Below are 288,358 nucleotides of genomic sequence, written 5' to 3' on the forward strand. Positions count from 1 at the left end.
CATGTTATAGCATCAGTTATCTTCCAAGTATAAGTTAAAAAATAAAAGAATAATTGCATAGCAATTTTTAGATACTGCTCATCTTTTCATATCATGTGTAAGGATTGTCAATTTTATATCCCTAGTTTAAATGTTTCAGTGACAAGTAAAATGGTAAATATAATATTTTATTATACTTGACTTTGCCTTATGACTGTTGATATAACCATGCCTGTTTATAGCAAAGTTGGGGAGTGCTGCTAGATGCTGACAAATATGAATGACTCAATTCAAGACACTGTACTATTTATGTTAGTGTTCTGTTGTATGATCTATGCTACTTTGCACATGGTGGGCTGTTATATTTGTGAAACTCTCCATGGTCTTGGTTGCCTCTCCAATTTTTTGATTGGCACAGAAAAGTTCTAAAACTGTCCAAAACCACTCTTCATAATGTTATTGTCCAGAGACCTCCATGGGACTTGAGTGGCCCTTAGGATATACAGTCATAGATAAGTTTCCTAATGCTTTCTGTTCTTGCCCATCCTTACCTTTGATAATTTAGTTGGCACAGAGATGGTAGGATAGAATCCTGGGTAGGCGTTCTGTCATCCATGTCTTTCTTTTCTTTGGATCTTGACCAAAGCTTTTGAAATGAAAAAACCACAAATTAAAAAAATGTTTTTAGGTGCTATAAAAATAAAAAGTCAGTTCTATTCCTAGAAGTTTAAACCCCTATTAAATTATTCCTTGATTCTGGTGGTAAATCACTAGTGAGGAGGACTTTAAGAATATGATTTTGATAAATTTTAAAATAAAAGAAGTTGAATTCATTTTTCTTGATTTTTGTTTTTTTTTTTCTTGATTTTTGAATGGAGCCAGGATTTTTCTGTCTTCATTTTTACAGCTGGAATTTTTAATAATTTTCAGATAAGTGAAATTTAATTTGGTTTCAAGCATATACAGAAGTTTGTGAGGAAGGAAAATATGAATTTCTTGGCATTTCAGTGACAAGGCTTTACATTAAACTTTTATTGTCATCTTTCTTGAATCAAGAGCAGGAAAACGCAGTCCTGAGGGGAGTTTCATTTGCATATTGCTCAACAGCTTGACGTCTTCAATTGGAACACAGCAAAGTGTACAACAGGCCACCTGATTTTTCATAGCCGAGAACGAAATGGGAAATTGAAGAGAAAGAAGAATTTCATTCCACTCCACTTATTTGGTTTAAATTCACTTCAAAAAAATATGAAATGTCTCATTCAGTTTAATTCATGCAAATGAAGCCTATAGAGGATGACAGAAATCATATGGTAAAGACTTTCCCAAATGCTCTGACTGAGAGTGAAGCAGTTTTACACCGTTTTTGAGGGGGATACCATAAAATACTGTTGAAATAGCTGGAGATTGTATTGAAAACCTTCGTAGATTGGAGGAGAGTAATAATTTAGGATTCAAATTAAAAAGAAGGTAAGTAATTCAGCAAAACATTAGAGGGCTTTCATCTCTTTAAAAATTAATGTTCTTTTTCTTTACCATTTAAGTTGGAAAACGGACTATATGACTACATATTCTCTTGATAAGTGTGTACATATAAAGACAGTATCCAAATAATTTAGTTTATACAAGTCCTTTGTCTTGAAACACCCAGGTAATTGAAACAAAAGAAGAATGTTGACTGTCTTTGGCTCTGTTCATTTAACTATTGTCACATTATTAGCTTATTTTTCTCTTTACATTTTTATTGCATTTTAAATAGTAAAATAACAGATGTGGCTGTTCCTTGAGGACTGTGAAATGTATGCAATTTTAGTTACTATCTTCAGTATTGTTGTTATTCTAACCCTGCATGAATTCTGTATTTCCAGTATACATGTGTTATATATTTGGTCATGAACATTCATTGACTATTCAGTTTTATTACTGCTCTGTCTTTACTTAGAGCATTCGTCTCATTTGTCTGTGGGTTTGTTGTGCTCTCTGATAGACTTTTAATAGTATAGTCTCTGAAAATGCCACTATATAATGCAATTAATTAATTGATCTCCTAAAATTCAACTGACTTTGAATCTGTGTTTTTTTTTTGTTTTTTGTTTTTTTTTTTTACTTCTCAATAAGCCTTTGTGTTTATACATCTGAGCTTTAGTTGTGGAAAAATTTGTATTATACCTTTGAAATGCTCTTCTCTCTCATTTCTTCCTTCTCTGTTAATTATGCTATGTGTCATCTCTTGGATTTGTTAGAATATTCATCTTATTTTTTTTCATCTTCTCCCCCTACTTTTCATTGTTTCATCATTCTATTTTAACTTCTTATTTTTTCCTCATTTATTTTCAATGCTTTTATTGAATTTATCATTCTAGTTATAATATTTTAATTTGTAATAGCTCATTAGTTTGCAAATATTCATTGTTACATTATCATGTCCTTGTTTTATTTATGCAATATTACAGCTTTCAGAGTTATTCATTATAGTTTCTTCACAAGAGAATGTCTTTCTCTTTTCTCTGTATTCTTTTTTCCCTGGATTCATTTTTATATTTTTCTTTGTGTTCTTTTTTTCTTTCTTCCATGTAATATGCATTCTCTAATGGCTGCTGATTTTTAGATATCTATTCATATTTGAGAATGAAATATGAAAGAAATAATTAGACTCTTAGTGTTTGTAGTCAAGTTTGCCAGTACCTGGAAGTCTATTGTCTTTGGTCATTCTTCTTCTCTAGCAAATGTATATCTGGTCAGCCCTGCAAAATTTGTGATGGCCAATGCAAACTGGAAATGCAGAGCTCCTTGTTAAAAAATTAAGAACCTCAAGACTGCAATCACAGAGCTTTAAAATAAAAGTGTGATCCTTCTAAGTGTGGGTACCCATAAGATGACAGAAGATGCATACCCATGTATCTGGCCCTATCTCTAGTTAATGTTTGCCTGAAATCCAGTGTTCTGGGAATTGCAATCCTCTGCAATTCATCCTCTGTAGTGAACAGACCTTGGTTACTTATACTTGCAGTTAATTCCCCATTTTTTAGCCTTGTGCCTCACTTATACCTTCTACCTTTTTCTTTGTTCTCTGTTTTAAAAAGTCTCTTTAATTTCTATTGAGAATAAGGACTACATTTTCTAGGGGTAGAGTGATGTGTTCTCCAGCACAATGGCAAGAGGCTGTCTATCCTTTCTGTGTACAGACTTTCAACCCACCACCCAAATTTCAGCCTATGTCCTATATCTGCATTCTGAAACCTTCAAGTCCAGGGTCCCAAGAATATTGTTTTCTTTTAGATTTCTCCCTTTTAAAGACATAAGTAGTAGCTTTCCCCACTCTTTTAACTACAATTCATTTTATTCCTCTATCTTCTTTCAATTTTCCAAAGCTTTGTTGGGATCTCTTGTCTTTGGTTACCTTTTCCCCTATTCCCCTTATTCCTATGATTGTATACTTGGCTTTCCTGCTTTGTCTCATTTACCATGGTGTACTGTAGAATAGAGGATCCATTGTGTGTCCAACCTGCCATAAGAGTAATTATCTTCAAAATAGATTAAAAATTACAAATAAATGCATAAAAATAAGGAAATGTCTTGCCTTATTAATAATCCATTTAACACTAATATACATTTGATCCCTGAACAACTTGAGGGTTATGGGTGTTGACCCCTGTGCAGCTGAAAATCCATGTATAACTTTTGACTCTCTCAAAACTTAACTACTAGTAGCACAGTGTTGACCCAACGCCTTACCAATAACACAACTAATTGATTTAAACATGCATTGTATGTTATATGTATTATATTCTTACAACAAAGTAAGCTAGAAAAAATATTATTTAAAAAATCATAAGGAAGAAAAAATACACTTACAGTACTGTATTGGAAAAAAAATCTGCCTGTAGGTATACTTGCACAGCTTTAACAGGTGTTTTTCATGATCAACTGTATATTAAAAATAAAACAATAATAAAAAAATCATTGGACTTTGACATTTCTTTTGTTAGTATGGAAAGTAGAGTGGAATTTGGGAGAAAATGAATTTAAGGATTTAAGATTGAGAGGGATATTAAAAATTAAATTAAATGTAAGTCTTTAACCATTTCTCAAACAATATAGCAGTTCTGTCTCAAAGTTTACACACAAAATGTATTTGTCTCCCCTTTGTGAAGGAAGTAAATGAGTGAATTTTTAGAAGTCTTCCAGGTGACTAACTTGACTCCCTGGTTTCCATTAGATACTAAAAATTTATTGATGTTATGGTTCATGAGAAAATGAAGTACAACAAAAACCTTTACCAAATTTAAACATGGTAGAGAGTAAGAGGAGAAATGACATTGTTTAAGATGGTTGCTACTTTTTTTTTTTTTTTTTTTTTTTTTTGCTGGTTTGCTTTTCTACGGTCTCATTAAATTCCACTTTACTCTTTTGTTTTATATAGTAGAAACAGCCTTGTGTCTTGATATTTTAAAATATATTCCTCTAAAGAGGTTGGAATTATTTATTTTTAAATATTACTTTGGAACATTCATTATATTGCCATTAGATTGCTGTAATATATTACAATCAGGGATTTCTTGAAAACCACTTGGAAATGTATCACTTGGAGATTTTCACTCAACATCCAGGAATGAAGGAGAGCATTGAGTGTATTCAATTACAATATCCAGTCGGAGAGGGAGAGGGGTAGTGACCATAGAGTGTCTCTCATGTCAGGAATTTTTTCATCATGAAGGGAGCAGGTTACTAGGTGAAAATGCTAGCTTTAATTTGTTTCGAGCCTTTTCATAGAAACCAATAGAGATATATCATCCTCATATCTAATGTATCTTTTTTTGAATACCATTCTCCTGATGCACATTTTTTTCAACAGTCTAATTCATCATGGATCTTTAGACTATTAAGAGGTGTATGTTTCAATGAATAATCTACAGTGCTCTATTCTTGATATCCTTTGATATCATTAAGACATAGCAAGGGATTAAGGGTACCAGCTGTGGTATCAGAAAGACTTGGATCTTGAGTGCTGGATTACCATTTACTAGTAAAATAAATGCGAGTAAATTATAAACTCAGCCTAAGCCAAAAGTTTTCAAAATTGTGTGCATATTGGAATTACTGGGAGTTTAAAAATATGTACTGTTAACCCTTGAAGAACAGGTTTGAGCTGCATAGGTCCACTTATATCTAGATTCATTTTAATAAATACAGCACAGTGCTATAAATGTATTTATTTTCTCTTCCTTATAATTATAATATTTTGTTTTCTCTGGCTTACTTTATTGTAAGAATGCAGTATATAAATGCATCACATTCAAAATATGTGTTAATTGACTGTTTATGTTACTGGGAAAGGTTCCAATCAATAATAGGATATTTGTAAAGTTTGGAGGGAGTCAAAAATTATATGTGGATTTTTGACTGCACAGGAGTTGGTACTCCTAACCCCTGATTGTTCAAGGGTCAACTATATTCAACATCAGGATGCATTATGTGTCAAATAAATCATTACCTTTGTTTTTGGGATCTTGCCTCACAGAGCTCCCTTAGTGACTTTAATAGATAGCAAGGGCTGACAATGTAGCCTCCAAGCCTCATTCTCCTCATCTTTGAAATGGGTATAATTATAGCAACATTATTATATGATTATTTTAAGAGTTAAATGGGAAAAAATGCATGCATAGTACATATCACAATGCCTGTAGCATTATAAATAATTCATAGCTCCCACTCCCTAGCTGAACTATAAATACAGTTAAGGAAGTGACTATATCCTTCTTGTTCACTATTTTATGCATGGAACATACAAAGTATTTTTGTGGATTCAGTGAATCACTTGCCCTGTCTTTAAAAAGAGGAGAGAGACATTGTAGCATTGACTTTTGTTTAGACTCAGAGACACTTACAACAGAAAAAAATATATATACATATTGATTAGGTTCTGCTGTAGAACAACTTCTTTTCTAAAATGATTGTCCTAGTTATTATTTCTTTCAGGCTAATATATTACCTTATCCTAAAAGATACACATATCTGACTTCCATTGTATCTATAGAACTTTCTTTTTAATTTCCCTGTCCCTCCTCCCCTCTTGCCTTCCCTTTCTCCTTTCTTTTCATACTTCTTTTTCTTTTTTCTTTCCTCCTCCTCATTTCCTTCCTTCTGCCTTCTCCCCATACTCACTTTTCTATTTCTGTCTCTATCATAGACAATCTCTCTTGGTTCCAGGATAAATTGCTTTTCTCTTAGCCTTGACTGGCAGCACTCCATTGACTCTGCTTACTTATCACAGGCAATAATTGTGAATTTGTCTTCTGAGTTACAATACCCTCCTTCCTTGTATTTTAGTGGTACATTTTAGTAATTAACGATCCAGCTTTGTAAATGACAAAAAAAAAGTACAGGTTGTAACTCCAACATTTGTATTATTCTTCTTCCATAGAGCTGATATTAATGTTACTTATTAGTTTTTTATACACTGATTTATTCTACAAAAATATTTTGGGTCATTATCATGTGTCAGGCCTTTTATTGATACTAAATAGAATAAATATACACCTAGCCTCAGAGAAAGGCATAAGCTTGTGGAAGTCTCAACAAATAAACAGATTATTATTGAACAGAGCAATGCATGCTGCAGGGGAAATATTAAGCATCTTCCCTATACTTTGTGGAGTGCACATTGTAAGGGTCTTCATTCAGTCCTGTCTACATGGGAGGCAGGGGCAGGGCTCATACCATCTGAACTGTAGTTCAAAGAAGGAAAGTAGGAGTCAACTTTGAGGAATAAGGGGCAAGGGAAATGGGACATGACTCAGCATTCTGGAGTAAGGAGATTGGTGATAAATGAAGTTGGAGAAGCTGGGGAAGCTGGGTATTAAGGAGCTTGGGCTTTATCTTTGGGACACAAGGTAACTTTTAAAAATTGCTTAAACAACTTGAATAATGCATAATAGAATTTCCTTGAAAAATCAGATTTACATGTTAGTGTAAGGGAAAGTAAGAGGAGAACTGAAGACATAAAAAAAAAAAAAAAAGCAGAGAAATAGGTATAATGTGATACATTTTTAAGCCAATCAGGAATAATCTCACCCTTAACATTAGCTATAATAACAAAAAATGTTGAGCACTATATGCCAGGTAGTTTTCTAAGAACCATACTCCTAGTAACCACCATATAGGTAGATTATATTATCATAATATGATGATGATATGAAAAGTAATAACCATCACTAGTTAACTGCACAGATGGGAGGCCAAGCCACCTGAGGTCAAAGCTTCACTTCACTTGTTTTCCATCTGACTTTGGACTAATTGATTCATGCACATAAATGCATATACATAATCGAAAAAGTTTTTTGGGCCAGTTAGGGGTTCCTTCAACCCATACTTGCCACTTTCTTGTTCAATGGATTTTAATAAAATAGTGAAAAGAAGTTGTAAATAATAGCAAAAGAAATGATGTTCAAATCTGATTGAAGTTAAACTTTAAACCTCCATCAAAGAAACAAAAATCAAACAAAAACGAGATGAAATAAATTGTGTGCAAACAGGGACTCTGGAATTTGGAGTAAGGTAAGTAGTAGAATGACACAGGAAGAAGGGGATATAAGTAGACTGATTCCCTGATGCTGTTTGAGGAAAGGGGGGCTCATCTGAATTTCAGTTTTCATCTGAAAAGAAACTTCATAGAAAATGCCTTTTTGGAATCCTGCCTTTATTGCTTCTCAACAGTGTAACCTTGGACAGATGACCAAACTTCTCTTTTCTTCCAGCTTCCTACTCCATGCTTACATAAACAATAGCATTGAACTCATAAGATGTTGTGAAGATTAACTGAGCTAACAAATATAAAATACTTAGGTAGTTCTGACACATAATGTCGGATATATGTTATCTATTATCATTGTTAAAACATCCTTCGGATTTCATGTATTACCATATTTGCTTAGTAGTAAATTGTGTATATTTCTAATCTTAAATTTTTAAAACTTTAGGGCCATAGGCAAGAATTTCCTCTCATTGCTTCCTGAACTGTGGTATGTTCTGCCTTGGTAGACTTAAACTATAATTTTAGTGCCAATCAAGGAGAGCTTCTAAACTGTCAGTGAATAGTGCTCAAAATTGGGTACCATGCAGAATGAGTAGCAATTGCAATAATCATCTCTTGTCTATGGAAGATGGTGGTCATCTCTAAGGGCCCACTTGGGGAGCTAGATGATGTCAAACATGCATGCTGCAAGCATAGTGCAGGAACTTAGGTTAATAATGTTAGAAACCAGCTGAATGTGGGAATTTGGAAGAAATAGCATATGGAAGGTGATTCATGTACTCCTTTATCTAACATGAAATGTAAAATGAATGCTAGTTTGTTTTGTTTGTTGTTGTTTCCTGGGGAAAGAAAGACCTCTGGGTAATATGATTACAATATGACAAAAAGTTCAGACATTTTTTCAGAGGCTAAGAGGTGTGCTTGGGAAGGAAGAATTTGGACTACACACTGAACACCCTTGGGGGAAGATGAAAAGAATCAAATGCCTTAGAGATTGAGATACACAGCTGGATAATGCAGAGATAGATCCTTTAAGTTGGAACATGGGGTGAAAGTTGGGAAGGCTTTTGCATCTGTGTTTGACTGGTTACTGAATTTGGAACAAGTTTTCTGCAGGGCAAAAATTTCTATGGAAGCATAAGTTTTTCAGCACCCAGCAGGGAAAGGATAAAAGAACTTGCAGTTTCCTGAGATTAGATTTTTTTTTTTTTTTTTTGCCAGTATTGTGGCCTGTACTGGAAATACATGGCACAAAATCAAAAATCAAACATTGCTGATTTACATGAGCAGCCCAGGGCCAGGGAAATGGTAGCCAACTTAAACACAGAAGTAGCCTAATCTTATTCAAATTTCCGTCTAGGAGAAGCAAGTTGAGAGAAAAAACAGCACAGCACAAAACAAAAGAATAAGATTGTGTGGTTGTGGCGAGATCCCATATTTGCGTCTTCATGCATAGGTTAGAGTCAGATGTTAAGAGATGATTTGAAGTAATTGTAGTCCTGGTAAAGGCAGTAGGTATATGAAAATTATGAGTTTCAGATTGGAGTGGAGTTAGGTGTAGGACTCAGTAAGTTACCACCTGTGTTGACCACTTTCTTCTAATATAGGTAGAATGAGTATATTCTCTGGAGTCTACCCCAAAAGAAATCCATTCTTATTGTGAAAAAGAAAAAAAAAAAAAAAAACAGAAGGAAAGAAAAGAATATCCTCAGAGCTATGGTACTGGGAAATTGACAAAGGCTCCAGATGAAAGCCAGTAGAAGTCCAGGAAATGAGGCTAAACACTGAATCCGAGCTGTGTCAGAAGTTTCAGGCACTTTTAAGAAGACTGACAAAGTCTTAGTAAAGATGCATGAGCAGGAATTATGGGTAATTAATGCCAAGTACTACTGGATACTGAATAACAAGTTAACATCACTTTTAGCCATTGGAGTGGTGGTTGATCTATGAATCAGGCCATAATTCATAAGGTTTTAATCCTTTATACTGACTACAAACAGATTCCAATAACCTGGGAAACAATGTGCTGAAACTGGATTTTTGCAGAAGAGACAAGAGGCTACCTAATAATGCTACTTCTGCAAATGGGTGTCCAGAATTGAAAGGTGTGACTGAGTAAGTGTTCTATTTGAAATCAAAATTTGTTTTTGATGCTGCATGCTATTGTTGCCGATAGGATGGTAATATTATTATACACTTGCTAAAAGTGCAAAACGTCAGGAAGCACTGGACCCAGATTCTGAGACATTTAAGGTAGATTTGATTTTAATAATTCCTGAGCCTAAATTATTTTTTAAAGGATAGTTACAAGATAGGAATATTTTTCTATCTTTACAAGTGAGACATGCATGATCTGCTTAAAAAGGAAATAGTGCTTAATAGAGTAAAAATAACCCAGAACTTTTGGGAGTGCTGTAGAATGATCACTTTCTCCAAGATCAATTTTTCTAAGGACAGCATAATAAAGAACTTTTAATTAATGCCATTAGCTTCTAGTCTGGCAGGTATTATGGGTCACTGAATGTAGGAACACATCATAAATCTTGGAAAATTAGAATATATGTGGGTAAGAGAACACTGAAAACAGATGAAAGTGATGACTGCATCGTTATAAACCCAAGGTGCACCAGACTGCCTGCAGCATGAATGGTTTCAGCTTCAGATTTAAAGAGCAGGTATAACTAGAGAGCCATCAAGAAGACAGGGCCTCTTTTCAGCAACCATTACCTGTATAGGGCCAAAGGCAGAGTATGGTTCTCAAAATTAACATGCACAAAACTGAATTTTTGATATTCCCTCCCAAAATGACTCCTTCTATATCTTTGTATCTGCGACACACCTCTGTCTCATTTGTTCAGGTCAAAACTCATTCTTGACTCCTCAGTTTTTCTCTCATACCCCATTCTATTAACAAAAACTATTAGATCTCTCTTCAAACTGTACTGAAAGTTGGATGACTTCTTACCACAACCCTTCTTACCCTCTGATCCATGCCACAACCATCTTATGCCTTATTCCAGTACCTTTCTACATGGTCTTCATTGTTCCATCTCTATCCACAGTGGTATTCATTAGGACCTTTTGTTAATGTCACTTTTCTCACACTGGCCATATAATAAAAATCTACTCCCCTCCCCCACTTAAACTTCTGTTTTGCTCATGTGACTTGATGGGCCAATGAAATGTATAAGAATGTACATGTATCCTCTCTGGGCAGTAGCATTAAGAACCAATGTGATTAATGGAATTTACATAATCCATTCACTATGGTTCCTATTATAAGCCCCCCAACCTTGCCGACTATGAGTAAATCTGTAGGATGAGAGAAAAATCAGTTTTCTTGCTTCAAGCCTCTGAGACTTTCAGGGTGCAACCAGTTTAACTTCACCTATCCTAACTGATAAATTGTTCCAGGAGATGCCAGAACAGGAACAAAACCCAAAAATATTTGGCATTGGTTATGGCATTGTGTGGTAGGTGTCAAGGAAATATTATTGGAGGCCAGATGGATGGTAATCCATGTTATATAGTGGGAAAATTCTAACCTATGGTCACATGGAAAGCAAGTATTTTACCCATTGAGCTTGTAGCTTTACGCAAGAGAATAAGTGAACATCAACAACTAGTTTCTTACTTTCGACTTCATTTTGACATGTTACAACAGGAAAAAGATAAAACAATTGGTTGGCTTGCAAGAAAGAATGAAAGAGATTAAAGAGAGTTCTGAAATGTGGGATTTGGCAGAATAAAGTTGCAATTGACTTCTAATTCCAGATAGTAAAAAGAAAGCTGTTAAGGCTTTTAAAAAACAAAAGGCTAAAATTCAGCCTGGCAGCAGCAAGGGCCAAAACAAAAGAATGGCCATCAGCCACCTGTTAAAGTCTCTCAATGAATGAATTCTTTACCTCATAAGTCTTTTCAGTTGCACCAGAAGGTCAAGAGAAAAATACTAGGGATGGGCCTCTCCCAGGATATCTGTTAAGTTTATATTCACAATAAAGTCTGGAGAGCAGGGCACATCTCCAAAACAACTTAAGTAGGATTATTGGTACATGAAGATGACTGTAAATATTAGGAATTAATTAGGTGACTGTAACTTTGCAATAATTGTACTGTTGAAAACCCCACGAGCCTGTGAAATTATGACTATTAAAGATTTAAAATATAGTCCCCAGACCCCAAATCTTATGGTGGTAAAGAAGATTTAGCAAGCTGCTCAGCTTGCTAAATGGACAACATTTTCTTATATCCATTTCAGATGTATACACTGAGGATAAGGTATACAGGTCAGAGCCCAGAACCCTTGAGAACTATAAACTTGAGCACTATTCTCAGGTAGCTAACCCTCACAGTGGCCACTCAGTGGGAATGGAGAATTTCTATGGTTCGGTGACTTCTAAGTGCTTCCTCCCCATGTCCATTCTTCCTATTCCTTACCAGAAATATTTATTCAAGTGATTCTATTCTTGTTCTGTGAATCCAGTGGGAATAGGATAGACGGGTAGATGGTAGAGCATTTTTGTGTATTTATTTCTTTTTTAATTTCTAGGTCTTTAGAACAAGAAGTGGCACATCTGGACTTTTATAGATATATTTACTTCTGCTCTTAAATCATAATATTATTAGACAGAATTCTTGAACTTTCTTGGGGAGTGTTAGGAGGTTATTTTGCATGTGGGGAAGGGAGCAAACTAAATATTTGTGATCATCAGGGAAGCATATTAGGATGTTTGAAAATGTCTGTTCTGCTTTGGACAAATTGTAGATTGAAATTCTTTACCCAATTCAAAGCAGTCAGGTTATATGATTTTCATGGGCCAGTGAAATGTGAGCAGAAGTGATAGTAGAACTCAGTAGCAGAAGCTTGAAGAGTCAATATATGGTTTGTCGTGCCTTTGTCTTTATACTTTGGTTATGAAAACCAGTCCATTGGTTTGGGTCTTTGAGTAATTGCAATGGACATAATCTTCTTTTGACCAAGAATATAGATATAGGACAAATGAGAACTAGTTTTAGGTTGCAAATTATTTGTTTTCAGGATATTTATCACTTGTTATAACTTGGCCTATCCTAATTACTACAAACCCAAATTCTACCAACAAGGCAGAACCTAGAATGATCATATTAAAGCCTCATATTATTCACTCCTCTTCATGAACCTCTCCAGTGGCTCAGAGTAAGACAGTCCTAATATGAATTTTCTTCCTTCTAACTTTCTAACCTAATTTTCTTTGACTCTCCATTTCATTCTTTCTACTGTAGCCACACATTAGTGACCTTGTTCTTCTTAGAACATGGTAGCCACATTCACCCTTTCGTTTGCTATTTCTTCTGCCTAGAACACTCTTAACCCAATTATACACTTGATTTTCTCTCACTTCTTATCACTTTATCTCTAATACTTTCCTGGCCACCCTTTATAAAACAAAGCAATAGCACCTGCTCTTCCATTTCCATCTTCATTTGTTTCCCTTTCCTTTAAAACACTTGACACTCATTGGCATATTGTATGTTTACTAATATACCTCTCCCTACCTTTTCCACATATTGTGCACATACTAGAATCTAAGTTCCTTGATAGAAAAGGCATTGTTTTGTTTGTTGCTGTATCTCCAGTTCCCAAGACACTATGTAACTGACAGCAGTCAATAAATACTAAAAGAATGAAAACCAAAAGAGATAAATTAGAGATGTGTCTTTTTTTGGAGGTGCTTGTGTAATTGGACAATATAATTTTCTTTGGAAGGAAGTAGGGACATTGCAGGAAAGAAAGAAAATCCATATTATGGTTCTGGTCATCTAGAGAAGGCAGAATGAAACTGACACTTATGTACTATAGTTGACTATCTTCCATTAAAATATGTGAAAATAATTATTTACCAATTAGGGATATACATAAAAACAAACAATTTTTCTGTCTTCAGTCCCTGCAATTGGGAGAGCTAAGAGAGTGAAGAGACGTTGGAAGAGTTAATACACATTTGTATACAGCTGCCAAAGCCTTTACACTCTGAGGTGCCAGATTAGAAGGCTTAGAAGAGGAGCTATATCTAAGAATTTAGGAGAAAAAAAGACTATGGCATTTGTTGTTAACAAGATAATTGTTGATTGACCTATCTATAAACTTTACTTTTTTTATTCAAAGCCTTTCAAAAATACATATAATAAGTATATGTATGGGGTAACTTTTTCTTTTTCTTTTTATTTAAATTCAAGTTAGTCAACATAAAATATATTATTAGTTTCAAGATAAGATCTCTTTTCTAAGTGGATTGATAGTAAGTCTCTAGCATGTAATTTCCATATCCTAAGGGATAACAATATGTTGTCTCTTTAGTGAACTAAAATTTTAGTCATTATTTGTCATACTTGAAATCTATGGATGTTGATTTTCTATTGCTCACATTTCAGATCACTGACTTCTTATCTGGCGATTAGATGTGAACTACCGTGGATGTAAGAATCACAGTCTCTCCTAAAAGAGAAAGGTAAGGCTCAGGCCCACTCCAAAATTTTGGGGGCTCAGGGCAAGAGTACAAATGGAGGCCCAAATAATAATGTATTGATATTAAAATTTACCAATCAAGCAGAATATAAACTACATTCTTTATTCTGTGGTAGAATGACACCTTGCCCCCTTCAAATCCCACACCTAGCTCCATATTGTGGAAGGAAGGCCCTCTCTTGTATTTTTATGGATACTTTAACCTTAAATACCTAATCTCTGTATTCAAACCCTATAAACTTCTGATCCTTTGGCTATGTCTTGGGACTAGGAATACACATACATCTTTTTGGAAGGAAGATCCAGGGGAGAGGCCAGAACAGGTCCTAGAAACAAAGTTGAGTAATTTGTCCAATAATTCTGAGACCTTTGGTATACGTGGTCTAGACATGGGGAATATATTTTCAGGTTGGATATATCTCTTGACCTTGCAACCATTTTTTCCCTCTGGCAAAGGGGGTGGAAAGTTGGTCAGAGAAAGTCCAAAATGAGACTTTCTATACTGCAGATCCCAGAATAGTTGCTTCTCTTGCTCACATTTAAAGGCAGTGTTGAACTAGTAAGGTTGACATCTAGAGGCTCTTCCACAGGATAAGACATATCAACACAAGCTTGTGTGTTTTATAACCCTAAACCCCTACTGAGCATGTAGCTCAGTGGGATTATTCAAAGCTGCAGACAGTAGTAGAAAGCAAAAAATTAGGTCTTTAAGAGGGTAATATAAACTTTGACTAAAGACTGTTCTTTTTAGGAAGAGTAGAACATTTAATTTATTTAATGAAGTATTTTATGGAGCAATTTGGAACCTCATAAAGGTGCAGTTAAAGCAATTGGTGCTGATTCAAAGAATATTCCTTGCATAATGACTTTGGATCCTTGGGGAGAGAAGGAGGCTATCATTATATAGAGTGTAGTGTTCTTGGCCCATGGTCAGCAAACAGTTTTAGTTGTACAGGAACTATCCAATGCAAACTATTGAACATCATAGTGTTCTATCTACATATGCTGCAGATCTGCCTATAAATCTCTGAAATTAATATGCATTAACTTTTGTTCATTAAAACTAGATATTTTGATGCTGGGTAATTTACTGGTATTAAAAAATAATTGCATCTCTGTATGCTTGAAATCCTCCAGAGTAGCAGGACTGCTTGTGAGAAAAGTGCTCCTCTTAAAGATACAGTCTGACTCAAGAGGAGATATTGACTATTGATTGCTATGGAAAATATTAAGAAGTGTTTTGGACTACTTCCAATCATCCAACTGAAGGATCATCCAACACAAAAGATTATCAAAGCTTTGTTAAACATGTAAAGAATTTTCCTCTTAAAATAGGCAGTGAAATTACTGGATTGCTTGTTCCAGCAATTCTCAAGTTTTGGATCAGAGGAATCTCTTGAAAATTATTGTGGACCCCAAAGAGATTTGGCTATGTGAGTTATATCTATTGATATTTACCATATTCAAAATTAAAATTTATAATTTAAAATATATAATATTTATTAAAATTACATGAATATATATGCAACAGATAGTTTATAAAATATAACTATATCTTTCCAAAGAAAATAGAAGCTGGCATTATTGAGGCACCTGGGTGGCTTAGTTGCTTAAATGTCCAACTCCTGATTTTGGCTCAGGTCATAATTTCAGAGTTGTGGGATTGAGCCCTGCATCAGACTCTGTGCTGGGTGCGGAGCTTGCTTAAGATTCTCGCTTTCAAAAAAAAAGATTCTCTCTTTCCCTCTCTCCCTTATTCACATGCTCTCTCTGTCAGTCTGAAAAAGAAAGAAAAAAATAGCATTATTTTGAATTTTTCTATTGTTTTTTTTTACTGCATTGAAAAGCACAAAGTTTGATTAGCAAGTTAAGTTTGGCAGTATTGTTCTATTCCTTATTTTTCCTTCTTTCTGCTCCCTCTCCCCCACATTCGAGACAGTGTTAGGTTTTGATTGTCCTCCCTTTGAGTAAACAACAAGAGTACAGATATGAAATTCCCATTGTTCGCTGCCCTGATGAACATCTGAACAGATGTTGGGCAGGCAGCATGCACTGCATGATAGGAAGGAAATACGACCCTTAGAAATGGTACTAAGAGCTCCCAATGTTGGGACGTGCTCACAACACTTTGATAGATATAAATTAGGAGTTAAATGTGTAGCCAAGATAGTAATTTCCTTGCTAGGTATACCAAAGGATTATATATGGATTATATATGTTATTATATATATTTATATATATATTAATATTTTAAAAATTCATTTATTTGAGAGAGAGAACAGAGTGAGTGAGAGAGAATATGAGTGAGAGGGAAGGGCATAAGGAGAAGAAGCAACAGGCTCCCTGTCAAGTGAGCTGATGTGAGGTTCTGTCCCAGGACCCTGGGATCATGACCTGAGCCAAAGGCAGATGCCTAACTGATTGAGTCACTCAGGTGCCCCTGGGTTATGTACTTTAATATGTGAAAATGATTACCTGTAAGATTTCCACTTTTCTTATTTGAAGTAAAGAACAGACATTGGTTATTTTATCATATAGGCCTTAAAACATGGCACAGCACTTGCTAATATATTTGATATGCTTTCTTTTTTGGATGCCTTGCTTTTGATGCTTTGATAATTTAGTTTGTATAAACATAAATTGCTCTTCAAATACTTCTAAAAATACTTTATGTTAGAAATATTTTCTCATAATCATATTTCACTATGTTATCAGGTGTTATTATGAGTGATTATATCTCTGGGTTCTTTCTATTTCTATTAGACTATAAACTCTGAGAGAGTAGGATGCTAGCACAGAGCTTGACACATAGTGTGCCTTCATAGTGTTGCTTATATATTTAGGCCTCTTAAAGTAGTAGTAGCTGAAGGCTAGCCCCACTGTTTCTGACTCACTGACTCATTATTCATTTTGGTTTTCCCTTTCTGGCCCTTCTTTCTACATGTGTAGATGCTCAGTTCAGTATCTCTTGCTCACTCCTTCCCCACATAAATCTTAGATATTTTGAAAATTATTGAGGACCTTATCAGCAGTGACTTGTGGTATTTCAAGCCCTAATGCTCTTTTAGCTATGCACACTTAGGCAAGTATTAAGGTCTAATTCTTTTACCTCAACTGAATCTAAACCCAGCTATAAAATTTTATCATTTTTTAATCTGTTTGCATTATTATATTTATCACACCGTATAATAATTCTCATTTTATCGTATTGGCTATTTTTATTTCTTTTTTTATTATTTTAAAAAAACTTTATTTGAGAGAGTAAGAGTTCATGAGCAGGGGGAGAAGCAGATGGAGGAAGAGAGGAAGAAGGAGAGGGAGAAGCAAACTTCCCATCGAGCCAGGAGCCAGACTCGGTGCTTGATCCCAAGACCCTGAGACCCTGACCTGAGCAGAAGGCAGACACTTAACTGACTGAGATACCCAGGCAGCCCTTGTTTGCTATTTTTGTAGGGGAAAAAAATAAGCATCTTAAACAATTATTTCTGATTGATTAATTAGTAGGCACTGTATATTTATAATTTATTTTCATAATTTACATGGTACTATTGCATCTATTATTAAAGAAGATATATCACATCCCAGCAACATGTTTTGTTGTCAAAGCTTCAACACCAGAATATTAGACACAATAAAGAAAATAAAGAAAATATGTATCAGCACTTTAGAAGGAGGTAGAAAAATGTTTAAAAATCATAGAAAAAAAATGATCTTTGTCCAAAGGAGAAGAAGGAAAGATCCCTACAGCTTGACTAGCAAAACAAAAAAGTATGAAAGGTATGAGAAATTCTCTATGAAGTTTATTTTCTAGACACATCTATGCAAGATAGATAGGGTAGGGAATGTCCTGGAATTTAAAGAGGTTGTAACTTAGGCCCTTTGGCAGCTGTGGTGGCTGGGATGGTCTTTCTGAAGCCCAAGCTAGGCTGTTTCCTGGTGTGTGTCTATTGGCTTGAAATACCTTGGAAGAACCCTTTTTAATGCCTTCCTCTGGCTGTCAGGAATGCTTAAAAGGTTTCTATCAGACTTACCGCTCAGAGATGAAACATTTGAAGTGCACTGTCTGGTTTAGGTAATACATTGGCAGCAACTATTTTATTTCAAAGAAAATCCATCAATTAACAAGTGAACATGACAGATAGAGTGACAGTGTTTCTCTGTGTTCAAAAGAGGTAGCTAAAGAAAAGGGAACACTGGGTATCTGAAGAGGAAAAATCACCCCTGGGGAAGAAAAAAAGAGCCCCCTGAGAATGCAAAAGCTCACAAAATAGATCTGTCAGATCCTTTCAGACTTTGATGAAAGACACAGTGCTTGATATTAGGAAGACTCTGGGCAAAACAATTCTTCACCTTAGATGAATTCTAAGCCCAACTAAAGACAGAGATTACCATGAAAGGAAAAATGAACCAAGAGTTGGAAAAGATCAGTGCAATGCAGAATAATTTTGCCTACTCCATAATTTGCTTAGGATGAGACTTACCTACCTCCAGTCGGTGCTGACACAATAAAAATCCAGGCATTAAGATAGTTTTTAATTTGAATCTGTGGAGGCATGCTATCAAAAGCCATTACATCTTAGCAAGGCCAGCATGAACGTTAATATGTTTGCTCTCAGAAAATGTGTCCTAAAATTTTAATATAATTTAACTAGCATTAATATGTGCCTTCTGTGTATAGCACTATGTAGGTGCTATTGGCAATGCATTGATAGAAGACAAAGAACTTGCCTTCATAGAAGTTCTAATAGAATAGGACAGCTATGGTATAGAGGCAATGTGTATGTATTTAAGTGGGCAACACTTTTATTCCTAGAGCTGTATATTTTTTATAATCAGTAGACTCCTAAGCATACAATTAATTGAAGTAGAAATCTTGCAAATTATTTTTTAAAGATTTTATTCATTCATTTGACAGAGAGAGAACACAAGTAGGGGAGCAGCAGGCAGAAGGGGAGGGAGAAGCAGGCTCCCTGCTGAGCAAGGAGTTCAATGCGGGGTCTGGATCCTAAGACCCTGGGATTATGACCTGTGCCAAAGTTAGACGTTTAACTGACTGGGCTATCCAGGTGTCCTGCAAATTGATTTGTTAGTATCTCTTACTTAATATTTCAGAAAACATATTGTATTAAAAGCATGTGTTTAGTGATTATCTACTTTTAATTAAAACAAAAATGAAAAGTTTTTGTTTTGGGTTTTTTTTTTTTTTTCTATAAAGAACAGAGAAATTTTATAATGACATTAATTTATTAAAGACCCAATCTAAGGCAGGCAACTTCCAAGACCCCTTAGTGGTCCTTCTCCCCTACTGTTCATAGCATTGTGTAGTTCCCACCACTTTGGATAGTTCTCTCCTGTTAGCTAACTAATGGAATATTGAAGAAATGAAAGTGGATTTCTGAGGCAAGTTCAAAATAGCCCTTGTGGCTTCTGCCTTGCTGTCTTGTGGACCATGGGCTCTGAAGAAAGTCAATTGCTATATTGTGAAAACACTCAAGTAGCCCAGCAGAAAAGGCCACATGGTAGTAACTTATGTTTCTCCAGGACAGCCAGAACCAACTTACTAGCCATTTTAGTAAGCCATTTTAGAAGTGGATTCTTCAGCCCCAAACAAGGATTTCACATGAATGTAGTTCAGGCTTGTCTGTATCTTGACAACTTGTTAAAAACTAGACTACAGGTCCAAAATCAAAATGGAGTTCCTTACGTTAAGTCCCACATCACCAAAAAAAGACTTAAGCACAAGTTTGGCTTTCTCAGGAATAGGAGTCCTACACCAGGTAATCAGGAATCCCCTGATCAGTATTACTTAGGTCATCTGCCTGATAAACCCCTGCCATTCCCTAAAGGAAAGTAACCTCGTTACAGTCAGCCCACTTTTTTGCCTAGTATAACTTCCTGTGCCTGTTCCTTTCTGCCTATGTAAGTTTTTCATTTTGTACAGCTCTTAGAGCTCCTTTCTATTTGTTAGATTGAATATTGTCCATTCCAATTGATTTTTTGCTCAAATAAACTCTTAAAATTTTAAATATTTTATCTTTTAATAAACTTCAGCAGAGAACCTGTGCCAGCAACACTCCGCTAAGCTCTAATGTAATTCCCGTCCCAGAGAAACTGTGTAATGAGAAAGGTTTATTGTTGTATTAAAGCACATAAGTTGGGGGGGGGTCATTTTTATATGTAGCAGTTGATAACAAATCCATAGCCTTTAAGTATTCTTTTCAATCTTAAAATCAATGCAGACTTTGATTTCGACTTCATGTGAAATACTTGGTTATATTAGAGTATCAGCTTGCTTCTTTATGCGTTCAACCTGGTTGTCTCTAATCAAGCAGAAGTGTGATGCTGCAAATACCTTTTCTTTTGCTTCAGGAGTAGCAAGTAGGCCTTCTTGTCAACTGTTTCAACCTCTTTAATAGCTGGTGAAAGTGTTGCTGTCAGCTATGGTTGTTTTCTTTAAACTAACACTAATTCAGTATAAGCAAAACACTTTCCTCTTAAATAGTTAAGCTTCTCAGACTCAGTGAAATCTATTTTCCTTTTATCCATTCTTTGCTCAAAACATAATGCATAATAAAACAATACATATCCTTGATTACTATAAAATGAAAGTGATGGAAGAGCATATCTGCCTGTAATAAAAACATCAAAAGCAATTTAGCTGCCCAACAAATGTAATTTTAACAGGGCAGGGTATATTATGTTTGCAGAAGATATGTGAGCATATTTTATTTTCAAAGAGTCAATGTTGCCTTTTTAAAGGGATATTTTCTATATTTCAAATGTAATAGTATAATTGAGATGAACAATACCATTTTAATATTCTTATAAGTCTATCCCGATTTTGACCTTCTAAAGCTCGACTACCTCCAATCTAATCTCCAAATTTATGCAACCTGCCTACAAACCAGAATATAAATTCATATTTAATTTATAAATATATAAATTTTTTGAAAATCCAGTATTAGTCATGTACCTTTTCTTATGGATAAAGTATTTAATTTTGTATTACTCTAAAATAGTTGAAACATTTTTTTGTGTGTGTGACTTTTATTTTACCTACTTGGTTTATATGTTCACAAAGACCAAGGAGATTTTGAAATTTTACTTGCTGCTCTGAGCTCATTTAAGCTTGGAAATGATGGAGCAATTTTAATGTATAATATGCCTAAGTAAATTTTAATATTATCTTCCCTTGAATATATTTCAGCAAATGCAGTGTATTTTAATTGGTATAAACACCAGCAATAATAATACAAAATATATAGAACAGTATTCAAGATTTAACCTATAAAGTTAACCAACTTCACAAACATAGTCTATGATTTAATGGCTACAAGTGCTAAATCAAATATAACTAAGGCTGTTGCCTGGAAATTTTACCAAAAGCCTTCTTAGAATATTCTCTTCTTTAAGGCAACGTTGTTCCTTTTTTATTCAAATTATCCACATGTTTACTTAATTCCTTTAGTTTGCATGTGTAGATATGGTCTTAATCCCTAATGTTGGATGATGGTAAAAATATAATTTGGTCCCACTGAATCTAATGAAGTGAGGGTATTATGCTCTATTATTCTCCAAAAGATCCATTTATGTGCATTGCACTCTGGTCTAAAAAATAAATCTTGCAGTTCAAATTGCCATATGCTCAGAATTTTAGCACAGGTGAGAGCACAGTAAGACCAGCTGCTATTGCTCTAGATAATGATATCATGTAAACAAGAGAAAATATCTTTTGAAAATGAATACACATTACTCTTTCAGTTTGGAAACAGAGACATTGGAAAAAAATAAATACGGATATTCTTAACACTATTTTAATATCCTTGTCTAAGTTTAGAAAAACAGTTTTTCTCTGACTTCCGTTGGTTGATTGGTTTGGCTTTCAAAAATTACTTCCTTTTTAATAAAACATAGGTTATATAATTGATATATGTATTTGCATGTGATTTTAAAATAACAGTACCATAACAGTACTCACACTAAAGTTACAAATATATGGGGCACCTGGGTGGCTCATTGAGTGCATTAAGCATCTGCCTTTGGCTCAGGTCATGATCCCAGAGTCCTGGGAGTCTGTGTACAGCTCCCTGCTCAGGGGAGAAGTCTACTCCTCCTTCTCCCAGTCCCCTTGCTTGTGTTCTCTCTGTCAAATAAATTAATAAAATTGAAAAATAAATAAATGTACAATTATATGTATGGAATAAAAATCCAGATAAGACATAGTTCCCAGTACTTATGGAAATTTAGCATATGATAAAGTTAACAACTCAAATCACTGGGACCAAGATGGGCTTTGTAATGAATGGTATTGGGACAACTGTGTAGCTATTTGGAAAAAGAAAGACACAACTAGTTTTGTGCTCCTCACCATGCACAAGAATTAATTATGAATTTATTAAGGAACTAAATATTTAAAAAATTGAATCCATATAGCTACTAGAAGAATACAGGAGTCAATGCTTATGTATAACTCAAATCCAAAGATTTTGAGATTAACTGATAAATTTGATGATGCAAAAATATGCATGGCAAAACAATAACAGCAAAATTCTCATCAACAATGGCAAAAGACTTCTGATAAGTTGAAAGAGAAAATTTGTAATGTATGGCACAGAAAGGGGACTAATATTAGTATACAAAGAATCTTAAAAACTAAAGGACAAAGAATAAAAAAACATGGAAATAAGCAAAACATATGAAAATACAATTCAATAAAAGATATAAAAATAACATGAAAAATCCAAACAAATTCATATCAAACTAATGAAGTACTGTCTCTCAAAAAAAGTGAAAAATTTAAAAATATGACAATACATTTTGTTGGGGAGATAGACTATCTTATACGTTGGTTGTTAGAATACAAAGCAGTAAAACCCTCTCAAGTGGGATTTGGCAATAGATAAGAGGCCTATATATGTACTTATTCCCAAAAGAGCAATTCCACCTCTAGAAATCGACCATGATGATATATCTCCCACAATATGAAAATAAACTTTCTCAATGCAAGATTATTCATTGCAGAATTATTTTGGTGGATTTCAAATAATTGAAACAACCCAAATTTCTAAATTGAATAATGTTTTAATAAACTATGACACAGGGGTGCCTAGATGGCTAGTGGATTATGTCTGACTTGATTTCGGCTCTGTTCACTATCTCAGGGTTATGAGACTGAGCTCTCCCCCACTCGGCATCAGCTCTGTGCTCTGTGGCAGTCTGTTGGAGATTCTTCTTCTCCCTCTACCCCTCCCCCTGTTCTCCTTCTCTCTCTCTCTCTCTCTCTCTCTAAAAATAAATAAATAAATCTTAAAAAAAATAAACAATGACACCTCCACATAATGGACTATGCAACTGTAGTAGGAATGAAGAAGATTTCTATGAACTGATGTGAAATTATTTCCAGGATATTTTGTTAAGGTATCAAAAGCAAGCATATCTATTTAATACTGCCCTTCTTATATGAGAAAAAAAAAAGGAATATAAGAAATAAAAGAGCAGAAGAAATACAAGAAGGGCAAACCAGAAAGTAATGAGATTTGGTTACCTGTAGCATGAGGTGTAATGGAGAGAATGAAGGAATGAGAGCAGTGTATTAGGATGAGGGAGAGACACAGGCAGAGGGAGAAGCAGGTTCCATACAGGGAGTCTGAGGTGGGACTCGATCCTAGGTCCCCAGGATCACACCCTGGGCTGCAGGCGGCGCTAAACCGCTGCGCCACCGGGGCTGCAGTGTATTAAGATGAGAATAGAAATTCATCTGATTATCCTTTTTATATAGCTCTGCTTCTTAAAAATATGTGAATATTACACATACTCCCCCCAAATAAATAAATAAATAATTAAAATCAACCAGGTTGTGGTTGGTGGGAACCTAAAATGGAATTTAAAAAATAATAAATGAACCTAATTTACTACAAATGAATACCATACACACTAAAGGGAGAGGTGAAGAAAAGAATAAGCCTAAGAAAGGCTGGCAAGTAGTAATCTGAGTATAAACCATATGGCTAAAGACAAAAATAGCTGTAAAAATATTATGATCTACTTTTTCAATTTATTTTTCATGGGACATGGGGTAGCAATTCTAAAAGTAGTTTATATGTATATTAAGATTGAAGAAGTAGATGACGTTATTACAGTTAATGAGAGTTATGTTCTATAAAAATAACAAATAGAGAAAGGAGGATGGCTAGAATGAACCCCATCCTGTTGAGGTTTAATTGGAGATATTCATAGAAATTCATACTCTGTTTCTCTGGCTCTCTGGCTCTCTGTCTCCCTACATCTACAGATTGATTGAGAGATAAATGTAGATGTATATGTATGCATGTGTTAATGTATTATACATACATATATTTCCTAGTTCTGTCCACTGAGGGGCCCAGAAGGCAAGAAAAGCCAGTACCACACACAGTATCTAATGCCATTCCAAATAACGGGGATTTGTTGGAGAAAACACCAAATAACGGGGATTTGTTGGAGAAAACACTTATCTCCAGGGTCAGGTCAATGAAACACATCATAAGGTTAAAATATCTTATAGTACCAGAAACAGCAATGCTGTGTTCCACAAATGATGGAGGCATGTCTAAAGGATAAAGGATCCAAATGACCAAATCTGGGACAATTTTAGCAACAAAATAAATAATGATAGAATTGATATGTAACCTAAAGAATAAAGTGATTATTCCTAAGCCCACATTGATATTAACAAATTGAGTCAATCAATAATTAAGTTGTGGAACAGCTTTTCCTTACAACAAAATTTTAATTAATAAATATAGAAATAATTAAAAATAGAAAACCATCATTAGGCAAATATCACAGTAATAATGGCAAAATCCATCATTGTATGATAAAGTAGTTGGCAGAAGTATGATGAGTAATAAGATATTTACATAATATCTAAGAATCTTCTCACAAGATAATTATTAAATACAAAAGGAAAATAAGAACATTATAGATAAATCTCACAGATACCACCTTAACCAAGTGATCGAATTTGACATTACCAAAAATAGAACATACCAATATCATGTATTTACTTACTGAGGAGAGTTCATTGCCTTTAGAGTTCTTGCTCAAAATAAACAATCCCATTCTAATCATGAGAAAACATCACATAAATCAAAATTCAAGAACATTTTATAAAATAACTGACTAGGTCCCTTCAAAACTGTCAAAGCAACGAATGAAAAGATTGAAAACTGTTTCCTAAGGGAGTTTCTACCTATCTGTCTACGTTCTAAATCTCATAGCTTTATCGCTTTATTTTCCCTCTTCTGATCTCTTTACACTTGTTGGTTAATGCCTTATTGAAAACACGTTGTTATCACTTTTGGAGTTTCAAGAGAAAATGGGGGCTTATATTGCATGCTTTATCAAGAACATTTTGAAGTGAATCTAGCATTTAATATTTACTGCAGTATATTGTAGTAAAGAATACAATGGCTTCTAGAACAACAACGTCTGGATTTTTTGTCAAGGTATCCCCATCATTGCTTCTGTACTATCAGTGCAAATGATGGCATAGTAAGAAAGCTATGAAAATGTGAGAAAACAGTTGACAAATGGTCTCAGGGATTCCATGTCCTCAGTGCCTACTTTAAAAAAGAAACTATTCTAAAGGATATATTTTAAGACAAAAATATTAAGTAACTTCTAGAGGATGTACTCAAAGAAGAAATAAGTGTTAAGAAATATTAGAATGTTAAATTTCTACTATTCAGTAATTAATGATGAGAAATATAACTGTGTAAATAAAGATAAACTTTGAAAGTATAAAACAAGCAAGAACACAATTCTGCTTTCCTTTCAAAAGGCTGCACTATCAATTTCTTTAATACCTTCGGAGACCTAGCCCTGATCTATAATTTCATTTCATCTCCTGTGGGTTAGGGTATGGGCAAAATAGATAAAGGGGATTTAAAAAGTACACTTACCTTGATGAGCACTGAGTAATGTATAGAATTGTTGAATCATTACCTCAAACTAATAAAACACAGTTTGCTAATTATACTTCAAGAAAAAATGTTGAATAAAAAAAACAGTTGCAATGTCATGAAATGTTTGGGAAAAATTTAGCCAATATTTACTAGACCTTTAGTAAAAAAAAATAAAAATAAAAAAAAAATAAAAAAAGCATTGCTAGAGGAAATAAAGAATATAGCAATATATTGAGAAATAGTCCATGATCATCAATTGGAAGACTAAATGCTGCTAAGATGTTAGTTCTTAAATTGATCCATAGATCAGTTTTTTTTTTAATGGAAATTGACAGGCTGATTCTAAATCTTATTTGGCAGTGCAAATAAATAAAGTAGCCAAAACAATCTACTAAAGAACAAAGTAAAGGGGTTAAACTATGTGATTTTAAGACTTTCTCTAACACTACAATAATCAATACAACTTGACAGTGCTATAAACATAGACATATTGAAAAATGGAACAGAAAGAAGTGTAGCAGTGGGTGCCCGCAATATTCCCAATTGATTTTTGACAAAACTAACAAATGAATTAAACATGGCAATGTAGTCTTTTTTTTTTTTTTTTAAGGTACTGGAATATCTAAATCCTTATATGTAAAAAAGAAACCTCAACTCATGTTTCACACCATATATAAAAATTATTTTAAAATTGAGTATGCACTTAAACGTAAAGCCAACAATAAAGATCACATAAGAAAGAATTCATGTGACTTTATGATAGATTTCATAAACAGAGGATAACAAGAAAACACTAATCATAAAAGAAAAAGAGTGTTAAATTGAACTTAATCAACTTAGGAAATATTTGGTTTGAAAGATACCCTTAATATGAAAATGCATGTATATTTCACAAATCATACCTTGATATACTGTTTTAATATTTATTATATATTTAATATTTATATTCATTTTTATTTATTATACATGCATATATTTAAATGTTTTATTCAAATATAATAAAAAATCTTACAACTTAATAAGAAAAAGACACATGACCCAATTAGAAATGGATAAAGGTTTATACATATACCTCATAAAAGACAAAATAGACATTAAAAACATGAAAGATGATTAACATCGTTAGTCTTTAGAGAAATGCAAATTAAAACTGAAATACTTCTACACACTTACTAGATCCCCTAAAACTAAAAAAATGACTGATGATAGCAAATGTTGAGGAGGCTATGCAGCAACTGGGACTCATACATATTTTTGTGAAACATTTTGGTGATTACTTATATAAATTAACATAAACTTACCATATGACTCAAGATTCTTTTTTTAAGATTTTATTTATTTATTCGTGAGAGGTACACAGAGAGAGAGAGAGAGAGAGGCAAAGACACAGGGAGAGGGAGAAGCAGGCTCCATGGGGGAGCCCAATGCAAGACTTGATCCTAGATCACAGGATCAGGCCCTGAGTCAAAGGTAGACACTCAATCACTGAGCCACCCAGGCATTCTTCAATAATTCTACTCTTAAGAGAAATGAATACCTAACACAAAATATTTGTCCAGAAAGTGTCTTGCAAAATTCTTTTTTCTAGAAGCCCTATTCATTTATTTATGATACCTCAAAACTGGGAAGAATTCAAATATCCACCATCAGGTACATATATAAACTATGGTATATTCAATGGAATATTTGTTAAAAAATTAAAAATTGAACTACTGATACATGCTATGTAGTGAGGTATTTAAAAAAATACAATACTGAGTGAAACAACTCACACACAAAAGTATGTAGTTTTTTTTTTTTTTATCAATTTATGTGAAATGCTAGAAGGTAAACTAACCTTTAGAGACAGAAAACAGATTGTTGGTGTCCTGTGATCAGAGATAGGGAAGGGGTCAAGTAAAAAGGAGAATGAGAAAATGTTTTGATGGATGGAAATATAAGTTTTCTTTTGGATAGAAGTTAAAATAGGCTACGTTCATCAAATTATATAAGACATAGGACACATTTTATTGTAAGTGAAACTTTAATAAATGAACTAAAAATGTAAAACAATACTACCTTTAATGTCACTATTCATAGATTATCCTTTACTCCTTTTTTGTATTCTATAAGGATACTTCTATCTATATAAATACTTATTAAAGTAGGTGCATGGTCCACGCATTTTCTCTTTACCTTTGCAGCTAAGAAATTTCACCTGGATGAACCAAAATGAGGATAATTTAGCAAGATTCATATTTGATATTTACTGGTATTTTGGAGTCTTTTTGTAGCACATGATTATTTTTTTCTTACATTACTATTTTATTTTCTATCATCTATCTCTTGTATTTCCTTTTATTCAAGAACTGTTAACAGGATGTGTGTTGGAATTTTAGGCTCTGTGTCTCTGTTTATCAACACTTATTTCCTACTTCAATTTCTGTGTTCTTTTATTCTGCATTCTTAGAAAATTCCTTATTTGACCTTTACTTTCCCTACTCATTTTATTTTTAAATGTTCAGTTGGATTAATTTATTATTATCAGGACATTTTGAAGGTAATGTTACTGTCTTAATTTCAACAATCATAGCTTTAGTTGCCAAAAATTGCAGTATTTCTAGTTCTGAGAAAACTTTTCAATTTCTAGGTATGATAGCTACTCAAAGTCTCCAAAAATTAATTCCTAATTATAATTATTTTAGAATTTCCTCCTATTTTCTGGTGTATTCTTTTGCTTTGTCAGTTAAGACTTTATTGAGCTCATGGCTTTTCCTTGTAGCTGTTTGTTTTTTATCATATATTTTGCAATTTTTGACTGCTCTGATCCCGGGACTCCAGGATCAGGTCTCAGTGCTAAACCACTGAGCCACCAAGGCTGCCCTTGTTGTTACTTTCTTACTGTACCCAAGTTATAAAATAAATCATATCATAGGTATGCATGTATAGGAAAAAACATAATATATTGGGTTCAGTACTGTCTGCCATTTCAGGCTTCCAGTGAGGGTCTGGGAATGAATCCACCATGGACAAGGTGGGGTCTACTCTATAGGGAAGTGGAAAACACAGTACTTTCTTAGCTTACTTGGGAATGTCTGGGAGTGTAGGTTTTGATTGTAGTGTCCCCAGCTCCAGTGTTTTGGCAAGGAAAAGAAGGACAAGGACCTGTAGACTAGTGCTTTTCTTTATGTGTTTGAGCAACTTTAATTTTTTCCCCCTGGATGAAGAAGAATCTCATTTTTTCCTAGTGGCATTGATTTTACTTCCAATGTTATGATTTTTATTTTTGTTTTGTTTTCATTTTGGAAAGAGAGTTCGACATATTTAAATAGTCATCTTGAACCAGTATTACTACTTGGCAACTTTCATTTCAACAATAGAAATTCCATGTGTTTACCTCAAATAGTATTCTTCTATGCATTATTTAAATGGCTCTCTTTCATCACATTTTATCAATGCAACTGCCATAATGACTTCACTAATCCCTTTCCATCTTTCCATACTATCACCAAATCCCTGGTGTAAAATGGAAATTGTGCATTTTTAACATTAAAAAAAGCACCTCTAAGAAATTCTGAAAATAACTACACATATATATTTACTTCATCTTGTCCTTATTCAGAGTTCTGAAATTTAAGCAAATTCATCCCAGATTGTATACATAGTCCTTTTCTACTGGCAAAGATATTTGATATACTATACTTGAAATAGCCATTAGTCTAAGTCATAATCAAAATTATTAAAACAAACATGGCTAATAAAAGAAAAAAAGTTGAATTCAACACTTTAATGCATCTGCTTTGAAGTTCCACTTCACATAATGCTGGCTAATTTTCACATCTATTTTTCTCTGAACTGACTTCCAAGGATATTAGAGAAATGCTTGGAAAAACATATTTTAAGGGACAATTCCTTAAAACATCAATTCTGAGAGTAAGATGAACAAAAGCTATCATACAAGTGGATAGCAAATGAAATTTTCTCGATTCGTGAGATGAAGATGAAACCTTGACAAACTTCCACATAAAAATCTTCAAAAGCTTATCACTTATGACATTCATGATAAATTTTGATTAGTTGTTCTGGGTTTTCATGAGTGATAATAAACAAAATCTGGGAACTTAACTCTATTTTGCCAATGAGTTTCTTTTTTTTTAATTTGCTTATCTCCCAGTTCATCTTGTTGTAATACAAATACAAATGCCACAATTAGTTTTAAAAAATCAACATAGGGACATCTGGGTGGCTCAGCCATTGAGCATCTGCCTTTGGCTCAGGGCATGACCCTGGAGTCCCAGGATTGAGTCCCACATCAGGCTCCCTGCATGGAGCCTGCTTCTCCCTCTGCCTGTGCCTCTGCCTCTCTCTCTCTCTCTCTGTGTCTCTCATGAATAAATAAATAAAATCTTTTTAAAAAATCAACATAATGATGTTCCATTAACATTTCTCTAAAGTAAAACATGACCTTGAATCCAGAAATAATAACCTTTGAAAGGTAAATGTTGGAGGAAAGTTAGAAATAACTTCATATACAATACCTCTGGCATGTATATTAGAACCAAAACACTTTGTGTAGTCCAGAACTGATTGATGTCCAAATTAATCAACATTAGTATGACTTAAAGAACTTCAAAGCTTCCATCTGAAGCAGAGACTGAAATAGTTAGGTTAGTTGTTATTTTTGTCCTTTGGACTTGTCTTTTTTCTCATAACTCGACCCATGTGAGATTTTATGTAGTCTCATGACTTTAACTGTCACCCCTTTACAGATGACTTTCATCTCAGAGTCCCTAGGTAGGAGCTTTGGATCTATTTCCAAATGCACAATTTGACAGAAGCATACTTTGTTCAAATAGTACTTCAGATCCAAGAAACTTGCTCTTTCCCAAGTGTTTCTACAACAATCAACTGCACTACCATTTTTTTAACCATCCAGATCATAAAGTACAATTTAAGTCATCTTTAACTTTTCCAACTTCTTTACATTGAATTCATTTAAAACTTCTATTTTCCCGCATAGCTGATCCTATACCACACTTTTTCATTCCTGTGGTCTTTGCCTTAATCTAAGGCCTTCATCACGTTCCACCTAGAAAACCATGCCCTAGCCTTTTAATTTGCCTACCTGCCTTCTTTCTTCTCTCACTCCTTCCTGTTTCTGTATTTTACCTCTGGTCTCTTTGTCATAATTAACCAGACATATTTGTCTTAAAATATAAATATTATGATACTGAAATTTTCTGAAAAATCTTTAGGGTCTTCTCCATGAATAGCTAATGGCCCTTTTTCAGAAATGTTTACACAACAGTATCTCTCCCCACCCATGCTCTTCTGCTATGGACTTTGGCTCTATCCACCAAAATTCACCCACCTGAATCTGGCACATATTACAGCTTTGATCCTCTGAATAAGGTAGACTTGATGTGCTACCTCCTGATGAAACTCTTAACTGCTGTGCAATTTAACACTTTTTGGCCCTTGAAAACAAATTGCCATATAAAAAGTATTACCATGCTTTATGAAGCCTGAGGCACATAAAGTATGGTAATACTGGAGGAGAAATGAGAAAGAAAACATCTAGTCTCTGGACATGTGAGTAAAGAGGAGGCTTTGGAAGTGCATCCTGCAGCCTAAGCTCTTCCATCTGACTCCATGTTGAACAGATATGAACAAACACATCACATCCTTCCCAAATTCCTGACTCCTTCATTTGTAAACAAAATAAAATGGCTGCATAATTTTTTGGCATAGTTTATTTTGCAGCAATAGATAATTGAAGTGATGGCAAATAATTTTTTAAAAATAATCTAATATTTTTGCTGTAATCTGGACAAATCATGACTTCTAGCCAAATATTTTACTTTGTTGAACTTATCCCAATTGTGCAGATCAATATTAGATTACTTCTTATTTTTTCCTTTTACTATAAACCTGCATACTTTATATTCTTTACAAATACTGTTAACTTGAACTAAAACCCTCCAAAGAGGCAAGAACTCCAAAGGCTAATCATTCTTGTAAGCTACTACTCAAATATCACCAGTTTCTAAAGTGTTACTTTGTTCCTGCAGCCCCAAATTTCTCTGTGTGTTCATCATCATAAAAGCATTTTCATTTGATATTTATGCCTTTCTTGCTTTTATCACATTGTGTCCTTACATGGTTTTCTCTCCCTTGCCCATGTTTGTTAAGTAGGCTAGGCTCAGTGGGGGTAAAAATATCCTAAATTTTATTAACTCAGATAACCCACAGTGCAGTAAATGAGTGTCAGTGAGTGGCTTTGCACTCTAGTGGTGGTGATTTCATCTAGTAGTTCTTAAAAGTCCTTCTAGCAAGTGTTTTACAGCTAGGAGATCTTCACATCCTTCACTGGATCTTCTGCATCTGTCCTATAGCTGAGGAAGGAAATAGCAAGCAAAGGATTTCATCAGCAGTTGAGAAGCAAAGTTAATAAGTAAAATATAGTACTTTTACCTACATTCCTAGGGTTGGAATAAATCACAAAGTTCAATTTCAATGCAAAGCAAACTAAAATTATATAATAAGAATCTTAAACATGTTCTTTTAAGTTTCCATGTAGAATTTTTTCAGCAAAACTATGTCTTGGTACAGAGTTGATGAGCCATATGACAGACTTGAGTTTAATTTGATCAGGTACATCCAGCTTGCTCTTCAGAATGGCAGCTCAATGTCCCTAAGCAGCAGATCATGATGGTTCCTGTCAGTTTTTTTTTATCTTGCCAACACCAGACATTATGGTATTTTTACTTAAACAAGTCCAAGAAGATGTTTATGTATACAATGGAATATTACTCAGCCATTAGAAATGACAAATACCCACCATTTGCTTCAATGTGGATGGAACTGGAGGGTATTATGCTGAGTGAAGTAAGTCAATCGGAGAAGGACAAACAGTGTATGTTCTCATTCATTTGGGGAATATAAATAATAGTGAAAGGGAATATAAGGGAAGGGAGAAGAAATGTGTGGGAAATATCAGAAAGGGAGACAGAACATAAAGACTCCTAACTCTGCGAAACGAACTAGGGGTGGTGGAAGGGGAGGAGGGCGGGGAGTGGGGGTGAATGGGTGATGGGCACTGAGGGGGGCACTTGACGGGATGAGCACTGGGTGTTACTCTGTATGTTGGCAAATTTAACACCAACAAAAAATAAATTTATTATTAAAAAAAAACACAAGTCCAGTAGGCATAAAAGAATATCCCATTGTTGCTTAACTATTTAACATTCAATTATCTATTAATTATGAACTAATTTAATATATTATTATTTTTAAAAATAATTTTTGACACTTACTTTTTTATAACTTTGTCCTATTTTTCCATTGATATGCAAACTTTTCCTTTGGCAAACTATTGGCAAACTATTCTTACATATTTCATGCGTCTGTGTTATATATCATCCTATCATCTACTCTCTATAATTTTGGTAGCGGTGTTTTAATTGAATAGAAATATTCAATTATAATTTAGTCAATTTATCTATTTTCTAATAATTTGCATATTTAAAAATTTGTTTAAAAATTCTCTTCCAAAAAAAAATTAAAAAAAAATAAAAAATAAAAAAAAATAAAAAAATAAAAATTCTCTTCCAGAGTCTATTTTCTTGCATTTTTTGTAAACATGATACTTTTTCTTTCACATTAGTTCTTTGATCTATCCACTGTGTGCTCATATATGTCATATTAGATAGGAATTCAACTTTGTCTCTATATACTGAGTCAGTTTTTTAGACGTCATGGCCAGAGTAGTTTGTACATTTACCATTGAATTGCAGGATCATTTTTATCATGTATGTCTTGTATGTCATACATATCATGTATGTATATTAAGGATCATTCTTTCAGGCCTCCATTTGTTCCATTAGATATTTTTCTGTTTGTGCAACAATACTATCCAATTTTTTTTATTATGGCGTTGTTGTATGTTTTAATGTCTAGTAGAGTAATTCCTCTTGTTACTTTTTTCATTTTTTTAAGATTAAGTTAGCTTTTGTGGATCTTTATTTTTTGAATAAATTTTATAATAACTGAATTGAAATCCTGAAAAATATCAAAATGCAATATTGAATGGGATTGCATTGAATGAACATATAAGGCATAATTTGGGGAATAAGCAGCCTCTTTGTGTTATGATTTATTTTATGCTATCACTTTTTTTGGAGTTTTAGGTCTCTTAAGATCTTTATAGCTGATACTCTAAATAGTTTTCTACTTGATTATATATGGTATAGACAGATACAAAATTTTATGACTTGATTTTATTTCTAACAACTTTACAAAATTATTTTATCAGTAACAAAAACCTTTGAATATGGATTTTTTTTTTTTTTTTACTCTTTTGTTTTTTTTTGTTTTTTTTTCCTTCTTTTTTTTTTTTTTTTTTATTGGTGTTCAATTTACTAACATACAGAATAACACCCAGTGCCCGTCACCCATTCACTCCCACCCCCCGCCCTCCTCCCCTTCTACCACCCCTAGTTCGTTTCCCAGAGTTAGCAGTCTTTACGTTCTGTCTCCCTTTCTGATATTTCCCACACATTTCTTCTCCCTTCCCTTATTTTCCCTTTCACTATTATTTATATTCCCCAAATGAATGAGAACATATAATGTTTGTCCTTCTCCGATTGACTTACTTCACTCAGCATAATACCCTCCAGTTCCATCCACGTTGAAGCAAATGGTGGGTATCTGTCATTTCTAATAGCTGAGTAATATTCCATTGTATACATAAACCACATCTTCTTTATCCATTCATCTTTCGTTGGACACCGAGGCTCCTTCCACAGTTTGGCTATCGTGGCCATTGCTGCTAGAAACATCGGGGTGCAGGTGTCCCGGCGTTTCATTGCATTTGTATCTTTGGGGTAAATCCCCAACAGTGCAATTGCTGGGTCGTAGGGCAGGTCTATTTTTAACTGTTTGAGGAACCTCCACACAGTTTTCCAGAGTGGCTGCACCAGTTCACAGTCCCACCAACAGTGTAAGAGGGTTCCCTTTTCTCCGCATCCTCTCCAACATTTGTTGTTTCCTGCCTTGTTAATTTTCCCCATTCTCACTGGTGTGAGGTGGTATCTCATTGTAGTTTTCATTTGTATTTCCCTGATGGCAAGTGATGCAGAGCATTTTCTCATATGCATGTTGGCCATGTCTATGTCTTCCTCTGTGAGATTTCTCTTCATGTCTTTTGCCCATTTCATGATTGGATTGTTTGTTTCTTTGGTGTTGAGTTTAATAAGTTCTTTATAGATCTTGGAAACTAGCCCTTTATCTGATATGTCATTTGCAAATATCTTCTCCCATTCTGTAGGTTGTCTTTGAGTTTTGTTGACTGTATCCTTTGCTGTGCAAAAGCTTCTTATCTTGATGAAGGCCCAATAGTTCATTTTTGCTTTTGTTTCTTTTGCCTTCGTGGATGTATCTTGCAAGAAGTTACTATGGCCGAGTTCAAAAAGGGTGTTGCCTGTGTTCTTCTCTAGGATTTTGATGGAATCTTGTCTCACATTTAGATCTTTCATCCATTTTGAGTTTATCTTTGTGTATGGTGAAAGAGAGTGGTCTAGTTTCATTCTTCTGCATGTGGATGTCCAATTTTCCCAGCACCATTTATTGAAGAGACTGTCTTTCTTCCAATGGATAGTCTTTCCTCCTTTATCGAATATTAGTTGCCCATAAAGTTCAGGGTCCACTTCTGGATTCTCTATTGTGTTCCACTGATCTATGTGTCTGTTTTTGTGCCAGTACCACACTGTCTTGATGACCACAGCTTTGTAGTACAACCTGAAATCTGGCATTGTGATGCCCCCAGATATGGTTTTCTTTTTTAAAATTCCTCTGGCTATTCGGGGTCTTTTCTGATTCCACACAAATCTTAAAATAATTTGTTCTAACTCTCTGAAGAAAGTCCATGGTATTTTGATAGGGATTGCATTAAACGTGTATATTGCCCTGGGTAACATTGACATTTTCACAATATTAATTCTGCCAATCCATGAGCATGGAATATTTTTCCATCTCTTTGTGTCTTCCTCAATTTCTTTCAGAAGTGTTCTATAGTTTTGAGGGTATAGATCCTTTACATCTTTGGTGAGGTTTATTCCTAGGTATCTTATGCTTTTGGGTGCAATTGTAAATGGGATTGACTCCTTAATTTCTCTTTCTTCAGTCTCATTGTTAGTGTATAGAAATGCCACTGACTTCTGGGCATTGATTTTGTATCCTGCCACGCTACCGAATTGCTGTATGAGTTCTAGCAATCTTGGGGTGGAGACTTTTGGGTTTTCTATGTAGAGTATCATGTCATCGGCGAAGAGGGAGAGTTTGACTTCTTCTTTGCCAATTTGAATGCCTTTAATGTCTTTTTGTTGTCTGATTGCTGAGGCTAGGACTTCCAGTACTATGTTGAACAGCAGTGGTGAGAGTGGACATCCCTGTCTTGTTCCTGATCTTAGGGGAAAGGCTCCTAGTGCTTCCCCATTGAGAATGATATTTGCTGTGGGCTTTTCATAGATGGCTTTTAAGATGTCGAGGAATGTTCCCTCTATCCCTACACTCTGAAGAGTTTTGATCAGGAATGGATGCTGTATTTTGTCAAATGCTTTCTCTGCATCCAATGAGAGGATCATATGGTTCTTGGTTTTTCTCTTGCTGATATGATGAATCACATTGATTGTTTTACGGGTGTTGAACCAGCCTTGTGTCCCAGGGATAAATCCTACTTGGTCATGGTGAATAATTTTCTTAATGTACTGTTGGATCCTATTGGCCAGTATCTTGTTGAGAATTTTTGCATCCATGTTCATCAGGGATATTGGTCTGTAATTCTTCTTTTTGGTGGGGTCTTTGTCTGGTTTTGGAATTAAGGTGATGCTGGCCTCATAGAACGAATTTGGAAGTACTCCATCTCTTTCTATCTTTCCAAACAGCTTTAGGAGAATAGGTATGGTTTCTTCTTTAAACGTTTGATAAAATTCCCCAGGGAAGCCATCTGGCCCTGGACTCTTGTGTCTTGGGAGGTTTTTGATGACTGCTTCAATTTCCTCCCTGGTTATTGGCCTGTTCCGGTTTTCTATTTCTTCCTGTTCCAGTTTTGGTAGTTTGTGGCTTTCCAGGAATGCGTCCATTTCTTCTAGATTGCCTAATTTATTGGCGTATAGCTGTTCATAATATGTTTTTAAACTCGTTTGTATTTCCTTGGTGTTGGTAGTGATCTCTCCTTTCTCATTCATGATTTTATTAATTTGAGTCTTCTCTCTCTTCTTTTTAATAAGGTTGGCTAATGGTTTATCTATCTTATTAATTCTTTCAAAGAACCAACTCCTGGTTCTGTTGATCTGTTCCACAGTTCTTCTGGTCTCGATTTCGTTGAGTTCTGCTCGAATCTTTATTAACTCCCTTCTTCTCTTGGGTGTAGGATCTATTTGCTGTTTTTTCTCTAGCTCCTTTATGTGTAAGGTTAGCTTTTGTATTTGAGTTCTTTCCAGTTTTTGAATGGATGCTTGTATTGCGATGTATTTCCCCCTTAGGACTGCTTTTGCTGCATCCCAAAGATTTTGAACGGTTGTATCTTCATTCTCATTAGTTTCCATGAATCTTTTTAATTCTTTTTAATTCTTTTAATCTTTTTAATTCTTCCTTAATTTCCTGGTTGACCCTTTTATCTTTTAGCAGGATGGTCCTTAACCTCCACGTGTTTGAGGTCCTTCCAAACTTCTTGTTGTGATTTAGTTCTAATTTCAAGGCATTATGGTCTGAGAATATGCAGGGGACGATCCCAATCTTTTGGTACCGGTTCAGACCCGATTTGTGACCCAATATGTGGTCTATTCTGGAGAAAGTTCCATGTGCGCTTGAGAAGAATGTGTATTCAGTTGAGTTTGGATGTAAAATTCTGTAGATATCTGTGAAATCCATCTGGTCCAGTGTATCATTTAACGCTCTCGTTTCTTTGGAGATGTTGTGCTTAGAAGACCTATTGAGTATAGAAAGAGCTAGATTGAAGTCACCAAGTATAAGTGTATTATTATCTAAGTATTTCTTCACTTTGGTTAATAATTGATTGATATATTTGGCAGCTCCCACATTCGGGGCATATATATTGAGGATTGTTAAGTCCTCTTGTTGAATAGATCCTTTAAGTATGATATAGTGTCCCTCTTCATCTCTCACTACAGTCTTTGGGGTAAATTTTAGTTTATCTGATATAAGGATGGCTACCCCTGCTTTCTTTTGAGGACCATTCGAATGGTAAATGGTTCTCCAACCTTTTATTTTCAGGCTGTAGGTGTCCTTCTGTCTAAAATGAGTCTCTTGTAGACAGCAAATAGATGGGTCCTGCTTTTTTATCCAGTCTGAAACCCTGCGCCTTTTGATGGGGTCATTAAGCCCGTTCACATTCAGAGTTACTATTGAGAGATATGAGTTTAGTGTCATCATGATAACTATTCAGTCCTTGTGTTTGTGGACTGTTCCACTGAACTTCTTCTTAAAGGGGAATTTTAAGAGTCCCCCTTAAAATTTCTTGCAGAGCTGGTTTGGAGGTCACATATTCTTTTAGTTGCTGCCTGTCTTGGAAGCTCTTTATCTCTCCTTCCATTTTGAATGAGAGCCTTGCTGGATAAAGTATTCTTGGTTGCATGTTCTTCTCATGGCGGACCCTGAATATATCCTGCCAGCCCTTTGTGGCCTGCCAGGTCTCTGTGGAGAGGTCTGCTGTTACCCTAATACTCCTCCCCATAAAAGTCAGGGATTTCTTGTCTCTTGCTGCTTTAAGGATCTTCTCTTTATCTTTGGAATTTGCAAGCTTCACTATTAAATGTCGAGGTGTTGAACGGTTTTTATTGATTTTAGGGGGTATCTCTCTATTTCCTGGATCTGAATGCCTGTTTCCCTTCCCAGATTAGGAAAGTTTTCAGCTAGAATTTGTTCAAATACATATTCTGGCCCTCTGGCCCTTTCGGCGCCCTCGGGAACCCCAATTAAACATAGGTTTTTCTTTCTCAGGCTGTCATTTATTTCCCTTAATCTATCTTCATGGTCTTTTAATCGTTTGTCTCTTTTTTCCTCAGTTTCCCTCTTTGCTATCAACTTGTCTTCTATGTCACTCACTCGTTCTTCCACCTCGTTAACCCTCGTCGTTAGGACTTCTAGTTTGGATTGCATCTCATTCAATTGATTTTTAATTTCTGCCTGATTAGCTCTAAATTCTGCAGTCATGAAGTCTCTTGAGTCCTTTATACTTTTTTCTAGAGCCACCAGTAGCTGTATAATAGTGCTTCTGAATTGGCTTTCTGACATTGAATTGTAATCCAGATTTTGTAACTCTGTGGGAGAGAGGACTGTTTCTGATTCTTTCTTTTGAGGTGAGGTTTTCCTTCTAGTCATTTTGCTCAGTGCAGAGTGGCCAAAAGAAAGTTGTATTGGGAAAAAGAGAAAAAGATAGGAGAGAAAGAAGGAAAGAAAAGAGAAAGAGAAAAAAGAGGGAAGAAAAAAAACGAAAAAAAAAAAAGAAGAAAAAGAGAAAGAAAAAGAAAGGAGAAAAAAAGGGGGTGGGGGAAGGAAACAAATCAAAAAGCAAAACAAAACAAAACAAAAAGAACCACGGGGGAGTATCTTCTGATTCTGTGTACTTTAAGTCCCTTGGCTTCTCCTGGAAGTTGTCCGTCTAGCTGGTGTTCTGGGGGAGGGGCCTGTTGTGCTGATTTTCAGGTGTTAGCAGTTGGGGGAGCTGCTGTGCCCCTGCCTGGTGCAGGGCTCGGTGGGGGTTGTTTACCCCGTGAGGCCGCAGGAGGAACAGCCCCAGGCGGGGCAGCTCTGGAAACCTGGATTCAGCTCCGGCAGGAACTCCGTCTGCAGGGCCTGGAGGCTCCGGGGCGGGGCCGCTGATCTGCTCAGCTGGGGCAGGAGCGTCCTCGCTGTCCTGGGCCCTCCCGGCCTCTGCCTGTCCCGGGGGAGGCCGGATCCTGGGCTGTGTCCCGGCGCCCTGTGCTCCGGAGCCTGCGCTGGTGGATTCGCGCTCCCGCCCCGCAGCCCCCTCCGCGGAGCCGCCCCCGAGCCCCTCCGAGCTGCTCCTGGAACCGCGCAGCCCCCTCCGTACGGAGCCTCTTCCTCTGCCCGAGCCCCCCGAGCTGCTCCCGGGGCCGCGCAGCCCCCTCCGCGGAGCCGCCCCCGAGCCCCCCGAGCTGCTCCGGGTCCCGCCGTGCGCTGCAGCCCTTAGGGAGCTCGGCGCACTCTCCCGGGGCGCAGGTGTCTGTTACTGTCCCAGGGAGCCCGAGGAGATCCTCGCCCTCCTGGGTCCTGCTCCACCTCCCCGCGAGCCCCTTTCCCCCGGGAAGGTCGGTGCAGCTCCTGCTCCTCCGGGACGGGGCTCTCCTGTCCTGGGGACACTCGCCCCGGCCTCAGCCCGGCTCCTCGCGGGCCCCTCCCCCTTGGAGGCCTTTGTTCCTTTATTTCTTTTTCCCCGTCTTCCTACCTTGATAGAAGCGCGAACTCTTCTCACTGTAGCATTCCAGCTGGTCTCTCTTTAAATCTCAGGCCGAATTCATAGATTTTCAGGATAATTTGAAGGTTTTCTGTGCTTCTGACCAAAGGGTCCCCACACCTGCTTCCTTCGGTTCCATTAATCTGCTTGAGCGGCTCACCGACCTCAGAGACACCCGTTCCTTGCTAGATCTCCGGCTTACTGCGAAAGGCTAACTCAGGAACAGCCAGCTGGAAAAGACCCATAGGACCAGGTGGGGGGAAGGGCACGGGGCTTCCACGGTCTCTCCAGATGCTCCTCTCTCCCCAAATCACCACGTGGTCACCATCCAGAAAGCTCTCCAAACCCAGCCCTTTTAGGTTTTTATGGAGGCTCCATCACTTAAGCCTGATTGATTAAATCACTGCCCGGTGGCAACGGACTCCTGAATATGGATTTCTAAAATGATTTTCAGACATTTGTAAATACAGCAATTTATTTTTCAATATTTATATATTTTCACTTTGCAATATTGGTGATCAGGGATAGTAGTATTATGCTAAACAGTAGTAAGTACTCTGGGTATCTTATATTTTCTATTTTTGTTTAGTAAAATACTCTATCAAGTTAACAGTACTTTCTATACTTTCTATTTTAAAGTTTTATGGCTTTTCAGGATGCCTGGGTGGCTCAGGGGTTGAGAGTCTGCCTTTGGCTCAGGGCCTGATCCCTGTGGTCTCGGGATCGAGTCCTGTACTGAGCTCCCCCTGAGGAACCTGCTTCTCCCTCTGCCTATGCCTCTGTCTCTCTTTCTCTCTCTCTCTCTCTCTGTGTTTCTCTGATGAATAAATAAGTAAAATCTTAAAAAAAATAAAATTTAAGGCTTTTCAGCTTTTCCACATTTTTTGAGGCAGTCACATGATTTTAAACTTTAACTTATTAATGTGGTAAATTATCATTACACTTATGCTGATGTCGAGGTATCCTTGCATTTTAAAGGTAAAACTACTTGATTCTGACTGTATTTTTTGAGAACAGTATCAGATTTGGTTAGCTAATATTAAGATTTTAATGGAATATTTTATTTATTAATAATCAAATTTAAATTTAATTTAGGATTTTTGATTTAAAGTTCAAAGGTGAAGTAGATCTATAATTTTATTTGCATTGTATTTATTTGGTATTAGTATTAAGATTATATAAGCCTTATAAAATGATTTTGGTTTCTGTAACTCTTTCTTCTATTTTCTCTATAAAATATTTTCATTCTTATCAGAGACCTACAAAATAGAAATTGTCATTCTTAATTTATAGTTGATATAATTTAAGATGGAAACTATTATAATTTTCTCAAGGGCCAAAATTTCAACCAAAGTCTATATGATACCAAAGTCTATTGAACTTTTCTATAGTTACATATAACCTGTCCATATTCACGAAATATCCGTGAAATGTATTCCAGCCTGGTCAGGAACCAGGCTGACCATGTCTGCATCCTGACTGCCATTTGCCGCCTGAATGATCTTGATTACTGTATTAGAATGAGTGATATGAAATTACTGATATTTGGATGTTTTAATTTATAAAATGACAGTATCATATGATTTAACCTAATATTTAATCATTTGTATTCCTCAATTTCTTCATCTTTACTAGTGTGTTAATAGCATGAATCCTTTTTTTTTTAAGGAACATTACAAATCTATGTAGGTAGGTTTCTAGAATAGTTCTTGAATGATAGTAAGAGCCTAGGGCCAGTAGCTTATTATAATTACCACTTATTTTTAAAAGTTAAATCTAAGTGTGTCACCTTTATGTTAAATTTTTATACATCACATGAAGATATAATTTTCAGAAAATGATGCTGGATGGAGGTTCACACTAGTGTAGTGATTTTTACTTCAACATTAAACATTGTTTCAAAAAAAAAACATTGTTTCCAAAACAGAATGAAATTTTCTTACAAAATTTTGGATTTGAAGGTATGCAATTTTTAAAATTTTTATTTATTTTATTTTTTAAAGACTTTATTTATTCACAGAGACACACAGAGAGAGAGAAAGAGAGAGGCATAGACACAGGCAGAGGGAGAAGCAGGCTCCATGCAGGGAGCCTGACATGGGACTCCATCCCAGGTCTCCAAGATCAGGCCCTGGACTGAAGGCGGTGCTAACCCGCTGAGCCATCCGGGCTGACCTGTTATTATTATTATTATTTTTTTAATTTTCGCTTTTAAATAGTGAGGTTTTTGTTTTACCCATAATATGCATTGTTTTAATCATCTAATTCATTATTACTCATTTAAAACAAAGTGTTAATTATAATTGCGTCAGAATGCCAGCTTTGCATATCTACTTAAAAGCATTTCAGTATTTTATAGCTGAAAGTGTTTATTTCTCTTTTTAATTTTTTTTTTAGATTTTTAAAATTTATTCACGAGAGACACAGAGAAAGAGAGGCAGAGACACAGGCAGAGGGAGAAGCAGGCTCCATGCAGGGAGCCTGACATGGGACTCGATCCTCAGTCTCCAGGACCACACTCTGGGCTGAAGGCAGCGCTAAAACACTGAGCCATCGGGGCTGCCCAGAAAGTGTTTATTTCTAATTTAGAAGATTAATGTTTTGCAGTTGGGATACAGGAATGACAAACACAAGGGGATGACTGCAGAGGGAGATTTAGAGTGAATTCTGGCAAATAGAGCAACAGGCAAAATCTCTACTGGTTATTTTGTTGGTATTGTAGAACCAGATCATAAGCATTATAATTAAATTAGAAGAAATGTCCTAGTTCACATCAAACTGGAGGTTAAAGAGTATTTATCCTTAGTTTCAACTGGAATCCAAATTCATATTCACTCTGTTAACCTGCAATAGCAACATGAATGGAATAGATTGCCTTGTACATAAATATTTTTATAGATTGTTTTCCCTTTTATCCCAATTTATATTTTTCTTTATTATGATTTATTCAATTTTAGGTAACATAAGCTGCTAATAAAAATTCAAAAATATAGACTTGCTTTTAAAAAATTTCAGCTTAATTAGTGCTTTAAAAGAATGTCATATATATTTCTTTTGTCACTTAAGATAATTTCAAAATCTATAAGCTATTTTTTTAATATTCAGGTATACATAATATCCATTCAGTAGTTACTTTGTTCTAATAATGATAATTTTTAAAACAGCAAAGTTAGGATTCAGAGCCTGATTCAAGCGTGTTTGGATATATAAACACTCTCTTACCTCTTTTTAGAGAACTCACCCTTTCTGCAACTGAGAACTGCTGTGTAAGTGGAGTAAGTGGCCAACTGTGTGGCTGGCTTTCAGAGACAGTTGTAAACATTTTGCCAGTTGGCCAAAAACATCGTTTTGATTAAACTTTCTTCCACTGGATAAAACACTGTCTCCAGAAGGCACCTGTTAAAATCAGAAATGAATTATTTGCAAGGAGGACTATGCTGAACAGAATAGAGATGTTGGTTAAACTTATGCATATCGCCCTGGAGAGAGCTCAGTTCCTCAGATAAAGACATGAGGATACTACATGATGAAATTTTTGCCTGAGGAATTTACCAGGCACTGTAAACACAAAATGAAGTTCGAAAGAATAGAATGGTCATATTTGAAACATATGGAAGGGAATTATTTATCTGTGTTTGTTCTAAGGGATTTTGTACTATCACACACTTTCTTTTTTAACTCCTTCCCAGATGACCGTATGGTTCTGTAGGTAGGGTAAAATACAGTGTGGAGCCCTGAGCCTAAAAATAGAAAGCACTGAACTGGAGGTAGAAATGGGGAGAAGGTGATTTCATTTATGTACCTTCTAAGCATGAGATACTTTTAACTCTTAATCCCCGCTGGACATGAATTATTAAATAGCTAATAGTATAATACCAGAAAGATAACCATTAAAAATAATAATGTACCTGCTTTTATCACTATTTTTAAAATACTGTCTAGATATAAATCAATAAATTCTATAATTTATATAAGCCAATAAAATTAGGAGAAAAACAAAATAAAAGTTATAATCTTATTTTTGTATGTTACCAATCTACTATATGACTGCTAAATAATTAAAAATAATTATATTTGTTGTGGGGAATATGTCTGTGGTCCATGAAAATATATATTCTTGAGATATATAAACTCATCTTAAATGAGATAATCCAAATAATCCAGCTATTTCCCTGAAAATGTATTGTTTAATATCTGAATATTATTAAGCCATTCTTTATTTGATCATTTTGAAATTCAAGAAAGAAAATGACACTGATCTTGAATTGTGTGAAATTATTAAGGGGATGCCTGGGTGGCTCAGTGGTTGAGCGCCTGCCTTTGGCCCAGGGTGTGATCCTGGAGTCCCGGGATGGAGTACCACATCGGGCTCCCTGCATTGAGTCTGCTTCTTCCTCTGCGTGTGTCTCTGCCTCTCTCTCTTTCTGTCTCTCATGAATAAATAAATAAAGTCTTAAAAAAAAAAAAAGAATTTAAGCATAATTGCTTACATAACTCCAAGCAAAATCAGAATGAATTTGGTCATATTCCTTTACAACACCATCTTCAAAGGACAGAATTTATTTTGGGTAGTCCTATTAACCAAAATAAAAACAAAATCAGAAAATTTTCATACCTTTACATTCAATGAATACACTTTCTCTTTATTCAATGATAAAACTTTAAGCTTTTTATTCAATGATAACTTAAAATTATGATATAATACTTTATAGAAAATAGATTGCCTTTATTTTATTATTATTATTATTATTATTATTATTATTATTATTATTATTATTATTATTTTTAGATTGCCTTTAAACATGCTTTTTTCAGTATTGGCTTTTATCATTCCAAAGTTAAAGAGAGATTACAAAAGAAATAGAAAACATAAATACAGATATTCAATCAGAATATTATCACTATTTTTGTTCTCCCCAAAGTAGAATGCAATTATAGCTTGTTTTCAAAATGGATGGTTTGAAACACAAATCTCTAATATTTCCCTAATCATTTCAAAAGGAAATAAGTATCCTTTAAAAGTAATTCTGAGAATAGGAATGGTGTTTTTTAAAACAATGTTTACTAGGAGAGGTTTTGCTAATAATATGAGGATAAAATTTTTAAAAATCATGTTTTTAATGCTATATATTTATTGAACATCGATTATACCAAGTTATCTTGTAACTGTATACTTGAGCATACTTGTAAATGAGCATACTTGTAAATGTCTCCTCTCATCTTCTGTTTCTCCCTCTGTCTCTGTCTCTATGCCTTTGTCTTTAGTTCCTTTGCAATTTTGATATATAACAACACAATATGAAAAGATACTTAGCAATTTGTTTCACAGGTAATCTTTCAGCTATTATAAAATGGGGTAATATTTTATTATTTTTGTCTGCTACTAGATTAGTATATATTTACATCTGTGAAACTACTACCATGTGCGTGTTTGGTCGCTCATTCATCCACTGATTTTTTTTTTTTAACCTATACAATGTCTTATATCCACAGTAATCCCATAAGGTGTATTTTGTTAGTGCTATTTTACTTTACTTTATTTTATTTATTTATTTAATTTCATCAATAATGAAAGTAAGCATCTTAGTGCCTGAGTTACTTGCTTAAGATTCCATAGGAATCTTAACAGGAAAGATTTTAGTAGACTAACTGCCTGTCTTCTGATTCTCTCCTCTTCCTGGATAGCAGATGGACTAATTACAATCTATGAGTATACTTCTTTCATTTTCTTTTCTTAGAATTTACCTAAGCAAAATTGAATTGATTGAAATGCTTTACTTTGTATAGTATTTTGTATTCTGTCATATATGATAGATAAATAGGTAAATAAATAGATACATGTATATATGCATACATATAACCTACAAATATATATATGGATATATACATATTATATATAATATAATTCATTCGTTTATTTATTCATTTTTATTTCCTTTTATGACCACAATGCTCCTACCAAACTTTCAGACTATCTTCAATTTCCAAAACTTCTGTGAAACTCCGATTTACTCAATCCCAAAGATCCCTCCATTATTTCATAATATTAATGACAATGATAATAATAAATACAACAATTTAATGTTAATAATATCTGATATTTATAGAGGTCTTATTAATTCCAGTCACTGTCCTTTGTGTTTCATATGTAAAACTGCACTTATTTCTCAAAACTCTATGAGATAATTACTATCAATATGCCACTTTCACAGATGAGGAAATAAAGTCACAGGAAAATTCGTTAATCTGTTCAGAGTCACAGCTAATAGTGATAGCATTAGAATTCTAAGTTCAGGCAGTCTGACTCCAAGTCCATACCCCTAACCAATAGTCCTTACTTGTTTTTTAATAATACTTCTGCATTTACATTACTTATATCATTTTGCCTCACGTTATAATATTTTGAGTAGGCTCTCTATTACACATATTTTAACTTAATATTTAATAAGTATTAATCTTGCACCAGGAACTGCTATATGTGCTTAAAATATAGCACTGAGAAAGAAATGGTAAATGGAGGAAAGAGAACTTAAGAAATTTAACACTGATGAACTAAATGATTTAAAATATTGTTAACTATTATAAATACAACAAATATTGTGTATTGTAGGATATAACTTAAAGGTCATATTGGATTAAATGGTCATGGAAGGCCTCTCTAAAGAGAAAGCATTTGAGGTGAGATGAGCCCTGGATGAAAGAAGTTGCCAGGAAAGCAAATACCAGAGGTCAGAGTGTTCCCACACAGAGGGAACAACAGATTTAAAGGATGTTTTAAAATGAAAGGACTTTCCATGTGGGAGAAGTGAAAAGGAGGAGATGATGTTAAGAAATTAATTCTAAGAGAAAGGAAAGATCCACCTTATGGGTGCCTCATTAGTTTGATAGACGATTGGTTTTTATTTTAAACGCATGAAGTCATTGACAAGATGAAAGGAGGGAAGCGGAAGCGACATAAGCCAACTTCATCCCCCCTTCCTTTATTTTGAGGACACTCTCGCTGCTACATGGGACTATAGGGAAGCAGTGGAACCCATTAGAAAGCTATTGTAGATTTTTATGTGTGACTAATGTTAATACAGAAATAGGTAGAGAAATGGATGAATGTAGTTTTGAGGTGAACAAACAGGAGCTAATATAGTCTCTTAAAGGCAGAAACAATTATTCACTTTTATATGTCCAAGAGTGCTCTGAATATAGTAGACCTTTCATATTTCAATATATTGAGTGTGCTTAAATGGCAATTGCATCAGCTAAACTATTTCAAAGTTCTATTTTATTTCTAAAATACAACAGTAGTTTTAGAGTTAGAATGTTGATGTTTATATGTTGAAAGAGTTACTCTAAAAATCTTTCTAAAAAGTGAAGTAACTCTTGCCTGCTTTCTCTCTATTGGCTAAGAGGAAAATTTATAGCACTAAATCTATATATTATAAAGAAGAAATGTCTAAAATCTATAATGTAAGCTCTCATCTCAAGAATGTAGAAAAAGAAGAGCAAGAGAATTATAAATGGTATAAACCTATTAAAAGAAATAAAAAAAAGGAAAATAGAAAAAAATGAGTGAAACAAACATATGGTTCTTTAAAGGTATCAATAAAATTAGTAGATTTCTAGCAAGATTGACAAGTCAAGAAATGGAAGACACAGAGCACCAACATAAGGCATGAGACATATGACATCATTACAGCCCCTGCAGACATGAAAAAGTGAATGGCTGAATATTTAAAATATCTCTACAAACATAATTTGTCAATTTAGATGAGATAGATAATTTTGTTCAGAAGCACAAACTACCATAATTTACCCACTATGAAAAAGATACTTTGAATAGTGCTGTAACCATTAAAGAAGTTAGTCATAATTAAAAGCTTAAAGAAATCTCCAGGTTGGGATATTTTCTTTTTTTTTTTTACAAATTTTTAAACATATTTTCTGTTGTGTATGTTTTTTTTTTTTAAGATTTTATTTATTTATTCATGATAGACAGAGAGAGAGAGAGAGAGACAGAGACAGAGAGAGAGACAGAGACAGAGACACAGGCAGAAGCAGGCTCCATTCAGGGAGCCTGACATGGGACTTGATCCTGGGACTCCAGGATCAGGCCCTGGGCTGAAGGCGGTGCTAAACCGCTGGGCCACCAGGGCTGCCCTCACTGAGTAATTCTACAAGATATTTAAAGAAGAATTAATGCCAAATCTCCACAATCTCTTCCAGGAAATCCAAGAGAAGGGAACCAATGTCAAATCATTTTATGAGGCCATAATTTCCCTGATACCCAAACCAGAAAAACAAAACAGTACAAAAGAGAAAACTACAGATAGATGTTCTTGAATAGTACAGTGCAAAATTCCTCAAAATATAAACTACTGAACCTGATAAGTAAAATATATTATCATATATTGTATGATAATATAAAAAGTAGTGATATGCCATGACCAAATGGATTTCATTACAGAGATGCAAGGCTGGTTCAAAATTTAAAAATCTGCCATATTAACAAGTGAAAGAAGAAAAATCATATGATTATGTCAATCCATGCAAAGAAAGCATTTGACAAAATTCAACATTTATTCATTATAAAAATTCTCAGATATCTAGATTTGTATAGGGCAAGTTTTACAATTCGATTAATTTGATAAGGTATATGTAGAAAAACATACTGAGCTCTATTCCTTGTTTCCCTTCTCTCTCTTGCCCCTGCCCCTCAGTACCAAAAGACTTGCAGCATTTTTACTTTTATCTTCTCTCTCTCTGTTTTTTTTAAATAAAGATTTATTTATTTGAGAGAGAGTGAGTGTGTATGCTTGCATGATCAATGGAAGGGGCAAAGGGAGAGAGGATCTCAAGCAGATTCCATGTTGAATGTGGAGCCAGAAGTGGGGCGGGATCCCACTCCTGAAATCATTACCTGAGCTGAAACCAAGAATCTGACACAAAACTGACTGAGCCACCTAGGCCACCATTACTTTGCTCTTCTAAAGCTTTTTGTTTGGCTTCTTGGCTTGGTCGATCATACAGTTTCAGAACTCAGCAGAAACTTTGAAGGGACAATCAGATGAGCTTTGGGCTTAGGTTTTTCTTTCTTTTTTTTTTTTTTTTTTTCCTTTTCCACTATGATTCTGACACTTCCAGTCTCACATTTTTGTCTCCTTAGTCCTGCAATACTGCCAAAGCTGTTTTCTCTGTCTCTTAGTATAGTCCCTCTTCCTGGGTTCACTCCCTAGATCCTCAGACTCTTATGTCCAGATTTGGTGAATGCTTCAAGGAAAAAAATCAAATGGCTGAAAATTGACTCACTGATTCATGACTCCCTCTTCTTTAAGATTTTGTCTTCTCAATTTTTGGCAGCCTCAAAGACTCTCCCTTATAATCAGAAATTCATTTACAATTATTTTTATCATAGCTTTTCCAGTTGTTTTCTGTTTTTTTTTTTTTTTTTTTCTAGTTCTTGTTTTTTTGTTGTTGCCTCTTGTTTTCTGCTTGTTTTTAGTTTCCAACAAAATTGCTATGTCTTGTAGTACTGGGCGGGGGGCGGGGCGGGGGGGGCTGGAGTAAATTCAGTAAGCTATTGGTAGCTGTTGTTTATCAAATTGCAAAAGTTCCCCTACAGTCCCAAACCTTTGGCTTGCTGCAAGCTACATTATCTTAGCTGGAAGTAGAATCTTAAAGCAGAGGTTTCTCAAAGCTTAGAGAAGTAATCATGTAGAAGTGACACGGAAGTGAGGAAGACACTGATGCATTATCTGATCCTGAAGAATGTGAAGTGTTGGAAGAGTAGTCTCAAAAAGAGTGTCACAAAGGAAAACTGAGTGTCAGTTAATGCAATGATAAAGAAGGAATAGTTTGCAATCATTGTAGAGAACTCTATAAAATGGAACCCAAAACAACAGTAAAACACATTTAACTGTTTTTGCCTCACTGCTTTGTTTCATTAGGCTTGTTATTTCCATGGTTTTAGGTTATCCCTAGTACGGTTTATATTCTTGCCATTAGACCTAGTGATCTGTTTGTTTAGTTATAAGCCAAACCATATATTGCACAGTTTAGATCCAGTCATGTTCTCCATCAGAAGTTCTGAATGCTGTCCTTTTCAAGTAGATTATGTTCAATGGAAATAATTCACTGTTTGAAAACACAGAAAAAAAATTAATATTTATGCTGTTTATAGGTGAGAATGAATGATTTCCAATAGGGATTTTGGATTTTCAAATAATAGTCTTCATTATTATAAACCAAACCTACTTAACACACATAGATATTTTTAAATAGTTTTAGTATACTACTGTTTTAAGGATTCAGGCTAATGCAAATCTCAGTACGATGTTTACATGATTTCTTTAAGTGAAGGCCATAAAATGCATTAATTACACATGGATATAGGCTAATTTTCACATGTATTGTGTATATTTTTGATAATATAATATGTCACTTCAGAGTTTTGTGGATTTAGGTTGGCAAGATTATATTCCATTTCATACAGTCTTAAACAAATAGGAAATGTGTTATTTTACACAACTTAAAGTAGAAGATAGTATGATCAATTATGTCATTAAAGTCCCAAGGTCTTTCCATTTGTCCATTTTGGCAACTGCAATAAAACTCCATCACAAGATATATATCCCCCTGTGTTTGCAACAATACTACTCAAAAAATATAGGCATTTCCTACTGAATTAACACTGTTCAGAGGCAGACATTTCCAATGTTTCCCTTTTAAGACTGAATAAGTTTTTCCTAGAAATACACTAACATCACTAACCAGAATTTTATTTATTTATTATATTTATTTATTTATTTATTTTTACTAACCAGAATTTTATTCTTCATTTCTAGCTATTCCAGTCATTGATGGGGAGCTCCATGATCACTTTGGGTCAGAAATCTCCCATGAGGTTAAGGATGGAACTGGTCAACTTGAAAACAAATGGTCAAAGGTAAGGAGTGAAGTGTGGGCCACTCTATTAAAGTAAAATTTCTTTCTTTTTTTAAGAAAGATTTATATATTTGAGAGAGAGAGAGAGATAAAGAGAGAGAGCATGCACATGAATAAGCACAAATATGGAGAGGGGTAGAGGAAGAGGGAGAGAGAGAGAAAGTCCTAAGTAGACTCTGTGCTGAGTGTGGAGCCCACTGAAGGGCATAGAGCCTGTCAGGGGGCCCAATCTCATGACCCTGAGAACAAGACCTGAGCCAAAAGCAAGAGGTGGACACTTAATGAAATGTGCCACCCAGGTGCCCCTAAAGCTAGATTTTTGATAGGGAGGATGAAAACGAGGGAGTTGGTGAATGCTGATAGTTACACGCAATGATCCATAAATGACCATTATTTTATATCATCTATTGTTCTAAATATTTTTACATGTTTTTTATTTACATTTATTTCATAATACCCTCTAGATTATTTTATAGATTAGTAAGGGAGTGAAATACAGAAAATGCATTTTACAGGTAACTTGATCTTTTCTCAAACCCTTAATAGTACAGCTGGGAACCTTATCTGTCTTCACTCCTATTACTGCTTGATTTTCTGTTCACTTTTCTGTATGCTTCTTGAAAAGAAATAGGCATTATTCACAGAAGCTTTTCAGTATTATTCCTGTACCACTGTAGATTCCTGAACTTTTTTCTCATGATAATTTCTCTGTATTCCTGGGTAAAAGAAAGCTAGCTACCATCATTTGAGCTAGGATTTGTGGGAACATTTTCTCACATCAGCTATTCACTGAAAACCTAAGTAGCTTGACTCAAATGAAACAAATAAAGATAATTTATGTTTTATGCAGTTTCTTATTTTATTGACATTAATACACTCTTATAAAAATATTTTCCTCAGAAATGAAATGGTTTGGGAAAATTATGGTTTCATAATTTTTCTAGTTGTAGCTTGCTTTAATGACTATATGAATTTGTGAGGAGTTGTATGTATGGTCACTTTGGCCCTGAATCACTTAAAATGTATTTGTATACTTTACAGATGTAAGAAACAAATAATGTTTAACATTATTTATTTTGTTTCGTTCTTTCTTTTATTTTCTTAGGGAAAATTTTTATTTCCTTTTAAACCATGACAACAGATTTATATAGATTTATTGTAGAAATGACCTGATATTTTAATTACATCCTTTTTTTTTTTTTTTTTTTTTTTTTTTTTTTAAAGAGAGAGATAGCAGGATGAGGAAGCAGAGAGAGAGGGAGAGAGAGAATCTTAAGCAGGCTCTGTGCCCAGCACAGAGCCCAATTTGGGGCTGGATCTCATGATACTGAAATCATGACCTGAGCAAAAATCAAGAGTCAGACACTTCACTTACCCGACTGAGCCACCCAGATGTCCCCATAGATTTTTTCTTCGTGATAAAAACTTTTAAGATCTACTGTCTGACTTTCAAATATGTAATACAACATTATTAACCATAGGCAGACATCATTCTTTACATCACACTCCCATGACTTTTTCATTTTATAAGTGGAAATTTATTCCTTTTGAGCCTCTTCACCCTCCTGCCTCTGGCAATTGCTAATCTGTTCTCTGTATCTATAAACTGCTTGATGTGTTTTGGTTTTGTATTTGTGTGAGGTTTTGTTTTGTATTTGTGTGGGGTTTTTAGAATTTACATGTAAGTGACATTATATGTTATTTATCTGTCTCTGTTATTATTTCACTTAGCATAATGCTTTCAAGTGTCTTTTTAAAAAAAGATTTAATTTATTCACGAGAGACACACAGAGAGGGGCAGAAACATAGAGTAAGGAGAAGCAGGCTCCATGCAGGGAGCCCTATGTGGGACTCAATCTCAGATCTTTGGGATCATGCCCTGAGCCAAAGGCAGATGCTCAACCATTGAGCCACTCAAGCATCCCATACTTTCAAGTTTAAATAAAAAATTGGCACTATATATATATGTTATACATGTGTGTATATACATGTATGTATATGGGTGTGTGTGCATCTATATATATGTGTGTATATATATGTGTATATATATATATGTATATTACATTTTCTTTATCCTTTCATCCACCTATGAACATTTAGGTTGTGTCATGCCTTGGAAATTGTAAATAATGAGCCCAAGGATAAACATATATTTTTAAATTAGTGTTTTTGTTTTCTTTGGATAGATTCCTAGTATTGGAATTGCTGGATCATATGGAGTTCAGCTTTTAACTTTATGAGGATAAAAAATTGTTTGAGGATGTTGTTTTCCATATTAGCTGTTCCGATTTACATACTCAACAGCTCATGATGGTTCCCTTTTCCCCATAACCTCACAAACACGTGTTTAACTTTTTCGCAAGACCCATTCTAACAGGTGTGAGGTGATATCTCATTGTGGTTTTTTATTTATTTATTTATTTATTTATTTATTTATTTATTTATTTATGATAGTCACAGAGAGAGAGAGAGAGAGAGAGAGAGAGGCAGAGACATAGGCAGAGGGAGAAGCAGGCTCCATGCACCGGGAGCCCGACATGGGATTCGATCCCGGGTCTCCAGGATCGCGCCCTGGGCCAAAGGCAGGCGCCAAACCGCTGCGCCACCCAGGGATCCCCTCATTGTGGTTTTAATTCGCATTTCCTTGATGATTAGTGATGCTGAGCACGTTTTCATGTACCTGTTGTCCATCTGTATATCTTCTTTGGAAAAATAACCATTCAGATCTTTTGCTTGTTGTTTGTTTGGTTTTTGCTATTGAGTTGTATGTTTTTTATATATTTTGGGTTAATCCCTCATCAGATATATGATTTGCAAATATTTTCTCCCATTCAGTAGGTTGCCTTTTCGTTTTGTTAAAGTTTCCTTTGTTTGTAGAAGACTTTAGTTTGATGTAGTCCCACTTATTTAGTTGTTTTTGCTATCTTTGTTTTTGGAGTCAAATCCAAAAACTCATTGCTAAGACTTATGACAAGGAGCTTACTGCCTATGTTTTTTCCTAGGAGCTTTATGGTTTGAGGTCAAATTTATTTTTAAAATGATATGAACATGTTTGATTTTTTGTTTTAATTCTTTATTTTTCCCTTTTTACTTGCACCATATGCTTTCCCTAAAAGAATATTTAGAAAAAAATTCTGTAGTTCTCCCTTTCCTACTAGACTATAAGATTAATGAAGGGAGGAAACCTGTGAGTCTTGATTATTGGAGGTGTCCCCAAGCATAGGCACTTAACAGAAATGTGAAATAAATGTTTGCTAAGGCTAAAAGCTACAAAAACATTGTTGCTTTGCTCCACAAATATTTTTAATGTGGTCATATGCTTGCCAATTATGTTGTACCAATTGTTCTTACTCACTTCTTTGTATTTATTTATTTTAAAAATGTTTATGTTTTAAAATCATATCTAACAAGTTAGATCATTTTTTGAAAAATCAATTTAAAGTACAATATTTTTATTTTGGATTTTATTTTCAATATTTTTCTTATTATTTAGAAAGTGAAACCCACTTTTAGTTAGTTTTTGGAGAGATTTACTTAGCTGACCTAAGCAACATCCTTCCCACAAACGGTTTAAAACAATGCATCTAGTATGTCTTTGGGTGAGAGTGGTGTAGGGTGGTTGTTTGTATAGTAAATTTGTGTGTGTGTATGTGTGTGTGTGTGTGTGTGTGTAGTCCATGAAGTAACAAGATGTATAAATTTCCCATGATGGTGCTGACACAGATGAAGTAATCTCCCATGAATAAGTTCAAGTATTTCACAGCTGGTATAGCTATTGTTATTTTTTGAAAGTACGATGACTATATTAACTCTTGGGAATATATATATAATCTATTTAAGATAAGTGCTTAGGTTTTGTTGACAACTCATTTGAATTTATAGCAAATGATTTGTATTGCATTTCTATTAGTGTTAAAATTGATTGCAAGTAGCTCAATTAAATTTATTTAATGAGAAAAACTGAAATGAATACATTCTGTGACAGATATCAACTTCCAAATAATCTAGCAAGGCCTGGCATCCTATAATATTCAGTCTATCCAAATTGGCAGGAAAGCCTTTTGGAAAGAAACAAAATCAGTACCTTTGTGTTATCCTGAAATTGCCTGAGGGCCTACTGTCTCCACAGCCAACTTCTCTTGGCTGAAGGGACATTTTTACATAGGGAATTTAAAAATTGGTCACTGAATGGTTAGACATGCAGAAATTATATGTGTGGTGAAGAAGAAAAGGGATTTGTCAGAAATAAATGTTAGATAGTAGTAAAAATACTCTTTATAAAAGATATTTTAAGATATATTTCCCATTAGAAATAGAAGGGAAAAGCTTGTGATGCTACTCACAATGAAACAATTTTCTCAAATATCTCTAGACCTTGTTACTCTGAAATGGAGTGTGTACCTTTGGGATGTGAAGGTTATTTTTGTTGGAAATGTGACAAATTGAAGGAGTGCTGGTTGGTGTGATCAAGTAGAGCACCCACAATGCAGTGAAGTGGGAAGCTTTGAAAACATTAAGTCTGATCTAAGGGTATGGAAAATCCTTACAAAATCAAACACATAGAGGCTGCAGTTTTCTCACTCTTATTAACTAAACTGGATGATTTTTTTTTTGGTATTTTGCAAAGAATGATAAAAATATTTCATTAAGATATTATAAATAAATTATACATCATTATCATTTATAATTATTTTTAGAGCCAAAATCATTTTGTTTACAATTTACAGTGCCTGCTTGTTACTGAGAGATAGACAAATATGGGCTCAAATTCTGGCACACAGATTCTCGTTTAAACTGTTTTATTCTCAAGGCCTATCTTAGACATAAAATTCTGTACCATGTTTGTAATGTATAAAATCATTATAACATTAAGAAAAAATTAATCACATGCTACTGTATCATTTAGTAAAGATATACTGGTTAAGAGAAACACTGAACTCCAAGGGCTGTGTGTCAAAACTCAAACATTTTATCATTTCCTTATTTATAAAATTCATTCTACTTCCCAAGGATGGATCAGATCAATTGGTCCTATAATCTTGTAATTGACTTGCTTGATTAACTTGAGATTCAACTAATTTTATCAAAATGGAACTCCGGTGCTTCAGGGAGAGGCATGTAAATCATAGAAGTCTCATTGAATCTAGATTTTTACTCGATTTCGTTCATCCGAATTCAGGCTTCAAGAATGCTTATGCAGGTATTCTTTTCCAGTTCTTCAGCATTCTCACTAAAGACGGCCTCTCAAATGCCAGCTTATGAGAAGGACTGTGAACAGGGCTTTGCTAATTTTTCATACTCAGTGCTGAAGCACATAGCTTTTATCCTTTTCAGAAAAAAAACAAGGGCAAGAGACTGAGCCAACTTGAACTATTCTTATCTGTTCAAGTTGGGCCTAATCACCTTTCAGGTACACAGGTTTTTTTCTCAGAATTCCCAATGGCTAATGAGAGAGAAACAGGGCACTCAAGTGGATCCATCAGTTAAGCCTTGGACCCTTGATTTTGGCTCTGGTTGTGATCTGAAGATCCAGCACCCCGTGTCAGGCTCCGTGCTCAGCATGGAGTCTGCTGAGCATTCTCCCTTTGCTCCTCCCACCTGCTCATGTCACTCACTCTCTTTTGCTCTTGCTCAAATAAATAAATAATATATATATATATATTTTAAAGGAGACACAAATAAGCAAAATAAACCTATGGTGTTGTTATTCATCTCTATTAATTTAAAACTAATGATTTTATGTTTGTATAATTTTACTTTATTATTTTCATAATCTCATTTGTATTATGTTACATATGTTTTAAATTTTTACTTAATACTTAAAATCATTCATATGCTCTTATTTTCCATACATAATTACTAAATGCCTTGTTGTAAGTCAACATTTCTTAAATTTCAACAGGAAATTTAACTAGGAAAGCTTGGAACAACACACTTTGATTACTCAATCATTTTCCTACATGTTCTGATTTACTAGAGCTGAGGTAGTGCCCAAGAATTTTCATTTTTAACAAGTTCCAGTTGATGCTAATCTTGCTGGTCTCGAGAATCACTGGTCTAGGCATGTGGTAAAGGGGGCATAATTTTAACATACTTTATGCATCTTTTATCGACATACACTACTGGACAAATTACATCTATAAACTCAATGGAGTCTTTTACATGAATATATTGTAGTTCATTCATTGGATGGATTTCAGCACAGCCAGTCAACAATTGTTTCCTGTTCTTGTCCTCTAAGATTAGTGCTATAATAAACATTCTATTCTATGTATGTCCTTAGGAATTGACATTTTATTCCCATGCTATCATTGCTCAGAAGTGAAATGGCTCTGTTTTAGGGTTTAAGAATTTTAAATTTTAATAGGTATTTTCTGATAGTCTTAAAGAAACTTTGACACTTTACATTTCTATCAGTGATGTACAAAATTCATCTGCATTTCAAACAAATGGTTACATATCTATTTAAAATTTTTGCCAGTCTGATAGACATAAATTGCTAATTCACTTTTAATATGTATGTCCCTATTAGATTGAACATATTCATAAATTTAATCATTTGAATTTTGTTCTTCTATCCATAGTATGTTTTCATCTATTGAAGGCTTTTGCTGTACTCAACTACTATAGAAAGTACTTTTTCTCTTACCTATATTAAAAATACTTTCTAGATGCAGAAATTGTATATTAACATTATTTTCCACAGCTATTCATATTTTAAAAGAATATTTACATATATTCATTTTGTATCTTCTTTGTCATCTAGAAGTAAGGTATTCATCCTTATGTAATACATTTAGTCCTTTAAATTAACATGCAAGATTCTTATTCCAGTTTTGGCATCTAATTTGTTAATTAAATTGGAATATAATTTTCTATGTGACATAAGATAGAAGTATTCAGTTATTTGTTCCTATAGTTATTGAGTAACAATATCATTAAGTAATAGTGTCTTTTCTCAGTGTTTCATTTACTATGCTTTTGCCATTATCAAAGAGATTAAAGTGATCTTTTAGGATGTATTGACAAAGTGACTCTCACTGTTATATTTATTACGTTAAAAGCTGTTTGGTGGGTTAAAGTCTTGAATTCAATATTTACTTTATCTAATTCTAAGAAACTATTGTAATTCAAATGAAATTCTTATTAACATTGTTTACTCACCTGATGTTCTTAAATTTAGATTTTTTCCCATCCAAAAACATGATGTGTCTTTACATTTATTCAGACATTCTGCTGTATCTCAAATTTTATTCTTCATACAGATCCCTGTATATTTGTTAAATTAGTACCTGAGTATTTTGTTTGCTATTGAAAATAGAGTATTTTCTATTGTCATTTTTACATTTTTTTGCTAGAATGTTAAAAAAAAACTGATCTTTTTAAAACATTTATCTTAGAGCCAGATACTGGATGCAATTTTTTTATTAATACTTATCATTGTTTTCTTGTTTAAGATATTTGCTTTTTGTTAAAATTAGTGAATTGATTTGTGTATTACATGTTTTTCTTAGTGTAAGTAGAGTTTCATCAGGTGGCTTTTAATAATCTATTCATACTGAACATAGCAAAATTATTTTTAAAAACTAAAAACAGCTGGACAGTATGATTTTTGAAAATTTGACAAATATTATCATCAGACAACTTTGTGGTGGCAAGTAATACCTTATAAAATGACCCAAATGAAAAGCAATGTGTGTTGATGTGGAAGAGACACATAATCCCATGATTATGATGGAATTTGGGGGAGGAAAGAATCACAACAAAAAGCAATACAGAGTTTATTTCAGTTATATTGGCAATCATGACGACTATATACTTCAAAGTGTAAATCAAACGTTGCATTCATGAAGAAATTCAAAGTCTAAATCCAGTTACTTCTGGTTACAACATAGGGGTGGGGGAAGAGGAGAGAGGTGATTTGTGTCCAATTTTTAAGACTCATGCACTTGGATTTAAAATGCAAAGTTATAGGCAATGTTACAGAAAACTATATTTGGTGTGTGTGTAGGTATGTGAGAGCGTTTGATTATATCTAGAGCACTGTCTGTAAAACATTTAAAATGAAGCAAAGAGCTCAGAGAATGAGATTCACCCCCAAGTGATGTTCAGAGTCAAGGTTGTTTTTCTCATATTAGAAAGCCGTTTACTCCATGCTGTTTTTGAGAAGGTGTCTTTTCAAATGCTCAGTGATATAGTCCTGAGCATCAACAGCAGGAGGGAGAATTGGTTTTCTATCTTCAGTTTGGCCACATAGCTATTGAAACTACATGAAACTACAGGGTCAAGGATCATATCATCCAAAGGACTAAAGGGGAGTCTTTGTTTTGTTTTTTTCTCTCTCACCTCCCCCACCCCAAGGCAGGATGGAATTTTCTCAGTTCAGTATTTGGATACAGAAATTTGGAAAGGAGAAACTCTGTCATGGAATAATAAATAGAACTATATTTATGACATAAACTAGAAATGATACCATTGTAATTTTGTACTATTAAAAGGGAAAAACGTTATATTAGAAAGTATGTGCAAAATACACTTACTGGAATATAAAAGGTTAAATTTTTGAATTATTAGACATGTGTAGTTGATATATTTAAGTTTAAAAAAAAACTATACTTGATTCCAATGTACTTTCTCAATGAAATTTTCTTTTTTTTTTAATTTTTTTAAATTTTTATTTATTTATGATAGTCACACAGAGAGAGAGAGAGAGAGAGAGGCAGAGACACAGGCAGAGGGAGAAGCAGGCTCCATGCACCGGGAGCCCAACATGGGATTCGATCCCGGGTCTTCAGGATCGCGCCCTGGGCCAAAGGCAGGCACCAAACCGCTGCGCCACCCAGGGATCCCTGAAATTTTCTTAAAACAATTCTTTATGCTATTTCTATTAAGACATTCACTATTTTGGAAGTGTTCCAATATGACGCTATAACATTTCAATATCCACCTTTTAAAATTCATCTAATCCTGGCAGAACACCTAACTATGCCAGGCATAATCCAGATGCTGGGCTGTGTTAAAGGAACAAACAAGAACCCTTGCCCTTGTGAAGCTTACATTCTACTTGAAACATACAGTAAATAACTAAATTATACATTTTATGGTACATAACAAAGTGCTAAAAAATACAGGAAATAGAATGGGGGAGTAGATGAAATGTTACATAAGATGAATAAAATGCTGGTATTTGAGCAAAGACTTGAAAGAAGTGAGGAAATTGGCATCTGGGTATCAGTGAGGAGAGTGGTACAAGTGGAGCTGGAGTGGGTACAAAAACTCCAAGCTGGGAGCATGTTTGACCAGTCCCAGGAAATGTAAGAAGACCATTATGGCTCTAATAGTGAGACATTGGAAGAGTGGTAAGAAATGCTATCAGAGGTAGTAGGGGGAAATATCAAGGCCTTGAAGTAGCTTTTATTTTGACTGAATTAGAGAGTTGGGGTGGTTGTATGTAGAGGAGTGTTCCAATATAAATTTTTTAAGGATCCCTATGGCTGTGGTACTGAGGATAAACTATGATGAGGGGAGCCAGGGTTATGAAATGTGTTTGAATTGATACATTTTGAATATAGTCTCCATGACTTCCTGGTAGAAAGAATGCAAGGTTTGAGATAAGAGAGATCTTAAGGTTGACTCAAATTTTGGACTAAACAAGTGAAATAATTCATCGGTAATGGAGTCAGGAAAGATTGTAGATGGCTCAGATATGGTGGGGGGGAAGGAGAATTCAGTTTTACACAAGTTTCTGACACTATTTTCAACTGGAGAGGTTTAGATCTATAATATGTATATACTATATTACATGTATATGTAATATTTAATATATTAGATGGATATGTAACATATATATTCCTCAAGGAACAACAACTTAGGTATAGATATATACTTGGGAATTGTAAACAAAATTGGAAAAAAAAAAAAAAACAGCCCTAGCATTAAGAATGGTACTAATGGATCAACATAGATCCCGTAAATAAATGTAATTTTTGTGTAACCTTAATCAGAGTATTGCAGTACCCTGATCCAAACTACCACATTTGTAAAGCTTCTATGATAGCTATTCTCTGGTTTAATTCCAAAAATAAGCATGTTAAAAATATCATGACTGATATTGGCAAATCATTCTATATAAAACAATTATGAATAAAACAATTTTTAAGCATTCAGCTTCTTTTTTTTTTTTTTTTTTAAGATTTTATTTATTTATTCATGATAGTCACACAGAGGGAGACAGAGAGGCAGAGACACAGGCAGAGGGAGAAGCAGGCTCCATGCATCGGGAGCCCGACGTGGGATTCAATCCCGGGTCTCCAGGATCATGCCCCGGGCCAAAGGCAGGCGCCAAACCGCTACGCCACCCAGGGATCCCAAGCATTCAGCTTCTTACAACTATAAACACTCTTCTATTTATAAAATCTCTTATTTAAACTTCATTTCAGAAAACATATTACAATATAACTTTACTATCAGTTAATAAACTCTTTTACTGTGGAGAATACAAATGACAAATATAAATGTGAACAGGATGGATTCAAGGAAAATCTTCCTATAAACTTCTTGCCCTACTGCTGGTCCTGGGTTAGAACCGTATTCTAATATGCTTTATCAGTGACATGGATCACCACAATTCTTATGTACTCTGTGAATTTTCTGACAGTGACAGTTATTTTATCTGAATAATTTGTGGACAATCATTGGTGTATGATCTGAGCTCAGTAAATTCTTGAATAAAGTGGTCCTCATTCCTCCACTCTCTGAGCTCATATTTGAAATTTGACAACATTTAAACTTGAAAATAAATTTTGAATATAAAAACATTTTGCAGTAGGAATGAATATTCATAAAGGAGTTTACCTACAAATGCTATGAATAGCCCCATTGTTTTCATTATTAGTTTAAAAATACAAAAAATTCTAAAACAATGATTAAAACACCAATAAGGCATATAAGTGTTTAATACATTCATACAGATGATTCTATTCTGTAAGTAAAAGGTCATACATATCTAGAAATGTTCAGCTATCAAAATAAGGTATCTGATAAAGACAAACTGTAGATATCACAGGCTTTGCTTTTTTTTTTTCAGTAATAGTCAATTTGGAATTTGTTTTATAGTCTGTTTTGTACAACAAATGACTTCACTTGACTAACACGTGTAGTTTAATATAAAACATAAATTCTTGAAAATGTGACTCTACATTTGTAATCCTACAAATGATTAAATCCTACATACTTTCTATGGTTGAGTTGTAGATTGAATAGAATCTTTCATGGTGAATAAAGGGAAATGGAATATGATCACTTAGAGATTACTTCTGTGCAAGAGAAACTCAAAGCAAAACACAACAAAACAGTACACAATAACATTGCCAAGGGAGAATAATAACGTTATTATTCTTAGTAATGAAAGAGCAAGAGAAATCGGTCCAGTAGTACATGCAGGAAAAGTTCACATGAGTTTGTTGTTTATAGTCTCCCTCACTTAAAAATCAATGAAAACATTGGGAAAGCCACAAATGTACCTTGTAATTGCAAAGCGTTATGATGGTCTTATTTGCCCTAATGACAAAACTTAGAATATATACAAAATCTTTGAAATGTTTGTCTATAAATCTTCTATAGTGATCACTTATTTGGAAAATGTTTCAAATGGTACACATCATTAATACTTCAAAATGAATACTAAAATTTTGAAATAAAATTATGAAAAACCTTCATAGCATCGATAAAAAAAAAACCCTATCATTTCACACAATAGTCATTGCCTACAATGTAAATTTTACTAGGCTTTGAAAGTAAAATATTGAATGGAGAAAATCTTGCTTCAAAAGGCTTAACACTCTTAACTATAGAGAACAGAGGGTTGATTGGGGGGGATGTGTTAAAAGGTTGTTGGGTAATAAGGGCACTTGTGATGAGCAATGGGTATTATCTGTAAGTGATGAATTATTAAATTCTATGTTAACAAGTGGAATTTAAATAAAAACTTGAAACAAAACTAAAAGAAAAAAAGGCTTAAAATTTTGCTTGATATTGGGCACATTGAAAAGGGAATAGCAATTAACATTTGTTATACTAATTGCCTGTGATTGGAGTATAGTGTGCCTTCAGAGCAGTTAGGCAGTACCAGTTAATAGAATAGAATTAGTCATACACTGTATCAGTTTCCTATTGTGGCTGTAACAAATGGTCATTGATTGAGTGGCTTAAAACAACTTTTGTACTGTTCTACAGCTAAGAAGTCTAGAATGGGTTGCCTGGGTTGCATTCCTTCTGGAGGATCTAGGAGAGAATCTTCATCTTGCCTCCTCTAGTTTCTACCGGTTGCCTGTAATCCTTGACTCATGGCTTCTACTTCCAAAGCTAGTGGTGTAACCTTTTTCAATCCCCATCCACCATATTTATAGCTTTCTCTGACTCATCCACCTACCTCTTATTAGGATTTTTGTGATTACACTAGGCCCACCTGAACAGTCCATGATGCTCTCCTCAAGATTTTTAACTGGATGACCAAAAATCCCTTTCGCCATGTAAAATAATATATTCCTGGGGATTAAGTCACAGGCATCTTTGGGGATCACCTTGCTTGCCTACTCAGGAAACATCTTACTTTTTTCTTGTAAGTTACATATAAAAAGACCAATTTCTATTAGGCAAGAAAATACTTAAGAAATGATTCTGTGACATTTGATTATCTATTTAGAGAGAGATCCTCCATTTTGGTGTTCCCCTCACAAATTGATCAGATAAAGAATTTTATGAGAATCTTCTATTTCCAGGGGATGCCATTGGTATAGATTATAATGGGAATGGCTTCACTGGAGTTTTATAGTATTACATTACATGACTAACCACAGCGGCACTTTTTTTTTTTTCAGCAGCACTTTTTTAGGATACCAATGGAAATTGCAAAATTCTTCAGAAGGGATGTGGCAATTTGTATCAAAATTCATCTATGTATGCCCTCCTGGTAACTTCCTTTTTGTTTAAATATACAGTATATTATATATTTTTATAAGAAAACTTTTATGTATAATGATAGTCATTCTAATGTCTAATTTAATGAAACATTATATAAACAGTATAAAATTTATGATATCAGTAGTTTAAGTAAAATATTTAAATCCATTTGTAATATTTAAATCTCACAATGAGTTTCTACTGTTAATTGGACATACTTAAGTGGTATAATCAGAATAAAAGTTTCAAATAATAGAGAGTTAAATCATAGTTGATTTCCATACATATTTATCTCCTTTGTCTACCAGTACCCCCAACAAAATGTAATAAAATATATTAATCTATTACACAGAAGTATACAATTGGTAAGAGTGCAGTAAAATTTCAATAAATGGAAGACAGGAAGTAGAAATGTGGTGACTAACTCAGGAGAATAGAAGGACATACAACTCAAGCACGTTGATTTTAAACTGATCCTTATTTCTTTGGATGATTTCATTTTTGATTCAAAAATCTCCAGATGGGGGATGCCTGGATGGCTCAGAGGTTAAGCGTCTATGCTCTGGTCAGGGCATGAATCCAGGATCAAGGATCAAGTCCCACATTGGGCTTCTTGCAGGGGACCTGCTTCTCCCTTTGCCTGGGTCTCTGCCTCTCTCTCTTGATGTCTCTCATGAATAAGTAAATAAAATAAAAAAAAAAAATCTCCAGGTGGATCTCTGTTTTTTCAAAGTTTAGGACGAAAACCTTAGGATTGCTGGAAAGGAGAAGAGAGGTCTAATATCTCATTTTCTAGGAGTTCTGCAGGCATAGATGTTGCCCTGCCCTACCTACCACCAATCTTGGGCAGCCAAAAAAGTGACATAATTGCACTCTGTAGGTCATGCATTTTCTATTTTCTCCCTTAGCTCTTATCAGTTTCTCACCCCCCAATCCACCTCTGCTTATTAGAACCCAACACTTCCTTTTCATCTAAAGAAATTTGATACTCTTTTGCCCTAAAATTATAATGAATTCACTAAATGGATTTATCACATGGATCTTTGTAACATTTTTGTAAGATCCAATTCTTTTAAAAATCTCATTTTGCTTACTTCTGGGTTCCACACTTCTGGAAGTGAGTATATGCTTTTTTGTTCTTCCTCAATATAACATGTTTCTTCTGGTTAAATCTAAAACTATATATCTACAGTTTAACAGTGTGGATACATTCACTGGGAATGTATTTCCTCGTTATTTCATTTGATTTACTAAGCAATATTTCATATTTGACTATTTACAGCACATTTATCAACAAAGCATTGCCACATGGATAAGATAGCCTATTGTGAAGAAATGTAGTCTCACGAGACAGATATTGAAATCTAATGTTGAATAAATAATCTAACTGAGGTATGTACAAATGTATATGGGCATGCAAAACAATCACCTTGAAAGGGACTTCACATAAAATAGGTCACTGAGTTGATCCTAGAAAAATTGAATGAATACCATCAGATTCAGAAAGCTTAACATTAGTACCAGAATAATTAGTATGTGCAAAATCAGACATAGATGGAAGAATCTTCTCAGGAAACATAATAGCTAAAAAAAAACCTTAATTCGTGTTTTGGGGACTTTAATAGTAGTTCTAAAAATATTTTGGGAAAGTTCTGGGCTTTGATTTTCACTTTCCTGCCAGTCATTTAACCTCTCTGCTGTTCCTTGAGTATAGGTTTTTTTTTCTTTTTTCTTTTTTTTCCAGTTTTTATCTCTTCATTGCAACTCTAATAGCTCAAATTCAAGCTCACATGAGTGAGTACACTAATCACAAGAATGACTGAGTTTATGAGCATCCTACAAATCTCTTCACAAAGTTCACTACTATAATTCAGTTGGACAGGTAGTTACTTGAGTAAAGGAAAATAAAGAGGCTGTCTAAAATTAGTTTATTAAATTAAAAAAAAAACAGAGAAAAAAAATGTACTTTTCAGCAGTACTACTTTCAGAGTAAAAAGTGACCTCCATGCTCTGAAAATGTCAGTAAATCGTCTTTGCTCATGTAATTGAAAAATGACTGGATGTTTGTACGTTTGCAGTTTTGCATGTTTCTCACCAAATCATACTTAGAATCCAAAAAAATGTGAAATTCATAGTGAAAGTTGAGGACAATATCATTAGCCTTTGGGATACACACTATTTAGTAGGTCATATTTTGCCTAACACATAATTTAAACTAGCAACACTAAGTTCCATGTCCTAGTTGTCATATGGCTGGGTATTTTTGTTTTCTTTTTTTTTCTTTTTTTTTTTTTTTTTTAAGTGACCTCAGGTGCAGAGGATTGGCTTAATTCTATTCATGGAACATTATTTCTGTGCAAGGCCACTTTTTTCTGTTCTACCAATATTTGTTTCTGTATTATCTGTTATGTCCTCAACATTATGCATTTTCCATTTATAAAAAAGTAAAGAGCAATTATGAAATGATAATTCAGTTGTGTACCTATTCAAATTGAAAAATTAAAGGATCTGATTTCCAAAGATCCTTATTTTTCTCTGAAATCTGTAGTGAATTAAAATCAGTTGAATAGTTTAATGAAAGGGAGCTGAAAATTAACGCAAATGTACTATGTCCTCTGTCAAAATAAACAAAATGATTGGGCCAATTTCTTCTAGTACTATGCCAGGCAGGTATAGAAACTATAATTTTACAGAAAAAAAGGCACTGGAATTTGAATAATTTGCCAGTGGATTACATTCATGTATGAATCTAAAAGTATCCAGTTACTTTCCATTCTCCATGTCTCGGGGAGACATGTTATTTGCTTTGAATTTTCCAGATGACTATTTAAATAATTGTCTCCTTTAAACTTTAGATCTAAAAAAATAAAAAATAAATAAAACAAAAAATAAACTTTAAATCTTACCTTAACACCAAAAACAAAACCTGCTAGAACTTTGCTTGTTTATGCATGGTTTATAAAGTACAAAATTCAAATTATGTACTGTTCTATTAAAAATCATTCTTTTAGAAAGTAGATTTCAATACAGACAATGGAGCAATTGCTTGCTTAAACAAGTATTGGTAATTACCCGAGGCTTATTCCTTTGTTACAACATGAAGAAATGCATAAATCCTAATGCCATCCAGTTACATAACATTTTGTGAACTGAATTAAAATAAGCATTTATACTTTATTTAGCAAAGAGGATTTGCCACATAAGGGGGTTCAATTGAACTATTTCATATACATACTCACACACTCGTTTTCCTCAAGTGCAACCAGACTTCATAGTTGAGATTTAATCATCTTCTATGAAAAGTGAGAAACAATATGATCGGGAAAAACAGATTATTTGTAAATTGTTCTACCTCTGTTTGTAGAGCAGGAAGAAAATTTGGATATCAACTGGTTCAACCATCTCCCTGTACAATTGTGGAAATGGATTAAATGACCTGCTCAATGATGTTATTTTATAAAATGAATCATTTCCTTATAAGACTCCCACTACCAGTTTGGATCTCTGGACTTTGGACTGCTTTTTTTTTTTTTTTTTTCATCATTGATAGATCTTAAATCTATAATAGGATTCTTAAAATATCATAGGGAAACTAGTGTGATATGGTGTGCAGGATGGTTTGGAGAAGCATAAAGAGATTAATCCAGAGATCATGGTAGATGAAGAAAGGACAATGGGAAAATGGAAATAAAAGATATTGAAGCCCGGGATGTGGTTAGCATGTTGGGAATTAAGGATCTAGAACGTCATAGACTTGCTTAAAGTTTTTTTTTTTTTTTGACTTGCTTGAAGTTAAAGAAGACTGCTATGCTTGCAAAGGATATTTTAATGGTACTGACACTATCAAAATAAGAGCTTGAATAATGAGATCATTTGTGGACAGGGATCTGTAGGCTTATATGCTTCGCACATATGAGAGAGAAATACTAGAAATAAAATCAGTACTTCCCAATAACTTCAAAACTTTACTGCCTTCAGTAAGAGACAAGATTATACAAAATTTTAAGATAAAAACCATGAAAAATGTCTCATGATTTCAATAAGAATAAGGTTGCACAAGGTGTGGAATGTACCCATACAGAAGGATCAGATTTACTGACATAGCAAATTATAGTTTAAGTTTATAAATAACTGAATATTAAATGGCTTAGCTAGTCAACACATTTGTCATGCTTTTGAAATAAATGGCTGTGCTATTTATAGTTTAAAAATAGTAATTGTAGTACATCTTAATTTTAAGAAGATTGTTATGCTTTCTGTAGAAATTTTGAGACACCTCTTGTGAGCAAAAAGAGATGAAAATCCAAGGAAATTAAGAGGCCAGTACTAGTAATTTCCCAATCTGTAGTGAATGCAAGACAATCTTGTAGAAATAACTAACTTTATTGGCTCAATGACAGTGGGAAGTAGACAAGCTTCTGTATTCCTTGAACGTCAGTGAAGACTTCTTATGTTAACGTCTTTTAAACATTTGCATATAACCATTTGGTTAATTTGGAAAGTTAGGCAAAACGTCTTAGAAGAAGAATCTTTAACTTCTAGATAGCAGGATCCAACCTGAAATGAAAAATAGTTAACTGCCCTTTGCTGTAAATAATCAAGCACATGCTTGGCACTTTGTCTAGGATTCCTACTGGTCATTGACCAGTAGTATCAGGAATAGTAGACCATCTGCAAAATTCACCATATTAAATACTACAATTATATTATTCTAAAAACAATATACATAGAACTCTTAAACCTTTATATCACTTTGGAAAACTAAAACCTTGTACCACTTTGGAAAATAGGAACTGGTCTTTGGCAGGAAGAACAAGGGCTTTCTCTTAGATTAGAATTAGGCTCATAAATATTTTTTAATTAAAGTTTTATTTTATAATATAAAATAGATTTAGAGAAAAGTTGAAAAGATAATACAGGGATGCCTGGATGGCTCAGCAGTTGAGCATCTGCTTTTGGCTCAGGGCGTGATTCTGAATTCCCGGGATAGAGTCCCACATCGGGCTCCTTACACGGAGCCTGCTTCTCCTCCCTCTACCTGTGTCTCTGCCTCTCTTTCTGTGTCTCTCATGAATAAATAAATAAATAAAATCTTAAAAAAAAAAGAAAAGATAAGATAATACAGGAAGTATTTCCCCTCACTTAACTTCTTCTTTTTAACATTCTACACCTCATAGTACATTTGTCAAAACTAAGAAATTCCTACTTAGTATGTTACCATTAACTAACATCAGATTTTATTTGGAGTTTAACAACATTTTCATCAAGTTCTTTCTGTTCAAAGATCCAATTCACCATAACAGTTTCTCTGCCTTTATTTTCTGTGACCTTGGTAGGATTGGAGAGTAATGGCCAAATGTCCTACAGAATGTCCTCTAATCTGGGCTCCTGTGATGTTTTTCTCATGATTAGATTTAAGTTACGGATTTTTGGAAAGAATATTGGAGTTGAAATGCCCTAGTGCTCAATTTATATCAGAGATTAAATGGTATCCACATACTGTAATTGGTGATGTTAAGCTTCATCTTGGATAATATAATGTTGCCAGGTTTTTCCACTGAAAAGTATAACAATGTTCCTTATATCTATTCTGTTCTTTGAAATAGAGCCTAGTTTACCCAAGGGGTGAAAGGGGATTAAAATCCAACTTCTTAGAAAGGGAAGTACTACATGTTATTTGGAATCCTTCCGTAAAACAGATTACACAAATAGTTTTTAGAACAGCTCAGAATACAAATTTTATTCTGAGTAATGTATTACAAATAATGAATATTAATATGTTTTTCACAATTACATTATACCTTTTGTCAAAATATGAAATAATTTGTACAGTTAGGGTTGAATTTCCCCTATATTTATGTTTTCAAAATTCTTCCTTTCTATCTTTGACTCAACCACCTTTAGGAAATGGTCCTATATGCAATGCTTCATGATTTATTACTATATAGTAATCCTAAAAGAATCATGTTTTTCATGTAAACTTTTACATTTTTCTTTAATCTTGTAATCTTTTTATTCTTTACTATTGCTTTGAGATTTGTCCATATTTATGTCAATAGTTTATTTTGTCTGCTGTGTTTTATGTTTTGAATATGACCTTTTTCCCTTTAATTACTAATGGACTTTGGGTTGCTTTCCATTTTGAGGCCATTACAAACATTACTTAGTGAATAGGCTTATAAATTTCTCTTTGGGCATTTGGAGAAACTCATTACAGAGAAGCTGTTTTTCAACTGCAGCTGTATGTTAGAATTCCCTAAAGAGTTTAAAAAAGAAAAAATCATTGCCTGGGCTGGACCCTAGATTCTTCCTTAAGTAGCAGATTCTGTGTAAATGGCTGTGTATATTCTTATAACTCCCAAGAAGTCCAATATATAGAGAGCAGTAAAATTATTATTCATAGATATGTGTGGAAATAGACTTGTGTAGTATTTCTTTCAACTATATTAGATCTCTCTCTCTCTCAAAAGTGGTTGTACTACCACTATATGCAAGTTTATTTTTTTTAAGATTTATTTATTTATTCATGAGAGACACAGAGAGAAAGAAAGGCAGACACATAGGCAGAGGGAGAAGCAGGCTCCCTGCGGGAAAACCGATGTGGGACTCGATCCCGGGACTGGGATCACACCCTGAGCCAAAGGCAGACACTCAACTGCTGAGCCACCTAGGCATCCCTAAAATTATTCTTAATAAAATCCAGTTTAAGGAATGAATCATAAGTGGTTTTCACTCAAGACAAATATTCAATATATGTGTTTGCTGAAAAGCTTTAAACATTCTGGTATCCCATGTTTCCAATATTTATTTCCATTACTTTATTCCTTATTTATCCCATCATAAAATTCATTAAGTAAGAGATACTACAGTGAACTGGCAAGAATGATTTTTTGGCATCTATAGAGAAGAATAGGACTCATTCTTTTTTCTGCCTTAATCGCATAACATATGGTTTTAAATTTTTATCAAATTACCTGACTTGAAAATGGACTGATTTGCATGATTTTACTGAGGCATTGGTATAACCCTGAGACAGCCAACTGGACCCGATCACCAAACCATAGAGATGAATGGCATTTTTGAAATTTTAGAAGTCTGAGAAGTTTTGGTATTAATTTTTAAATGGTTAGATAGGATTCCAACTCTGGTTCTGGACTTTTGTTGTTAGGAGTTTTTACTTCTTACCTTAAGTTATCATGAGCTATCTTCACTAACTCTCAAATTATGTAATAATCCTGTCCAGACATAGTGCTGACTGCAACTTAGAAGCTCAGGCCAGGAGAATACAGATGGCTAAGTGAGAACACCAAAATTGTGTAAGAGCTTGAAGAAAGATCAGAGTTACTTTAAAAAAATAAGACAATACTAAACAAAAAGTTGCATAGCAATATCTCATTTGGGAGTTTTCTTCATGCTTTCTTCAGTGACATTTTCTTTTAGTGATATTTTATTTAAACTAGTATTTTTCAGTATTTAAAATTTTAGGGTTTCACTTGCTATTTTCTTGAGCTAAAATAACACAAAAATATAGAGAAAGAAGTGACCAAGAGGCCAAGACGAAAGCCAAAGTCTTTCTAACTTAACCTGAGAAGCGAACATACATTATTTCTATTGTATATGGTTGATCACATAGACCAATTCTGGAAAGGTGTGAGGGAACTACAAAAGAGTGTGAATGTCAGGAAGGGGAGAAATTGGGGATCATTTTTTGCATCTGGCTATATATATATATATATATATATATATATATATATATATACTTATATATACTTAGTGCAGATTCACTATAAAAGTTGAACAAATGTGATTGTTACTTTATACAAAAATCCATTGTTTTATTGGATTCTTTTGCCAGATCAGTTAAATGAGGGACAGAGGTTTCAAGTTTCATTTATGATCATGAGATTAGTGTTAACTAATGATAGTCTTGCTGTTTTGATATCAGAGCCCATTATTTTTCTACTGAATGCAAAAACAAAACCAAACTTTTCTCTCTTGTATATGTCTGAATACGTATTTTTGTATGTGCAAGTGATATGGTTAATATTAGGCTCCTAATCTTCTCCCTGCCCCAAACTTGTTCCTCCAACTATGTACCCTAAGTTAATGGCAACTGCATATTTACTTAAGTCAAACTTGGAGTCATCTTTCACACCTACACACAATCTAGCAGCAAATCTTGGCTAAACTTTCCAATCACTTCTCTTTAACTCTCTTTATCGAAACTCTTCTGACCCCAAATAACAGCAGGATTCACTTGGATTATTATAGAAGCCAATTTCATCATGTTCTCCACACAACAGCCCCCTAAAAATTCTATTAAAGGTTGAGTCTTCTTATTCCATTTCCCTACTAAAATTTCCAATAACTTCTCATGTTATTCCCACTTAAAGCCTAAGCCTTCTCAAGGCCCCACACATAACTTTCACATTTCTGATGAAATTCTCATGTATCTTTTCACTCGCTGTCTCCTATGTTCTGTCCTTTCATTATGCCAGGCTCATATCACTTGTTTGAACTCCTATTAATTTATAAAACAGTTAGGGCTTTTTTTTTTTTTTTAATACTTTTCCTTCTTTCTGGTATTCTCTTATCTGAAGTTTTCATTCCTTCATTGAGATCTTTAACCAAATACAAATTCTTAGTGATGCCTTTCCTATTAACCCTATTTAAGTTGCATTTTCTTCTCTCCAAAATACTTCCCTTCTTTCCTATTGTACATTTTCCTTAATAACTAGAAGAATTCAATATACTTTTTTTCTCTAGTTTCTTAACATATCATAGTTAAAGTAGGAGGCCAGAACTTTTACTGTTATGTTTATATAATATTATAAGAAAACTACTTGTCAGGAAATTGGTACTCTACACAGTAAAAGAAATCCACCATAAATAATCACAATCATAAAGTTTTATGTTAGGAGTGAAACTAATGTAACTTACTATTACTTTAATAGACATTCCAAAAAGGAGGAGTGAAGCAAAACAAACACAACCGGCTCAGTTTATTACATTGGTCACAGTAGGCTTTGAGGGTGCTTCATTCCATATCAAAGGCTTTTGAGATGTAGCAGTGAACACTAGGTAGTGCAGATCTATCACTTTTTATTTTTTAAGGCAAATAAAACACTCTATTGTGAAGTTGGAAAAATATGGCAGAAAAAGGATCAGATAAGTGAAACATGTTTATGGCCACATTTGAAAAGTTGATCTATTGCCACTTACTGAAGAAATCCTAAAACTATTCCCACTGGACTTTAGTTACTGACTCCAACAAAATGAATGTACTGTATGTAATCATGTGTATACTGGTTTTAAAAAAAAAAAAGTGAAGGTAAATCAAGTAGGGATTGAGCTAGTTACTGTCAAAAGGAAATAAAGGCAGATTGGATTCCTGGGATGATAGGATAAGGAGCCAGTGATTCTATGGATTGAGAGGGTTTTAGAGAAAGGAATGAAAGAAGAAAGACAATCCTTAAATAGTTTTTCTTCAATGTATTATTGATCAGTTTAAATTCTACTTTTAGAATTCAATAGAATCCTTACTCAAAATACTGGTTTATCATAAATCGAACATAAAATAAGTGCCCACATTCCTTAATACTGCAGTAATTTACAGTTAAACAATTCAAATTAGGCAATTGTTGATGAATTCACATTCCTCTTGGAATCACTGTTGAATTCATGCTCTTAATCCCTTGCTAGAAATGTCGCAGGGAAAGATAAGAGAGGAAATACCATAGGAGGGTATTGTTTTCAATACCTGCTATGTCTCATGCTATCATACATAATAAACTGCATATCCTCTGGGAAAAAAAAAAAAAAAAAAAAACCTCAAAGGTGGCCATTACCATTTTAATGGAGACATGGAGGTTTATTTATTTTTTAAATTAATTAATTAATTTTTGACACGGAGGTTTAAATCATTTATATAAATTGCCAAAGTCTAGTAAAGGAGCAATCAGAATTTGATGAACTATATTGAATTCTAAAAACATTTTCTACCCATACTATATCATCTTCCATTTGAGTTAAAAGAAGCAGGAACTGTATATTATTTGACCCAACCTATTGTTTGTATCCATATCTATAATCTCTAGATTGGATGAAATGGATGAAAGAAAAATTTCTAATTTGTCTAAGAATTATAAAGTAGTAATCAATCTTTTTATACATCTTCCTTTTCACACCTCACCCCCAAGTTAACTGGAGTCTAACACATACTAAATGATTAATATCAAGTTAAATAGATGTGAACCATAAATATAGGCTTAATGAATCCATGATCATCAAAATATATTAAATATAATCCTATGAAATTGAATAAAAAAATGTATGGGTATGAAAGGCTTTTCTCAATTCTACTAAACCCAAAATATTAATATACATGATTTCTGTGAATTAACCGACTACTACAAGGAAAAATATGAGTTGAGAAATTCAGAATTGAAACTTAAGGTAAATATTTTATTCTTCCCATTTTATTAAAACGAATGGAAGAAACAGCAATGGAATGAACTTCAAAATTCATCCTTCTAAATAGAAAAAAATATAAAAGCCAAAGAATAAATGAGTTATAATGATATAACAAAGTACTCATTCAAGTAAATAGAAAAACAGAAAAAGAGATGATTGGGCAAATTCAGTAAATGTAAGTTCAACATATTTTAAAATTTAAAACACAAATGTCCAATACTGAACTAATAACTTTTAAAATTCAAATCAGTAAGGGGAAAAAAATGGTCAGAAAGAACTCTTGTGGTGATGTAAGAGAAAATCACTTCAAGGAAGAATAATGAGCTATATATATCACAAGCCTTATTTGTGTTTAACTCTGCCTAGATCATTTGACTGCCAGGAATTTATCTTTAATCTTGAAACTTAATCTTGAATGTAAATCTTTATGTACAAGATTCTCATGAGTGTTAATGTTAGAATGGAAACGTGGTTTATTGAACTGCATTATGTAGAAAGAAGAGGCATGGTAACAAAGACTTTGGCAATACTTAAGTAAATGAACATGACACATAATGCTATATGACTTTATATTTTAAAAATTATATACAACAAAAGAGCTGGATTAAATATGTTAACCCTTTGATTTTTTTGAGTCAGATTATGATTCTCATTTTACTTCTACACTGTATATATTTAACATTGGACAAATTATTTTTATAATCAGAAGAAGTCTATCCAAAAGCAATTTCATAATTTTGTCCTGATTCTTTTGGCAAGTGTGCCTTTAGATTTTTCTGTAAATGGGACTAAGTGGGAAACCTCAGGTATCTTTTAATCTTCCTTGCTACTCAACCCCATCTTTCAGTCAGTTGCCAGGACACTTTAATTCAAGCTCCAAATACCTTTTAAAATCTATGCTCCCTGCTTTCTCCTCCCACTGCTATTGCTTTGGTTCAGTATATTCTTGGTATTCTGTGGGAATGTTAAAATAGCCACCCAACTGGTTTCCTTTGTTCCGGTCCAGCTCTACCTCCTGCCTTTCCTTCAATTCCTCTTCCTAGCCACTGCCAGAAGATCTTTCTATGACACAATTCTGGTCAAGTAATTTTCCTGATTAAAAAAAACAAAACAAAAAAGCTCATAACTTTCCCTTTCTTACAAGATTGGATGTTTTACCATGATACCTGAACTTTCAAAAAATGGGCTTTGTTTTCTTTTATGGATTTCTTTTAACACTAACCCCAATACACATGCATACAGACACATATGCATGTCCATTGTATGCCTTAAAGGGTCTAGTTACCCTATTTGCTATTTTCAAACACTTTGTGAATTTGTATTTGTGTATGCATTTTTTTATTTAACACGTTCTATTCTAAGCCTGGCAAAAATCTTACACATTCTTCACAACACAGTTCAAAAATTGCCGTTTCCATACCACATAGAAATATTAAGCATATTTGTCAATGCTCCTAGAGTGTTCTAGGCAGCTAATATTTCACACTGTCTAATAAACTGTTCTTTGCTCATCTTTACCATTAATAGCTAGCTATATGATTAGTACCCTGGAGGCAAAGGCTATATCTCATTTATTTCTATGTTTTTGCGTCCTGAACTATATATATAGTGTGTAGTAGATGCTCAACACTTTTGTGAGTTAAAGCTAAGTAAGTGCCATTAGGCAATACCTCAATGATGTATAAAGATTTTATAAAAGCTCTTTCTTCTGGTGAACTGAATGTTGCCATACATCTGTTATGAGAACTGATATATTATGCTTTTAGCCTCTCATTCATTACTTGACACACAGCAGTCTGCCTTTCAGTCCCACAATGTCACCGATGATATTCTCCTTAGGGTCTCCAATAAGACATTGCTGATTTCAAGGATCCCATTTACTTTGTTTTTGATGAATTAATTTCTATTAGTTTTATAGCCATTTTTTTTCTTGCTTGCACATGCTTCAGGGTTGGAGTCTCTTCAATGCTCATTTTTGAAACTTTACCTCCCCTTCATGATTCCCTTACCCCTCTGGTGCTGGCATTTCCGTAATGCTCTGGACGCTATATCTCTGTCTTAGTTCATTTTTCATTTCTGTTCTTAAATGTTGAATATCATTTGCACTTGTCTTCTGTATGCTTGTTCCTCATCTTCAGCATAGCCTCTTTCTAATCCCCAATTTTGCAGATCTAACAATTTTTGTGAAGTGTAAATTTTATTGGTTTGGCTCCCTATTTATGAACCCTAATGGTGATCATAAATATGCTTTTGTAAACATTTTTCTTATGTGTTACGACAGAAAATGGGTAACAATCAGACATCAGCACTTCAGAGTTAGCCCAGTATTCAGTCCTGAGGATTCCCTCAGTCACAATATATCATTGCATGAACTCCCAACATTCTTGATCTCTTTCTTCCCCTTTTACATGGCAGCATCTAATATAGTCTGCATTTTATGCTTCTCACCTTTTCTAGATCCTACCACTGTAATTTCCATGAAGGCAGGAATCTTCATCTGTTCCAATTGGTTTTGTTCACTGATGTACTTAAGATTCTACAATAGTTCCTAGCACATAATACATACTCAGTTCACCTCTTTTGAATGAGTGAATATGAATGTTAAAATTTTACCTCCGTTCTTAAACTTACAAAGTTTTAAAAAAGATTTTATTTACTTATTCATGAAAGACAGCAAGAGGCAGACATAAGTAGAGGGAGAAGCGAGCTCCCCACAGGGAGCCCAGTGGAAGACTCAATCCCAGGACCCCGGGATCACAACTTGAGCCAAGGCAGCCGCTCAACCACTGAGCCACCCAGGCATCCCAAACTTTACAAAGTTTTATTGGTCTTTCTGTACCTTAATCTTTCTTGACAGTATTTCATAAAATCATTCCAGAGCTGTTTTATATTGCTTTAATGAGTTTCCCTGGAGATTGGATTCCTTAAAGGAATTCCTTAAAGCTCAGGAATTTCCTTGTACAAACCATGATCCCTAATAGCCCAGATTTGGTGCTCCTTCTGCCTGACTGACTTGTTCTCACTTACTTGCTCTTGCCTGCCTGGTACTATGCCTCTGCTTTCAAGTTTTCTGTCACCATGGTTGTGCAAATCTAGACTTGATTGCTCTTTCTTTCTGGGTGGCTGGACTAAGAGAGAATAGGACTTCTGGATTCCTGTTCAAACAGTGTTACTTATTAGCATGAAAGGGATATTATATTTCTTAATGATAAGAACAACTGGTTAGGAAAGTTAGTATAAAAAAAAAAGGACATTAGATTGTTGGGTAATGAATTAGTAGAGGATGACAGAAATAAACTTCTTTTATGTGAATCAAGAATAATTAAAAGAATACTGTAGCAATTTGTGAGTTAATTTTTTTGTTGAAGAAAAATGAATTAAACATTCATATAGATAAGAGATCATATGTTCTGATATTACCAAAGTAGGAGATGACAATTCAAATATTTGGAACGGTTAAAAAAAAAATTTGGAAGGGGATCCCTGGGTGGCTCAGCGGTTTGGCACCTGCCTTTGACTCAGGACTTGATCCTAGAGTCCCGGGATGGATTCCCACATCAGGCTCCCTGCATGGAGGCTGCTTCTCCCTATGCCTGTGTCTCTGCATCTCTCTCTGTGTGTGTCTCTCATGAAAAAAAAAAATAAAATCTTTAAAAAAAAAACAGTTTGGAACAACAGTAAATGAGACTTAGAAACAGGGAGAAATTTCCAATATTTCTCAGAAAATATAGGACATATACAAAAACCAGAATGGAGATTAAAAAAAAAAAATCAACCACCACCAAGGCTGGAACTTTTCAAAGAGGACTACAGATGACAGTTTCACCCACTAGAGGACTAGAAAATGAACTATTTTGAATGCTTAATCATGGTACTAAAATTCAGATGCCACTTAGATACCTTTCTTCATAGTGTCAAATTAAATCTGCTTGAATCCTGATGCATGTTAATTGGTGCCTGGAGATCTTCCAGTCATGTTGCAGATTGGAGTGGGAAAGGCAATGAAGAATATTTTGAGCCTCTTAAAGTTCTAAATTTCTGTCTCTATAAAATTGCATCGGAGGACATCATTGAATTCCCTCAACTGTGTACCCATTCTACTGCTGTGTTCCAGACAAGACCCAAATATTGCCTCTGATTTCCCTTGGAAAACTATCAGTCATCCAGGGCACACATGCATGTGCATGTATGGATAGAATTTTCTTGAGATTGGGGCACCTGTAGACCTATCCATTAACATATTGCTTGACTTCTTTTCTTCCTGTGAATACTCCCTTCACATATTTTCTTCACAAGTTTCTGGAACCTGATCTTTCTGAAGATTTTTCAAACTCTACAATCTTCATTTCACAAAGCAATTTTACTTTACACTCCTCCACAATATGGTTGCTCACTGTTGTATTTCCTGAACTCACTGATGTACTGTACTGTTTGTGAATCATTGACTATAGGACACAAAATAAGATTTTGAAATGTTCACTTTCCCTTTTCTGTTATTCACCAGTATGTTAGAAGGACAATGAATAAACAGATTTTAATCATTAAACCTATTATAACATCCCCCTTAGATGGCAAAAGTAGCTATATTGAGCTTCTAACTTTTGTTTTCTCTTCTAGTAGTTCTCATATTAGAAAAAGATGCATTCCTACTAGTAATTATGGCTAGAGAAATCATCAAGCACTTCCCTAGGGCCAGTCATTGCTAAGTGTGCTATTTCCATAAGTAAAACTAATGGACATTTATAAATACAGAAATAGAGAATTAAAGATGCTAAGTTTCACATAGATTTTCACTTCATTTTACCTAGATATTCACTATTCTAGCTATGATCCAAACCCATGTAATCTAATCCTCCAATATATATTACCATCACACTGTATCACACTTGCCGTTTGAGAAGAAATGTGGAGATGATCACTTGAGATCATTAATCACAAAGGATTTTAAAACTCTTGATGTTCCTACTCTTGTTCTTTTGAACCACGTTGCCTATATAATGATCATGTAATTGCTGAAATCCCAAGTTTGTAGGCATCTCCCATTCAGTAAGGATGAAGTTTAATTCTGTCTCTGCTCAGTTTCATAAAATATGGGAGTGGAATTGAATGCATTTTCCTCATTTCTTAAAATATTACCATGGGTCCCTGTTCTCTATACTGTCCTCTCATGGTGTTACTGTGCCTTCAGTTCTTTAATGCAGCCTGTAAATTACAGATTTTAAGGGAGAAAAATCTATGATTTAGAACAATGTTGTGAGACAAGGAAATTAAAGGTAAGTTGTCAGAATTATCGAACTAAGAGAAGGTGTATAAGACATTCAACCATAGGTAAACCAATACTTTATATTATAATAGGTTTGAGCCACAAAAGCTCAAGAGTTGTGATCCTTAACATACACTAATCCTTCTTACATGTTTGCTCTTTCCTCAATTAATATTCATTTTTTCTTGTTACAGTCTCAGACCAGGAACACTTAAAGTTCCTGCTAACAACAACAAAAGACAAGCTTGCTAAACAGTCAAGTATTGGCTAAATGGCAAGGTGTTTTTGTTTTTTGTTTTTGTTTTTTTTCTTTTTTTCCTTCTGTCTCTGCAGTTTTACATTGTATTCCCTTTGAAAGCAGCATTCAACTATTTTCACTCTGTGGTTCATTAATATACAGAAATCAACACTGATCTGAACACAGCTTTTTTTTTCTTTACTGTTACCTAGACTTATCAATTTGAAAAATTTCATGCTGTTGTCCATATTGAAGAACCTCATTTGATTTTTATACTAATGTGTTTAAAATGATTAGGCAAAGCCATAGTTCATTTATATTGCATTCTTACTGATTTTTATTTTTAACAATAATTGATGTATCTTGGTAGACCAAAAGGAATGTGAGAATTCCAGGCCTGACACCCTAGGTCAGATTTATCACTTTCTAGCTGCGTGTCTGTGGGCAAGCCACTTCATGAGTCAGTCATTTTTCATTTCTAAAATGGGCTTAATTATGCCTCCCTCAAAAGTTTGTTCTGACCAATGAGACAAAAGGAGTGAAAGTGCTTCTTTATAAATAGCAAAGTGCCTGGTAAATGTTACATAATTACTTAAAAATATTTTATGTTTATGGAATGTATAACGTATTTTATATTTTATATATATTTAAAAATACGAATGTGTAAGTCCTACACAAGTTTAAGGTATAGATTACTCTGAAGCATATACATCCAATGCTCAACATTAATGCTTAAATTAATACATGGTTAAAAAGATTTTGCTTTAATTTCATTCTTGAGGTAATTGTTGAGTTATGTTATTGCTCTCATAATGTGAGAAAATAATGTAACTTACTTTCCTAGATACCCAATTTGAAACTTAGATGTGGCTGATATATTTTAATTTGGAGACACTATTTACTGAGAGGAAGACAAGGTACAATTTATATCTATTATTATATTTAGTACTCTTAGTATTGAGTTGGAAGATTTTAGGATATTCAAAAGGCTGTGATACTAAATTATTTAAAAATCTATCCCTTCTACTGGCTTGGGATTCAGGTGCTTAGATACTTATAGCGTGATCTGTATGGGCCTAACAAAAGGTGCTGACTCGCTTTCAGGTGTTTTGAACATCATAACTGTTCTGATTCTATATCTGTTCTACCTGCCAGCTGCTTCAACATCCACTATTTCTCAGTTGATTGCTGGTCATCTAATTTTATGTCATGAAGGTTTTGTTTTTGTTGGTATTTATTTATTTATTTATTTATTTATTTATTTATTTATTTATTTTAAAGTAGGCTCTGCATTTTGTGTGGAGCCCAGCACAGGGCTTGAACTCACCACTGTGAGATTGAGACCTGATCTGAGATCAAATCGGAGGCTTAGCTGACTGAGTCACCCAGGTGCCCCTATGTCATAAGTTTTACTGAACTTCATTGCAATAATCTAGGACTTGAAATCTTACTATCCCAGGCAACTATTGGCCTTTTGGTTTAAGCATTAATAGTAAGATGAAACTTAGCATCCAGCAAAAATTCATTATTGAGTTTTTACATTATCTAAAGTGCTTGTACTTAAGAAATAGATGTTTGAAAGTGGCTCAGATATTATCAAGTTACCAGATAGGCAAAGGAAAATGAATCAGAAAAGGGTTAAAAGACTGGTAACCCATTTTGCTTTTATCTCCCTCTTTTTGAGGAGAGCCGTTATCAAATAGAAAGGAGTTTTGCAAGCATTTATGGTTTAAGAGTAGTTTAAAAAAAGAAAACGTAGTTTTATTTTTCTATTTTAGCAAAAAAAACACCTTTATTTACAATGTAACTTTTTTTTTTTATTTTTTTTTAATTTATTTATGATAGTCACAGAGAGAGAGAGAGAGAGAGGCAGAGACATAGGCAGAGGGAGAAGCAGGCTCCATGCACTGGGAGCCTGACGTGGGATTTGATCCCAGGTCTCCAGGATCGCGCCCTGGGCCAAAGGCAGGCGCCAAACCACTGCGCCACCCAGGGATCCCTACAATGTAACTTAAATACAAACTTTGTAAAGACTAAATTCTTTATTTATAAGATGAAGTGATGAGTGAGTTGGAGCCCTGAAACTCCTCTTCCTTAAGACACTGTAGTTAGTTGAGGTAAGTGTCAAAGAAAAGCAGTTTGAAAGTTGAGTTAGAAAAATACTTAGCAGTCAACATGGAGAAGTATGTCCTCACAATATTGAAAATACTTAAAGCCAAGGGACTAATTGTGAAACCAACCAAATGGTGTTTTGTTAACCAATCAGGCTGAAACAGTGACTGGAGCAGTGTCTGGCACTCAGGCAATGCTCTATAAATGAGTGATTACTGAATGCTAACTGCCAGGAATTGGCACACACTGGCACTCAATGTCAAATGAAAAGAAGCATTTTGTTAACTTGTTTGATGCAGAGATTTCAATATTCAATATCTTGAATATTGGACATTTAAAAAGAATGCATATTTCCATAGGTAGAGAAAATTATTCTTCTAAATTCTATTTTGTAATGAGTATAGATTCCCAGCAAACTAGCTGCAAAGATAATACAGAAAGATTTCTTTAAAATTTTTGTTTTTGTTTTAATTCCAGCATAGTTAATACAGTGTTATGTTTCAGATGTACAATACAGTGATACAACAATGCTATACATTACTCAGTGCTCATCACAATGAATATGCTTTTAATTCCCACTCACTCTCCCACCCTTCTCCCTCCTAATAACCATCAATTCTCTATAGTTAAGATTCTATTTCTTGGTTTGTCCCCCTTTTTTTTCTTCATTTGCATTGTTTCTTAAATTTCCCATGAGTGAAATCATACGGTACTTATCTCTGCCTGATTTATTTCACTTAGCAGTATACCCTTTAGTTACATGTTATTGTAAATATCAAGATTTTATTATTTTTTATGGCCGAGTGATATCGTGTGTGTGTGTGTGTGCATGTGTGTGTGTGTGTACCACCTCTTTTTTATCCATTCATCTATGGATGGACACTTGAGCTGCTCAAGTTGTTTGGCTATTGTAAATAATGTTGCAATAAACATAGGGGTACATATATCTTCTCAAATTAATGGCTTTGCATTCTTTGGGTAAAAACCCAGTAATGCAATCACTGGATCATAGAGTAGTTCTATTTTTAACTTAAGTATACTCCTTGTTTTTCAAGTGACTGCACAGTTTGCGTTTATAATACTGCATGAGAGTTACTTTTCCTCCACATCCTTGCCAATACTTATTTCTTGTATTGTTGATTTTAGCCATTTTAACAGGTATGAGGTGGTATTTCATTGTAGTTTTGATTTGCATTTCCTGATGAGTGATACTGAGCATCTTTTCATGTGTCTGTGGCCATTTGTACATTATCTTTGGAAAAATGTCTGTTGGTGTCTTCTGCCTTTTTTTAATTGGATTTTTCATCTTGGGGGTGTTGAGTTTATAGATTCTTTATATATTTTGGATACTAACTCTTATGGAATATGTCATTTGCAACTATCTTCTCTCATTCAATATATTGCCTTTTGTTTCTGTTTTGATTCCGTCCTGTGCAGAAGTTTTTATTTTGATGAAGTCCCAATAGTTAATTTGTGCTTTTGTTTTCCTTGCCTTAGTAGACATATCTAGAAAAATGTTGCTATGCTGGTGTCAGAGAAGCTACTAATTATGTTCTCTTCAAAGAATTTTATGTTTTCAGGTCTTTAATCCGTTTTGAATTTATTTTTGTGTGTTGTATAAGAAAGTTGTCTCATTTCATTCTTTTGCATGTAGGTTTCTGGTTGTGAAGACACTATATTTTTCCCATTGGATATTATTTCCTGCTTTGTTGAAGATTAATTTATCATATAATTGTGGATTTATTTCTGGTTTCTCTATTTTGTTCTGTTGGTCTATATGTCTATTGTGGCAGTACCCACACTAGTGCTACTTTTTTTTTTTTTTTAACCAAGGCTTTGTAGCATCTCTTGAAATTTGGGATTATGATACCTTCCAGTTTTGTTCAAGATTGCTTTGGCTAAAAAACAAAACAAAAACAAACAAACAAACAAAAAGATTGCTTTGGTTATTCAGGGTGTTCTGTAGTTCCATACAACTTTTAGGATTTTTTGTTGTTGTTGTTGTTCTGGTACTATGAAAAATGCTCTTCGTTTTGATAGAGATTGCATTAAAACCACAGATTGCTTTGGATAGTATGGACATTTTAACAATATTCTTCTCCCAATCCATAAGCATGAAATATCCTTCCATGTGTTTGTGTTACCCTCAGTTTTTTCATCAATGTTTTATAGTTATCACAGTATAGGTCTTTTACCTCTTAAGTTTATTCCTAGGTGTTATTTTTGTTGCACTTGTTAATGGGATTGCTTTCTTAATTTCTTTTTGTTGCTTCATTATTAGTGTATAGAAATGTAATTTATTTCTGTACATTGACTTTTGTATCCTGTGACCTTATTGAATTCTAACAGTTATCGGGTGGAGTGTTCAGAGATTTTTATATATAGTATCATCTGCAAATAGTGAAGTTTTATTTATTCCTTACCAATTTGGGTGCCTTTTATTCCTTTTGTTGTCTGATCACTGTGGCTAGGACTTCCAGTAGTACATTGAATAAAAGTAGTGAGAGTGAGGATGCCTAGATGGCTCAGGAGTTGAGCATCTGCTTTCCCTCTGCCTGTGTCTCTGCCTCTCTCTCTTTCTCTCTGTTTCTCATGAATAAACAAGTAAATCTTCAAAAAGATAAAAGTGGTGAGAGTGGATATCCTTCTCTTGTTCCTGATCTTAGGGGGGAAGCTCTCAGTGTCTTACCATTGAATATGATGTTAGTTGTAGATTTTTCATATAAGACTTTATCATGTTGAGGTGTGTTCCCTCTAAAACTGCTTTCTTGAGTTTTTTTTTTTTTTTAATCATGAATGGGTGTTGTACTTTGTCAAATGCTTGTTCTGCAACTATTGAAATGATCATATGTTTTTTATCATTTCACTTGTTGATATAGCACATTGGTTTGTGAATAGTGAAACACCCTTGAGTCCTAGGATTAAATCCCACTTGATGGGACTCCTGGATGGCTCAGTGGTTGAGCATCTGCTTTGGGCTCAGGAAGTGATCCTGAGGTCCAGGATCGAGTTCCTATGAGGAGCCTGCTTTTCCCTTTTCCCATGTTTCTGTCTCTCTCTCTCTCTCTCTCTCTCTCTCTTTGTGTCTCTCATGAATAAATAAATAAAATCTTTAAAAAAATAAAAAAATAAACCCCACTTGATCATAGTGAATGATTTTTTAAATGTATTTTTGGATGTGGTTTGCCAATATTTTATTGAGGATTTTTGCATCTGTGTTCATGAGAGATCTTGCCTTACAGTTCTTTTGTGCTGTTTTTATCTGGTTTTATTATCAGGGTAATGCTGCCTTCCTGGAATGAATTGGGAAGTTTCCCTTCCTCTCTATTTTTTTTGAATAGTTTGAGAATAATAGGTATTAACTCTTCATGAAATGTTTAGTAGAAATTATCTGTGAAGTCAACTGGTCCTGGAGTTTTGTTTCTCAGGAGATGATGACAATGTAGTTTTTCTTTCCTTTTTTCATTTTTTAATTGCCAGTTCAATTTCTTTAATGATAATTGACCTGTTCAAAATTTTTGTGTCTTCCTGATTGAGTGTTGGGGGTTATGTTTCTAGGAATTTATTCATTTCTTCTAGGTTCAATTTGTTGACACATAATTTTTCATAGTATTCTCTTACAATCTTTTGTATTTCTGTTATGTCAGTGGTTCTTTCTCCTCTTTCATTTCTGATTTTGTTTGAGCACTGCCTGCCTCCTGGGCTAAAGAGTTATCAATTTGTTGATCTTCTGAAATAACTAGCTGCTGGTTCTATTGATCTGTTCTATTGTTTTTTTTTTTGTTGTTTTGTTTTATTTATTTCTGTTCTAATTTTTATTATTTCCTTCCTTCTGTTTTTTTTAAGATTGTATTTATTTATTAATGAAAGACATACACATACACAGAGGCAGAAACATAGGCAGAGGGAGAAGCAGGCTCCATGCAGGAAGCCCAATGTTGGACTCGATCCTAGGACTCTAGGCGTGATCCTACGCCCTGGGCCAAAGGCAGACGCTCCACCGCTGAGCTACCCAGGCATCTCCTTCTAATGGTTTTGATTTTTGTTCTTTTTCTAGCTCCTTCAGATGTAAGGTTATGTTGTTTAATTGAGATTTTGCTTGCAGAGCAATTTCTTGTACTCTTCCCCGGTTATCCAGCAATGGTTATAGCTTACATTAATATGTTACAATATCTACACTAGTAAAATTGTTGTAATGTATATAGTTGTATTGTAGGTGGATTTTTATCACATTTTTTGAGAAGTATAACCATTACAATCAAGACTAGAACTATTTCATCACCACAAAGATAGGTGTCAAGATTTAACAGTTCAAGTGAAATGTAGAAATGCTGTGTTCCTTTAATTTTCTGCACTCTCCACTTTACATAATATTGAAGAGATGGACTTTCCGCCTGTTGTGTATCTTGACTCTGTTGTCATAATGTAATTGATTATTTAAGCATGGCTTTATTTCTAGGCACACTATTCTCTTCCATTGATCTATGTGTCTGTTTTTATGTGAATACTATACTCTTTGATTACTATTGTTTTGTAATATATTTTGAAGTCAAGGATAACAAAACCTCTGGCTTTGTTCTTTTTCAGATTGCTTTGGTTTATTTAGGGTCTTTTGTAGTTCTACACAAATTTTAGGATTGTTTTTTTTCTGTGAAAATGCCATTGGAATTTTGATAGTGATTACATCGAATCTGTAGATTGTTTCAGATACTGTGGACTTAAAAGTATTTCTCTAATATATGAACATAGCATATCTTAATTATTTCCATTGTCTTCAATTTCTTTAGTGTTTTTAAAGTTTCAGTGTAAAGGTTAAATTTATTTCTAGGTATTTTATTCTCTTTTTTTGCAGTTATAAATGGGACAGTTTCCTTAATAACTCTGAGAGTACATTACTATATAGAAATGCAACAGATTTTTATATACTGAGTTTTGTATACTGCAACTTTACTGAAAAAAATTCAGTTGTAACACTTTGTGTGTGTGTGTGTGTGTGCGTAGAATCTTACGGTTTTTCTATATATAATATCTCATTCTGCAAATAGTGACAGTTTTACTACTTCCTTTCTAATTTGGATGATTTTGATTAGTATTTCTTGCCTGATTGCTCTGAGTAGGCCTTCCTATAGTAAATTGAATAAAAGTGGCAAAAGTAGGCATCCTTGTCTGGTTTCTAATCCTAGTAGAAAAGCTTTCAGCTTTTCACTGAGGTGATGTTAGCTGTGGGCTTGTTATATATGATCTTTGTATATTATGGTATGCTCATTTCCTGTATACTTGTTTGGAAAGTTTTATCATAAATAACTATCGAAGAAAAAAATATTTATTTCATCTTTTAAGGATATTTCCCTGGGTATAAATTCTAAGTTGGAAGTCTTTTTTCTTTTAACATTTAAAAAAAATAACTTTTTTTTTGCTTATATGATTTTGAAAATTCCATTATAATGTTTAATGAGACAAATATTAATATTTAACACTTCATTATATTTGTATCAGAACAAAGGAAAATTAAGGCTATATATACTAACCAGAATAAAAGATTTTATAAAACAATTTATATGACTATCCAAAGGAGGTGTACAAAAGAAACTTGCATTCATATATAGCACACAACACTGCAACAAAATGTACTGAGTTAGAATTCTTGAAATAGGGTAACTTGTTAAAATAGAACTTTATTTAAATTTTATAATAAAAATCCATATGGGCAAAATTAGAATATTTGAGCAATCAAACACAATTTAAGAGATTTATAAAGAATGTTATCTTAAAATAGACATTCTTTCCATATACTTGGAACATTGTTCACACACTAAAATTATATACTCAGCCACAAAAAACTTAATAAATCCATGTAGAGGTAAAGTAAGTTTATCTGACTCTGGATTTTTTCAAGATTTTCTTTGTTTTTTGCTTTATATGGTTAAAGGAATATGCCTAAGTTTTGTTGGATTTTGTTTGCTTGTTTTGGTACTTGCTTGTATTCTTGTCACAAAACCACAGATCTAGAAAGTATAAATTTTGGGAAGATCTATGCCAGTATTCAAATACTTCTCCTCCTTCTGTCTTTTCCTCCAGGTATTCCAATTGTATATTACAACTTAAAATTGTCCCACAGTTCTTGGATCTTCTGCTGCCTTGTGTTATATACTCTTTTCACTTCAATTTGAATAGTTTCTATTGTTTTATTCAGGGTCACTTATACTTTCCTGGCCTATGTCTAGTCTACTGATGTTATTAAAGAATTCCCAGTTTCTATTTATTCATTTTTTAATATTACCTTTTAATTCATCCTTAATTTCTCTCTACTCATATTACTCACCTGTTATTGCCTATAGTCTATTTTTTTCCATTAGAGTCCTTAATATATTACTGTTATCTTAAATTCTCTGATAATTTTGTGTCCTGTCTGAGTCTGGTTCTGATGACTGTTTTGTCCCTTAGGCTGTGATTTTCTTTATATTTTGGTTGTGTTTAATATCCTCTGTAGCTACAGGTGCCAGCGGCTTCAGATTTTTCTAATGTCCATGTATTTTATATAAATATATTTATCCCTCCTGATTTTTGTCATAAATATTTCTCAGAATCTGTATCTTTCATCTAATCCAACTATAATCCACTGTTACTATATTTGACTCTTATATTTGTTAGTATAGTGGTAAGGTACAGGGGAGGTGGCATGTTCAATAATATCCAGTTGCATATCATTGCTTCAGGGATATTGTGTCTTGAGGCTGTGACATTTACAAGTGTTTGTCCAGTGGTATAGCTCTTCCCCCCAGGCTCCTACTCCATTCCTTGTCTGCAGTTTTCTTGTATGTTTCTTCCAAGCTCAGTTGTCAATTAACTGTTATACTCTAAGGTGATACAAAATGGCTAGAACATACTAGAGTCAGAGGCATTACCTTACACTAGCTGACAGAAGGCTCTGTCAAAATATTACCCTTGTGAAGAAGGCATTTGCTATGGAGAACTCTCCAGGTGTATTTCACAGTGAGTACTTTTTCTGTGCCCTTGACAGAGCCACCAGGGAATCAGTATGAAATCTTTAATAGAATATGTTGGGTTTCCTGATTTTAAGGAGCATGGACATATGGGAGTTCCCTAAGACTCTAGGCCCAAGATTTTCTCATTCTCCATTTCCAACAGTTTTTCAAAATTACCATGTTTCTTCCAGTTTATGGCTTCAGCTTCTCTAAACAAAGAGATATACGCTGTGATTGCCTGGATGCATTTGTCTCTCAATTCTTGGTGTGTATGGGTTTACATGGCTCATACTGAGTCAGCTGATCTTTTATAGATGACTTATATAAGTTAATGTCTTCACATAGAAGGGAATTATTTGGCTCCAGATTCTGTTATTCCAGAGCTAAACTGTGCTGTATTCTATAGAAGACTGAAAGAAAAGGAGAAAGAAAGCAATAGGAAATTGCTCTCTTCTGTAAATTTTGAGATTAAATATCTGTATAAACCTGAGTAAAAATATATTCCTTTGAGATGATACTTGAAGTATTTGAATAAACAAATTTAATACCCCCATTACAATAAGCTGGATCTTACACCTTTTCTAAGTTCCTTATATCCCTCATGGTGAAAATATAGTATGTTAAGAGCACCTGAGTCCATGGATTTGAAGAAGAAAATTGTGAGGCCAGCTTGAAGAGAGAACTTTTTTCTCAGCCTAATTATTGAGTTGCTTGCTTTAAAAAAAAAAAAAAAAAAAAAAAAAGATTATTTATTTATTTATTTATTTATTCATGAGAGACACAGAGAGAGAGGCAGAGACACAGACAAAGGGAGGAGCAGGCTCCACGCAGGGAGCCTGATATGGGACTTGATCCCAGGACTCCAGGATCACGCCCTGGGCTAAAGGTGGCACTAAACCACTGAGCCACCCGGGCTGCCCAGTTTCTTTCTTTCTTTCTTTCTTTCTTTCTTTCTTTCTTTCTTTCTTTCTTTCTTTCTTTCTTTCTTTCTTTCTTTCTTTCTTTCTTTCTTTCTTTCTTTCTTTCTTTCTTTCTTTCTTTCTTTCTTTCTTTCTTTCTTTCTTTCTTTCTTTCTTTCTTTCTTTCTTTCTTTCTTTCTTTCTTTCTTTCTTTCTTTCTTTCTTCTTTCTTTCTTTCTTTCTTTCTTTCTTTCTTTCTTTCTTCTTTCTTTCTTTCTTCTTTCTTTCTTTCTTTCTTCTTCTCTTTCTTTCTTTCTTTCTTTCTCTCTCTCTTTCTTTCTTCTTTCTTTCTTTCTTTCTTTCTTTCTTTCTTTCTTTCTTTCTTCCTTTCTTCTTCTTTCTTCTTTCAATATATTTAAATGTAGACCATTTTCATACATATATTTTAGAACTTGGTCTCTGTGACTTAAAAATTCTTGATTTTATAAGTGTAGAATTACATGTGGTGCTCCTTTCCAGAATTCTGAGATCATGACCTGAGCCACCTAGGCACCCAACATATGGAAAATTTTCTTATTTCTATTTGTTTCATTTACTTCGTTTATTCACTGGTGGTTATCAAACTGGGTCCTTTTTCTTTACTTTCCACATGTGCAATTAAAAAAAAGTGACTCTTTATAGTCATTGATATTCCTATATATTTTTCAGATTTGTTCCAGATCAATGATTAAATACACTGTTTATCATTTACTGTTTTCATCATGCTAATATAAGGCACCAGGAATCAACATATTTTCAGTCTATTCTTCATATGATAGTGATGAAATTCAGGAATTATAGTAGCTTGGCTACGTTCAAAGAGTTTCTAGGAATGAGGGCTGAATTAGCCCTTCTAAATACTGAAATATTTGAATTAGATATTAAAATATTACCTGTCATTTCATCTTTGCTTTATGAATCCTTCCCCCAGATGGGCAGCAAGGTGAAGTGAGCTCCTACATCACAAATTCCTGGAGCAAAATGGATAAGCATCTCTTTGGTCAAGTCCCCCTAACTCCTAATGGGTAAAGAAATGCAAAATATTATTTCAGTATTTTTAGAGTTGTGTGTGTTATCTAGCTTTATAAATGTCATACTTCTGAACCCTCTCCGAAAAAAAAAAAACTATTATAATAAAACTTAATGTGAAGTATAACCATGATCATTTATGGTGATTTTGAAGGAAAATACCCTTGTTATTGTCATAACAGATAGCAAAAAATGACTGGTAAATTTGCCAATGGACACCTATTAATGTTTTTGAAAGCTGGAAAGAACACTATGGGGGCAAAATGAAAATTGGAGTGATTGAGGATTAACTAGAAAATGAGGAAACATAAAACTAAATAAGGGATTAAATTCCAAGATGCTTTCTGGTGACCTACGAGCAAGTGAGCTGTATTGAGAAAAGGAAATGGAGTTAGTGGAATGTTGATTTCTTGTTCCCGTTTTAGCAAATTGAACCTTAAGGTTTTTGCTTGTAGGATGGTAAATTCCAGACGAGGGGCTTCTCATCAGTGGAGCTAATTAGACGGGAAAGGTCATGAGACTGGAGCACTAGGTAAAACAAAACAACCACAACAAGACATTAGGAAAGAGAAGGAGGATTAGCTGAACTCATGCTGTTTGGAAAAGAAAGTATAACTTGTCTATTGATTATCAACTGAGTAGCTGGAAGGTGAGAGTTCTTAAGAATGGAAAAAGTGATGTTAGAGGCAGTGGGGACAGGATAGAAGAGTTTAATAAATTGAGAAGTGTGGTATATAACCTATCAAGAAAGCCTTCTTACGTGGGTGTATGTGTGCATACCTATATAAAGACAGAAAACTAAAAGAATGTGAATAGTTTAGAATCTATTCTTTGGATGAACACTGAGTCCAGCCATGTTCTAGGCACATGATTAGGAATTGAATATACAGTGTTGGACAAGAAGGACTTGATCCCTCCCAAGTCATAGTTTTCAGTGGAGGTGAAGCTCATGAGTCTTTGGTATTGGAAATCTAATTCTTCTATATTGCTGTATTTTCTCAGCTTTCCTCACAGAAACATGTGAGGAAACATGCTACTAATTAGATAAGACACAAAGCAAAGATCTAAAAAAAGATAAAAAATTAAGATTAAAATAGACCAGTGACAGTAAAACATGATCTCCAGGATCATGCCTTGGGCCAAAGGCAGATGCTCAACTGCTGAGCCACCTAGGCATCCCCACTTTTGTAAAATTTAAGGATATATACACACTTCACAAAATATTTAAATATATACACTTGGAGTTTAAGGAGGTGTTCCTAAATGACAGTCATCCTACTGAAAATTGTATAAGATTAATAAGTATCATAAGACAAATACATCATCTATATTATTTTGATAAAGCAGAATCTTAAGTTGATATTTCATATCCATATATTTTCATCAGTATTCTCTATTTTACTACAGTGAAGAATGCACTAACAGAGGCATGGTGTATTATAAGTTGCCCCCCCCCCTTTTAAGTGTGCTGTGGTTGTTACCTAGTTTAATGTACAGATTACTTAAGCACATAGTGTATTTACTATTTACTAGTGTATTTACTTCCACTAGTTCATAATGTAAGTGGAGCCCTAAGATCTAGCTGTGAAGTTGTATTCACCAAAGTGTCTTGAAATAAGTTTTGTCATTGCAGCTGTAGTTGCTGCTTTGAACAGAGTCCCATTCTGAGACTCAACACACACACTGGCCTTTCCAAACTTTCTGATATGTCATCAACACTTTCAGAGTGCAAATGTGTGTGTTGGACTTCTCCCAAATATAACTTTAGATTTGTGAAAATTTTCAGAGAGTTGAGCTAAATCCACTTTGTCTTTCAGCATGTAAGAAATTTGAACCAGAATTTATCACATTTTCACAAGTCCAGGTTTCCCCACTATCTGAAAGTAGAGTGCTCTTATGGAACTCTTCTGAAGCTGACATGGAGTAAAGCAAAGAGTGTTTTCCACTTTTTGGAAGTTAGCATTAAACCATTTAGTATATGAAAGACCTACATTAGTACTTGTTTTCACTAACAAATCCGAAGAGACTTTTTCTTGTACTAGAAAGGTAGATCTCTGGTAAAAAAGCAGAGTGGTGTAATGTGAACTTCTGGAAAGTGGAGAATGGTTGTATCTCAGTGGGCATTTCTCAGAATTTAGTAATATTAGTAAACACATTCCTTGTGACACGAAAAATCATACAGGATTTAAAAGACAAAAATAAAGTTCTGTACTTTCATTTCTTTGGTAAAATATTTCCAGTCTAAATGAAGCTGTTTTGATTATAAACAAAAGAATTGTCAAGGCAATTTGTGATTGTTTTCATTCAGAAATAATAATTTAAAAATTCCATTTGCATCAATTTTTAAAATAGCTTGTTCTTGAATAGAAGTGGAATAAAGATTATCCTATATTTGTATTTTCAAATGTGGGTGATCAATTCCTTTATCAGTTGTCTTCCCTCACTCCTGAATTGCTTCAGGTTGAAAAGGGCAAGGATTTCTGGAAAGGGACATAGAAACAATTATGAAAATTACATTTCTATTTCCAGAGATATCACTTGGTTCAGAATTCAAAGTCAATTTTTAAAAAGACAAATATATTCCAGAGCTAGGGGAAAGTAATGTGATACTCAGATCCCAGAAATGAAGAGAAATCACAATTCAGTCACTATGCTATTCCTTATTCTGGAAAAATCTGCCACTATCTGGTAGTGTAGCATATGGGTATTTTAAAGGTGTAGAGCTGGGAGAAAGAAAAAGACAGGGTCCCAAGAAATAAAGTTGGATCAAACACCTCACATTTTAAAAAGTGAGTTGCAAAGGTCAGAATACCAGTGAGTGAATTGCAAACACATTACCTCTTTTGGTTTCAGATAAAAGGGAAATTAGCATGCATAGGTCTGTTCTTCAGATCTATGCAGGTTTTTCTAAAAATTATTTTCTAGACTAGATAGATCATATAGCATTTGTCTTTCTGATGTACTTCATTTGGCATTATGCCTTCGAGGTCCATCTAAGTTGTCATAAATGGCACTATGCCATTCTTTTATGTCTGAACAATATCCCATTGTGTGTGTATATACAAAATTTCTTTATCCATTCATTCATTAATTAATGCTTAGGTTGTTTCTGTTTCTTGGCTATTGTAAATAATGCTGCGGTGATGGTGGAGGTGCATATATCTTTTAAGTTAGTGTTGTACTTTTCTTCGGATAAACACGTAAAGTAGTGTTGTTGGATAGTGTGGAAGTTCTGTTTTTAATTTTTTGGTAACTTTGATAGTGTCTCCACTGTGATTGTGCCAATTTACAACCCAACCAACAGTGCATGAGGGTTCCCTTTTCTAAACATCTTTGACAAAACTTATTTCTTTTGATAAATGTCACCTCATACTTCTCAGAACAGCTATTCATTGTGTTTTTTTTCATTTTCCTGATTAGGGAAATGGAGCATTTTTCCTGTGCCTGTTGGCCATCTGTATGCTATCTTTGGAAAAATGTTCAATTCCTCTACCCACTTTTTAGATTTTTTTTTATTGAGTTGAAGTTCTTCATGTATTTTAGATATTAACTCTTTATTGGATATAGGATGGTCAAGTGCCTTCTCTCATTTAGTGGGCTGCTATTTCATTTTGTTCCCTGAGGAAGAGCTTCATTGGCCACTAAACTTGTGACAAACCTGAAGCCTACTTCTCAGGCCAAAGCTCCAGAATAGGCAAAGAGGCCTCCTTTACAGAAAGACTGGCAGGCAAGTTAGCCTCCCTCTATTATCAGTACAGTGCCCTGGGGGTGATGGCCTGCCAAGAACTCTTTCCAACTTTTACAGTCTTGTGGGGCCCAGGAATGCAAGCCCCAACTCTACCTGAGCCAGGTGATTGAGGGGCATCTGCTGGGCAGAGCTGCAGAAACCAGGTCATCAGATGAAATAACCAAGGCCCCGGACACATGTAAATCTCCCCTCTGGGAGCCAGTTATACTCTGGAGTACAGTGGAGGATAAGCACAAAGATTGTGCCTATGCTCCCAGTCATAATGGGAACCACAGTCACAATGGTTAGCTAATAGGTCTCCTTCACAGAAAGAATGAACTCTTGAGTTTGTTGTAGCTGTTTAAGGATTCTATTGGCTATAATCCTGTAGGGCCCATGAGCATAAGCCCTACTGACCACCTAAACCAGGCAACATAGAGGTGTCCTCTGGCAGTAGTCACAAAAATCAGGGCCCCTGACAAAGGTATGAGTTCTTTCTGGGTAACACCTGTTACTACAATCCACTGGATCAGGAATGCCAACTCCCCTAACATCTAGAGCCAGGTGATCAAGAAGCATCCCCTAAGTGGCAGCAATTTAAAAAAAAATTAGGGCACTGGATGTGTGTAAGAAATCCCTTCCAGGAGATCCTGGTCCTCTGAAGCATGGCAAAAGAAGAATGTGAAGACGGCACCTCCTAGTCTCCATCCCCTGGGAATGTTCCAGCAGGCTCCTAGATTTGTGTGTTAAATTAGATGCGTGCCCCTCAGGCCCAAACTTTAATACAGACAGGTGAACATGCTTTCCTTTGGCCACAGCAGCTGTCTCTGAGCCGGGCTCTAGAGGATGGGTGTGAGTTTGAATGTGTGGGCTCTTTAAGAGCAGTTTCTCTGATTCTACAGTCTTGGGGGTCTTGCAATATGAACCCTGTTGGTTTTCAGAGTTAGATGTGTTTAGAGCTTGTCTCTCAAGTGTCATAAATGTTCAGGTGCCTGATGTGGGGTTTGAATCCTTGGATCTTCAGAGACATGTTTCTAGTTTTGCATTCTCCCGAGACTGTGTATCCTTGCACCAGGAGTGGGGTTTATTGTGAGATTCTGTTGCAGCCTCTGAATCCACTTCTCAGTTTTCTTCCATTTGTCCAATGTGTAGCTGTTATTTAGCCTTTGCATTTTTTAAAGGGAATTTTCCATATGTAGCTATAGCTTCAGTGGGTCTGTGGGTGGAGGTCTGTTCAGGATCTTCCTACGTCACCATTTTCACCAGAACCTTCTGGAATTTATATTTTCTGTGTCCTGAACAGTGTGCTGCCAAAAATTTAAAGTGGCTTCAATTACCAAACAGAAGCAAATCCTCAATGGAGTTATTTCACATCCAGGCTGTAAATTATCCCACAGATAAAAGTTTAAGGAAGATAGCTTGCAATAAAACCACAGACAAAAAACACATGAGAAAACCAATCACCATGACTGAGTCCAGAGAAATAACCAACTGCACAATCATGCACCAAAAATTGCACGTCTGTTATTGAGTCCAGAGTATAGAATTAGCTTATAAATGCATTTCATATTTTAATAAAATATCTTAAACATGAAATAAGTAGCACCTCATAAATAGCCAAACATTTGAAAAAGAACCACTTTCTAGAACTAAAATACAATTAGAAAGTAACCTGAATGGATTATGATAGCTAGTCAAGCTACAGAACATCAAAGGTAAATGATCTTAAAAACAGCCTAAGAAGAATAAAAACTAGATTAACATTTAATTTCTCAAAAGCAATAATAGAAACAAGAAGTCCTATCTACCATTCAACTATAAGAAGAAAAAAAAAAGCTTAAAACTATGTATTGAGGAAACTATTTTAATATTGTAGAAGAAACTATTTTTAGGCAAACCAAATTCTCAATATAGGCTCTTCTAAACATAAGAAATATTATGTGTGGAATATAAGAAATGAGCAAAGAGGGGGGAAAAAGAGGGCAAAGCAAGAAACAGACTTAGCTATAGAGAACTGATGGTTACCAGAAGGGAGTTGGGGGGCGGATAGGTAATAAAGATGATGTAGATTAAGAAAATGCACTTGTGATGAGCCCGGGGTGTTGTACAAAATATCAGTTCAACACTTTTATACACCCCAAACTAATATCACACTGTATATTGAGAAGCTGGAATTTGACTAAAAACTTTAAAATTTGAGGTTTATATTTTTAAAAATTGGATTTGGAAGTTCTAAAATGCAAAGAAGAATAGCAAAATATTAGCAATTACATGATTAAGGCAAATAAATACTGCATTTACAAAATCATAATGGTATGATAAAGATGGCCAATTAGTGGTTTTCTAAAAGAATATTGAACATTCGCTTATATATCCTACATGCCTAGAGCAATGATGATGGTAAAAGAGGGAGGCCTTAAAAAAAAATCATTCTAATATCTTTGAATAGCTGAAGAGAAAGATAAATATATTGATAAATGTAAACATACCAATAAAGGCCTTTACTGCAAGAATCTGAACAGCCCAAAGTTAGCCTCTTTGGAAGTCTGCATATTATAGATCTGATAAATCGAGTTTTTAGCCTTTCTATTGGCTCTTGAAGTTTTCTTGCTTTTTTGATATACTTCAGTTGCTCCCTCATTTGCCTCCTCATCTCTCCATTCATGTTACTCTAGAGTGTCTCTTTGTAATATTGTCTGTCCCTTTGGAATACTGTTTGAACAGCTGTTTGTGCCGAGAACAACACTTATTGTGGTTTTAATCGACTGCATCTCTTAAGATATTTTTTTTCATGAATTGAAGTGGCTGTTAACAGTAGAGTTTGTGTGTAAGGGGAAATTCGTTTTCTCACTATTGTATGTATACATTTGTGTCATGTATCCTATAACATCACAAGGGAGAAATGTGGTATAATGATATAATGGAAAAACACTAAGAAGAATTTCTTGTCTCTGCTATGCACTAATTTGCTCTGTGATCTTCTCAGTTCACCTAACCTCTCTGGATAATAACACTTGTTCTTCCTACCTTGAGGATAAAAAAGAGCTAATAGCTATTAAATTGCTCTGAAACAGTTCAAAGTGTTACTATTACAAAAGAATAGGCCACTTATCAAAGAAAAAAAAAGAACACAGCTAAGTCTTGCAGTCACTTCACTTATTTTTTGTCATGCCTTAGGGAATTATTCAATCAAATGTTGAGCTATCCACTTTAGAATCCTTCAAGCCCTAAAATGATCAATATTTGCCTCTCTTTCTATTTGTATCAGGTAGCTTTGATATGTGTACAAGGTTAAGGGAGAAAACTCAGTTTGGATGTGTTTTCCACATGATGATAAGGTCTGATGCTGGCTACAATGTATTGGGTGTAAGTATCAACATAAAATATTTTAATTATTCATAAATAGTGTTTTGAATGGGAAAAATTCTTCAGGTATATTGGAGAACTTCTTTTTTTTCTTGGAGGTGTTTATAAATTAGCCCAGACTAAGTGTGTAGAACCTTATGAAGGCAAATAGATGAACTGCATTCTATATAAATGTTCTTCTTTTATACAACTATACTGGGTTAATTATTTTACCTATCCTGGAACATGTAGCTTTTTCTAAGAATGATTACTTGATCATTCAGTCATGTAAAATAATTACATTAAGATTCTTCTCTTTACAGTGAGAATGTGGTTTCAACCAACTCTCCTCTTGAGAATAGCTAAGGAAATTGAAAGAAGTTAATTTTTAATGATTTTTCTTAGAGGTCTAGGAGGAGCTAACAAATCAGTGAGAAATTGGAGAAACAAAGTGAGAAAAAGGAAGGAACTCTGGTAATTCTAATAGAATTACTTTTAGTTCAAAGTTTCTTCCAGTTCCGTAATTGTGGCTGAGAAGTTGAGAGACTGATGACTATCCACGAGGATTCAAGCATCGGGGGGAAGAATTTGGAATTCAAGGCCTACCAAAATGGAGCAGCCATTATTAACCACTAGACTTAATATATTCTGTCATTGTGAACATCCTACTCTTGGGGCAAGATGCTTGCCCCAAAATAGGATGACAACTTCATCCAAAACCTCAAATTATCTCTCTATATTAAAAAAAATACAGTGAATGTTTTTAATAAAATAATAATCAAGCATATGTAGAAACATGAACTTCAGTTGGCAAATCAAAAGACATTATAGACAATAAAAAATCCCTGTGAATCCAGGGTGCGGTAGGATAAAAAGTTTGTGATTAGGGAAGTAAGACAAAATTGAGAATTTAAGTCAAGACCTGACAACTATTGAAAAGAACTAAATGGAATTGATAACTCAATGAATAGGTTATGTTCTAAAAGATTAACTATAGTTAAACTATAGTTAAAAAGCAAGTAAGTACAGTATAAGACATCAGAAGAAAATATCCAGAGAAAAAGAATAAAAAACACTGGAAATTGTGCAAAGGACATATGAAGTACAGGGAAAAAGTCTAATATATATACTTGGAGTCCTAGCAAGGAGAGGGGAAAGAAGATAGAAGTAATATATAGAGAAAATAAGAAGAAACAATTTCAAACTATCAAATATTGAGACTTATGAAAAACAAATATGAATAAATCTTAAAAGCAAGAAAAACAAAATGATGTGTTCTGATGGTATAAAAATAAGATGGGACTTATGCCTTAAACAGTGAAGATCAGACTAAGATTAGTATATTTAATGTTCTGAAGGAAAATAACTGGTGAGTTAAAATGATAAAACCCATTAATATGTCCTTCAAGAAACCAAGTAACTAAATACCAACAGCTCAAAGGCTATTAACAGATATTAAGTATGATGAAGGGTAAATTGGTGAATTGGAAAATATTTTTCTAAAAGAAAGAGGTATGTGAAGTTCTATTTGTTGTTTTATAAACAAATTATCACAAACTTAGTACCTCAAAACAACATGTGTTTATTATGTTGCAGTTGCTATTGACCAGGAGCATGAATATCATCTCCCTGGGCCCTCTGCTTAGGGTTTCACAAGGTTGTGTTCAAGTTGTCAGTCAAGCTGTGTTCTTTTGTATAGCCTGGGGTGGTCCTCTTAGCTCATTCAGTGACTGGAAAAAGTCAGTGCCTATAGAACCCAGGTTCTTGTTTTCTCATTGAATGTTGGCTAGGGACTGCTCTCAGGTTTTAAAGATCATCTTAATGTATATTAATGCATGTGGAGCAATCAGTACTCTCAAGTGCTTCTGATCGTAGAGAATATTGCTACAGATACTTTGAAACACTGTCTGGGAAGGTCAATTACATCTGAAAACTGATATATAATCCAGAAATTCCTTCTTAGAAGCACCTGAAACATAGGTATATAGGGTCACCAAAATACATAACAGAATGTTCATCACAATACATTTGTATTATAGTTTGTAATATACCTCTTGATATGGACTGAAGTGTCTTCTCTCCCAATTTACTATATTGAAGTCCTAACCCCAGTGCGGCTGTATTGAGAAATAAGACCTTTGAAGAGATAAAGCTAAGTGGGGTCATATGGGTAGTGCCAAATCCAGTATCACTGGTGTCCTTATAAGAAAAGGTAGAGACACGGGGGATGCATGTACCACAAAAAGGCCATGTGAGGACACAATTAGAAAAATGACCATCATCAAGCTGAGGAGAGAGGCATCAGGAGAAATCAGACCTGCTGGCACTTTGGTCTTAGACTTACAACCTCCAGAACTGTGAGGAAATAAATTTGTTGTTTAAGCCACTGTCCTATATTTTGTTAAAACAGCCCTACCAAACTAATACAATATCCATATTGAAAATAACCTGAAAATTACTCGATCTCCATCAGGAGTAGAATAGATTTTGCTATAGTCATGCAGTGAAATACTATGTAGCAACGAGGAATAATGATTTACAACTAGATACACGATATGAGTGAATCCTACAAAGACAACTTAGAGCCAGTGTCAGTCATGAAGTAATAATAGATATTTTATACCAATTTTACTATAATTTTAAATACATGTAGTTTCTATTAATGTCATAAGTATTGGGCATTGAGTCATACTTAATTTGACAAATATTTGATTTGCCTACTACATTCCATAGAATGTGTGAGGGGTGTATTATTGAGTCAATAGAGATTCCCATCCTTAGGTAGTTTATATTCTAGCAAGGGATACTCTAAAAACCACCACTGTGGTAAGTACATAATTAGTCTATTGGATGGGTGCTCTGGGGGGAAGGAAAAAAGTAGTAAAAGTGGAATCTGTGGTATTTGGGGGAAAAAGTTGCAATTTGAATAGCCTGTTCATAATAGATCTCATGAAGGAGGCATTTGAACTATTGCTTGAGGGATGAGTGATTTTTGAGGAGAATTTCAGGCATAGAGAAGAACTGGTGAAAAGACCCCAAACTGAGAATGTTCCAGACAAGACTGAAGAATATCAGTGGGTTCAGAAGGCTGGAGCAGAGTGAAAATGGGAGAATTAGAAAGATGATTGGAAATAAATAAAAATTTAAAAAAAATAAAGATTTAAAAAAATTTGGGATCCCTGGGTGGCGCAGTGGTTTGGCGCCTGCCTTTGGCCCAGGGCGCGATCCTGGAGACCCTGGATCGAATCCCACGTCGGGCTCCCGGTGCATGGAGCCTGCTTCTCCTTCTGCCTGTGTCTCTGCCTCTCTCTCTCTCTCTCTGTGACTATCATAAATAAATAAAAATTAAAAAAAAATAAAGATTTAGAAAAATGATTGGGAAGTTTGGAGATGGGGAATAAATAATGTGGGCTTTTAAGCAATTATAAACACTTTGGTTTTTGAAATGAGGCATTTGGGAAAGAGCAGTGATGTTATGATTTACTTACTGAAAGATTAACTGCTATGTGTTGTGAATAGACTATAGCAGGGCAAGAGTAGAAACAGGGAAATTTGTTAGGTTACTAGAATAATCCAGGTAGACATGATGATGGGTTAGGGAAGAGTGTTAGGTTTGAATGTAGCAAAAAGTGATTGGACTTTGGATGCATTTTGAAAATAGAGACTGAAGAATGATCTGATAGATGATGATGCAGAATGAGGAATAAATGGCCACAGGAAAAAAAAAAAAAGTTGCCATAACCTAAAATGAGAAATCCTGGGTATGGAATGATTAGGTGGGAAGAACATGTCAGGTTAATATGTCTCTTAAGCATCCAAATGAGAATGTTCCTTAGACATGATGAGGTTATCAATTGCTACATAAATTATACCCCAAATCATGCTGGGGTACAATAACCATTTTATGATATTTCATATTTCTGAAGAATGATTTAGGTTCAACTATGGAATTTTAGATTGTCACCTTTGGAGTCTCATTAGGATGTACCAGAAACTGACCTGGCTGAAATATCCAATATGGCTTTATTCAAATGCCTAGTATTTCTCTATGGATGGCTGGAAATCTAGGACATGGAGGCCAGGTAGGCTTCTCTCTCTCTCTTTTTTTTTTTAATAATAAATTTATTTTTTATTGGTGTTCAATTTGCCAACATACAGAATAACACCCAGTGGTAAGCTTTTCTCTATAGGGCGATTTCATGTCTCTACTTGGTCTCTCTGGCCCAGTAGCTGGACTGCTTAAATGATGGCACAGGGCACAAAAGCACAATACCAGAACTTGCTAGGCCCTCATAACGTTTAGAACTTGAAATTGGACAATCCCACTTCCTCAGTGTTTATTGGATTAAGGAAATCACATGACCCTACTCAGAATCAATATGGCAGCAGTCTCTAAATGCTATAGGGGTGCAATTCACTAGAGCCATTTTGGAGATTTGGGGGCTAAATGTCATAAGCACATTAGATATGAGAGGTCTATTAGGCATCTAAGTATAAATATCAAGGAGATAGTGAGACATAGGAGTTGAAATCTTAGTAGTCTGGTTTGGAGATAAAATTTCTAGAATTTTTGGCATATTGAGTACGTGAAGTCCCCAAGAAAGTGATTTACATGAGAATCAAATAGTGAAAATGTTCCCATTATGTTTTTTATTTTATTTTTTTACAAAGTCTTAGTGAACTTGAGGCATTTCACACTTGATACAAGATACATAGGTAGACAGATAGTGATTTAGTTGTATGGCAACCTAGGGCTCATTGTGTTACCCTGTGAGTTTGTTGTATTATTTAGCTGATATAATTTAAAAGAAAAACAAAAGTGTGTAACTTAGCTGGATGTACAGTGTGGCCTTGAGGTAAACTAAATGGAAAAAATATCCTGCTCTGATCCCTTTTAGACGTCTCTGGGTATGGGAAAACACTAAGAAATTGTCAAAATATCTTGAGGGGGTTAATGGTTAGTCTCATTAGTCTCTGCTGGACACAAAGGCCCAGAGGAAGTAGCCTTAGAAAGGTTCGAAGTATTTCCATTTTCCTGTTGAGTGTCGTCTCCCCACCAGTTCCCATCGTCTACTCTGAAAAGAGCAGAATAATACCCCAGGTTGAACCTGACCTATGTGTTACCCATTGCAGTTGAAACTTCCTGTGCTTTTCCAAGCCTGCTCTCTCCAAAAGATTTAATAAAATCCAGGAATGTTTGTTGAGCTAGAGGGATAGAGTCTGCCTTGCCTTTGATGGATAAGGGTATTCGATGGAGGTTTACAGTGGTAATGACCAAATGCAGGTGTGACAGTGGAAAGAAAGCTGGTCCTGCCTTGTTTGTGAGACAATGCTCTCTGCCAACTTTTCCTCCGGACCTAAAACAATAGCCTAAATGGCTAAAGAATGCTTGAAACAGATATGTCAGCTGTGCCTTTGGACTTAGGAATGAACTAACAGTGTTTGAACTGTGCAGGTCCTCTTATATTGCAGATCTTTTTATAAATACAGTGCAGAACTATAAATGTATTTTCTCAGGATTTTCTCAACATTTTTTTAGCTTGCTTTGTTGTAAGACTGTAGAACATAATACATAAAATGTGTTAATCAGTTGTTCATTATCAGCAAGGCTTCTAGTGAACAGTAGGGTATTAAGCTTTTGGAGAGTAAAGTTGTGCGTGGATTTTTGACTGGAGGGTAGATTCTAACCCCACCTTGTTGAAAGGTATTTTCTTTTGCTATGAAAACACTGATAAGGCAGAGCCAAAGTTTGAGGGTCTAGTTTAAGCAGAGAAAGTCAGCCACTTAAACTAAGTAGTACTTTAGATATTTGGCAAAAATTAGATTAGGCATAAGGAGTCCTTAAAGTCTCTGGGTATAATTGACTCACAGTAAATGAGACTTGAGTTTAGGCAATGGCATTTTAAGAAGAAAGAGCATGAGTTGGCATGGGTGCTCCTTCTTCCTTTCTCCCTGGGGAAACTAGTTTAAATAGTAGGTGGCTGTTTCAGAGTTAAGATATTCCGTGATCTGGGTTCTCCAAATATGCTATTTTAGTATCCTTGACAACTGCTTCAAACTGTGTTTAATATAGATCTTTACGAGTAGAACCAAACCATTTAAATTGCATCTTCTCTTGGTATGATATAAACGTAGAGTAAATAGACTAGTCACTCTTTAGTTACTGTCAAAACTACACTGAGCAACGTTACTGGATGCTTATGAACTTGATTACACCACTGAATTGGGAAGAATTAGGCTCAAGGGGAATGGATGCTGATTTGGTAGCCTTCCCTTCACACTTCAGAGCCCTTACAGATTTACAGCAAAATTTGCCCTTTTGAGATAATCTGTGCCTGCTTCTTCTGTATGATGCTTTTTTTTTTTCCTTCAGTACTAAGCATAATAGTTTATGGAACCCATTTTTTGTTTCTTAATGAGGAGAGATCACCCCACAACAGTGTTTACCAGTAGAGGTGTGTATGTGTGTGTGTGTGTGTGTGTGTGTTTGTCGCTCTCTGTTTCTAGTTGCAGCTACTTGTGTATATTTCAAATATGAAATGATACATGCAGCTCCAGTCCAAGTTTCCAACTGTATGGAATCTACCATCTTCAGGATTGATAGGAAGATTTTCCTTCTCATCCACACATAATAATTTTATTCCCAAAATGCAATAAAACCATCCCTTGTAGCTTGTTAAACCCACTTTCTGCTTCTGAAAATTGAATATATGGAAGTAGAACTTCTGGAGGAAGCTGGGAACTAAGGGTGCAAATAGCATGCATATATCCTCACAATAAAATAATACATAATCAGGTACAGCTGTTAATTTAGTTGACCTTCAGAAAGCTTTAGTGTAGGGCAGCCTGGGTGGCTCAGCGGTTTAGTGCTGCCTTCAGTCCAGGGTGTGATCCTGGAGACCTGGGATCGAGTCCCACGTTGGGCTTCCTGCATGGAGCCTGCTTCTCCCTCTGCCTGTGTCTCTGCCGCTCTCTCTCTCTCTCTCTCTCCATCTCTCATAAATGCCTCTCTCTCTCTCTCCGTCTCTCATAAATAAATAAATAAAATCTTAAAAAAATATATAAAAGATAGCTTTAGTGTCGTATTCAGTGACTGGGGGAAGGGACCAGGAATGGGAAGGTTAAATGTATTTTTATCTTCAAAGGCCAAAATGAAGCCTGAGTATAATGCTAGGTATTTTCACAAACTCTGCTACAGATCAGATATAGGTTGCATGTAAGTTGAAGGCTTTGGTTTTAGTATCGTTTAAATTTTAACTTTGTATCTTCATAAAGATGTTTGTAGAAATTTGGAAAACATTCTGTCCAGGGCTGTACTTCCTCCAACTGTTTGAATTACAACTAGGCTTTTAGGTTCTTTCTTTAGTCATTTTGGGTTAATTCCTGTCCTCCATCCTGATTTATAGCACTTCATAATTTGACCTGCTTTTTGTTTGGAGCTTCTTGTAGTGCTCTTTTCTAAAACCTCTGGTGTCTCATCTCTCGCTAGGGAACAAATCATTGCAATCTCAATGCCATGAATGCATTGAGCTTATAATTCATGTGTATGGAGGCATCTATCACCACACCTTCCAGTTCAAGCTCATAATTCCCCTGTGGATATTGTAGGGGAATAAACCACTGATGCAGGTGTAGAACTGCTACGGAGCAGAGAGGAATAAGTGACTAAGTAGTTACTTTATTTAAAACTGAGGTTTTGCCTTGATATTATTCCTTCCCTAGTACTTGATCCTTTATTTTTATTATTATTATTTTTTATTGATCCTTTATTTTTATTCTATTCTACCTCTCCATTGGTCATGGTCAGACAATAATCTCTGGAAACCAAATTTAAAAATCTAGCAAACAAGATTGAAACTGAGAAGTGGGAGATCCATGTAGATTCCTGATTACAAAATCCCCAACTGGTCTCTAGTTTCTGAAACTCTTTAGTTTCCACTTTCCAAATGAAAGCACATTTCTTTCTTAGAACACTATCTAAAACTCCTGAAACCCTATTCTCAAAACCATGCCTTTAGAACAGCTTAACTTTTTGTTTTGTGTTTTTATTAATTCCAGCATAATTGCAGTGTTATATTTGTTTCTGGCATACATTACAGTGATTCAAAAAATTCTATCCATAGTTCTATACATAAGTGTACTCTTAATCCCCCTCACCTATTTCACCCATCACCTCACCCACTTGTGTGATAACCACTAGCTGTCTATATTTAAGAGTCTTTTTTTTCATTTATCTCTTAGAAGCTAGGAGAGGCATAGAAATCTCATTTCTTCAGATTCAAGTTGATTAGAAATAGAATATTGAGTGCTAATTATCTGTAATTATTTTTGTTATGAATCTATTTGAATCCCCATGTATGTAAAAGCTGATGTACTGACTGATCCATGGTCTCTTTCTTATAAAAAAAGGCACAATATAGAGCCCACTTAGAATTTATTTTGTCATCTACTCTCCCCTTCTTGACATTCCCATACTGAATTCTCCAATTCCCTCTTTACCTTTTAGTGCAACTCACTGTGGACTTAAGAAGAAAGTGAAACTGTTTGATCCATCATAGACACTTGTGTTATTTATTTATTTATTTATTTATTTATTTATTTATTTATTTATTCATTCATTCATTCGTTTGTTTGTTTTAGAGACAGAGCATGAGGGGGGCAAAGGAAGAGGGAGAGAGGACCCACAAGTAGACTGCTTGCTGAGGATGGAACCCAAAATGGGGCATGGTCCCAGGAATCTGAGATCATGACCTGGGCCAAAACCAGAGTCTGCTGCTTAACTGACTGAGCCACCCAGGCACCCCAATACTCATGCTTGATCTAGCATGCTTTTATGCCTCATTGGTGGGACAGTGTTGTCTACAGCTAAGCCCTGGGAAGTAGCTGCTCTCATCCTTACCCTTCACAATGGATCTGCGTTTTTTGTTCCTGTTAGCACATCAAAACTAGTCCAGAATTCACTCCTCTGGGACACATATTTAAGAAAAGAAAAGACTTTTGTCAGGGTTTTCTAACTTATTGGACAGATTCCAGTCTATGATGTAAAGCTTCATAATTTTATTTTTGCTTCTTCTATAGGACATATCTAGTATTCCAGATCACCCAGGCTCCTGTAAGCTAATACTATTCCATTTGGCCATAGGTGGTCTTGAATTGATGCAGATTTGGCAGTTTATTTCTAGTTGTAATTTTAGAGACCCTTAGGAATCACTCTAATCAGAGATGTTTGCCTCTTCAAATCAAATGAAAAGCATTCTACCATTCTAAGCTAAGGTTATGACCTATATTAAAATTAAAACGAGGGGATCCCTGGATGGCTCAGCGGTTTAGTGCCTGCCTTTGGCCCAGGGTATGGTCCTGGAGTCCCAGGATTGAGTTCCACGTCAGGCTCCCTGCATGGAGTCTGCTTCTCCCTCTGCCTATTTCTCTGCCTCTCTCTCTCTCTTTCTCTCTCTCTCTCTGTCACTCCTGAATAAATAAATAAAATCTTAAAGAAAAATTAAAGCTAACCATCATCGACTTGCAAGTTTTGGAGGATCCATATATTCCATTCTTTCTGAATAGGAGGACAGTAAGAGCGAATGGAAACCACAAAGCTTTTGTAGAAAGGACTGCTTAACAAAAAGTTGTAGAAGGAATATGTAATCAATATTCATTATTTTGCCTAAAATCAGTTATTAGGACTTCAGTTAACGTTTAGGGTATTATTTTTCATTTATGAAGCATTAGAGAGATGTGTTAGATATGGAGGCTTTCCATATCTGAAGGTGTTTTCAGGGGATCCCTGGGTGGCTCAGTGGTTTAGCGCCTGCCTTTGGCCCGGGTGTGATACCGGAGTCCTGGGATCGAGTCCCACGTCGGGCTCCCTGCGTGGAGCCTGCTTCTCCCTCTGCCTGTAACTCTGCCTCTCTCTCTATGTCTATCATGAATGGATAAATAAAATATTTTTTAAAAAATGAAGGTGTTTTCAGTTTTAGTCCTTTTATTCATATAAATACTGGAAATTTCATTTCCTACCTTTGTAATACAATTTCGGCAACTAAAATCCTGTTTCCTGCTTCGCATCCTGGTGGCTTTGTTTCCGTTGTTTCAGAATGTATTTGTGTGTTGTATTGGTTTCTTATGGTTGCTATAACAAATTACTAGACTTAATGGCTTAGAACACATGTTTATTATCTTGCAGTTCTGGAAGCCAGAAGTCCAAAATGAGTCTTAACGGTTCTAATAATTTTTTTAATTTTTAAAAATTTATTTATGATAGTCACAGAGAGAGAGAGAAAGAGAGGCAGAGACATAGGCAGAGGGATAAGCAGGCTCCATGCACCGGGAGCCTGATGTGGGATTCGATCCCGGGTCTCCAGGATCGCACCCTGGGCCAAAGGCAGGCGCCAAACCACTGTGCCACCCAGGGATCCCAGTCTTAACGGTTCTAAAAGCAAGGTGTCAGAGGGCTGGGTCTCTGGAGGGTTGCAGGAAAATCTGTTTCTTTTTCTAGCTTCTGGAAGTATCTGCATTTCTTTACTCCTGACTCCTTTGTTGCATTATATTTCCTCCTCTTCTGCAATCAAATCTTCCTCTACCTGCTTTTTATAAGGACACTTGTTCAGATTATTCTATATTACTTAAATGTAATCGCATCTCCAGATTCTAAATTAAATCATGCTTGTAAAGACCTTGCTGGCCATTTAATGTAACATTCATAGAGGTTCAAGAAATGAGGACCTTGATATTTTGGAGGGCGGTTATTTGACTTACCACATATGCTTATGTATGATGTATAATTATGTTTTAAAATTTGTATTTCAAATGTTTATTGGGTGTTAGCCTAAAGCTATTGTCACCCACATATATTTATTTGATTGAACATTAGCTGAACTGGAGAAATTATCATTTCATATACAACCTCCACAAATCCACACTGTCATGTAGATTTTATTGTACTTAAATATTTCAGTATAGAAGAAAAAGTTTTCACGAAGAAAGACCACTCTCCCAACCCAAAATTTGATTTGAATTGAGATAGACAAGTTATTTTTTAAAAATATTTTTCATTTACAAATTAACATATGCCATGCATATGTGACAATATATTTAAAAAGTAAATACAAAAAAAAAACAATTTACATGTGAATTAAAGAACAAATTGAAAGGATAATACCCTTTTTCAGAATAAGAATCTTAGGAAACTGGTTGAGAATCCTTCATGAAAAACCAACATCTAATTTTTGAGTTCTCCAAAGGTCATCCCTGTGTATTTGTAGGTTATTGATATTTGCTTGAGGTTTCAGAAGGTTGGGAAAATATTTGAAAAAGAAGAATTTTTGACAACCAGGGAATGTATCTTTTAGTGCTTTTGAAAAAGGACTGGAATCTGTAGCCACCATGATGAATAGCACTGCAGGAAGTCTGCTGCTATCATATCAAACGTTAAACTAAAAAAAGTGGTAAAATCTGGATCTCCTAAGGAATAACTACTTATGCTATGCTTTTGACATAGTAACCAAAATAGGTCCCAGCCAGTATAAACTCTGTCACCATAAGTCTCGGGGTAGGTAGAAAGAAAATGTTTAAGATGACTATAACTATTGGCAAAAGGAGCAAAGAAATTTGGTAAAGATAATTTCAGATGCCAATTTAACCTGGGATTCCATGGCAAACACAATTTGTGATTCTCATATCAACAGGGATGCTTAGGGTTAGATTCAACACCTCTAGGGATGCCTGGGTGGTTCAGCGGTTGAGCGTCTGCCTTCGGCTCAGGGCGTGATCCTGGATCCAGAGTCCAGGATCAAGTCCTGCATCGAGCTCCTTGCAGGGAGCCTGCTCTCCCTCTGTCTGTCTGTCTGTCTGTCTCTCTGTGTTTCTCATGAGCAAATAAATAAATAAAATCTTAAAAAAAAAAAAAAGATTCAACCCCTCTATATTGACATAGCAATCCTAATCATCTACTGCAGAAATGGGCGGAAATGGTGGTCTCTAATTCTAGATGGGCTCAGGACATTTTTGTGTGAAATCTGGAATTTCAAGAAAAATGGAGCCAAAAATATATATGTACATAAGCAGAGAAGATGGTCTTTTATTTATTTATTTATTTATTTATTTATTTATTTACTTATTTACCTATATGTCATCCGTGGGTTGGAGGAAGAAAAATCACCAAGGGAAGGAAGTGGTTATACTAGTAGGTTTTAAGAAGCAATATTACTGATTATAGCAAGCCCGGTCAGTGTCCTTCCCCCATATTTAATCATTTCCTTGTACACTGGCCAACTTGTAACTTCTGATATAAAGTTCCATTTGCTTAAAGATTTTTTTTTTCCAGATTTTTGAGCTTTCTCACCAAGCTTAGTCTGCTCAGAGTGCAAGAGAATTAATGATACCTGGAACAGCTTTCAAGCAGTTGCCCTCAGTGGGATAACTTGAATTAGGTCGTGTTCCTTTTTTTTTTTTTTTTTTTTAATTTATTTATTCATGAGAGACACAGAATGAGAGGCAGAGCCATAGGCAGAGGGAAAAGCAGGAGCCTGATGCAGGACTAGATCCCAGGACCCCGGGATCATGACCTGAGCCAAAGACAGACGCTCAACCACTGAGCCACCTACGTGCCCCTTACATTGTGTTCTCTACAGGCTCTCAGAGTTTCTCAAATGGATTGAGCTCCCTGCCCACAGAGGTAATTTGTCTGTCAATGTATTCTTTAGTGTCTCCTTTTCCCCTCCTCATCTCACCAAATAAACAACTTGCCTCCAGATGTTTGTCATGGGATCTGCTTCTGGAGAACCCAAACTAATATAATTTTCATTGGAGCTGGACATAGGAAAGTGAGTCTCAGGATGGAATTCTGGAACTTGATCACATCACTCCCTGGCTGGCCAGAGGCTGTAAAAACATGATTGTGTGATATGCTCTGGCATGCTGTTAGAACAGAATTAAAATGACTCTCACTTGTGGATATTAATAAATAAAACATAAAGCTCGAAAATCTGGAAAAAAATCTTATGGCTTATGTAATATGTCTAGCATTTAGAGATATGAGGGCAATAGTGAATATAAGGACTAAGCAATTCGTTTGCTGCTTAGTGTATGGATAAAAGAAATTGACAACGTAAGATCTGATGTAAAATCAGAAGGATTTGATGACCCAGGTATAAAGAAACTTTCTTCTCTTGCAGTAGAGGACAAAGGGGTATTGGAAATCACTAGTCACTCAGTTGTGATTGTGCTTCCCATCCCTTTATATTTCAGCTCTGCTGAGCCAGAGGTCTGGTTGCTAAAGGCAGAACGGTTGCTTCTATCATGTAGCACAGTAGGAATCTCCCTAATCTTAATTATGTTTTTTTTCCAGGCCAATTTTGGACATGTTAGGACCACAGATTAGCAGACAAAGGAGTTATTATACTACCTTGGATAAATAACTCTGATTTTCATGAGGAGATAAGATTGCTGACCCAACAACTGGCCCAATTTGATCCCTAATGGGATCAAGAATGACTGTATCTGGAGCTTAGAGGATTCACCAGGAATACTTTGGGTACTCTCATGTCTGGTTATAATTGTAGATGGAAATTGTAGCAGTCATGGCCAGATAGTATCAGGGTAAACAGAAGTTCAAATTCTTCAGGTTTATTGACCTGGGTTTGCCTACTAGAAAAGCAATCTAGAGTAGCAGAAGAGCTGATCCAGGGTAGAGAATCTAGAACTGGTCCTGGAGGAGACAGGTGATATCATTTTGTGACCTTGGTAACAACTATAGAACTGAGGGTATAGTTTGTTGCACAAACCCTCCAAAGGTCTCTCTCTCTCTCTCTCTCTCTCTCTTTCTCTCTTAAAAGAAATTGTGGTTAGCCACTACATTGAATAATCAATGACAGGATAGAGTAAAATTTATGATGGGCATGAGTAGATCTAAATACTACATGTGCCCTCATTATTTTCACATATACCGGCCCATCTTCAAAAGTCAGCCACTGCCTTGCTTTATCTCGGGCTTTTTTTTGACCTTGATAACCTAGTCTATAAACCACAGGTAAGTCTACATGAGTATCTATATTTACCACACTCTCCCTTCTTCTCCGGGAGCAACCCTCAACCAAAGATTTCCAGAAGTTGGTAGATAAATATTCTAGCACCTATCACTCTTACTTGGGTGGAAAAATACTAACACATATGTTCTGTCTTGGTTCTAGAGTTCTGAGTGGGATTGAGAGCCAGTTGCCTATGGTGGCAACTAGCTTGATAATTTAAATGTGCTCAATATTGGTTACATTACTGTATTAGTTTTCTATTGCTGCTATTAACAAATTGCCACAGATTCAGTGGTTTGTAACATAAATCTATTATACTATATAGTTGTAAAAGTTTGAAGTCTGAGATGATGGATCTCACAGGCCTAATATCAAAGTATAAGCAGGGCTGCATTCCCTATGGAGGCTCCAGGGGAAAATCCATTCTCTTGCTTTTTCCAGTTTCTGGAAACTGCCTATATTCCTTGGCTCATGGCCCTCTGTAACAATCCCTGCAACTCTTATCTATTAGGTTTGCCATCTAGTACTGCTTTTGGCTCTCGTTTTTATGACTATTTGGCAATAGAACTAGTTTTTCACTTAAAACAAAATCAGTGAATTTATATTGCTCTTGTCTGAGCTATCATTCTTTTGGCAGATGGCTTAAATGACTTGATACACACTTGAGAAATTAAGGTAAATTTGTTCCACATTAGTGCCTTTGTTGGCATTATATGTCAGGTCACATAGCCCAGTAGCTGGGTGGAGAGTTGGAACATTTTTTGTAACCCTTTAAAGCAAAAGAAAATTATAGCTTTTTTAACATATTTAGCCAAAATGAAATAGGGCTTGTGAAACTCAAAAGTAATTCTCTAAATTTATTATTTTTGCCTTTTATTTATAAAGTGGTAAGGACATTTTAGGATTATAATAGTTGTACAGGTAACCCACATTTATTTCTAGAATGCTAGCAAGAGTAGAATTGGTCTCTGAGGATGACAAGTCACAGTTGTCAGGGAGACAGTCAAAATAGAAGAGAGCACAAACTTTTCTACTTTGGGTAGGATGAAGTTGAATCATTTGTGTGAAATTGTTTTCCGGGGAAAAATAAGTCTAGATACATTGGAAAGCCTTGTATGATTTCCTATTTCATTACTTCCCCACATTGCAAAGTTCCTCTATGAAGTTATTAGTATGTGAAATTTTACTGCCATGTCCCATGGAAGAACAGACCTGGCCTAAATGTGTCTATCTGTCATCATGAACATTAGATATGAGCGTTGGAAATTGGGGAGCTCATGTATAAAGAAGGTGCATAGAGGAGGAAGAAAAGGGATGAACACACTGTGTTACTTCTTCCTGTTCCTAGAGGCAATCAGAGTGAATGGAAAAGCACATTGGAGTGGGGGTCAAGGCCTAGCTTCATAAAAAATCATTTTTATACTCTGATTCTTAGTCCTTTTATCCACAAATGATTATTAATTTATACTATATAATAGGACACTTCTCTCTCAGCTGTAAGAATGCACTTTCCCTAGTAAGGGCAAATATAAATTATAGAAACTTAATTCTCCCTGTTTAAGTAAATGTTCTACAGAGAGAGCATTTACTTTCGATAATTTAGAAATTCTTTCCCAGTCTCATGAAATGTACACAAATCTTCTTAAAGCTAAATATGCTTCTGACTTTAGGACTCAGAAATATATTTTATAAGGACCTAGAAACCATTTTTTGGAAATCAAGGAAGCTAGCGCCTCTATCTCCCAGTCTCTGGGTGGGTGCAGGAGCCTTATTTTGGCAGACCCCTTACTTCAACTTATACTACTGCTTACTGTTATAAAGCTAGGAGAAATCTGTTTGCTAACTGGCCTTAACCAAATGGGAAAAAAAAAAAAAAAAAAAAAAAGATTGTCATCTCAACTACCAAGTGAATTTGGGATGAACTGTGTGAGAAATGGTGCTGTGAATGCTGTAACTTGAGGAACCATTGTTTATCTTGCAAACATGTATGTAATGAGTGGTATCTGCGTTGTTGGAAAGGGTAAGATTTCTTTCTGTCTTTGCAGCCTTTTTTGAGGGGATTGCCTGTGATGCACCTCACATTCTGGGCTTATTCAATAATGAAACCGTCTTCTTTCTCTTCTCTCTTCATAGAAAGCTTTTTAGGGCTTTAAGATTTTCTTAAAATTCAGTTTCCCTCAACAACCTGTATATAGTCTCTAATCATTAAAATGATTAAATTACACTCTCGGTAGAGAGTTTTGAAATGTGTCAGATAAAATCTATAAAGAATCATATTTATCTTTGAAACGTTGCACTCTGAAGAGAAGGAAGGTCAGAAGTGTCAGAATTTTACCAGAACTTTTTCTTCCATATTGCCTTGCAGCTTCCCTACGAAAGATGCTATGTCCTCATTTCTGTTGTCAGTCCCTCTCTTTTCCACAGCCAAAAAGTCATTTTACAAGGTAAAAACATGTGAACTTTAAAAATAAGTTATTTTACCAGTAAAAAAATGGCTTTGATTCAGGATTGTAATTCAGGATTTGCAAACGATGGTGAAGCCATCGGCAACTCCAACAAGAGGTAGAGGAAAGTTACCTTATGCAGAAGGAGGAGGAAGTAGGGGAGGGGTTGTTTTGAATAAAAGTCCAATGGAGAAAATTAAGAATTCAGGGTGATGATGGTTTTCATGGCTGACTTGCAGGGATAGCCATTTTTTTTTTGGAGGGAATGGCAATGTACATCTTTGCCTTTAGGGCCTCGTAATTAATTATTTCCTGTTGGTGGTCATCTTGTTAGGATCTGTAATTGACATGTCTGGTGGAGGCTTTAACTCACAATTCTTCCTTACTGATGTTGAGGGGTGTGGCTTCCTCTTCTGTCTCCTGACTCCACTTCAGTGAGGTTTCCCTTTAATTATCACAAGCAATACATGCACATTGTTCTTTGAAACATTACTTATTGGCTTCCAAATCCTTCTTGGTCCATATAATCTAGACCTTCATATTGTAATTTATCCTTTAGAGGGAAGAAGCATTTATAATTTGTAATCTATTTTATTACTCTTTTCATTTAAAAATGATGAAAATTTAAGCCAATCATGAATTTTGTAACTACCCTTTCATACAGATTAGGAGTTAAACAAAGGTTAGAAGGTCAAATGCTAGTTCTAAAATGCCCAGTAAGGTTCAAAATGCAGAAGTCTTAAGTGTAACAAGTATTCTAGTTGTGAAAATTCCATTTCATAGCTCAAGAAATGAATATGCTAGTTAAGTAATTTCCTCAAGTTGTCAAATGCAACAAATGTAGAAAAGTATACAATACTGTAAAAATTCAGGTTTATTGGGAAGCGCCTGAGAGGCCCAGTTGGTTAAACATCTGCCTTCCAGGGTCCTGGAATCAAGCCCCACATCCAGCTCCCTACCCTGCGGGTAGTCGGCTTCTTCCTCTGCCCCTCCCCTTCCCTCTGCTCCCATGTGAGCAGACTCTTCATCAAATCTTTAAAAATATATGTTTGATGGGAGGGAGAACTTCATTGTGAAGTATTTCTAAAATTCCTTAAAGTGATTTGGAGTTTTTTATATCATCAAGGACATGAATAAATGTTTTATAGTCATTTGTGAAATAATATATTAACATACCTGAGATAACATAACCTCCTCAGAGTTTGGGTCACCTTGACATATATATTGGTTTTGGCTAAGTAAACCTATGAAAACCACAGATGCTACAGTTACATTAGCTGTGTTTCTTCACTTCAATTTGCTTTTTAAATCCACAAAATGCTTTCAGCTGGTAGTGCAACCATACTCTCTATAATTAGAATGTTATTAGCCTTAAAAGGCAGATCTGGAGGGAGCTTGTTTTCTCCTGTAACTTCAGGCACACCAGCCCTGAAAAATTATCTCTGAGCTTTTTCCCTAGAGACCTAGAATCCATGTCTTCTTAAAGATTCAAATTAGTCACAGGGCACCAACAGCAGTAGCATTGCAAGATTTTGCTTATTCTTAGTCTTTAACTAATTGCCCCATTTAAATGGCAGCCAACTTTAAAAAAATCAATAGTTGCTTTGCTCAGATGTTGGTGGAATTATAAAAAATCCACGTTGTAAATCATGTTGCCATTAGACAAAGGATATCATTCTTTTAATCACTTGTTTCAAAACCCTAATTGTACAGTCTGCCAAGTCCTGTGTTATTTGGACTCAAATAAATATTATATTTAATCTTGTGTAATCAGTTTAATGTTTGGAAGAAACAAAACAGCTACCTTGCAGGACTTCTAAATGCCAAGCATGCATGTCTCACCATCAATAACACATTATTGCTTTGGATGGAAGTGAAATTCAAGACAATTGATGCCTCAGCTGCTGAGGAAGCAGAAGAAGCATCAGGTGATACAAAGTTGCTTGCTCAGTAAAATTGCTGCATGCTGAGGAGTTCAACCATTTCTTGATCTCACTGGGAAAATCCTGCTTCAGTAAATTGAACAATGCTGTTTAGTGAAATGATTCAGATGAGACAATTCCTAAAGTATGGATTGTGGATTTCCACAAACTCACATTTTCATTGTATAGGCTGTCTAATTCTATAATGCTGATTTATATCACAGAAGTAGTTTAAAAACATGTCTGCAAATTCTTTGACGCCTTTCCATCAAAAGACAAAAACAGTATCCCTTACCCTTGAAAAACTGAGCCTTTTGACAGTGTCAGCAAATAGGATATAGTGGAAGCAATGCTGGTGACTTCCAAGAGAAGGTTAGGTATGTTCAGGTAGGAGGTTTCTGTGGATCTCTCTTAGGACACTTGTTCTGGGAGCCTCACTGCCATGTAGAAAGTTCAGCTACCCTGAAGCTGCATGGAGAGACCAGAGAGTAAGACCAAACAGAGACAGAATGCTAGGAATCCCTAGCAGTACTCCTAGCCATTTGATCTCCCCGAGTCAGGTGCCAGAAATGTGAGTGGAAAAGTTTTCAAGATGTCCCCAACTCCAGCCACCTTCAGATTGCAATTGTGTGAGCCATCCAGAGGGACAAATGCCTACCTGAGCCCAATCAACCCACAGAATCATGAACAAAATAAGTGATTGCTATTGTTTTAGGCCATAGATTTGGAGTACAATAATAGAAAACTAGGAATATTGCTTGTACACTTTTTAGTAGATTTATAAGCTAAAAGTATATAGTTGCTTGAACACATTTAATTCATTTCTCTTTAATTAAAGGTTTTCCCACATTACATGAAACTATTACCATACATGATTTCCAACTCTGCTTCTCTTTTATGTAACTTTATATCTTAAGCCCAAATGCAATAATTGAACTGAAAATGCCTAAGAAGCATAATTATGGTATAAAATATCCTTAAACTAATGAGTATAAAATAGATAAAATGCTGTCTGGCAGGTGTTTCTGCTAATTTCTTCCTGTTGAATATGAGATACATGGATGTTAATTCATTTCCTTAGAACAAATATGGATTTATGTGCTTTCTAATAAGTTCTTTTTATTGTATCTAAAACTTAATGTTAAAGAATAAGGTCTTGTCCATCTTAGGGTCAGTCTTTCTAAGGATTGAATGTATACTATTAAGGTTTCTAAGATCTGAAAGATCCTTTATAAACAGGGGATCAGATAAGAGGACTCTGAAATTTGTTTTTATTTTAATTATTTAAGAAAGGAAAACACCCAAGATCATGACAATTGATAAATCTCTCTTAGCATCATTACCTTAACACATCCATTTTTATTTTATAGATTACTTTCTAATAGGCCCATATAGTTGAATTTGTAACGTATCTCTATATACTTATTTTAGAAAATACCTAATTTGGTAACACATATTTGTATTTTTATCTGCTTGGGCTGTTATTCAAAAGTCCCATCCGAAGAAAGACTACGGTCTCCTTGCTTCCCTGAATGAAGTAAATATGTGGCCACCTTAGAACAGAGATTTAAGTACGAAGATTCTCTTCATGTAGCCTTTTACCTAAACCCATATTTGCCCTCCGTATCATATTTTTCAGGAAAAAAAATAAGTCCTATTGATTTTTTTTTATTCCATCTAACATGGTAGAGCATTGTATCAGAGCATAGGATAGTCTAAAAGTCAGGGAAAAAATCTAAAAATATCACCTCAATACAAAAATGTTTTTCTCTCTAACATTCCATGGTCACAGTGTCAGCAGGAGCTCTTTTCATTTCAGTCCTTAGTGTCTCAAGCAGACAGAACAGTATGCTATACAATGTTGTTGACTGCTATGACAAAGAAGTGAGAACTCTGGAAGGTCCTTAATTAACAATTAAATGCTCAGCATAGACATATATCATGTCATTTTATTAAAACTAAAAGGGTCAATTCAGTCACCAGACAGAACAAGTACAAACCTGCCATATGCCTTAAACTGTTTGGCTAATAATATTAATGATGACCTTAGGAATAAAGCAGTAAAATGATAATTGTAAATTTTCAATTTCTAATGTCATGATTACAAACCATATAGTTTATACCACAAAACAGATTGATAGAGAAGGTAGGGTTAAATATGAGCTAATACAAATAAGATCTTGTCCCTTAGATTACTCACAATGTGATAAAACTTATAAACTAAAAGCAGTACTTAAAAAGGGATAAAACTTGTGCTAAAGCATGTGATAAAGATGTGCAGAATGCCTAATGGAAGCAAAGAATGGAATACTAATTCAGCTTAGGTGGTGTAGATTTTTCAACATATTATAGATTTTTCTTTTTTAATTTTAAAACTCAGCCAGACTAAAGTCAAATAAAATGTCATGTTAAGAAAAAATCTTCACAAGCTACCAAATCGTAATCTTGCAAATTTAAGTTCTATTTGTGATTTCAATTTCAATGAAATATTAAGAATCTTCAATCCCATTTATTAAACCAAAAATGCAGTATATTAAACCTCATAGTTCCATGGTTAAAACACATTTAAAACCTGTCCCTGGGACGCCTGGGTGGCTCAGTGGTTGAGCGTCTGTCTTCAGCTCAGGGCGTGATTCCCGCGTCCTAGGTAGGATCCAGTGGGCATTGGATTCCCCACAGGGAGCCTGCTTCTCCCTCTCTGCCTGTGTCTCTTCCTCTGTCCCTGTGTCTCTCATGAATAAATAAATAAATAAAATCTTAAAAAAAAAAAAGTCCCTGAACACAAAACTCCTACCTCTTAAAAAGAGGTTAAAAATAACTCTTGATAATAGTTAATAATCAAATGGTAGGCACTATGGTCAACCCCCTTGCCTCCTCCACTGATCACAGGCACCATTCTTAAAACAATCTTTGGAGGTAAACACTTTCCCTTTACACAATCTCTACAGATAAGAGAATTGAAACTCGGCTGAAGTGACATGTGTGAGGCTTCCTAACTATTAAGTAGAGTGACTGTTGCAAACAACCTCTGACATCACAACACAGACTCTTTTTTTTTTTTTTTTTTTAAGACATAGGCAGAGGGAGAAGCAGGCTCCATGCAGGCAGCCTGAGGTGGGACTCCATCGGGGTCCCTAGGATCACACCCTGGGCAGGCTGAAGGCGGTGCTAAACTGCTGGGCCACCAGGGCTACCCACAACACAGATTCTTAACTCAATTTAGTATATTCCACAAATATTAGCAGACTTCATAAAATTAAGTCAGACTGAATAAATGTATATTAATATAGGGTATGTATTTTTAACGAATGCCTCTTAAAAATAATTATCTCACATTACCTAAATTGATTTTTCTTAACACAATTAAGTTATTAAATGTGAAAATCAGTTGACTCATCATCTAAATGCTGATAGATTAAAACCCAAGATTTAACAATGTTTTAATATCTGGGTATCAGTTCAAATGCATTCTAGTTTTTACAGGATCTTATTTACAAAAGCATAATGAGATATTTTGGGTTAATTAAATCATGAAAGAGAGCTATTGAACCAAAATTGGAGCATATTTTAACCATTGCTTTTTTAGAAAACATGATAGACCTATGTTAAAATCATCTAAAGTAAACGGAAAATATTTCCTGCATAGTGATGAAGGAAATAAATTTGTATTTTTGGTGCCGCTTCCGTATAAAACAAAATGACATCAACTACACAGCAATAATAACAAAACACAACTTACTAAAATCTTTAGGGTAAGACTGACTCCATTTCTTCTCTTTCCTAGTTGAGAGTATATAATTAATCTATCATAAGAACTCCAGGCTGAATTACAAATATCACATGGTCTGTGGCATTGTTTGCAGACTATACCAAACTGGGACGCCTGGGTAGCTAAGTGGTTGAGCATTGCCTTTGGCTCAGGCGTGATCCCAGAGTCCTGGGATCCGGTCCTATAATCCAGTCCCACATCGGGTTTTCTGCATGGAGCCTGCTTCTCCCTCTGCCTATGTCTCTGCCTCTCTTTCTGGGTGTCTCTCATGGATAAAGAAATAAAATCTTTTTTTAAAAAAAGACTATACTAAACTAAAAATACTATAAATATGATGAGATCCCAAATTGATAACTGTTCTTTATCCTTTCACCTTTCTAGATAATGCAAAGATGACCAAAGATAATTTATTTCCAACAAGTTGATTTTAAATTCAAACGATACTGTTTCCTCTGTCAAAAGAATAAATACTGAATGGTTCATGAATGATTAAAAAAGGTATACTAATCTTTGGAAGATAAGGATAACAAAAATGTGGTTATTTTTCTCTCTTACAGATACACCCTCATTCAACATGAGGCATTAACTTGAAAAAAAAAATCAGGCCTTCAACTTCAGAACTTGGTAGGTGGTAAAAAAAGAAATACATAATTGAGCCTATACAGAAACAATCGTCTTAAACGCATTTTATATTTATTCCAGGATTTTTTCCCCACTTTGATTCATAGATACTGTTTTTGTGAAGATCGCTCATAGCAGATAATGCCTTCCATGGTTTTAAAATTCCTTATATATCAAAATTGACCACTGTGACCCTCATTATCAACTTAACTGGCAAGAACCACTGAGACATGGCATTAGTGCTGCTTTACCACACTGTATTAGATAAAATGTGTTCTCCAAAATAACATGTTTAAATTATCCCTTTTTATCCACTGTGGATTGTGAGTGTATTTATTAACAGTCTATTAATTTTGAAGTTATTGAAGCCAAAAAGAACTATAGGTGAACAGGGTCGGGGGTAACAGCCCAGGTTGCTGGAATTAAGCAATTTGAATAGCTAAGGCAATGAGTGGATTGGTTTTCTATTAAGGCGATAGCCAGGATTCACCTCCTAGGTCTTCCGTGGAAAAAATAACTTTGCACATGATTTTACAACATCAATTGTACCTTCTCCAGATAAGTTTGATAGATAAGGGGAATTCTTACTCCTGCTTTTGATGAACAAGTTATATATTGACTTGAATATAGGTATGTTGCCCATTTTCTGTAAACGAGCAAAATATGCATAATGCAGAAAAACAGATGTGTGAAGTACTGAATTGTGACAAAGCAGAAAGTCTTTAAGAGGAAATAAAAGAAGATAATGGTGATTGAACCTCAGAAAAAATGGGAGTATGTGAAAGGAAATAATGGAGAGAGAAAGAAGGCAAAAAGAACAGTGAATTAAATCAGAAAAAAATTGAGTCTATCAAATTGAGATCATCTGGCCATTGAATCAAAGTAAATGAGAGCAATCAGCTTGTCATATCTAGGAACTGTCAAGTGAGCATTTTCAACATTCATCTAGGAACTCTACCTATATAAACCAGAAGAAGGGTCCTGCAGACAAGAGGCTAAGAGAAAATCCTTAGTTGAGAGAAATCTAACTTAATTTTTAAATTCTGGAACAGAGAAGACATCACTTGCAGTGCTGTTGTCTGTAACATGCCAACCTCTTTGCAGTCAGCATCCACTGATTTTCTACACTTGAGATATAAAAAGACATTTGACTTCTTTGAATAGTTGACAGAATGAATAATGTACTAAAATTGTAGTTCTGAAAGAGTATGTTAGAGGAATTACTTGGGGAGGTTGACAATAATTCAAATCTCCAGGTTTTACTCCCAGAGACTCAGATCAGTGGGTATGGAGTGATGTATCTGGTAACTCTTTTGAACCAATTCACTTAGCCTTTTAATGCATGTCAAGAGGCTGATATTTTACCTTACTTGCAAGCTGACAAATTAGCCTGCCGCAGGTTCATGTATATCAGCAAAAGATAAAAGATTCCTGGGTCAGAGACTAGAGACTTTGTTACTCATGGCACAGAGTGTAGAATGATCATCCATCTGCAGTAGTTTCCCTTCCTCCAATTCCCATAGGTCAATGCTGATGGGTTCAGATGGATGTCTGCACATGCATAGGAGAGGAATCCTGAAATTAGGATAGCTTTATCAAAACCAAACTCTAAACTCTGGGTACAGCTTAATGAGTCCTATGACTCCTGCCACTTGTCTTGACCATCATCTTTAGAAGGCATGAGTATAGGTAGATACATTCATTTTTATTTAGAAGTACGTACACATGATTTCGAGTACTATTCCCTTAACAATTATACTTTTTACCATCAAAGCAAACCTTAAGGATATAGCTTTACTAATAGTTGTGTTATTTCTGTAACTGTTTTACCACAAAAATATCTCCTTATCATTTTTTTTTTTTACCTCATGTGACATCTTTTCTTATCATGACTACACTATCTAGGGGAAAGAAGAACAAGTGCATGATTAGAGAATGTATTTTTATTCATTTAGAGACTACATGAGAAATCTCATTTCCTTGTTTGTCACATTTAATTTTGACTCAAATTCTAAGCTAGAATTGGCTTTGCTTCAAGTTGGTCACTTCTAAAAAATCAATATTCAACAATACAGGCTTGCTACTACTGGTGGCGCTTTAGATTTTATTTTCTGTATCCATATTGCTGTTCGTATGCTTTTTCCACCTAAAATTCCCCTGATTACATCCACATGTTCCACCATATATTTCTCCAGTGCCATACTCTCCATAAAAATCCTCTAGTCCTTAAGATTATTTTACCTGAACTCTTTATTCTGAGGCTAGTTTACCTTTCCATGTCATTTAACCACATCTATCTTGGATAACAAACTGAATACGTGCCTGTTTTTTCTCTGAGACCATGAGAATTACAGGGCCATGGATCAGGTATTATTCAAAATGTTTTCTTCCTGGTGCCAAGCATGGCTAACTCTCTCAGGTCCTCTATTGTTCACCTAAATAGCCAATCTAGCACTCTGGCACTCAATCTCAAATTCAATTATCAAAATTGTTTTTTCAAATAATATGTCACTATGTATTTTCTCTATTTTCTGAATCACTCACCCAATTAACCCCATGATAGCAAATACTTAACTAATTGTATTTACTCTATTTTTAGCATCTAAAGCAATGCCTGGAAATAACATAGATGTTGAATAAACTAAAACCCATAACTTTAAAAAGCGTTCACCTAGCATGACAAATATTTCCATATGAAATTAACATATTTATTGTAATTATTTTATCAGTTCACCAAACAATTCTTTATTTTTTAAAGACATTATTTATTTATTTATCCATGAGAGACACAGAGAGATGCAGAGAGAGAGGCAGAGACACAGGCAGAGGGAGAAGCAGGGTCTATGCAAGGGAGCCCGATGTGGGACTCGATCCCTAGTCTTCAGGATCACGCCCTGGGCTGAAGGCGGCGCCAAACCGCTGAGCCACCCCGGCTGCCCTCACTAAACAATTCTTAAAATGACTGCTTAGTTCTGTTCCATTCTTCTGACTTAGATAAGGTCATTACCTGCCTTTCAGAGACCACTAAAGATTAAGAACCTAGTAATTAAAAACTATGAGAATTAGATGTATGCATATACAGGGAGATATATTTAAATTGGTTAGCTCCATGGAAAATGGACAGTAACACTTGCTATTTCAAAATAGTAAATTAGGGATCCCTGGGTGGCGCAGCGGTTTGGCGCCTGCCTTTGGCCCAGGGCGCGATCCTGGAGACGCAGGATCGAATCCCACGTCAGGCTCCCGGTGCATGGAGCCTGCTTCTCCCTCTGCCTGTGTCTCTGCCTCTCTCTCTCTCTCTCTCTGTGACTATCATAAATAAATAAAATCTTTAAAAAAAAAAAATAGTAAATTACATTAGTTACAAATACTTCTCCACTTCTTTTATTTTTTTTTTTTTAATTCAGGTTTGAAATTTTTCTACCAAATCCAAGTTAGTGCTACCCATATATTTGTTAAGGAAAATGTACTTAAGCTACAAAAGTCATTTCTCACACACTATTTAGCAGCTCCTTCTTTTATTTAAGAACTAGTTTCATTATTCCCTAAAATATCAGACGTGGACCATCAGAAAAGTTATTTGTATGGAACTTCTCAAAATCCCACATCAGCGAAACATAAATCTAATTCAGTAACAACTTAACCTTGTTGCATTTGACTTTTCTAGTAAATATTAGACTTTTTCTGTGTTCTACCAAAATTTTCTCCACAGTAAATCTACACCAATAATACGTTTTATATCTTTTATATATTTTGTACTTTTGTATATTTTATATTCTATATTTCTTTTACATATTTTTGCAGTGATAAATATCTGGCCGAAAGTTATTTTGAGGGATTAAATGTGAAGTCTAAACATTTAATCAAGGAGGCTAAGCACTTCATTTGTAAAAGTAGTGGTGCAAAGATAAGCACAAGCAAAAAAAATATATATATATGTGGCTATTTTCTAACTTGGGTGATGTTTTTGTTTTTTGTTTTTTCCTCAAAGAAAAGACTGGTGATTTCTGCCTGACATAGGAAGTGAACATTTAGGTGACAAAAATTGGCAAATACTATTATATCATTAGGTCAAAAATTAGGATTCTGGCATGTAGAGAATTACTGAGATGGACAAATACTGATTTGAATAATGGACAAGGATAAAATAAGCCCACATCTTGAAGCAAACTGAGATAGTGTCGTTGTTCCTTATGTTTGGACCTTTGTCTTAAACATCTGTGTTACTTCTAAAGGGTATTAATTATGAGGTAAGTACAGAAAGCAAACTCAAATATGATTCAAAGTGGTATACTATTATCTCTATATTTTATTTCCCAAGCCAGGCATCACATTTTATGAAAGAGGATTTTAATTTACCAGTGTCTCTTTGATTTGGTATCAGCTGCCTACTTTCCAAAGTGTGAAAGAAATTCTCCTCCTCTGAAATAACTCCATTTCCACAAATAATATCAATTCAAATAAGTATTAAGAATTTGGTCTCTCGATGTTTAGATGTAGAGTCAGAATAGTATACTGTCAAAGTTCAAAGCTGATGACTGGTGGCAAAGTCAGATCAATTTTTCTGCAACACGATTCTAGGTTAAACGTCTTCAGGAAGTAGTTTAGACAATATAGAAAGATGTTAATTTGAAAACATTTTTACACTGTAGGTAATGATGATGATTTCGTTTTTGGAGATTTTTTTTTTTTTTTAATCATAGTAAACACATCACCCTATACTTTCAAATACAATTACCGCCTCTTCCTATCTCCCCTTTAGCTGTAGATTTCATTCTGTCCACCTATTGCACCCACCTGCAATATTGAAATCTTGCCTTTTAATACGACTTCTCTATTTGCTTCATTGACCTATTATGTATTGCAAATCCAATCTCGCTTAAAAATATTCCTTCCTACTCCTATAACTAATGCCTTTCCCTTCTCTTGTTATTTTCCATTGCTATTTAATTTTACTGCTGTATTTTTATGTTACTCTGAAATGAAATTTAGAATAAAAAACTTCTAAGAATTGCAATATTGTGATAACTAAGCAGATACTCTGTCATATGTATTATTATTGTGGTATTTATGTGTGATGTACGTGATGAAAAGCTGTTAGCAAATTTTATGCTCACTTTCTTGTAATGTAGTGCTGATTTCTAATCACTTTTTGAAGCTGCTTTTCAGTTTTTCATCCTAATACTGTTGAATATAAACTCTACAATGTAAGAAAATAAGCCATAATCTCATAACATTGGATACAGGGTATATTTTTCAGAGGTCAAGCTTTTAATTCAGCTGATACTTTACAGTACGTATTGCCTGAATTGTAAACATCTCTCACACAAATATAACTGCCCAAGTGGGTGAAACCCCAGTGTTCACTGGTGCACCCAGGGAAACTCTTTTTCTTTGTCCTATACCAAGGCCATCACAGTGGCGTCTTCAGAATAGCTGCTGACATGACGGACGACTCTCCTACTTCCAACTTTTTGATCTTCCTTCCCCTTTTCTGAATTGGCAGTTGGTGCTGCTGCTTGCTGAATCCAGTGATACGCCAGGGAGTCTGTTTCTCATGTCCTCCTTCCACATTAAGTCCTCCTTCCACATTAAGGATGCTTTATCATGCAACGAAAACATTGGCTTATGCATATATTGCTGGAAAAAGACTTGGAGATGCTCCTGTGTCTCTCTAGAAAGTCAAATTTCAACTGTGGTCTCCATTTATAAGTATGTGTCATGCACAAATGTCACAAAGCTTTACTAATACTTAAATAGCAAAGATTTATGATGTTTTTCACAAACATTACATATGTGGGAAGTCCAAGCTAATCTGTATTTCGGTATTTCATTTGTTTTCCAATATGCTTTTTGAATAAGTGTAGTTAGTTATGTTATGAACAGAATAAACTCTCAGGTAAGCTAAGCTTTGTGCAGTGAATGTGAATATTTCTGGTGGCAATAAATCCTTTCTTCTGAAGAACATCTACTGCACTTCCACCCCTAATCCATGATGATTTCAGATTTAGTGATTTTTAAAATTTATTCCATATCTGTCTTTAACATAATCTAACTCTAGGCTTGTGAGTACCTGACATTTTACCCAAGCCTTAATTATCAGGATGTCTCACTCTGTCACAGTGATAAGCTTACCTACTTGTTTTGGAAATTATCTGAATTTATTGGCATCTTCATGAGAATGTTTTACAGAGCTATAAAGATCTTTCAAAGAAGGTAAGTCTGAAAATGTGACTTGCAGAGAAAGTGAAGCCACAAAATGGACAGGAGAGATTGGGTGACCCTGTTCTAGGTTCTTGTAGCCTATGTCTGCCTTTCATCCTTGCAGCCCTGGCATGGTGGTAGAGGCTTACTATAGTGCTATTCTCTTGATTGCTTTCCAGAGCTTGCTTTGATTTCTCAGGCTCTTCCATCACTGGCATAATACCTACTCTCTCTGTTTTAAATGCCCAGTCGTTCCCCCATATTTTTTCTGTTTGAACATGGATAGATTCATCTTTTAGATCTTATTTTCTGTGTGTTCGTTCATTTTGGCAACAATACTTATTCCCCAAAGGCTTACCAAGAAATCTAATAGATAAAATCAATAAAAGTAGAGGTACTAGTAAAGCTGTTGAGGTGACATGATTGTATATAACCTAGCTGGCTTGATTTTTCTATTTCTCTGCCTTCCCAAATCCCTAAACACTACTTAATACAACTAAAAATACATGGCTATATTCTTTTCAGTTGAGGACATCTAGCTATACTGAGAACATATAGATGCCTTAAAAATAGAAGAATCTTACAAATCTCGATGTAATTCCTCATATAGGAATGGTGAGGTCATTGTTTCATTCAGATAAACATCTTTGAATATATGTCTCTCATATCTGCTAATCACTCCATAAGCTCAGTTCAGCCTTAACTTTAAAATTTGATTACACATCTTTTCCTGATACTGTTCTTTACCAGAGACCTTAACTTTTTTTGTGTCTTCCCACCATTATAAGACTTCTCATTTCTCAGGGCTATTTGTGGCCAGTTCCATCACTCATCTTCAAAACCCTTAACTGCTTTACTGTTGCTGTATGCACTGCCCCCTGCCCCCGAGCTCACTCTTGAGCTTTCTGTCTTTGTCTCTGTCTCTCTTTCGCTCTCTCTCTCTTGCTCTTTCTCTCTTTCTCACACACACACACGTGCACCCCAGCACTGCATTTAAATAAGCCATAAAACCTTTAGATAATTGATCATTTTTTGTTCTCTTGGACTCTTACCAACTAATTCTGACCATCATAGACCCTGATCTACAAGGATCAAATCCCATCTTTGTAATCCGCACCAAATTGTAGATGTGGTATTTCAAAAGAGTTCTATCAGAGGAAGTAAATTGTGGGATGGCTAGATTGAATGTGGTAATATACGTATAAGACAATATTGATTAAGTGGGAAATGCTGAAACAATTACACAGCAGTAAGACTGCTCCAAGCAACAATTCACAGTATCAGACATCCTTTCTAGACCAGACCTGCCAGGGGGCAGCTTTCATCCCTCCACAGCAAATCATCTTTCTTGAGACAGAGTAATCCATTCAACAATTATTTATTTAATATCTATTCTTTCCCAGTCAATGTATTAAGAACTGGGATTACAAGCATGGATCGTATCTTCAAGTCCCTTGCATTTTAATATAAAGATAGGGGTGTAAATGATTACAATGTGAAATTGTACAATTATAATGAAAGATTTGACAAGGTACTAATGAAGTTGAGAAAATTTGGATGTAACTAAGGCTACTTGAAGAGGTTTTGCAAAGTGGCATGCCAGGCTGGACTCTGAAGTTACTCTATGTAAGTGATGCATGGGGGGAAGAGTATGGTTGGAGGTGAAGCCCTGATTTGGGGATCCAGCCAGCTTCCCAAAGCCAGATTATTTATTATTATAAACAGGTGACAGTCACAGTACCTTATTGAACACAATACATGTTTTGTAAAAATGAACAGAAATAGTGCATCCTAGTGAAGTGGCAAGCCTTGGAAACAGGCAGAGTCTAAGCCAACCACCCCTCTAAGCCATTGTTTTGAATATACTTAAAATTCTCATTGATGTTGCAAGATATATCAGAAGCAATGCATGTTAAGTAGTTAGTGCAACATCTGTCATGTTAGAGGTACCAAAAATATAAGTTATTCACAATAGCCTGAATATTAGTGAAAGCAATAAAGGTGGCTGTGCTGGCAGAGTGATTTTATATGGTCTCTTGGAATTACTTCATTAGTCATGTCATTCTATGCCAGCCAGATCCTAGAAGGAAAGCCAAATCAGGATATTCAGAGTATTTTTTTTCTTGTGGCTGCGGTATTAACAAATAATGATGAAATTTTTTTCTGTACTAGGAAATGTGCTTAATTTAATTTAATGGCATATAAGTAGCCCTAGTTCTGTCTAGGTCCTGATTTTAAAGTCCATTATAACCTATCACTGTGGAAGTGTCAAATCCACACCCATATGTAGGTCTTCCAGTGACTGAGGTCAATCTAAATAATGGCCTCCATTTATGCTGTCCAAACCTATTGTTTTCAAAAAGAACTCAGAGGCTGATATCTTTGAGCATGGAGTTCTGGCTTGAGTGAAATGAGACTATTGTCACCTCCAGGGGATAATTAACTAATAATTAACTAACAAGCACTGCTCTTGGGGAAGAGGTGGGTTTTTGGGGGAATTGAGAATCTCCTCAGGAATTCTTGGAATGGAAAAAAAATTGCAAACGCTAAGACTCTCATATAGTAGGGACCAATTCTTTTCTTGTCCTTTTTGAAGTATGCATTTATTAGAAAACAGAGACTCTAGAGAAACATCTATCCATTCACACAAAACAAATTCATGGCCTGGGCTTAAACTAGAATTGTCCTTATATGAAGAGCTAGTAGAAGTAGCTGAAAATGACAGCCAGTATGCCTCATCCTCACTCTTTACTAGTGAAATGTCATCTACATGTTTCATTAGTAATTGAATCAGGAATATTTTAAAGCCACAGTTCATTGGTATTGTTATGTGCCTTAATTTTACTTCGAAGTATCTTACCATGAAGTATTTTGATATTTGAAGTATGAATTTTAGGAGTTTAAGTATTTTTCCACAAGAGATTTTAGAAGACTTATTTTAAGATCTCTTATGTAGATAAATGATCTGTAAAAAACAGACTAATCTTAATCATATTCTTTGTATTGTTGAATCCAGTCTTAAATTTGAGTACCTCTGGCTCCTGTGTGATTTTTCTGAAAATTTAATGTTAATTTAAAAAAATATGTCAAATGCATATTTTTAAGGGAAAAAATGATGAATCTAGTATGTACCAAGTAGGTTTCACCACACAAACTTAAATCCACACATTTTTTTGTGTGTGAAGATTATTTCTACCATGTGAATGAGACATTAGGGGCATGGCAATGTTTGCTTGTGGGTCCAAACTGCTTCGTGGTTATAAGACAACCAGTTAACAAGGAATTCACTTGAAAAGAAGATTTTCACTTGTTGATTCTCTTTTCTGGATTTTCATTGTCCCATACCATCCAACATTAAATCGTGAAAACAGTATCAATATTTAATGATGTAAAGCTTTTATCACATGATGTATTTCACTTCTGACTACTGCTGAGAATAATTCTACTGTTCAGTTCTCCAAAAGCACTTTCATGGGAAGTTACCTTTTTGTTGATTACAAGGCATATTTGTTTTCATGATAGTTTTCACTAGTTTGAGGTAACTGCAGTGGTGGTGCAAGGAAAGATGTTGTAGAATAATGCATAGTCTGTAATCTTAGAGAAATCATGTAAATGCAATGAGAAACAAAAAATCATGTCTTAGCAACCTTTTCTAAAGTGATTATATTGATTATATTTCTAGGTCTAAAGGACCTTAAAAACTTTTCCCGAGTTCTATATTTAATGAAAAGGTATTATCCATTGTAACAAAATTTCAAGACACTGGAAGTGCTACAATACAGTTGGATGGAAAGTAGTGATAGACATTATGGAGCTGTGTTACCGCAGGGATAGTGGAGCAAACATTTTAGAGAAATATATAGTTCCATGACTAAATTAATCAAATCACAAATAAAATTGGCTTAGCTAAATGCATTATGGTGTGCATTTACAACAGAATAGTATGTAGCCATTAGACAAGATGGTATTTAATGATAGGGGGAAATGTGCATAAGCATTTTGTTCAAAACACATGGTTAAAGTTTTTAAAAGTTGATTCAACTTTAGAAACTTATGATTTTTCTTAAGGTGCAGATGTTTTAATGAGTAAAAAAGTCTATTGAAACAACTGATAACACTAGCATTTATTAGGATGTTTAGTTGATTGCTAGAATAATTATATTTTCTAAGCTGTCTAGAGTGAATATATATTTCTTTGGAAATAAGATAAATCAATGTTATAAATGTTTGTATTTAAAATGGTCCTCTCACATCTTAAACACATGCATAGATGGCTGGGAATATGACATTCTTTATGCCTTTTAACACAATGCTTACTGTAAAAGAGTTCCTAAATAGTGAATAAATGGAATTATAATTGGTAGAAGACCAAGTTTTTTTGTTTGTTTCTGAAAAGGAGTAGATAATTGGAGAACATGATACACATCTACTTAGTCATGCCCAGAATGCTGTCCTATTTGGATACATACACCATGTCTTTACCTTTATGTAAAAAGTTACTAATGTTATTGAGTGTGTTCTATTTTTTTCTCAATATCCTGGTTTCAGTTCAAAATCTCTAAATTGGTTAAGGATCCCATACTAGAGTTCAACCTGGAGTTCCAACATGTTATAACACAAACCAAAATATTTTATACATTGAATGACCTTGGTTATTTTGTGCGGTTTGTCATTGGATATGATGGGATAAGAAATTTTCATTTTATATGCATTCCTGGATTACCCAATCAAATACTAATTTTATGGTTTCCACTCTATTAGGCACCTTTGATCTCTCCTTCAGAGCCTACTCACTTTCTTCTGCTTTTTTAAAGTTGTCTGTTATTTTAATACACAGTCTATCTTTTACTGTGATTCTTATTTGTGTCTTAGTATCTTTCAGCCTTCCTCTGGCAGTTGGTATACCAAACATGATCAATCTCTGGCCCGTAGTTATTATTTTGGGGTATTGTTTCTTTTGTCTTTAAGTTCTCTTTTCTATGGTCTTTTTTCCCCCTGTAATTATTTAACTGATAGTAATAGTTGAATTCATTAAATGCCAGCTGGCATTGTATGTGATTATAGAGACCAAAAAAAAAAAAAAAATCTCTGGTCCATTTCTTCTTTCATTCTTTGGTCTTTCAGTCTACAGATATTAAACTGTAGTTGTTAGAGGCTGAGACTCTGAAGCCAGCTTACCTATTTCAAATCCAAACTCTGCCACTAATTAACTGTGTGACCTTGGACAAATTCCTCAACTTAAAAAAAAAAAAAATTCCTCAACTTCTGAATTTGTTTCCTCATTTGTACAATGAGGTTGATTATGGACGTGTTGCAAAATCATGGCCCCTTAAAGATGTCCATGGACCTCCAAACAAGATTTTGCAGATGTGATTAGCAGTCCTGAGATGGAGAAATACTCCTTAAAAATGAAATAGGCAGGAATTCAGAGTTAGGTAATGCGATGAAAGCAGAGCACAAGGATAATGTAGCATGATAAAGGCATGACTGGCCACTGATGGCTTTGCAGATGGTGGAATTGAGCCATGAACCAAGAATGTGGATGGCCTTTCTAAGCAAGAAAAGCTAAGGAAATGGATTCTTTTCTCAAGCCTATAGAAGAAAGTCTTGTTGCTAAATTAACATTAGCCCAGTGAGATCCATTTTAGAATCCTGACTTCCAGAATGATGATAAATTTGTTTTTTTAAGTCATTGAGTTAATGATAATTTGTTACAGTAGCAGTAGGAATATAGTAGGGCTTCCAGGAGAATTCTAAAAATCAATATTTGTGAAGCAGTTAAAGAGCATCTTATAATCACTATATATGTGTTTTTGCACAATATTTATGTAGGTACCTAAAGAAATAAGTATTGAGAAGTATCAGGTGCCCCCTACAAATACTTCACATGCATATAGACAGAAAATATATGTAAAGAATTATCCCTATTCGGTTGTAATATACCTTAAATGAAACTACACAAATATATTAGAAATGGTATATATCTATATTATATGTAACCTACATTATAAGGGAAAGCTGCTGAGGCTTTGGCATACTCATGTAATGATAAAACAATAGGGATCTGGAATAGATTCTATGTGTAGTTGCTTTAATGATGTTAGGGTAGTATTCTTAGATCTAACATGTGAACCTAATGCTTGCCTTTGCTTAAATGCTGAGGGAAAAAAGCTTTCCCTAAAACAGTGTTTAGCTCAGATGACAGAACTTTAGTTGTGAGATACCCAACTCAGTTTTAGAGAAAACCCCAAAAGTATAGCATGCACCTTGGTGCTTGAATGGTAAAAGGCCTTTCTTTACTTGTGCCCAAGGGAAGTAAAAATCGCCCTTGAGAAACCTGGATAAACACCAATCCCCTCAGAAAATGCTGCAGTGGGAACCTGATGCAGCTGGTCCACTTAGGATTGACATTACAGGTGTTCTTATTCAGTGAAGAGGTTGCAGCTGTCAGTATAATCGCAACAGATGGCCATCCAGGACTCCTTGTCTGCCACTTGGGCTGAATCAGTACATCGGTAATGCCAAGTATTAAACCACATTCCTGACTACTGGGAGTGGGTGTTTCTCTTCCCCAGCCTACTCGAATGACCACCTAGAAATGGTGTCATAAAAGATCTTTCAATCTCAGAGAGATTTTAAGAGTATTTCTGTCTCCCACAGGTTAGACCAAATTCAGATACTGGGGCTGGGAGGCATTCTCTTTTGAGAGATGATCAAGGGGATTATCACTATTTCATCAGAATACATATTGTCATCCAGGCCATCAATAACTTGTAGTAACTGAAGTCTGTGTTGTGCAAAAACATCTATCCATATATCTCCCTATTGGTACAGTTTGATTTACACATAATAGAAGAGAGACATCTGCAGTTTCCTGGTATTAAAACTAAAGAAAACTAAAAAGTACTTCTATTTGAATTACAAAGAAAGCTTTTGTGTATGACTAACAAGTGCTTAATATGTACTAAGTATTATGCTCTAATGCATTGCCTTTTAAACCTAATAATTCTGTTATATACATGTTGATTCAACCCTCGTACTTCATAGATGATAGCACCAGTGGATACATAATTGTTGCAATATACACACAGTTTATATTCATCTGACCTCAAAGACTGCCTGGGGCAACTCAATACTTCTGCCTTTAAAACTTCTTCTGGGCACTGTATGATTACCCCACAAAACCCAGGGCCAAATTTTAAAATAGGAAGCAAACACACACATAACTGTTAAATCCTAACAGTTTGGAGAATCAAGTTTGCTCTGTGACCTTATCTGGTACATCTCTAGATATTGAACTTGACTGTGAACAGCTGCTATACTAAATATTAAAAACCCACAGGAAGAACAGAGAAGCTTGCACCACAGAGGGCCTGACAGTGCCTTTATCAGAAGGCCATAGCACTAAATCAATGTAGCTGAAATGTACTTTCATCCCAAAGTGCTCCAATCTTAGAAGTTACCTGAAAGATGCAACACATTTATCTTCCAGACAACAGATTCCTAGTGGGTTTCTCCTCGATTTTCCTAAGCTGCAGGACTTTCTACCACCAGGGGGCGCCAGAGCAACAATCAAGACACTGTATATTCTTAAGTAAAAAGACATAATTTTCCCCTGAATCATGACTCATCCATGGTGTTGGGGCAATAGATGGCACCTAAGGGCACAATTCGTGATCAACCAGAGCTTTACAAGAGTCCATGATGTTAATTTTAATTTAAGGAAGGATAAAATAATTTATACAGAGAATACCGGAACTCTGTTAGAATATTCCTCCTGCCAAATATGTCTGAGTCATTACCAAGAATTATTTTGTTTTCTGCCTACTGCTTTACTTTTTCTAATGGAAATGGTTCCTAGAGGAAAGACCAAAAAACCTGTTAAAAAGATCAGAGACAAATAGTAAAATCAGCTACTTAACAATAGAAATAGTGGCATTTGGATAAAGAAAGCATTTTTTTTTTTTTTTTACTAGAAAATTCTTGGAACTCTATATAGTAAATATTAGCCCTAAAACTCCTTCTAAGAAATTTTAAGAAGGGAAAGTTCCCAAATATCTCACTGCAGCACTCAGAATAACAAAGTTTTCTTGTATGTTTTCTCTTCACATACTTGTTTGTGTATATGTGTGTCTGCACCATAGATGCCATGTATGTTACATAATATATGTCCTGTGTGCTTTGTAACAATTGATATGTACTGTTTACATGTATACTTTTTACATTTTTTCACTTTGTATATCATGAACATCTTTCCTCTTAGGCCATAAATATCTACAGTCCCTGACTTATAAGGGTTCATCTTAGATTTTTTTGACTTTACGATGTCGTGAAAGCAATATGCATTCATTAGGAACAATACTTCAGATTTTGAATTTTGATCATTTCTTGGGATGTTGTGATACTATCCAGTATGATACTGTCTTGTGATGCTGGGCAGTGGTAGTCATAGCTGCTTGTCAGCCACGTGATCACCAGGGTGAACAACTGACAGAGAACCTCTCCCTACTCATAAACTATTCTGTTTTTTACTTTCAGTATAGTATTCAGTACATTATATGAAATATTCAACACTTTATTATAAAATCATTGTGTTAGATGATTTTGCCCAACTGTGGATTAAGATAAGTTTTCTGAGTATGTTTAAGGTAGGCTAGGCTGAGTTATGTTCAGTAAGTTATATGTATTGGCTGTATTGTTTACTTAAACCCATAAAAAGTTGAACAGTGGCATGTTACCCCATTGTATGTCAAGAAAGATCTGTAGTTCTTTTTAAATAAACTAGATATCTATATGTCTACATTACTAAAACAATATAAATACATTAAGTTATATAATTTTCTTATTTTTTTAAGAGATTTATTTTAGAGAGTGCAAGCAGGTGAGCTAGGGTGTGGGGGAGCTGGGTGGGGGAAGAAGAAGAGAGAAACTCAAGCAGACTCCATGCTGAGCACACAGAGCCTGACTGGGGCTCAATCCTATGATCCAAGCCTACAACCTGAGCCAAAACCAAGAGTTGGAAGCTCAACCCACTGTGCCACCCAGGCACTCCTGTATTGTTCCCTTTAAAAATATATTCTTTTACCAATTTAGGCCTGTTATATATTTGGCATGCAATAATTCACTTACGTGACTGGATATTTCTACTTCTTTAAGGAAGAAACCCTTACATACTACATACCTCTCCGGACAGTGACAGTATGCATGGACTTGTGATAGACTGTTAGTCTAGCGGTAGAGACAGCAGCTTACTTCATTTAGTCTAACATTTCACAAATAAACATTCATCACTTTAAAAATACTAACCTAAATCTCGGGATCCCTGGGTGGCTCAGCAGTTTAGCACCTGCCTTCGGCCCAGGGCATGATCCTGGAGTCCTGGGATTAAGTCCCACATTGGGCTCCCTGCATGGAGTCTGCTTCTGTCTCTGCATCTCTCTCTCTCTCTCTCTCTTTCTGTGTGTCTCTCATGAATAAATAAATAAAATATTTTTTAAAAAAGTAAAAAAAAAAAAAACTAACCTAAATATCTGCAGACATAGATTGTGATGCGTCATTCTAGATTAATTCTTCAATTTGCTTTGACCCTAGAGAGTGCTCCTCAAATTTTAATCTGCATGTTGATCACTTGGGGAGCTTGTTGAATTGCTGATTCTGATTCTATAGGTCTGGAGTGGAACCTGAGATTCTGCATTTCTAATTAGCTCCCAGGTTATGGTCGCTTGTCTGTGAATAGCTGACCAGTGAGATCTTATATTAGAAGATAGGATGTAATTCACATGGGGTTGTTTTGATCCTAGGAAATGGCAGGAAGCAGTAATTTGAATGACCTTTCCAATTCATAAAAGGAACTTTTCTCCCTTTACTTTTTAGTGAGTCATTTGTTGGTGCTTTACATTTGATCGAATTTTTAATACCATCTTTGAACATGGATTAAGAAAGCTCTCTGAGGAAAGTAGCATGGTTAATACTTTATGTGAGATACTATTTTAACAGCAATATATTAGCCAGATTTAGGAGTAAGTAAGAGCAATGAGCTAAGAAACAAATGGTTTCTTCACCAGGTTTTATTCACCCTGCCAAGCACCACTATCCCTTCCTGATATGTGTGAAGGTGCATGGCAGCCTTTTTACCGTGGGTAAACTGTTCGACATACATAACAGATGGGGTCATAACTTCCCAATTCCATAAACATAGTCTCCACTCCTGGAGGCAGTAATGTATTAAGATGCTTTTTCAATGTGTTTATAGTAGGTGCATTGCTGGCATTTTACACGTTATTGAAGCTCAGGGCAGCAATAACTTGTAATGTAGTTTTCAACATAGCTTCAATGTGTTTTTAGGGGTGAGGTACAATAGATAAGAAATACCTCTGTAAATTATTCTTTCATTCTGTCACTTGGTTCAAGAGTGTTATGCCTGGCATTTCAGTGTGAATTTGTGATTGTTTGGCCATTATTATTTTGATATTTTGTCCTTTGTAGAACCATCCTGTCAGTGAGGTTTACAGTTACCTCTACTAAATGGTATCCCTCTATAGCACACTCAAATATTGTTCCCAAGATTGATAGCGGCCTGCTACTCTCGAAAATCCAGTTAACCTCACTGGAGACACAGTGTCCCCAAAAGACAAGAAAAAAAATATGACTCCAGTGGAAGATACAGGAAATATATTTCAGGAGGGAAATTTATATTTTAAAGTTTTTTCTGTGAGCATTATCTTGATGTATTGAGCAAACACGTATGTAAGATATCTAGCAAGTGCACTAGGACTTGGATACACATTAATTTCAGTGACTTTGTTATTCCAGTTTCTGAAACTTAATTTCAGGAAACAATGACGTAGTAACAAGAAAATAATTACCACTATGCAGGAGCTCAAAATTTATGGAGGAAAACCTCAGATTAAAGGATGGGAATATATTAATAAATACATTATAGTGAATACCTAAGTGTAAGGTGACAGAGAAAATACTCAATTGTTTGAAATGTTGATGGGGGAAGTCAATGGATGGCAAAGCAAAGATATTATTGCTCTTGTTATTATTAACTGAAAATTTAGTTCTCAAAATTCTCCATGCCACCTCTACTCCTCCCTATTTTCTACACAAATAGTGTTACACATTCCATAGACAAGGAAATTGTATTTTCTTTTCCATAATATCTAATGTATTTTTGTTTTTTATTGCAGTCTTATAAATGATCTCGTGTACTAAATTTTATCCTACTGACAAAAAAAAAGAGTTTGCTTATTCACCATTTTATTCTTGTCCCCAAGATTTACTTCCATCTCAGTAACTATTAATGGATACCATAATTGCCCACAATAAAATATTAGTGTTATTTTTGGTTTTCTATGTTGTGATAAAACAGTTGAAGAAATGGCTATAAAAAACAGACTTTTGATATTATGCATCAGTTTCTTGTTTGCAAACTTCAATAATTTCCTAATGGGGATAACACTTCTCTTCATTACATTTGAAAAGAATTGATGGGATTAATGGATTGAAATGATGATGATGATGATGATGATGATGATGATGATGATGATGATTTTGTCTCACAGTACCAGTAATGGTTCTGTTTCTCTGGAGAACCCAAACTAATACAGTAAATATATGATAAAATCTGTATAGAGGTGCTACAGGGGATAGATAGATAGATAGATAGATAGTGGGAAATAGGAGTCAATTTTGGACATGTTTAATTTGAGATGTTACTAAACAGACAAGTGAAGTTATCAAAGAGGCGTGTATATTTTGGAGAATCTTAGTAGACGTATGAATTAATATGTGGGATTAGTTGTACATCTATAGTAAAGACAAAAGATTGAGGCACTCTAATCGTAAAAAGTAGGGGTGAAAAACAGTAGAGTAGGAGGTATGCTAAGAGTATGTAAAATTCTGGAAACCAAGTGGGAAAAAAATGTTATCAAAGAGGTGATACTGATCATTTGTGCTGAATGCTGATTATTGGTCAAAAGGAATGTGTAATATGAGAGAGAAACATTGAATTTCACAATGTGAAGTTTATTGATGGCCCTGACAACATGAGTTTTAATTACATAATGAGGACAAAAGCCTAATTAGACTTTGGCTAAGCAAGAAAAGGGAGACTGTTTGCTATTGCTGCCATACAACGTGTGACAGACTGGTTGGCTTAAATAACAGAAATTAATTTATTCACAGTCTGTAGGCTGTATATCCAAGATCAAAATATCAGCAAGGTTGGCTTTATTCTTAGGCCTCTTTCCTTGGTTGGTAGAAGACCATCTTTTGTCTTTGCCTTCTTGTGGTCTATCCTTCCTGTGTCTGTTTCCTAATACCTTCCTCTTTTAAGGATTAGGGTCAACTGTAGTTAACTCATTTTAACTTAATTACCTCTTTGAAGATCATATCTTCTAATATAGTCACATTTTGAGATACTCTGGATTAGAACTTTGGTGAGAAATAAAATAGCCTATAGCACTCTGCTGTCTGGTTCTTCAAACTTCATGGCCTTAATGCAAAATATATTCACCCTATCCCAGCAGCCCCAAGGGTCTACACCTATTTCAACATTAAATCCAAATTAATTATCTCACATAAATATCCTCTAAATCAGCTACTGTTGAGAATAAAGATATAATTCATCCTGAAGCAAAGTTCCTTATCAGCTGTGAACCTGAGAAACCAGACAAGTTATCTCTTTATAAAATACAGTGTAGCACAAGTGTAAGACAGACATCACCATTCCCAAAAGGAGGTATTAGGGGAGGGGAAAGGACCACAGGTTCCAGCAAGTCTGAAAATTAGCAGGGAAAATTCCATATGATTCTAAGCCTTAAAATTAATTGTTGGGCTCAGTGTTCTTTCTTTGTGTCCACCAGGGAGGTGGTACTAATTTATATGCCCATCAGTGTAGTGTCTCTTTCTCTTAATTACAGTAACATTGTTAGGTATTGGAGGTTGGGTGGCAGACACAACACAGCCTACAACAGGGATTGTAGATGGTACTTCTGAGGAGTATTAATTTTCAAAAGTCAACAAAGATATGAAACAGTAACGATGGGAAAAGATGACATTTGATGTAGAAGAAAGAGGAAGAAATTGCTACATTAATGGCCATAAGTACACTAGAGAAGATGGAAACATGTAAAAATGGAGGAATTTCTTGGCTTTAGGTGAAAATACATAGGAAACAGGCAGGTACAGATACTACTAGGGGTTCTGATGTGGGGTGGAAATATGTGGAAGTTCTCTTGTGAGCTTTCCTTTCTTTCAGCTAAATAGAAGAAAAGTAGAGCCAGGTAAAGTAGAGAGAAAAAGAAAACACATAATAGTAATTTAGGATAATTTTGTCATAATGTTATCCTAGGAGGAGCCATTCTGGTTTTAAGGGATTTTTGTTAGACATTTTTGATTTGTAAAACAAAAAAACTGAGAATGATGAGTTTTTTCTCGCTTTGACGTTTTTCTCCTACAGTATGGCAAAGCAAGAAAGGGGCAAGTGGAACCAGGATATTTGTAAGGTAATGACATTAATAATTAGCCTTGATATATTAAGCAGTGTAGGAATAGAGGAAAGATGTAAAGGTGACAAAGGAAAGTGAAATGAAATAGAAGTGCTGGGAAGGTCAAGAGATTTTTGGAGTCCAGCTTCTCTAAAGAAGGGGCCTGAAAATAGAGGAAATGGTGATCAATGAATGTCACATTTTGGAAACTTAGATCTCAATACTGACTTGTGGCAATTTAGTGAAAGGGTATGTCTCTATTTGTAGCTGCTGCTGCATTTAATGCAGTTTAATGAATAGTTAGAATCATTTGAAGAGTTCATTATGTTTAGTTAAATTAGTATTCTATGCTACCTTATAAATTACCACAAACTAAATGGCTTAAAACAGCAGTCATTTTATTTAACCATTTCTGTAGGTCAGAAGGCTGGGAACTGCAAGCTGAACTCTTGCTTAGAATCTCATAAGACTGAAATCATGGTCCTGGTTGGCTGCATTCTCATCTGAAGGCTCAATAGGCAAGAATCCACTCAGCAATTGCTCTCAGGTTGTTGACTGATTTCATTTCATTGTAGCAGAGATTTTTTTGGCAGCTCTTTAATTTTTTAAAGTCAGCAATAGTCTACTTCAAATCTGGGACTTCTAGACCATCTTTTAAATGACTTTCCTGAATAGACTAAGGCTACCAGAATAATCTCCTTTTGATTAACTTAAAGTAAGTTCATTGGAAGTATTTAATTGCATGTAAAAATCAATCACTTGTGCCATATATTGATTAGAAGCAAATTCCAGGTTTTGCTTACCAACAAGATGAGGAGATTATAAAAGGCTGCTATTCATGACTGGGGTGGCAGTTAGTTTAGGCTCATGCAAAAGTGTGTACATTGAACTATGTATTATTTAAAGATGCTTTTTCAGTTTCATTTTCACCTATAGAGTTTTAACTGCATAGAGAATCACCCTGCTACAAATGTAAATTACAAGAAAATCGGGGATGAGAGTGGAAAATAACTTTTCACACATTGAATGTAGGTAGCATAGGTCATGGATTACATGAGAGAGTCTCATGATGGAAGGGGAAATATGATACCTATGACTTCTAGCATTATTACCTAGAGAAAGTTTCTATCCATGTCATAGAAAATGTCAGAGGGGATCCAAACATGACCTAGTTGAGTTGGGAAGATAGGAAGATACTTGCAGAAATCAAATTGACTATAATTTTAAGGGCAGCACATAAGAAATAGAGGAGATTGATTGGTAGGTTGGTGGATAGATAGAATAGGAAACTGTAGGGAGGAAGGGAGGAGAGAAGAGGGTGTGCTAGAGAGACCACAGAAGGATTCTTTCAAGTAGTTGGCTGAGTATTGACCAGCCTTCCAAGGGGACCAGGGATGGAACTACTGGGAAGCAATGGGTAAAACAATTAATGAAGATCACGTAGGGTTGAGAACAATTGGCATTCTCATCATCCCAAATAAAAATACCTCTTAATACACAGAGCATCATATAGTGGCCAAAATGGTCATATCTTAGCTATAAGACTAAACTAACCCCAGTGATAAATCTGCTCTGAAGCTGTCCAAACTGAAATCGAGCATCAAAAGAAATAAAGTGAAGAAATGTAGATAAATTGTGACCTAGAATAAATTTCAATAATCTTTACAAAAATACATGAAAATTGAACATTAAACAAAATGATTTGCAAAACTGCCATACAGAAAAGATTACTAGGCATACAAAAAAGGTAGAAAAATAGAAAGTATTATCAAGAGACAAATCTATCATTAAAAACAGATGCAGAAAAATCAAAGCTGGAATCAGTAGACAAGGAGTTTAAAGGAACAATTATACATTTAATGTGTTCAAGGATTTAAAATAAAGCCTGAACATGAAGTGAAGAACAATTAAGTTACAAAAGACTCTGATGAAACTACTTGACATAAATTCAATATCTGAAATGTAAAAATAAAGTTAAAAAAATACTGCATGGGAGTAATAACAGACATGGAAGAAAAAGATCCATGAACTTGATATAGCAATAAAACAATAGAGGAAAAGTCCTGGAGACAGAGACTGTAAATAAATGGATTATCATGTCCAGTGAGACAATATCAGGCTAACATTTTATTGGAGAGCATACAGATAGGTCTACATATTATTTAGAGATAATGGCCAATTTACTTCATGGGAAAATAAAAAATCAGCAAAACCATGCTGAATAAACAAAGCAGACCACACCAGAGCACATTTGAATAATAATAAAAAACCCTAAAAAAAAGTAATTGAGAGAAAATATCTAAATGGTAGCCAGCGGGGGAAATGACACTTCTGCATAGAACAAAGAATGCATATAGATTTGACAGAAGTTAAACTTGCCAGAACACAAAGAGGAATAACCTCATTAAAGTGCTGAAAGGAAAAAAAAAAAAAAACAAAATAACAAAAAAAACTGTGAACCTGAAATTGAATATCAAGCAAAAAATACGCTTCAAATATGAAGACAGACTTTTTAGAGAAACCAAAGTTTACAAATTTCAGTGTTATCAGACCTTTGTGACAGAATTATGATGAAAGGAAGCATTTGTGAAAAATGAAAATGGCACTTGATAAAATTTTGCATCTAAATGAGGGTTTGGTAAAATTTAGCCTGCTGCCATATTTGACTTAGGATGTGTCTATCTGTCACTATTTCTTGAGAAGCCTGAGAGGTCAGACTGTTTTACATTGTTAATTTTTTTTTTAAAGAATAAGCATATTGGACAGAAACTATGTAGAGCCAGTAAAGCCTAAACAATTTATTGTCTGTCTTTTTACAGAAAATGTAAAACTTTCAATCTAAATAATGAATATCACAGATGACAAACATAGCAGCATAAGTGACACACAAATGTTTTTCAAAATATTATGAAAAATAATGACAACAAAAAATGATAACAATGGCTGTTTAGGTAGGAATAAAATGTATGACAATAAAAATAAAATATCTTATTGAATGATCTTAATCTATATGAAAGGTAGTATAATTGGTGGTAGATGGTGATAAGTTAAAGATGCATATTGTGAAACCGAGGACAAACATATTAAATAAAAAGCTAGTAAGTCAATAGCAAGGATAGGAAATATTATACTCAGTTAATCTAAAATAATACGGTTAAAAAGAGGAAAACAGGGATGGTCAAAATGGATGATGTTCTGTGGGAGATTTAGGCTTCCAGTTACTGAATGGATATGTCACAGAGCTGAAAGATAGAGCATGGGGAATATACTTAATGACACTGTGATTGGGTTGTATGGTGGCAGACGGTACCCTACACCTCTTTGTGTTGAGCATAGCCTAATGTATTAAAGTTGAATCACTATGTTGTACACTTGAAATGAATGTAACATTGTATGTCAACTATAAGCAAAAAAATTGAAAGACAAAATGAAGAAAAATTGACACAGATAAGCAAGATTTTAGCAAAATTGTATCAATAATCTCATTAAATATATGGTCCAAAAGTTGTAATTAAAATGTAGAGATTATCAGACTGTAATAAGATGCAGATTCCTTTTCTCTTTAAAAGAAATTCACTTTAAATACACAGATACGGATTAAAGTGCAATAATGAAAAAGGTCCTTATGCAAATGCTAATTAGAAGAAAACTGGGGGCTGCCTGAGTGGTTCAGTAGTTAAACAACTGTCTGACTCTTGGTTTCAGCTTAGGTCATGATCTCATGGGTTGTGAGACTGAGACTCACATCCAGCTACATGCACGGCCAGGTTCTCTTTCTCTGCCTCCCACTCATGCTCTCTCTCTTTCTTAATCTTAAAAAAGTTGCAAGTGGCTTTTACTCACAGGTATGATGGAGTAACAGGAATCCGATTTATTGCCCTTCTGTAAACAACGATGATACATATAGGAAATAACTAGACTAAATATAGGAAATAACAGTTTTCAGACACTAGAACACAGGCAAGGTAAGAAAACAATCTCTGACAGAAAGGAACAAAATGAGGTAAATTGTATGATTTTCCCTACTCTTCCGTTTTCAGGCTCTAGTAAAAGGAATAGGGCTATATATGGAGCTATCTGATACCACCACATTGAGAATTCACAGTTCCGATTTCAGGGATGCCAAAGCAAATACAATTTATGGGGCCAAGCACTGGAGAGGAAGGTGTGCAGGGAGGAAGAGCTAGAGACTAGCAGGATTGGCAGGGAGTCTCTCAAGGCTTTGATTGTATATGTTGGTAATAAAACACTGGGAAAGCAAGGAAATAAAAACTGAAAAGGGTAAGTCAAACAATTTCTAGAGATCATGTAAAGCTTGAATAGTCCACTTTTTAAAGAACCATAGTGAACAGACCTCTTTATACATGGGAAATGGAGGAGAATTCATAGAATGGAATTAGCTCAGTATTAAAGCCAAGTTAGTCCTGGTACCACACTAACAGATTGTTTAGAAAATAAAAGGAAAATAAAAACCAGGAAGAATATGCCTATTACCTGAAAAAGTCCAGAGAAATAGGCACAAATGGGGATGCCATTAGGGATGTATGCCAGAGACTGAAAGGCCAGAAAAAGAGGAAGGAATATTTTTTCATGTTTCCATCCTTTACCTAACCACATTCTCCTACCAATTTTCTTCCCCTCTCTAGGCCTGATTTTTATCTTTTTCAGCAGCAGCAGATGTTGATTCCAGCAGAATTTTAGAGTTTTCCACAACACTCTACAAAACATCATGTGTTGCCTCAGAAGCAACTGTATCAGCCAGCCAGAGAAACTTGGTTACGAATCAAATTGTACAAGCACATGGACCCAAGTTTGTAAGATGACCATCTATAAGACACTATTTGCTTCTCCAGAAAATTAATGACAAGGAGGATGAAAATTGAAGGCCATGGAATCAAAGAAACGGGAGCTGTAACTCAAGAGCTGGTGGATTATCAATCAAAAAAAAAAAAAAGAGAGAGAGTTGTTGATAATTAGGGAAATGTGAGGCTAGACTATCTATTAGGTAATATTAAGAGATTTTAATGACAAAATTTTTAGATGTGAAAGTGGTATGGTTTATATAACAATTGTCAACATGATACATGCTTCAGGTATTTATGAGTGAGATAATCTGGTATGTTAGTTTTGCTGAGAGGATTAAACTTTAAAGGGATAATTATATACCAAAATTGTTAATAATTGTTAAACCTGACTAATAGGTACCTGGGTTCATTTTATAACTTTCTACTTTGTATTTGCCAATAACCTCCCAAACAAAACATCATGGAGAGAGATGCTGGAATAACATACTCTTCTTTTTCTAAAATTTAAATTTCACCTCACTCTAACTTTGTTAAAGTTGTTATTTAAAGGGGCCTTGCAGTTTAAACCCTCTTGATACATCCTCTATAAAATTATCAAGTTTTCCTCCTAAGTATCGTAAGCACACTGTGTTGTTTTAGAGAAAGTTTTGCAAACTGCTGTTTGAGCCAGGTCAGGCTAATTTCTATAAACAGCTGTGCTGAAGTCTCAGTAGCTAAACAGTTTTATCCCTTGTTTGACTCACCATGGAAAGCAAGTTGGTGTTGGTGATGAGGGATTATACATGGATCTTAATATACTTAGACTGTTTGCTTCCATTTGGCAGAGAGACAAGTGTGGAGAGGTTGTGAGGGATCAGAAGGGAAGTTTTAGAGGCGAGGCTGGCACATGGTGTAGCATATATCACTCCTGCCCACATTCTAGTCACCACAAATCAGTCTTATGGTCCCACCCAACTGTGAGGGAGGCTAGAAAATTTAAATTCCTGTGTATTAAAATCAACTAAGAGATTTACTGAATCTAAAATATTTTCTTTACCACAATAGACATTTGGTTTAATAAATACTTTCATATGTTTACACTTATAAACAACCCATTTAATTTAATTTAATTTAAGCTATCAAAAGATAAACTGTCATAACAGGAGTATGAATGGAAAGCTTAATTCCTGAATTTGATTGGCAGTAAATGCTTTTGAGCCATATGCCAGGATTAATATCCACCATTCATCAAAGATGTATTGAGTGCCTAACATAAGGTACTATACCAGGCACTAGGGATGCTGGTCAGGGATCTTGCAAGCCAGGATCTGCTACTCTATGAAGGAGAATTAAGAAAGAATGTAGGTAATCACTACACATCCTGCAAAGAAAATGCCATCTCTAAATGGAACCAAACTAATAAGAAATGAGAAGGTAAATGTGTTAGCCAAATGAAACGGAGGTTTGTTTTAATGTGTGCTCTCAAGCTCCCAGCTAAAGGAGTGGCACGTGTAAAGATTTGGATGTTGGCAGAGCATCTGGACATTTGACAAACTATGAGAACTTAATGTTTCCTGAGTCTAGGGTAGAAAGAAGAAAAAAAAAAGGTACAATGTGAAAGGAAGTAAATCCATCTGGCTATTTTATTAGGTGAAGGAGTTTGGACTTCAAACTGATATCAATGAAGTGCAAACCTAATTCAGTTATACATAATATTGGCTGCTTTGTAAAATTTAAATTTATTTAATAGAATCTCTAATTTTATTGAAGCTGTATCAAAAGGGTGCTATAATTTAAAATCTTTCAATAGCATTCTGTTAAACATCACATTTTTCTCATAAGTTGGGCCTTATTTTCTTAGAGAAATTATAGATAAGATAGAAAGTTTACCTATTTCCAATAAGTTCATAAAGATTAGGACTCTATTCTTAAAGGACGATGTGATATGGCATATTTTTAAGGAAGAGTGATGCTATAAAAGTCAATTCAGCTTCTCTGAAAGAAGTAAATACTAAACTTTTACTAGTGTTTTTCTTCTAAACTTTTCTGTTAAGAATGACACTAATACGGTAAAAGAAAATATAATTTTATATGAAGTAGGTTTTTATAACTCAGGTCATGTATGTAATGATTTTCTATTAGATTAAGAAATTCTGTTTTATGAACCTTTTGGATTTTTAACACTCCTTTGTAACAATGGCACATTTACTTTTCCTGTATTTTCTTACATGCAAAGAAATGTCATCTACATACACTTATGCACATATAAATAGAAATATACATTTAGGCTTTTTTTTTAAATAAAGCTTTTACTTATTTATTCATGAGAGACACAGAGGCAGAGACATAAGCAGAGGGAGAAGCAGACTCCCCATGAGGAACCCGATGCGGAACTCGATCCCAGGATCCCGGGATCACAACCTGAGCAAAAGGCAGATGCTCAACCACCAAGCCACCCAGATGCCCCCATTTGGGCTTTTTTATTTCATATTTTTAAATGCTATAGTATAATGTATTAAATGTGGCTTAGGTTGTCACTAATACCACTTGATATATATGAATATATATTTGAGATAAATAGTAATAAAGATTTAATATAACTAGAAAATAGAAAATTGTATTTATTATATGTAGTAAAATGTTTAATTTTGACTTACTTGAATGTATGATTATTACTAATTATTCTCAAGTGCAAGTAGTCTTAAATACACAGAAAATATTTCCAAAATTTAGTATCATATTGCAGTAGGGACATAAGTAGGTTGTCTTTTTGAATGATACTGAATATTTCTTTCTAATAAAGCTTTCAGACATTTGAGAATAAAATGTAAGTGCTAAAATATGCAAATACAATTTATAGTGTGTTTTTATTGTTAGCTTCTGATTACTTTTAGAAAGTATGTCTCAGGGCACCTGGGGGGCTCAGTCGGTTAAGCATCTGACTCTTGATTTCGGTTCAGGTCATGGGCTCAGGATCATGAGATCAAGTCCTACTTTGGGCTCTGTGCTGGGTATGGAGCCTCCTTAGGATTCTGTCTCTCCATCTGCCACCTCCCCTCAAGGAAAAGGATGTTTCATAAAAAGTATAATTATGGAAATCAGAAAAGCTAAAATTAAACTTGTTTTTTGTCTTATTAGATATTCATAATAAAATTACTGCATGTAATGGGTACATATAATATGTACAGTATACATGCATACATAAACATGTATATTTACCCAAAGGCAAACTATACATCACTGATTTATAACCAATTTCTTTAAGCCTCTAGTGGCACTATCACAAAAATAATTTTCAAGACAAATATTAATCTACTTCATTTTATTGATAGTATAGGATTCCATTTCATATCATATCATATGATATTAGTCATAATGATGACTAATATCATTACTCACATTTAGATAATAACCGAGTAGTCAAGCTTCACTCTTTGCCCCTCTATCTCTTTTCCATTTTTTTTAAAGGTTTTATTTATTTATTCATGAGAGACAGAGAGAGAGAGATTGAGAGAGAGAGAGAGGAAAGACATAGGCAGAGGGAGAAGCAGGCTCCATGCAGAGAGCCCGATGTGGGACTCAATCCCAGGTCTCCAGGATCTCACCCCGGGCCTAAGTCAGGCGCTAAACTGCTAAGCCACCCAGGGATCCCCTCTTTTCCAAAATTAACACATGTGCATATTCAAATGCAGGTTTTTAACTACTTTTCTATTGCCTACTAAATAAAATTCAGAATTGGGATCTTGCCAATAAAGTATAAAAAGGGCAGTTGATGTATGTTTATATTATTGTAGCTCAGTTTCACTTTATTGTGTGCTTAGTATGTTCTGGGATGAAAGATGTTGTGGTCTTTATTTTAAATAAATTGGAATTTTAGATAAGTGATTTGAGCAAGGATACTTGTTGCAGATCTTTGAGGTCACATTCTGAAATAACCATTTCACATTCATAGGCATATTAAATACTGTGTACTTGATACACACTGAATTCAGATATCAGCATTTCAAGGAATCACTGGTAATTTTTTTTTTTTAATCAGTGAGATTAATAGAGTATTCTCTACACTGCTCAAACTCCTTTTGGTGACCTATGAAATCTACTTGGAATGTCATTTATTACTTGACCTTGATTATTGAACTCTTAACCTTTACATCTGGAAGTGGTTAAAATGATATAAAATACATGTCTTATATAGGCTCCATTTTCATCTAATGTATGCTAGAATGCTTAGATTGTATGTAACATTGCCATGGCACATGTGACAAAAGTTGGCTTGGCCTGATTCTAAGGTGTACAGACAAAACTCAAGCTCTTCAAATACATTCTGTGACTTTCACATGAGAACACATAAAAAAAGTAAAAAAAAAAAAAAAAAATTTCTGGTAATATGATTTACTTGATTACATTGGAGATTGGTTTCTCTCCTCTAACCTAAATATTTCCTGTCCTCATGAGTGTGCTTCTGCCAATTCCATTCTTCTCTGCTACAATTAGTGTTCTGTGCGCTAAGGCAATGAGAGTTGCATTTCAAACTCGCCATTGGGGAGATAAATCATTTCTTGTCTGGAATCTGAGTTGAAATCAGATTGCTTTTTTTGTTGTGCCATCTCCTTTCTTGTCATTAAACTCCCCTTTAGCAGTAACACATCGAGGAGTAAGTTTAATACTTCCTGTCCAAGGAAATGAAAATTAAAGTCATTATAACCCCTGTTTTGCAAATAAAGAAACTGATATTCAGAACAATCAAAGAACTTTTCTCCCCTAAGGCAAAACAGCAAGGAAATGATAGATTATAACCCAGGAATTCTATTCAAAGTCCAGTTCTTTTTCTGCTACCAAAAAAAAAAAAAAAAAAAAAAAAATGACCCTGTCTAGCATCCACTTTTCATTATTGAACACTGGGGACAAAACAGATCCTCCTTCTTAAAGACTTAATGTCAACTGAATTTCAGGGATTAATGTTTCTCTTATTCAGAGGAAATTAAAGAGGCCCTTGGCTTCAGGCTCAGTGATTTCTTCAGATTCGCTTTCAAATATGATTCTCACTTTAGTAGTTAGACTAAGGCCTAATTTCTTGGGAACAAACCCCTGAGCCTGGTCCCAATTCTAGTAATGACACTAGAATATTTAGATTTATTAAATTATCTTTTACATTTAATACATGTGCTAGGATAAATGTCATGCAACAATTATGATACATGATAAGATCTAAAAGGAGAGTATAAAAATGTTATCAATTACAAATATATTAATAGTATTATACTTTCTAGGTTCCTAAATTCCTTAATGCTATTTATTTATTTGTTTATTTGTTTATTTATTTTTAAATATTTTATTTATTTATTCATGACAGACACAGAGAGAGAGAGAGAGAGAGAGAGAATGAGGCAGAGACACAGGCAGAGGGAGAAGCAGGCTCCATGCAGGGGCCTGATGTGGGACTTGACCCTGGGTCTCCAGGATCACACCCCGGGCTGAAGGCGGTGCTAAACTGCTGGGCCACTGGGGCTGCCCCCTTAATGCTTTTTAAACCGCTTTGCTGCTATGCTCTTACCATCCATGCATTCACTGAATGAACAAACATTAATGGAGTGTTTGGAATTTTGACATTGAAAGGCAGACCCTACTCAAAGGAAATGGGAGGGGTCTCAATACCTACTTACCCTTCAAACACCTATGCCCTACCTACTCATCAAAAATGCTAGCCATAAAGGTGAGGCTGCTTCATTTTTACTTTTCTGCCTGATATTTTCTGGGACATGAGAGATTTTTTTTTTTTTTAACTGGGGCTCCTCTGGAATGGCACATTCTGCAATTCTGAAACTTTGTCTCATTGCTAAAGGAGCTTTGTTTTGTTTAAGAGACAGACCAACCCAAATGTCTAACTTATAAATTTGTTCTTTTGGCATATGCTCAACTACATAACTATATTATACAAATTTACTAGTATCTTTCAACCCAGTTAAAATGGCAGAGATCAAGTAACAGTACTTTTGATTTCAAGCAATTGTCATCTAAATCAAAGGAAAAAGGTTTAGGGGCACCTGAGTGGTTTAGTTAGTTAAGCATCAGAACCTTGATTTCAGCTCAGGATGTGATGTCAGAGTTGTGAAGTGGAGCCTGCTTAAGATTCTCTCTCTCCCTCTGCTCCTCCCCACCCTTTCTCCCTCTTAAAACATACAGAACCTCCCCCCCCCCCCCCCCCCGCCGCAACACACACACACAGGGAAAGGTCCAATGTTGTGCTAAGGTGTTTGCAGATTGCCCCAAAAGTTCATGGTGATTAAAATAATCAACTCGCTGATGAGGTTATTTAAAATATTTTAGACTGGGACCCCTGGGTGGCTTAGCAGTTAAGTGTTTACCTTCAGCCCAGGGGGTGATCCTAGAGACCTGGGATTGAGTCCTGCAATGGGCTTTCTGCATGGATCCTGCCTCTCTCTCTCTGTCTCTGCCCATGTCTCCGCTCCTCTCTCTCTCTCTGTGTGTCTCTCATGAATAAATAAATAAAATCTTAAAAAATAAAAAAATAAAAAAATAAAATATTTTAGACTGATGAAACCATAAAGACAATAAACCATTAAAATTAGGACATGGTATAAGTCTAATACAGCCACATCCTACCAGCTTTGTTAAAAAGGAATCTTAGAACTTTGTCTATCTGTGATCTTCATATATATAAGGAAAACAGAGAAAAATACATATTTAAATTTAGAATATATCAGTGACTACATTTCCATTCCTGGGTTTTCTCTGTGTCATCTCTTAACCTCTTATGTGTCTTCCATTTGTGAAATGACAATAGCCACCTCCTACATCACAAAGAGGTTGATGAGATATAGAAGAAATATTTTAGCTATGTAGAAAATGTGCCAAGGCATCCTGCATTCGTGACCATGACCTTTGCCTGGGACCCTTAAATCCTTTTGTATCCTCACTGAGAATTAATATCCAATAAAAGATGACTAGGGAAAAAAGTGCCAAGAAAGGGTACTTTTGGAAAAAAAAATCTTTAAAAAGTGTCATTTCTTATAGAATCATCAAAAGGCTCCTTTAGTGAAAATATGAAATTTTTGAGAAAATCCTTAAGATAAAGCTAGAAGAATATTTTACAATGTTTATATTTTATTTAAAATATTATTATTGACATTAATAAGTCAATGTCAACTCAAAGTTTTAAATACAACTGTTTTTATTCTTTGAGTATTATACAAAATCATTTGAAAGTAGAAAATATCTGAATGAAGCCTTGAAAGAGTGAATTAGTAAAGAATGATGAGATAGATGGAGGAGCAATGATGATTGTTACTTAAAGTAACCAGTCCAGGGGTGCCTGGGTGGCTCAGTGGTTGAGCGACTGCCTTTGGCTCAGTCTGTGATCCCAGGATCCTGGGATCAGATCCTGGGATCTGAACTTTGTACAAACTTTGTACCTCTTGTTCCACAAGAGGCTCCCCACAGGTGTCTCTCATGAAGGAATTAGTAAAATCTTTAAAAATAAAAAATAAAATAATAATAATTAACCAGTCCAAATGACTCACCACAATGAGGGTGTGCCCTGAGGTGGGGGGGACAACTATGTGGACCATGGAAATGCCCTTTATGCTTAAAGTGCAGGCAGCTCTCCTGTGGATCTTTTGATAGACATGGCATTTTACACCTCACAGATGACTGCCAACCATTCTTCACATGTGAATATTGAGAAATTTCAGCTTACTTAGCAGAGAGCACAGTCACTAAGGGTTTTGATGGAAGGAGTTGAACCTCAGCAGCATCTTGTAAAGATGATGAAGCCTTTGAAGTGAAGAGGTCCTGGAAGAAAGAGCTGAGGTTCTACAAATCTAAAGGGATCAAATGAGACAAAATGAAAATACATTTATATGCCCGCTGGTGAATTCCTGGGACTTGTGGGATGTGTTTGTAGTTTTGTAACTTATAATGTTACCAGTGGAAGATTGTTGTAAATTGTGGAGAAAGCTTTATTAGTGTAAGAAAACATTGTTCATAATTGATACATAAAAAGAAATGAGCAAATTAAAATATATATATATATACATATATATATATATATATATATATGATATTTAGTGAGCAGAATGATGGATTTAGTGTTCATTTATTTGGGAAATGTTCATGCAGCTCTATGTGTCAGACATTGAGCTAAGTCTTTGAGAGTCCTCAATGAGTTCAGAGTTTCAGAGGAAAAGGCCTACTGAAAGCTAAGATCATGTGATAATGACCATAACAGATGTATGTAATTACACTAATTAGTGTTACAGAAGAAAGAAAAGTTTCCAAAAGACTTTAGGAAGTAGGCAAAAACTTCAAGACTACTGCAAAGTTTGGTATTTTTAGATGGTAAAGTATAGGAAACCCAGGGATGAGATCAGAGAGGCAGAGTGAACTATTATCTTGATTACTGTTCTTGTATGCTTTCGTTGCTAGGTTTTTGGGAGCCATTAAACGATCAGACTGGTGTTTTGGAGTGATACTAAATCCAGAATTAAGACAAGAAACTTGTATTACTTTGTTATTGCTGCTGTTATATATTATTAGTAATATATACACTATAATAAATTACTGAATTTAGTGGCTTAAAACAACATAAATGTATTTTTATAACAGTTCTGTAAGTCAGAAGTCCAATATCTTTTTCACTGGCCCCAAATCAAGCTGTAGGCTCCTTCTGTGATCCCTCTGGGGAGACTTCATTTCAGCTTCTAGTGGCCACCTGTTTTTCTTGGCTGGTGTCCCCTTCCTCTGTCTTTAAAGTACATCACTCCAATCTCTGCCCATATCACATTCTCCTGTTCTCTGATAAATCTCCCACTGCCATCGTCTTATATAGATACTTGTGATTAAATTTTTAGCATATCCAGATATTTTGGGATTACTTCCTACTGTCAAAATCTTTCAATTAATCATGTTTGCAAAATCCATTTTGCAAATGAGCTAGCACAGGGGCCAGGGATTAGGACTTGGACATCTTTTGGGTCCATTATTTAGGCTATCACAAAGCCTATGTTCAATTATAAGGAACCTCCTCCATATATTCTATCACATACATGAATATACACACATAGACTCCAAAAAAACATGGCATAAAAACCAAGGAAACAAAAACTCACTAGCACAAGAGCCTGCACTAAGTCAATGGCCATGTGGTGGATTTGGTAAATGGTTGGGTATGCACAGTATGGAAATCAGAAAATTAGAATTAAAATCAAGATTTATGGCTTGTATAATAAGATGCATGGTAGTATGATTAACCAAAATGAGAAATTTTGGTTAATAGACCTAGATGTGTTTATCACAAAAATCTATAGTTTAGCTCAGCATTCAATCAACTTCTGTTTTACAGATCTGTAGCCATTTCTTTTAAAATCAGTTCCCATAAAGTGTGTGTATTGAATGATCGCTCCCACCATGACCACTCCATTCCATACTAGAATGATAAAGGAAATATTTCTTTCTGCTCTGTCGGCATGGAATATATTTCTGTGTTGTGAAAGGGTAGTGATTAATTTCAGATCAATGTATTTCAACAATGTGAATGTTCTCAATGTTAGTACAAACTTTGTACCATAAAATACTTAAGGATTTTCACTGTGCTGTTTTAATTATTACTGTTTTAAATTTTTATATGCTGCTGCTTCATATTTTTTAAAAGACCAAGGCATAAGATGAATCGCTCCCATTTCAAAAACAAATCTAATCATTCCACTGTGGAAAACTAATACCAAATTTAATGTACACTTTCTTGAATTCAGTCTTCCACAAACATCACTTTGATTCATATTTTAGTCTGGTAAAAAATACCAGAGTTAAACCTAAGTTTATAAATAATTGGATATTAGAGTTTCAATTCTATCAAAAGTAATCACTTCAAAGAACAGTAGATATAGTGTAATTTCTGAAAATAGAAACCAAATATTTCCTCTTACATATGGTTTAATGTGAATTATTTATATATAATTGTTTTTTGTCTTTTTATAATTTAGAGATTCATTTAAATCTTAGACAATCATTTTCTATAAAAAATCTAAGAAGGAAAATAATCTTCATAATCTCAAATTTTAAAAACACCAAAAAACGAATCAAAGTACAGTTTATAGAAATGAAAAACTCCCATGTTTTTATTTGCCCCTGAGAATGTCCCTATTTCCTACCTGTGTGATAGTACTCAATTAACATCTAAGTCGAGTTATAAGGATCCAAGAGTTCTGCATAGCTAACTTCTGTATTTTATACACTCTAATTTAAGGCATGTGTTTCAGCCCACTATTGACAGTAGAAGAGAACATTTAAAACCAGTAGCTACTGGAAATAGAATGACAAACATACCACTACTTTTTTTGGCAGAAATCTTTTAAACTGTAATTTGGCCTCCTCAATAGTTTTATGTCTAAGGAATGATTGTTGGAATGTATTATCTCCTATGAATTTGACTATTTTAAATATCTCAGTTAAATCATGTTGTATTTGTCCTGCATTTGACTTATTTCACTTAAAATGAGTGAAACTGGAGAATATGTTGCTATCACATATGTCCTTGTTTCCATCTTTTTTGAAACTGAATAATAGTCTATTGAATGTACATTCAACATTTTTATCGGTTTACCCGTCCATGGACATTTAGATTGTTTCCACATTGAATACTTTGAATAAAACTTCATGGGAATGCAAATATCTTCTTAAGATGGAGATTTTAGTTCTTTTTTTAAAATAAATAATCAGAAGTGGGATTTCTGAATCATATGGTACTTACATTTTTTATTTTTTTAAGGAAACTCCATACTGTTTTCCATAGTCGCTGCACCAACTTACATTTCCACCAATAGTGTACAAAAATTCCTTTTTCTCACATTTTCACCAACATCAGTTGACTTATATTTTGATAGCCACTATCACACATGTGAGGTGATACCTCACTGTGATTTTGATTTTCCATGACAATTAGTGATGTGGAACATCTGTTCGTGCATTTTTTGACAATGTGCATGTCTTTGGAGAGCTATTTAACTCTTATGTCAAATTTTAATCAAGTTGTTCTTCCTTATCTCTGGAAGTTATTTAGGTATTTGGATATTAACCACTTACCAAAAATAGGCTTTGCAAGTATTTTCTCAGATTCTATAGTTAACCATTTTCTCTGTTAAATATTTCCTTTGATGTGCATGTACTTTTTAGTTTGATGCAGTTCCATTTGTCCATTTTTGCTATTGTTTCCTCTGCTTTGGCATATTATCTAAGAAATCATAAGGAAAAATATTCATGGAATTGTTTTCTTCTAGTATCTTACAGTTTGCACTATTACATTTAAATCTTTCATCTGCCTTGAGTTGATTTTTGTGTATAGCATGGGATTAAGGTTGAATCTCTATCTTGCATCTGAATATTTAGTTTTCCTAAAACCATTTGATGAAGAAATTATCCCCTTACTATTTTATACACTTGACATCCTAGCTGAAGATCAATTGGCAATATTTATGTGGATTTATTTCTTGCCTCTCTATTCTGTTCCATTCATATATATGTTTGTTTTTACACCATTACCACACAGCTTTAATTACTATAATTTGGTAGTATATTCTGATATCAGGAAGTGTGGTGTCTCTAGCTTTTGTTTTTTTGTTTTGTTTTGTTTTGTTTTGTTTTTCTCAAACTGACCTATTATGGTCATTTGTGGTGTGATACAAATTTTGGAAATTTTTTTTTTCTGTAAAAGTCATTCAGTTTTGGTAGTTTGTATATTTCTAGGAATTTATTTCTTCTAGATTATCTAATTTGTCCAAGTCTAATTGTTTATAGTAGTCTTTCATGATCCTTTTTTTTTTCTTGTGTTTTCAGTTGTAATGTGTCCTCTTTTATTTTTGATTTTGTTCCGTTTTTTCTCTTAGTCTATCTAAGGATTAGTCAATTCAGTTTCCAAAACTTCACTTTAGGTTCATTGATTTTTAAAATTTTTTTTTCTAAATTTCATTTATTTTTACTATATTATTCCCTTTTTCCTAGCTTTGGTCTTAGTTTGTTCTTCTGTTTCTAATTTGTTCCTGAGTAAAATTAGGTTGTCAAGATCTGTCTTCTCTTTTAATGTAGGCATTATGGCTATAAAATTCCTTTTTAACACTGATTTTGCTGTATCCTAATTTGGTATGTTATATATTTGACTGTTTTCATTTGTCTGATATTTATTAATTGACTTTTAATTCAATCCTTGTCTCAGTGTTGAAAAATTTTAAGAAGTCACAAACATGTCACAATTAACAATTTTACTTTTGCTATTGATTTCTAGTTTCATTTCATTGTGATTATAAAAGATACTAGGTATGATTACAGTCTTCTTAAATTTGTTAAAATTTGTTTTGCAACCTGACATATAACTTGTTTTGGATAATGTTTCCTGTGAGCTTGAGAGGAAGATGTATTCTGTTGCTGGGTGGAGTGCTCTGAATGGTCTCCTGGGTCCAATTCATCTGTAGTATTGTTCAGGTTCTGTTTCCATATTGACTTTTCTGTCTGAGTGCTCTATCCATTATTGAAAATGAGATTTTAAAATCTGTTATTTCCTCTATTCTTCCTTTAGTTTTTTTAGTATTTGCTTTATATGTTATGTGATGTTTATGTAGGTTTGTATGACTACATTTGTAATGTTGTAATATGGCATTATTATATTTATAATTGTTACATCTCCCAAGTAAATTGACCCTTTTATTATTCTGTAAAATCCTTCTTTGTCTCTTGTGATAGTTTTTGATGTAAAGCCTATCTTTACTGATATAAATACAGCTATCTCTCCTTTTTTGATTACCATTCCCATGGAATATCTTTTTTTCCATCTCTTCACTTACAGCCTATATGTGTCCCTAAATCTGAACTAAGTCTCTTGTAGGCAGAATATAGTTGGATCTTTGCATTTTTAAATCCCCTTTAGTCACTCTGTCTTGCAGGGAGATTAACCCATTTTCATTTAAAGTAATTACTGATGGGAAGAATTTACTCTTACCATATTATTGTCTCCTGTATGTCTTGTTGTTCTTTTGTCTCTTCTTGATTGCTTTCTTAATATTTCATTGATTTTTTTGGTATCAATATGGCTTATTTTTTTTACTTTTATTTGTTTTCTACATGTATTTTTTTTTGGTGGGGTTATCAAGGTTTGCCAAAAATATAGTTACAACTTAAAATATACTATTGTAACAACTTTAGTAGCATCCAGCAACTACACTTTTACTTAGCTCCTCACTTCATCTCCCACTTCATGATTTTGATATCACAGTTTGTATCTTTTTATATTTATCAACTAACATACTTTTATAAATAATTATTTTAATATTCATCTTTTAACTTTTACTAGAATTAAACTTTTGAATTAACTTTTAATTAAACTTTTTAATTCTAGTAATTTAATTCTAGTTTAATTCCTGAGAGCTTTCTTAAGTAATTTTTGTAAATCAAGTCTGGTGGCAATGAACTACCTAGAATGTGTTATTTGTATGAAAAAGATTTTCTCTATTTTTGAGGGATTGGTTTGCTCAGAATGGTATTCATGGTTGGCAGGTTTGTGTTTTGTTTTTCTTCTTCTATACTTCAAAGATTCTGCTGAAAAATCTGCTTATAGGAGTTAAGGGAATTCTCTTGCTGCTTTTAAAATTCTCTTTGTCTTTGACTTTTAACAATTTACTTATAGCATGGCTTGGTGTGGATTTCTTTGAATTCATTGCATTTAATATCCATTTGGCTTCCCGGATGTGACTGTCCTTTTCTTTCCTCAGATTTGAGAAGTTTTTTGGCAATTTTTATTTTATTATTCAAAAAGATTTTATTTATTTAAAAGAGAGAGAGCACATGAGTAGGGGGAGGGATGGAGAGAGGAGGAAAGAGAGAATCTCAAGCAGTGTCTGTACTGAGTGTGGAGCCCAATGGGCCTGATCTCATGAACCTTAGATCATGACCTGAGCCAAAATCGAGAGTCAGATGCCCTAGTGCTCCTGGTCTTTTTTTTTTTTATTTTAATTTTTCTGTCCAATTTTCACATAATGGGGACTCCTTTATGTGTATATTGTCCACTTAATAGTGTCACATAACTTTCTTAAGCTTTCCACACTAATTTTAAGTGTTTTTTTCTTTTTTATTCCTGTGACAGGATAATTTTCATTGACCCATCATCAAGTTTACTAATCTTTGCTTCTGATTGATCTAGTTTGTTGTTAAATATCTCATGATATTTTCAGTTCTGTCTTGTGTTCAGCTTTTGGACTTTGGTACTTTTTAATATTTTCTGTTTCTGTTGAAATTTTCATGTTGTTCATGCATTATTATCCTGACTTTGGTGAGCATTTTTATAATAGTTATTTTTCTCTGTCAAGTAAGTCATATCTATATTTCATTAATGTTGTTTTCTGGAGACTTAACTTGTTCCTTTACTTGGGACACATTTTTTCGGTGTCTTCATGTTTTTTGACTTTTTATGCGCATTAGAAAAAAATTAAAAAACTTCCTCTCCTAGAGTTAACAAATGTCCTGGTGCAGAAGACCATCATGAATCAGCCAACCAGATATTCAGGGGCTTTTCAAACTTGTGCTAATGCAAACCTTTGCCTTTTCTTTTCTTTCTTTCTTTCTTTCTTTCTTTCTTTCTTTCTTTCTTTCTTTCTTTTTTTTAAGATTTATTTATTTATGATAGACAGAGAGAGAGAGAGAGAGGCAGAGACACAGGAGGAGGGAGAAGCAGGCTCTATGTTGGGAGCCCGATGCGGGACTCGATCACGGGTCTCCAGGATCGCGCCCTGGGCCAAAGGCAGGCGCCAAACCGCTGAGCCACCCAGGGATCCCCAAACCATTGCCTTTTCTTAACAGCAGCTAGGAGTCCGGGATTTCCTAGGTTCCACCAGTGCTCAGAGTTAGGCAAGATAGAAGCTATTTCCTTGGGCAGCTCCTGGGAAAGTTGGAAGATTGGGTGTATGGTCCAATTCTTTCCCTTGGCAGAAAGAAGCTGAGCTGTGATCTGGAATCTTTTACTTACTGACTGTGCACTCAATGGATGAAGGGGACTATGGTGACTGCTTGCATAGTATTCAGACTACCATCTTTGTTCAGTCATTTCCGGAGTTTGTTGAGGCCCATTAACACAAGAAGATAGGAAATACAGAAACAACTCCCTTGGACAGCCCTCAAGAAGTTGGAACATTGGAACTGCGGTCCACCTCTTTTTCTCTCTAGGTAGAACCTGGAAGCCAGGGCTTTCCTCCTGATTCCATGACACTGTGCTGGGGATATGGATTATGGAAATAAGGTGTCTTGAGTTATTCTAGCTTTGATATGGCTGATTTCATGGTTGCTCAGAATTCAGGGGCCTGTCAATTAGTTTCTTAATTTCTTACAAAGGAAATATATTCATGTATTGGTGAATCAGTATGCCTTATAGAGGAAAAGTGTCTAGAACTTCCTCTTCTGCCATCTTTCTGATGGACATGCTCCTAAAACTACAAATTTTGAGCATATATACTCAACTATGAAAGGTCCTAATAACTTGTGCAGGTTTGGGAGTACCTCTTAAATCTGTGTAATTTCTCACAAATAAGACTTGAATGGCATCATGGTTATATTTCTATCTCTGCTTACGGATGAACAAAATAAGGTGGTAATGGGACTGTATGTGAATAGTACATAAGAACAGATTATATTCCTCGTGGGTTTGGGAGGATAGAATGCATGCATTTTAGACTGATTGATTTTGGAAACCCAGAGATCTTTCCATGTTTTTTTTTTTTTCCCCCACATTTACCTTAGGAGTAAAAATCAATCAAACAGAATGTGAATGGTAAGTATTAATGAATAATAATTCATAAATTTGATGATTTAAAGTTTATCTTTATATTCATTATTCTCAGACATACATATACCCTTACATCTGGTGGGTGCTCATTTGTCGCTTCAATGAATGAACAAATGGACAAAAGTTCATATAAAATCAATGGTCAGTATTCTTTATGTGTATAATTCGAGTAAACAAGAAATAGCCATTGACATTTTAGTCATTACATATGAGTACTGATAACACTTTGATTTTTAAATATATTTTAGCTTCAAAATATTTCTGCAATAATTTGAGTAAAATATAAAATTAAATAAGCAAGTGAAATGTGAAGCTATCATAAAAGTTATACTTGATTTTTTAAAAAACATGAATAACAAATCATTTTACTATTTTTAATAAGAATATGTTGTATACTTATCCTATTCAAGAGAAGCTGAATTGGATTTGAAAATGAAGTTAAACAGGGATAGCAGTTTCTAATTAAATTAAATATAACATTATAATAGTATAATACTTTGCATTATGGGTACAGAAATTTTTATAATGATGTTCTACTCAAAAAATACTGAAGAACATGGTTCAAAGAACATGGTTCAAAGACCTTCTTTTTGCTAAACAGCAGCATGTAGAACCACATGAAATAAATATACCTATCAGTATACTCTATAGGATTAGTTATCCATATTGTTTTGAGGGAAAAATAAAAATTAATGTGTGTTGTAAATTTTCCTTGCCAGAGATATAGGGGGAAAAAAAGACAACGCTAAATAATACTGTCTTGACATATTTTCACTTCCTTTAAATTTTAAGATAACATGAAACTATTTCTAATTTATTAATATAAGAAAACAGAATTTAGCTTGATTCAGTGCATTAATGGACTTTAGTATAGTAACTTTTTCATAGTATATCCCAAACTGAAAAGAAAATACATGCATGTGGAGATGTTTCAAAATGAGTGGGGACACTTACGATCTGGTAAGATTGGAATTTATTTTATATTGCATACTTTGGTTATATGTAAATGACAAATGAGCTCTTGGAACCAGGAGCTAAAGAAGCTAACCAAATTTTGTAACTACTCTTAACTATTAAAATACGGTATAACTAAATTTCTTAAAGCACTAATTTTAATAAAAGGAGTATGTCTCTCAAATCATTTAATTAGATATGAGAATAAGTGGTATGTTTCTGGAACACCTGGGTGGCTTAGTAATTGAGTATCTGCCTTCAGCTCAGGGTGTGATCCCTGAGTCCCAGGATCGAGTCCCACATTAGGCTCCCTGCAGGGAGCCTGCTTCTCCCTCTGCCTATGTCTCTGCCTCTCTATGTTTCTCATGAATAAATATATAAAAACTTTATAAAATAAAAAGTAAGTGGTATGTTTCTAAATAAAAAGTATAATGTCCCTGTAAAAACTGTGAAAATTATAAATAATAAATATATGAAAACCAAAGGTATTACTTTGAGATATCACCTCTTACTTTGATAGAATTGCCTGTATTGGACTAGTGCTCTTACTGAGAACAACCAGAAAAGCTGGATATCTATGTCAAGGCAACAAAGATTTGCAAAGGTAGGCAGAAATTCATGGGCAGACATCATGGAAAAAAGGGAGCTTGTCAAACCTGAGCCAGTATTCTCAACTCTCACTTTCCTCTTTGTGGCATTTTATGAGGGCAAGAATCTGCTGATTCGTGTAATTGGCTAAGAGAACCACTGCTAAGGAAGAGAGAAAACAGTAGCACTATTAACAATTTCATGAAAATAAGGAGACAAAACTGAGAGTTGATGACCAAGAGTGTTGCTAGGACTTAAGACTCCATGATCCCAGAAAGAAGGGAGGTAATGAGAAATGAGCATTAAACCTAAACTCAAGTTTTCTTTAAAGTATTTTCTGAATTCATAAGCAGCATAAAACATCAGTGCAAGATGCCAAGTAAAAGGAGCCTGAAAAGGAGAGTAAAATTTTTTACAGTGTTTTGTTACTATGCAGACACAAATTTGAGTTTAGGAAACAAAAGGCTCCATGATACACTACAAGCTCTGGGTTTATTTCTCGGGAAGAGTAGAAGCAAATAAGACACATGGAGCCTTAAAAAGACTGAAGCCCAATACCAAGCAGCTCACTATTGATTACACTAAGGAGTCTTTGATTTTTAGAGCCTACCAGAGGATTGGTGAACCTACTCTGGAATAACATAATATCCACAGGCCTTACAATGTTTTATATACAATTTCTAGTATTTAAACAAAAAAGCACAAAATACTAGATGAAAAATCACCCTCAAACTCTATAACATACCACAATTATCTACCTCTTGTTCATCCACCTGTGGTTTAATTGGGGCTAAGTTGCCTCAATTTGATGTGTGGATAGAACAACCCTACATTACATGTGTTTATTCTAGAGCCCATGGTAAAGGAGTATTATCTACTCAACAGAAGTTTTTCTCATGATAGCAGAAGGTAAGAGGTAGATTGTTACTAAAGGATAAAGGAGAGACCCATGATTCCCATTAAAGTCTAAACTATAATATTAGAAATTGTCACTTCCACTGAGAATATAGTGGCTAAAAAGAGTCACAGAGAAAGCCTCCTATCAGTGGGGTAATGCAACCTGTATGAGAAGAACTGTGAAGTCAAATGACTAAGGGCATGCATTAAGGGAAGACAGGAGAATTGAGAAGGTAATGGCATCTACTGTAGTCCATTTTGTTTACAATTATCCTCACACCTACCACAATCAGAATTCACTCAAATCCATTCACAAATACTCAAAAGTTTAATCTAATCATGGTATTATGCTTCAAATCCAGAATATTGTTGTTTATATCTGGTCTGGATGAGGTTTCTTAATCTGGAGAGCTAGTAAGTAAAACGGCAAGTTTTCTATCCCTTGTCACACATAGTCCTCAATATAAATTCTACAATAGGGATGGGTTATCTGTAACAAATTTCTAATTTGAAAGAGAAACAAGAGGAACATGAAGCAATCTCTAGAGTCCATAACAATTCTTGGATTCTGTTGGGAAAAAATATTATCTGGCTCCCTAATGTGGAGTTAAAGAATAGACCTTCTTTTGCTCCCTGTGATTGGCTCTCAGTACATTATTTTCCCATAATCCTTCTCTCCATCCATTCTTTCTTTTCCACTGTCTTCCTTGTTTACCACAAAGAGAAAATGCCTTGCTTGGTAGCTGAGCAACTTTCTGTCAGTCTGCTGCCTAACAGTGAAAAGGTGGGATCCCAAAGGTAGCTTCACATCTCAGCCATGTTCTGTTTGTTTATTTAGGTACTGCCAACATAACTTTTTTTTTTTTTTTTTTTTTTTTTTTACCTCAAGAGGTTCAATCTGACCCCATGTATCAAAGCCACATGAGTAATTATTGTCAAGCTGCCTTTCTGCCTAGGCTTTTTGTGTGTGTGTGTGTGGATATTTGGGGAATATAATGATTTTGACTATGTCTTTATCTTTCTAGAAACTATATATTTAGCTAAAAAATTCTAGACACAATTTTTATTTTCTCAAAGGTATTAATAAAGAGGTTTAACTATACACTTGGTTAACTACTAACTTATTTTCTCTGAGAACATCTTTCAATGATGGAATCCCACATACCCCCTGCTGAAGCTGTCAGTGCCTTGATCTGGTAAGGAACAGATTAATTTTCCATGCATCTTCTAGGCATTTTTTATTCTTTCTTCTTTTTAATATTTTATTTATTGATTCACGAGAGACAGAGACACAGGCAGAGGGAGCAGCAGGCTCCATGCTGGAAACCTGATGCGGGACTTGATTCCGGACTCCAGGATCATGCCCTGAGCCAAAAGCAGGTGCTCAACCGCTGACCACCCAGACGTTCCCAGTTTTTAATTTTTTCTAAGTTTTATTTTCAAATTAGCTAGTCCCCCCCCCCCAACCTCATCTGTTTCTTGTGGTTCCTTGTAAAATGCAGCTAGCAACAGCCAACTCATAGATTCAGCATTCTGCTTCAAAATCTCACCCCACATGACAAGTTAATTAGATATATTTTCTGCCTTCCAGGTTATCACAGGTGACAGTTGTACCAAATATTTCACAGTAAATAATAGAGATCATCATATACTTCAACTATCTATAGTGATTTTCTTATGACATATACTTTTCCAATTTTAAGAATAATTTCCTTACTGTTGTCCTGTTCCTAAAGTCACTGACACGTATTAGGGTTGTGTGTGTGTGTGTGTGTGTATGTGTATTTTCCTTGCTCTGCCTTACTTCTATGTACTAATTTTTGCCTCATTCAACTATTGGCACAGTAATCTTGCTGAACTAATAATCTTAAGATTTTTGGGCCTTTAAATAAGTTATTTTTAAAATAATTTTTTCATCACCTTTATTATTATTTAAATTCAGCTAGCCAACATATAGTACACACTTAATTTCAGACATAGTGTTCAATAATTAATCAGTTGCAGTGCTCATCATATCACGTGCACTCCTTAATGCCCATCACCCAATTCCCCCATCATTTCACCACCTCTCCTCTGGCAACCCTCAGTTTGTTTCCTAAGAGTCTCTCACGGTTTTTCTTCATCTCTGATGACTTCCCTTTCAGTTTTCCATCCCTTCCCCTATTATCCTTTATGCTGTTTCTTATATTCCACATATGAGTGAAATCATATGATAATTGTCTTTCTATGACTGACTTATTTCACTCAGACTAATACCCTCCAGTTCCATTCATGTTGATGTAAATGGTAATTATCCTTTCTGATGTCTGGATAATATTCTATTGTGTATGTATACTACATCTTCTGTATCTATCCATCTGTTGATGGACATCTTGGCTCTTTCCACAGTTTTGCTACTGTGGACAGTGCTGCTATGAATTTTGAGGTGCAGGTGCCCCTTCAGATCATTACATTTGTATCTTTAGGATAAATACCTAGTAGTTCAATTGCTGGGTGGTAAGGTAGCTTTATTTTTAACTCCTAGAGGAACCTCCATGCTGTTTTCCAGAGTGGCTGTACCAGCTTATCACTAATAGTGTTATTTACCTTCTTTTTTTCTTTTTATCTATTCATCAACTGTCTTGCAGGCGGTCTTGGATAGATTGAGCTGTGCTTGGTTTTAAGCTGGAGATTGGGCTTATGTCCAATTCATTTGCCCTTCTTTTTCTCAGAATGAGGGCTTGTTCTTTCCTTGATAGAGTTCAGAAAGTCCTAGAGGAGCAAGTAAATGTATGTTTGCTGTCTCAATGTCTAGGCTCAGAATCCACATAGACATTCTTTCGGCCAAGATAAACCACATGGCTAAGCCTTAAATCAATGGACTGAGGAAGTATATTCAACTTATAGTAGAAGAAACTTTAAAGTTACATGATAGAGGCGCTTGATGCTGACCAGAGATGTGTTTGAAACAATATGGCAATTTCCCAAACCAAAAAATAAGACTAAGGAGGAAAAGCATTAAATGGAAACAGAGCAACATGTTAGATTTTATTGAAAAATACAACTAAGAAAAAAAAAAGATGAAGTATAATTTATCATAAAACAGGAATTTGTACATACAAGCAATTAAAATTCTTTTTTATAATAAATTTATTTTTTATTGGTGTTCAATTTACCAACATACAGAATAACACTCAGTGCTCATCCCGTCAAGTGCCCCCCTCAGTGCCTGTCACCCATTCACCCCCACCCCCTGCCCTCCTCTCCTTCCACTACCCCTAGTTCGTTTCCCAGAGTTAGGAGTCTTCATGTTCTGTCTCCCTTTCTGAAATTTCCTACCCATTTCTTCTCCCTTCCCTTCTATTCCCTTTCACTATTATTTATATTCCCCAAATGAATGAGAACATATAATGTTTGTCCTTCTCCGATTGACTTACTTCACCCAGCATAATACTCTCCAGTTCCACCCATGTTGAAGCAAATGATGGGTATTTGTCATTTCTAATGGCTGAGTAATATTCCATTGTACACATAAACCACATCTTCTTTATTCATTTATCTTTCGATGGACCCCGAGGCTCCTTCCACAGTTTGGCTATTGTGGCCATTGCTGCTATAAACATCGGGGTGCAGGTGTCCCGGCGTTTCATTGCATCTGTATCTTTGGGGTAAATCCCCAACAGTGCAATTGCTGGGTCGTAGGGCAGGTCTATTGTTAACTCTTTGAGGAACCTCCACACAGTTTTCCAGAGTGGCTAAACCAGTTCACATTCCCACCAACAGTGTAAGAGGGTTCCCTTTTCTCTGCATCCTCTCCAACATTTGTGGCTTCCTGCCTTGTTAATTTTCCCCACTCTCACTGGTGTGAGGTGGTATCTCATTGTGGTTTTGATTTGTATTTCCCTGATGGCAAGTAATGCAGAGCATTTTCTCACGCGCCTGTTGGCCATGTCTATGTCTTCCTCTGTGAGATTTCTCTTCATGTCTTTTGCCCATTTCATGATTGGATTGTTTGTTTCTTTGGTGTTGAGTTTAAGAAATTCTTTATAGATCTTGGAAACTAGCCCTTTATCTGATACGTCATTTGCGAATATCTTCTCCCATTCTGTAGGTTGTCTTTGAGTTTTGTTGACTGTATCCTTTGCTGTGCAAAAGCTTCTTATCTTGATGAAGTCCCAATAGTTCATTTTAGAGTTTGTTTCTTTTGCCTTCGTGGATGTATCTTGCAAGAAGTTACTGTGGCCGAGTTCAAAAAGGGTGTTGCTGTGTTCTCCTCTAGGATTTTGATGGAATCTTGTCTCACATTTAGATCTTTCATCCATTTTGAGTTTATCTTTGTGTATGGTGCAAGAGAGTGGTCTAGTTTCATTCTTCTGCATGTGGATGTCCAATTTTCCCAGCACCATTTATTGAAGAGACTGTCTTTCTTCCAATGGATAGGCTTTCCTCCTTTATCGAATATTAGTTGACCATAAAGTTCAGGGTCCACTTCTGGGTTCTCTATTCTGTTCCATTGATCTATGTGTCTGTTTTTGTGCCAGTACCACACTGTCTTCATGACCACAGCTTTGTAGTACAACCTGAAATCTGGCATTGTGATGCCCCCAGACATGGTTTTCTTTTTTAAAATTCCCCTGGCTATTCGGGGTCTTTTCTGATTCCACACAAATCTTAAAATAATTTGTTCTAACTCTCTGAAGAAAGTCCATGGTATTCTGATAGGGATTGCATTAAACGTGTATATTGCCCTGGGTAACATTGACATTTTCACAATATTAATTCTGCCAATCCATGAGCATGGAAGATTTTTCCATCTCTGTGTGTCTTCCTCAATTTCTTTCAGAAGTGTTCTGTAGTTTTTAGGGTATAGATCCTTTATATCTTGGTTAGGTTTATTCTAGGTATCTTATGCTTTTGGGTGCAATTGTAAATGGGATTGACTCCTTAATTTCTCTTTCTTCAGTCTCATTGTTAGTGTATAGAAATGCCACTGACTTCTGGGCATTGATTTTGTATCCTGCCACGCTACCAAATTGCTGTATGAGTTCTAGCAATCTTGAAGTGGAGTCTTTTGGGTTTTCTATGTAGAGTATCATGTCATCAGTGAAGAGGGAGAGTTTGACTTCTTCTTTGCCAATTTGAATGCCTTTAATGTCTTTTTGTTGTCTGATTGCTGAGGCTAGGACTTCCAGTACCATGTTGAATAGCAGTGGTGAGAGTGGACATCCCTGTCTTGTTCCTGATCTTAGAGGAAAGGCTCCCAGTGCTTCCCCATTGAGAATTATATTTGCTGTGGGTTTTTCATAGATGGCTTTTAAGATTTTGAGGAATGTTCCCTCTGTCCCTACACTCTGAAGAGTTTTGATCAGGAATGGATGCTGTATTTTGTCAAATCCTTTCTCTGCATCTATTGAAAGGATCATACAGTTCTTGTTTTTTCTCTTGCTGATGTGATGAATCACATCGATTGTTTTATGAGTGTTGAACCAGCCTTGTGTCCCGGGAATACATCCTACTTGGTCATGGTGAATAATTTTCTTAATGTACTCTTGTATCCTATTGGCCTAATGTACCTATTGTATCTTGTTGAGAATTTTTGCATCCATGTTCCTCAGGGATATTGGTCTATAATTCTCCTTTTTGGTAAGGTTTTGTCTGGTTTCGGAATTAAGGTGATGCTGGCCTCATAGAATGAATTTGGAAGTACACCATCTCTTTCTATCTTTCCAAACAACTTTAGTAGAATAGGTATGGTTTCTTCTTTAAACGTTTGATAAAATTCCCCTGGGAAGCCATCTGGCCCTGGACTTTTGTGTCTTGGGAGGTTTTTGATGACTGCTTCAATTTCCTTCCTGGTTATTGGCCTGTTCAGGTTTTCTATTTCTTCCTGATCCAGTTTTGGTAATTTGTGGCTTTCCAGAAATGCGTCCATTTCTTCTAGATTGCCTAATTTATTGGCGTATAGCTGTTCATAATATGTTTTTAAAATCGTTTGTATTTCCTTGGTGTTGGTAGTGATCTCTCCTTTCTCATTCATGATTTTATTGAGTCTTCTCTCTCTTCTTTTTAATAAGGCTGACTAATGGTTTATCTATCTTATTAATTGTTTCAAAGAACCAACTCCTGGTTTTTTTGATCTGTTCCACAGTTCTTCTGGTCTCGATTTCATTGAGTTCTGCTCGAATCTTTATTAACTCTCTTCTTCTGCTGGGTGTAGGATCTATTTGCTGTTTTTTCTCTAGCTCCTTTAGGTGTAATGTTAACTTTTGTATTTGAGTTCTTTTCAGTTTTTGGATGGATGCTTGTATTGCGATGTATTTCCCCCTCAGGACTGCTTTTGCTGTATCCTAAATATTTTGAATGGTTGTATCTTCATTCTCATTAGTTTCCATGAATCTTTTTAATCCTTCCTTAATTTCCTGGTTGACCCTTTCATCTTTTAGCAAGATGGTCCTTAACCTCCACGTGTTTGAAGTCCTTCCAAACTTCTTGTTGTGATTTAGCAATTAAAATTCTGTAATTAGTTTGAAAAACTGAAAGTGTATACTTAATATGTAGATTTGACAAACCAAAAATTATTAAAATGTAATAAATGAAAGTGAAGTATTCTATCATAAATGTGATATGACATCCAATAATGAGAAGAGAAGACAATTGCCCAGGAATATTTGAGAACCTAATGACCAAGGAGTTTCAAAAAAATGAGCTGAGGAGCTACATATTTAGGACCCACAATTAAACTTAATCAGGATAAAAACAACTACCTCCTATACAATAACAAAATCTCATCTAGGTACAAGAAAGTAACTTTTGAAAATGAAAGACAAAAAGACAATATATCCCTGGGGGTGGGGGTACTTAGAAGGTGCTACCTACAGTTTTAAGCTATTTTTTCCAGTGGAAACTATGGACACCCAAAAACAATTGAATGCCATATTTAATGTGTGAAAGAAATATCAACATGAACTCTGAAGATGATACCAAGAAAAAATTATCCTTCAAATTTGAAATTGGAAGAGATATGCAGAACACTGAGTTGATTCAATGCAAATCTGAATTCTAAAAAAAATTCTAAAATCAGTTTTTCAGGCAGAAGAAATATCATGTATCAAAAAAAATAAAGAATGCACAGCAAGAGAAAGCTATTTTTAGATAAGTCAAAATATTCACCATGCTATACAATGATGAGAATGTATTTTGTGGTTTAAAATAAATGAAGAAATAGAATCACCCAAACAATAAAATGAAAAGCAGGGAGGAATAAGTCCTGGAATTTTGATGTGTTAAGGTCCTTATATTTTCTTGGAAACTCATAAATTTAATACAATCAAGAATGCAAGCCATAATTTCTGGTACAATCACTAAAATTATCAGCTTTGTAAAAAATGCTCGTGGTATTGTGATAGGGATTTCATTAAATATGTAGAATGCTTTGGGTAGTATAGACCTTTTAACAATATTTGTTCTTTCAATCCATGAACCATGGAATGTTTTCCATTTCTTTGTGTCATCTTCAATTTATTTCATCAGTGTTTTATAATTTCCAGAATACAGGTTTTTCACTTCTTTGATTAGGTTTATTTCTAGATATCTTACAGTTTTTTGTGCAGTTATAAATGGAATTGATTCCTTGGTTTCTTTCTGCTGCTTCATTATTGGTGTAGAGAAATGCAATAGATTTCTGTATGTTGATTTTGTGTCCTGTGACATTAGCAAATTTGTGCATCAGTTCTAGCAATTTTTTGGTGGAGTCTTTTGGGTTTTCTATGTAGTATTATGTCATCTGGAAATAATGAAAGTTTGGCTTTTTCCTTGCTGATTTGGATGCCTTTTATTTCTTTGCATTTTCTGATTGCTGTGGCTAAGACTTCCAGTACTATCTTAAGTAACAGTAGTGAGAGTGGACATCCTTGTCTTATTCCTGATCATAGAGAAAAAACACTCTCCTTTTTTTTTTCCTATTGAGGATGATATCAGCTGTGAGTTTTTCATATATGGCCTTATTATATCGAGGTATTCCCTCTAAACCTACTCGTTGAAGGTTATCATGTATGGATATTATACTTTGTCAAATGCATTTTCTGTACCTATTGAAATGGTTATATGGTTCTTATCCTTCCTTTTATTATTGTGGTGTATCACATTGATTGATTTGCAAATGTTAAACCACTCTTGCAACCCAGGAATATAACTCACTTGATTGTGGTGAGACTTTATTTTAAAAATATACTGTTGGATTCCATTTGCTGGTTTTTGTTGAGAGTTTTTGTATCCATGCTCATCAGAAATATTGATCTGTAGTTTTCTTTTGTAGAGGCATATTTATCTGGCTTTAGTATCAGGGTAATGCTGGGCTTCATAGAATGGTTTTGGAAGTTTTCCTTCCTCTTCTATTTTTTTGGAAAGTTTGAAAAGAGTAGGTGTTCACTCTTCTCTAAGTGTTTGGTAGGATTTGCCTGTGAAGCCATCTGGCCCTGGCCTTTTGCTTGTTGGGAGATTTTTGATGACTTTTTAAATTTATTTGCTGTTCAATTTTTCTATTTCTTCCTGTTTCAGTCTTGGTAACATATAAATTTTTCTAGGAATTTATCCATTTCTTCCAGGTTGTCGAATATGTTGGCATAAACTTTTTCATAATCTCATAATTGTTTGTATTTCTGTGGTGTTGGTTGTTATTATCATTTGTGATTTTATTTATTTGGGTCTTTTCTCATTTTAGTAAGTGTGGCTAGGGATAAATCAGTTTTAGTAATTTTTTCAGTTTCTGTATAATTTCTGCTTTAATATTTATTATTTCTTTCATTCTACAGGATTTGGGCTTCTTCATTTGTTCTTTTTGTAACTCCTTTAGGTGTAAGATTATCTTGTTCACTTGAGATTTCTCTTCCTCCTTAAGGTAGGATTATATTGCTTATATTGCTATACACCTCCTTCTACAACAAACTATCACCTCACACCCATCAGAATGATTAAAATCAACAGCACAAGAAACAGGTGTTGGTGAGGATGTGGAGAAAAGGAGTACCTCTTCTTGCAGTGCTGGTAGGAATGAAACTGGTGCAGTGACTCTGGAAAACAATATGGAGTTTCCTCAAAAAGTTAAAAATATAACTACCCTATAATCCAGCAGTTGCACCGCTAGATATTTACCCAAAGAACACCAAAATACTAATTCAAAGGGATACACATACCCCAATGTTTATACAAGAATTATCTACTATAACCACATTATGGAATTAGCCCAACTATCTACTAATTGATGAATGGATAAAGAAGTGGCTTATATACACAATGGAATATTACTCAGACATAAAAAAGAATGGATCTTGCCATTTGCAAAACATAGATAGAGCTAGAGAGCATTATGCTAAATGAAATAAGTCAGAGAAAGATAAGTACCATAAGATTTCATTTATATATGAAATTTGAGATGAAATAAATGAGCAAAGGGACAAAAAATAGAGGCAAATCAAGAAACAGACTCCTATCTATAGAGAATAAACTGATGGTTACTAGAGGGCAGGTAGGTGGAGGGGATGGGTTAAATACATGATGGGGATTAAGGACTGCACTTGTAATGAGTACCAGGTATTGTGTTGAATCACTATTTTGTAAATCTGAATCTCATATTACACTGTATGTTAATATTAAATAAAAAATTTTAAAAGCTAATGATTATCAGATATAACTAAGGAAAGACTTAATGAACCAGAATATATTTAGAAGAATCCATGAAGAAAAAAATATATGGGATATAGTCAAAATGACATGTAAGTTTAATTGACATCTCAAAAGGCAAAGAGAGAGAAAGAATATGGAGAAGAAACAATACTTAACTAACTGAAATTAAAAACTCAGAGGATAAATCGTTCTACACATACTTATAGTAGCATTACTTGCTAATAATCAAACATTAGAAATATACCAAATTGGGAGGTGGGTGGGGGTTTGGGGTGACTGGGTGATGGGCAATGGGGGGAGGCACTTGGTGGGATGAGCACTGGGTGTTATGCTATATGTTGGCAAATTGAACTCCAATAAAAAACAATAATAATAAAATGAATAAACATAAGCTTGGTATGATTAAAAAAATAATAAATAAAAGTGACTTTATTTATTTATTTATTTATTTATTTATTTATTTATGACAGTCACACAGAGAGAGAGAGAGAGAGAGGCAGAGACACGGGCAGAGGGAGAAGCAGGCTCCATGCACCGGGAGCCCGATGTGGGATTCGATCCGGGGTCTCCAGGATCGCACCCTGGGCCAAAGGCAGGCGCCAAACCACTGCGCCACCCAGGGATCCCTAAAAGTGACTTCTTGAAACTTTCAAAAAAATAAAAAATAATAAAAATGCCTTGCACACACACACACACACACACACACACACAAGAAATATCCCAAATATTCAGCAAGGATAAAATAGATATATAAAGGTGTGTAATATGCATCCCATAGAATATTATACAGTAATAGTATATTAATTACAGCTATATCCAACAACATGGATGAATAGCTGAAAAATCATATGGAACAAAAGAAAACAGTATATACCTTATGACATGAAATTATATTCAAAAACAAGCAAAACCTTGCTGTGATATTGATACTTCTAGTCAGGATAGTGGCTACATTAGGAATAAGACAATGTCTAATGTTTGAGAGGTATGTGACAAGGGTTTCTTCTGGTGTGAGCAAAGTTCCAGTTCATTATGTGAATGGTGGTTGTATAAGTATCCTCACTTTAAAAAATTAATTTGTGTTCTTCAAAAGATTAAATAATGGGGAAATATGACTAGGGAAATATGACTAAGTATTATGATAATATTAGGGTTCTAATGCATAGAAATTTGAAATTCATAAATATTTTCTTTAGGGATTTTAACACTTAGAGGTAACCGACCCACAAAGTAAAGAGGCCTCCAATAAATAATGAATTATGAAGGCAGACTACTGGTCACCAGAAGACGTAAATACTGATATCTCACTTAAAACCATAGTTTAGAAACCCAATCACATTTGATCTAATTCAAGAAGGTTGTTTCAGCTTATTGCATAAGAAATTATACACACACACACACACACACACACACAGGCTACAGTGCTCATTTGCTATTTTATACAAGAATAATACTCTTTATTTCCAAAGAAAAGAGACCCATTCAGGAAACTTACATAAAAGCAAGCTTATTGTTAGATGCTAAATAAGTCTCTTTTCTTTTAGAAAAAAAAGTAATTATCATTTTTAATCCCTATTATATAAATCAATAAATTCACATGTTTGATTTATAAACTGTACTGTGCTTAAATGGACTGAATGAACTGAAATAAGGATTCCATTCTAATCTGGGAATTACCTACTTTCTTGGAAATAGTGCCTGGTACTTGGAGAATGCTCACTACTTCTCAGTTATTGTTACTTTTGTTATTATTGGTAACCATGTGCCAAGATAGCATCTTATCATTTCCACTGAGCCTCTTTTCTTTTGAAATATCAAATTATTAAGTACATAACTTTCTTATCTTTTTTGTCTTTTCCATTTTAAATATATTCGGAGTAGAGAAACCCAATAGTCATCCTAGCATTCCTAGTGCACTAAATCCTTTGTAGTTAATCACTTTCTGGAATATTAACCAGCCTGCCTGTTTATGGCTGCTCAAACTCTTCTGCAAACTAAAACTAATTTAAGCTTCTTTGGTGGGTGGCTCCCATCACTGAAAGTTACAGCTAGAAAGGGAGTTGATTTTTGACTGAAAGTATGGCTAACATTTCCCAGAAAATTCTCAGGTAGACCAGTAGTTTCAAAAAACTGAAATGACACTTTCTCTTTCTATAGGTGAACTATGTTATAAGCTACATATCACTATGTCATTTTATTGCATTTATTTTTTCCTCACTTTTTCCAACAAATATTTATCAGAATTTCTATACGCTAAGCACTGTGCTAGGCATTAAGGAAGCACGATAAGAAGCAATTCCTATCCACACATGGGTCTTGCGACAGAAAGGGAGCATAGGAACTGAAAAAGGCTGTGGTTACTGTAGTAGAGAGAGTTGAGGGAAGCATGGTATGAAATGAGGCTGCCATATTATGAATGTTGATATCATTGTAGTGTTTGAATCATGGGAGGTGTGGTGAAGTAAGTTTGAGGAAAAATTACCTGGTTTCAGTTCAGTTTCTTGGAGAGTATGTAGTTAGAAGGAAATTGGAGAAATATTTCAAATTTTAATGACATCAAGTTGAGTTCTGTATACACAGCCTCACAGCAGGGGGTGCTATCATTGAGATAATGATCAGATGGACTCCTGTGTGGAAGGTGTTATTCATTCTAAATGTGTTTGGAAGCTATTGCTATGTGTCAAGTGCAGTGGAAATTTGATCACATTTGTGTTTCCATGTGATAATTCTAGCTACCGTATGGAATTCCAGAAACTTGGATGATTGCCTTTCCTACTTTAACTTTCAAAAAATCCTCTGCTCCACTTAGTATCAAATCAAATATTCTCTAGATTTTTATCCCATTCAGGCATATCTTACAGGCCTGGAAAAACATTCCACTTTTTAAAACATTATGTACATATCTCTAATACAGTCTATTTAGTTTAAATATCAAAAAGAATCCTATAGCTTGCTAATTAATTCATTTATTAACAAATATTTATTCTGTGCTTAGCTTGTGCAGAGTACCCCTTCAGGCACCAGGGATGTAACCATGAACAATACTGTGTAACCTCTGCTTTCATGAGGCTTATGTTAACATCTACTCACCAGTTTTAAGCAACTGCTTAGAGACTTCTCTAACTATAATTAAATATCCCATGTGAAAACATTGGATGCTTATCTAGCAAGTACTAGGAAATAATAAAACCAAGACTCTAATGGCCTTAGATGGGTGATAAAGGGATCAGAAAGTTGCATGTATGACTGTATCTCAATGATGGAACTAGCCATAGTAAGAAAGTTCCAAGCAGAAGGAACAAACAAGTACAAAGGGTTTAAGATTGGGGAAAGCTAACATATCCATAAAACAAAAAGATCAGCATGGCCAAAATTGCATCAGAGGAAGAGGAAATTGAGGTTGATGATGTCAGCAGAAGACCATGGGCCTTACAGGCATATGAGGGATTGGGGTGGCAACATAACAATGTTTTATTTGGTTTTAAATTGTTTTAAAGTTTTTCTACATTAGAAATACTCTGTAAACAGTATTATGAACCACGTGTCTAACCATTCCTGGAAAATTTACCAGTTTAATTTGCTTAAAATTTTTTCCCCCAACTTTTACAGGTAAAGGTAAAGCACGCAATTCAACTTTTATCATGTGTCTACTTGGAAAGCTGGTTATCATCCTAGATGTACTTGTGAGTTTTCTCTGTTTTTATTTATTACTTTCTTATAATTGGAGAAAGGAAGACATTTTTATTGTTTCCTATAACCAAAAGGACTAAAAACCTTTAAAAATAATGGAGAAGAAATGTGTGGGAAATATCAGAAAGAGAGACAGAACGTAAAGATTCCTAACTCTGGTAAACGAACTAGGGGCGGTGGAAGGGGAGGAGGGCAGGGGGTGGGGGTGAATGGGTTACGGGCACTGAGGGGGGCACTTGATGGGATGAGTACTGGGTGTTATTCTGTATGTTGGCAAATTGAACACCAATAAAAATAAATTTATTATTTAAAAAAATTGAAAAAAAACAATGGACAAAGAGTGAGGGGTATTCAACAGCCTGAGAATATCTTACTATTTTCAGATTTTGAATTTTATTTTACCCTGTGTCCAATAGAACTTCTGCGTAGAGAAAAATGCAGAAGGATTTCATTAGTTTTACTTTGTAAAGCATGGGTGCACAAAGGTGCCTCTTTGGTAGACTGGAATGTATATATGATATACCAGAATTATCACCAGCATTTGAAAATATTCATATGGAATAAACTTGGTGTGTGGGGGGTAATGGTAGACATTAGAAAAATGAAAATAGGGATCCAGGTAAAAATTCATGTGTGTATATCATACTCATTATCATATCAAGTCCTGTATTATGAATATTGAATTTTATAAATATTACAAATAAATATTTTATGACTATTTTATCATATTTATGCATTGTATATATGCAAATGCATATACATAATATTGATGGGCCTATAGTTGTATACAGATATATTTGTATGAGTTTGCTTATATATATATACATATATATAAAATCATTTGAGAATTTGGAACCATTATGTGTGGACTACATATCCTAGTGCCTAACCTGTAGGTCAGAGGCACTTTTGATCTTTCTCCTAATGCTCTCTACATTCAGTCAAGTGATAAGGGGGAGGTATGACTCTTTCAAGGAAAATGAAAGAGTTTTTTTATGATCAGTTCAACTGATAAAGACATTATATACAATTATAAATATTAATGTTCTTTAAAAGAAAGAGTTTAGGTTCTCACGTAAATTTTTAATTTTGCTGTTATATTATTTCCTAATGAGGTTTATTTTTATGGTTCAATTAATTTGTAATATGGAATTAAAGGAGATGTATCATTCCCTGGATGTAGGGCTATTGGGAGCATAAGAAGAGCTGACACCATTAAAATATTGGAGGAGAAACACAAGTTATAAAATAACATAAAATTTCCAATAATACCATATAAATGTTTAAAGTCATTTATGGAAGGTACTTAATAACCTCAATAAATGACAATGGAATCACGACTATAACAGTAAAATACCTGATGTTTAAAATAACCTTCAGCTATGCCTTCTATCAAGTATTTGAAGGGTATGTTATTCAGAATCTGTAAAGCTGATTCTGCCTTCCACTCAGAAATTCTAGGATTCAAAAACAACCAAGTTCCTTGACAGGACATTTTTTAAACATAACCAAATAGCCATCAAAACTGGAAACCACTGTGCACTTGAGACCTAGACCAAAGTGTTCTACTGTCCTAGGTTCTCTCTCATTGGACCTTAGTAAGTGAATAATCTATTTCTTCATTTGTCTGCATATAAATAAGAACTTATTCACCCCTGTGAATTTTTTTCTTTTTCTCCCACCTAATTTGACATAACATGGAAAAAATGAGAAGTGGTACTTTGGTTATTGAACTTCTTTCATGATGTCTCTAATCATTCTGTGGTTCCTTAAAAGGTAAATTAATTGACATCACTGAATGTGTCTAAAATTAGATTTAAAAAAAACAGAGTGAGGCCAATCTATAGAATAGAGAATATTTGTTGAATAAGAAAGATAACATGAAACAATAAATAAATCAGTTGTTAAAGTCCACAGCATAGATGAACATAAATGTTGAAGCTAAGCTAGTAGGCTATAATAAATCAAGCTGGATATTACTGGGTATGATGAGTGAGAAGTGATAGTTCTTTAGTGTGAAAGACCAGTTAAGGCAAAATCTTTTACTTTAGGCTCCTGTAATAATGTTTGGGCTTTTTTTTGGAATCGTCTACATTCATCAATCTTAGGATGAGGCATTTGAAGGGGCAGATTCCACTGGATACCCCTAGTTTCACAAAAATCCCTGGTCCTGCTTTCCTCATTAGATAACTCCATATTCTTGATTATACCTTGCCTTGGTATATTAACTAAATCTTATATTGCTCTGCAGAATTTCCCTTTCTTTTCAATTGCCTTATTTTCCCATCTTAGTCAATATTAACTAGGTTTCTAGAGGTTGGAATTTGTGCTTCATAATCTCTAGGATATGCTAGCAGCACTCTCCTTGCTGAAACCTTTGTCCTCGTCCTCAAATTTGGTACTTAAAGCTCCTTTGGACATCAGCACTAACATGTAAAGATCTTGGAAGGATATCACTTGCATCCTTATAACCAAAAAAGCTAGAAAAATTCAGAATAGCCATTTTTCTTAAAATCATCAAAGACCTGGGGGATCCCTGGGTAGCTCAACGGTTTGGCACCTGCCTTTGGCCCAGGGCACGATCCTGGAGTCCCGGGATTGAGTCTCAGGCATGGAGCCTGCTTCTCCCTCTACCTGTGTCTCTGCCTCTCTCTCTCTGCCTCTCTCTCTATCATGAATATATAAATAAAAAATTTAAAAAAATCATCAAAGACCTGAAATTGGAAGGAAATCATCCCAAATCTGGAAAGATGGGTATCTCTAGACAGCTGAGGTCTGCTTACTAGAGCAGAAGAGTCTGGGACCATATGTAGTTAGAGACATCAAAATGGCAGTTTTGATGAATTGCTACAGGTTGAAAGTATACTAGGTTGAGTCAGACACTCATAGGTCCTCAGTTCTAAGGGAATCTTGTCATATTCATTGGCTTTACTTCTAGGAATCCCACCAGATTATCAAAGTGAAAAATCCAAGAAATATTCCCTCATAGCTGTAGCAGAAGATAAATCTTTATAAAATACAATGAATCTGGTCTATAGTACATTCTAATGTTGCAGCCTTATCCCAATTGGGAGAAGCAGATTCATCCTGTTACAGCCTCCCTCCAGTCCTCCTCTTTGATTTAAAAAAAAAAAAATGCAGTCCACAGGAGAGAAGGCTTCAAGGATATTCAAGGATATTCAAGGATATTCATAGATTAAGGACACTACATTGAGGAAAGGAAGTAGGAGACTGGGAGAAAAAGTCATACTACTGAAAAAATATGTGTAAATGTGACATCCCTAAGATTACAGGCCCATTGAGGCCATCTGAGATTTAACTGAAATTTTACAGAACACACTTTCCTATGCTTAACCTACATACCTACACCCACAAACCTCCAGTGTACTATCAGTAGATTAAAGTTGAAAGAGCCTCAGTCTTTGTTTGGGGAGGAATAGTTACAGAAGTCAAAGTTTAGAACCGTTTCCTAAGTAAAGAAGTGCCTCTGGGAGAGAAAAAGAAAGTTTTCATAGCATCTATTCTGAGCTCCCTATCTCAGGGCTACTCTTCAGTCATCCTTTAACTGAGAACCAACTATCTTTGCTCAGAAAGCCCTGACCACATGCATAGAAATTAAAACATTCACACTTGTTCCCCAAAATTTAGTATACAAGAATGCTAGTTATGAGGTATGTGTGTATGCATGTATATATGTATATACATATATATACACATGAATACATGTGGTTGAGATATTATGGATATTTTAAAAATATTAAGTACAGTTGAGTTGTCAGTTTTACAGTTTTTAAAGTTAATACCTGGGCACCTGGGTGCCTCAATGGTTGAGTGTTTCTGCCTCTGGCTCAGGTCGTGATCCTGGGATCCTGGGATCGAGTACTGCATCAGGATCCTTGCAGGGAGCCTGCTTCTCCCTCTGCCTATGTCTCTGCCTCTCTCTGTGTGTCTCTCATGATTGAATAGATAAATAAATAAATAATCTTTTTAAAAAAGTTAATACCTCACTCATTTATGTATTTTATTTTACTGTTAAATGTCTTGACTATAAGGTTTAATTTGGGCCTATGGCATCATGTCAACTATAGCGTAATTGATTTATTTTTATTCCAATTTTATTTTTTAATTCTTATTTGAATTTTATCTAACATACAGTGCAATATTGGTTTCAGGAGTAGAATTCAGTGATTGATCACTTACAACACCCACTGCTGATCATAACAAGTGCTCTCTTTAATACCCATCACCCATCTAACTCATCACCCACTCATGTCCCTTAATCAACCCACAGTTTATTCTCTGTCATTAAGAATCACTTATGGCTTATTTCCCTCTCTCCTTTTTTCCCCTTCTCTTCCTTCCCATATTTTCATCTGTTTTGTTTCCTAAATTCGACATATGAGTGAGATCATGGTCTTTCAATGACTGACTTATTTCATTTAGTCTAATATACTCTAGTTCCATCCACGTCATTGCAAATGGCAAAATTTCATTCCCTTTGATGGCTGAGTAATATTCTATTGTATATACCACATCTTATTTATCCTTTCATCACTCAATGGACATTTGGGCTCTCTCCATAGTTTGACTGTTGTCAATAATCCTGCTATAAACATGGGATGATTATACATCCTCAAATTAGTACTTTTGTATATTGGATATATACCTAGTAGTGTAACTGTTGGATTGGAGGGTAGTTCTATTTTTAGTTTTTTTGGGGAGCCCCCCATACAGTTCTGGAGAGTAGCTGTGCCAGTTTGCATTCCTAACACAGTGCAAGTGGGTTCCCCTTTCTCCATATCCTCTCCAACACCTGTTATTTCTCATGTTGTTAATTTTAGCCATTCTGACATGTGTGAGGTGGTATCTCATTCTGGTTTTGATTTGTATTTTACTGGTGAGCGATATTGAGAATCTTTTCATGTGTCTGTTAGCCATCTGGATGTCTTGTTTGGAAAAATGTCTATTAGTGTCTTCTCATTTTTTAACTAGATTATTTGTTTTGTGGTGTTGAGTTTGTCAAGTTTTTATATACTTTCGATACTAACTCTTTATCAAATATGTTGTTTGCAAATATCTTCTCCCATTCTGTAGGTTAACTTTTAGTTGTGTTGTTTCCTTTGCTGTGTGGAAGCTTTTTATCTTGATGAGTTTTCAATATTTCATTTTTGCTTTTGTTTGCTTTGCTTCTAGACACTTGTCAAGAAAGAACTTTCTACAGCAGAAATCAAAGAACTTGCTGCCTGTGTTCTCTTCTAGAATTTTGATGGTTTTGTGTCTCACATTTAGGTCTTTTTCCCATTTTGAATTTATTTTTTCAGGTGTAAGAAAGTGGTCCAGGTTCATTCTTTTGCATGTACATAGATTTGCAGGTATAATTTTGTGTCCCATGACTTTGCTGAATTCATGTGTGTATTCTAGCTATCTTTTGATAGAGTCTTTCATGTTTTCCACATAGAATATCATGTCATTTGCAAATAGTGAAAGTTTGACTTCCTAGCTGACTTGGATGACTTTTATTTCTTTTTGTATGATTGTTGAGGCTAAGACTTCTAGTACTATTATGTTAAATAGTAACAGTGAGAGTGGAAATCCTTAATCTTATTCCTGACCATAGGGGAATGGCTCTCAGTTTTTCCCCATTGAGGATGATATTAGCTGTGAGTCTTTCATATGTGGCCTTCATGATGTTGAGATATGTTCCATCTATCCCCACTTTGTTGAGGTCTTGTTTTTTTGTTTGCTTTTTAATCAAGAATGGATGCTGTATTCTGTCAAATACTTTTTCTGCATTTATTGATATGATGAAAGGGTTCTTATGTTTTCTTTTAACAATACGGTGTATTATATTGATTGATTTGCAAATATTGAACCACCCTTGTAGCCCAGGAATAAATCTTACTTGATCATGGCAAATAACTCTTTTAATGGACTGTTGAATTCAATTTGCTATAATTTTATTGAGAATTTTTGCATCCATGTTCATCAGGGATATTGGCCTGTAATTCTCCTTTTTTGTAGGGTCTTTTCCAGTTTTAGAATCAAGTAATGCCGTCCTTGTAAAGTGTGTTTGGAAATTTTCCTTCTGTTTCAATTTTTTGGAACTGTTTGAGAATAGGTATTAATCCTTCTTTAAGTGTCCAATAGAGGGGGTGCCTGGATGGCTCATTCAGTTAAGCATCTGCCTTCAACTCAAATTATGATGTTGAGGTCCTGGGATCAAACCCCGCATTGGGCTCCCTGCTCAGCAGGTGTTCTGCTTCTCCCTCTCCCTCTGTTTGTTTCTATATCATTTATTTCTGCGCTAATCTGCATTATTTCCTTTTCTCTGCTGGCTTTAGGTTTTATTTGCTGCTGCTTTTCTAGCTCCTTTAGGTGTAAGGGTAGATTGTGTATTTGAGACTTTTCTTGGTTCTTTTTTTTTTTTTCTTTTCTTTTCTTTTCTTGGTTCTTGAGATAGGTCTGTTTTGCAATATACTTGCCTCTTAGGACTGCCTTTGCTGCATCCCAAGGTTTTGGACTGTTGTGTTTTCATTTTCATTTCTTCCATGTCCTTTTTAATTTCTTCTTTAATTTCCTGGTTGCTTTATTCCTTCTGTAATAGGATATAATTTTACCTCCATATATTTGTTATCTTTCCAAATTTTTTCTTGTGCTTGACTTCAAGTTTCATAGCATTTTTGTCTAAAAATGCATGATATGATCTCAAAGTTCTTGTACTTGTGAGGGCTAATTTGTGACCCAGTGTGTGATCTACTCTGGTGAATGTTCCATGTGCCCTAGAAAATACTATGGATCTGCTGCTTTAGGATAAAATGTTCTGAATATAACTGTTAAGTCTATCTGGTTCAGTGTGTCATTTAAAGTCATTGCTTCCTTGTTGATTTTGTGCTTAGATGATCTGTTTATTGCTGTAAATGGGGTGTTAAATTTCCTTATTATTACTGTATTACTATTGGTGAGTTTATTTATCTTAATTATTAATTGATTTAAACTTTTGGATGCTCCCAAATTGGGAGTATAAATATTTATAATTGTTAGATCTTCTTGATGGATAGACTCCTTAATTATGATATAATGCTCTTTTTCATTTCTAGTTATTGTCTTGGGTTTGAAATCTACTTAGTCTGATGTAAGTATGGCAACTCTGACTTGCTTTTGACATCCAGTAGCATGACAGATTGTTCTCCATTCCCTCACTTTCAGTCTGAAGGGATCTCTAATTCTAACATGAGTTTCTTGTAGGCAGCATGTAATGATGGATTTTGGTTTCTTTTTTTCTCCATTCTGATACCATATGTCTTTTTATTGGAGTATTTAGTCCATTTACATTCAGATCGACTATTGAAACTTATGAATTTAGTGTCATTGTGTTACCTGTAGAGTTGATATTTCTGGTGATATTCTCTGTTTCTTTCTAGTCTTTGTTGCTTTTTGTGCTTTTTTCCCCCTATTCATTTTTGCAAAGCTGGATTTAGTGGTCATGAAATTCTTTAGTTTTTGTTTGCGAAACTCTTTATCTCCCCTTCCCATCTGAATGAAAACTTTGCTCGATAGAGTATTCTTAGCTGCATATTCTTCCTATTCAGCGTATTGAAAATATCCTGCCACTTTTTCTGGCCTGTTAAATTTCTGTGGACAGATCTGCTGCAAATCTGATCTGTCTTCCTTTGCAGTTTAAGAATTTTTCCTTCTCTTGTTGCTTGCAGAATTCTTTCCTTGTCTGTGTATTTTGTGACTTTGACTATGATATGCGTTGGTGATAATCAGCTTTTGTTTGATTTAATGGAAATTCTCTGTGCTTCCTGGATTTTGATATCTGTGTCCTTCCCCAGATTAGGGATGTTTTAGGTATAATTTGCTTGAATAAACCTTCTGCCCTCTTTTCTCTCTCTTCATCTTATGGAACTCCTATGATATAAATGTTATTATATATTAATAACACTGAGTTCCCTAAGTCAACCTTTGATCCATTACCTTTCTTTCACTCTTCTTTTCAGCTTCATTATTTCCCATAGTTTCTATCATCTATATCACTGGTTCATTTCTGTGCTTCACCCATCCTCATTTTTATAGCCTCTATTTGTGTTTGCATCTTGGTTATAGCATTTTGAATTTCACACTGACTGACTAGATTTTAGTTCTTTTATCTTTGTAGGAAGGGATTCTCTTCTGTCTTCTATGCTTTTTTTCAAGCCCAGTTAGTATCCTTATAATTATTGTTTTTAATTCTAGTTCAGACATCTTATTTATATCCATATTGATTAAATCCCTGGCCATGAGTTCTACTTTCTGTTCTTTCTTTCTTTTGGAGTGAATTTCTCCATCTAGTCATTTTGTCCAGAAAAGAAAAGAAAAAAGAAAAACAAAACAAACAAAACACAAAACAAACCTGGATCCTGGGTGTGTTTTAGTCTGCTTGTTAAAAGAAGTTATATCCAAATAAAATAAAATAAAAATATATATGTATATATATAAATTTTTAAAAATAATGATATTTTTTGAAAGTTAATAGAAAAAATGAAAAATAATAAATGGAACTAGATCCTATTTCCCTTAGAGCTGAAGCTTTGCAACTCTATGATTGGCACAAAGGAGATGTTTATGCTGGTCTTCTGCAGTGAGGGGCCTGTTGTGCTGATTCTCAGGTGGACTTGCCCTAGTGGAGATGAACATTCTGGGCACAGGGTATGGAGCTTGGTGTCAGTGGCTTCAGCCCCCACTAAGTGACACTGTTTTGCTCCCTGAAGACTTTCAGCTCTAGATGAGTGGGGTGAAAATAGTCTAGCCCAGGGGCTGAGAGTTTGTGTCCCTGTCCCCACTTTTCAAGAAGCCCTCACAGAAGAGCAATCAGAACTCCTCCTGTGTATTTGGCTCCTGTCAGATCCCTGCCTTCACCTTGCCTTTGTCTGAACCGTTTTATCTCAGGTGCAGGACTGGGGTTCAAAACTCCAAATTTTAGGGACTCCTGTGGTGCAAGACCTGTGCTGATCTTCTGGGGAGGTTCTTGCTATGCTTTTGCCTATCATTAGCTGGAGGCAGGAAAGTGGTGGCATGTGAAACCATCACATGATGGTTCAGAGTTTATGTTAGGGAACCAGTACCCAGGTTCATTACTCTCGGCTGGAATCCCCACTCCTATGCCTGGGAACAGGGAAGCATGATGGCATTATCAGTTCTTTTTGCAACCCAGGGGATCCTCAGACCACATTGTACACTCTTGGGTCTCTGCCTCACTTCTCCACCTGAGCACCTCTAAACCAGGTATGACCCTGGTGGTGACAGGCTTATAAATTTCAGATTTTGTGCTATACTACTTATCATACTTTGAGATAGTCTCCATAAGCAGAGCTCCCTCTCTACTGCAGTACTCACAGTTATATCCTCCTCATATCAACTCTCCATACTCCTACCTTACATAAAAGGGTCACTTTTCTACTTGTAGACTTTCAGTTTTGTTCTCTCAGACATATTGATTTCTTGGGTGTTAAGAATGTTTTGATAATTATCTAGCTGTGTTCCCAGGATGAATCAAGCTTAGGGTCCTCTACTCTTCTGCCATCTTGACTCCTCCTCTTGAATAATTTATTTTTATATAGTGCTCCAGAAAGGCATCATATAAAATATATTTATCAGGAGACTTATATAGAAAGGTAAGTGAAAGCACATAGAGAAAGGCTTCTGCTTTGGGTTAAGTACTTAGGTTTCTGAAGGAATAAAAGAACTGGTCAATTTACATAAGGAATATACATGAAAAGACAAGACTTTTTCTCGAAAATGTTTGTAAGCTTTGGCCTTTATACAAAATCCCTGAACTTTGTGCTTTAGGTATTAAGCTTATTTATTAACCTGAAAAATCAGTTAGCTTAATTTGTTGGATGACACTTGTAATGTATATTTTTTTCACCATGCATAAACCTGAAGTTAAAAATCATCCATTTTTGAGGCATATGTGCCCTGCATTGTTTTAAGATTTTTTGTAAAACCAAAGACTGAAATAAATGTGTTTATTACATTTCAGATATGCCTGAAAGAAAAGTAAGTAACTAGAAAAGGTCAGCTGTAGGAAACAAGCCTGTAAACACCCCAGTGTAATGAATTATAACTTCTGCCTGCTGTAGATGCAGAGGATGACTCCTATATCTGAAAACATGTGCCTTGAAGTTTTCAATTACTCTCAGGAAACTGAACATTTCTTCCACAAAATATTTGACAAGGCTAGCTGACAAATAGAACTCTGCAGAAGGAAATGTTGTTGGATCACTGGAGTGTGTTTGAAAGAAAAGCAAGAAGTAGGTCTTGCCTTTTCACAGATGAAAAAGTAACTACTCACAGTATCAAGTCCTGGGTAGTAAAACTACTGAAGTCCTTATTCTGGCATCAAATGACCTTTAATGCCAGACAAAGGAAGCAAGGATAATATCTTAAATGAGAAATAAAGGCATTTTATAATATTACATACTTCAGTTTAAAGTTCAGGTAATGCATTTAGGATTTCCTATATATGAAATTATATGGCGGCAGCTTTTAATTTTCAGATATTATAGGAGATGCATGGAATAGACAAAGACAAATCAAATGGAGCAGAAGTGAGAAGAGAGGTCTAAAGCCGTTAATAACTAGACCTTAAGTCCCTCAAACATCATTCTGAGAATGTCACTTCAGTATTTTCTCAAAAATAAACTATACTCTCCATTTTATCAGAATTTTTGTCCCAATGCAATAACCAATAGCAATATTATACAATTTTGTAACTTAAATTCATACAGTCCTGAGTAAGGAGAATTAGTGGAGGCTTGAATCATCTTCTAATACTGGGAAACCTGGAATTGTTCCAAAGCTAGAATACCATCATATCTTTATGCAGTGAAAATATTTTCTAATCATTTTGAAAGTATAGGTTAAAGTACAAATACACATTTTATTGTATCACAGAAAACTAAAATACCTTGTATTTCAGCATTAGCTTTGACTTTCTTTTCACCAAGAATAGTGCTAATACATTATTTTCTAGTGAATAGAAGTGCTTCTTTTGTTTAATACCTTTAAACAGGGTGTTTTTGAATGCATATCTACTAAAAGCTTCAACTTTCCTAAATAAAAGTTAAAATACTTGCTCATGACTGATTATATACTAACCAAGATTACTCACTGACGTATTGCCCAAAAGGAAGGAAAAATACTGAAATACTGTGAAATAAACAATATTTAAAATGTCTCTTTTCATCTCAGGGATATGTCACGAATATTAAAGCATTTCTACTCTTTTATGTGCAATAGGGGATTTTTTTTAAATGTATAACAGGAAATTTTAGCGTCCCTGAGCAACCAGGTCTCAACTGGCATGGTAATAGGGTTAACCATGAGAAGAAAAAAAATAAGTGTTCCGAAAGAGATCTCAGTCAAATACAGCATGAACTCTAGAACAAATGAACAACATTTTTAGTCACCTTTTTGTGTCCAGGAGACGAAGACTCAACCTATATTTTCCCATATGTCTCATGTCCATGAAAATAATTTTTCCAGACACTCAGAAAATTTACTATTGTATCCCAGTTAACAGAATGTTCAATGTATGTGATGGACAATGATTTTTTGAACATTCGAAAGAAATATAGGTCACACCAATTCCAAAGATTTGAAGCCAAATGAGTGTTTTAATAAAATGTTTAAAGTGAAAATACCCATAGGGATAAGAGGGGGTAAGGGATAATAATTGAGAAGGCACAAAGTTACATAAAAGAAACCAGACTGAAGAAAGCAGATATTGTGCAGTCTCAGTTACATAAGAGATTTGAAAAAAAAAAGTCTAACTGATAAAAACAGAGTCGAATAGTTAACTAGACTGGGGAATGGGGAAATAAGGAGATGCTAGTCAAAGGATATAAGCTTTCAGTTGTAAGAGGAATAAGTTCTGGGGAACTAGTGTACGGTATGGTGACTATAGTTTAAAATATTGTATAACATTTATTAAGAGAATAAATATTCTCATGACACATAGTAATTACATGATAATAAATGTGAAATGATTATAACAATTAAGTTAATTAACACAACGTATGTATCAAATGATTACATTGTATGTCATATATATATATAAATATAATTTTATTTGTGAACTATAAAGATGGGGAAAGATTTTTTTAAAAAGGTTTTATTCATTTATGAGTGAGGGAGTGAGAGAGAGGAGAGAAGGAGTAGAGAGGGACAAGTTGACTCCTCCCTGCTCCTGCATCCCACGTGGGACTTGATCTCAAGACACCGAGCTCCTGACCTGATCTTAAATCAAGAGACTAGTGTTTAACTGACTGAGCTACCCAGCAACCCTGATTTTCAAAAGCATTTATATAAAAATAACTTTAATATTATTTCCATCTTCTTTACCAAAAATGTTTATTTTTGCAAGTTAAAATTAGTAGCAATTATATATGCTGTTTTGTCATACACTATTGGTTAATAATTGTGTCTAAGAATAGCAAATATGATTCTATTGCTTTAACAGACTCTTTATTCTAGGGTGTACCCTGTTTATGGCCTAATCACATTTTTGTAACCTATGAAACACTACGCATTTACGTAAGTATGTAAAAACTGGATGCATATAACAGATTGCTAGATGGTAACTATTGAGATCTGCTTAGAGAATGGCTGGGTGGCTTAGTTGGTTAAGTCTCAGACTCTTGATTTTTGGCTCAGGTCATGATCTCTGGGAAAAGTGATTGAGACTCGCGTATGGATCTGAGCTCAATGCAGAGTTGGCCTGAGACTCTCTCCCTCTCCCTCTTCTCTCCCCACTGCTGTACACACACACACACACACACACACACACACACACACACACACACATACACACTTTCTCTCTCTCAAATAAATAAAATCTTTTTAAAAAATCTATTTAGGAAATTCCTGCTGAAATGAGGGACTAGGTATCCTTCCTTTGTACTTTTAGTAGCCAGAATTAACATGAATACATGTTGATTCAGTGAAATAAAAAATAAAACGCCACCTTTTTCAGTTATAGTTGGCAAAGACAGATAGTTTTGTCTCCCTGATTTAAAAGCATATATATACGGGGCAGCCCAGGTGGCTCAGCGGGTTAGTGCCGCCTTCAGCCCAGGGCCTGATCCTGGAGACCCGGATCGAGTCCCACGTCGGGCTCCCTGCATGGAGCCTGCTTCTCCCTCTGCCTGTCTCTGCCTCTCTCTCTCTCTCTCTGTCTCTCATTGATAAATAAATGAAATCTTAAAAAAGATTTTAATCCAAATTCTTTTGGGTTATTTAAAAAAATAAATAAAAATAAAAGCATATATACTTTTCATGTTAGAAAAATGAAAAAAAATTCAAATCTACCATTTCGCTTTATTTCTCTGACTGCTATTTTTGTAACTGAGAATTCAGAAAAGTGACCTAATTTTTCTGGAGGTTGTAAAATAATTGTCCTGGCTTTGTATATGTTAATGTAATTGATCTGCATTTAAAAAATTAAGTTAAAACTTATATTTATGATTAGACTGATTTCGTACAAGGTGAAAAAGATAAACTATAATCACTAGATAAGATGGTGCAAATGATGAAATGTGCTAGTGTATACAGTGACTATGCTAATAATTTGTTACATACTATAAGTTTAAAAAAGGGTGCCCCTTACATATAAAATTCCTTTCCATTAGTTCAAAGCAAGTGAAATAATCCTCATGGTAGATTTCTAGATAAGAAGATAATATTGAGAAGTCTAATTTGATATCAACTTTATTAATTGCATTTAAATTACATTAAATAATATCAGATTATCCAACTAATCTTGCTTTGTCCTAAAATTATTGTTAACACAGAAATATCTTCCCCCTTCCCCTAGATTCCTACCTTTTACTCCTGTGGTCTCCAACTGATTAGCTTCAGACTTTTATTATATTTCTTTTGTGAACAAAAAACAGTGAGTTCCAAAAGATTTTTTGTTTGCATTTTGCAATAATTTTACTTAAAGCCTTTGTAAAAAAATACAGACTTTCATGAAGTATTTTGAAAAGAGGCAAAAGAGAAGGGGCATGGCAAAAACCTAACTTGTCTGTTTTACTCGCACAGGTTCAACAGGACTGATTTTTTACACTCATATAAATGATACCTATGAAGCTGAGAATGCTGTCACAAGATAAGCATCTATCTTTGGATCTCCCACTTTTTTTTTCTCCTCTGCAATGTTTTATTATAAATATATTCTTTTGGGTTAAATATTATATTCAAGAATATCTGCAAGCTTGCTTTTTTTTTTTTAAAAAAAAGATTTTATTTATTTATGATAGACACATACGAGAGAGAGAGAGAGAGAGAGAGAGGCAGAGACACAGGCAGGGGGAGAAGCAGGCTCCATGCCAGGAGCCCGATGCGGGACTCGACCTGGGGCTCCAGGACCACGCCCTAGGCCAAAGGCAGGTGCTGAACAGCTGAGCCACCCAGGGATCCCCTGCAAGCTTATTCTAAAGTAATAAAAATGGAATCATTTTTCATAAAGTAATAAAAATGGAGCCATTTCCAAGTAGAGAGGAATAGCAAAGACACCTTCACACCATATATGTCTTTTCCCTAAGCAGTAACAGAGGTTAACAGGAAATATCACATTTCTCATTAGCCTATTTAAATAAAATAAGCCTAGAGTTTAATTTGCACTGTTCAGTGAACTGATCTCCTGTCTTCAGTCCTAAGAAGTAGAATGGAAAGACAGTCTTCAGAGCTCAATGCCAACAGGAAAGATCTCAACTTTGTAACTGCTCAGGAACTAAACTGTTTACTACTTGCCAGGAGCACCATCAGAGTAGTCCTTCAACACACCAGCCCAGTGTTCATTTTAAGTCTTCAACTATCACTTTCTTTGTGAAACAGACTTTTTTCCTTTTCTGAGTAGGGGCTATATTTTTTTGGTCTAGCTCCTAAGACTATAGTTAAATTGTAACTGTTGAAGAGTATTTGAATGATACAGTGTTTTAGTAACTAAAGTCTTTTAGTCAGTATTATATATGTGAGAATGGTCCATGCTCTCATGTGTAACTATCATTAATTCATTTTCACTGCTGGGGCATTTTCCATTATATAAATATATGGCAGCTCACTCTGCTGATGGGCATTCAGGATGTTAGCAGTTTGGTGTGTTTACTGAAAATTCTTTAATGAATTTATACATGTTTTTTGGTCACATATATGCATTTTGTTAGAAATATCCCTAGACTAAAGCTGGGTGGCAAGAGCCTCCAGGACAGGAAAGCCCAGCCCTGGAGAAGCAGGAACTTTAGAAATCCGCACTGGATTCTTCCCAGATGGAAAGATGCTCAGCAGGGAAACTGGGCAGAACCGCAGGAGGGGCAGTGAAGCCTCCAGTTTCCCAGAGTCACTAACAGAGGAAGGGCGCCCCGGGGAAGAGTGCACCACACACTGGGGGCCGAGCTCGGTAAAGGGCTGGAGCGCACCCGGCCGGGCCTCAGGGAGAAGCCGGTGGGTCAGGCGGGGGCTCCGGGCGGAGGGGGCTGTGCCCTGCTGCCTTCGGGAGCTGCACCCTGGGAGCAATTCCAACAGCGCAGGCCCCGGAGCCCAGGGCGCCAGGGGACACAGACCAGGAGCCTGCGCTCCCCCCGGGACAGGTGGAGGCCGGGAGGGCACAGGACAGCGAGGATGCTCCTGCCGCCGGGCACCCCGGAGCTGTGCAGGTCAGCGCCCACCCCCCGCCCCCCCCCCCCGCCCAGCCCCAGAACACCTAGGCCAGTATGGACTGGGAGCTGCGGTAGTTACTGGGGGAGCTGACTCCAGAGCTGGAGAGCTGGCCACCGCCAGTGGGGTTGTTCCTCCTGGTGTCACTCTGTGCCTGGGATGGAGCGGGGCCCCAGGAACAGGGGCCTCACAGAATAAACAGCTCCCAATGAGCTCAGCACCCAGTAGAGGGCAGGGCAGCTCCCCCAGGTGCACACCTGAGAGTCAGCACAGCAGGCCCCTCCCCCAGAAGACCAGCTGGAAGGACAGGGGACGAGCAAGTTCTTGACCAGGCAGTGTTGTAAAGTTCCAGGGAAAGTCGAGGGAGTACAGTATATAGAAGCAGACGGTACCCCTCCCTTTTTTTTTCCTTTTTCCATTACAACTTGTTTTTATATCAGACTATAAATCTCCATTTTTTTCTGTTCCCACCTTAACTACAATATTTTATCACCTCTTCATTTTGAAGTTTTTTTCCTTTTTGACTTTCATATTTCTACAATTACAAGTCTTACATATATTTCCACTTCTAGATTACCTTCAACATACTCAATTTTGGGAGATATATGCGATATGCTTTTTTGTTTTGTGTTTTTCGTTTTCTCTGCTTCATTTTGTTCTACAATGGTGGAAGTAAATACCTTCTAAAACATGACCAGCATGCACCCAGAACCAAGCGGTATACCGTGCTGGTTCATTCTGTGAGATTATATTCTCTCTTCATTCCCAATCTGCCCCCCTTTTATCTCATTTATGTTTGGGTGGTGAATGTTGGGGCTTTCTACAAGTATTTCTGGTTTATATAAATTTGGGACTGAGCATCTTCTAACACACAGAACTTAATATACTCAGAAACAAGAGGATCACCCTCTAGAACACCTTAGGTAGACTACATTCTCCTTCCACTACAACTTCTTCACCACCACCATCTCCCAGCCCCCCCCCCTTTTTTAATTTTCTCTTTACTTTTGCTTTTTTTCTCTCTCTTTTTTTTTTTTTTTTTTACTTTTTTTCTTTCTTCTTCTTCTTCTCTGGGATTCTTGACCTTTACTTCTTACTACTTTGTTTTAAAATTTGTTTTTCACTTTGGTGGTCCTTTTGTTTTATTTTGTTCTGACCTTTGTTTTTATTTTCTGATCTCTGACCTCATCAGAATCATCTAGGGTGAAATTTACTTATGTCATGGTTGATATTCTTGACTCAACCTGCTCATATAGCCACTCTGCACTGAACAAAGAGACTATAAGGAAGAAGTCACCACAAAAGAATCAGAAACAGTATTCTCTGCCACAGAGTTACAGAATTTGGCTTACAATTTGATGTCAGGAAGCCAGTTCAGAAGCACAGTTATAAAGCTACTGGTGGCTCTGTAAAAAAAAACAAAACAAAACAAACAAACAAAAAAAAACCATAAGAATTCTAGAGACTTCATGACTACAGAATTTAGATCTAATCAGGCCAAAATTAAAAATCAATTTAATGAGATGCAATCCGAACTGGAGATCCAAACGATGAGGGTTAATGAGGGAGAGGGTTTATGAGGGAGAAGAAAGAGTGAGCAACATAGAAGACAAGGTGATGGCAAGGAAGGAAGCTGAGGTAAAAAGAGAAAAACAATTAAAAGACCATAAGGAAAGGTTAAGAGAAATAAATGAGAGCCTCAGAAGGAAGAATTGATGTATAATTGGGGTTCCAGAACACGCCGAGAGGGCCAGAAGACCAGAAAGCATATTTGAACAAATCATAGCTGATAACTTCCCTAATTTCGGGAGGGAAATAGGCATTCAGATTTAGGAGATAGATAGGTCCAGCCCCCAAAATAAAAATAAAAATAAAAATAATTAAAAAAAAAAAGTTCAACACCTCGACATTTAATAGTGAAACTTACAAATTCCAAAGATAAAGAGAAAATCATTAAAGCAGCAAGAGACAAGAGATCCATACCTTATATGGGGAGAAATATCAAATTAACAGAAGACCTCTCCATAGACACCTGGCATGCCAGAAAGGGCTGGCAGGATATATTCAAAGTACTAAGTGAGAAGAACATGTAGCCAAGAATATTTTATCCAGCAAGGCTCTGATTCAGAATAGAATGAAGGAGAGATAAAGAGCTTCCAAGATAGGCAGATCTTGAAAGAATATATGACCACCAAAACCGCTGTGCAAGAAATATTAAGGGGGATCCTGTAAAAGAAAGAGGAAGCCTAAAGAAATAATCCACAAAACAGGGACTGAATACCTATTAGGATGACACTAAATTCATGTCTTTCAATAGTAACCCTGAACATGAATGGGCTAAATGATCCCATCAAAAGACACAGGGTTTCAGACTGGATAAAAAAGCAAGACTCATCTATTTGCTGTGTACAAGAGACTCATTTTAGACCTAAGGACACTTACAGCCTGAAAATGAAAGGTTGGAGAACCACTTACCATTCAAATGGTCTTCAAAAGAAAGCTGGGGTAGCCATCTGTATATCAGATAAATTAAATTTTATCCCAAAGACTGTAGTAAGAGATGAAGAGGGACACTATATCATACTTAAAGGATCTATCCAACAAGAGGAACTAACAATCTTGAATATTTATGTCCTTAATGTGGGTGCTGCCAAGTATATCAATCAATTAATAACCAAAGTTAAGACATACTTAGATAATAATACACTTTTACTTGGTGTCTGTAGCAGTTTCTACAATCGACAGATATTCTAAGCACAACATTTCCAAAGAAACAAGAGCTTTAAATTATACAATGGACCAGATGGTATACCGCAGATATATACAGAACTTAATACCTGAACACAACTGAATACACGTTCTTCTCAAGTGCTCATGGAATTTTCTTCAGAATAGTCCACATACTAGGTCACAAATCAGGTCTCAACCAAAACCAAAAAATTGGGATTGTCCCCTACATATTTTCAGACCATAATGCTTTGAAACTAGAACTGAATCTCAAGAAGAAATTTGGAAGAAACTCAAACACATAAAAGTTAAAGGGCCTCCTACTAAACGATGAATGGGTCAACCAGGAAATTAGAGAAGAATTAAAAAGATTCATGGAAACGAATGAAAATGAACATACAACTGTTAAAAATCTTTGGGATACAGCAAAAGCAGTCCTAAGAGGGAAATACATCTCAATACAAGCCTCCTTCAAAAAATTGGAAAAAACTCAAATACACAAGCTAACCTCAACCTAAAGGAAGTGGAGAAAGAGCAGCAAATAAAACCTACACCAAGCAGAAGAGAGATAAGATTTGAGATAAGATTTGAGAAGATAAGATTTGAGCAGAACTCAATGAAATAGAGACCAGAAGAACTGTAAACAGATCAACAAAACCAAGAGTTGGTTCTTTGAAACAATTAATAAGATACATAAACCATTAGCCAGCCTTATTAAAAAGAAAGGAGAAAAAAAAACTCAAATTAATAAAATCACAAATGAAAGAGGAGAGATCACAATCGATACCAATGAAATACAAACAATACAAAAATGTATTATGAGCAGCTATTCACCAATAAATTAGGCAATCTAGAAGAAATCAATGCATTTCAGGAAATCCACAAGTAACCAAAACTGGAACAGGAAGACATAGAAAACCTAAACAGGCCAATAACCAGGGAGGAAATTGAAGCAGTCATCAAAAACCTCCCCAAACACAAATGTCCAGGGCCAGATGGCTTCCTAGGGGAATTCTATCAAGCGTTTATTTACTTATTTTTTTAACAATTTTTTTTTATTTATTCATGAGAGACACAGACAGAGGGGGAGAGAGAGAGAGAGAGGCAGAGACACAGGCAGAGTGAGAAGCAGGCTCTATGACGGGAGCCTGACTTGGGGCTCCATCCCGGGTCTCCTGGATCATGCCCTGGGCTGAGGGCGGCACTAACCCACTGAGCCACCTGGGCTACTCAACAATTCTTTTAAAGATTTTATTTACTTATTTATGAGAGACACAGAGAGAGTGAGAGGCAGAGACACAGGCAGAAGGAGAAGCGGACTCCATACAGGGACCCCAATGTAGGACTAGATCCCAGGACTCCAGGATCACGCCCTGGGCTTAAGGCAAGTGCTAAACTGCTGAGCCACCAAGGGATCCCCTATCAAACGTTTAAGGAAGAAATAATACCTAATCTACTAAAGCTATTACAAAGGGTAGAAATGGATGGAATTCTTCTAAACTCATCTTATGAGGCCAGCATCACCTTAATTCCAAACCCAGAAAAAGATCCACCAAAAAGGAGAATTACAGACCAATATTCCTGATGAACTCAGATGCAAAAATTCTCAACAAGATACTAGGCTATATGATCCAACAGTACATTAAGATTATTCACCATGACCAAGTGGGATTTATCCCCAGGATGCAAGGCTGGTTCAACACTCATAAAACAATGTTTTAGATCACATCAACAATAGAAAACAAGAACCATATGATCCTCCAATAGATGCAGAGAAAGCATTTAACAAAATACAGCATCCATTCCTGATCAAAACCTTCAGAGTGTAGGGATAGAGGGAACATTATTCAACATCTTAAAAGCCATCTACCAAAAGCCCACAGCAAATATAATTCTCAATGGGGAAAAACTGAGAGCTTTTCCCCTAAGATCAGCAACATGACAGGGATGTTCATTTTCACTACTGGTATTCAACATAGAACTAGAAATCCTAGCCTCAGTAGTCAGACAACAAAAAGAAACAATAGGCATTCAAATTGGCAAAGATGAAGTCAAACTCTCCCTCTTCGCTGATGACATGATACTCTACATAGAAAACCCAAAAGACTCCACCCCGAGATTGCTAGAACTCATACAGCAATTTGGCAGTGTGGCAGGATACAAAATCAATGCCCAGAAGTCAGTGGCGTTTCTATACACTAACAATGAGACTGAAGAAAGAGAAATTAAGGAGTCAATCCCCTTTACAATTGCACCCAAAAGCATAAGATACCTAGGAATAAACCTCACCAAGAGGTAAAGGATCTATACCCTAAAAACTACAGAACACTTCTGAGGAAATTGAGGAAGACACAAAGAGATGGAAAAATATTCCATGCTCATGGATTAGAAGAATTAATATCATGAAAATGTCTATGCCACTCAGGGCAATTTACACGTTCAATGCAATCCCTATCAAAATACCATGGACTTTCTTCAGAGAGTTGGTCAAATCGTCTTAAGATTTGTGTGGAATCAGAAAAGACTTTGAATAGCCAGAGGAATATTGAAAAAGAAAACCAGATCTGGGGGCATCGCAATGCCAGATTTCAGGTTGTACTACAAAGCTGTGATCATCAAGACAGTGCAGTACTGGCACAAAAACAGACACATAAATCAATGGAACAGAATAGAGAACCCAGAAATGGAGCCTCAACTTTATGGTCAAGTAATATTTGACGAAGCAGGAAAGACTATCCAGTGGAAAAAGGACAGTCTCTTCAATAAATGGTGCTGGGAAAATTGGACAGCCACATGCAGAAGAATGAAACTAGACCATTCTCTTACACCATACACAAAGATAAACCCAAAATGGATGAAAGATCTAAATGTGAGACAAGAATCCATCAAAATCCTAAAGGAGAACACAGGCAACACCCTTTTTGAACTTGGCCACAGCAACTTCTTGCAAGATACATCCATGAAGGCAAGAGAAACCAAAGCAAAAATGAACTATTGGGACTTCATCAAGATAAGAAGCTTCTGCACAGCAAAAGAAACAGCCAACAAAACTAAAACTCTTCAGAGTGTAGGGATAGAGGGAACATTCCTCAGCATCCTCCTACAGAATGGGAGAAGGTATTTGCAAATGACCTATCAGATAAAGGACTAGTATCCAAGATCTATAAATAACTTATTAAACTCAACAGCAAAGAAACAAACAATCCAATCATGAAATGGGCAAAAGACATGAACAGAAATCTCACAGAGGAAGACATAGACATGGCCAATAAGCACCTGAGAAAATGCTCTGCCTCACTTGCCATCAGGGAAATACAAATCAAAACCACAATGAGATACCACCTCACACCAGTGAGAATGGGGAACATTAACAAGGCAGGAAACAACAAATGCTGGAGAGGATGTGGAGAAAGGGGAACCCTCTTGCACTGTTGGTGGGAATGTGAACTGGTGCAGCCACTCTGGAAAACTGTGTGGAGGTTCCTCAAAGAGTTCAAAATAGAGCTACCCTATGTATCCCTAATATATTTATCCAGCTCAAGGTAATGATGATATTTTTCTGTGTAATTTCATAGAAGATTCTTTATAAGAATTTGTAAACAATAGCATTTTATAAACAATAGGCCTGGAACTGATATTTGTATGTAGTTAGTGTGATATAAGTATTAACATCATTTCCCTGTATGGATATAAAATGGTCCTGAAACTAGATATTGAAAAGATCATGCCTTCCCCACTTCTTTGTGGTGCTAATTTCTTCATAACTCAAATGGCTAAACAGGAATTGTTCAGTATCTTTCCTCTCTATCTCTGTCATGTTTGCGTATCCTTGGGCCAAGAGGGCACTACCTTAATTACTATACTTATAATAAAGCTGCTAGTATGTTCTTTTTAAAATTTTCCTCAACAATGTCTTAGCTATTCTTGATATTTTGCATTTCCTTACAAATCCTAGAACTGTATTGATATTTCTAGAAAAAATAATGTATAGCATCAAATCCACAAATCAATCTAAATTTGGAGAGAATTGACATTAAACCAATCCAATATTAAGGTATATATCAATAGAAGTCTTTACTTTCTTACAAGTCTGTCTTATAATGCATAGAAACTTTGTACATCTTTTGCTAATGTTTATGGGTACTTCTACACTATTTTAAGTGGTATATTTTTAAAAATGGCGTTTGTTACATATATATATAAAAATATAATTGATTTTCATCTATAGCACTTATACTATCATGCCATCTGTTAGAGTATTTCCTTAAAATCCTTTGACTTTGTTTCTTGCTTTCCTCCTTGTGAGGGCCTTCACTGCCATTTGTTTTAAAAGTGGTCATTGTGGGCATCCCTTATGTGAACCCTGATCCCAGAGAAAAAGCTTTCAACATTTCATTGTATTGTATGTTCACGATAGGTTTTTAAATTTTTTTGTATATAAACTTTATCAAATTAGATAGTTTGCCTTTCCTTCCTGTTTTAATAAGTATATCTATTAAAGAAAACTAAATATACCTTACTAAGACTTTAAAAAGTTCATGAATGGATATTGAATTTAATCAAATTCTTCATGTTTTGAGATTATCATATATTTTTTCTTAATTTTATGTATTAGATTTGCAGTGGTTGATTTTTGGATATGAAATCATCTTTGCCTTTCTGACATCAATAGCCTCAAGCCAAAGACCACCACAAAAACATTTATATTTAATCAATTTGTGTTTATTGATTATTACAGCAAGGGAGAATGCACAACATATAAAGCCCCAGAATGTCTCAGTAAGGGGCTGTTAGAATGTATAGAACTTGGATGGATTGGGTGATTTTCAGGAACAGTCAAGAAAGCCAGACTTTGTTGTCTATTGAATGCTTTTAGCACAAGGGGGCGATTTTGTGATTGGGTATTTTAATGCATCCTATACATAAAGTGCAAGATTCAGATTTGTTTTGTTCCTGTCGTTGGCAATGGAATGGCAGTAACTCACATTAACCCATCTCAGGGAATGCTTGGCTATTGTGTGGTGTGAGCAATATTTTGTTTGTTTTAAAACCACTTAATTAAAGTATGATTGACATAAAAAAGCTGTGTGTATGCGAACATACTTGTGTATTTAATGTACACAACTTGATGAGATTGGAGATTAATATATGCTAGATGTGATAATGGGGTGATTTTTTTTAACAGAGTCGCCTTGTCTGATATTGGTACCCTACAGAAAGATTTATTTTTATAGGAGAAAATAGAAATCTAGGTATGATTACCAGGATACCTATTAGCAATATCAAGTCCTAGATGACAGTGCCAGGCCCAGCTCCTGAGTGGCCAAGGCTGCTTTTGTTTTTTGCACTAGAATTAATACAGCATGATCTAGTTTATATAGTACTGGTTTGGTTTGCTGATTTCATTTAGGAGTTTTGCAGTTGTGCTCATGAATAACATTGACCTGTAGTTCTCAAAATGTCCTTGTCAGATTTTGGTATCATGTTTGTGTTGATCTTTCAAAAATGAGTTTTGGACAGTCTTTTGTTTTTTAACTTTAAATTTCTGGAAGAATCCAATGTAATAATTTATTGCATACCTCCTAGGTACTTTTATTATATCAAAATATATAATTCCCCAGTAAAAAGTAAAGATAACTTGTTATAATAAATAGAGTGGATTAATCACCACAAACATGAGTTGGTTTAAAGCAATTCATTCAAAGTACCCTACATTAACTTCTAGCAAGTAAATCCCATGTATTTCTATGTGTCATATCTATTTGAGTAGATTTTCCATGTATTTTAAACTTGATTACAGTTATATTGCAACTAACAAACTCTGAAAATATTCTATTACTTGAAAAATAGCTAATTGGATGTTAGTTTACTCAATCTGACAAAAAAATACTATTACTCTCAAAATTTACTAATAGAATAATCTAGAACACTGACATATCAAACCTATTTTCTAACCATCCTATAGTGAGATAGCCTTCCTAATCAGTTTATAGAATGTCTAGAAGAATGTTAATTGGAGTTCTGCTAACTTCTTAGCAGATGTGGCTGGCTTTGAGTAAGGATATTTTTCAGTTGATCAGGAATAACAATGCCACATAACCTCAATACCAAGGCTTTAGGTTGATTAATAAAACAACAATATATATTTTAGCACTCCAAGATTATTTGCTTTTGAAACCAAGAGGGAGAAGCGACTAAAATGATACCTAGTAATCAGTTATGAAACACAGTCATGAAACGCACCAATTGTGAAAAGTCAAACTAAGATCATTCACTGTCTCTGTCTCTCTGTCTCTCTGTCTCTGTCTCTGTCTCTCTCTCTCTCTCTCACACACACACACACACACCAGTGCATGTTTAACTGGTGAAATCATAAGGTTGGTAAATTGTATCAATGACAATGTTCTGGTATATTTTATTATGGAAGATGTTACTACTGGAAAAAACTGGATGAAGAATATACTGGGTCTTTATTTCTTAAAACTACATGTGAATCTACAATTCTCTCAAAATAAAAATTTAAAGACAAAGATTTGATAAGTAAGATACGGTCAAGATAAGTGATGCAAATAAAATATAAAGATCTAAAGTATTTTCAAGTCATGGTACCTGATGTTTGAAAAAGATCTCTGAATTCAGATGTTTTTGACTCTATTTTCAAGTTAATTTGAATAAGCATTTAAATTAAAAGATCCACTGGTCCTGATTTGAAGGAGTGATTGAGGAAGACGCTTAAAGTTCCATGTAATACTATATTTTCTCATATTTTAAATGATCAAGTTAATCTCAGAAACAAAAATAAACCTTTTTCTTTCAATAGATGATTTTTAAAAAACTTCAGAAGTAGCTATAGCTGTACATATATGACCCTTCAATATTCTGTTACTTTTTATCCTTAGGAATTATTGTGTTTAATTCAATTTTGGTAGTGTATCAGCTATAAGTTAATATTAGGTATATATAAACCAGGTAAGAAAAGAGGGCAAAAGTGGTTTGAGACCCCAATTAACACTGTGGTTCTATCACACTTTAAAAAAATTTTTTTAAGAGCTGGCAGGTTTTAGTGCAGTCACTTGACCACTTTCTCTTTTCTGTATATTTAACCAGTGTAGTCAGGTTTTAGTTTTTTTTCCAAAAATCATAGTAAAATAAAAAGGGGAAAAGAAATGTCATAGAAAGCAGATTGGCAATAATAAAATGTGAAAGCCAAGAAAGTGATAGCGAAAACAGAGTAGAAATCAGAAAAGCAATGCTAAGCAGTCTTTTCTATAAGGCAAGCAGTCATCAAAAGATGAATGAGAATATCAAAAATTTCACAAATGGTGAAGTGATACATCGTTGATCTTGGATCATTAAAAGTTTATGATTAACAACTATTTAAGATTGCAGATAAAATACCTGTTTCATGAAATATTTTTTATAATGAAAAAATAGTACAAAATATTTTTGTGACTTTCTACTGTATTTTCATTGTGTGCATATTAAGCGCCAGGAAAGTTTATTTGGGGGAGCTGTAACAATTATTTGAGGTAGAATATGCAGCTTTTTCACTCATTTTGAGGAAAAAGAAATTTAGAGAAGATTTTCACAAGGTAACTAAGCACAAAAGCTGAAAAACTGGAAATGAAATTATTTACAAATATACATGTATATAAAACTAAAAATTTTAAATGCTTTCATTTTCCCTGAAGTACAATGTTCATCTATTGCTTGAGGCCTCACATTTGCTTGCTTGGGGTTTAAGTATTGGTGTTTAAAGCTTAAAAAATCAGCTAAGTAGAAAATTTTACTTCTATTATTTCCTATGATTATGGTTTTAGTGTCATTGTAAATTTATTTGGAAACTAAGTCTCAATTTATCTGGACTTTGTGTGGTGAGTGACCCATGCTACAATAGTGTTTTACAAAGAAATTACCGAGATCTGGAAGATTAATACTAGATTACTGAGGAACAACAACAAAACTGGAACAGTTCAGTCTGAGGGAGTGCATGTTCAGAATTCCTGACAATGCACAATCTTCCGTAGGTTTACCTTGGCTAGGCATATATCCTCCATGACATAAAACCCAACCAATAAGCAGGGCTTTGCCTCAAACACCTGCATAGTGAGCTGTCTTTCGAAAAAGAAACATAATCTCTGGTGAGGGGAGAGAGGGATTAGTTCTTGAAAAGCAGATAGAAAAAGAGCAAAGCTTTCATTCAGCCTTGAATGAATGTACCAAGAAAGAATTATAAAAACTGAAACATTTCCAGACTGTTAATGGCATTCCTGCTGAGAGTGTAAGTTCCTGCAGTGTGCAAAGGAACTCAGAAGAGTGGTCTCCCAGACAAGAAGATTGATTCTGTAATTCTCTGCCAGCACTACAGGCTGTCAGCATGATTGCACTTGTTTCTCTAAAAGCATTAGCACGACAATTACCGATCATTTCACCATGCCATTTACATGTTTGTGTCCATCTATTCCTGAAACCCAGGAAATTGATAATGCATTGCCCGACATTTTTTGCTGTTCTATGTAGGGTAGCAGGTAGCCAAAGTAAAATCTGATGGCACTTGGGAAAATCAAAGGCTTGTGAGTTTGTAAATTAGGTACACAAAAGAGGAAAAGTTAAGTATGCTTGGCAGAGAAGGATCAGAATGGGCTTTTCTTGCTTTAGTAAAATATTTTGATCAGTAAGGGAACACAAGAATGTGCCGTTTCATATTTTAGTCTTGTTAATGGACTAAACATAACCATACATGCTTGCAAATTATAATTTTTTTTAATTTTTAAGTTGTTATTTATTTGAGAGAAGAGAGAGAGAGAGGATCCTATGTGAGGAGGGAGGGACAAGGAAGGAGGGATAAGGAGAATCTAAAGTAGACTCTGCCCTGAGCCCAGAGCCCTGACATGGGGCTCAATCCAGACTGTGAGATCATGACCTGAGTGGAAAATAAGAGTCTGACGGTTAACCGACTGAGTCACCCGGGCACCCCAAATATCATTTTTGAAATTTTGATTCCAGTGTGGTTGACATACAGTGTTATATCAGTTTCAGGTGTACAATGTAGTGATCTAACAATTCTATACAATACTCAGTGCTCATTATGATAAGTGTACTGTTAATTCCTCTCTCCTCTTTCAACCAAACCACCTCTTCTCTGGTAACCATCTGTTTGCTATAGTTAAGAGACTGGTTTTTTTTTTTTGGTTTGTATCTTTTTTTTCTTTGTTCGTTGTTGTTTCTTAAATGTCCTCATATGAGTGACATCATAGGTTTTTTTTTTTTTTCTCTGACTTCACATAGCATTATACTCTCTAGCTCCATCCATTTTGTTGGAAATGGCATTTCATTCTTTTTATGGCTAATAAAGAATATTTATATATATATCTCACCTCCATTCATCTATTGATGGATACTTGGGCTGCTTCCATAATTTGGCTTTTGTAAACACTGTCATGAACATAGGGGTCCCTTTATCTTTTCAAGCTAGCATTTTCATCTTCTTTGGATAAATCCCCAGTAGTGGAATTACTGGATTGCATGGTAGCACTATTTTTAAGTTTTTTAGGAAACTCCATATCTATTTTCCACAGTGGCTGTACCAGTTTGCATTCCCATCAATAGTACATGAGGGTTCCTTTTTCTCCACATCTTTAACACTTGTTTCTTGTGTTTTTGATTTTAGCCATTCTGACAGGTGTGAAGTGAGATCTCATTGTGGTTTTGCATTTCTCTGATGATGAGAGATGTTGAGCATCTTTTTGTGTATCTATTGGTTACCTATACGTTTTCTTTGGAGAAATATCGGGTCATGTCTTCTGCCCATTTTTAAATTGGATTATTTGTTTTTTGGGGGGTGGAGTTAAGTTCTTCATATACTTTGATACTAACCTTTTATCAGATATGCTGTTTGCAAATAACTTCTTCTCTTATATAAGTTGTCTTTCAGTTTTATTGACTGTTTCCTTTGTTGTGCAGAGGCTTTTTATTTTGATGTAATCCCACATGTTCCTATGTTAGATTTTGCACATAAAGTAGTGAGTAAAAAAGAAAACTGGCCTTTTTGTATGTACTATAATTTCCTTGGCCATTTTCTTAATATTGGCTTTTTATTCTAAATCTTGACATAACTTTCATAAAATTGCATGAAGGTATTTGTAAATAATTTGATTGCTTGTATCTTTGTTTACTTAGGATTAATAGGACCATTGGGTCAAAGTTACAGTATCTATTGTGTATTATGAGACTCTTATAAAAAATGTTGGGCCAGTGTAACTTCTTAGTGATAAAGCAGGACGATGCTTAATTGACTATTCTTACTAAATTAAAAAAATACTTTTCAAGATTTTCCATTACTCCTAAATGGAACACAGGTTTCACAAAGCAACTTATTCATGAAATTTGTTGTCTTTTATAAAAGCGTATCTTTGAGGAAGATATAATAATTGTAGAAATGTACACAACCAACATTGGAGCATCTAAGTATGTTAAGCAAATTCTAACAAATGTGAGGACAGCAGTAGAAAAAAGTTAAATACCCAAGTGTCATCACTGGAGAGATCATTTAGACAGCTAAAAAATAAAACGTTAGAATTACACCATATTTAATACCAAATTGACAAACACATATAGAAGATTCCATCCAGCAATGACAGAATAAACATTTTCTTCAAGCCATATGGAATGCCCCAGTGCACTAACTACAAAACTTGATACACATTTATAAATTTATATAGTGTATATCATATACTGTAATTACCACTCCGATAAAGAATGTATTGCAAAGGAATTTCATTTGCCAGAGGTACCATTTCTGGATCCAGTGCTTGATCCTTTTTCTGTGATTATTTAAAAAATGAACTGTAAAAAGTAACAAAATTGAGGAAAATGCAAATAAGTACATGAAATTATTTTTAACCTAACTCTTAGAAATAGCAATTGTCATCTAATTTTTTAGTATACACACTTTCATTGCGTTGACCAAAACCATAATCATGTCTACTTGTTCTTCTCTTTCTGTGTTTTTTTTTAACATTTTCCTCTGACTTTAAATGGTTTTTAAAATCAAGATTTTTAGTAGTTATCAATTATTTTAGTTTATCAAATATTCTAAATATTAATGCTTTAAATATTAAATGTATTTTATAGTTTTTTTAAAAAGCTCTTAAACAATATTGGCAATTTCTTTCTTTATGTTGTTTCAGTGGATTTTGCTAAATAAATAAAGTATGACTAGCTCTATATTTTTTCAACTGAAATTTTCATTCCTTATTCTTTTTCAAACTAATGACATATAAATATTAACATTTTATGTATTTTTTCTTTTTATATTTACAATTAAATTTGACTTGTGTTGTTTCTCCTACACATATTTAAAAAAGAAATGTGTATTTGTGTCATCAAATCTACCAGTGTTGTCACTTATAATTTCTTTTATTTTTGCTTCTAAAAGTATGCTCCATTTATATACACCTGCATAAATACTCACCTGTATCTTCTTATTGTTGTTTTAATTTTATGTTTAACCCTTCACTATATCTGAAATTTAAGAACTTAGCTTGTAAGTAATGTAATTTTAATATATATTACCGATGTATCCCAACACCACTTCCTAGGATGTTCATTATTTCATTGATAACTTGTTTCATTCACCCACATTCTCCCATTATTGCTGTTATTCATTTATGGTGAGGCACTCAATCCATATAGTAAAGAAACCCCTATGCCTACTTCCAGATGATTATGGAGGGCAAAGATTCACTCTGCTTATTGACTAACGAATGTCTGGAGAAGCCAAACTTAGCCTTCAAAAGAGAAAAATAAACACACATATCAAAAATTAAGTTATTCCTATCGTCTAAACTGGACCATAAACACTCATTCCTACACAAGATGGAGTGGACTTAGTTCCCAGTGGCCAGTATAGACATTAAGATATGACTATGTGGTGGTCATGTGTTGAAAAAGAATCACTCTGCAACCAGTGTTGGCCACTGGAGTATAGTATGAGCCACTGCTTATCTGGAAGTGGCTCTGCTAAGTTTTAAAATGTCACATGCCATATATTATTACTCGTTAGGGGCTTCCTAGATTATATTTATTAGGTCAATACAGATAAAGATACATGGAAATATATATTTGAAATGGACATTTTTCTCATTTTCTTGGACTTATTTTTACTAGTATAACTGTTACTAAATGGATATTTTTAATCTGGAAAAGATGTTAAAAACTTTATAAAATCGAACATCTGTTAGAATAATATTTCTGAGTTATAGTAAACACTATGTAAACTTAGCAACTCATGTGGCCAATAAAACTTTTACACTGAATCTTTTTTCTTTCCACATACTCAAAACTTTTCCCTTACAAATGATCATTTCCCTTCTTTATCATCAATTTTCTTTTAATATTATGGGTAGAAGCTCTAATACACTGTTATTTTTATCTTAAGAAAATCATGCTGTAATATCTTCCATTTTAAACCAAAATACTTTCTTGTTCTTTCAGCTTCACACTTGTCTATCCTCTTTCATAAACTTTTTAGAAAGTATCTATAATTCTTTCTTTTTACTTTCTCTTCTTAAATATTTACATAACAATAATAAAGTCATAATATACATATGCTAAATAGTGGCATTTTACTACAAATCTTAAACTAAAAGCAGCTACCTCTTGGCCTTTACTCCCCACCTCTCAAGTTCCATTTTTTAATGGCCACAATCTTAATTATTTTACCTAGTATTTATGTACATAATTCTGTATTTTTTTATTTTTAAATATTTTATTTATCTATTCATGAGAGACACAGAGAGAGGGAAAGGTAGAGACATAGGCAGAGGGAGAGCAATGCGGAACTCGATCCCGGGACTCCAGGATCACGCCCTGAGCCAAAGGCAGACGCTTAATCGCTGAGGCACCCAGGCATCACTAGAATTCTGTATTTAAATAACTGAATTGTTTGGTATGTTCCATATTTATAAGTAAACTCAAGGTAGTTGCAAAAGCTGTGTGGGAAGAGTCATCAAATCCCAAAAGAATTTAAGATTTCTCTAACTTTATTAATACAGGTAAAATATCATGAATATAAATTTGTAACAGGAAGAATTAGAGGTCTCTGGAGAGGTATCAGTGCCCTCACTGTCTTAATGTTTTTGCCTTCAAGATAAATATTGATCAAATCCTCATGAAATATATCCCAAAAGATAATTTTACATTTTTCCATTTGATACTTTTACTGTAATGAGTTAATCAGTCATTAAGTCATAGCATTATCAGGTTTAATTTTTTTTCATGCATACCTCAAGTTTCTGCTTAAAGGATATAGGCTAGAAATTAAATCTTCAGCCAGGAAGGACTGCCTCAGAGAGACTGTATTAGGTAGCTTTAAAGATTTCATTTATTTATTCATGAGAGACAGAGAGAGAGAGGCAGAGACACAGGCTGAGGGAGAAGCAGGCTCCATTAGGGAGCCTGACATGGACTCCATCCGGGGTCTCCAGTATCATGCCCTGGGCTGAAGGCGGCGCTAAACCGCTGAGCCACCTGGGCTGCCTATTAGGTATCTTTAAATATTGGTATTATAAGGGGTGCCTGGATGGTTCAGTCATTTAAGCGCTCACCTCTTATTTTTGGCTTATGGGGTTGTTGATATCAAGCCCAGCCCCAGTCGGGTAGTCTGCTAGAAGACTCTCTCCCTCTGCCCCTCCACCCATTCTTTTTTTCTCTCTCTCTTTCTCAGATAAATAAATTAAAAAAAAAATGCTGATAGTACAAGAAATAGACTCTTGGGTATAGGACTTAGAGTTTCAGAGCACCAGTACTTAGACAACTTATAAATTATACATAGGACAGACTTAGAATTTTAAGGATTCTTACTAGTTTAGAAAGAGATAACCATGAAATCAGATTTCAAGTAGAATTTATTATATAGGATGGAAGGACTGCTAGAATGATGAGGTGTTACTAATTGTGATTATTTGCTTTGGAATATTCTTGCTATATTTTGAAATATTCTATTTTTCATTTAAGAGGAGATTTATCATTTTTCATCTATCTTTAGACTTCAATTTCTTCAATTTAATAGATTATGTTTATTCAAACTACAATGAGATCCTTTAAATGGTAAATTGTTCTGACCTCTTGAAATTTTGGAACAAATACTTTAAGTTCTTTTTGCTTGTTATAGCAATGTAGTTTTGTATTGTTTTTTTTTGTTGTTGTTGTTTTTGTTTTTTGTTGTTGTTTTTTGCATAGGTTCACTAGGAAACCATCCTTCTCTAATTGAATAAATAGTTTGTGCAACATATATACACACATTTAAATTTGGGAGTCTGATTTTATATGTATATATAAGACTTTGGATTAATTTTATTTTAATTAAAAAATTTCAATATCCATGCTTAACAACTTTGTACAAAACTCAAAAATCTTAGAAAGATATGCATATATTATTTCTTTGTGTTTGTATAAATTTTTAATTCTAAGTTTTAATTCTGTTGATGTTGGTGAATATGGTAAGAATGTATGATAGATTTTACTAATATATGTTAAGGAAGATGCATATATATGAGATTATATACATATAGGAAGATTATATGTATATTTCTTACACATGAGAGGATCAGTTTCATTCCTCCCCAGGAAACCAACCTTCCTAGAACATCTCTTCCTCCAGTTTAAATTGGTTTCTCTTGGGCCTGCTGCATATCTATCATTGCAGTAGGATTTTTTCCTCTCACCAGTTAGGCCTCTTATTTCCTAGATCCTCTATATTCACTTCTCATTTTGATGGAGCAAATCTAGTTAATCTTTCTGTGTTCCCCCAAAACAAGTGAATGGGAAATACTATTTCCTTGAGAAGTTAGTACAAAATATCTATCTTCGTAGTTCGGCTTAATATAGATCATAGTAATTTTTAACTGAAAATTTTAAATCACTTTCTTGGTATTTCAGTTATGATATCTAATGCTTGATAGTTCTTGACCATAGAAAGTCAAATACTTTTTCTCTATAAACTTTTACGTTTTTTTTGTCTTTAGTGTACTAAAATTTCATAATTTCTGTATCTCATGGTATGTGTCTTTGTGTGTGAATATAAGTGTGTGTGGATTTTTAAACATTTAGGGATCCCTGGGTGGCGCAGCGGTTTGGCGCCTGCCTTTGGCCCAGGGCGCGATCCTGGAGACCCGGGATCGAATCCCGCGTCGGGCTCCCGGTGCATGGAGCCTGTTTCTCCCTCTACCTGTGTCTCTGCCTCTCTCTCTCTCTCTGTGACTATCATAAATAAATAAAAAATTAAAAATAAATAAACATTTATGCAGTTAATTTCATAGGAACCATAACTGATATATGATTAAAAAAAAATCTTGCTGGGATGCCTGAGTGGCTCAGCGGTTGAGCATCTGCCTTCCGCTAAGGGCGTTATCCTAGGATCCAAGATCGGGTCCTGCACTGGACTCCTTGCATAGGGCCTGCTTTTCTCTCTGCCTGTGTCTCTGGCTCTCTTTCTCTCTGTGTTTCTCATGAATAAATAAATAAAATCTTCAAAAAAACCCCACAAAACTCTTGCTAAACTGATTTCCTAGTTCTATCTTTGCCACTGATCCTTATTCTTGAGAATTTGATAAAAATCAGTTCATTGATCAGAGAAATAAAATCTATTTCTGAATTTTCCAGGTCTCAGCTGTCCCTTTTACTGAGCTAGACTTTGTTTTTTTTTTTAATTTATTTTTTATTGGTGTTCAATTTACCAACATACAGAATAACACCCAGTGCTCATCCCGTCAAGTGCCCCCCTCAGTGCCCGTCACCCATTCACCCCCACCCCCCGCTCTCCTCCCCTTCCACCACCCCTAGTTCGTTTCCCAGAGTTAGGAGTCTTCATGTTCTGTCTCCCTTTCTGATATTTCCCACACATTTCTTCTCCCTTCCCTTATATTCCCTTTCACTATTATTTATATTCCCCAAATGAATGAGAACATATAATGTTTGTCCTTCTCCGATTGACTTATATAATGTTTGTCCTTCTCCGATTGACTTACTTCACTCAGCATAATACCCTCCAGTTCCATCCACGTTGAAGCAAATGGTGGGTATTTGTCGTTTCTAATGGCTGAGTAATATTCCATTGTACACATAGACCACAGCTTCTTTATCCATTCATCTTTCGATGGACCCCGAGGCTCCTTCCACAGTTTGGCTATTGTGGCCATTGCTGCTAGAAACATTGGGATGCAGGTGTCCTGGCGTTTCACTGCATCTGTATCTTTGGGGTAAATCCCCAACAGTGCAATTGCTGGGTCGTAGGGCAGGTCTATTTTTAACTCTTTGAGGAACCTCCACACAGTTTTCCAGAGTGGCTGCACCAGTTCACATTCCCACCAATAGTGCAAGAGGGTTCCCTTTTCTCCGCATCCTCTCCAACATTTGTGGTTTCCTGCCTTAATGTTCCCCATTCTCACTGGTGTGAGGTGGTATCTCATTGTGGTTTTAATTTTTTTTAACTTTTATTTATTTATGATAGGCACACAGTGAGAGAGAGAGAGAGGCAGAGACACAGGCAGAGGGAGAAGCAGGCTCCATGCACCGGGAGCCTGACGTGGGATTCGATCCCGGATATCCAGGATTGCGCCCTGGGCCAAAGGCAGGCGCCAAACCGCTGCGCCACCCAGGGATCCCTCATTGTGGTTTTGATTTGTATTTCCCTGATGGCAAGTGATGCAGAGCATTTTCTCATGTGCATGTTGGCCATGTCTATGTCTTCCTCTGTGAGATTTCTCTTCATGTCTTTTGCCCATTTCATGATTGGATTGTTTGTTTCTTTGCTGTTGAGTTTAATAAGTTCTTTATAGATCTTGGAAACTAGCCCTTTATCTGATACGTCATTTGCAAATATCTTCTCCCATTCTGTAGGTAGACTTTGGCACACATATTTGAACACAAGTTGCTGATTAGGGAACAGTGGTAGGGGAGTAGGAGACAATGAGAAGGAAAGCTCAGAAACCTACCAAAAATATAATAGATAATGGATATTATCAGCATCCACTATGGTTATCTGGAGCTTAATCCCTCTGTGGAACTCTATGAATCTTATTGCCAAGGCATCAGTTGGCAAACATTTACAATCTGCCCTCTGGGCCAAAAGAGAGCCCCAGGGAGAGTCCTAGATGCTGAAGTCTGAAGAAGGGCTGCATGAAGAAAGATTCTGTAATGAGTGGATGTGGGGGAAGGCACCTGCTCCTCCACCCTCCAGCTATAGTATCCATGGTTTAATATAATATTGCAGAAAATTTTTGTTCTTAGTGATTATCAGCTGGGGCCACAGAACATAAGGAAGAATTTAACCTGCTTTAGCTTAAGTGGGTTCAAATTGAACATTGGGAGGACACTGGAGGTAAGACTCTTTCATGAATAGGGAATGTTAGATCACTCTTTTGAGCATAACTATTAGAAGCCTAAAGTACACCAATTTTCCTGAATTAGTGTCATTGGAATATCAGCATGAAGAAGTTACTTCTTTGTAGTCTAATCCTTGCATTCATTATACTTCAGACAGTTTGATACCTAGAAACTGCTACACTATTAAATATCATTCTTCCAAATTCTTTATTGTAGTAGTACTACTTACAAGTGTGGCATATTTAGAATAATAATTGTTTTCAGCAAAGCAGATGGTAAGCTCATCCTAGGGCTATTAATGTTAACATTTATTCAAAAGATCAAATGAATGTGCATGTATTATTTTCTTGGTTTAGACGCCTCCACAGTTTCTACTAGTTCTCACTCAAAGAAATGTTCCTTTAACATTTGTGTCATTTATACTATGCTGCTTTGAATTCAAAGTGACAGAAAAAGAACACTTCATGGAAGTACTATTTCTAAGATAATTTCAGTGTTCTCCTTGGAGACCCTTCTAATTGTTCCCAAATTAGTGCCATGAATCCTTAGAAGAGGAGCACCTCACATGTGCTCGAAAATCATCTCATTTTAGGTCTCTCTCTACAGAGTGTGAATTATATTATATTATATTGTATCTATATTATATTATATTTGATATACATTATACATATCATATATAAATATTATGTGTGTATGTGTATATATGTACCTCCCTCCTCTGCAGTTCACTAGGTTATGTCTCTCTTTGTCAACAATTCCAAAATGTAGGTTTTGCTATTAATAGACATCAATGTTTCTAGAACATAAACTCTGACTTGTCTATTGCTTATAGAGCTTATATTGTCATTTCCTTTGCTGTGGGCTCGACCATCTATAGCACATCCTGTTTCTGGTACCAATCACTGAAGTTTTATTTATTTATTTATTTTTATTTTTTAACGAATTTTATTTATTTATTCATGACAGACACACACACACACACACACACACACACACACACATACACACACACAGAGGCAGAGACAGAAGTAGGCTCCATGCAGGGAGCCCGATGTGGGACTCGATGTGGGCCTCCAGGATCACACCTTGGGCTGCAGGCGGCGCTAAACCGCTGCGCCACCAAGGGCTGTCTCAATCACTGAAGTTTTAAACCTACTTATGTACCTATCTAATACAGTAGTTACTGCCCAGCTACAAGTGAATTTTGAGCACTTTAAATGGGATTATTGTGACAAGTACAGATTTTCTGAATTTTTAACTTAAACAATGATCTTTGAGTTATTGAAAAATCCTTAAGTATGTTTGGAAAAACTTGGTTATATGAATCTACCTTTACACTTGCACATTAAAAAAAAAAAATCTAAATGCAGTCAGCTATTTCCAAAGAAAATTTAACATTGGTTTGGGAAGTGCTGTAAGCGTAAAATGGAGCTCATATTTCAAACTTTTTTATATACTTTCTAATGTGGTAAATCTAAAGCTTAATATTACATATGTGCCTAGCATTATAATTCTATTGGACATTGCTATTTTACACTCTTAAGACTGAGGTACTCTTTAGCTTACTTTAATGATGTTCTTTTGGGGAAAGATAATTTAAAAGCAAATCTCTTATCAATCTCTCCACAAATATAGAGGGGTAAGGAAAAATATTTTATTATCAGAAAAAACATGAAATCAGAATGTGATACACATCACAGGAAATCTGCTAAAGAGATTACAGGATAGAAAGTCTCATGCTTCCATACAGGGGGAGGAATATGCAACCCATTTCATACATGGTAGTTAGTCTTCAAGTAGAGAATTTTATAGCACCTCTTAACACACAGTGTTCATTCTCAATTCAGGTCGGTTTCAAAACTCCAAATTTTAAGGACTGGGCATGGTGTAGACCCCCACTGATCCTCTGGGGGAGAATCTTGCTGGACTCTGGCTGGTACTGGTTTGTCCTAGAAAAGCAGTCACACAGCTGTGCAAGGGCTTGGATTTTTATGGTAAAGCAGAGCAAAAAGCTAGCATCGAGATTGGCTACCCTCAGCCAGCATCTCTGCTCCTATGCTAATGAAGAGCAGCTCAATGGCACCCACTGGCTCTTTGATCCCCTGAGAGGCAGTACTACCTCTCCCAAATACAGTCCAAGGAGGGGAGCTCTCTCTCCCAACACAGCCCAGGGGATCCTCAGAGCATACTGTCTGCTCCCAGGTCTCTGCTCTTCTTCACCACAGGAACGCCACTATCCCTGCCAGGCTCTACCTGGGCGATGGTGAGGACTTCTGAAACTTAAGATGTTCCACTCCACTGCTTATAAAAACTTCAGATAATCAGCCCCTCTTGTTTTCCAAGTCAATGGTTTTGGGGAAGTTTTTTCTTTTCTTTTCTTCTTTTCTTTTCTCTTTTCTTTTTCTTTTCTTTTCTTTCTTTTCTTTTTTTCTTTTCTTTTCTTTCTTTCTTTCTTTCTTTCTTTCTTTCTTTCTTTCTTCATTTCTTTTTTTTTTTAAAGAGAGAGTAGGGGGAGTGGCAGGAGGCAAAGGAGAGCGAAAACCTTAAGCAGGCTCCATGCTCAGTGTGAAACCTGACCCAGGGCCCAATCTCAGGACCCTGAGATCATGACCTGAACTGAAATCAAGTCACATGCTTAACTGATTGAGCCATCCAGGTGCCCCAGGAAGTGTTTTTCTTATGCAATCCCCTGCAAGCCCCTGCAAGCTGCTTTATCTCTCTCTCTCTCTCTCTCTCTCTCTCAAATCAGGCCCCCCTCCCCTTCATAGTACCTGCAATTCTTTTTTCCCCCAAATCACATCAGTACACTTCCTACCCTCCACTACATGGTCTTTCTCCCTCTAGTTGTGCAGTTCATTTTCTCAGTCCCCAGAATGATTTGATAATTATGTAGCTGTGTTCTATGCACCCCAACATTCATAGCAGCACTATCAACAATAGCCAAATTATGGAAAGAGCCCAATTGTCCATCAACTGATGAGTGGAGAAAGAAGATGTGATATGTATATGTATATATATATATATATATACATACCTACATACCACATGTGTGTGTGTGTGTGTGTGTGTGTATATATATATATATATATATATATATATATATATATATATATATCTGCCATCAAATAGAATGATGTCTTGCCATTGGCAACAACATATATAGACCTAGAGGGTATTATGCTAAGCAAAATAAGTCAGAGAAAGAAAAATTTCATATGATATCACTCATGTGGAATTTAAGATACAAAACAGATGAACATAGGGGAAGGGAAGGAAAATCAGAATAAAAACAGAAAAAGAGGTAAACCATAAGAGACTCAATGATAGGGAACAAATTGAGGGTTGCTGGAGGGGAGTTGGGTGGGGGGATGGGCTAAACGGGTGATAACCATTAGGGAGGGCACTTGTTGGGATGGGCACTGGGTGTTGCATTTAAGTGATGAAGCATTACATTCTATTCCAGATATTAATAATACACTATATGTTAGCTAACTTGAATTTGAATTAAAAAATTATGCATCTGTATTCGATGGATGAGACAATCTTAACGTCCTCCTACTACTCTGTCATCTTAATTAGTCCTTAATTTTATTTTTTAAATTAGACACTCAATTGTCCCTAAAATTTTTATTTACTCCTATCTCACTTCTCACTAATTTGCAATAGACATCTTTACAAACATTGAAATACATCATTTCCCCCTTAGGACTCTGAAGATATTTTGCCTTACCTTTATTTATTTATTTGAATCAGTATACTTACCAAACTTTCTATTTGTGTATTTACTCCGCTCCTCATTGCTAACAAAATAATCCCATCTTGTTTGTGCTTCCAAATCTCTTCAACATACCCACCTTTGAGCTGAATATATTGCTGAGTAATATGATAGAGATTTATTTGAGTTTGGCATGTCTATGCTGTTTCATGCCACGTAATAATTCAATATTATTTAGATAAATTTATCAATGACTTGGCATCTCCTGTGACAAACTTTCCTCTCTAAATATGTTGATGAACAATATCTCTTTCTCTTTCTTCAGGATACCTTTGACACTTTCTCTGTATCTTCTGTTTTATATTCTTGTGTGATAGTAAGGTACAGCAACAAGATAAGACCAAAAGCAGGCTCAAAAAACAATTGTAAACTACTAACAGGTCCTAGAACTGGGAGGTCTGACACTCTGTGCAAGGCTAAGAAAACACCAGGTTAGTCAAGAAGGGTGAAATCATTAGGCCAGCGCTCTTATGGGGGTTTTCATAGGAAAAGCAAAACTGGGCAGAGTAAACTGTTAAGGATTGGCTAGCTGGATAATTTTAGTAGGCTCTAAACTATAGGAATGTTACTTAGTTGTCTGGTACCTGGCTCTGGGATGATTAAGGCAGAGGAATATTGCCTCTTGACCCCACACTGGACACAAAGAGGACATATATTCTGAAATGGTTAGTTTGCATCCCAAAGGCATGCTCATTAGCTATCTCTAAGACTTGCCTAATCCCCAGACAGTTCTTCAGCCTGAAAAGTATTTATGGAGGTAAACCTTATACAGGAAAATTTAATTTCTCAAATTTAAGGAGGATGTATTTCATTGTCTTTGTGTAGGTGTGTGTGTGTGGCTTGCTTGGATTCTCTTCCTGAGAGAATAAACACTTTTTAATTGGCTTATCCTTAGCCATCTTATTTTCCATATATTTAAATAAAGAATGATAGATCATTAGTATTTATATGCATCACAGAAATGAATATCACGCTTAAAAGTTTAGAGTCTTTAGAAATAGGATGAAGAAGAATAGAGGAAAGAAACTATAGGTAAATAATAAAAATTGTATATTATATGGAGTGTGAAGGATAGTTTCAAAATGAAAATATAAAGTATAGAAATGCAAGGTATATATAGAAATAAAACTAAATAGAAATAAGGTTCCAGTTAGTTAGAAATAAGTACAAGAGAAAATAAGCTGACAGTAACCACACTCTCTGAAAAAGTATTGCAATAAGAGGAATATTCAAGCATATTTCTGATTTAATAGTTTTCAAGAGTAATACCTAATTTACGTTTTTTTATCCTACCCACACTTATTACATATGAAGAATATGGGTATAAAAATGCCCTTCTCATGGTTTGTGTATAGTATACTCTGTATCACTAAAGGAAAATTACCTTTGTATCTTCCTAAGCTACAATACTTTTGCACAAATGGATGTAATATAGTTATAATGTTTCGGTGTTATTTCCCTTTCAGATAATTCTTAAATTTCATTTCAGTTTCTACTTATAACCATACTTAAATATATTTAGAAACAAAATGAAAATTATTTTCTAAATAATTCTATATTTCCAGGAATTGACTCCGTGTATATAAATAAATGGTATTTTTAGATGAATATTACAGTTGCATATTAATAAAAATAAATTCAATGATCATTATGCTAGTCTTTCCTCATTTGATCTTGACATTTATCTTCTATTAAGCTATTTAGAAATTAAATTATTCTGTAAGAGGCATTCTAGAAATTCAATCAGAGAAAGCATTCTTTATTTTTTATGAATGACTAGAAAGCTATTTCAAGTATCGAATTCTCATTGATTTCAGCTTTGTGCCAGATGTATAGAGAAAGCTAAAACATCACAAAATTTGTAATTATAAGCCACTATTTTATAATTGAAATGAATTACCTAATATAAAGCTGTTTGTGAGTTTAAGACTTTCAAATAATTTCCACAAATTCTATCTTCCCTACTTATCATCTACTTTAAAAAAAAAAAAAACATTTTAGCAGGAGTATGTGACTATTCACACCAAAGTACTACTTTGATTTTGGTAAGTTCTAGACTGATTATATAACTAAATATATGCATACATATAAATACTTAAAATATTGCCAAAGTCATAAGCAATCAGATAAGTTATTTTTCTTAAAAATTACACTGCACTTTATATAATGAAATTAGGCTATGAAATTCCAAATGGAATTTGCCACTTGGTGGCTCAGTGGTTGAGTGTCTGCCTTGGCTCAGGTCATGATCCCAGGGTCCTGGGATCAAGTCCCACATCAGGCTCCCCATGGGGAACCTGCTTTTCCCTCTGCCTATGTCTCTGCCTCTCTGTCTCTCATGAATCAATAAACAAAATCTTAAAAAAAATAAACACTTCACATGTCATTTCTGGTTATGTTAAGTAAGAGAAGGAGTTGTCACTCGGAATATTTCGAGTCAACAACAACAAAAACCAGAAACGCTTTTAGTATATTTGTGACTATTAGATTTTTAATTTTTGCTAAAGAAGTATTTTCATTGTCATTTTGGGTCAGAAAGTTCTTCTTTGTCTGCTGCCTTATATATTGTCAATGTTTTGCATCTATAATCTCCATTAGAAGAATCCACCTTCCATTTTTGTCATTTGTAAATGGCTGCAGACATTGCCAGATAGCTCCCAGAGGAGAAATTTGGGCCTCAGTGGAAAATACATGAGGAATGGTGCTGAAATGTAGATTACAATAAATTTTAGTGACTCCTTCTTTGGCAAATGATTTCTAAGCATTTTGCATGTATTGTCTTATGTAGTCTTCACCTTGACCTTATGAGATTATTAGGGAAACTGTGAATCAAATATGTAATGACTTTCTTAATAGCTCATATCTAATAAGTAGTATATCTTGGCTTTGAACTGTTTGCCTCTAGAACCTGTGCATTTGAACTAATACTATATTCTTTAGCGATCATAAACATAGACATTCTTCTCATCAAGTGATGGGGTTTGCTTCTCCTTTCTTTGAATCTGAGAGTGCTCTATGGCTGCTTTACCCTACATAATATAAAGGCAATGAAGTTGTGCTTTATTCTGGGCCTATGCTTTGATGATTTTTTTTAATACTATAGACTCTGGAAACCCTTGTATTTTTGTAAACTGACATTACATAATTATGAGTTTGTTTTAGTAAGAGTTTTTGGGAGGAGACAGGTGTATCAAGAAAGAAGAATTGAATATAAGAAAAATATGAGTTTTGCAGTTCTGAGCAAAGTTGATTAAGATAGGGGAGAGGGAATTTGGAAAACCTTTCATAGATAATGTCATCATATCTTGAACAGATAGAGTATAGGATTACAGAAAGAGCAAACTTTGGTTCAAAGCCACTATTACCCGTGTGTCCATGGGAACTTAGCTTTTTATGTGTTTCCATATGTCCATGTCTTCCTAATGACATATATCTACTTAGATTTCACAGCCATTCTCCTTCCCAGGAATATAGACTTTTGGAGAACAGGAAGTAAATAGCTGGGAAAGAGGAGGGTACGCCTATAGTAGGTCAGATGGTAGTTAATTATACTGGAATTGCTGTTTGTCTTCCTGGGTTCTCTCTTCAACCTGGTCTGCTCTTCCAGGGATTTTCTCACTCATTATTTGGTATCATGGGCTGTCCTCTGTGCTTGTCATCACCAACATGGCACATGTTAGTAGTATATATTTGATCCCTTCTTATGGACAGCTTCAAAGTACTTTTCCAAAGGGCTCCCAGGTCTATGAAGTGAGGACCTTTCAAAACAGCAGCTTTAAGCTTTTTCAACTTTTAAAGGTGGTAAAGTTGTTTCCAAAATATTACATTACAGTTAAGAATTTTATCTCCTCAGAGATGAAGAAAACCTCTACACAGAAATGTTGCTTAATTTCACACATACTTCATTCAAGGCTTGTATCCAGTCTAATCAATATGCATTCTCACAATGCAAATAATAATGTTGAAACTTAAAGGTAAATACCAATATATATGAACTAGCAAATCATAAATAAAAGTCATAGGAAATGTCAGTTTTCTGTATTTTCTTTTTTTTAATTTAAATTCAATTAATTAACATATGGTGTATTGTTTGTTTCAAAGATACAGTTCAGTGATTAATCAGTTGCATATAAAGCCAATGCTCATCACATCATATACCCCCCTTCATGTCCATTACCTAGGTTACCCCATCCCCCCCACACCCCTCCCCTCCAGAAACCCTCAGTTTATTTCCTATGTTTAAAAGTCTCATGGTTTGTCTCCCCCTCTGATTATGTCTTGCTTTATTTTTCCTCCCTTCCTCTATGCTCCTCTGTTTTGTTTCTTAAATTCCACATAATGAGTGAAATCATATATTAATTGCCTTTCTCTGAGTGAATTATTACATTTAGCATAATACTTTCTAGTTCCATCCATATCATTGCAAGTGGTAAGATTCCATTTTTGATGGCTGAGTAATATTCCATTGTGCATATGTGTGTATATATATATTATATATATGTATATATACATTCATATACATATGTATACATATATACCACATCTTCTTTATCCATTCATCTACTGATGAACATTTGGGCTCTTTCCATAGTTTGGTTACTGTGGGCATTGCTGCTACAAACTCTGGGGTGCAGGTGCTGCCTGGGATCACTGCATTTCTATCTTTGTGGTATATACTAGTAGTGCAATTGCTGAGCTGTAGGGTAGCTCTATTTTTAACTCTTTGAGGAACCTCTATACCATTTTCCAGAGTGGCTATACCATCTTGCATTCTAACCAGCAGTATAAAAGTGTTCCCCTTTCTCTGCACCCTCACCAACACTTACTGTTTCCTGACTTGTTAATTATAGCCATTCTGACTGGTGTGAGGTGGTATCTTATTGTGGATTTGATTTGTATTTCCCTGATGCCCAATGATGTTGATCATTTTTTCATGTGTTCATTGGCCATTTGTATGTTTTCTTGGTGAAATGTCTGTTCATGTCTTCTGCCCATTTTTTGACTGGATTATTTGTTCTTTGAATGTTGAGCTTGATAAGATCTTTATTGATTTTGGATACTAACCCTTTGATACATCATTTGCAAAAATTTTCCATTCTTCAGGTTGTCTTTTGGTTTTGTTGACTGTTTTTTTTTTTTGCTGTGCAGAAGCTTTTTATCTTGATAAAGTTCCAGTAGCTGATTTTTGCCTTTGTTTGCCTTTCTGGAGACATGTTTAGCCAAAAGTTGCAGTGGCCGAGGTCAAATGTTTGCTGCCTGTGTCTAAAGATTTTATTTATTTATTTATTTATTTATTTATTTATTTATTTATTTATTTATGAGAGAGAGAGAGAGAGAGAGAGAGAGAGCATGAGTATATACAAGCAGAGGGAGCCAGAGGGAGTAGGAGAACCAGGCTCCCCACAGATCAGGGAACCTGATGCAGGGATCCATCCGAGGACCCTGGGATCATGACCTGAACTGAAGGCAGATTCTTAACCAATTGACGCACCCAGGTGCCCTCTGTCCTTTCTTTTATTAATGTGGTGTATCATGTTGATTGATTTGCAGATGTTGAACCACCCTTGTAGTCGAGGAGTAAATTCTGCTTGGTGTGGTGAATAATACTTTTAATGTACTATTGGATCCTACTGGCTAATATTTTGGTGAGAATTTTGGCATCCATGTTCATAAGGGATATTGATTTGTAATTCTCTTTTTTGGGAGGTAGGTCTTTGTTTTTGGGAGCAAGGTAATGCTGGCTTCATAGAGTTTAGAAGTTTTCCTTCCATTTCTATTTTTTTAAATAGCTTCAGAAGAATAGGTTTTAATTTTTCTTTAAATGTTTGGTAGAATTCTCCTGGAAGCCATTTTGTCCCGGACTCTTGTTTTTTGGGACATTTTAGATTACTGATTCAATTTCCTTACTGGTTATGGGTCTTTTCAGGTTTTCTATTTTTTCCTGTTTCAGTTTTGGTAGTATATGTGCTTCTAGAAATGCATCAATTTCTTCCATATTGCCTAATTTGTTGGCATATAGTTGTTTATAATGTTTTTAATTGTTTGCATTTATTTGGTGTTGGTTGTGATCTCTCCTGTTTCATTCACAATTTTATTAATTTGGATCTCTCTCTCTCTCTCTCTTTTAAATAAGTCTGGCTAGGAGTTTATCAATCTTATTAATTCTTTCAAGGAACCAACTACTAGTTTTGTTGATCTGCTGTTCTTTTGGTTTCCACTTCATTGATTTCTGCTGTAATCTTTATTAATTCTCATCTCCTCCTTGACTTAGGCTTTATTTGCTATACTTTCTCCAGCTCTTTAGGTGTATGGTTAAGTTCTGTATTGAGACTTTTTTTTTGTTTCTTGAGAAAGGCTTGCATTGCTATGTACTTCCCTCTTACATCCACTTTTGCTTCATCCCAAAGGTTTTGAATAGTTGTTTTCATTTTCATCTATTTCTGTGAAAATTTTAAATTCTTCTTTAATTTCCTGGGTGACCCTTCTTTTTTTTTTTTAAGATTTTATTTGTTTATTCATAAGCGACACACAGAGAGAGGCAGAGGCATAGGTAGAGGGAGAAGCAGGCTCCTCGCAAAGAGCTTGATGCAGGCAGGACTCAATCCCAGATCCCAGAATCATGCCCTGAGCCAACAGCAGATGCTCAACCACTGAGCCACCCAGGCATCCCATCCTGGGTGACCCATTCATTCTTTAGTAGGATGCTCTTTAACTTTCATGTATTTATGTTCCTTCCAAATTTTACTTTGTAACTGAGTTAAGTTTTAAAGCATTGTCATCTGAAAAAATGCAGGAAAGGAGTGGCTTTGTGTAGAAGATGACAGATGGAGTCCAGACATAATGCTCTCTGACCACCAGAACCAAATTCGTGGGGTATCCCATGCATGGGGAGGGTATATCTGTAGGTTGTGGTGGAGCTGCAGCTGTGGCCTGATTGGATTGGGTAAGTCACTCGCCCACCTGGCTGTAGTGCAGTTGCAGGGCAGGATCCTCTGTGCATTTGAATCAGATTTTTTGCTTTTTTGTTGTTGTTACTGAGCTCATGAAGTTTTCATATATTTCCAATATTAACTTCTGTCTAACAAAGAGCTTGCAAATCTTTTTTCTTCCATTCTGTAGGTTGCCTTTTAGTTTATTGAGCGTTTCTATTGCTATTCTGAAGCTTTTCAGTTTGATGTAGTTTCACTTGGTGATTTGTGTTTTTGGTTACTTGTGCTTTGGGGTCCTGTCCAAAAAATCATTACTAAGACACATGTCAAGGAGTTTGTTCTCTATGTTTTCTTATAGCAATTGTATGGTATTAGATCTTATGTTTAAGTCTTTGATCATTTCGAGTTGATTTTTGTGAGTGTAATAAGACAGGGTTCAATTTCACTTTTTTATGAGTGTTGATCCAGTTCTTCCAGCACCACTTTGAGGAGAAATTGCCATTTCTTCTTTGGGTGTGCTTAACTAATTTGTCTAATATTAGTTGACCATATGGTGTGGGAATTCATTCTGGGTACTCTATGCTATTTCATTGGCCTTTGCGTTTATGTTTTATACCACTGTCAAACTGCTATAATTATTTTTATTTTGTAATTTTCATAGAAAATAAAATGTTTTGAATCCATAGATGGTTTAGGGTAGTATAGATATTTTAACAGTATTTTTTTGGAGTTATAACATGAGATGTCTTTCCATTTGTGTTGTAAATTCTTTTAAACAAAGTCTTACCGTTTTCATTGTACAGATTTTTACTTTCTTGGTTAAATTGATTCCTAGGTATTGTTTTTAATGTTATTTATTATAAATGGGATAGTTTTTTTTTCAGATATTTCATTATTAGCATATAGAAATGCAACTTATTTTTGTATGTTAATTTCATATCCTGCAGCTATATTGATTTTGATCAGTTCTAGTAGTTCTTTGGTAAAGTCTTTGGGCTTTGTTTATAGGCAAAATCCTGTCATCTGAAAATAATCACAGGTTTGCCTTTTCCTTTCTGATTTGGATTTCTTTTCTTTGTCTTCTATAGTTTCTCTAGCTGGAACTTCCAGTACTATATTGAATACAGGTAGTGAGAGTACGTGTCCGTGTTTTGTTTCTCATTTAAAGTAAAGCTTTCAGTTTTTCACCATTGTGTATAAAGTTATCTATGAATTTGTCATACATAGATTTTATTATGTATGCTCCTTCTATACTTAATCTGTTGAAGGTTTATGAAAAAGTGATATTAACTTTTGTCAAATTATTCTATTTGTGTCCATTGCGATAATTATTTGATGTTTGTTCTTCTCTAATTATGATGTATTATATTTTTTTGATTTGTGTATGCTGAACTCCTTGTATCTCAGGGATAAATTTCACTTGGTATGCTGTCTAATCATTTTAATGTGCTTCTAATTCAGTTTGCAAATATTTTTTTGAATTTTTTATTTTTGTTTAAATTCAAGTTAGTTATCATAGTGTAGTACTGGATTCAGGAGTAGAATTTAGTGATTCATCACATACATATAACACCCAGTACTCATTACAATGCATGCCTCCTTAATACCCATCACCCAATTAGCACACCTCTCCACCCTCCAGCAATCCTCAGTTTGTTCTCTTATGGTCTGCCTCTCTCTCTTTTTTAAACGTATTTTATTTTTCCTTCCCTTCCCCCATGTTCATCTGTTTTGTTTTTTAAATTCCACATGACTGAAATCAAATGATTTTTGTATTTCTCTGACTTATTTCACTTAGCATGATACACCTTGGTTCCATCCATGTCGTTGCATATGGCAAGATTTCATTCTTTCTGTTGGCTGAATAATATTCCATTATATATATATATATGCACATATATATATATGTGCATATATATATATATACATGCACATCACATCTTCTTTCTCTATTCACCAATTGGAAGACATTTGGGCTCTTTCCATAATTTAGCTATTGTTGATAATGCTGCTATAAACTTCTTTATTCTTCTACTCTTTGTATTACAGTTGCTTTCTATTGAGTTCTTTATCCCAATTTAAAAATTTTTCAACTCCAGAATTTCTTTTTTATAACTTTAATATCTTTGGTGAAGACTCCTTCTGGTCATGAGTTTTTCCCTAGATTTCATTAAATTATTAAGCTGAATTTTCTTATAATTCATTTAATTTCTTTTAAAAATATTTATTTTATTGAACTATAATTAACATCTAGTGTTATATTAGTTCAAGTATACAATATAATGACCCAGCAATTCTATATTTTTCTCAATGCACAGTAAGTGTACTCTCAATCTCCTTTATTTCACCCTACCTGTCCACCACCAATCCCTGGGAACCTCTAGTTCTCTATATTTGGGTTTGTTCTTTTTTGTTGTTGTTGTTTTCTTTTGTTTCTTAAAATCCAAATATGAGTGAAATGGTATTTGTCTTCCTCTGATTTTACTTAGCATTATACCCTCTAGATCCATCCATGCTGTTGCAAATGGCAAGGTTTCATTTTTTATGGCTGAGTAATATTCTAATGTGTGCATGTGTGTGTTTACACACACATATTACATCTTTGTTGGTTCATCTGTGGATGGACACTTGGGTTACTTCTATACCGTGGCTATTGAAAATAATGCTGCAATAAACACAGGGATGTATATATTTTTCTGAATTAGTGTTTTTGTTTCCTTTGGGTAAATGTCCAGTAGTAGAATTGTGGTAATTTTATTTCACATAATAATTTTATTTTAATTTCTTGAGAAACCTCTTTACTTTTTTATAGTCGCTGTACAAATTTGCATCTTCAATAACAGTGCACAAAGTTTCCTTTTTCTTCGCATCCTTGCCAGCACCTCTTACTTCTTGTCTTCTGATTTTGGCTATTTTGGCAACTGTGAAGTGATATGTCATTCTGGTCTTAATTTTCATTTATTTGATTAGTGATGCTTAGCACCTATTCATATGTGTTGGCCATCTGTATGCCGTTTTTCAGAAAAATGTTTATTCAGGTCTTCCAAACTTTAAATCAGATTTTTTTTTTTTTTTTTGGTGTTGACTTGTACAAATTCTTTATATATTTTAGTTACTAGTCACTTATCAGGGATAACATTTGGAAATATTTTCTTCCATGGAGTAAGTTGCCTTCTTGTTTTGTGGATTGTTTCCTTGGCTTTGCAAAATATTTTTTTGTTTTGATGTAGTTTCAATAGTTTATTTTTGCTTTTGTTTCTCTTATTTTAGGAGACATATTTAGAAAAATTTCTATAGTCAGTATCAAAGAAATTACTGTCTATGTTTTCTTCTCTAAGTTATATGGTTTCAGGTCCCACATAAAGTCTTTAATCCATTTTTAGTTCATTTGTGTGGTGTAATAAAGTGGTCTATGGTGTAAGAAAGTGATCAGTTTTATTCTTTTGCATGTAGCTGTCTAGTTTTACCAGCACCGTTTGCTGAAGAGCATCTTCCTCATCCTGCATTCTTGACTCTATTGTTATAGGTTGACCATATAGGCATGGATTTATTTCTGGAATCTATTCTGTTTCATCGATCTATGTGATTTATTTTGTGCTGTTACAATGCTGTTTTGATTACTATAACTTTGTAGTGTATCTTGACTTCTGGGATTGTGATACTTTGTTCTATTTGTTTGTTCTATTTCAAGATTGCTTTGGCTAATTAGGGTCTTCTGTAGTTCCATATAAATCTTAGGATTATTTGTTCTAATTCTGTGAAAAATGCTCTTGTTATCTTGATAGGGACTGCATTAAATTTGTAGATTGTTTTGAGTAGTACAGACATTTTAACAATGTTGGTTTTCCCATTCCATGAACAAGGAATATTTTCCCATTCATTTATGGCACCTTCAGCATCTTTCATCAGTATTGTAGAGTTATTAGAGTACAGGTCTTTCACTTCCTTCACTTCCTTGGTTTCGCTTCCTAGGTGTTTTATTCTGGTAGGTATAATTGTAAATGGGATTGTTTTCTTAATTACTGTTTTAGCTAGTTCATTATTAATGTCTAGAAATGGAACAGATTTTGGTATATTTATTTTGTGTTCTCTGACATTACTGAATTCACTAGGTAGTTCTAATAACTTTTTGGTAGAATCTTTAGGGTTTTCTATATGTAGTATTATGTCTTCTGCAAATAGTGACAGTTGTACTTCTTAGCAATTTGGATGGTATTTCTCTTTTTCTCTTATTTGGCTGCTTTGCCTAGGGTTTCCAGTGATATGTTAAATAAAAGTAATGAGAGTGGACATCCTTGTCTTGTTCCTGATCTTACGTAAAAAGTTGTGTTTATTCCAATTGAGTATAATGAGTAATTAGTTTCAGGTGTAGAATTTAATGATTCATCAGCTACACTGATTTAATTTCATTGCTGAGAATTGATCTGTTCAAATTTTCTATTTCCTTTGGATTCAGTTTTGGAAGTTCATATGTTTCTAGGAATTTAACTAATCTGTATCATCCAATTTGTTGACATATAATTTCTCAAAATACTCATAAATCCTTAGTATTTCTGTGATGTTGGTTGTTATTTTTCCTTCCTCATTTCTGATTTTGTTTATTACCCCTCTTTTTTTGAAGAATCTGGCTGAAGGTTTATCACTTCTGCATATTTTTTCAAAGAACTATCTCCTGGTTTCATTGATCTGTTCTTTTTTTTTTTTACTAATTAATTTTATTTCTGCTCTAATCTTTATGATTTTTTCCCTTCTACTGGTTTTGTGTTTTTTTTTTTTTTTCATAGCTCCTTTATGTGTGAGGTTAGACTGTTTGAGATTTCTCTTGCTCATAGAGATAGGCCTATATTGCTATATTTGCTGCATCCCAGTGGGTTTAGACCATTGTGTTTTCATTTTTTTTGTCTCCATGCATTTTTTAATTTCCTTTTGATTTCTTGGTTGACCCATTCATTGTTTAGTAGCATGTATTTAGTCTCTGTGTATTGATATATTTCAAGATTTTTTCTTGTGATTGCTTTAATTTCATACCATTCTGGTCAGAAAAGATGCATAATATGAGGTAAATCCCTTTTTGAATTGATTGAGGCTTGTTTTATGGTCCAATTTGTGATATATTCTGGAGAATGTTCCAGGTGCACTTGAAAAGAATGTACATTTCACTGTTTTTGGAAGGAATATTCTGAATATATGTTAGGTCTATCTGGCTCAATGTGTAATTCAAAGCCACTGTTTTCTTACTGATTTGCTGTCTGGATAATCAATCTACTGATGAAAATGAGGTGTTACAGTCCCCTACTGTTATTGTATTACCGTCATTTTTTTTCTTTATGTCTGTTAATAGTTTTATGTATTTGGGTGCTCCCACATTGTGTACATAGATATTTTGCTGTATCTTCTCGTTGGATTGTTCCTTTTATTATGTAGTGTCCTTCTTTGTCTCTTCTTAGTTTCCATTTAAAGTCTATTTTACATGAAATAAGTATTGCTAACCCAATTTGATTTTCATTTTTGTTTCCTTGTTAAATATTTTTCCATCTCTTGACTTTCGATCTGCATGTGTCTTTAGGGCTAAAGTGAGTCTCCTGTAGGCAGCATATAGAAGGTCTCACTTTTTTATCCACTCAATTACCATATATCTTTTAAAAAATTATGTATTTTATTTAAATTCAAGTTACTTAATATATAGTGTAGCACTGGTTTCAGGAGTAGAATTTAGTGATGCATCATTTACATGTAATACTGAGTGCTCATCCTGACAAGTGACCTGCATGTCACTCATTCAGCCTATCCCCCCATACCACCCCTCTAGAAATCCCCAGTTTCACCTTGTATCTTTTGATTAGAGCAGTTAGTGCATTTTCATTCAAAGTAATTACTAATAGATAGTACTTATTGCCACTTTGTTGTTTCACAGTTGTTTTTATATATATATATATTTTTCTGACCCTTTCTTCTTGTTTTGCTCTCTCTTTTTGTCTGATGGCTTTCTGTAGTGATATACTTGAATTTTTTTCTCTTTATTTTTTGTGTATTCTCCTGGATTTTGGCTTCCTTCCCAAGATTTGGGAAAATTTCAGCTATTGTTTCTTCAAATAAATATTATGTCTCCTTTTTTCTTTCTTCTCCTTCTGGGAATGCTGTAATGCTGATGGTGGTCCATTTGATGATGCTGAATTACTTTAAACTCTTTGCATTTTTTTTTACTCTGCTTTTTTGTTGTTCAACTTGGTTCCTTTCCATTACTCTGTCTTCCAGATCACTGTCTCCTGTAATCTGCTATTGATTTCTGCTTATTGCATTTTTGATTTGTATTACTGAATTAATATCTGTTTTTTTTATTTTCTATCTTTTTGTTGAAGGTCTCACTGAGATCTTCCACTCTTTTCTCAAGTTCAGTAAGTATCTTTAAGATCCTTACTTTGAATTTTTAATTAGGCATAATTTTTAATCGGGCCATCTGTTTCAGTTAGGTCTGTTTGTTGTGATTTTGTCCTTTCAGTTGGGACATGTCATCTGTCTCTTCATTTTGTCTAACTCTTTGTGCTTGTTTGTATATATTAGGAAGATCAACTATGTATCCTGATCAAGTGGTGGCCCTCTGAAGATGAGGTCCTGTGGTGCCCTCTAGTGAAATGTCACCTCTTCATCAGAACCAGGTGCATCTAGGAGAATTTTCTCTGTGGGTTTTATGTGCCCTACTGTTGTGAGTGAACCACATTTGCCTTCAGTCCAATTGATGGCAGTTTTTGGTTCCTTTGCTGTTAAGAGGGCAATCTGAGGCTGTTATGTGCTTGTTGTATTTGGGCCGCGGTCAGACCAAATGCCTTCGCTCAGTGTATCTGCCTGGGTTATGGTCCCACCAAAGTATAGGGCACTCTCCTTGTATTATCCCCTGAGAAGCTTCCCTACGCAAGCAGGGCCTACAGTCAGTGCAGATACCTTCCCCCAGTCCATCTCCTTGGATTACATATGGACTGCTGTGTGTGGTTACATCCCCCTTTGAACATGGTGACATTACTTTGGAGTGTTGCTGGTCTTTTCAGGGGCTGCTTGTAAGATGAGATATGGCAAGAAGTACTTTGGAAGGATGCTGATGTGTGGGCAAGTTTGGATGAACAGATCCACAGAAGTCAAGAGTGAGGCATGCAGTATTAGCAAGATAGGTAGAGAGTGTTCATGCTGTTTCTTGCAGGTGTCTGTGTATCTAGGCTCTATTGTTCTTGGGGAATTCTCTTAAAAATTTCTGTCCCTCCAGCATATGTTCTAAGATTATGAAATAATTTTTCATGTACACTATGTGTGCTTTTCAAACTGCTGTTTCTATGCTGTATCTTGATGGGGTTGTTAGACTTGCTCCTTAAGGGCTGAGACTGTTTCCTGTCATCCTCTAGCTCTCTCAGATCTAAGTCCACTGTTCTTTAAGTATCTGGAATTAAGCCCCAGAAAACTCAAGAAGTTAAGCCCCACTGGTTTTCAAACTCTAGTGTCATAGGGACTCATCTTTCCAATATAGATCCCCCATGCTGGGATGCCTGGTGTGGGGTCTGCTGTTCTCCCTTATTAATGTTTGTTGTATCCCTCACTTTTGTTAGTCTCATGAGGAGTTTGGTTTCTGACCACATTTCTATCTCTTCTACCCTGGAGATGTGGCCTTTTCTCTAGTATTAACTATGGAAAGTCTCTTTTGCCAGTCTTTGGATCATTTTCTGAGTTAGTTGTACTGATATAGCTATTATGTAGGTGTGTTCACAGAACGAAGCGAGCTTAAGATCCTCCTACTCCACTATCTTCTCTTTGAATTTCTTTGTAACAGTTATTTTGAGTTCTTCATCAGCTAGGATGTAATATTCTGTGCCCTTAATTTTGGTTGCTGGAGAGTTATCGTTTTCTTGTCGTGATACTATGTTTCTGTTGTTTTTCTTATTATTTGTAGGTTTGCATTTCTAGCTTTACATTTGAAGCAGCAGATACATCTTTAACTAAGCTTTTACATTTTCTTTGATTATTAGAATTATTTTGTATTTCAGGGGGTAGTGATAGAGCTTAATTTTGGGATTTCTACCTTGTCCAACCTTGGTCTCTTTTGTGAACTTGCTGTCCTAGATGCACTAGAAGGAACACTCAGGAAGCCAATAGCAGAGTAGAGGGAGTTGTGGGTTTAGCATTTGGGTCTTTTGTGGTACCTGTGGGACTGGAGGGAAGATCCTTGAGTTGGGGTACTCCCAGAAGCTTATGAGCAGACTTCCAGGTGAAGTCCTAAAACAAACACTGGGAAGTGCATTCCCTTAGTATTTTTTGATGATAATCTATTTCCTTCCCTTTTATTCTCTCTCCCCAGTCACGGAGGTCCATCCTCAGGTGCTTACGTGTTACTGGAGAGAACAGGTTTTTCCAGCCACAACCCACATTACTTTGATGGAAAAGTAGTTGCTCACTACGTAAATTTCTCCTCCTCTGTGGCAGAGGTTGCCACTGCTACTGCTACCAGTTTAGCCCTAGTTGTTTTCACCCCTGGGAGTGTGCAGCTCTGTTGAGTTTCTCTGTTCTGTCTTCTGACTTGTCTCTATCTCACTCCCATGGTATGCTGGTTGTTCCCTCAAGCAAGTGGGAATTCTACAAATTGTCTCTCCTCCATGGGTTTCTGTGCAGGTTTTCACTGTCCTCTTGTTCCCCCTGATTGCATAGACTTAAGGTGGGCTAGTTGCTAACTTGATTGACTCTATGGTACTTCCTGGAGTTTTGTTTATTTTAAGGTGTACACTTGGGCTAGAATCCTCCTGGGTTTTTGGTATAAGGTACAGAGGCACTTTGTTCAATTATGGGTTTTTAATTAGGTTTAAAAAAGAAGTGTGAGAAAAGAGAAATGAATTATGTCATCACAATACTGACACCATTCCTTGCTGACTTATTTTTAAATATTAAAATTTTGAGGATATTTATACAATAAAGGAAAGATGTAGCAGACAGGAAGAAATTAATGACAGTGAAGAGAGAAAAATTGCTGTGGAGAAAAATATGGGGTGAATAAAGGCAGAAGTGTCAGTTGCAATGTTTGTCACCTAACTTTATCGACATATGTATATCTTAAAGAGCACATTATAAGCTCAAGTGTCCTGCAAAGGAAGCCCTAGTTCCATTAGAAATAATAAAAGCTAACTTTGTTGCATACTTAACAAGGCACTATTAGCTTTTTATATATAATTTATACACAATAGGATTTAATTATACATCAACTAATATGGCAAGCATATGATAAACCCTGGTTAACAGAGCTTAATTATTTTTAATAATTATACAAACAGAATTTGAATCCAGAGGCACCTGGGTGGCCTAGTCAGTGAAGCATCTGACTCTTGGTTTCAGGTCATGATCTCAAGGTTGTGGGATTGAACTCTGCATTGAGCTCCACACTCTGTGAAAAGTGTGCTTGAGAATTTCTTTCTTTCCCTCTCCCTCTCCCCATCCTTGCATGTGCATGCTCTCTCTCTCGCTCTCTCTCTCTCAAATAATAAATAAAATCTTTAAAAAAATAAATTCAGACATCTAGTTCCAGCACTTGAAAGCCAAATGACCCCCATTAATGTCTCTCACAAAGGTAAGAGGTTGTGGAGACCAAAGGGAAAAGGAAACCTACAGTAAACCTAACCAGTTAGTTGAAGTGAATTGAGTCATGGTAAAAGAGTTGAGGGGGATGCCTGGGTGGCTCAGTGGTTGAGCATCTGCCTTCAGCTCAGGTCATGATCCTGAGGTCCTGGGACCAAATCTCACATCAGGCTCACCACAGGAAGCCTGCTTCTCCCTCTGCCTATGTCTCTGCCTCACTCTCTCTGTCTCTCATGAATAAATAAATAAAATCTTAAAAAAAAAAAAAAAGCTGAGAAACTTCCCAGAGGGAATATGAAGTTCAGGGAATTAATAATTAATGAAAGGGACAGTACTTATCAATTTCTGACTATCCCATATAATAGATATCATATATAAGGTGTCTATTTTCATGTTCATAAATGTGTTGAGGTAGTTATTCTAACTCTTACTTTACGAAGAGAAACTTAAGGCTAGGGAGGAAAACAACTTGCTTAACTTCACAAATTAAAATACCAGAGATGAGATTTGAACACAGGCCTATCTGATTTCAGTGTTTACACATTTCTCTTTTTTAACCTAATTATATAATTCTGTCATGTATTTTGGAAAATTGTTATGTGACAAAATAGTAATGAACAATAGAAATATACCTGCACTATTCCTTAAAATATAAATTTGCATTATTCCATCAATGGCCTAAAAAGTTTGTTACAGTTTTAATGTAATTCCATAATAATCCTGAATTTTGGATCTACGTGGAATACTTGTTTTAGTCCTGCATATTGATGAGTAGTTTGGCTTGGTTGAAGTTTAGATACCATTGTAATAAAATTGACAAATCAGAGTTTTGATATATTATAAATTTAGTCTTTGCAATATTTTGGTTTATAACACACTGATTTATTTTGAGCTATAAATTATAAAACATTAATATTGTTTTACAATTTGCACTCCCATATTAGAAATCCACATTAAAAAGTTTGGTACTAAAAAATCTTAACTGCTGAACTACTCCAAAATTGTAATGGTCCAATACTGAGGTTAAAATTTCTAGGTAAAAATCATCTTTTAAACCTATTTACTAGGGTGCATGATTCTATAAAAAAAATTGTATCCAATATGCTAATACAAATACACATATCATTTTAGATTTTGGAATAATCCAAAATACTGTGTATTCTTTCCATATATAAGTTGGGATGGAAGTTGAGTTCTTATTTTAGCATTCAGAAAATTTGAGCTTAAGTCATCATAAACTAGAAATGCAAGTGTCTCTCAACACTATAAATGATATTAGAGCAGTATTAAACAAAAAATTTAACTTTGATATAGCTTTTCATTGCCTTTTGGGGAATATGACCCCCATTTCTATGTTTAATACTATTTGCATTGCATCCCTAGCTTTGACTCTACCCGAACATGGATGGTTGAACATATCTTACAATGTTATCTAAGAAAAATATTATTTAATAATATGAAGATGAATAAAGTTATTGAAGTATAGCATAGGATTTTGAAATATATTTTATATATTAAAATACCTAGTCCCAGTTATATTTTGAAAGCATCTAATACTGCCAGAAAAAAAATGGAGAACTTGGAAATAAGTCATCTTAATTAATGAAACACTCTTGCTATTTTCAGCTTATTATTGATCGAAAATAGGCCTTAAGAGACAGGGCTAGTGAAATACCTAAGGAAGATTTTTAAAATAACGTATCAAATAATGTTTAGTATAAATATATTAAGTGAAATAAGTCAGAGAAAGACAAATATTATATTATCTATCCTGTATGTGGAATCTCAAACAAAACAAAACAAAACAAAACAAAAAACAAAAAACCAACAACTACAAAAACAAAGAATACAAACAAATAAACTCACAGAAACTGAGAACAGGTTGATGGTTGCCAGTTGAACCTCACAGATACTGAGAACAGGTTGATGGTTGCCAGAGGAGGTGCTGAAGGGTGAAAGAAATGGGTGAACTGTTTTGTTTTGTGTGTTTTTTTAGTTTACATAAATTGAATAATAAATACTTGTTAGAAAGATATTTCTTACAGTCTACTTGCAAGCTGTATACAACAGTATTATTTCAGTGAACAGAAGTGACACATGTTCTTTAACGCACATAGTGAAGGGTTTAAGAATTTCAGTAAAGATATATATATATATATATATATATATATATATATATATATATATACACATATATAACAAATGACTTACAAACTGTGTTCCACACAATGTTCTTTCAGTGAGTAGAAGTGTTATTCATCCTGTAATGCATATGGTGAAATGTTAAGGACAATTATTAAAAAGTTTCTAAGAACGCACATTAACATACAAGAAAGAGAAGGTGAATTTTTAACCTCATTTTTGGAGGTTATGAACTTGCATTGATGGAATATATGAAGAGGCCTTTTTTAAAAAAATTGTATTTATTTATGATAGTTACACAGAGAGAGAGAGGCAGAGACACAGGCAGAGGGGGAAGCAGGCTCCATGCACCGGGAGCCCGACGTGGGATTCGATCCCGGGTGTCCAGGATCACGCCCCGGGCCAAAGGCAGGCGCTAAACCGCTGCGCCACCCAGGGATCCCAAAGAGGCCTTTTCATTTTTTTTTTTTTTTTTTTTTAAAGAGGCCTTTTCAAATGATACATCATATCATTATACTATGAATTTGGCAAATAAACTAGTTTGGCAGTTGAACCAAATGCCAATTTCTGGCTCTCAGCCAGAATGAGAGCTAAGAAAAAGAATCAATGAAGATGTGATTATGTTAATGGATTCCTTCACTTCAAAGTTCTTAATAATAATTCTTAAGGAACAGTGATTTGGTATATAAAATTAATAGTTTTAAATACTTAAGTATTGGGGTGCCTGGGTGGTTCAGTCAGTTAAGTACCTGCCTTTGGCTCATGTCATGTTCCCAGGCTTTTTGGGATCAAGCCCCGCATCAGGCTCTCTTCTCAGCAGTGGTTCTGCTTCTCCCTCTCCCTCTTGTTCTTGCTGTCTCAAATAAATAAATAAAACCTTTAAAATAAATAGCTACTTGAGTATTGATCAAAGAATGTCTATTAATTTTCATGTTTAGTAACAAAGTAGTTTTTGCCAGCATAATGTGAATACCTCGGAGGATTCTCTTCCCCCAGTGAAAATTTCCTCTTACCCTTAACTATAGGATAATGAAATACCCTGTAGCATCAGTAGTATACTTGGATAACAATTTCCTGAGTCTTAATAGAACAACAAACTTGTCTGTAGACTGTTAGCAGACAGATCTATCAATTTCCTGTTGTCCAGTCTAATATATACAGAACAATAGATTGCCCAAAGTATATTTTGACTACCCATACATTCTAGAACAATGCAACTTTTACTATGCAAGATATTGGTTTTATAAACAGGGAAATATATTAATCATGAGGACAGAAAACAAGTGTCTTTTACTTTTTCTAATGATACTTTTCCTCTTTTAATCTGGGGAGAAGAAATATTTCAAGTGTAATATCAGGAAGAAAAGTTTTCTTTTGCTTTATAAAATACCCTTGAAAAATCTTGGTGAAATATAGAGAAACCCAGCCCTCTGAGATAAAGGCACCTCAGTTGGCACCTTATAATCTCTTTAAATATGATAATGTTTTCCAATTATTGTTAAATCACAGTGGCTAAAACTGAGAAATTTCATAGTTGTATGTCAGATTGGCAGATGTACAGATTTGGTCAAATCTGTATTTAAGAAAATTTAAAACTCTGTGCATTTCAAATCCAATTGTTTGAAGAAATAGAAAAGAGAATATCTTAAATGTATGCAGCAAAGTGTCTCCAAATGAATATTTGGGGAAAATATGTTGTAACAAAACTAATAAGTTTTTACATAAAAGATCAATTTGATTGTATCTGCATGTTTGCTTTTCACTTGTCACCCTAGGTTTGAAAAATAAATGTTCTTAGGAAGAGCATACCAGACCAACTATTATTCTTCTTTTGACACAGAATGAAGGCAAACTTTGTAATTTCTATTCTACTTGTGTAAACTTTTTCAATCCTCTATTTGTTAAACTTGAGGTTAATTCTCCAAGTAGACTTCTATCTTGGCTTATCAATTGTGACCATTTCTTGCTTACTAAAGTAGATAACTCTTATCTTTCCCAAGCCCATTTATTTTATCTTTATTACTACAGAGCCAGGCTCTCAGGCTTTCTTACACTTATTTTATTACAGTTTTCTTATTATTGTATTTTTCACACACTAGTGATGGATTGCAATTGGCCTTTTGTCTTTCAATTCTGTTATAATAAAAAGAAAAAAATACCTTTAAAGTCATATTGGAGAACGTTCAGTAAGAAGATTAAGTTACAGTTTATAATCCTGCACCTTTATTTCTCTGAGTGAAATAATACCACATGGTCTCATGTTTTTAAAATAAATTGGTCAGAAATGAACTTCAGAGATCTTCAAATAAATTGTAAAGAGAGAAAATTATTTAAAAAAGAGAGGGAGAGAGACAATTCTATAACACAGTAAAAAAAGTTGTTTCTGAAATAGTCACTAATTTATATACCGATCTGTTTTCTTGTGGTATTTATGACCAACTCAGGAATTTGATTCTGCCTCCTGCTATGATTTTGAATATTCCTGTCCTATCAACAATCCTTACTAATGTGAAATTATTAATTAAAAATAAAAAACTCAGATGCTGTAGTTATATTTTCTGTGATGTACAAAGGGAAGAAATAAGGAGATGAAACTAAGTGTTGGGGATAGAGAATGAATGATTATCTGTAGCTCTAAATTTGATCAACCTTCTGCATCTGAGGAGAGTATTTGTTACAATGATTCCTTTTTTTGTAATTTTTTTGTTTTTTTTTGTTACAATGATTCTAATAAAAAGTTCTGCTCTAACTACTAACTCTAGTATCTATAGATGTTTTCATTACAACAAATAAAGTAAAAAATGCCATTTGTCATATATGAGTAATGAAAAGTTTAATGAAAATGTTCTGAAAACTACATATATACATACATATACATATATGCATATATGCATAGGTATGGTGTGTACAAGAATATGAATGTATATTTGTTTTTTTTTTATGAATGTATATTTGCATTAGTTTTTATTATTGCCATTTAAAAATTACCACAAATTTAGGTAATAAACTTGTTTTAAGTGACTAATAGTTATATAGGTCAGAAGACTTATTTTGGATCTCAAAAGTCTGCTATCTAAGTGTTGGCAAGTCTGTGGTTCTTTTTAGAGGCTCTAGGGGAGAATCTGTTTCCTTGCAGTTCCAATTGTTTGCAGTTAATATCTTGTGGTTGTAGGACTGAGATCCTGGTTTTTTTCTGGCTGCCAACTGATGACTCTGTTTTTAGCTTCCAGAGACCATTGATATTCCTTAACTCATGATTTGTGTCCTCTCTCTTCAAAACAAGCAAAGGGTATCTAGTTCCTCTCACATTTGGAATGCTATATGGGCAGTCCCCTTTGCCATGTAAGGTAACCTATTGACTGACTCCAGGGAGTAGGGTGTTGACATTTTGGGGAACTCACTATTCTGCCTGTTGCAGTCAACCATCAGGCCCTCAAAGATTCACATTTATAGCGTATGCAGAATAGATTCACCAATCCAAGACTCCAAATGTCTTAGCTTATTAGAGCTTGAACTTAAAGCATAGAATCTTAACTAAATTTTACAAGCTTTATTTTATTATCTAAATCCTCTAAGTTAGGTATGGATGAAGTTCTGGGTATGATTTGTTCTGAGAATAATTTCTCTCTGCCTTTGGAACCATGTGTGAAACTAAAGAAGCAGATTATTTGTTCCCGAAATGCTATGGCAGGGCGGGCATAGAAAACTAGTGATGTACATTCTGGTTCAAAAAGGAAAAAAAAAATGGAAGGAAAAAAGGAGTCATTGATTTAAAGAAATTTTGAACTCCATCTGTGAAAACTGCATTTAGTTTTGAGGCCTGAGGATAATTCTGTATGATTATTGATTTCACCCTCCCAGTACTCTGCTGCATCTTCTTAGTTGTCCTTCCTTTTTCATGAAAACAGATTTTTTTTGTAGCTGAATACTTCTACTATTTTATTTCCTGCAAATAGAATTTCTGGAATCTAAAGATCTTTCATTTTGTAGTGTCCCTTTCAATCCAAGTGGGAAGAGTTTCTGAGGTTATACAATTCTCAGAAACTCTGTGTATCTCTTTGTATGTCACAAGGATTCATGCCATTAAACAAAAATCTTCCCTAGGCAATACTGTCTCTATTTTGGCTTTTACTGAGATGGCTAAAAAAATAAAAAACCCTCAAGTTCCCTCAAAACTTTGAGAGGTTAAGCTTGAGATGTTCACATTTTCTCAAAGAACCTTTTATGTAATATACTACTCTATACTTCTTATCTTTCTGAGATACTAGCAAAATGTGGTATGGTCATATCTTTGACTTCCTCTAGAACATAATTTCCTGACTGGGAATTTCTTAATTGTATGTGTTTTTGCCATGTGGGTAGGTTGAATTTTCACAACCATTGTTTTAGTTATATTTTATTGAAAGTTTTTTAGTTTGTCATTCTCCTCTAGCATTTTTATAAGGGGGCATTCGTTTTGCCCAACACAAGGTAAACACACATGAGCCTCGTTTTCAGATTGATGCACTTAAAAATAAATTTTCCTATGTTCCTTTTTTTACTGCACTTTGAGAAATTAATTTCATAAATGGGTGAATCTTTATCAACCTAGGAACCTACCAGCCTTGTGTGATCATTAAACTATTGCTAATTTAAGCTAATGCATATTTGGGATTATTTGTTACTGCAGCATAATGTAGTCTGTGCTATCAGATGAGGAAATTCAGTGGATTTCTATTGATAAATGATTGATTTCAGGGTTGAACTGAAAGGAATATTAAAAAAAGTATCAGTTAAGAGAAAGTCTTTTTTTTTTTTTTTTAGAAGCATGGATGCAAGGAAAAGAAAATAAAGATGTGTAAGTAATCCAAGCAAACACTAATTAAATATGGGTAATTTTTGGGTACTTATTATATACCACAGAAGAAATACTGATTTTTGTAGCAAGGAAAGTATATTTTAAGGGACAAGATTCTTAGACAGTTATAAGAAAATGGTACACAAAAAAGAGTGATTTGTATTAAGTAGCAGGATAATTTTGCCTTATAAGTAGATTTAAAAATATGACCTTTGTTTAAGGCTAGGTTGTACCAATTATTTCATATCAAAGAAAGTCTAGTTTTGCTATTTTCATGGAATCCAAGATGGGAATTGTAATATAACCACTTTTATGATTTTTCACCCCTGTTCGTCTTATTGATCTTTTTTCAAAACCAGAACACTGAGCAGAAAAAAATAATGTTTGATTTCTTCTTAAGATGTTCTTAAAGTCATAAATTCAATACAAGTTGAAATGAAATATATTTGATGGAGTGAATTTGCAATGCCAGTATCCTTTGAAGTACATATTAATTGTTCACTATAAACAAAGAATTGTAAAAACATCATTGGAAATCCTTCACAGTGAATGTAGTTTTAATTTGTAAGTGAAAAAGAAGAATGAATATTAATCTTCACTTGTGAAATTATGAATGGTTATAGAATGTATTATTTCCTGCTCTTATTGGATACTTGATACAAATCTCATATATTTAAAAGTTTAGATTGTTGATGACAAGGCTTTTCTCTGGACATCCATTGATAAATAATTGAAGACACAGTGTCTCCTTCGTTTTTATTTTAAAGAAGTTCAGTTTCTTCTCATAATTTAGATTCAATACATCTTTCTATTTTCACCCACCAAAAAGGAATCAGTTTTATAGTCACTTGCTAAGTTCTTTTTTAACTCTGTTTTCCTTAGGGAAACCTGATGAATAGTATTGGCTGTTGCAAAAGGATTCCTTTATTTAGCCTTTGTACTTTCCAAGAATTTTGAACATGTAAGAATGTAGTAAAAGAATGAATAAAATTCTGCAATTTGTTTTAAATTTATTTCTTCTAAATGTCACATATTTAGAAATAATGCTTCTCTTAACTTTCTCTATATGCCTGATCAGGATCACACTCTACTATAAAACTGAATATTCTATATTGAAAGTATTTTAATAAAAATGGTTAGGAGTTAAGATTTCTGAGTACTTCAGTCATCAAGAAGTAAGCTAAAATGTTTAAAGTACTGCAAAATTCTGTAGCTCTTCATTTGTAAAAATGTCATGTTAAAACCAATAATGGAATACTTTTAGAATTTTAATAAGATAATTATGTGTTAAATAATCATGTATATGTTTAAAAAGCTAGGTTAAGGGGATCCCTGGGTGGCTCAGCAGTTTGGCGCCTGTCTTCGCCCAGGGCGTGGTCCTGGAGTCCCTAATAGGGCTCCCTGCACGGGGCTTGCTTCTCCCTCTGCCTGTGTGTCTGCCTCTCTTTCTCTCTCTCTGTGTCTCTCATGAATAAATAAATAAAATCTTAAAAAAAAAAAGCTAGGGTAAGTCTGCATGAAACAGCTATCAGGCATAGAAATGTTAAACATAGATGCATGTTGTAACCAGAAAAAAAATTCATCCATCCATTAAACTGCTGATATATGTGTGTAGCACTATACTAAAACCCATATGAGTAATTGCTTATACAATCCTCAGAATTGTATAGAGTTGAGTTCACATAGGATTTCGGGCTTTGGATAGGTTATATAATTTTCCCAAGATCACATGGTTAAGAATGGATCTAGGTATAGATCTTAGTAGGATGTAGATTTGAACCTAAGTGTGTCTGATTCTAAAGTTTGTGTTCAAGCAGAGGTAAAAACAGGCCTATACATAAATCAATATTCTCCTGCCTTACTGGGCATCAGAATCACCTGGAGCTTTCTATTCAGTTGATCTGGAGTATGACCCAAGATTTAGCATTTCAACAATTTTCCAGTTCCAGTAGCATTTCAACAGTTTTCCATACTTGAATATCACTGCTAGGTAAAAACTGGTAATACTGTTTATTATTATGTAAAGCCATGAAGAATCTTTTGGATTATGTTCACACTCTAAGAAAACAAGGAAACATATAATGCTTCTAAGAAGAACTTCCATCAAAATATGTATTGTTCAAGGAATCAACCTGGGAAGATTTCATAGGTAGAAAAATATTCCCTAAATTTGTCCAAAATAGTGCATTTCTCAATTAAGAACTGATCTTGTCATATCTTCAATATTATTAATTTGTGTTCTTTATGATTATGTCAGGACTTTCTTGAGCAAGGTACAATGACTTTAACTGCCAATCTGAGAGCCCTAGAAAACAGAATCAAGATTTCATTGAGTCAGCTATATTTTCAGGTAAAGGGCAACCCATGCTCTAAACTTATTTTACCATCAAATTATATATCATACCATTGTTTACTGGCCTAAGCACATTCATTCTTTCGTAGTGATATAAATTATTTTAAACCAAGCAATGAATCATAAGTGATCATTCAAATCAATTGATTGGTACTAACAACAAAAAATACAGATATTTTGACTCAAAGTCTACAGTCCTATGTGGATGTGTCAAGCTGTCACTTCCTTAAAGTAATTTGCAAGGTGTCATCAGCCTTCTAGAAAAAATCTCTAAGTGCCCTGTGTAAATATGAAGATTGAGATGCTGAAGTGGAATGCATTTCCTTATCTTAGTGAGAATATAATGATAAACTAGTAGAAGTCAGTTGACATAGTTGATACTGAGAGACAAGCTAGGCACAATTACCACAAAAATGGTGATCAGAGTTTTGGTATACAAAAATCTGTGGTGAAAATACTTGATTATGAGACTCCTAGAAATTAAATAACTGGACACCTTAACAGATGCTTATTTGACATATATAGGCAACAAAATTCTAGTTTTGATGGAAGAAAACTCTTTTTGAGGTAGCACGCTATGATGAAAATTTAGTGTTCAACCCACGGGTGTTGGCGGATACTAAGCTCCTTAAATGGTAATGTGTGTATATGTGTTTGTATGTGTGCATGTGGGAGGGGACTCTATCTCTTCGAAATGGTACACTGCAATGAATCCACAAGTGTTTATGCATGAACATTCCTGCAGGCCATATTCAATGGCATCAGTAGCCACTTGTTTAAGATCAGTGTGCCCTCAGAAAGGAAAAATTCTCAGGCCTTTTGTGAAATATTTTATTGTGGCTCGGAAGTGATGGTAATCCTCAGAAACTAAATTCACCATCGTGACCCAGTCTGAAACTACAGCTTAAGGAGTTTAGGCAATGAGTAAAGTCTTGTCTCTAGTTCATCACACATTGTTCTTGTAAGACTATAGCTGCATTTTTGGCTTCTTGATCAATATCAAAGTACATATTGTGACCAGAAGAATCCCCATGTGAATCTCTGACCTGTAGAGGGGATTTTACAATAGGAAAGACAAATAGAAACCACTGGAACTCCTCAACTCTTCCTTTATGTAAACTGAAAGCAACTTTATACCTTTGGAAGTATTGCAGAGGACTAGGAAGACTTGAAAGATGCAGCTGTGGTAACTGCTCCCACAGCTTGTATTATGTGTTTACCAGGGTAGAAACCAGAATGACCATAGGAAATGACAGTAGGTCATTGTTAATGTAATGAGATAGTGATGCTAACTAAAGCTGTGATTGCGGGAGTATATATATTTAATAGGGGAATCCTCAATCTCTGGCACTGGCATAAAGTTTTTGCCCAGGAAAATAATTTTATATTTCTATCCCCAATCAGTAAAGAAAATGACGAGAATCAGAAGCTTATTTACTTTTGATATGACTACAGGGAAGTTTATCATAATGTAGACAACTTGGTCAGCTTCATGTACTACACAATACCAAGATGATCCCTTATTTTATGCTAATTGGGCCTGGAAAGAATGAAGTTGAAAATATCATATATGATTTATTAAGATGAATGTGCTGGAGTGTGGGAGATATGCCTCATGGGAGTTTGGCCAAAACTATCAATTAAATGTTTAAGATCTGAGACATGCTGGGATATATTTTCCGAAGTGAGAGACAAGTTGCTGGACCTCTTGTTATTTTTGGCTCTAAATAACTGATTAGGAAAAGCTGCTTTACTTACTTGGCAATTTGTATGACTAATCGTTTTTAAAGAAGCCCAGATATATGTTACATGTTGCTCAGTTGGACCTCTTATTCTATCAAATGCATTGAGAGTGGAAGTGTCTAGGACAGACAGAAGTGCTTGATGGACCCTCTGCCAATCTCAGTAGAGAAACACTGTGCAGAAGGGCTTTGGGGGAAGGCCAAGTTCTCTGCTGCCTACTACTCATTTCTGCGTGAAAAACATCTTCTGACTTTCTCCTAGGCTCTAGTAAATCTAAATGACTGACCATAGGGTCTCAATATGCAACCAAAACTGCGAACATTAATTTGGATTTTTATAACTCCTCAAACCATGAAACTGTGTGTAATGACATTTCATTATAAGATTGAAATGATACATAACAGGCTTAAACTGACACAGAGCACAAGTAGCTAACTTATGAATATGGTATCTAGTTCTACTGTTGGCTTTCTCTCAACTGGGTCCATAGCCTCTGAATAGTTAACAGATGAGGAAATTTATAGCCCTAGTTTAAAGATGGATCTATACAATATGCCATCTTTAACTAGAAGTGGATGGCTACTTTCCTATAGCACTATCCATAGGCAACTCTGAAAAATAGTGGTAAAATGAAAAATAAAAAAATTTTAGATGATACAACTGATTATTTGTGCAAAAGGTAAAATAGAAACAAAAGTGAAAAAAAATGGGTAACAAGTCCTTTGGAGAGCAAGCATGTGACTAATCTCTTGTAATGAGTACACAGTGAGAAAATATTCAGTACATTTATGAGATACATGTATGTATGTATGTATGCATGTATGCATGTATGAGTGATAGGCTTCTCTGGTTTCCTGACACTTCCTATTTTTCGTAAATGAAAAACACTACCAAAATAAACTTCTTTCTTAGAGTGTGAAAGATCCCATATACAAATAAGTATTTCTGGTTCTTCATCAAAGAATCCTAGTCATCTTAATTTTGTTCACAATGCTGTGAACTGTCTGAAAAATAAGTATACAGACTGCAGTATATAATTATAACTGATTTTTTGTAAGACTATTTGGGAATATAATCAAAAGGCTTTCAACTAAATATTAACATTCAAGAATTCTCATATTTAGTACACTTGTTTAGCAAAATCATCAGGTGACATGATTTTAGGAAATAGTACTTTTACATGTGGAAAGTAGCAAGGCCAATTTAGATGTTGTGCAGGACCATTATGAGGAAGAACATCCAAATCCAAAGTATCTGCACAATCCAGAAAAAATTATGATACTGGTCTTTGAGTAAGCAAAGAGAAAGCTGGAGGGAAATCATACATAATAGCTATATCAGGTATAATGTTATATTAGCCATACCAACCATGTTTTTCATTGTATTAATTGGCCTTCAACACAGGTGAAATTGCTAAAGTGAATTTATTGATTAGAATGCAAGAAAATAATTTTCAGTATTTTTCCAATTGCAAATTATATTTTGAGCAAAACACATACCCTCTTAAAATAAAAAGAAATGTAATGATGTTTATAATAACGTTATATTTTTGATGGGATGAGCACTGGGTGTTATATTCTATGTTGGCAAATCGAACTCCAATAAAAAATATACAAAAAAATAATGTAAGATTTAGAAATAACAGAAACTAATAGATATCAAAAGACGAAAGTCTAATAGTTCATTCTTCTCTGATGTTTAATGGGAAATACCATTCACTGTTATATTTAAAAATCATACTTTCTTGCATCTCCTATTTTTCAGTGGGTATATTTTGCGATTTTTCACAATACCATTAATTATAAAATTTTAACTCCATGATAATGAGAAAATGTTAGCAAGAATTTTCTCAATTCATGTTTATAAACATAATTTTATTTGAGTGGATTAAGGTAGAAATATATCAAACAGATACTTTCGACACCACAGATTAAGAAAGGCCAGAGTAAATGTTATTTATTATCCATTTTAATCTTATTTTGTACTTAATTAGGACAGCTTCATTCAGGAGTGTGATCTGACATTAATCTTGTTTTCTGAATACAGATGAAATATGAGCTTAATAAAAATTCTGCAACTTATCATCTTTAATTCAAACAAGATTTCTTACCCCTTACAGCTTTAGCTTTTCCCAACAGCATGGTAACGTCAGTTATCATTTGTCTCTATAAAGAAATCTGAGAACATAAGGATATTTTTTTGCATAAAACTATATTTGAAAAGTTTCATCTATTTTCTGACTTAGCCAGAAAGCTTCACATAAAGTGTTACATATGAGCATTTTAAATGTGTTATGTATGCATAAAGAAGGACATTGAGAAATTATTTTAATTTTGTGAGCAAAGAGATACACAATATGGAGAATAATGTGATTTTGGACTTGAATTTTTGAAATGATTTTTATCAAATTGATAGTCTTAATTATGTAGATATTTTCTTATTTTATAGATACTCAGAGTCTTCTACATATGGACTCTTTCTGGGTAAATGTTGGTTAAACAATGCTTGTCCATTTGTCCAAATTCTGTTTCTCACAACAAAAATGACTAGTTGTATTAAGGGAGAGATAAAGCTCATTTTTTATTTAATCAAACCACAGAATATTTATTTATCTAATATGCATGGTTTACTGAACTTTTTACTAAAAATCAAATCATGTTTCAGTTTCAAATTAAAGAACAGAATCTGGAATTACTTTTATGTCATCTCTGTGTTGTGATATGTTATCTACAACCTAAAATGACTCTTCAGTCTTTTAAATAAAAAAGTTCTGGCTTATCGTTTGGTATGTCCTTAGATTATTTTTGGTATGTTTATCACTAGTAAAACCACTGTCTTCCAGACTTTTACAGATAAAATTTGCTATTATCCCCCTTATAGGGAACATTACAAAACTGCCCAAGATGAATATTGGCAATTCATCTAAATATAAATATTGGCTTATTTCATTATACTAAATATTTCAGTTATTCTCAAATAAGATCTATATACATTAGCTATAGAGATGTGATAGCAACTTTAGAGTACTTGAAAACTGTATATTCTTCATAGAATGACACAGCGTTTGTAACTCAGAATTGAGTTTTATGTTTAATTAGCTTGTCTTTTGTGTTTAATGAGCAACTGCAGGTTAAAAAAAAATACTAGAAGCTTTTTAAGTGATGTAACCTGAAGTGTAATGTTTTATTTAAATGCTTCTCCAAAATTTGGTTCTTCAAAACTATGCTCTTTCTTCACTTGTATGGGATACTTACTTCAGCTTTCCAGCATATATAGACATCAGACAACTTATTTGACAATTTAAACTTTTACCTGGCGCTTTTTAAAAATCTGTTTTGCATGTAGATCTGGTCCAGCTGGTACCAACCAGCTGAGATGCAAACTGAATTCGTTCTTTTTCAAATACATTAGGGCCAGACAAACCAGTTGCGTGTTTTCAGAAATATTTCAAATGGCTTCTGACTTAAAACAACATGTGATGTTTATCAATAAGAAAAAAACCTGTCCTGATTTAAAATAATACATATGCTAACTCATTAGACTTTTACCCAGGTTAAACGCTTTTTAAATTTTTTGTATTAAAAAATAATTCATACTTACAATGATTAAGCAAAACCTAAGTTACAAAGAAAAAATAATAAAACTTCCTTGGAAATCTCACCACTCAGTTATTTAACACTTTGACGAGCATCTTTTGAAACATTATGGGTTCATACACATGACAAGTCCACATATAGTATAATATCATTTATATAGTACTAATCATAATTTTAAAATATGGTTTTATTTATCCAGGAATATGCTCTAAACAATTTGCTGTATTTCTGAATTCTCCTGAAACTAATATTACACTAAATGTTAACCAACTGAAATTTAAATGAAAACTTGAAATAAAAATAAATGTATATACAAATATATGTCTACACTTCTGTGTATATATGTGTGTATATAAATATTTCATTTTAATTTTTGAATTTTTAGCTCTATGTGTTTGTGATATGGAATAAACAGTATGCATATTGTTATCATGTATCTTCAAATATTACATGATGTTATAAACAATATAAGAAATTTATATTAGTGTAATCTTTACTTCCCTCCCATACTTTGTGAGATTGTTAATGTTCTGTATTTTTCATATAATAAACCCATACCATTTTTCATTTAACAATCAAATATATTTTAAGCAAATGAAAATATGCAATTTTTTAGATGGCCACATATATAATCCTTTGGCTATTTTATTCATCTTATAGATCTAGGGTACAAGCAGCTAAAACTTTGCTGCAGCCTGAAAAACATTTAATCATTTTTCATATTGCTAGACTGATAGAAGTGAATGCTCAAAAAGGAACCCTCAAAATAACCAAAACTCAATATTTTATTTTATTTTTTTTTTTAAATATCTAATTTTGGTATAAAGATTTTAGACATAGTTTTCTTATGTTGCAGTTCTTTATTTTTATTTTTATTTTTATTTTTTTTAATTTATTTTTTATTGGTGTTCAATTTACTAACATACAGAATAACCCCCAGTGCCCGTCACCCATTCACTCCCACCCCCCGCCCTCCTCCCCTTCTACCACCCCTAGTTCGTTTCCCAGAGTTAGCAGTCTTTACGTTCTGTCTCCCTTTCTGATATTTCCCACACATTTCTTCCCCCTTCCCTTATATTCCCTTTCACTATTATTTATATTCCCCAAATGAATGAGAACATATAATGTTTGTCCTTCTCCGACTGACTTACTTCACTCAGCATAATACCCTCCAGTTCCATCCACGTTGAAGCAAATGGTGGGTATTTGTCATTTCTAATAGCTGAGTAATATTCCATTGTATACATAAACCACATCTTCTTTATCCATTCATCTTTCGATGGACCCCGAGGCTCCTTCCACAGTTTGGCTATTGTGGCCATTGCTGCTATAAACATCGGGGTGCAGGTGTCCCGGCATTTCATTGCATTTGTATCTTTGAGGTAAATCCCCAACAGTGCAATTGCTGGGTCGTAGGGCAGGTCTATTTTTAACTGTTTGAGGAACCTCCACACAGTTTTCCAGAGTGGCTGCACCAGTTCACATTCCCACCAACAGAGTATGAGGGTTCCCTTTTCTCCACATCCTCTCCAACATTTGTTGTTTCCTGCCTTGTTAATTTTCCCCATTCTCACTGGTGTGAGGTGGTATCTCATTGTGGTTTTGATTTGTATTTCCCTGATGGCGAGTGATGCAGAGCATTTTCTCATCTGCATGTTGGCCATCTCTATGTCTTCCTCTGTGAGATTTCTGTTCATGTCTTTTGCCCATTTCATGATTGGATTGTTTGTTTCTTTGGTGTTGAGTTTAATAAGTTCTTTATAGATCTTGGAAACTAGCCCTTTATCTGATATGTCATTTGCAAATATCTTCTCCCATTCTGTAGGTTGTCTTTGAGTTTTGTTGACTGTATCCTTTGCTGTGCAAAAGCTTCTTATCTTGATGAAGTCCCAATAGTTCATTTTTGCTTTTGTTTCTCTTGCCTTCGTGAATGTATCTTGCAAGAAGTTACTATGGCCGAGTTCAAAAAGGGTGTTGCCTGTGTTCTTCTCTAGGATTTTGATGGAATCTTGTCTCACATTTAGATCTTTCATCCATTTTGAGTTTATCTTTGTGTATGGTGCAAGAGAGTGGTCTAGTTTCAGTCTTCTGCGTGTGGATGTCCAATTTTCCCAGCACCATTTATTGAAGAGACTGTCTTTCTTCCAATGGATAGTCTTTCCTCCTTTATCGAATATTAGTTGCCCATAAAGTTCAGGGTCTACTTCTGGATTCTCTATTCTGTTCCACTGATCTATGTGTCAGTTTTTGTGCCAGTACCACACTGTCTTGATGACCACAGCTTTGTAGTACAACCTGAAATCTGGCATTGTGATGCCCCCAGATATGGTTTTCTTGTTTAAAATTCCCCTGGCTATTCGGGGTCTTTTCTGATTCCACACAAATCTTAAAATAATTTTTCTAACTCTCTGAAGAAAGTCCATGGTATTTTGATAGGGATTGCATTAAACGTGTAAATTGCCCTGGGTAACATTGACATTTTCACAATATAAATTCTGCCAATCCATGAGCATGGAAGATTTTTCCATCTCTTTGTGTCTTCCTCAATTTCTTTCAGAAGTGTTCTATAGTTTTGAGGGTATAGATCCTTTACATCTTTGGTTAGGTTTATTCCTAGGTATCTTATGCTTTTGGGTGCAATTGTAAATGGGATTGACTCCTTAATTTCTCTTTCTTCAGTCTCATTGTTAGTGTATAGAAATGCCACTGACTTCTGGGCATTGATTTTGTATCCTGCCATGCTACCGAATTGCTGTATGAGTTCTAGCAATCTTGGGGTGGAGACTTTTGGGTTTTCTATACTTGGTGACTTCAATCTAGCTCTTTCTATACTCGATAGGTCTTCAAAGCACAACATCTCCAAAGAAACGAGAGCTTTAAATGATACACTGGACCAGATGGATTTCACAGATATCTACAGAACTTTACATCCAAACTCAACTGAATACACATTCTTCTCAAGCGCACATGGAACTTTCTCCAGAATAGACCACATATTGGGTCACAAATAGGGTCTGAACCGATACCAAAAGATTGGCATCGTCCCCTGCATATTCTCAGACCATAATGCCTTGAAATTAGAACTAAATCACAACAAGAAGTTTGGAAGGACCTCAAACACGTGGAGGTTAAGGACCATCCTGCTGAAAGATAAAAGGGTCAACCAGGAAATTAAGGAAGAATTAAAAAGATTCATGGAAACTAATGAGAATGAAGATACAACCGTTCAAAATCTTTGGGATGCAGCAAAAGCAGTCCTAAGGGGGAAATACATTGCAATACAAGCATCCATTCAAAAACTGGAAAGAACTCAAATACAAAAGCTAACCTTACACATAAAGGAGCTAGAGACAAAACAGCAAATAGATCCTACACCCAAGAGAAGAAGGGAGTTAATAAAGATTCGAGCAGAACTCAACGAAATCGAGACCAGAAGAACTGTGGAACAGATCAACAAAACCAGGAGTTGGTTCTTTGAAAGAATTAACAAGATAGATAAACCATTAGACAGCCTTATTAAAAAGAAGAGAGAGAAGACTCAAATTAATAAAATCATGAATGAGAAAGGAGAGATCACTACCAACACCAAGGAAATACAAACGATTTTAAAAACATATTATGAACAGCTATACGCCAATAAATTAGGCAATCTAGAAGAAATGGACGCATTCCTGGAAAGCCACAAACTACCAAAACTGGAACAGGAAGAAATAGAAAACCGGAACAGGCCAATAACCAGGGAGGAAATTGAAGCAGTCATCAAAAACCTTCCAAGACACAAGAGTCCAGGGCCAGATGGCTTCCCAGGGGAATTTTATCAAACGTTTAAAGAAACCATACCTATTCTCCTAAAGCTGTTTGGAAAGATAGAAAGAGATGGAGTACTTCCAAATTCGTTCTATGAGGCCAGCATCACCTTAATTCCAAAACCAGACAAAGACCCCACCAAAAAGGAGAATTACAGACCAATATCCCTGATGAACATGGATGCAAAAATTCTCAACAAGATACTGGCCAATAGGATCCAACAGTACATTAAAAAAATTATTCACCATGACCAAGTAGGATTTATCCCCGGGACACAAGGCTGGTTCAACACCCGTAAAACAATCAATGTGATTCATCATATCAGCAAGAGAAAAACCAAGAACCATATGATCCTCTCATTGGATGCAGAGAAAGCATTTGACAAAATACAGCATCCATTCCTGATCAAAACTCTTCAGAGTGTAGGGATAGAGGGAACATTCCTCGACATCTTAAAAGCCATCTATGAAAAGCCCACAGCAAATATCATTCTCAATGGGGAAGCACTGGGAGGCTTTCCCCTAAGATCAGGAACAAGACAGGGATGTCCACTCTCACCACTGCTGTTCAACATAGTACTGGAAGTCCTAGCCTCAGCAATCAGACAACAAAAAGACATTAAAGGCATTCAAATTGGCAAAGAAGAAGTCAAACTCTCCCTCTTCGCCGATGACATGATACTCTACATAAAACTCAATATTTTAAATTTGAGGCTGAATCTTCTGGCTATGGCTACTTATACTATATGTATGTTTATTTGTTGAATCATTTTAAGTTAGAATTGTTTTTTCAGTTTCATAAAGTAATCATCAGTCATTGACTAGAAGCAAAAGAAATATATTAGGTTGTTAAGTTTTTAGGACATTTTCTGAGGCCATTAACTAGGAGATACTCATCCCAAACATCATAAAACTCCAGCCAATTACAAGATAAAGAACAGAAAATTTTAGATAAGTGAACAGTTTCCCAGTTTCTTTCACTTAAAGAGCCAAAGAAAATCACTTATCCTCTGCTTCCCTTTTCTCTGGTCTATTCACAATGGATACTAATGCAGTAATCCTCTTTAGATGTTGCAAGGGAAGACTATATATGATTTAAAGCCATTAGAATGTTTAAATATTCAATCATATGAATGAACTGATGATGTGTATGTGTGTGTATGTGTGTGTGTGTGTGTGTGTGTGTTGGTTTTATGGTGATCTATCTATCTAGAAACTCTTAGATTTACCATGGCAGTGGAATTATGTCAGAATAAACACAGAACTTTTATCTTACACTGTTGAATTTCTTAAGTAGAATCTGACATGAAGATTCTTATGAATGCTTTTTTTAAGAAGCTTTTATTCAACATAAAATTAACAAAAAACCCTCTACATGTGCTTTTACATAGCATGATGTCCCGTACTAACAGAAGACCTTATAATAGCTGAGTTCAGTTTTATTGGTGTATTACAATTATTTCATGTACAGTTCAGAATTAGCATAGTGTATTCAGGTCTAACTATGATTTGCATAACAGTTTCAAAGATAATTTAATAAACACCACCATAGCCTCAGCAAACCTTGTTGAGATTTAATTGGATTGTAAAATAATTTATCTAGTTTTTATTTTATTAAGTGTTCCTGCTGTGTATTTGTTTTAAATTGGAGGAATTAATTTTGTAATCATTAGTGTTTACTTTTCTGTATTCATTCTCTTTGGAATACATTACCTGGATAATTTCAGTCCTGTAACACTGTTTCATGAATGGATTTGTCAAAAGTATGATTTTTTTATTTACTAAATGGACTGTGCCTGGGAGTTCTTTGACATCTGCAGGTGGGAGTAAGGGTTGTTGGGAGCAGAGAGATGTAGAAATTAATTGCCATCTTTAACATATCATATTGAGGATATTTGAGATTTTTGCTTCATAAAAAGAATGTGGCATTAGCTGATGTGCATTGAGGCAGATTTCCTATCATGCTATTTTTCATTTCTTTTTTTTTTAATTTTTTTTAATTTATTTATGATAGTCACACAGAGAGAGAGAGAGAGAGAGAGAGGCAGAGACACAGGCAGAGGGAGAAGCAGGCTCCATGCACCGGGAGCCCGATGTGGGATTCGATCCCGGGTCTCCAGGATTGCGCCCTGGGCCAAAGGCAGGCGCCAAACCGCTGCGCCACCCAGGGATCCCCTATTCTTCATTTCTAAATGACCTAATTTCCTGATTTGATTATAGCTCGATTTTAAATAAAGTTTCTAAAGGGATATGCTTGCTTCACTTAACGGTTAATACTACATGCTCTTAATATATATGCCTTAAAGACACTATTTTTCATGTCTGGATGCAGGATGTGAGGGTGAGTGCTTCCAGGATAAGAAGTGATAATGAAAAAAAAATAAAGAAAAATAAAAAAAAAAGAAGTGATAATGATTGAGTTAGGAATTGAAAGAAAGTAAATTAAGAATAAAGATTTAATTCTTAGATCTTCTTGCAATGAAAAATACTTTAAAAGTATCTATCCAAAATAAATAAATAAATAAATAAAAGTATCTATCCAGGAAAGCTATTATTCAAAGAAATCTTAGATTTTGAATTAATTCCCTGGTCTTGTAAGAATGTTTGTTTATATTGTTGTAAGTTCTTTACATATAAAAAAATTCTGGAATTGTATTACAGTAAATATGAAACATTCATTTTGTTCAATACCCATTGTATAATGATTTTTATGTAAAGAAATACACTCAGAATCCTTGAGCAAAAGACCATTTTTACGATGCATGAGATGATCAGTTAAAACTGTATTTAAGAAATGCTAGTTAAAGGAAATGTTCAAAAAGCCCCTTAGTAAAATATATCATAACTTTAATAACAAAGTGTAATTATTCAAAATGCATAAATAAGATATAATATTTATATATTTAGCCATGAAAATCGTTAAGAATAAAGCACATGAGGTCTGCATGAACTTGTCATTTATGGCAAACTATTTGGTAAATATATTTTATATGCATTTACAATAATATGCTGAAAAATAAATTATATACCTTATGTTTACTATATCAGCAGTACCCTTATGTTTTACAATTCGAATTGATGAGGGCATTTTAGTGATATCCGGCTGAGTAAAAGCTCTACATTTGAAAAGCGGATCATTAAATTTAATATGGAGCTTTTAGGTATAGTTGATCTAGTCTTGCTATTTAGTGTATTATTAAAGTGAAGTTAGGGTTAGGAACAGTGAGTATGGTTCATACAATTTTATGAAAAAAAAATTAGAACATGCATTTTTAAGCTCCCACTCTGTAGAAAACTCTTTGGGAATGTTCATAGACAAGAAAAATATGAAGACCTTGACCTTAAAAGATTACATTCTAGTAGAGATACAGACCTGTATACACATAAATAAGTAAAGATACACAAAATGTGAGTACAAAAAAACGTTAACTGTTAGCTTGGTAAATAGGAAATCAGTCAAGTATTTCTAAAAAATATGTTTAATATATGCTAGTTTCCTCAAATTTGATAATGATTACAAAATCAGCGAATTTTGTAAGGAAAAATATCCAAGGATAAAACTAAAAAACAAAACATAAAAGCCAACATTTAAAACATAGAGAAGAAACAATAAGAAAATAATGATGATGTCTAAGATAAAAATATTTTCTAGAAAAGAGGGTGCTAAACAGAAATTTCTAAGATTACTTTTAGGAAGGTGAAGGCTGTGGAAAAGCCATTGCATGTTTTCAATTCAAGGAATGAGGATGCTTTAATGGAATTTTTTAGTAAGTAGAATGATGGGATCAGGAAACATTTAAGTTCAGCAATGAGTGATGAGGAAGTTAAGTACTGCTTATAGACTTCTTTTAAAGGCATTTATTAGCTGAAAATTTGCAAAAGAATAACAATGATGGAGAAATGTTAGTTTGGAAGACCTGAGATGTTTACCTAAATAGAAAGTTTAAGAGAGAGAGAGTGAAGATGTGAACAAGTAGATGAATTAAGCTTCTGGAGAGATTATGAGGGAATCAAGTCAATGTGCAATTAGAAGAATTATCCCTGAAAAGGAAGAATACTTCTCTTCCTCTGAACAAGCACAACATGCCAATAGATTAAATATGAAGAGAATGGGGTGCAGAGTATAGCAAAGTCTAGGGGATTTGCAATAAATGACACAACTTTTTTATAACACTAGACATGACATTTTCTGTTAAAAGTGAGAAGCCAGAGTGGCTCATTTTGTTGAGCGTCTGCCTTCACCTCAGGTCAGGATCCCAGGATCCTGGGATCAAGCCCCAAGTCAGGCTCTCTGCTCAGTGGGGAGCCTGCTTCTTGTTTCCCTCTGCTCGTCACTCTGCCTGCTTGTACTCTTTCTCTGTCAAATAAATAAAATCTTTTTCTTTTAAAAATGAGAGATAAGCAGATGGATTTGGTGCTTGAGGATAGACAATTTTCAGTAGAACATATGATAATACAGGTTTTGAACTACATAAGTACACTTATGTGGATTTTTTTTCAAACGGCACCGTAAATGTATTTTATGATTTTCATATTTTCTTTAAGCTTTAAGAATATGGCTTATAGTACATAAAATGTACAAAACGTGTTAATAGACTGTTATCACTAAGGCTCCCAGTCAATAGTAGACTATTGGTAAAGTTTTTTGGGAATCAAAAGTTACACGTGAATTTTCAATTGCATGTTCAAGGGTCAACCGTTAAGAATTAACTTTATGACTATGCAATATTATTTCATTAATGTTTAGGCTTTAGGAACTTATTGATCTATCATGTGAAAATAATTTTAGAGAATATCAAATTAAAGTAATAAGGAAATTTAAGAAAACAATGCATAGGTGATAAAAATCAGCTTGCCAATAAGGTTAGAGACCAAGTAAGTTGGGCAGGGATGGTGGCAATGCATACATAGCTGAGATACTTAAAGGTTAGCAGGAAAATTCTGGTAGTAACACTGAAAAAGTATTATAGGAGTTGCTATTATAAACAAAGCATTTGTTTTAAAATATGTTGACCAAAAATATTTTGATTGTTCCCTGTCTGCACATACTTAGAAATTAGGAAAATCTAATGAATCACGTATTTATAATTCCCAAAACAAAATTCCAACTCTTATTAGATCTCAAGGGGGAAAAAGAACTATTGGAATGTTCAGTGTGATCACTATGAAATGACTATTGTTTTAGGTTTTTTACTTTTTAAAAAAATTATGTTTTTCTCTGACTAATCAGAAAATTCTCAAACTTTTGTCTTAGCACTGATGTCACATTCTCTGTAATAGCATAGTTATCTTCCTATAACATTTATGATTTGGATTATAATTCTTTAAACATTTGTCTCCTCAATGAAGAGGACAATATCATTATTCTTTGTATCACAAGTGCTTGTGTATTACCTGAAAATACATGATTTGTAAATATCTCTTTGGATGAGTAAATTAAATAATACCACATTCTTCTTCATTTTTTCTTATACTCAGTTTTTTTTCCATTACTTTTGAACATCATCTACCAAATCAGAGGTATAAAAAACCTCAAAAGCCATTGTGTGTCTTTGAAAATTACAGAAGTCTTTGTTTTATTACTCTACGCTTTAGTCTTTCTTTTTAATAAATTCAAGTACAAAGGCCAATTACATTGGTATCTGGATACTCATCACTATCATAAAAATGTCACCTTGATAGTACTTGTTAATCATAGAGTCTTTTTCTTCTTAGAAGCCAAGTTATAATTGTATATCCATTTTCTGCTTTGCCCTGCTCTTTTACATGAAGTAATTTCTCATCCTCTCAGGATCTAGGTGATTATATAGCAAGATTAATTATGTACAAGAATTCCTACTTCCAGTTGTATAATAACTATATCTCTTTGCAGAGTACTTAACTTTTCTATATGAGACTGTGACTGTGACATAGGTCATTCATTTGGATTCACAACTATTAGGAAATCATCTTGTCTTTATATAGAAGAGGAAGTTGCTTAATAGCTATGTACAGATGTGTGTGGAAAAAATATTCACTTAAAATTTTAAGAATATAAATGCTCTTTTTGCAAAAAACAAAAACTATTTGTCCCTTAATTCTATGAGCAACACTTTAGCTATTCCTTTTCTTCTTCTTCTTTTTTTTTTTTTTTTTTTTTTTTGTCCCTATCTTTTTTTCCTCAAATAATTGAACAACTACTCCACTTCTCACTTTGGTGTTTAAATCTAAACAAATGAGTAAGTGAAAGGAAATCCTAGGAGATCTGTTTTTGAAAGATCAAAAAGAAAACCGTGTGCTGAATGTATTGGTAATATTTATTAGAGTTTCAAATTAGATGTTGGCAAAGTTGAATTCCAAAATATAACTATTCTTTGTATAGGAAGCGAAAATACCTTCCTCTGTGGACTAGTAAATAGGCAGTTTGATTATATATTTCAGTTTCTTTTGAGTTTGAGAGTTAATAGTACCATAAGTTAAATCAATTTGGGGACTTATAATGTTAATATATATTTTTAAAGTTCCTCTGTGATAGGAATCTGGCAAGAAACAGTTATTATAGTCTTTATAATAGAGGAGGAGTAGAAGAGGAATAACTGAAGACTGTTTTAATGAGGTATTGGTAGAGGTAAGAGAGCTCACCAGGTTTGATGATGTACCCAGGGTTTAGCAAAAATATAAAATCATTACCACCCTAAGGAACTTCAGAGGGTGCTGAAATCATGAGGCCTTTCAATCAGAGCTGTATGTAGTGTTTGATATACATAAGACAACCACTGCCAAAAGATTGACAGCGGGGGAGGTTTCTGAAAAAATAAATAACAAAACCTTTCTCTCTCTCGCTCTCTCCCCTCAAATCTTTGGCTGAAGCTTCCTATCAGCTAAACTTTACCTGAAAATATTTCATAGTGGTCATCCTCCCGAGACCCGGTGACAGGGGAAGGATGTTGACTTAAAGGATCTCACAGAGGTTATTCAGCACACACATTTACTTTGTAACAGAAAGCACATTTTTGATGGTGAAAAGGTTAATGATTTTCAGATTTGATTTCCTTCCACTTGGATACTTTTTTTTACACTGTGGATCAGTGATGAAAGGTGAATAAGTACTGCTTTGTTATAAACTCTGTGGTCAAATTTAAAAAAATATCATTTCAGATTTGAAAAGTGTAGACACTGGACTTCAGTAAAGGAGGAATATGTTTCCATAGGACCACCCTTGGGTACAAATAATAACAAATTTAGAATTATTTTCCTTCAGGGATACACTGGAATGGGAGATTAAAAGAACTAACATATGGGAAATAGAGGTCTACATAAGTGAATGTGAATGACTGAATTTATTCCAATATATTCATACCCAGGAAAGTTCTTGGTGTACATTAAGATCTTAGTATCTATTGCACCGCACATTGCAAAATGTTTTGGTTTCCAGGGCTATCACTAGCTCCATAGTAGGCTTATGTAAGTCTAGTCAGCATTGTTTCCTGTGCCTATCAAGTAAAATCAGTACTTATGTAGGGTTGTTTGAAGCATTACTTAAGATTATAAATTGAATTGCATAATTCTGCCTTTTTTATCACAAAGATCAAATATCAATGATTTCATATGGCTCATTATAAATCTTTGTTGGCTCTAATGTGGAACATTGAAATAATAAAACATTTAATAGGGGCTTTAATTTCATTTTCAAACTTTTCAAAGAATCTTAGATACTAGGATTTTAGAGACTAAGCAGATTTTACTTTATTCATTCTTGTATTAACGGAGGCTATTAATCATTAACATTAATTGAATGCTGCTTATATACTATACCCATTGCTTAAGATATAAGGTTTTGTATTTTTTTCAGAATGCAAGAAATACAAGTTATAGGAGAATGTTTTCCTTACAAATCAATAGATTTTACAGTAGAGTAGGAAAAAGAGAATCACAACATCTAATCATTCCCCCCAAAACTTCACATAGGAAAATGTTACCCACTATGCTTACTAACAATCCCTTATCTGCTAACTGTTAGATCTCCAAACTGAATGTTTCAACTGATTAGACTTTTAGTCTCTCAAATACGATTGCATATAGTTGTGTTTTCCTGAGATTACAATTTAATTAGCATTTATGTGTTTTTGAACTATTCAGCCACAAGTTTACAGAAATACCTTATTTTGCTCTCATGGAAAGATATTCATATTAACTGTGATCAGATCAATGAATTTATCTTTGAGAGAGATTCCTTATTTTCTAATGACTTTCAGTAATCTTTACAGCAGTTATCATTGACCTGCTGCCAATGCCTGGGCAAAGTGCTAATGAGAGAAATATAGTAGCAACAGATTTTTCTTTGTTGAAGTAAGAATGTCATGTGGCAATATTTAGAAAGTTTACTTTCTGAAAAAAGAAAACTTGGGGATCCCCGGGTGGCTCGAGGTTTAGCGCCTGCCTTCGGCCAGGGGCGTGATTCTGGAGTCCCAGGACTGAGTCCTACATCAGGCTCCCTGCATGGAGCCTGCTTCTCCCTCTGCCTGTGTCTCTGCCTCTCTTTCTCTCAGTGTGTCTCTCAAGAATAAATAAATAAAATATTTTTAAAAACCTCATCTCATTCTTCATTTTAGGATATTTTTAGTAATACTATTTTTAATTTATAGAATTTGCTGGATCAAAAGGGCTTTGTAAAAGTTTCTTCATGCTTAGTTGCTGTTGATTACTTAAAGCAGGGGTTGTAGAACTATAGATAGGCCAGATGATGCCCACTGCTACCTATTTTTGTAAATACAAATTTCCTGAGACACAGCCACATATTGTCTTACATATTGTCTAACCTGATTTTGCTACAATGGCAGAGTTGAGTAGTTATGACAGACAGACATGTATGGTCCACATAGCCTAAAATGTTACTATTAGGCTGGTTACAAAAAAAGAAATTAAAAAAGAAAAACTCTGTCTTGATGTCATGGGTTACAAAGATACAGAAGAGAACAAATTTGGACAGTTGTAGAGCTTTATGTCACACCTAGATCGCATTCAGAATTCTAATTTAAATTTTGAACAGCAAAATAATTGCTAACCTACAAAAACCCAATGCATTGAGAGCTATTTTACAATTGCTATGACCCTGTTGGGTCAAATAAAGTATCATTAAATACTTTAAGAATAGCATGGTAGTTTACATATAAGACAGTTACTAATAGCTCATTCTTGAGTTCATATTTGAGTGCATGTATGTACTAAGTACTGGAATATATCTATGAAAAACACACAGCTCTATCCCTCAATATGTTCACTGCCTTGGAGAGATGGACAAATAAACAATTGAAAACTTTGATTGTAAATATCTTCATTGTAGTGTTTAAAGAGTTGTACAAGTCCATACTGGATCTAAGTCTGTATGCTTAATGATGATGAGGCATGGTGGGAAGTATAAGTGTTTGTATCTGTCTACAAAGAGGATGGGTCCTAAATATGTTTCAGTCTTTCCTTAGTATGTAAATAATATAACTTTTAAGAACACATGTAATTGCATAGTGCAAAGCCATTAATGGGATCTGATTTCAGAAAGATTTCCTATTCCATCTTTTGAGCAGTCTAATAGGTACTTTAATATATTAGTTGACTTCTCTGGCCAATGGAATATACAGACACTTGGTCAGAAATTATTCTTAGAGTTTCTGTGAGAGTTTCTGGGATGAGATTAGTATTTAAATTTCTAGATTGAGCAACACAGATTGGATGAGGCACACACACATTAAAAAAAGAAGTCAATTTAAGGCTTGAACAAAATGCTGCCTTCCCCTGAGTAAGAGGGGATTCTTCTGCCTAACTTCCTTTAAACTTGCACTACAATCCATTTACAGGGAAATACAGTTATCTATCTACTTATCTGTCTATGTATGTACATCTCCTGATGTTTGTTTTCCTGGAGAAAAAATTGCAATTACAATTTGCTATTTGTTTTTTGAATATCTTAGATCTGACCAGTAATACACCGTGAATTATGTTTCATACTATAAATATCTGAGAGAAAGAAGGGAAGATATTAAGATGTTAAATGTTAATATTAAGATGTTAAAGTTCTCTTTATAGGAAAATCAACATTAGCAACATGTGTTTCCCACAACCAATTGAAACACAAGTAGAGAAAGTAAAGGCATGATTGTAACCAACTCCTTCCAATAGTATTATAGAATTTGTGCTGGAGTTGAGTTTATTCCTTAAGGGCATTTAGATGAATTTATTTAGTTAAAAATCCATATCCTGGAGGTCTCCATCAATAATGTCCTCATTGTACAATATTCTGGGTTTGCTAAAAACATATAGCAAAGCACAAACATGGGAAAGGGGGGGGTAATTGAGGCAATTTAATGTAATTCATCATGGCAATAAACTTAAAACAAAGATGTATATTTTAAACTACTAAGAAAATTAAGGAAGATTTTACTAATTATTTCATAACTTACCATAGGTCTTTTTGACTATGTAAAGGTAGACATACCCTCAGAATATAGAAATCTAGTTTTTACAGCATGAATCAACATGTGAAAAATTTTGATTTTCTATGAATGTGTACAGCTAATACCTCCTGGTTTCATTTTAAGTATTAAACTGATTAATCAGTTTAACAGTGCAAGTGGCAAATGGGAGTATGTGTACTATTTTGTACTCTTTTAATTTTGCATTAGCAGATTATAACCTTGAATAACTTAATCTCTTTAAAGTAAACAAATTGTTTAACGTTTTGGAACTAATATGATACTGGTGAAACTTGTTTTTTCTCTCTTGTTTATTTCTGATTCCATGACATTTTAAAAATTTTGGTCTAAAATCTCTGGAATCATATTTATCAGCTATAAAATAAGAAAGATGGATGAGATTATTTCTAGGGCCTCTTCCAACCAAAAATTCTCCTTTTTTAAAAAGATTTTATTTATTTAAAACACAAGTAGGTAGAGTGGCAGGCAGAGGCAGAGGGAGAGGGAGAAACAGGCACCCTGCTGACCAGATAGTCTGACATGGGGTTTGATCCCAGGACGCTGGTATCATGACCTGAGCCAAAGGCAGAAGCTAAACTGACTGAGCTACCCAGGCACTCCTAAAATTCTGCTTTAATATAAAGTACTTTTATGCCTAATTTATTCAATAGTTTTGCTCTGCATTCTTCAAATTTGTCAGTGATCAAATATTAGTATTTTTTAAACTTAAACACATTTTTGTGCATGTACACTGATGATTCAGTATAGAGTCATCTCAATTATTTGAAAGTGTCTTTGAAAATGATGTATTTCCATGCTGAATTAGTGTTAACAGGTGCTTTATTTCTCAATTTTGTTCCAAGTAGCCACTTCTTAAGATTTATATTTTGTTGGTTTCTTATGTGTACATGAATACACAACAAGATAATATGATTGCTCTAGCCTTAGCTCCATAGTCTTTCTTTTTTTTTTTTTTTGCATTTTTAAGGTTACAGTAATGTGTTTTGCTACTTATAGCTATATGCCTTAGTCAAATATGTATCTCATGCCTCAATTGTTTGTTGTTTTTTTTTGTTGTTTTTTACATTCCTTCTGTTCAGTTAGTTCCAACTTTCTTGGTGCAAAAACCAAGTAGAGATGGTCTCCAATTTATGATAGCTTGACTTAAGATTGTTTAACTTTATGATGGTGGGAAAGTGATATGCATTCAGTAACAACCATACTTCACATTTTGAATTTTGCTCTTTTTAAGGATAATGATATGAATACAATACCCCCTTGTGATGCTAGGAAGTGGCGGGAGCCACAGCTCCCAGTCAGCGATGTGATGATGAATATAAATAGCAAATATACTTATAACCATTCTGTTCTTACATTCAGTATTCAGTAAATTACTGAAATATTCAATACTTATAAAACCAGCTTTGTATTAAATGATTTTGCCCTGCCATAGGAAATGTAAGTGTTCTGAGCACATTTAAGTTAGGCTAGGTTAAGCTATGATTCCAGTAGATGTATTAAATAATTTTCATCTTAAAAATATTTTCAACTTACAATGAATTTATCATGACATAACCCCATCTTATGTTGAGGAAGATCAATATGTAGTTTTAATCTTGAAATTCTGCCAAAATAAGAAGCAAGAAAATTAGCATAAATGAAATAAAGAGCAAACTATTAAGAGAAGGAAATTTGACAACAGAAGCTAAACTAAGAAACAGTTATAGATGCTGTACATAATCACTTCTACACTTTTTATGTATTCTTATTTCTTAATACCATATGAAAGTTATTTCATTGGTAAATTACAATTTCCCCCAAATACAGTCTCTACTATGTCTAGGCAAGGAGAATTAAAGAGTAACTTACCTTGAATGGCAAAATGATACCCACAAACATAATCTCTCTCTCTCTCTCTCTCTCAGTCTCTCTCTCTCTCTCTCTCTCTCTCTCTCCCACACATACATACATATTCATAACTTCCCTAATCCTTTCATTCAGACTTAGGTTATTTATTTTAGTATCATGAAAAGAAACAGATCATTTGGTGAAATGCTGCAAAGATGTAATCTTTCTTTTCAATATTTGGACGAGTTTGAATTTTTCAGGAAGGCCTTATAATAGTAACTCTCAGAGCATCATGTATTTTTAATACATACATGAAAATTATAATTTTGTACTTATTATTGAAATCGTATTTGTTTCTTCTCCCTCTAGCCTGTAAGTTCCATTTGAGGATGAAGCATTTCTTGTTTGTTCATCATTGTATTCTTGTCTTCTAACTACCTGGCAGATGAGCTCAGCAGTTCTTTGTAAAATGAATAAAGAATGTGTGGCTCCAATGACAGGGTTCAATAAAAACAGATGGACTTAAAGGCGAATCAGGTATTCTATTAGTATAGAGATTTTATAATACTTATGAATATGAAGCAAAAGATAATTTATTTCATTACATTATCTTCCTATCTGTCAAACTTGGAAATGGGTTCATGTAATGGATGTGAAATTGCCAAGATGTCTTCTAAAATTGCTTCTATCTTAGAAACAACTCCTGGAACACCTGGGTGGTTCATTGTTTGAGTCTGCCTTTGGCTTGGATCATGATCCTGGGGTCCTGGGATCGAGTCCCACACCAGGCTCCCTTCAGAGAGCCTGCTTCTCTCTCTGCTTGTGTCTCTGCCTGTCTCTCTGTGTCTCTCATGAATAAATGAATAAAATCTTTAAAAAATTAAAAAAGAAAATTGATTATTGGTTAAGATTGTGACCAATAAAATACATATTTAATAAGAGTCACTGGATCAAAATGATATGAGTGGCTTATAATAGTTTATATTACCTATATCCTTTAAGTATTAATATAAATATTTGTTTTTTTGATAATAGACATCCTAACATGTATGAAATGATATCTCAGTGTACTTTTAATTTGCCTTTTCCTGATGACTAGTTAAGTTGAGCACCTTTTCATATACCTGCTGGCCATTTGTCTATCTCCTTTAAACAAATATCTGACATCTTATACTCATTTTCAATTGTATTATTTGTAGGGATTTTTTTTTGCAATTTTATGAATTCTTAATATACTTCATATATTAATACTTTATCAGGTATATGGCTTGCAAATATTTTTTGCCCAAACTGCAGTTTGTTCTTTTATTCTATTGACTGTTTGCTATGTAGAAGATTTTTAGTTTGATGCAATCCCATTTGTTTACTTGTGCCTTCGTTGTCTGTTACTTTCGGTGTTATCCCCAGGAAATTGTTACTATGGCCGATGTCAAGAAAAATTTTTCCTGTTTCCTCTTGGAGTTGTACCATTTCAGGTCTTAAGCTTAAGTTTTTTCATCCATTCTGAATTGAGTTTTGGGTATGGTATAAGATAAAGGTCCAATTTCAGTATTCTGCATGTGGATATCCATTTCTCTCGAACCATTTTTTTGAAGGGATTGCCCAATTCCCATTGTGCATTCTTGGCTCACTAGTCAAAGATCAGTTGACTATACATGTGTGGTCTTATTTCTGGGCTCTCGATTACCTTCCATTGGACTAAATGTCTATTTTCTTTTCTAAATGTCTTTTTTATGTCAGAACCAAACTGCTTTGATTACTGCAGCTGTGTAATATGTTTTATTTTTTTATTTTTATTTTTTTTTAATTTATTTTTTATTGGTGTTCAATTTACTAACATACAGAATAACACCCAGTGCCCGTCACCCATTCACTCCCACCCCCTGCCCTCCTCCCCGTCTACCACCCCTAGTTCGTTTCCCAGAGTTAGCAGTCTTTACGTTCTGTCTCCCAAGATAAGAAGCTTTTGCACAGCAAAGGATACAGTCAACAAAACTCAAAGACAACCTACAGAATGGGAGAAGATATTTGCAAATGACATATCAGATAAAGGGCTAGTTTCCAAGATCTATAAAGAACTTATTAAACTCAACACCAAAGAAACAAACAATCCAATCATGAAATGGGCAAAAGACATGAACAGAAATCTCACAGAGGAAGACATAGACATGGCCAACATGCAGATGAGAAAATGCTCTACATCACTTGCCATCAGGGAAATACAAATGAAAACGACAATGAGATACCACCTCACACCAGTGAGAATGGGGAAAATTAACAAGGCAGGAAACAACAAATGTTGGAGAGGCTGCGGAGAAAAGGGAACCCTCTTACACTGTTGGTGGGACTGTGAACTGGTGCAGCCACTCTGGAAAACTGTGTGGAGGTTCCTCAAACAGTTAAAAATATACCTGCCCTACGACCCAGCAATTGCACTGTTGGGGATTTACCCCAAAGATACAAATGCAACGAAACGCCGGGACACCTGCACCCCGATGTTTCTAGCAGCAATGGCCACGATAGCCAAACTGTGGAAGGAGCCTAGGTGTCCAACGAAAGATGAATGGATAAAGAAGATGTGGTTTATGTATACAATGGAATATTACTCAGCTATTAGAAATGACAAATACCCACCATTTGCTTCAACGTGGATGGAACTGGAGGGTATTATGCTGAGTGTAATATGTTTTAAATGAGGAAATGGGATGATTCTGGCTCCGTGCTCTTATTCAAATTTGTTTTGCTTATTTAGTATCTTGAGCCTCTATATTAACTTTAGGATTGTTTTATTATATCTGTAAGAATAACACTGGGATTTTGATACAATTATGTTAAATCTATAGATTACTTTGTATACTATGAATATTTTAAAAGTAGGAATACTTTTAAGCCATGAACACAGATATCTTTCCATTTACTTGTCTTTTAAAATTTCTTTCATATTTTATAGTTTTCAATGTATGAGTCCTTCACCTCATTCGTTAAATTTATCACTAAATATTTAATTCCTTTTGTTGCTATTATAAATAGAATTGTTTTCTTGATTTCTTCTTCATATAGTTCATTGTTAATGTATAGAAAGGATGACCTACCACACACAAAGCAATCAATCACGTGTGATACATGTGAACAGAATGGAGGTTAAAAATCATAAGATTATCTCAATAGATGAATATAAAGCATTTGACAAAATGTGATATCCTTTCATTATAGGAACTATCAATAAATTAGGTGTAGAAGGAATTTATCTCCACACAGTAAAGCAAAAATCCAGAAGCTCACATCATACTCAATGGGGAAACGTGGGGTTGTCTTCAATGATCAGGAAATAGGCAAAGATGCTTACCTCCACACCTATTCAACAGAATACTGCAAATTCTAGTCAGAGTGTTCAGGAATCCTAAAAAGGAATAAAAGACATCAAAATCATAAATAAGATTATAATATGTTTGAGGTGATATGTTTATATCATGCATTCATATCATATGATTTAGATCATATATTTACTTATATTTAAAGCTCTAAAGACTCCATCAAAGAGTTGTTACAACTAATACAATTAGTAAAGTGTCAGGATACACAAATATAATATGGTTCTTCTTAAAAGGATCATACTTTTACTTTGCTATATATCTTTTGGGATCTGTCAGGTCTCTATTTGGGCTCATAGAATCAACAATACTAGGATTCCTTTTTGTTTGTTTTTCTAAGACTAAGTTTTTAGAGCATTTTTAGGTTTACAACAAACTTGAGAAAAAGTTGCCAAGATTTCCCACATTCTTCTTCTTCTTTTTTCTATATTTTTTAAGGAGTTCAATTTGCCAACATATAGCATAACACCCAGTGCTCATCCCGTCAAGTACTCCCCTCAGTGCTATCACCCAGTCACCCCATCCCCCCGCCAACCTCTCCTTCTACTACCCCTTGTTCGTTTCTGAGAGTTAGGAGTCTCTCATGTTCTGTCACCCTCACTGATATTTCCCACTCACTTTCTCTCCTTTCCCCTTTATTCTCCTTCAATATTTTTTATATTCCCCAAATGAATGAGACCATATGTTTGTCCTTCTCTGATTGACTTACTTCACTCAGCATAATACCCTACAGTTCCATCCACGTCAAAGCAAATGGTGGGTATTTGTCATTTCTAATAGGTGAGTAATATTCCATTGTATATATAGGACACATCTTCTTTATCCATTCACAGGTTCCTTCCACAGTTTGGCTATTGTGGACATTACTGTTATAAACATTGGGGTGCAGGTGTCCCGGCGTTTCACTGCATCTGTACCTTTGGGGTAGATCCCCAACAGTGCAATTGCTGGGTCATAGGGCAGATCTATTTTTAACTCTTTAAGGAACCTCCACACAGTTTTCCAGAGTGGCTGCACCAGTTCACATTCCCACCAATGGTACAAGAGGGTTCCCCATTCTCCACATCCTCTCCAACACTTGTTGTTTCCTGTCTTGTTAATTTTCCCCATTCTCACTGGTGTGAGGTGGTATCTCATTTTGGTTTTGATTTGTATTTCCCTGATGGCCAGTGATGTGGAGCATTTTCTCATGTGCATGTTGGCCATGTCTATGTCTTCCTCTGTGAGATTTCTGTTCATGTCTTTTGCCCCTTTCATGATTGGATTGTTTGTTTCTTTGCAGTTGAGTTTAATAAGTTCTTTATATATCTTGGATACTAGCCCTTTATCTGATATGTCATTTGCAAATATCTTCTCCCACCCTGTAGGTTGTCTTTTAGTTTTGTTGACCGTTTCTTTTATGTGCAGAAGCTTTTTATCTTGATTAAGTCCCAATACTTCATTTTTGCTTTTGTTTCCTTTGCCTTCATAGATGTATTTTGCAAGAAGTTGCTGTGGCCAAGATCAAAAAGGGTGTTGCCTGTGTTCTCCTCTAGGATTTTGATGGAATCTTGTCTCACATTTAATTATTTCATCCATTTTGAGTTTATCTTTGTGAATGGTGTAAGAGAATGGTCTAATTTCATTCTTCTGCATGTGGATGTCCAATTTTCCCAGCACCATTTATTGAAGAGACTGTCCTTTTTCCACTGGATAGTCTTTCCTGCTTTGTCAAATATTAGTTGACCAGAGAGTTGAGGGCCCATTTCTGTGTTCTCTATTCTATTCCATTGATCTATGTGTCTGTTTTTGTGCCAGTATCACACTGTCTTGATGATCACAACTTAGTAATACAACTTGAAATCCGGCATTGTGGATCTATGGTTTTCTTTTTCAATATAACACTGGCTATTTGGGGTCTTTTCTGATTCCACACAAATCTTAAGATGATTTGTTCCAACTCTCTGAAGAAAGTTCATGGTATTTTGATAGGGATTGCATTAAATGTGTAAATGGCCCTGGGTAGCATTGACATTTTCACAATATTAATTCTTCCAATCCATGAGCATGGAATATTTTTCCATCTCTTTGTGTCTTCCTCAATTTTTTTAAGAAGTGTTCTGTAGTTTTTAGGGTATAGATCCTTTACCTCTTTGGTTAGCTTTATTCCTAAGTATCTTATGCTTTTGGGTGCAATTGTAAATGGGATTGACTCCGTAATTTCTTTTTCTTCAGTCTCATTATTAGTGTATAGAAATGCCACTGACTTCTGGGCATTGATTTTGTATCCTGCCACATTGCCGAATTGCTATATGAGTTCTAGCAATCTTGGGGTGGAGTCCTTTGGGTTTTCTACATACGGTATCATGTCATCTGTGAAGAGGGAGAGTTTGACTTGTTCTTTGCCAATTCGAATGCCTTTTATTTCTTTTTGTTGTCTGACTGCTGATGTTAGGACTTCTAGTACTATGTTGAATAGCGGTGGTGAGAGTGGACATCCCTGTCGTGTTCCTGATCTTAGGGGAAAGGCTCCCAGTGTTTCCCCATTGAGAATGACATTTGCTGTGGGCTTTTGTTAGATGACTTTTAAGATGCTGAGGAATGTTCCTTCTATCCCTACACTCTGAAGAGTTTTGACCAGGAGTGGATTTGTATTTTGTCAGATGCTCTCTCTGCGTCTATTGAGAGGATCACTTCATTCTTATTTTCTCTTGTTGATATGATTGCTTTATGAGTGTGGAACCAACCTTGCATCCCCGGGGATAAATCCCATTTGGTCATGGTGAATAATCTTCATAATGTACTGTTGGATCCTATTGGCTGGTATCTTTTTTTTTTGCATCTGTGTTCATCAGGGTTATTGCTTTATAATTCTCCTTTTTGGTGGGGTGTTTGTCTGGTTTTGGAATTAAGGGGATGCTGGCCTCATAGAACCAGTTTGGAAGTATTCCATCCCTTTCTATCTTTAGTAGAATAGGTATGGTTTCTTCTTTGAATGTTTGATAGAATTCCCCTGGGAAGCCATCTGGCCCTGGACATTTGTGTCTTGGGAGGTTTTTGATGACTGCTTCAATTTCCTCCCTGGTTATTGGCCTGTTCAGGTTTTCTATGTTTTCCTGTTCTAGTTTTGGTAGTTTGTGGTTTTCCAGAAATGCATCCATTTCTTCTAGAATGCCTAATTTATTGGCATATAGCTGCTCATAAAACACTTTTAAAATTGTATTTCCTTGGTATTGGTCGTGATCTCTCCTTTTTCATTCATGATCTTATTAATTTGAGTCTTTTTCTTTTTAAAAGGCTGGCCTTTCGTTTATCTACCTTATTAATTCTTTCAAAGAACCAACTCTTGGTTTTGTTGATCTGTTCTCCAGTTCTTCTGGTCTCTATTTCATTGAGTTCTGCTCAAATCTTTATTATCGCTCTTCTTGTTTGTAGGTTTTATTTGCTTTTCTTTCCCCAGTTCTTTAGGTGTGAGGTTAGCTTCTGTATCTGAGTTTTATCCAATTTTTTGAGGGATGCTTGTATTGCTATGTATTTCCCTCTTAGTTCTGCTTTTGTGGTATCCCAAAGACTTTGAACAGTTGTATCTTCATTCTCATTAGTTTCCATGAACCTCTTTAATTCTTCTCTAATTTCCTGGTTGACCCTTTCATCTTTCAGTAGGATGGTCCTTAACCTCCACATGTTGGAGTTTCTTCCAAATTTCTTTTTTTTTTTTTTGATTGGGTTCTAGTTTCAAAGCATTATGGTCTGAAAATATGCAGGGGATGATCCCAATCTTTTGGTATTGGTTGAGACTTGATTTGTGACCCAGGATGTGGTCTATTCTGAAGAAAGTTCCATGTACACTAGAGAAGAATGTGTATTCAGTTGTGTTCGGATGTAAAGTTCTGTAAATATCTGTCAATACATCTGGTCCAGTGTATCATTTAAAGTTGTTTCTTTGGTGATGTTGTGCTTAGACTATCTGTCATTTACAGAAAATGCCGTGTTGAGTCTCCCAGTATTAGTGTATTGTTATCTAAATATATCTTAACTTTGGTTTTTAATTGATTGATATACTTGGCAGCTCCAACATTAGGGGCACAAATATTCATGATTGTTAGGTCCTCTTGTTGGATAGATCCTTTAAATATGATATAGTGTCCTGCTTCATCTCTTACTACAATCTTTGGGATAAACTTTAACTTATCTGATATGAGGATTGCTACCCTAGCTTTCTTTTAAGGACCATTTGAATGGTAAATGGTTCTCCACCCTTTCATTTTCAGGCTGTAGGTGCCCTTAGGTCTAAAATGCTTCTCTTGTAGACAGTAAATAGTTGGGTCTTGCTTTTTTATCCAGTCTGAAACCCTACGTCTTTTGATGGGATCAGTTAGCCCATTCAGGTTCAGAGTAACTTTTGAAAGATATGAATTTAGTGTCATCATAATACCTATTCAGTCCCTGTTTTTGTGGATTATTCCTTGGGCTTCCTCTTTCTTTTACAGAGTCCTCCTTAATATTTCTTGCAGAACTAGTTTGGTGGTCACATATTCTTTCAGTTTCTGCCTATCTTGGAAGCTCTTTCTCTCTCCTTCTATTCTGAATGAGAGTCTTGCTGGATAAAGTATTCTTGGCTGCATGTTCTTTTCATTTAGGTCCTGAACACATCCTGCCAGCCCTTTCTGACCTCCCAGGTCTCTGTGGAGAGGTCTGCTGTTAATCCAATATTTCTCCCCATGTAAGTTAAGGATCTCTTGTCTCTTGCTGCTTTAAGGATTTTCTCTTTATCTTTGGAATTTGCAAGTTTCACTATTAAATATCAGGTGTTGAACTTTTTTTTTGGGGGGGGGTACCTCTCTATCTCCTGGATCTGAATGCCTGTTTCCCTCCCCCAATTAGAGAAGTTCTCAGCTATGATTTGTTTAAATATGCTTTCTGGTCTTCTGTTTCTCTCGGCACCCTCTGGAAACCTAATTATATGTAGATTTTTTCCTTCTGAGGCTGTCATTTATTTCCCCTAGCCTTTCCTCGTGGTCTTTTGTTTTTCTCTTTTTTCCTCAGCTTTCTTCCTTGCCAACACCTTGTCTTCTATGTTGCTCACTCTTTCTTCTCCCTCATTAACCCTCATCATTAGGACCTCCAGTTTGGATTGCATCTCATTTAACTGATTTTTAATTTTGGCCTGATTAGATCTAAATTGTGTACTCATGAAGTCTCTTGATTGTTTTATGCTTTTTTTCCAGAGCCACCAGTAGTTGTATAATTGTGCTTCTGAATTGGGTTTCTGTCATTGAACTGTAATCCAAATTCTGTAACTCTGTGGCAGAGAGTACTGTTTCTGATTCTTTCTTTTGTGAAGAGTTATTATTTTTAGTCATTTTGCTCAGTGCAGAGTGGCTGTATGAGTGGGCTGAGTCAAGAAAATCAACCATGACCTAAGTAAATTTCACCTTAGATGATTTTGTCCAGGTCAGAGACCAGAAATTGAAAACAAAGATCAGAACATAATAAAAGAAAGGAACCACTAAAGTGAAAAACAAATTTTAATACAATTTTTTTAGTTAAAAAAAAAGAAAAAGAAAAAAGAAAAAAAAAGGCAGGAATCCTAAAGAGGAAGAGAGAAAAAGAAAAAAAAAGAAAATGGGGAAAAAAAAAAGGAGACGAAAAAATAAGGGAGGGGGAGACTGGGAGATGGTGGTGGTGGAGAAGTTGTAGTGAAGGGAGAATGTAGTCTACCTGAGGTGTTCTAGAGGGTGATCCTCTTGTTTCTGAGTATATTAAGTTCTGTATGTTAAAAGATGCTCAGTCCCAAATTTATATAAACCAGAAGTACTTGTAGAAAGCCCCAACATTGCCTTCCAAAACATAAATGAGATAAAAGACGGGAGTATAATGGGAATGAGGAATCTCACAGAATGAACCAGCACATTATACCACCTGGTTCTGGGTGCATGCTGGTTATGTTTGTATTAACTCTGCCATTGTAGAACAAAATGAGGCAGAGAAAACAAAAAAACACAAAACAAAACAAAATAAACATATCGTGTATATTTCCCTAAATTAAGTTGAATATGTTGAAGGGAATCTAGAAGTGGAAAATATATCTAGGACCTTCAATTGTAGAAATATGAAAGTCAAAAAGAAAGAATCTTAAAGAGGTGGTAAAATATTGTGGTTAAGGTGGAAAAAGAGAAAAAAATTTGAAATTTACAGTCTGATATAAAAACGAATTGTACTGGGAAAAGGAAGGAGTAAAAAAGGAGGGGTATCCTCTGGTTCTATATACTGTAAATCCTTGGGCTTTCCCTGGAGCTTTCCAGCGCTGCTCGGTCAAGAACTTGTTCTTCCCCTGTCCTTCCAGCTGGTCTTCTGGGGGAGGGGCTGCTGTTCTGACTCTCAGGCATGTGCACCTGGGGGAGCTGCCCCCCATACTCTGATGGGTGCCAGGCTCAGTGGGAGCTGTTTATCCTGTGAGGTGCCTGTTCCCTGGGGCCCTGCCCCTCCCAAACACAGGGTGACACAAGGAAGAACACTACTGGCAGTGGCCAGCTCTCCAGCCCTGAAGTCAGCTCCTGCAGTAACTACCGCAGCTCCCAGTCCACAGGCCTGGATGCACAGGCCTGGATGCTCCCGGGGCGGGGGTCCTGACCTGCACAGCTCGGGGGCGCCCCGGGAGCAGGTGCGCCCTCACTGTCCTGTGCCCTCCCCACCTCCGCATGTCCCGGGGGAAGCGCAGGCTCCTGGGCTGTGTCCCCTGCACCCTGGGATCCCGGGCCTGCACCGCTGGAATCGCGCTCCCCGTGCGGCTCCCGAAGGCAGCAGGGCGCAGCCCCCTACGCCTGGAGCCCCCCACCCCCGCGATCCACCGGCTTCTCCCCGAGGCCCCACCTGGCGCGCTCCAGCCCTTTACCGAGATCGGCCACCATGTGTGGCCTGCTCTCCCCCAGGTGCACCTCCTCTCTTAGTGACCCCGGAACCTGGGGCTCCACTGTCCCTCCTGGGATCCTGCCCGAGTTCCCTGCTGAGCGCCTTTCCCTCCGGGAAGAATCCGGTGCGGATTTTTAAAGTTCCCGCTTCTCCGGGCCTGGGCTCTCCCGTCCCCGAGGTTCTCGCTGCTGGGCCTCAGCCCGGCTCCTCGCGGGGCCCCTCCCCCACTTGATTCTTTTTTATTTTTATTTTTTCTACCTTCCTACCTTGTTAGAAGGGAAAGCCCTTCTCTCTGTAGCATTCCAGCTGTTCTCTTTAAATCTCAGGTTGAATTCATAGGTTTTCAGGATGATTTGACAGTTATCTAGGTAAGTTGGTGGGGCCGGGTGAGGTGAGGACCCTCCTCCTCTGCCATCGTGTCCTCATCAGATTTCCCACATTCTTCTTGTCTCCATACATGCACAGCCTCATTCACTATCAACATTACTCCTCAAAACAGCACATTTATTTAACAAGACTGAACCGACTTTGACACATTATAATTACTCAGAGTTCATAGTTTATCTTAGGGTTTATTCAGTGTTTCACATTCTTTGGGTTTGGACAAATGTATAATGACATGTATTCGTTATTATAATACCTTATAGTATGTTTGTACTGACCTAAAAATCATCTGTGTTGTACCTATTCATCTCTCCCATCCCTGGCAACCACAGAGCTTTTTATTGTCTTTATTATTTTGTCTTTTCCAGAATGTCATGCCATTGAAATCATATAGAATATAGCCTTCTCTGATTGTATTCTTTCATTTAGTAATATGAATTTAAGTTTACTCCATGTCTTTTGATGGCTTGATACTTAATCTCTTTTTAGTGCTGAACAATATTTTATTGTCTGGATATACCGCAGTTTATCCATTTAACTTAAAGATGTCTTGTTTGCTTCTATATTTTGGCAATTATGACTTAAGCTTCTATAAACACCTGAGGGAAGATTTTTGTCTAGACGTAAATTTTGAGATCCCTTGGGTGGATACTAAGGGAGTGTGATTGCTGGATTTATGGTAAAAATATATTTGATTTTGCAAGAAATCACCAAACTGTTTTCCAAAGTGACTGTACTATTTTGCATTCCTACCAGCAATGTATGAGAGTTACTGTTGTTACACACCTTACCATTATTTGTTGTCAGCATTCTCGAATTTGGCCATTCCATTAGGTTTGTAGTGGCTTCTCATTGTGGTTTTAATTTGTGTCCCTGATAATATGTGATTTGGAGCCTCTTTTGATAAATTATGTAGCCATCTATGTATCTTCTTTGGTAGATGTGTGTGAACTTTTTGGGCCCATTTTCGATCTGACTATTTTCTCTTTGGTGAGTTTCAAGAGGTTTTTGTATTTTCTGGATAATAGTTCCTTATGAGAAATGTCTTGCAAATATTTTGTCTCAGTCTCTGGCTTGACTTTTATTTCTTTTGGGTATTGTCTTTTGAATAGCAAAAGCTATTAATTTTAGTGAACTCCAGCTTATCAAGTATTTTCTCATGGCTGTGTCTGGTGTTATATCTAAAAAGTCATCCCTCTACTCAATGTTATCTAAGTTTTCCTATATATTGCCTTTTAGGAATATTCTAGTTTTACATTTTACATTTAGGCCTGTCATAATTTACATTATGAGTAAATTTATGTGAAGGTATAAGGTCTGTATCTAGATTTATTATTTTGCATGTGGATGTCCAGACTGCAAAAGAAAAAAAAAAAAAGAAAAAATAAGCCTGATCTAAGACAAAAGAAAAGGAAAATGAAAGAAATGCAAACAGACAAACAAAAAAACTATAAGCCTGTTTCCAAAGAATAAGAAAGAAAGAAAAAAGAGTAGGAAAAGAGGAAAAAGGTAAGATGCCTGATCTGAAAAATAAGAGAAGAAATAAACCAGCAAATTGAACAAAAAAACCCATATATATATATATATGCCTGATACCAAAAAAGGAAAAGAAAAAATATATACACATATAAAAGATAAAAAATAAGATACAGAAAAATGAAAAAATTTTAAATTAAAAAAATAAGAGGAGGAAAAAAGATAAAAAAAAAAAAAGATTGGTCTTATTTCCACTAGAAGCCATTTTGGGGCATTCTTTAATCAGTAGACTTGGTATGCGTGGGGGGTGCCAGTGCTAGTCTTCTGAGGGAGAAGCCTGCTGTGCTGGCTCACAAGATGACTTCCCCTTTTAAAGACACCTCTAGCAGGTGCAGGGGGTGGGGTTTAGTGTAAGGGACTCTAGCCTCCACTGAAAGGGCTGTGTTTCTTTCTGAGGTTCACTGGGTGTTGGGGAGGAAGGGCATGATGGAGGAGGAAGAGTATAGCATCGTCCCACCCTCTTGTTCCCAAAAGCAGTTGCACGGTACATATGGAGGCTAGAGTTTATTTCAATGCTCAGCAAAAAGCTAGATCCAGGTTATTGACCATCTGGGTGTGAATGGGTCCCCATCTTGGACATTTGCTCTGTCCAAGAAAAGTAACCACAGAGGTTTGACTATCTTGAGGCAAAGAAAACCAGTGGCCACGTTATCCACAGTCTGCCCAGGTCTCTGTTCTCTGCTCACTTCAGCCGCAGAAAAACAGCCCTTCGGTGCACACACAGAGGTTTAAGCCTATTGTGGTTCACAGTGAAAAGTTATTAAGAGGTTTTCTGCCCTCTGTGCACACTTGTGACCCTGCTGTTGAGCGCCACTCAATGGCTCCCAGCTGGCCTTTTGTCCTTGGAGAGGCAAAGTATGCTCTTGCATGTGTACTCCAGGAAGGGGAGCGTTCTTTCCCTGTGTGACCTAGAGGATCTCTTCACCAGGGTTATTGTGAGGTCCCTACCCCGCTGTGCTCTCTCTCCCACTATCTCTCTCTCCTGGACTTCGCTCGTCAAAATGGTTCTCTCCCCTTTGAGGCCACACAGCTTTCCTCTCCCTCAATTCACGGCTGGAAATCTCGACTCTGCCATGTTCTTTCCTTCCAGCTGTGCAGATTGTTTCCTCATTTCCTCAGATTGTATTCCTGGTTGTTCAAAATGGTTGGATGTTGAGCTAGCTGTGTTTGAAGGATGAGGCAAGCTCAGGGTCCCCCTGCTACTCTGCCATCATAACTCTGCCCTACAGCATTTTCTTTAACCAGTCATCCATTAATGGACACTTAGGTAACTGTTATATGTTGGCTACTAGAATTAATGCTACAATAAATACAGGGACGCATATATCTTTTCAAGTTAGTGTTTTCATTTTCTTCAGGTATATACCCAGAAGTGCAATCGCTGGGTCATATGGTAATTCTCTTTTTCATTTTTTTGAGGAACATGTATTCTGTTTTCCAGAATGGCTGTACCAATTAACATTCCCACTAACAGTGCATAAGGGTTTCCTTTACTCCACATTCTTACCAAAAGTTGTCATTTATTGTCCTCTTGATGATAGCTATTCTCACAGGTATGAGGTGGATATCTTATCTTGCTTTTTATTTGTATTTCCCTCATCTGTAGTGATGTTTAGCATCTTTTCATGTACCTGTTGGCCATCTGTGTCATCTTTGCAAAAATGTCTAGTCAGACCTTCTGCACATTTTTAAATCAGTTTTTTTTTCCTACTGAGTTGTATTAGTTCTTATATATTTATATACTCTGGTTTTTTAAGGTATAATTTTTTTATAAGATACATAATTCTAGGTTGTCTGTTTCTTAGTCTTCATATTTTAGATATTTCACTCCACGATCTTGCATGGTATTTCAGGAGAAATCAGATGTCATTCTTTGTTCTTCTAGAAGTAAAGTGATTATTTTCCTTTCTGTTCTTTCAGGGTTTTGTAAAATTATATTTGATTTTCTGTAATTTGTAAATGATTGTTGTGAAGAAAAGATTCATGGCAGCCATACTCTCAGTTTCAAAGGAGAAAAAAAAGACTTTCTTGATATTATAAAATAAAAACCTAGTGGAAATAGAAACAAGAATAAATAAATCTATGGATAGATGAGGACAATCGTAAGCAGTAAAGGAGAATAAGAGAGAGTTACATCAAATTGGGTTTTTACAACATCCAACCTCATTAGCTGGGAAAGCCCCATGGAGATTGAAAGCCTGATTGAAAGGACTGGGTGGAGTATTCTACCCTCATGTGAGACATCCAACTAACCATCCTCACAAAGCCTTATTTTTAGAGCAAATGAGGAGGTCTGAAGCTAAACATTTGTTTACCTATGTGCAGTTTGGAGAGAGCTGCATTTCTAGGTTATTATGTCTTATATCTTCAAGGAGCTGGGGTTATATATGGCCCTCCAGATTCCATTCTGCAGACCAGCCTGGCCTGGATCCAGAGGGGACACAAAGCAAAATTTATAGTTTTTATCCTTCAGACCAGAAGGGCCAGTTCTGACTGTCCATCCAGTGTCAACTAACCAGGCTCTGGAGGTCACTCATATAGCACAAGTCTCACAAACAACATTCTTTAGCCTGCCTTTGTATGTGCATATCAGAGTAGTCAGTTATGCCGGACAAATCACAGAAACCCCATCCATGCAATACAATGAGATTGCCTATATGTAGGGTTTTGGCATTTTTTCCTGGTTGTCTGAGCTTCCTCTATCTGTGGTTTGGTGTCTGATAATTTGGGAAAATTTTCATTCATTTTTGTTTCAAATATTTCTTCTGTTCCTTTCTTCTCTTTCTTGTATTCCCATCTTTAATTGGTATACTTTTTGTAGTTGCCTCACAATCCTTGGATATTCTGTTACTTTTGATCTTTGTTCACTTGCTTTTCAGTTTTAAGGATTCTGTTGATAAATCCCCTAGCTCAGAGATGGTTTCTTCAGCCTTGTCCAGTCTACAAATAGGCCCACTGAAAGTATTCTTCATTTCTGTTAGCAGGGTTTTTGTTTATTTGTTTATTGATTCCAGCGACAATATGGGTAAGAGAAAGCAGGCTGAGTGCAAACTAGAAGATTTTGTTGTTTCAAGTGAAACTAGAGTAAAATGTGTACAATTTTCTAACATTACAATACTTAACTGATCACTTAATTGTTTCACTGTTTCCTTTAGATGCAGATTTGTAATATTTTATTTTTGGAATGTAAGTAACTGATTTTGAACTAGTAGTAGTGTTTTTTTTTTAATATCTTATTAATTTATTCTTGAGAGACACAGAAAGAGAGAGGCAGAGACAAGCAGAAAAAGAAGCAGGCTCTATACAGGGAGCTTGATGTGGGACTTGATCCCAGGACTCCAGGAGCACACCCTGGGCTGAAGGCAGATGCTCAACTGCTGAACCACTCAGGCGTCCCAGAACTAGTAGTGTTGAAGAAGTAAATTAGGTCATTGTCTAAAATAACACGTGTCAGGGTGGTTGTGAGTGGCCATGTAATTTCCATAGAAACATGGACATATTTCATGGGGAACAGAAGCACAAATGTAGATGATGTCAGATAAGAATTATGAAGTGGACTCTCCCCAGGCTGAGTAGATACATGGTCACTCAGGATAGGAAGGTTTTAACCATAAGGAAAATTCAACTTAAATTGATTTAAATTTTGAAGGAGTGTCCTACAACATTTAATAGGTATCTCACTGCCAAACAAAATGTATTATGCTTTGTTGTACTGGTCTAGAACCCTGCAAATCACATGCTGATTTGCCACTTTGTTCCTCTTAGTTTCTGCCAGTAGCAAGATGTAGGAGACAGGGAAGCAGGAGAAAGAAGGGAGTTGTTCTGTTTTGAAGAAAAGTCTTGCCCCTTTCCCATTCCTGTCAGTAGTACTTTGTTCCAGCAATGGCAGCTCATTTTACTAACAGTAGTTGGAGCCGATTTGCAATCTTTCTAACACTTGCTGGACAAGTGTTAGTCATCCTACTCTTTCAGAGACACTAGCACAAAAACTATCCTGTTCTCTTCTAAAATCTGAATCTTGGGGCAGCCTGGGTGGCTCAGTGGTTTAGTGCCACCTTCAGCCCAGGACGTGACCCTGGAGACCCGGGATTGAGTCCCACGTCGGGCTCCCACCATGGAGCCTGCTTCTCCCTTTGCCTGTGCCTCTGCCTCTCTCTCTCTGTCTCTCTCTGTGTTTCCTATGAATACATAAATAAAATCTTTAAAAAAATCTGTATCTTAATATAGAGGGGGCCCCTCCATGCTCAAGACTCAAATAACCACTGTTTAGCAACATATTCTCAGATGTATAGGTTCTAGCTCCATGAGACTTGCTATGGACTGAATGTTTGTGTCTTCTCAAAAGTCATATGTTGAAGCCCTAACATCCATTGTAACTGTATTTCCAAGTGAGGCCTCTTTCAAGAAGTGATAAAAGTTAAATGAGAGAATAAGGGTGGCCCTATGATCCATGAACTAGAAATTTCAATGACTTTCTTAGCATGGGCTCCTTGGAAAGGCAAGGTGCACACATCATAAAAAGGCAATTATGTGCAACACAAAGGAGAGGTCTCACTAGAACCAACAGGCTGTCACCCTGATCTCAGACTTACAGCACCTAGAACTATGAGAAAACAGTTTTCTGTTATTGAAGCCATCCAGGCTGTGGCGTTTTGTTATTGCAGCCCAAGAAGACAAATGTAGGCCTCTTCCCCCAAGACACTAAGTTGTAGTAATTTTAACCTGCTTCTTTTTGTAGCCCCAGATCTATGGTAGCTGCCCTATTCTGCTGTGATACTTTAGAATTTTTGTCTTTGTTCTTCACTTTCTAATTAAGAGTTATTTATATTAAAAAAGAGTTATTTATATTAGTTTCCCCATATTTAAGAGTTTCAGATGTGTTTTTCCCTTATTCACTGCATTTAAAAATACATTCAAAATTTTGTATGTAGATCTGGATTTAAATCAGTATACAAAAAGACATTTATGAGAATATTAGAAATCTTTGCTGACAATATTTGTGATATTGATAAATACTATTTTAGGTGTACTAATGAAATATTACAAATTAGAGTTACATTTTAAAGTACTTAGGATGAATGGTATGATGTACTTTTTTTCTAAAATTACCCCATGGAGGCCAAAGATGGGGAATTAGAGACAATGAAATAAAGCCATATGTTCTTACAGATTGACTCTAAATGATGGGAGTTTTTTTTTTTTTTTTTTTGAGATTTGTTTATTTATTTATTCATGAGAGACTCACAGAGAGAGGCAGAGACATGGGCAAAAGGAGAAGCAGGCTCCCTGTAGGGAGCTTGATGTGGGACTCAATCCTGGGAATCCAAGATCACGCCTTGAGCCAAAGGCAGGTGTTCTACTACTGAGCCACCCAGGCATCCTGGGAGTTTATTATTTTGTCCATACTTTTTTGTATATTTGAAACTTTACAAAATAAAAGTTTGTACATATACATATATGCATAATTAAAATCTGAAATACATGCATAAATTCAAACTGCAGTGACTTACACCAGTGCTACTCTTCCTCATCTCCTTACTGCTATAATAGCCTCACGGATCTCCCACCTTGTCTTTCTTCCATAGAGTTCCTTTTCAACATAGCAGTTAGAATGGTGACTTTTCAATAGAGAACCAAATCTTTCACCTCCACAGAGAACCCTTTGTATTGTACAGAGAGTAGAAATAAAAGATCCTACAATGTCCCCTGGTGTTCTACATGGTCTAATTCCAACCCTTCATTTCTTCAACTCTTATCCTTCATTTCTTGCTTCTGTCTCCTTAAGTTACTCCACTCCAAGCACATTAATCTGTTTTTTGAACACACATATTTTACCCAGCCTTCTTGAAACAGCTTCCCCAGATACCTAGATGGACTCCTACTTCCTACGGTTCTTCTGTGGCTATAGTATTTAAAATTACACAACTCTATCCCCTTCATTGATTTCTTCCCCCCACCCTCCATTTTTATATTATCACTATGCATAATATTATATTAAATACAACATTAATTCAAATACAGTGACTACAGTTTGTCAACTGACTTTTGTCTGACCTCAGTTCTCAAAGCAGAGAATACATGGGTAGGATGATATGACCCATTTGAGAAATTACAGGGAATTTTTTTCTTAAGAAACTGATGAGTGCTCATATTCCTCAACTTTCTCTAGCCTACTTCCTAGGATGGGCTTTCAAAATGGGTGCCCTCTCTTAAAGAGATGTAGAGATTCCTGGAATCTCTCTAGCTGTCCTGGGTATACCAACCACTCAGAACAGAATTAGAGTGACCTTGTATTCCTACAGAGTTCATGTTAGTGATCTTGGTATAAAATGTTAAAATGGCTATCTTTTATCTTTTCATTATAAAAACTGCTCATGCTTTGAGAATAAATTATAAGGCAATCTTACACAATATCCTCCTAGTTAGTACCGAAAAGCTAGAATCGACAACTGCTGCATAGTAGTATAAAACTCAGCCAGGACTCAAAAATATTTGAAGGATGCTAAAAGCCTGCTTAACTCTTAGTTTGTCAGAATTGCATTTTATTTAGGCTGAAGTATTTTGTTATGTGATGATGATTTAACCCCATTGTTACCTTATTAAATATTATATACCATGGTCATTGAGTAAAGAAAGCATTATTACACTTAATATGTTTGAGGGAACCATATATTCTAGTTAATTTTTAATATCTCTCTTCTCCCTCTATATAAGAATCAATGTGAAAACAGTTTTTTCTCTTTTGCTGACTTTTATGTCCCCAAAACTCAAGAGTACCTGGCCTACTGAAAGTGCTGAATAAATATTTGTTGAAAGTAATGGAGGTTTTGGAATTCTATACTTTCCATTTTTAAAATTGATCTTGTCATTATGATATTGCTTTTAATATGCTTTTCTTGTTCTCCCCAAAGAGCAAAAGTCATTTTCAAAATGAAAATGAAATTCTATCAGAGGACACTTCTTGTGAAATTTAGTTCATTACCTCTTGCTTGTGAAGCACTTAGGTTTCCCCAAATCTCCATGGTGTGAAAGTTTATGTCTTAGTCTATGATTCATTCACTTTTAAAAACTAAATAATAAGTGCAAACTTGCAGAAAGGAACATATTAAAAGGGCACACAGTATCAATTCATGAGCTTTGGGAATTTTTTAAAAAGATACTTGGATGTTATACAAAAGCTTAGAAATAGAAGAATTCAAAAAAATAAAAAATAAAAAAAAAGAAATAGAAGAATTCAAATTAAGTTGTGTTTTCTAGAAATGTCAACTGAAGCATTTTAATTCAAAAGTGAAACAAATCCAAATATTTTATAGAATTCAATTATTCTTCAAGTATTTTGTTTTTCATATACCCATGTTTGTACATACATATTATGTTAACTTAAAATAGCAAAGTTAAGCAGGTAGAACCAGTTATGAACATAGAGGACATTATGGTTGGCAAAATACTCCAGTCAGAGAAGGACAAAAACATTGTAATTTCATTTATATGAGATAGCTAAAAAAGTCAAACTCATAGAAGCACAAAATAGAATACTGGTTATTGAGGTTTGGAGGAGGGGAAAATAGGAAGTCCTTGTTTGACGGGTATAAAGTTTCAGTTATGCATGATGAATACATTTTAGAGATCTGTACATTTTGCATATAGTTGATACTGTATTGTGCACTTAACTGTTAAGAGAATAGATCTCATTTTATACTTCCTACATACACATGAAAGAGGCAACACACACATGGGAAAGATGCTCACACACATGCAAAAGAGGCACAAGAATACTTTTGGAGGTGATAAATATGTCTAGTTACCTTAATCATGGTGATGATATAACAGATGTTTACATATGTCCAAACTCATCAAAGAATACACATGAAATATATGCAGCTCTCTGCATATTAGTATACTTCAATAAAAGTACCAAAATCAATTTCTCCTCTGTAGGCTGTACAAAACTAGAGAACAACATATTAAGAACCAGACCTTTTGATCTGTGGTTTTAAGATTTAATTAAAGAGCCTTAACTCTATATATCACTCTTCTTTCCATTTGAAAGTAAATATTGTGGTTTGGGAATGAACATGAGTGTGAGGCCCAAAAAACCTTAGACCTTATCTTTTACTCTTTATGAGCTTATAAAGTCACTCCTCTGTATACTTAAGTTTCTTGGGCTGTTTTTTTTTTTTTTTTTTTTTTAAGATTTTATTTATTTGAGAGAGTGAGAGCATGAGTAGGGGGAGGGGTAGCAGAGGGAGAAGGGTAAACAGACTCTGCGTTGAGTGCAGGCCCAATGTGGGGTTTGAACTCATGACTATGAAATCATGACCTGAGCCAAAATCGAAAGTCAGACATTTAACTGACTGAACCACCCAGAAGCCCCTTCTTCATCTGTTTAATGAGAAATTAGACTTTAATTTCCTCTGTCCTTTGCTGAACTAAGAGCCCCTTAGAAAAAAAAAAAATAGTCTTTTCATAATAATATTAGGATTTAAATTTTAAAATGATTTAATGTTTAAGACCCCTGTTACTATTCTATTTCAATCTACTTGTTAGAAGAGATATGTCTGTACAAACAGTGATTTGATACAATTGAACTGATATCACTGGATAATAATGTTACCTTTATAAAAGCAAATAGAACAAAAATATCCCTTTTATGAAATCGTTCTTGAACTCTCATTTTGATCTGAATATATGTTTTCAGTATTTTCAGTAGTTTGGACTATCATTTTCAGAATCTGTGGGCCCCCTGTCTTCAGTTCATGTGAATGTTCAAACTTTTTTCCTGCTTTTTAGGTAAAATGCACAGAATAAAGCTATTCTGTTATATTGATTTTTGCAATGAAAAGCCTTTTTCACTGTATTGCCTACCCACAATCCTAAAATGAATGCCACCCATCATTGTTTTTTTCATGCAAACTTTCAGTAACAGCCCATCCTCTGAGATGCGAGGGTGATTGAAGGGTGAAGTAATGACTGAAGTGGAATGGGGAAACCCAACCAAATTTTACACTCTGTAAGGGGGTGAGGGGGTGCAAAGGGAATCTTCAAGCAGATTCCTCTTTCAGTGCAGAGCCCAACACAAGGCTTCATCTCTCAATCCATGAGATCATGACCCAAGCAAACCAAGAGTCAGGCACCTAACAGACTGAGCCACCCAGGCACTCCTTAAATATATCTGTTCTTAGATTCTGTTTCTTCAGTTACAGAAATCTGCTAACGAAGTGCAGTTTTTCTGCTAGTTCTATCCTACTTTCCTCTTATTTAGGAACTTCATTTCTTTGATCTTTCTCAGGGATCAGCACTCTCTCTTCTATGCTAAAGCTCCATTTTTCAATTTCAAGTAATTGAAACTTCTGTATCTGTTAGTTTCAATAAGAGTGAATTTTTCACTCATAATTTTTCACATTGGTGGTCTGTTGTTCCCAAATAAAAAAGTGTGACACACAGGGAAGCCTCACATCTGCCATTCATGTGAGGATTTATTTGTAAACTGAAACCTCATGAGGAAGCTGATTTTATAGCTATTGCAGCTCAGATTTAGCAAATATTGCAACATACTTTAATGTCTCCTGTCTCTGGAGCCAGTGTGAAAAGATTAAAAGCCCAACCTGAGTTGTGAATGCCTTTTCTTTAAAATTAGGGGGAATATATGCCATGTGGTGGGTTAGCCATTGCTAACAATAGTTGAATGGGTTGCTTTGAGAGTTGATAAAAGAGTATAGTTTATTCCTTACCCCTTAACATGGCAGTAGCATGGCCTGAACCAGACTACCAGAGTGTTGACTGGCATATCAAACTTTTTCAGTATCTCTGTTAGACTGCTACAGACTGTTTCCCTGTCTCTATATAAATACTGAAGCAAATCCATAAAACAAACATGGAATTAATTATGAAATACAGACATAAGAATAAAAAGAATCACTCGATTTTTACTTGACATATTTTACCTAGGAAACTTTATGTTAGTAGGCACAAATTTGAGTTGATAATTTTCTAAAAATTAGTTATTTTTGCTTATACATTTTTTGTGCTTATACATTTTAAGTACAGAGAAAATTATAGAATGATAACCTCCTTGTAACTAATAAACCAGTTTCATCAATTAGCCAACTCTTAGTCAATTTTTGATCATCTATACCTCTCCTACTCCATGTTTTCAACGGAATTACTTTGGGAAATCCAAGCATCATATGATTTCAACCTGAAGTATTTTAGTTGTCCTCCAAAAGTAAAACAAAAAGCAATAAAGCAACAAAAACAAAGAAAAAATTCATAACAGAACACCATTTTCACTCTCTAAAAATTAGCAATATCTCTTTAGTACCTTCAAATTTAGTTATTGTTCATAGTTACCACAGTTATGTAGTAAATGTCTAATAGCTGATTTGTTCCAATTGTGACCCAAATTCCATATGCTATATTTATGTCATATCTCAAGTTCTCTTCACTTTATTTCTTACTGGACATATTTTTGAAATTATATATCAATTAGAAGTTTACGGCTTAAAAAATTGTTACAAAGTGAACAACTATTACCCAACAGATAGGGTATCAACTGTACACTAGAATCATTCTTTTAACCCCTCCACTGAAAGGTATCAACTGTTTTGACCACTTCTACCATGATAAATTTTGCACATCTATCACAATTTCTGTAAGGTGTATTTCAAATAGAGAATGCCTGGAGAATACCCTATGTATATATTGAACTTTAGTATATTGCCAAGTAATTTTTCCAAAGTGGTTGTAACAAATTTTACTGCTAGCAGCAATATATGAAAAATTCAGTTTCTCTATAGCATCAACAATACTTGCAGTTTTATCACTCTTTTAAAGCTATTTGTCATTCAAGTGTGTAAGTGTGTTTCATGTGGTGTAGTGTACATTTCTCTCATCACTTGTAAGTTAATCATTTGGATATCCTTTTGGCCCATTCTTTCTCCACATTTATGTTGAGGCTTTTGTGGCCATATGTACTGCAAGACTCTTTCCATTCTTTGGCTTATCCTTTCACTCTTATAAGGGTCCTTTTTTAATTCACAGAGAAGTTTATAATTTAGTCAAGTTTATTGATTCCCCCCCCCTTTTGGTGGATAAATGATGCATCATGTTTAAATGACTTTTTCTTCTTCAAATTAATGAAAGTATTTGTCATTATCTTCTGGAAGATTGTGCTATCTTTCATATTTAGAGCATCATCTGGAATTTATTTTTAATATAGTGTAAGGTGGTATTCAAGCTTCTTTTTTTTTTTTTTAATTTTTATTTATTTATGATAGTCACAGAGAGAAAGAGAGAGGCAGAGACACAGGCAGAGGGAGAAGCAGGCTCCATGCACCGGGAGCCCGACGTGGGATTCGATCACCGGGTCTCCAGGATCGCGCCCTGGGCCAAAGGCAGGCGCCAAATCGCTGCGCCACCCAGGGATCCCTTCAAGCTTCTTTTTTATTCATGTGCATATCCAGTTTAAAAAACCTAATTAAAAAAATAAAATAAATTAAAAAATAAAAAACCTAATTATTGAAAAGACCATTTCCTCCCACTTATATGCAACATCAGCTTATTTACAAATAGGTTGACTTTATTATTTGTGCATTTATTTCAAGACTGTTCATTGTGTTGCATTGGTCTTTCTGTCCCTCCTTTTATTATTATAGTATCATTTTAATTGCTGTAGATTTTCAAATAGTACTAGAGCTCATATCTGATATATGAATATATCTCCACCCTTGATCTTTTCCAAATCTGTCTTGGCTTTTCTTGGCCCATGGCATTTCCATATAAATTTTAGAATTTTCAGTTTCCATGAAAAACAGAACATTATTCCCATTTATTTTAGTCCTCTTGATGCAATTGTATATGGGATTATTTTTAAGTTTCTTTTTCTGATAGTTTGTTGTTAGTGTAGAGAAACACAAATGATCTTTTATATCAATTTTAAATACTGATGCTTCACTGAAT

General features: G+C 35.0%; 2 long non-coding RNA genes across 7 annotated transcripts; one reads left to right on the plus strand and one right to left on the minus strand.

Moving 5' to 3' along the window:
• The first annotated feature begins 976 nt into the window (after positions 1-976).
• On the plus strand, positions 977-149,051 carry LOC144320506 (uncharacterized). Of its 5 annotated transcripts, none has more exons than XR_013386130.1 (11): positions 977-1,449; positions 9,514-9,628; positions 13,925-14,001; positions 15,156-15,451; positions 51,275-51,375; positions 80,265-80,330; positions 98,373-98,466; positions 121,162-121,228; positions 140,895-140,940; positions 141,341-141,469; positions 145,569-149,051. It is a non-coding gene; the product is annotated as an uncharacterized LOC144320506 (long non-coding RNA). The 5 variants fall into 5 exon arrangements; XR_013386129.1 differs by lacking the exon at positions 15,156-15,451 and adding an exon at positions 102,402-102,527; XR_013386128.1 differs by lacking the exon at positions 15,156-15,451.
• On the minus strand, positions 32,149-95,343 carry LOC144320507 (uncharacterized). 2 transcript variants are annotated; one of them, XR_013386134.1, is made up of 5 exons: positions 95,215-95,343; positions 91,238-91,362; positions 44,930-45,013; positions 43,681-43,835; positions 32,149-32,337 (listed from the first exon to the last, which is right to left on the minus strand). It is a non-coding gene; the product is annotated as an uncharacterized LOC144320507 (long non-coding RNA). The 2 variants fall into 2 exon arrangements; XR_013386133.1 differs by lacking the exon at positions 44,930-45,013.
• Positions 149,052-288,358: the final 139,307 nt, after the last annotated feature.

The sequence above is a fragment of the Canis aureus genome, chromosome 9 (genome assembly GCF_053574225.1).
Source record: "Canis aureus isolate CA01 chromosome 9, VMU_Caureus_v.1.0, whole genome shotgun sequence".
Lineage (NCBI taxonomy): Eukaryota > Metazoa > Chordata > Mammalia > Carnivora > Canidae > Canis > Canis aureus.